At 43.2% G+C, this 268,488-nt stretch overlaps 5 protein-coding genes, 1 long non-coding RNA gene and 1 other non-coding gene across 11 annotated transcripts; 5 read left to right on the plus strand and 2 right to left on the minus strand.

The window, feature by feature from the left end:
- The first annotated feature begins 8,886 nt into the window (after window positions 1-8,886).
- Window positions 8,887-120,601, plus strand: PDE8A (phosphodiesterase 8A). The gene is made up of 22 exons (XM_058033034.1): window positions 8,887-9,888; window positions 89,850-89,906; window positions 92,322-92,512; window positions 93,657-93,713; window positions 95,135-95,192; window positions 96,562-96,650; window positions 96,881-96,959; window positions 98,583-98,720; window positions 102,546-102,634; window positions 103,208-103,259; window positions 103,360-103,402; window positions 104,311-104,388; window positions 105,336-105,406; window positions 105,922-106,086; window positions 108,449-108,497; window positions 108,772-108,907; window positions 110,600-110,798; window positions 113,492-113,709; window positions 114,518-114,650; window positions 117,585-117,749; window positions 118,711-118,840; window positions 119,569-120,601. The coding sequence occupies exons 1-22, from the start codon at window positions 9,628-9,630 to the stop codon at window positions 119,673-119,675; spliced, it is 2,565 nt and encodes an 854-aa protein (XP_057889017.1). The 5' UTR covers window positions 8,887-9,627; the 3' UTR covers window positions 119,676-120,601.
- An 8,829-nt stretch (window positions 120,602-129,430) lies between these two features.
- Window positions 129,431-132,737, plus strand: LOC131088763 (uncharacterized). The gene is made up of 2 exons (XR_009115169.1): window positions 129,431-129,582; window positions 130,483-132,737. It is a non-coding gene; the product is annotated as an uncharacterized LOC131088763 (long non-coding RNA).
- Window positions 130,193-130,324, plus strand: LOC131089219 (small Cajal body-specific RNA 15). Its single transcript, XR_009115220.1, has one exon. It is a non-coding gene; the product is annotated as a small Cajal body-specific RNA 15 (non-coding RNA).
- An 858-nt stretch (window positions 132,738-133,595) lies between the features above and the next one.
- On the minus strand, window positions 133,596-146,452 carry FSD2 (fibronectin type III and SPRY domain containing 2). Its single transcript, XM_058033561.1, has 12 exons — window positions 145,682-146,452; window positions 145,507-145,602; window positions 144,214-144,447; window positions 142,960-142,982; window positions 141,900-142,021; window positions 140,746-140,901; window positions 139,753-139,887; window positions 138,866-139,019; window positions 138,351-138,484; window positions 136,683-136,815; window positions 134,512-134,688; window positions 133,596-133,848 (listed from the first exon to the last, which is right to left on the minus strand). Exons 1-12 carry the CDS (start codon window positions 146,450-146,452, stop codon window positions 133,596-133,598), a joined length of 2,388 nt encoding a protein of 795 aa, XP_057889544.1.
- A 4,185-nt stretch (window positions 146,453-150,637) lies between these two features.
- Window positions 150,638-164,490, plus strand: WHAMM (WASP homolog associated with actin, golgi membranes and microtubules). The gene is given in 12 exon segments (XM_058033612.1): window positions 150,638-150,675; window positions 150,677-150,722; window positions 150,725-151,288; window positions 154,080-154,253; window positions 155,532-155,682; window positions 156,171-156,340; window positions 157,007-157,172; window positions 158,138-158,325; window positions 159,707-159,793; window positions 159,878-159,973; window positions 160,350-160,872; window positions 163,185-164,490. Coding segments are annotated over 12 exon segments (2,481 nt in total). The 5' UTR covers window positions 150,638-150,646; the 3' UTR covers window positions 163,472-164,490.
- Window positions 164,491-174,137: 9,647 nt separating this feature from the next.
- On the minus strand, window positions 174,138-233,324 carry HOMER2 (homer scaffold protein 2). Of its 4 annotated transcripts, none has more exons than XM_058033191.1 (10): window positions 233,255-233,324; window positions 210,916-211,072; window positions 195,678-195,809; window positions 189,040-189,132; window positions 187,917-187,943; window positions 187,634-187,773; window positions 185,980-186,136; window positions 183,713-183,823; window positions 181,643-181,723; window positions 174,138-180,897 (listed from the first exon to the last, which is right to left on the minus strand). In XM_058033191.1, the coding sequence occupies exons 1-10, from the start codon at window positions 233,257-233,259 to the stop codon at window positions 180,709-180,711; spliced, it is 1,092 nt and encodes a 363-aa protein (XP_057889174.1). In that variant the 5' UTR covers window positions 233,260-233,324; the 3' UTR covers window positions 174,138-180,708. The 4 variants fall into 4 exon arrangements, with proteins under 4 accessions (XP_057889174.1, XP_057889175.1, XP_057889173.1 ...); XM_058033189.1 differs by having other exon boundaries at window positions 180,614-180,897; window positions 187,634-187,818; XM_058033192.1 differs by lacking the exon at window positions 187,917-187,943.
- Window positions 233,325-249,995: 16,671 nt separating this feature from the next.
- Window positions 249,996-254,025, plus strand: RAMAC (RNA guanine-7 methyltransferase activating subunit). 2 transcript variants are annotated; one of them, XM_058033397.1, is made up of 4 exons: window positions 250,002-250,040; window positions 250,654-250,726; window positions 251,309-251,483; window positions 252,889-254,025. In XM_058033397.1, the coding sequence occupies exons 3-4, from the start codon at window positions 251,317-251,319 to the stop codon at window positions 253,076-253,078; spliced, it is 357 nt and encodes a 118-aa protein (XP_057889380.1). In that variant the 5' UTR covers window positions 250,002-250,040; window positions 250,654-250,726; window positions 251,309-251,316; the 3' UTR covers window positions 253,079-254,025. The 2 variants fall into 2 exon arrangements, with proteins under 2 accessions (XP_057889379.1, XP_057889380.1); XM_058033396.1 differs by lacking the exon at window positions 250,654-250,726 and having other exon boundaries at window positions 249,996-250,040.
- Window positions 254,026-268,488: the final 14,463 nt, after the last annotated feature.

Raw genomic sequence — 268,488 nt, forward strand, 5'->3', positions numbered from 1 at the left:
TCATTACACAATCAGTGAAATACTTCACAGCTGGACCCAGAGTTTCAGCTGTGAGACTGGGCTGCTGCCTAGACACTAAATTAACTGCAGGTGTACAGGGCCTGTTATATCTCTCCTCTTTCAGTCTTTCTGGGGGTTTTGTAGGGATTTGGAGGGGGGGATGCTTTGCTCAGTCAGGGGTAGGTATAAATCCAGGATAACTGTTGCTGTTTTGGGGAAAAACCTGCAAGAGTTGGCAAGAGTTTCCTGGGGTCCCTCTCCCAGAACTGCCTAAAAATTCCCCCTGGGTGGCAGTGGGCAGCAAGGTTTGCTCACCTGTGTGTGATGTATGGGTGACAACTGATCAGGTCAGATGGCAGCTCTGGGTGCAGGATGAGGGGAAAACCCTCCTGCTGCCCAGAAGTGATCCTCGGGAGAGCCAGGCGCAGCTGAGTCACACAGAGCTGCCACCACTGCCTGCCCTGTGCAGCACCAGTCCATGCAGTCTGCACCAGGTAAGCTGAATTTAAATTGTTCTCTCTTGTAAAAGTTTTCTTGAATACCTGTATTTCTCCCCAGAGGAAGACTGATTTTTCTGAGGTTTGCTGCTCCTCCTGAAAAAGAAATGTGGCTGTGTTTGGAAAAAACTTTTATAGTGAGATTATCTTACAATAGGCACTTTACGTACATACTTTTTTTTTTTTTTTCTCAATTCACCCCCCCTCCTAAAAGGCCACATAGCTTTCCCCCTGTGAATCTGTGAAATGAAGTTACTTAGTTTCCTTTTAAAAGGATACTCAATTTAGATCAGATTTTTGAAGACCCAAAGACTCGGCTTTATTTAAAAAAGTGGTTATTTTTTTGGTGCCCAAGACTGTCAAAAGGAAAATGTGACTTTTAGGTGTTTATAGCAGCTGAGCAAGAGGGAAGCAGTCTGCTTGGGGTCTGAAGGGATGTTACGTGCATGGTATGATCCTGACCTTCTCAAAGGACTCTGACACTTGCCCATTGAACTTCCAAGAGTGCAAGGAGATGGATATATCTTGAATTGCTGTGTCCAGATTGGTATACTTGTTGTGGTAGTGAATTTAAGAGTGATTGTTTGGCTTGGTTACATTAATTCATTGTAAAGGTAATGTGTGGAATGGTTTGCTCTGAAACTCCCCAAAAGCAGAAGTGTAAACCAGATCTGGGTTCTGGGGGAAGGTGTGTTTGGCACTGGGGCCTGTGAGAGATGAGGGTTGCTCCTGGTTTCCTGCAGCCACCAGAGTGGGGCCTTTGTGTGCAGGGATAGGAAGTGGGGAGCTGTGCCTGGAGATTGGTCAGGGACACAGAGATGGACAGAGATGGCACTGCGGCTTCTTTCAAGTGAGCACAGATTAAAAAGCCTCTTGATGGAGCACTAAGCACCCACCCTCTTGGGCAGTAAGTGCAGACCCAGGAGATCTTGCCAAGGCAGATCTAAACCATGAGATCAGCCCCCTCAATTAATCACATCGTTCCCCACCCCATCTGTTTGGAAGTCTCTCACGAATTTTAAAGGACGTGTTTTTAAAAGTATTTTTCAACTCTGTTCCCAAAACATTTTGGAGATTTTTTTTTAATTATTTTTTTTAGTGCTTGCTATTGTGCTTGTGTTACAGAGCCTGTCAACCCCTGTAGCACCCAGCTGTGCTGGACCTAACCATAATTCACACAAACTGCCAAGTGCTGTTCTGCTTAATATGACAGATCCTTCCGTGATAGCTGTGCTCCAGGCAGCCCTGGTGAATGTGCTGGGAAGGATGGTGCCCATGTGAGAAAGATTTATGTTTGTTAGGGCTGTGGTGAGTGAGCCTGCAAGCGCTGCCTTCCCCTTTTCAAAAACTCCCAAGATTTATCTCCCCGACGCATCCTGAGTCTGTTTCTCTCTTTTTTTTTACATAGCTATCCCCAGAAAACTTCCATGGCTTGGTTTTTTCCACCTGCCCTCTCCCTTGAGTGTGGTTTCTCCTTATCTCTCCCCTGAGTTGTCATCTCCTCTTGCAATTCTTGTGGTGTTGCTCTTCCTGCTGCCCAGCTGGATGTGCAGACAGCTATAAAATGGAGTTTACAAGAGCCATGATCTATGGGTGCTGTGCCATGGCACCACAGAGATTCTTGTACATCCCTCCTTACAGCTGTCTGCATGCAGAACTGCATGTTGGCAGGAGACAAGGACTGCAACTTCCCTGGTGGGAGCTTACAGAAATGAGAATGCAGTTGGAAAGAACAGGATTGGATAAATGCTCTGCCATTGCTGGAAAATCAGAGCCTGACTGCAATGAAAGAATGGATGTGGAACATTCCTGGGAAAAGGGATATATTCAATTGCACAGTCATCTCTGGGTTACCTGTTGGTGGTAGGGTACGATCCCCTTGGTTAATTAAGGGTTCAACTGCTTGCATATCTGCTCCATAGAAAGACTTTACACTGGGGAAGGACTGTACACAGCCAGGAATGACTGAATGTATTTAAAGATACTGTTTTGACCCAAAGAAAAGAAATGTACTTGAGAACACAGCTAGGAGCTGTTCAGTATTCAAATGAGGTCCAGTTCCCTGTGTTATATTCAGACAACTTTGTAGGATAGATTCTTCAGTTGTTTCAGTGATCTAAGAACATAAATCTCACAGCCAAGACATGGGATTTTTTTGCTATTGTGAATATATAATAAATCACTGCTCAGTATGACCATGGATGATGTATCTGTTCCTTAAATAATAAATTCAGCAACCATGAAAGCCATCTGTTTTGCAGGTGTACAGTCTAGTCTTAATGATTAATTCTGAGAGTTTTTCAGCTTCTGCTGCTGCCATACAGCAAGGATGAGCTTCTAGCTCCATATTTTGTCATTCTCTTTGCCATTCTTACTCTGTCTGCCTTTGGGAAGGGTTAAGGATGCTGGCACAGGAAGGCAGGCAGGCTGCTGGCCACTAGCACTACTGGTTAACCAGGAGAGTGGGAACCTGGGGGAGACTCAGGGGCAAGGAGTCTGTGGATTTGAGAGCCTGTCTTGAGTGAGTTCATTAGCTTGAACTGATCTTTTAGTCGCTGGGGTAAACAATAAAGACAATAAAAACTAAGAGCTTGTCCTTCCAGCTATGATGGACAAAGAAAACTGACTTACTGATGGAGGACACAAGTTGCTTGGTTTTTTTACTGATTTTTTTCCTTGTATTGGATCCAGGCAGGCCGCAATGTAATATAGGGGTTGTGGCATTGGGAACCAATTCAGGAGTCTGAAGGGTCCTGAGGCTGTGGTCACTTTTGGGCTGACTAAGAAAAGGATCCAATGCTCCTAGGAAGCAGAGGAGCAACAGGCACTTGCAGGGTGTAAGAATTGGGTATACCACTCCACCTAAAGGGACCAATTGTCATCCTTGGTTTAGTTAATCACAAACTCAAAAGGCTGCATGCTAAATAAATGTAAGTTGGCTTAAAAAAACTTAGGAAGAGAGAAGGGAAAATTCTCCAAGAGGGGAACAGCTAATTCTCTCTGGTCACAGCTGGCTGCATGGCCCTGTGCAGGCAGACAGATAATACTGCTTGTGAAGCACTGGGTAATTATAGGGGACTGGGTGGGGACCACAGTGCTTTGTTCCTCCCTTCCCCACAAATTTCTGGTCAGCTGAAGGCGAGGCCAGGCAGTAGGCGCTGCTGGAGCTGCTTTGGCAGCAGGTCAGGAGCAGCTGGGTGATCCAGGGCAGCCTCCTGCACCCAGAGGTGCTGCTCTCCCTGGGCTGTGCAGGGCCCCAGGCTCAGGCACTGGGAAGATGTGGGTTAGGGATGAGCATTGGACACTGGGGAAGGGAGGAGTGGGAGGGAGAGCAGCAGCATCTGGAGGCCTGTGCCCAGCCATTGAAGCTGAGTGGCAGAGATCTGCTCGCCTTCACTCTGCACCTGCTGTGGAGCAAGTGCTGCTCCTGGGTAGTTTGGGGAGAGCCCACCAAAAACACAGCAGAGAAAGTAAAATGCTGAGGGAAATTTGAGAAGCATTGGACTGATGGACAGCAAAGAAGGCAGTCAAAGTGGAAAGCAGGTACAGTGGAGAAGGGGGTACATTTTTCTCCTAGAAATAGTGTGTCTATCTGCTGATCACTGAGCAGTGCAGAGTGTGATGTGTGAACTACAGCTGCAAAAGCTGTTTTGACACCAGTTATGATGATGAAGCTTATACATACATGAAGTATCTGAGCTTTGGACTTGACTGTCTTTAGTGCTAGAGTTGAAAAAGTTGCTGACTTAGGCTGCCTTGAGGGCTCTGATTTCCAAGTGGTACAGACAGCTGTCTGTGTTCTGCAATTGCAATTACACAACAGCAGCAGCTGGACAGCCTGCCAGGACACCAGGACAGCCTGCTCTCAGCTGCTTTGGGGCTTTTCAGGACATCAGCAAAGTGCTGCACAAAACAAACTCACTGTACTTCTGTACATTCCAGGAGCTGGGGATGAGCTGTCTCAGGACAAATTTTACTCTTGTGGCACCTGGAACACCCTGCTCCAGGATACCTGATGCTTGCACACAAACAAGCAGATGTACCCTGGTGGGGTGTAATGCTGATACTCACTTGGGGCTAAGGCAGCATATGGTCCTTGTTTCCTCCTCTAGAGTATTTGGGATGGGGAGGAAAACTCTCTCACAGCTTGCACGTGTCAGTAGTTAGTGTTGTAGAGTCCATTCAGCTGTTGGCGTGCTGGCACATTTTCCACAGTTCTCCTTCTCCCCACTGCCTCCTTCACTGGCCTAGAGACCAAGAGGATTGCCCAACTCTTCAGAAGGGCAAAAGACACAGTTGGAACATACAGCTGGCTTGGGGGGAGAAGCAATTAGAACCACATAGAGTAATCTCCTACCAAGATTGCTGCCTGTGCTCACAGGACTGCAGTCATGCTCACTCTGCCTTTGCTGGACAGACACTTTCCCAAAGTATCCACTGATATTTGGTGTTCATGCAGATGTTAACCCATCATTCCTTCTGAATAATTCTGCCTGCCCACGTCTCAGGTACTGAAGTGTTACCAGAATTGGGATTTTGGCAGCAAATTTTTGCTCTGGGCCTTTGCATGCATCTTTGTGTGACTGGACAGGAGTGAACTGTCCCAGTGCTCGTGCATGAACTCCTACAGTGAGCAGTGGGAATTGGATGGACACTGCTGGCACAGAAAGGGTTTTGCTTATGGAAATGTGGGGGAGATAGCAGATATGAGGAATAGTGGGGGATATCTGGGGCAGTATGTTCAGTCTTGTAGGATCCAATGTAATTTCTCTGTGAGAAGGATGAGGATGTGGCTGAATAGCGTCCTTTCAATCCTTTTAATTTTGACACTTGTTTTGTTCTCCAAATACTTTGATCTTCCCCAGCACCCACTTGTCTGCAGATGAAGCTGATAACAATCATTCCAAGCTCTTTCCTAGCATTCTTTCTTATTCTGCAGTCCTGAATGAAATTCAACCTTATTATCCATAAATAACCTTTCTCATTCCTCCAGCTGTCTCCTAGAGCTGGTTCACTTCTGACCTCTCCCTTACTGACTCTGTACTGACCTTGCACTTCCCCCACAGCCCTAATCTGCCAGTGTCTACACTCCTAGGCTTCCTCTGCTATTTTGCATGATTTTTTGTTTTTTTATAACAGGGCCCACCATTTCCTGAGCTGCATTTCAGCAGTAAGTGTGAACAAGGCCCTTTATCCACACACTTCATACAGTGCAGGTGACAAATTACAGCCATTGCCGACAATTTTGATGCTTTCACTCCTTCCCTCTGATTCTAGGCTCTGGGTAAATCTATACTTTCAGCTGTATTTCTCTATTGGCAATAAAACCCAGCATCAGTGTTTCCAAATTGTAGAGAAACAAGACAATTCCAGTGTCTTGTTCAAAGAGCAGTTTTTTGTCTTTAGTTGAATTTTTATCAGTGTGACAATAACCCCAGTGATTTTTCAATGGCTTTTATTAAGCTACTAAGGGCTTATTCAGTCTCATCCTCCCATTCAAGGCAGTGTGAGTTCTCATAAGAAAATCTTGCAAATGGATTCGTTTTAGTTTGGTTTTTTAAATGAAGTTAGGCTGTAGAAATAATCATAATAACCTGCCAATGGACAGTTGTGGGACTACTTTTTAAAAGAGCAAAGTGGTCATGCACATCATATCTGCTTGTACATTTTCTTGTTTTGTCATGTTATCAAACAAAGCATTTCCTCTCCCCCCCAGTATTTGCCTGTAATTTACATATATTTTGTATTAGTTGAGTGGGAATTTGTTTGCATTCAAAGTAGAAAGCAGAGATTTTCCAATATTGATTTTTTTAAAAATGAGACCATGAATTGTACATTTTATCTCTATGTACCTGCAAACCAGACCCATTTATTTTACAAAGTAGAAAGCTTAACTCTAGGTGTCAGCACTGCAAACTGAATGTGCAGCTCTGAAAATGAAGTTTTGCTGTCTCTGAATCCTCCAGAGCCACCAAAATAAAGTGCAAGAGCAGTTTTGCTGACAGAACCATTAGGGCTGAGGAAGGGAGCCTGCACTTATGCTTAACAGCACAAGTAGGAAGTGTAGCATTCTCTTCTTCCACAGTCTTTTTCTAGCTGCACATAAATGTGTTCTTATTAGTGGCATTTAGTAAATAATGTTTAATATAAAGGAAAGAATGAGGATGAGATCCATCTCCAAACAGTGCCCACTGTTTCAAATGGGTATGGTAAGCCTTTCCCGTCATTTATTGTTAAATGCTTATATTGAGTGGCTCTCCAAAGTGAAGAGAGGACACAGGAAGCTGACTTCTTTTCCTGGTTATAACAGGCTCTATAGATCAGCTAAATTAATGGGGCGGATGAAGTTTATGTGACTATTGCTTATACTTGAAACTGCACAGTAGCAGGAACCTCGAGGAAGGAAAGACTTGATTTTCCAGCCTTTAATGCTAGCAATTATGAGAAGTAAATAAAAGCATTTCTGCATTGCAAGTACTGTGGTTATCCTGAAAAACCACATTTCTCAAAAGCACTGACTTTTGTCTTTGCATCTCTCAACTTTACAAGGTGCTCTCATCTAGTGATGCTGTTACATGTATGAGTGAAAAGCTGCTTCTTGCCATTCTTGTTGTCCATAGTCATCACTTATCTGCATGTTTTGCTTTTAATTATGACCTGATGGCATTTTTCATGTAGTTAAGGTACTGTTAAAAGTGTGGCTTTCCTGAATGCACACAAATGTGCTCCTGCTGAATTGGGTTCTTCTGAAACACAGTGATTCTGCCAGGGGACCACAGAAGTGTTCATGGCACAAAGCAGGAGTAGTCCAAACAGTTTCCTCGTGTAACACATCATTTTCCCCTCTTTAGATGCTGCAGCTTATTGATAAAAGACATGTCTCTGATATTTGGTTTTCACCATGTTCCTAAATCTAAAATTTGGTTGGGTCTTCCCTAAATTGCTGTTGCCACTGAGTGAGTGAAAACAGGCAGGAGCTTGGAGAAGCACCTCTGTCAGTCATTGAGAATAAAGGTAGCAGAAGCTATGAATGACATAGTGAAAAAGCGAAAGGCAGGTGAAGATGCCATGGGCCGTGTGTGGTCTGTGGTAGAGTACACTGTCGTATGTCTGTCGTTGAACCTGGGCTGCACTTGAGCTGGTACTTCTGGAACACAAATTTTCTATGGCAGTAACTTGTTTTGCTCTGGGCATGGTGTCTAAGGGGCTTTAAATACAGCATGTTCTCTCTTAAAGTACATTGAGACATCTAGTCTCCCAGCACATCTATAGGATAAGGGAGCATGGTTACTTTCATACGATATAGAAACAGAAAAGGTTTATTTTACATACATATTCCAGGAAAAGTCTGCCTGCAGTTGATTTCCCAAGCCCCGGGGCCTGGCTCCACCCATAGCACCATCTTCCCTTTTCACAGGCTTCGCTCTCAAAAATATTTTCAAAGAAATTGGCATGGGCAGAGCCGAAAAGGAAAACGGTGGGAAGCACCAACCGAGGCGGCTGTCCGCTCTCTGAGGCAGGGCACCAGGCGTCTCCCGGGGCTCGCCGCCTCCCCGAGGCGCTGTCCCGGGGCTGCCCCTCTCTCTGAGCGCCGCGCTGCGGTGCGGGGCTCGGGCGGGGCCGGCGCGGCATTGGCCGCGGCCGCTGATCTGCATTGACGCCAGCGCGGGCCGGAGGTCAGCGCCGCCGGGCGCTGCATTGGCTCGGCCGGGCCGGGCCGGGGCCGGGGCGGCGCGGGGGGAGCCGGGGCGGGGCCGGCGGGGCGGGCGGGGCGCGGAGGGGCCGCGGCCGCCGCCGAGGAACATCAATAATAACAAGGTGAGCGCGGCGCGAGGGACGGCGGCTGCGGGGAGCCAGGCATTTCCCTGCTGAGGGATGCAGACACCACGGCCCCGGGAACCAGAGCTCTCGCCGCTGCAGCCCCTGCCGCCGGGATGGGACGCTAGGATCGTTCTCCTTCTACTTCTCGCTCTTTTTGATTTTCCTCGCCCTTTTTTTTATAATTTTTTAAATTTTTCCCTTCTCGCCGTTTCGCATCACTTCTCTGCCCAAAAAACCAGCCGCATCATGGAGGCCCTTTGATGCGTCCGCCCGCCGCGCCGGCTGCCCCCGCGGCTGAGGGAAGCGCTGCGGGCCGTGCCCCGTCCCCCGAGGGGGCTCCCCGCGGCCCGGGCCGCCCCTGCCCCGCGGCGCTGAGCCGCGATGCCGCTGCGGCGGCCGGAGAGCCGCGCTGCCGCCTGACGGGGGGCTCTTCCTTCCTTCCGACGACGGGAACCTGAATGTCACCCCCGCGGCGGCCGCCCGCCCGCCCGCGACCGAGGCGGCGCGGGACGAGCCCAGCGCGGCGTGAGGGGCGCAGCCCGCTCCCCGGCGCGGCCGGGCGGCTCCCGCTCTTCGCTGGTGTTTTTTAATAAACCGTTGGGTTTTTTTGACTTTTGGCCCCAAAGCGCACCCCCGGCACAGCGCAGCGCCGAGCCGGGACCGCGAGGAGTGAGCGCGGACGCGGAGGTGGGGAGCGGCCCCGGTCCGGTCCCGGGTTAATCGGTAACGCGGAGCAAGCCCGGGTGGAAAATGCGCCGCGCTCCGGGCTCGGGGGAGGAGATGGTGCCGTGCCCCCGGCCGCTCTGAGCGCCGAGCCGACGCCGAGGTGTGTGTGGTTTGGGGCTTGGGTTTTTTTTTTTTTTTTTTTTGTTATTTTTGCCTTTTTTGTTGTTTTTGCCTTTTTTTTTTCTCCAATTTTTTTCCTGCTTTTACAAGAAGGAAAAGAAAACGTTACCAAGATTCTCAGATGGCTTAGACAAATTAATAATAATCTGTGAAAATACGAAGTCGACCGGTTCTTGATTTCCCCCTTCCCTCCCCTCTAGCTCCCCAGCCCACTGCTGAGATTGAGCTAAAAGGACCTGTTTCCTGGAGGACAAGGAGAACAGACACGTTTCTGGTGGTGTAGAAGGGACCGATGGCAATGCTTCAGAGTGTAGCGGAGACGCAGGACAGAGATTCAACCTGTTAACAAAAAAAATTAAGCAGGGGGAGAATATCAACGGGAAGGAAAGATTTAATACATATATATATACACGTATATATATATATATACAATTTAGAAATATTCCCCAGGTGGCCACAAAGCATGGGCTGTGTTCCAAGCACCAACCTCTCTGACAGCAGAGTGATCTGTCACAGTAGCAATGAGTCTGAGGAGTACCATTTCCCTCACCAGACCAACACAACCATGTCTCAACAGCAGCAAGGCAACCCCGTCCCAGGATTATTCATTAAATGCTACAACACATCCACTTATGAGGCGAGGACTAATTCCTCTAAGAAAGACAAGAGGGAGAGCAGCCAGAGCATGGAGGCAGAGGCCCAGACCGGCAGACCCAATGCTAAGGTAAAAAGGCTGCTGAACACGAGCACGGTTTCTCTCAGAACAGGCGCTGGCTGTAGCGGTTCAGCCCAGGGACTCCCGGCCGCTGTGCGGGAGCTTTTCCTGGCTTGGGCTTTACTTTCGTTTACGAACTAATCCGTGTCTTGGCGGCTTGTTAGGGGTACCCAAGCCTCTTTGTTCACTCCGCAGAATGAGTTTTGCCGATTCCGGCAAGGAGAGCGGTGTCGGTGTCCCCGTGGAGCGGCCGCGCCGTGCGGGATGCGCGGAGCCCCGCGCTGGGGCCGGCCCGGCCCGCCCGGCTCTCCGCGCTTGTCCCCGCTGCAAACGGGGGCACGGCCCGGTCTGCCAGCTGGGCTGACCGCTTTTCGTACCCCTTCCACTTGGGGAGTTAAGGGAGAGCGGCGGCGTGCTTTGCTCTGGGTACTGATTTACATTAACAACTTGTTGACCTTGTCTGTTGCTGCAAATAGGGAATTTTTTTGCGGTTTTTTTTTCCGTGTGTTTGAGCCCACGCTTTAGAGGCACAACGCAAGACTGTATGGAGTTGACAGACACATACTGAAAAAAATTGTGATTTGTGATTATTTTCTTGGAAGTGAGACAGTTCGTGGTTTGGAGTGCTTGTTTGTCTGTTTGCTTTTTATCTGTTTATCTATGAGTTGTACTTTAGCTCCTAATGTTATAGGTTTGGATTATATCTTTGCTTCTTTGCCTTTTTTTTTTTTTTTTTTTTTTTTTTGGAAACTATTTTTTATTTTGTAAAAATGAGTTGCAAATGTAAGAAAAATCACGTTGTAGCAGTCCTGGGGATATTATATAACATGGCTGATCTCTTCTGGTTGCTGTGATGAGAACTGAGATACACATGTTGTAAATATAAGATACAGGCTTGAGATGCAAGTGAGATCTAGCTGAATCTGTTACTGCTTTGCAGGCTAACAGAAAATCCAATGATTTGTTGTTTTCGTAGGGTTTTTACTTGCCTATTTAGACAACTTCCAGAGTATTGACCTGGAATAATTTACTTCAATTATGTGGGTGATTTTCTTTGATTGTTTTCCTTCAGATTTAGCAATCTTTGGTCATAGTTTAATAAGTTTCATAGTTTAAGAAAAGTCTTGAAAATTAGCAGACACTTCGAGAGCGGTGAGCTGGGGAGGAATTAACAATACTTAACTAAGAACATGAAGCTGAATGGGGGTGTACTAAACTCAATTTCAGTGTTAACAGCCCTGCACAGGAAATGAACTTTACGGCCCTGTTCACACGCGATAGATGAGCTCACGGGTGTTTAACACAGCAGCCACGCTGAGCAAGCTTCAGCTGTCATCTCAGTCCTGACACTTGTTTTGCTAGCTGAATTTGTAATAGGGATTATAACTGAATGCTACAAAACCTGAATCGAAAGTAGTCTTAAAATTTTTGCTCTGTGAATTTGTCTTGTGTGATTGTTTAAGGGGGAAAAAAATCCCTCAAACCTGTTTCCAGAAGCATGTGTGGGAAGCAGTCGTAACTTAGTTAAATTTTGTTGTTCTCCTTCAAGAACTTCGTTCAAATTCTTATTACTAGGTTTGGATAATTCAGCCAGACTCCATAGGTTGCTGTTGGTTTGTAGGCATGCTGTCATCTCATTGACAGCCACTCAGATTTTTATCACTCAGTCACATTTTCTGGCCCTGTCATCACTCTTTAGCACAGTTCTGTGAAAGATGGGTTCTGAGAAATGAAAATGGAGCTCTGCTTGTGATCACTTGAATACAAAATCTGTTGGACACATCGCATCTACATTATTTTCAGGTGCAAATCCCTGTAATAATCTTTAGAGCTGTCAGGCAGCCTGGTATTTCTTTCTCTGCATTTATCATTAGCGTGTGTAGTAGGACCAGATTTGCAGTGCTGGATAACTGTGCTGTCTCAGAGATTGTGCTGGAGTGAGGGATCACTGCAGAGCAGTTCTCACAGCCCAGTGAAGTTGTTTGGAAAGAAAGAAAGAGTGAGAAAACTGAAAACAATGTGCAGGAGCTTGAAATTCCTGAAGGCAACAGGAGCATTGGGCAGGATGTTGTGCTGTTTTGTAATTTAAAGGGTTTTTGACTTGAGGAAGAATTGAGAGAGTTAGGGTGCTACTAAGAACCATTGCTATTTCTTGGAGTGTATAGTACACTCTTTATGGCCCTGGGGATTCCTTCACAAAACCCAAAATGCAACTCTGGTGTGCTTTGGGCACTGGTAGTGTCACCCACAATTTGTGTGAATCGGCAGTAATCTGCCTGAATGATTTTTCACTTGGTTCAGGGTGCTTTAAGTTGTTGTATATTCTCAAATTAAAGCCAACAGAATGCTGTGTTAGAGCTATCAACAGAAGTTGGCCTGTGTGTAAATTTCATGTTTTCACTTTGGCTGGCATTAGTGTTAAGTTCATTAAAACATGTATAGTTTTAATAGTGAATAATATTTACTATTATATTACTATTACTGAATCAGTTTGCTAGCTATAGTGCACATTTTTCAATTCAGAAAATGTATCAAAAAGAAAAGAGTCCCATGTTAGTTGTAAAATGGCATTATATCTGTTGCTAACTAGCCCTTGACTTTGGTTTTGTGTTCATGTCTTGTTTTGTCTTTCTCCTGGCCAAATCGCAGAGGGTCATTTTCTGAATGGGTGGTGTGAGCATACTGTATTTTGTGATTTGCATCAGTTTATAAACTGTAGCTAAAAAAGTGACATGTTCTTTTCTAGTATGGGAAACCCTAAATTAATGCCCCCAAATTTGGAGAATAATCCTGAAAGTGTGTGTGAGCAGAGGTAAATGCTGTAATACCTGTTTCTGTTATGTATTAATGTGGTGACAGTATGTGAGAAATGGAAATCCTCTTTTAGGTCATGGCACCTCTACCTCCCTCCTTAATTAGTATTTTCATATGTGGCCTTTATTTGACAATTATGAGCATCTTGGATTAAGTGCCATATTTAAACAGTGAACCAGCCATGGAAACTCTTCCCTTAATTTTCAATGCACTGCCTCTGCAGATGAAACCCTGTACTAGTGAAAGAAGAGCAGGACTTGGATGCAAGGACTGGGGTGTGATTATCCACTGCTACATAAAGACTGTCAAATTACACTTAACCAGTACTGTTGCAAAGAGGAGTTTCCCTGATTTTTGTCTCTAAAAATCTCAAGGAAGTGGACTCAAAATTGTGACAGTCTGTCCTTTTCATATATATTAGTTATGATTTTCAGATATTTTTGTCATTGAGTTTGTGATAAATGTACGTGGATTTATAGAAATCTACTTAAACACCATTAGAATAATAACTGTTTAATCCATAGCATAACTGGACTAAATGCTCAAAGGCATAAGGACTTCTTGGGTGTTTATTTAGAGTTGGCTGGGATATTCATAATCATATGCTATCCCAACATCCTGTGTGTGTGGCTCTTCTCCAGCACATTAATATACACTGTGGCACCTTGATTTTGCTCTGTCATTCTTTTACGTATGCAAGATTTCCTTCCTCTTTCCTTGAGGAACTCTCCCTGTTGGTACATTTAATACAGAAATATGTGCATTTTGTTGCAAGGGGATCAGAGAGTGAATCCACACTTCATTTGTTTGAAATTAAAATTACTCCCACGTCAGAAGGACCGAATGTGAAATAGTCTTTTGATTTATCAGCTGATGTGGGGCAGCCAGTTAAAATCCATGCCCCTACAGCCAGTGAGTTTTCTGCATTCAAACCCTGAAATTGCCTGTGACTTTTGCAGTCACTGCAAGCCCACGTTGCATAATTCTGCATGGCTCTGTGCTGTATGGCACCTGCAGTGGATCTCAGGTCAGCAGTTAGCAGCACGTTTAGTCCATTAAGCTGTCCGCTCCTTTCCTCCCTGGCTGGTAATTCCTTTCCCTCGGAACACACCAGCACTCCCTCCCTTTGATACTCCCACACTCTCTGTCCATGCTTCCAGCGAGGCCATCCACCCTCTCCCGAGTCCTCCCTGTTCCCACCGAAGCTGTCCTCAATCATTTCCCATCCCATTCCCTCCCACTTCCACCGACGTCAGCTCTCCTGCACAGAGATCCCTGCTCGCACTGAGAGGATCCTTCCCACGCCGACATCCATGAACTCTTCTCAGTCTTTGCAGCTCCAGACTTTCAGACTGATACTTTTAATGCTGTTGCTGTAAGGCATGAATCCTTTCTCCAGCGGCTGGGAGTCTTAATTTTTAAATTGTATGAAGTGAAGTGGTGTAGTAACATGTGAACTGGTCTAATTTTTATCTTTTTAAGTTTCCTGTTGTTTGTTATGTAAATTGGAAAAAACCCAAACTATAAATCACTCACATTATATAGATGGCTACACTACAAAGACAGCATAAGCTGTGGTTTCAATTTTCAAAGCATTATTACTGGTACCTCTCCTTGTCATGCAAACCAACTCATGCAAAATGTGCCACTGCTTCTGAGGGCAATTCTTGGTGTGCCTGAGATGAGCAAGGTTAGACCCTGAATTTTTGGAGTATTCACTGTTGGTAAAAACTTCACTGAAACTCAGCTGAAAATTCCTGTGCCTTTTCTGTTGTTTTCAGTGCTGCTCTCTGAGTTTGCTCTGTGTCTTTTCCCTGGCCATTTTATGCAGTTAAGTACTGAGCTTTTCCTTTTCTGCCACCTGAATCCGTCAATAGAGGAAGTATTAAAACCAAGCCTTTATTTCTCTTCAGTTCTAGGTATTTTTCTTACTGCGTTGTACCTTTTGTATTCTTAATTGTATGGCTCAGATTGAAGTGTAAGTACATTTACAGAGAGAAATTTTCTACTTGTAGAGTGTGCTTATAAGGCAGGCAGAATAACAGGAGGTGATGTATTAATGAGTTTTTACCATTCCCAATATTACATGTGGTGTGAAATTCCAGTGCAAGTTAACAGCTTTGCCTTGCTATTTAATGTACCAGCAATTCAGATTTTACATTCAAAATGCTAAGTTTAAGTATAAATTAAAGGTACAAAATGGTTACACCCACTTGCAAATACTTCTCATTCAATTAATTGTTGGTTGGAGGATGCTTACAATCTATGTGACAATGAAGAATGTCTTATTAAGAAAGTTGTTCATGGTTCATTTGAATCTAAAAAAATACTGTTTGGAAACTGTTTTGCTTTCCATTTTGCATGCATTAATATTTGTTCCTCATGTTCAAGTAAATGTCCATGTCAAGAAAGGGAGAAGTATTTGAGTGAGAATTATTTTTAACATCCATTGAAATTGTTATATCCAGCAGTCGCCACTACCAACAATGATAAATAGCTGTTTTGTTTTTGTATTATCTGAACATTTGTTCACCTCTCTTGGCTGTCACATTGAGAAAGGACTCCAGAATTGGCTTACTTAAGGAATAGTAACAATACACTGAAAATATTCCACTTTTTGAGCAGTTGGAATCTCAACTGACTTTCAAACGAGTCCTCAAAGAAGAAATAAGTGTTTTGAGAAATGGACAGCTAAAGTTTGTAGCTCTCAGCAAAAAATGAAAGAAGCTTAAAGCAAATATGATAATGAGCAGAGTGGTCTCAAGGTGAAATAGTTTCAATACAAGATTTACATTGTCATTTTATAAGGGGGCCACAGAAGCACCTGCACATGCAGGAGAACAATTTAGCATTGTGTTCTGTTTTGGTGGTGAATATTGATATAATATGCCCACACTGTAATATTGGTGTATGTGCTTGTCTGAAATTGCTTTACCAGCCATGGATGGAATTAAAACATTGTTAGCAATGTCCCAAGCTGAGTTTTCCATGTGAACTTCAGTGTTTTTATATATAAGACCCAGTGGAGGTTCAGTAGGAATTGGCTTGGTCCTGTGGCATTCTACACATTGCTATCTGCTCTTTGGGTAAAATAATGAGGTATCATCATATAACTGTAATTTAAATTGGCACAGGATGACAAACTGAATAGCTTTAATGTGCATGACATACTAAATAGTTTTATTGCCCAGAGTCAGATTTTTAAGTTTCAAAGGCACCGAGGAAGTGATGTTTAAGTCCTCTGCTTTGCAAAAAGATTTCAGTATTCAGCCCCTTTTAGGTTCTCTCTTGATACCCCCTTTAGGGCCAAAATGTAATAAATGATGGTGTTACACTTGCTGTGAAGTTAAACAGCAGTCTCTAATTTGTGCATTCTTCCAGTTCTCTTTTGCCATGGGTTGTGCTGTTGGCCTCACATCAAACTCCCAGGCCCTTTTCTTCTGTTTCTTGTAAAATCTGTAACTCTGTCACTCTACATGAAGTGAAAGGCTTAGCATTGTGTAAGCCAGCTCCCACATGTATGGCTTTGTTCCAGGAGAAAGGGAGAGAGCTGGAACCTGCTTTTTGACATGGAAATGTGTTGACATAAATTAGGTGATATCTGTTTTGAATGTGGTAGATAAGATAATCTGAGATGGGTTTTGATAGTGTTTTCAATGTTCAAAGGTAGTCTGCAGATTTATGTACAGTGTTAATGTCCTTTAATAGCAGAAGAGCTTGGAATGAAAAGGGAATATTCAAGATTTAAAAGCAGTTTTGGGAATAAGATGTTGCTCATGAGGAAGACTGATTGCAGCATGGGGGACTCAGATAAGGATTCCCACCCTTGCTTGGAGTGGCAGGAAATGTGGCTTTGGGTTCTGCCGCTTTGTTACCTGATAGATAGACAGTTTTTGAGCACTAGATCCTGAGAAATTGGGATAACTTTTTTTTTTTTTTTTTTTTTTTTTTTTTTTTTTTTTTTTTTTTGTGTAAAGAAAATCTTTTTGTTGGCCAGATGGGTCTTTCATTTCTGAGTGAACTAAACTGATACTATTTCAAGGATTTTTAAAAATCAGGATATATATTAGTATGTTTGTTAAATAATATTTTAACATACTTAAGGCCGGTCTGTTTCTTTGTTGGAAATGAGAACTCACTATTTTTTTGGCAAAATCTGAATTATTTTGCATGTTAATTTGAAAGCTGCATAGGACACCAACATTTTTATATGCCTTTTTCAAGGAAGATGTATTTTGCTTTGTAAATCAAACATTTTATGAAGTGACATGACTAGATTATTGGTCTTGTTACCGGGAAAATGGTGACATTGAAATCTTTTCATTGTGTTTTAGACTTCCCAGTTTCCTAAGTAAATCCATGCAAAGAAAACACAGAATCACTGGACAAATATGAAAGAATGGCATCCTCTGCTTCCCATTGTTTTCATTTGAGTTAGCAATGACCTTTAGCTCCCTGCTGGGATGCGGTGGAAACTCCACGAGGCCCCGTCTTATTTGCCACTAAAAGACAACTTATTTTTAAAGTTACACATTTACTATCATGTTCTGCCTTTGAGTCTGAGGTTATGTTATCTCTAATAAAATTTAAGCAGAAAAACAACCTCAGTAAGTGACTGGCAAAGTAAACCTTCTTTATAAGAATTTTCTTTGAAAAAAAACCTAAGGTAATTTGTTAATTAAAGCACAACAAAAGAACCTTGATCTGTATTGAAAGCAATCTTCCTGTATTTAGGAGTAGCTGCCCTTTTGCATCATCAGAAAGATGTTCCTCATTCCCACTGAGTTATCAGGGTTGTGGCTCTTCTGACACTGAGGTGTAGAGCTCTGTTTACAGCAGTGCTTTTAATTCCAGGTTTAAATGCACAAACATATCTGTGGGATGTGTAGGTAGGTCAAAATCAGTGTTGAGCTGAGATGATTAATTTGCAGATGTGTGTTCTTTTTGGAATACTGTCTGCTTTTCCTTCCAATTTTAAATTTTTGTATTGCTGTTTTGGGTTTTTTGGTTTGGTTTTTTTTTTCCTTCCTTCATAACTTTTCATAAGTTTGGTGAGAAATTCCACAAATGGTTGAGGACAACCACACCTATTACTCTGGTAACTTGAAGCAGAAGTGATGTGTCCTGTACACAGTTTAACTGCCTGGTAAAAACTGCACTTTTCCATGAGCTTTAACTCAAAGATAAATATTTCAGCACAGGATGAGTATCAGAGTGTAGGCCCATAAATACTGGATCCAGAGCTTGTACTGAAGTGTGGATGGCCCTGGGATTGCTGGCGAGATATCTGCTTTTTATTTTCCATACCAAAGCAAAGTGTTATTTTCAAATACTGAAGAGATTTATTAGTGGCCAGATTGTTACTGAAATGACACTCTTTCAACCCTGTTAAGATCTTGGAGAGTGATGACTCATGAAGTTAGACCCTTAATTTCTAAGCGTTCAGAAGGATTTTTCCCCCCCATATTTGTAGCTGTGTTGTTCCCCCCTCACCCTCAGGAAGATTCTGTGGCAGTGATGCAGCAGGAGCCATGCCTGCCCTGCTGAGCTGTCCTGCCTGGCCAGCTCGCTGTCTCTTTCCACTTGGATGCCCGGTGGGAATTCTGTGTCCTGCAGGCTCAGGGCCACCATGTACCCAGAGCACAAGGGCTGCACTCAGGCCAGGCTGTGTCCCCGTGTGCAGGGCTTTGTCCCTGCCCTCAGCACAGGCTGCTTTGGGGAAAGATGCAAGGGGTCTGTTTAAAGGTACAAAACTGAGAAGAGTTCTTCATGTTCCTCTTCTGGCTTTAGTCTGTACACACTGATTTACTTTTCATTTTTTGCCATTTTGGCATGAAGTACGATACCAATATTTTAGTTTTATGTCCTTAAAACTTGGTTGATGAGTGCAATGAAAAATTGTACTCTTGAGTGGGATTTGTGAATGGAGAATTAATTTCCAAACCAGTGTTAGCACATACTTACCACTGCAGCACCACCAGTGTGAATGGGTGATGCATTTGTTTCTGCAGATACTCTTACAGGGACCACAAACAAACAATGAAAGTGTTTAGAAGAAAGCAGGGGACATGAATTGAAACTAAGTATGGGTTTGTATGCTGAAGAGGACTTCCTGACCAGGGCAGCTAGTTATTTTTCCATGCATAGGTTCGTGTGTTCTCCAGATGAAAAACCTGAGGGTAAAATTGATTTTTTAGAGGAATTAAACATTTCAAAGCCAGGCAGAAGAGGTTTTGCAAACCCAGACAGGTTTTGTTTTGTAAACAAAAGGAAGAATAAGTCCTGTGAACTCAGACAGTGCTTCATGCTTCCACTGATGCTGCTGGAGCTTTTCCTTTACTTAAAACTTGGGGTTTTCTATTTTGTCTCTGGCAGGAATGGATCTGCTTTCTGCAGAATTCCAGATGAGAGGGCTGTTCTGCTCCTCCTGTCAATTAGTGATGGCATTGCATGTCCTCAGTCCTGGAGGTGCTGGTCGTGTTCCCTGCCGTGCTGTGGAGCTGAGATCTGTCAGGAGAACCGTCAGCTCAACCTCTGTGGCCCTGCTGTCACTCACAGCCCTCAGCCTCCCAGTGACACTTCTTCCCTCAGCAGATAATGTCACATTGTGCCTCCTCCAACGCAGGGAATGTTTTACTATGAGGCAGCTGCTTGCCACTTGGAGTTTTCTGAAAATTTATTGCATGTTACAGCTCTTTAAAATGAATGTATTAGAGCAGTAGCTTGTTGGGAACCAAGTTTTGTCCAAAAAGCAGTTGCCTTTGGCAGCGGTACATAGTAGGAAAACCAGATTCTTAGAGATAAGAGAGATTTAGCTTTTATGATCCTTGTTTATCCTACCTAAAACTCATTGAACTTACGGATTTGCTCAGTGAGGAAGCTGGCCCATCCCTCTGCCCTTTGGCTTTGGTGAGAAGGACAGAGGTAGTGTCTGTCTGTCCCTGAAGGACAGGCAGTAGTGGCAGCCTCGTGGTTTGGTAGCAAATGATAAAACAGAAATTTTGTTGGGCATTCTCTACATTTGGTTCTGAGAGCTAAATATTGATGTATCAGCTTATGATAGTTTTCTGAGAAACACAATTCTGCTGTCACTGTTTGTAAGTTGGAATTTTTTTTCCCAACACAGTTGGAAGGGTTTTTTCCCTTGCTTGTTTGTTTGTATCAGTGCAGAGCCTCAGAGCCTGAGTGGGAGTGGGGCAGAGGGAGCCAGCCCTGCCAGGGGCTGGTGGGAGGTGTGGGAAGTCCAGAGGCTTGTCACATCCTCGGGCTTAGCCTCTGCTCACAGTGAGACCATGGGAACAGTGCCAAGCACCAAAGAGAGAAGCGTGACTGAAGTTCATATTTTCTAAAAAGCTGAGCTCTCTTATGAATTACTTACAGTGAGATGTGTAGCTGGACTGTCAAAAAGAGCAAGCTGAAATGGCCATCTCTTATTTTGCCAATTAAACTAAAAGCAACTTCTTTTGGAGGTTGTGTAGGTCTGAAGCTTTCTGCTAACTTTATCTTGGCTGTTGTGATTGCTGAGAGCTCTTACAAGGCTCTCTTGTGCTCTTTGGGCAATGTAAAATAAACCCTCTCCTGCTGTGCCCTGCTGGGTTTGTGGGACACTGTGCTTGGAGCAGTTTTTGCTTTGTGGGGTAACCTTGTTTGGCTGCTTTACAAAGTCTAAGACTGTGGAAATGAACCAGACCTGGTGCAGGGTCAGGGGATGGCAATCTTCTCCTCCATCTCCTCTGAGAGCCTTGGAGCTGTGCTGGGAAGTGCAGGCTGTGGGTGTTAAGAGGTAGCTGTGATTTTCACCCTTTTACTGGGTGCGCAGGATTTATTGTGGGTTAGGATGCACTGCTCTGTCAGTCCCTCTGAAATTACACCAAGACCAGAGGCCAGTGGAGAGTGTGAGTGATGGGGTCCAGCACTTGCAAGGCTCAGAGCTCTCTCTGAGGTATGGTTTAGTTGCAGAAGTCACAGCTGTCTCCACAGGGATATTTACCTAGTTATGGAAAAGCAATTTATCCCAAAAAGTTGAGAAACCTCGTAAATTGTCCCATCATCAGTTTGAGCAGGACCCAGTCTCCCTCAGTCTGTTGTTTTCTCAAGTGTGTGTTTAGCAGAGAGGCCGTGTAGTCTCTTGCCCTTTCTCCACGGATGACCTGCAAAGAAGAACTATCACCCCCCTTCAGGAAACCTGATGTTTCTGGTCAATGGTCCCTTACATTTTTTCCCCAGCTGACTGATATTCCAGCTGACTGATCAGAGAAGTACCCAGCTCCATCCCCTGGTTGGGATTTGCTGTGCCAGGGCTGCTCCGTTCCAGGACAAAGGTACCAAGGAAATGAGCTGGGCTCACCTGAGAGCTGAGTGGTGCTTCCCTGGCTGTGGCCAATCACTTTGACTGCTTTGGCATCTGCTTTCCACTTACCCCTGCAACAGTACACTCAGTAAATACTCATGTGAAATATTACCTGGGAATCTTTAAATCCTTGACTACTATTGCTTCCTGCCACTTTGTAAGAGGTACAAAGATTTGTAATACCTAATTTTTTTTCCTCTCTTTTTTCTCCTCCATTTTGCAGAGGGATGTGGGTGAAGGGCTTGGCATTTTTTTCTTCATCTTTACCAACATCAGGGTGTCCCAAGACAGCAGGTAGAATTTCTAAGAGATTCTTCTAAAGGAGAGTCCTTTAGCCCATCCTAAAATAGTTTAATGATTTTTAAGGAAAACTATTAAAACAATCATGTAGAGAAAAAAGCATGACAGAGGATTTCCAGGGTAAAGGGATTATGGCTTACACCACAATTATGCTTTTGCTGGGTGTTGCAAGAGGTCTTCATATCCTTAAGAGTCTGAGTTAGGTTTGGGAAACACTGACCTCTGTACTGAGGAATGATCCGAGGCCAGCAGTAGTAATTTATACAAACACAAGTTCTTAAACACAGAGTAATTGATTGCTACAACTGCAGATACTTTTGTCCCAGAACAGACATGAGCAGACTGTCCAAGGGCTATATACATATGTACAGGATGTTTGCCAATTAGCATGTGGTTAATTTAAGTAGAATCCAACCCTCTGACTTGGTAAACCCTCAGCTGTGGCAGCTCAGCCACAGCCGCTCGTCCTCACCCCAGCCCCACTCTCAGCCTGGCAGCCCATGTAAAACAGCATTGCCTTTAGCATGCAGTGTCTCTGCAGTGATGTGTAGCACTGTACTGCAGAGAAAAGTATTTTCAGTCATTGTTACAGGAGGCCTGAACTGGTTTTAGAAGAAGCAGGACTTCAGTAATAAATCTGATCTCTTGAAATGTGAGTTGGAAGTTGCAGCTCCTGTCAGCAGGTTCTCTGTGTGATGTATTGTGGAGCCTTGGCTGCAAAGAAGCTGGAGCCTGCAGTTAATGAGCTGTTCAAAGTAGCTGTGAAATTGTCGGCTTAATTAAGCCAAGTTTAGTTACCAGTCTTCTTTGAAAGATTTTGTGTGAAGAAGCAAGCTCTGGAGCTGCCCAGCTATGCACTGTAGGGAAGTGCTGTGTGCTTTTCTGAACTGAGAAATTAAGAGCTCATGTGGTAAGAGAGAGTGTTATTTTGCAAAGTGTTTAAAGAAAGCCCCTCGCTGTCCCAGCATGTTGGGGAGCTTCATAATTATTTCCATTTTTAGATAGTTAAAAAGCATAAGCACTCTAAAACAGTCAGTGGATTGCAGCTCCTGTGTGATTCTGATTGAAGATCTACTGTAATTTTTTCTTTTTTAAAATGATCATACAAGTGCAATTCTTTTAATTCTTATCTGTTTCTTTATAAAATAATGGATATTTATTTTTGTGCTTTGTCTTGAGTACCTTTCCTGACAGTATAGAAAATTTAGTCTGAGCACCTGCTTAAGTCAGTGGAGACTGCAGTTCAGTTAGCAAGGTTTCTTCAGTCTCTCCTTGGTGGAAGAGTAAATACTCTTGCAGACATTTGCGAACTTCTTCTGCCCATGACCTTGAGGGGACCCAGGATATTACAGAAACAAATGTTCAGAGTCTGGGGCATCTCCTCTCACCTCAAGTGTCAGTTATTGCAATGGCCTGTTCTTCAGAAGATTTCTTACTGACATAAGTAGGGTAAAGTCCTCTTCTAATTACACCAATACTGATACTACTGTGCTTGTTGCAGCATTGTTTATGCCATTTGAGAGTAAAAATGCAATGGTACAGCTTTTTCCACAACAGAAGGCTTTTGGGTATTTCTTGACATGTGGAACTACACTTGGGAGATGTTTAGGTGAAGTCTTAATACAGTCAAGGACTGGACTGTGTGAGGAGTGTTACCTAGATTAGAAATATCAGTGAGGGATTTGGATTTTAATTATATTTTGTTTTGGAAAAGATCTCGGTAATGCATACAAGGATAGTGGATAGAGGGAAGCATGTTTTTGTTAGAACAGCTTGTTTCAGCTGAGGAATTGGTATAAAGTATACCAGCAAAACCAGTTCTGCTAATGTTAGCTCCATTTGTAATAAGAAGGTTTCCCAGGACATTTGTGTTATTCCTGTGCCAGGAATTTAGGGCTGTGCGAGTGAAATGGAAGTGGAGTGAGCACATGGAGCCTTTTGCTCCTAGTTGAGCCTTTGGTCTGTAATAGTTTCTGGCAGCTGATGCCTTTGGGCCACTTGCCTGCTTTTATGGGGCCTTTACAGGCAGCACTGCTAGCTGTGAGAGCTCCAAGGAGCTCTGTGAGACTGAATGCTGCCACCACCACACTGATGCTTTTTTGGAATTTCACCTCTATTGGACAGACAGATTTAACAGGAAATCGTTTGGCTGAGGTGTGAAATCACGATGCGAATATTTGCAAAGCTTTGGGAAGTAAAGGTAATTTTTGTCAGTAAGACTGTAGGCTTGACTAGGCAGTAGAACAAACAGAGGAGGGAACAGTCCTTGAATTAGGACAAATAAATGATTGTTAATGGCCTTTGTCCTCTGTTGCTGTTTGTTTGCCTTTTGCTCTTCAGAACAGGCTGTAAGTGGCTCTGCATTCTGTGACTTCAGATTATTAGAGAAAAGCTGAAGTATCAGTTAATTAATAGCATTGCTTAGAACCAACTTAATGTTAATAATTATCTCATTAAACTATTCCAGATTTATGTTTGAGTATGGGGCAAGTACATATAATAATACATACAGTAAGTATAGAAGAGACTGAATTATCAGGTGTGATTTGCTGACAATTTGATTGTTATGCCAAATGGTGGCAATTTGTGATAGAAATGTTGTTACCCCACAGCTGCTTCTGTGCCAACCCCCCCCATTTTACTGCCTGTTTCTGCTTCACCTTTTGGCATTGTCCTCCATGGTAGTTGGTAGTTTTTCTTTAACTTGTTCAGTCACACATAGCAGAAGTTTCTTCCTCCAGCCCCTTTTCTTCTTTTTGCCACTGTGTTCTACCTTCAGCTGCCATTGTCATGTTGCCAATGCTCATAAGTGCATATAGCTATAATTTTGGGGGGTTACAAGCAGCCTGTGTCCTCTCGCTGACAAAACTGATACCAATCCTCTGAAGCCTTTTTTTCATGAAGTACTTTTGTGGGTGAAGGTCTTTGAGGAAGGTCCAGGTTCTTCCCACCCTCTGGCACAGGACACTGTCCTGGCAATGGCAGAACCCTGCTCACAAAGAGGCATAGCTAGTAAAGAGATGTCTCCCTGAAAATCTTTATTTAGTACATGCAGTGTACTCTTAATCATTTGCAGCAAGGTCAATAGCCCTTAAAGGGCCATTATTATAAATCAATCTGATACTGGAGGAGTATTGTCATAGATGTGTACACAAACACAAATAAACAAACCAGTAATTTTTTTTCTCTAACTTCAGCTGAAATGCAGTAAACTTCCTTCTAATCTGCTGTATTAGAAAAATGATTTTTTTCATCTTTCATAAAGCTTTCAAAACTGCAGTGATGTTCAATGCTTAAAATGTTTTCTGTACTGACATTTTAAATTGTAGGTGTGTTCTTGTGTTGCTTAACTGAAAGAAGTAATATTATGGGGAAAAATAATTTCCTTTTTCATAGTGCACTACATAAATAATCAGTTGATGGGTAAATTGCTTGTTTGTAGATTGTGGACATGAATTTTAGTTGTTTAACCATGAATCGAAACTGTCATAAATGACACTAATGATGGACTCCTAGTCTTACATGATTCAGCTGGTGCTGACAAAACTTCATAATAAAAATTAGACATTTTTCATCTATTTTTGTAACATGTCTGCTCAGATACTTGCTGTGTAAAGGGAATATCTGCATGAATAGTTGTGATCAAACTGAACTTTGATCTGAAATGGAAATGGATTTTTCTCCTTACTAGGAATTTGTCAATATCTTCCCAAAGTATTGAATTTCAAGCTGGTTTTGTGACAACTTTTTTTTTGGACAAGGACTGAGTGAAAGAAATTGTTACTTTTCCTCCAGATACACTCCCAATAACTGCCATAATTCCCATTTTCTTCATGGGGTCATGTTATGTTCACTGTGTCTCTAGTGTAAGTAACTGTTCTTTTATATGTTTAATATCCATTCTTTCTGGCACTTGGAGAGTTGGTGACCATTCCTGAAAGGTGGCCCACAGGTGCTATTTTGCTTATGGAGCTTCACCCAGGAGCTCCCTGCTCTGATCTGGGGCTACAAACTGGTGCTCTTTGTTTTCTTTTGAGTGTGTGAATAGACTGAGAGACCTGACTCTCATCCAGCCTGCACTGAAGGTGGGGTGATATTTCATTTAGGTGATGCTCTGCAAATAAACCAGAGCCATGTGCAGGACTCAGAGTTGAGGCCTCCTTCCCCTGTCTTTGTACCCACATTCTGGAGCCCAGGTTTGTGTGCTGTGGGGAAGCTCTGGGGAACCTCAGCAGTTGTTTCTTTTACACTTCATCATCTTCCTGTTCAGTCCATGGAAAACAAACCTAAACTCTAATTACTTTGTCTGTTTTATTTTTTCCTCTTTAAGTTTTCTTTGCCATTTTTATAGCATCCTTCCAAAACGTGTCGCCCTCTATAAATGTTAGGCTGTTAAATTTTTGAAGCTCATGACAATGTTGTTCCACAGATCACACATTTGCATTTTCAGGGTAAACACCCTCCAACCAGAAACTAAGCAGGCTCAGTCTTTTGTGGTCCACTCTGTCCTCATATGCCCTGGCATCAGGAGTCCTTTCCCTGTTTCCATGTCACTTGATACTGTTTCACACTTGGGAGTCACATCTTTGGGTCAGCCCTTCCTTGCTGTTTGGGAATATCTCTCTCTTTAGACAAAGCAGTTTCTTGATTCCAACTGCTCTTAGTCAAACAGCAGATTTTTAGGACTGCTGAGTAGGTATTTCTAAATTTTATAATCCTTCCCTAGAGAAGTTTAGCATCATAGAATTAGACATTACCCCAAAGAAATTTAGCAGCAGCAAATGTAGCACAGATAAACAAAGAGAGCTGTTGGGGAAAGGCCTTCAGTATTTCCAGCCATCACTTTAAACCCACCAGTTCTTCTTTGAAAAATCCTTGAGACTGACCACACTCTGCCTTGGCAAAGACTTTTGGGATCTAGAATGATATTTCACATACTGACTCGTGGGTCTCCTCACCCAGGCAGGGAGATAAAGGAAGATAAGGTGGTCAAATAGAAAAATGTGAACTTGGAATGATGTATAGTGGTCAGTCAAGGCTGTGCTGTAGCTTGTCTGCGTTGTGGCAGATAAGCAACTGTGGTGCAAGGACTACACATGGTCTTTAGATTAAAATTATTATTTAGCTTTTTAGCTTTGTCTAAATTGTAGGAGCCTTTTTTTTTTTTTTTTTTTACTTGAGTTGTGGTTATTTATTTTTCTGTGTTTTTTTTTTCTTCTGGATACAAATAATACCAAATCTTGCTGAAGCAATGTGCTATTCAAAAGCTTAATCAATGTGATATTTGGGAAAAAAAAAGTGGAAATATTAAAAAAAAAATCTAAAAACTGTTTCTCAGTTCAATAGTTTGAGCATTTCAGATGCCTTTGCTATGTTCAGGAATGACTGGCTGTGCTTGGAATGACTGGCAGTGAATTAAGCTCAGCTGGGAAACTTCTGTTCCAGGGGTGCTGCTGGGGAGGGCAGAGAGGAGAGGGTCACACTGCATTGTGGAAAATGGATTCAGGAAAAAGCCCAAGAAATGATACATCTTATTTGTGTTAGCAGGCGACAGCACACATAGTTTGCACAGGTGTTTGTAATTGTTTTTGATAATTAGTTTAGGAAAGTGGAAAGAATTAGTGCTAACAAGAAATCCCATCTTGGAATGCAAACTCACTGGGACAGGGCTCATATTTTCCTGTCTGTTTATAGGGCTGTTGTACACTGCAATGCTTACACAGTACAAATGTAAAATAAAATAAAACCAATGGTGGTGATGTCAGGAAGTGAACTCTGTCAATTCACTCCCTGTAATGACATGCACTTATTAAAAAAAGACATAAACTTCTTTATGCATAAGGAGAGCACAAGAGTTGAATGTGCAATTAGAAGTAATTTAGTTCAGAAATAGATGACTTGTCTGCTGCCATAACGGATGATAGCACTGGTATCCACTATCCCAGATATTTACAGTAAAATAAAGGAAATTAACAATAAAGGCATCAAACTGAAGATGTCAACTGGTGAGAAAAAAAAAAAAATCTAGGCAAAAAAAAAATCACTGACTGATACTCTTCAGAAACAAAACCAGGTGAGAGTTAACCCCAGCATTGCCAGTGCTCCTGTCTGGGGCTGGCTGGAGCATCCTCTGTGCCTCCTCCCTGGGGCTCTGCTGGCCCTGGATGTGGGGTGGGAGCCTGAGGCCCAGGGTAGCCTCAGTACCTGATATGCTAGGTCTGCTAGTTAGAAGAGAAACAATAGTTAAAAATTAAAAAAACTTTGGTTTCTTTGATAAGATCTTGGATCCTAAGGCGAGTGCTGGAATAACCTGAAGTACATCTTGATAGGAAGATCTCCAAAAGCATGGTCTCAAGCAGTGTGGTCTAAATTGGGACTTCATCTTCTCATAACAGCTTTTTCTTCCCTGCTGGAATGGGCAATGTCCACAGATAATCTGAGGAAGGAGTCCCTGAAGGATGGATAAAGGGGCTGGCAGCTCCTCTAGAAACAGAATGCTGACCTTAGAGTGGCTCAGTGCCCTGGGAAAAAAGGTTATTTATTTAGGGTTTAAGTTATTAAATTGGGATTAAGTCAGATACATAAAAGATTGTTGCTGAACTCACGTTCTTGGCTCAATCTGAGGCTGTGCAGAGATTAAAAAGCTGTTTCCTGGATAGAGAAGGAGTTTTAATATGGGCCAAGTGGCAACACTTTTGTTTTCAGAGAGGCAGGAGAGACTTATCTCACATCCAGGTGTAGAGGATTGGATTCATGGGATTTGCTTTTTCCAATTTGAGTCTTCCTCATCTGAACCAGTGAAGAAATTTTGTGCTGTATCTAAAGGGAAGCAGTAATCCCCAGAAAAACATGAGTTATTTTGTCTGAGCTGGGCAGCAGCAGTGGAGAGCTGTGTGATGTGTGCAGGGTCCTGTGGGGATGCAGCTCCAGTGCTCAAACCCAGAGCTCCCTTTGGCACCACCTGCATCCTGCTGGGGAGGTGCCTCATGAAAAGCTGAGGAGATGGAGGTGAGAAAGGAGCACAGAGCTGCCTGTTCTGCTCAGCCCAGCCTGAGGGAGCACTGCCTTTGGGACAGCAGCTCCCCAGCCCTGCAGAGAGGGCTCCAGCTCTGCTAGGAGCAGACTAAATCCCAAAGCTTGGTGAGGTCAGAGTGCAGGAGTCTTACAGGGGGTCAGCAAGTCTTTATAAGGGGCTTTTCTAGACTTTTTGGTCTGGTGAAGATGGGAAAATCTTTCTCTGAGGGGGCAGTGCCCAGAGTGTAGCAGGGCAGAGCCCTGGCTGCCCTTTCCTTCTCCATCTCTTCCCTCTTTGAGTAATCCAGCATGGTCTTGGCACACCTCAGGAATGCCCAGGGCTCTGCAGCTCTCTGCCCCTTACTGCTGCAGGTGTGGGTGCTGGGTGAGGGCTGGCAGAAAGGGCAGAGGGTTGTAACCCTACAGCAGAAATCTCTCCAGAAGTAACTGTGACAATCCCAGCAGGGGATCCTGCACTCTGTCCGTCTCTTTCTGATAAAACTTCGCTAAGTTTACAAGCCAGAAGGTGATTTTTCTAGCAGCAGTCTCTCTAACTCACAGGTTTGGGTTTGACAATCAAGCTGCTTTCTATCTGAATTTTACTTTGTTGCCAGTAATAAAAATTCCAGCTTGTTCAGCCATGGTTGTGTTGGTTTTGCAGAGCTAACAGTAGTAAAAGCTTGTTTTTGTCCACAAAGTTAGTAGATTAGGTCTCAGAGAAACATCACCCAGACAGCAGATGTATAGAAAAATCTCTTTCTTTTTATTGGTGACTTAGCTTGAACCAAACACTGCTGAAACAGCTGAGTGTTTCTTTTACCACCCTCAGCCCCTGTGCATTGCCTTGCACAGGTAAAGAAGAGATTCTGGCTGTGGAAGCACTAATGAAGCTTATTATGCCACTTGCCATGTATTACTGACTATTCCAACAAAAACACTCGTGTTATAGGACATACTTCCTCTCCTTTCTTGTTTTCAATGCCAGTATTTGAATCTCTGAAGTGAAACCATATGTTATCAACCAGTAATTTTTTCCTCATAGAATTTTTAAAGCTCTATTAAAATGCTGATGGCCTCTGTTCCTCCTGTGTGTCCTCTCACTTCTGTTATTTCCTTACTTCAGTGACAGCAGACAGTTTCTGTTATGATTAATCCTCTGTAGAGGCAACAAGTAAAGATGAAACTCTGGTTTAAAGAAACTTGAAAAATATATCTGCTTAATTTTATTTGTTTACTCTGCAGTCTGTCTCCAGAATTATCTGTCTTCCCAGCCTCCTGCTGTTTGCAGTTTTCTTGCTGTTTCGGAAGGCACCAACATACAAATGCCCTTTTGAAGTCAGAATCTATCTCCAAAGCCATTGGTCTGGTTTATTCTTTCACTTCTAACTTTTAGGAATGAACAAGGCAAGTATTTTGTAGTGCAATAAAATTCATGATTTGAGAGTGTTCTTTGGAGGTATGGATGGAACATGTGTATGGAGGGGGCTGTGGCTGCAATTAGGTGATGCAGTTCTTCCTTGATTGCTACCTTGATCTTTTATTGGAGAGTAGCAGTGTGTGGTGGGTTTTTCCAGCTGCTGACAGAGATCCCTCCTGGCTGTTTAGCCATGGCCCTTGTTCCTGGTAGTGCTGAAAGGATGCGAATTGGTCATGCCAACTCATGCACTGTGCAAGCTACCCTACATTGCCACTATCTTAAAAATAAATTCCTGTTAGCATTGAGAAAAAACTTTAATGGAAAAATAAAAATAGAAAAGATTACAACATTACACATCAGTGCCTTTGCATCCTGAATATACAACATGGAACTGGGGGAGGAGAATTACTTTGAGAAGCTCTGTGTACAGCTCAGGAACAGAGCTGCAGCATCATGTGTGAATGCTTTCATGGATCTTGGACACCATGGACTTGTTAAATTGTTCTAATATTTCACTGCTCTCTTTTCTGAATGGGCTGAAGTCCATTTGTTATTCCATACTGTGAAGAACCCTGGTTCATTTGCAAATACTGGGCATTCATCTGGTAAATGATGGTCATACCTTGGTGCATAGGCACCTGCTGGCTGGAAATGCACACACCATGTGCTGGAAAAGCACCTTATCTGGTGCCTGGGTTTTGCTCAGGGATGAATGAATTTCTTCCTAAGTGGCAAGAGAAGGAATGTGGCCCTCCAGGGGCTCCATAAAGGCAGGGTGATCTGTACCACCACAAAGATTTCTTACTCTGATTTCTCTGTAAGATGAAACCCTGTGTATGAAGGGCTCCTGTTTCAAAGAATAACTAATATCTGTATCCTGTAAATCAGGCTGACAGCGCTGAAATCTGCAGTATCCTTATTTAGGAAGGAAAGACCTTCCAAAATGTTTTGTGTTTTTTGGGGGACTCGCTGCCTGGTCACAGACCTGGGGTAGTCCCACAAGTATCTAATGGAAAATCATCAAGCAGGATATTTTGGTTTGCCTTTCTTAACTAACTTGTTTTCCTTTTAAGCAAATACAAAGGGGCTTTTCTAACCACTGGATGTGCTGTGCCTTCTGTATTGGAATTTATAGAAAGCTGTTAAGAGTCTAAGATTTGTGGAAAAAATGAGGTGATGTGGTGAGAGCAGGATTATGTCTTACTGTGCAGATATTGTGTGCTTTGGTCTCCTGAGAAGCTTGTGATTGCTTCTCTAGTGGGGCACGTCTCAGTGACTGTCAGATATTTCTCATGTGGCATGTCCAGGCTGTTCAGTCCCTGTCCTTGTTAAAGGATAGACATCCGTGTCTTGTTTTGCAGTCAGTGTATCTGTTAATTAGAGATTCTGGCAGTAGGCACCTGGGGGTTAAAGTGTTCCCAAAGGATTGTTTTCAACATTGTTGTTCTCCTGCTCTCTCTCCTCCCCATGACACTCCTTCTACTGAGAACCTGCTTCACCTCATTATGGGGTTGAGGCACTGCCTCCATGGGTGCTGCCTGTCCTGCTTTATTCAAAAGCCTGGGAGAGCCTCTGCTGTGGTCAACAGAGATCCCAACACCAGACTGAAACACACCCTGATCTCTGTGCAGAGCCTTGTCACAAGTGGGCTTTGGGGCCCCTTCCAGCAGTGCCAGCTGCTGGATCTGATTGTCTCCTCTAATTTGGAGCAGCAGGAATTATTCTGAGATTATATTCCCTCTGCAGTTTGTGCTGGGGAGGTTGCTGGCCTTAGCTGTTGATTCTTAGCCCTGTGCAGATCAATGGGGAACATAGGAACATAAACAAAACCAAATTAGACACTGCCAGTTTGAGGTTTCCCCCTGTGCAGGGCCCTTGTGGTTCCTGGGCTCCGGCTGTGAAAGGAGGCGACTGTGCTGCCACAGCATCTCCCATCCCATGGCAGAGGCTGAGTTCCTGAGGCCATGGCTGGCACTCTGGCAGGGAAAATCCTGCTTGCTCTGATCTTTCTACCATTGTTCAGTTTCCCTGCAAAGCCTACAGGCCCCAGTTTCCAAGCTCTAGGGGAGGTTTATGGGTTTTCTTTATTCCTCTTCGTGGGACCAAACTTGCTCACAGACCAGGTGTAGAGTTTTTGGATGGCTAGTTGGATATCTTTTTTTCCTTCAAAAACCTACACAAAACAGTTTTAATACCAAACAGTCTTCCTTTTATAGTCTCTGCTGCACACAGAGACCCTTTCAGTTTACATTTGTCCCATTCCTCAAGTGAAGATTACGTTAACGACTCTTATTACTTTCTTCTGCCTTCTTTGCCTGATCTGTTTGTTTATTCCCATTTATTTCTGGCATAGTTTAACTAAAGCTGAGAGTTCAGTCAAACTTTCTGGCTCAGACTGCTTCAGTGCTTCTGTGCAAACTATTCCTTCATGACACTCAATGTACTGATACCTTTCCTTTGGAAAGTGAACACTATTTGAAAAATTTAAGAGTGGATGCCTCTTAACCATGTCCTAAATTATTATAAAATACTGGAGAAGCTCTGCAGACTCCCACAATTTACTGTATTGAAAAAAATCGCAAACTTTTGAATGTGCATGGTGATACATAGCTCTTCTTCCTATTCAAGATTAGCTAATTTTTTTCACTTACGGAATTAAAACGTGTACACAGCCCTGATTTAGGAGATGACATTTTCTGGATAAAACAGCAGCAAAGTGCTGCTTTTGATGATCCACCTCAGTGTGACAAATGCTCTTCTTTTTGATGAGGCATTAACCTTTCAGCTGACACATTGATGCTTTCACTGCTGTTCAGATAGAGAGAAGTTCAGGAAATGAACGACAGACAGATTTTTAAAAATTTGCTGTATGGTCTCAGCTAACTTCAGGCATCTCCACATTGCTGATGAGGTGCCACAGACCTGCTTTTCTGTCTGAATTAGGGTCATCTCCAGCTGAGTGGAAGAAGGCTGCCGGTGTCTTTGGAGAACAAACTCTCCGTGATCCAATGGTGCTACAGTCTAGTATTATAAGAAGATGGGTTTGTTAAATGAAAACTTCCTTGGTGTTTCATGGCAGGGAAACAAACGTGGCTCTTGAGCCACTGTGAGGAAAAAAAAAAAAAAGTAGAGAAGAAATAGTTAATAGTCCTAAAAATCAACATTCTGGATATGAGCAGCTATTTTCTGGGCCATGCAGATTGGATAAACTTGTGTGGGTTGAGCACTCTTGTTTGTGCATGTGGCTGATCAGCACGAGCCCTGTACCCAGGACTGTTGGTGTGTGTCAGGCTCGTGTGGCTCCAACAAGAAATGGCATTCTGCAGCCCAGCCCAGGCTCTGTGCCCTCGGTGCCATGGATGGAAACCACAGCTGCTGTGGAAAACAGGGCTCTCCTCCTTCCCATGCAGCAAGTGCAGCACAAGAGCTTCAAATAGGACATATTTTCGAGATTATATGATTGCTTTTCAAGAGCACGCCATGAAAAATTATCACTTTAGGGAAATGCTGCTGAGAAAAGGCAGCATTTTGTAACTGAATCCAGTTTGGTGAAGTTCTTATGTACACAAAGAAGAGAGGCAAAATGCCAGTGTCTTGTTTAGTAAGAAACTGATTAAGGAGAAAGTTAACTTGTAGGAAAAAAGATGACATAAGGCTGTGAAATACATCCCTTTTCTTGTCTTTTAAAGTAATATGAGCCTTTACATTAAGTAAACCTAATTTTGTCTTGAAATTATCGTACCCAGAAGAAGAATTGGTAAGCTGATACCTTTTGTAACCAAGCAGAGCAGAAATTTACTTTATGCCAGGCCTGAGATTTAAAGCAAAATAGTTTTATAAGCATGTCAATCTCTAAGACTTAAAAAAAATCCCCATTTTTTTATTCAGCATTATTAAGATTTAATAATTCAGCATTAGTAAGATTTAAACAAAACTATATTTGATAAAATACTAGGTTTATGTCCAAAATAAGAATGATCACCATTTCCTTACATGAATAGACATTCGTTTGCTGATGCATTTTATTGAAAAGGGGATTTTAAACAGCAGCATGTCAGTTTTCATGCACCTAAGCTGCAGTACAGATAATCTGCAGTTTACAAACACGGATTGTTTGGGGGGAAAAAGCAGAGTCTCTAGATGGTGATCCCTGTATTCAGATAACCTTCAGGAAGCAGAGAGGAGGAAGGAAAGGGCTGTGGGGTGAGGCAGAACCTGGGGAGTGGAGCTGGGTGTGAGCTCCCTGTGTCACCCATTGACAGAGTGTGGGGGCACAGTTTGGGGGAGTTGGGAGTGGGGCTGAGCCTCATCCCCAGTGGGCACAGCTGTGAGCAGCACTGGCAGCAATGAGCCAGGGAGTGCCCAGGGGCACTGAGCAACCACACAGGAGCAGAGGGCACACAGGTGCAGGGCACCAACAGGAGGGGATAAAAGGTGTGGCCCAAGAGCAAGAAGGGCAGATCTTGCAGCCTTCTGGAGTGGAATGGTGCTACTCTGCATGGGCAGGTGCCTGAAGCCTTCTGAGGTGGTAAGGTGTTTAAATAAAACAGGGGCTATACCTGGGAAAGAGGAGCTGTCTGTGCAGCCAAGCATGAGATGCTGATTGTACTCTCTGCCAAAAAAATGTACAGTTAAACGTAAAAAGAGGTGAAATCATCAGGAGATTACAAATTCTTGTAGTTCTTGCAGTTTAGTGGAATCCTGGGCAGCTAATTTTTTTCATTTTTCAGTGTTAGTGGTATATCCATGAGCCCAATGTTGTTTTCTCTTTAGGAGATGGAATGTTTCTTTAGGGAGTGTGAAATCAGAAACAGAAGCTAATGCTACCTGGCTGAGAAGACAATTTCTGAATTAATTTTCTGTTTCTATAATCACCCACACCTTTCATTGCATGCTTTCTGTTGATAATCATAAATATTTCTACAAGTTTCAGGCAGTGTTTTAGCAAAAGTGGAATGTCTTGCTCTCTTAAAACATCAGATTCTGGCAAAAGCCTTTTCTTCCCTGTCTTCTGAACTGTCAGCAACAAAGATTTAAGTACTTTCAGTGGAGGTTTAAATGACTGTCTTTCTATAAACATTGCAGCTACCCAGTTGTGTACGTAATGTAGGATTTGCTGGTTCATTCTTACAAAATCACAGACTATTTATTTTCCCCTTTCAAACAGTACGTTTTTTGAGACTGGCAATATAATTTGTTAATATACAAAACTCTGAGATTTATAGTAGTTTGTGACGTTCTTTTAGAAATCTTGTATAGACAACTGAGCTGTAATTTTTAATGGAAGTGCTACTTACAGCATCTATTTTTAAATGATTAAATTTTTCCTTCTGATGTTTTGAACTGTTTATAGTAGAGACCTTAGGAGCTATTTCGCAATTCAACGTTCAAAGAAAATGGTTTGGATATCTGGATGAGTTTTCTGAGTTAAAAAATAAAATTTAGAAATCTGTATTTTAAAATTAAGGAATATTGAGTAATCATTCATACGAATATTTTAAAAAAATAATTTGTGAAATTTTAATTCTTCAAATACAGACAATAGCAAAGTAAATTTGGAAAGTGGCTGGAATTCAATTACAGTTCCTGCAAGAGTTTGCCATTAAATTAGCTAATGGTGACTGCATTGCTATCTGGAGCTTCACTTTCTAAGTTTTAAATGAGACCAGTAATAAAGTAGTTATATAATGTCATGTGAGTAAAAGGGGAGAAAGGGGATACTCAGAAAATACTGCCTTGAGGAAATGAGTTAATGAATGAGCTTTATTTCTTAAGCTATAATTTCTGAGATATTTTTGCAGTGCCAGGAACTTCTGCTTCATTAGAGAACTCTGATGTAGATTGTGATTTTTGCCCTTTTATGTTTCTTTATTCCTTTTCTTTAATTTTTTTTTTAATTGAAACAATGGAAGGATAAAATCCTTGATATTTTCCCTGCAGTGTTTCTGTATCACACCTACTGCTTGGCTGAGGGTTTTGCTCCTGCAGTGTGGGGAGCGCCTGGGACAGGGGCAGTGCCCATGGGTGGGCAGGCAGGGTTTGCCCTGTGCTGCTGCTGCAGCCCATCCACATCACCCTGCTGAGGCAGCCTGAGAGAGCTGACAGAGCTGAAACCACCAAGATCCAACTGAAATCGCATTAAATTAACAGGGGCCAAAGCAAACGTAATTGGGTAGGAATTTATTTTGTGGTGGGGTGTGTAGAGTCGCTGCTGTAAATGTTTCCTGACACAGTACACTAGTAAGCTCTGGAGGTTTTTATTTTGTTTTATTGTTGTTTCATCAGATTTCAAGCACTGACTTTAATTAGTCTGGGGTCTGCCTCAGGGGTAGTGTGTGTTTCTGTGTGGTTGTGTGCAAAATCTTCAGCCAAAATAGTGCTGTTGTTTCTAAGAGTGGTGTCATGAAAATATGAATTTGGGCCATGCAAAACTCCTGTAAATGTTCACTGTTAAAATCTGTGATTAGCTTGGGACCAGAAACTTGATAGTTATCTGAAGTTTGGTGGATCTATGCTGTCCTTAAGGAGTTAAACTCATTTGAGGCTTTATGGGGGAAAAAAAAAGGCACTTTAGGGAGGAACAACTTGATGGGTAGCTCTCTATATTAATTTTGGGGTTTTGTTTGAATAATCTGACTATAAATATTTTTCTGTCATATAAATGATGTTACTGTTATGTGGGAACAGACAGTGTTTATAATAGGAGGAAAAATTAAAATCAGATTATTTAGTCAAAGCAGAAATTGCTGCATATTGTACATTTTAGGAAATAAACTGTTGACAGAGAAAGTAGAAAATGCGTGAGAATTGGAAAAAAAATCACATTTGTGTCAAGTTCCACTAATGCTTGAAATGGCATGCACAGTATAAATATAAAACTGTGATGTTAATAGGAACCACAACATTTCATCTTTATTACTTTTTATGATAGTAAGTAAACAAATCACCACTACATACATAGTGATTCTACAGCTGCAAGAAGCATATTTTTAAAGTAAACTGAAATGTTGGTATACAAAAAGTTATTTTTAAAGTTCAGTAAGTTCTGTTTTCCCATTGTTTAGAACTACCCAAGGGAAAAGGCTCTATATAATGGATTAACAGTTTATATATTTTCCTGTCCACAGCTGAAAAATAAGATTACTAATGTATTAGTGTGCAGAGTCTGAGTAGATGGTGTAAATTTGTACACTTCACAGGCTTTCTTTCACAGTGATTGTCAGAATTTTTCAAGTATTTCTAACCTCTCTCGCTTGCATTTCTTTATGGAATTGTGGATGCTTTTAGCCAAAATGTATTACTTACTGGTATAATTCGTGACTGGACTTAATACACTGACAATTTATTAAAACAAATCATGAAAGTATTATAGCCAGTTAAAATTTGTTAAAGCTGTGGGTCATTCTTCAGCCTGGTAACTATAATTTTTATACAGTCACTGTTTTGACAAATTTCTGCATTTCAGCCTCACTTGCTTTTTATTCCCTCCCTTTCCTCCAGCCCAGAGTCTCACCACCCAAAACCCCCAAAAGAGAGCCTATGCTTTGGCTGTCCTGCTCCTTGTCAGGAACGCAGGGAATTAGAATACTATTCAGTTCTTTAAACAAATTTGGAAGTTTTTCCAAGGTCAAGCTCGGAGAGAGAAGAGCTTTAATAACCCCATTGGAGTTCATGTGGCTCAAACAATTTGTGCCTGTTCCCGCTGGCCCCGTCAGCGCTGGGCTGTGGGTGTGAAGGGGCTGCTCTCACCTCTCTCCCTGCCCACATTTTGCTTGCTTTTCCCTTGGGTGCTGCAGTGCTGTCCACAGGCACCGTGTGGGAGCCAGTGCTGGGCTGCAGAGGGAAATCCAGCTCACCCTGACACGGTGAGCCTGGAGCTTGTGGGACTGGGTAACGCTCTGGGGCTGTGAGGCCATGTTAACTTTTTATAATGCAATAATTGTGGAGCAAATATGATTAGTTCCCTCTTCGTTCCTTGTTTTGAATGCCTCTCTTCAGAGTATTTGAGCACTTTGTGGAAGACCTTTTGGTTGGCTGGAGAAGGCAGGACAAGATCTCTTTCTATAAATGGAATAATAATTGCACTGTGTGCTGGCCAGCAGAGGCCAACATCTGGATCCTGGTTATCAGTTATCTTTTAATCATGAATATGTAACATGTCTTTCTTCTCAGCTGCTCTTTGCCAGAGCCCAAGGCAGTCAGGAGAACAGAGTTACTGGCCTTGTATTCCTTGCCTGGAAAGTCAGGAGATATCCAGTGGAACAAGGAGGGATAGCAGACTAGGATGGCATTTTAACCAGGCAAACATTCCCTTAAGAAACTAAAAATTCATCTCTTGCCTAATGGTAGCAGTTTTGCTCTCTGAGATTTTGGTGTAAGTAAAGAATAAGGAAATCTTTGAGCATATTTTACATGTTGAGAAGAAACACACCTTGTGTTAGGAAAAGGGGCAGCAGAGATGGTGAAAATAAACCCAATTATCCTGCTGGGTGCAGAGTGGGGAACATAAAGTTCTGCTCCATCCCCCAAGGGTGAGGATGGTTTTGCCTCTGCTTTCTGACACTCCAAAGTGCTGCCTTTGCTGAAATGAAAAAGAGGCTGGTGAGGATGTTTTGGCTATCTTTAAAATGGAGTATGAGGAGTGCAACAGATTGTTTGTATTGATTTGAGCAGAAAATGAATCTTAGTCTAAAGAGTAAGAGAGAAAACTGGTATTTCTGTAACCTAGCTAGCCCTGAGGCACAGAGGATCTGAAGCCTTGTAAAAATCAATCTCTAATTAGTACAGGAATTTTGGTTGGAATATGATCCGAATGCATACCCATATTGGAATTTCTAGTTCAGTATTTTGGGGTTTCCTTTTTCAGTAGCAGAAGTTTTCTTTTACTCTCTGTGTATCACTGTAACGAAATAGTTCTCAAGCTCTTGTCAGTAATGTACCAGTTCTTTAAAAATATGTTGATTTAATGCGGCCTAATTTAATAGAAAAGGATGGGATATTTTCACACAGAGAGTTTAGCTGCTAGCACTTAAAAATAGCTTTAAAGGCCTGTCTTTTTAAAATGTGACCTTTATCTTCCCAATCTTAAGGGAAAAGGAGGTTGGAAAAGCAGAGCTGAGTTGTGCAGCTATGATAAACACACATTTATCAAGTGCAGTCTGCCTACATGCTGGGTTGTGGAAGTCCATGGCATCATATTTCTGGTGAATAGAGCCCTTAGTTAGGGCTCTATCCCACAGAAAATATTTGAGGTTTTTCAGTCTATACAACCCTAAAAGATGCAGTTTTCAGCTTTGCAGGAGGCCTTCCAGTGCACGGGGAAAGTGGCCTGCTGTGAAAATGGGAAGCCAGCTCAAGCTCTGTCAGCAGAGCAGGCACCAAAGCTCTGTCACCTCTTGCCTTGGAAGGTGTTTGGATCTCCAGGCTGCCCAGGTAAAGCTCCCAGTGTGGGCAGGGACAGTGAGGGAAGGACTCTGTGGTTATAAAAAAGGAAAGAAACCCGAATAGATGAGAGTGTTCTGAAAGATGAGAAGGAATCTGTGAAGGAAAATGAAAGCTGGAAAGTGAGGCTGGAGAAAATGGACAGAAATGCTGTCGGAAGTAGATGGAGAGGAGGGAGCAGACTGGAGTGTATGGAATGAGCAGAACACCCCACATGAGAAATAACAAACAAGTGACCTGGAAGATGCTGAAGGGAAAAAATTGAAAATTTCTGTTTCAGCTTTGATTGGAGGGAGACCTCAAGCTCTGTCTCCTTTGAATACTGCAGAGCACACACACTTTTTCTGAATATGTGCCATGGATAATCTTTTTCCTCATTGTGGACGGGCAGCTATGGAGATACATTTAAAAACAGATCAAAACTTTAGGATATGTGGCTGCTTTTTAATTTCTTTTTAGTTCCACTTGCCTAGCAAACTGCTAGAATAAACTCTTCAATGTAGAGATAAAAATGTCATTGAGGGATGAAAACAATTTTTCAAGCTGAAGAGATGAGTTATCTGGAAAGAGAAGTACTTTCCGAAAAGTTCAAATAAATGTAATTAGTAGTGTGGTGTGGTCTGATGGAGGGAGGATTGAAGTAGATTTAGTGTGCTCATGAGTGTGTAACCAGAAATGCAGCAGCACTGCAAAAATGATTTACTGTGAACAGAGCCTTAAAAAGAATTATAACCATCTGATGTATCATTATGAGTGTCACCAAGAATTAGAGGCCTGAGTAATGCCTACTGTCTCCTGCCCTTTATCATGCTGCTTGCTGCTAATTTAGCTGTGTTTCAAAAAAGAGAGCAGCCCAGGGACAGACAGGGAATAGGATTTTGGAGGAGCTGGTCTGTAGAAGTGCTTTTAGAGGTGGTACCTCTTTTGTGCTTACAGGTACTCAGACATTTGAGTGACTTGGCAAGGCTTTAATTAACTCTTTCCCACACTGCAATCCAGAAGTCACTTCTTTTAGTTTGTGACATGGGAAGCATTGTTAGAGTGAGTTAAAGGTGAGTTCATGGTTGAGAAGGATTACACAGCAGTGTCTGTGGCTGAGTGACTTCACCAAATGAACTGCTCAGGCTAAAGGCTTTTGCTTTTGTGTCTGCCCAGCCCTGAGTGAGCTCTGGCATAGGGCTGGGTCCTTGGCTCTATCACAGAATGAATAATGCAGCAGTAATAAATAATAGTAAGAAAGACAATAGTATTGGTTGGCTTCTCTGGGATATCCTGACTCTTCTGTGGACACACATTCTGGAATTTCTTTGGCATCAGCCTGGAAATGAAATACTCCTGTTTGCCTGAAGGAGGTTTTTCAGTTCTTTACAGCACATAAGGCTTAGATCCTCCTGAGGCTACACACACACAAGTGTTTCTAAGAGCTGGCTTTGAAAGTTAACAATGCTGCCTAAATTACCACTAATCAATTAGAAATCTGAGCCTACCTTTTTAAATCAGTGCAAAACATTTTCTGTCCTTTTTGTGTTTGCATTCTCTGAGACCTTTGGGGTTGTCAGCTGTCCCAGATGGAGTGAGGCACTTCGCTTGCAGGAGGATCAACATCTTTTATTGATACAGGGAGTCAACAAAGTTCAGTGCTAAATGTGACAGTGGTTTAACAAGATTTGATGGCAAGGTACACTTAATTATTTAGTGCATAGAGAGCAGCATAAATCACATGTGTCAGGGAGATTCATTGAGTGATGAGACTCAGATTGCTCCTGTGCAGAGGAGTCCAGGTCAGCTGGATCCATCTAGGCACAGACTGGCTCAGTGGTTTGTCTCAAGGATCAGGTGTGCACAGCCCATCTGAGATGCAATTTTAGTGAAGCTCAGCAGGCTCTCAGCCACTCACTGGGGATCTGCTGCAGGAAGGAATCTCAGCCTGGAGGAGTAACCTTGGGTGAGTCCCTGCTCAGGGGGAGAGCCCGATGGGCCCTGGGCTGCCCACTGTTTGTAGAGTAACATAACTGACTTACAGTCATATTTACATACTAGCAAAATGTCTAGGTTGCTGCTCCAGACAGCCTATTGCTATTGAATTGCCATTCATTTCCCAAAAATCCAAGTGAGGGTGGGTGCAGCCATCAGGACACTGGTGGATATTGTGAAGTGGAGGGATAGAGGGAATGCACCGCCATGTCTACTACACATTATTGCTTTTAGCTTCATCAATTATAAAAGTACATGTTAAATTAAGCCCCAAAGCTATTTGCATTTTAGCATAAGACTTTATTCAGTTCAGCCTTGAAAAATCAATTAGAAAAGGCAGCACAACAGGCAGGAGTTTCAAATCCAATTTCTGCTGATTAAGACCCAGCCACATGGCTGAGCCCATCCCACCTGCAGGTCAAGTTGTCTGTTATTTAATGTGAATCTCTCTGGCTGCTGTTTTCCTAAGCTTTTCTATCACACACCATTAAACAAGCTGAAGGAGCTTTAGGAGCTAATGGCTAATGCATTTGTGAGAGGCTGCTGAGAGTGTCCTGGCCTGCATGGGAATGGCCACACTGTGCCATCCCTGCAGGCCCCTGCCCTCATCCTCCCAGAGCCTGGCCAGTGTGGGCAGAGGGAGGGAGAGGAGCTGCTCTGGGGGCTGCTGTAGGCAAAGTGCACCTTCCCTGGAGCCAGGCTGGGGTTGGTGGGGCCGCTGGTAAATGAAGTGTTGAAAGCAAATACTGGTGCAAAATGATATGCGACACATTTTGTTTACATGGCGAGAGTTGTGCATTTAATCCTCTGGTTTTGTTTCCTCCCTTTTCATCTCTGGTGGTATCTTCAGTTAGCCCATGGTTTCTTTTTGGTGCATCTCCTTTGTTTGTGTTCTTGTAGTTTCAAAGTCACAACTACAGTATCCAGAATTTACTGAGTTTTTTGTACATTAATATGACTGCTCTAAGAACTTGAATGGGAACATGGGTAGTTTGCGGAACATTTCCTTGGTTTTTATATATTCTTTTTCCAGGCCTGATGCTATTTTGGTTCTACCATTTTGGCCTCTGAGCTGGGCATAACTGCAGGAGCTCATTGGTCTAAATTTCCAAGATTGCCTATTGATTAAAAAACCCAAAAATGTTTGCTATGAGTAATATACTCCAGTACCTTGAAATGAGTGGGTTTTTATTGAGTAACCTCTTGTGTTAGCAGTTCTGACATTCTTTAGCACTTTGTTTGTTACAGAGGATATTGAGACATCAATGTTCTTTTAGGCACTTGTGTATTCATGTGCAAATAGTTTATTTATTTTCTATTCATTCACCCTTTCTAACACATCATATTGCCTTCCCTCTGGGGAAGGAGGATGTCAGGATACATTTCTTCCCAGCACTTGTGGCAGTGAACAAGATGAAGCTTCTCAGAAGCAGCCCAGGTCAGCAGTGGCTGCTGTGTCTAAGGGAGTCTCGTTTGCTTTTCTACCTGTACATTTATTTTGTCTTTCAAAGCTCCTTTAGCAGTTCCCTCCTAAATGTTGCTTGTTCCACACCTCATTCAGATGAACGAGCCCATTCAGTCAGTGGAGGATGAACATTGCTAAGTGTTGCTCCAGAGGAAATGAGGCAGGGGGTGGCTCTTGGACATGTGTGTTTGCCACAGAAACTGTATACAAAAGTTAGGTCAAAAATAGAAAATTTTTCTTACTAGGGAAGGTGCCCTCTTTGGCTGCTGCTGCAGCTTTTGTTCTTTGAATGGCAAGGTGTAAAGGCAGAGGGGTGCTTTTGTCTTTCTGTAAATCTTCCAGTGCTTTTTATCATTTGCCTTATAAAACCATTCTGGTGTTTACTGGAAGGGCAAAACTTAGAAGAAATGTGTTTTGAACATGGGTATTGATGTAAAATATTAATGAGGGGTTTCTTTTTTTTTTTTTTTAAAGTTTTGCGTGCAAGACTTCATGTTTCAACTGCAGGTCACCTGCCTACATGTGCACTGTGAGAGGGTTTGAGATGATGGTTGGAGCTGTAATTTTGGTTTAAGTCAGTAAATATTCTCAAGACTTCTGTCTTTGTGTACAGAAGATGCCTTGCTTGTCAAAGATGCGTGTACTGTGTGCTGAGTCAGAGCCATACAAAGCAAAATGTTTGATTTGGGGCCTATAAGGAAACAAAGAGCAAATAAAGATACAGTGCCTTTTATGGTCCCCTTTTAAAAAAGAGGCCACCTAAGGTTACGTTATTATTAAGTTTTCATTAGCATGACATAACAGTAAATTCAGGCTCCTTGGCGTGCAAAGGCCACTTCAGCACCTCCTGCCCTCATCCCAAACGTGAGCAAATTGCAGTTGGGTGATTCCTCAGCTGAATCTGAACTGCAGAGAATTTTCTGTGAACAGGCCCCAGAAAATGGCACGGAGGTTGCTATTAAAGGAATAACTTTCTCCTGTTGATTCTGTCTCTGCACTGACCAAGGACAGGAGTTAAACATCTCCGTGATTTTATGCCAACCAGGAAGAATTTCACTTTTGCTGGCTCAAACTGCTTGATGTGTTTTTGTGCTTTGAAAACCTGAAAGCTTTGATATGGTGCATACTATGAACTGATGCCAAGCTGTGACTAAACAATCTCATTAAAAATGCAAGGTAACTGAAGCAAATATTTCCTTTGAAGAGACAGTATCAGTTAAGTACTCATTTCCTCTTTAAAGCCTGACATTAAAGGGGCAAAGACAGGTGGGCTAATAAGAACAAGATAAAGCTTGTTGTGTTAGTTTACCAGCTAATTTGGCAAAAAAAAAGCAGAGTCTTGTTTCATGTAGTTTTAAGAGCTTGTATCACTTGCATTTGTTGTCTGAGGGATCAACTGTCTAAATATCTGGTGTAATTGTGAAATGCTTTTGTGTGCACTGTAACTTAATATATTTACATATTTTCCACAAGCTGTCGTATCACTAAGATAAGATCTCACCTACATAGTACCCATAATCTCTGATGCTAATTCTGAGCCTCTGCATGGGCTTCTTTAACCACAGCAAACCCAAACCAAACGCAGGAATGTTTGCCATGGCACTTCTGGAGCTCGCTGGAACCTGGTCAGTGGTAGCTCCATCCTGAGCTCTTCCACAGGCTGCACCAACTGAGATCCAAAACACCCATCTTACATGAGCCTATCATGCATTTCCAAAATAACTAAATAATGCATTTTTTGTTAGATTACTTCATCCTGTCCACTGATTTTTCTTAGCATTGCGTTCTGGTTGGTGGATTGCTCCAAGAGGAGGGTGTTCCTTGAACACTCAAGTAGAGCAGCCTGTGTTCTTGGGTGGTTTTATCTGTTTTCTGTAAGGGTCTGGGCTTGTCATACCTGCTGCCAGCCACCCCACACCCATTTGGGCAGGGGGCACCTCCTCTGCAGGGCAAAGTGTGTCCAGCCCTGGCATTGCAATGCAGGAGGTGCAGGGCACCTGTGCAGCTGATGTGACTGTATTTTCATGGTAAAGTGAGCAAAATAACTTGCCATCCAGGCACAGAATATCACTGGCATGAGCATGTTTGGTGATCAGCTGTAGTCTTGTTACTCACTGTCTTATAGTGTCTCCCTCAAGTCTTTTTAAGAGACAGAAAGCAAGAATCTTCTTTGCTTGCTTAACCAAGGCACTGAACAGCACCATGCAGAAGCCAGGAAAGCAAACTCCTCTGGGAGAACTCTCATAGATGTATTTTATGTATCAGAGCCTCTCTCAGCCATTTTGCCCACAGATGTGACAAGAATGTAATTGCAGAGGTGATAAGGATGTGTACATCAGTGTAAAAGCTAAAGCCCTGCAGGGATTCCCATTAGTTTCAACAGGCATTGGATAAGCCCCTAAGAAAACACATTAGACATTTTACAGAAGAGACAAAGCTTTTTGGCACACTGCTTGCCTCTCAGCCTCCACCATTTCTCTTTCCATCCCTTAAAATATATATATATTGTAATTCTGAGATACAAATGTGTGCTGTCAGAGTCTGTACCCCAGACTGAGCAGTGCTTACCAAGATATGGGGCAGATTAGCTCTGTTGACACAAAGTGTTTTGCATCACTTTGTAAAACACAGAAAAAGCCCATTGCTGCTCCAGAAACTTCATAAACTGAATGTATAGATTCCTGGCTGCTCTTGTGGGACTTCCAGCACCCAGTTGTGAGTCATAACATTGAAGTCTGGAAGGAAAGAACATCTTGTAAATTGTTTCAGAATTGTCTTTCACCTCCTATTCTAATGGGCTCCCAAGCTTCTCTCTGGGTCAAGATGCATTTAATTATAAAAGATGGGAACATGAGGGATTACAAGACATCCGTGACTTTTTCCATGAGAAAATAATAATAATAAACTTTCAGCAATTTAAGGATAAGTTCAAACTTCCCTCTGGAGACTTGAACATGCATTTGCAAATGAGAGAGTTCTGATGTCTGCTAATAAAAAAAAAAATAAATATCTCACAACAGGAAAGGATTTGTTTGGAAGAATCTCTCCTCCACAGCTGAGACTTTTAATCATTGTCTGGAGCTTTATGCTGTGTTCCCAGCCTTGCAAGCACCCTCTCGTGCCCACAGCCCGTGGGCAGGGAGCTGTGAGGTGCCCACATTCCCTTGGCTGCTCTCATGCCAGGCTGGGAGGGTTTGGTTTGAGCCCAGCAGAGCCCAATGGTGGCTTTCCATTTTCTTCATGAAGGTCTGGGTTCCTGGTAAAGCAGTGGAGAAGAAACATATTTCAATTTGTGCCAAAGATGTGAGCACTTCCCATGAAAGCTCTGTCCTGTCCCTGGTGGACAGGCAAGTGGGTATTTAAGGCCCTGACATTGCCATCTACTTTATTTTTTTTTCCCCCATCAACTTTCTGAATGTTCTCACTGGGCATAAGTGGCCCTTTAATGGAATTGTTTTTTCCTGTATCTCATCACAAGTCCTGCACATTTATCCTTGCGTTTGGAAAAAATTCTAAATATTCACATGAGCTTAAGCATAATTTATTTTCTTTTGTAGCTTAATAAAACCTTGGGTTCCATTCCATCTAGCTATCTTCAGGGATTTACAAAAGGCCAGTGGGGCTGAAACTCAGGACTGAACTAAGAGATAAAGGAAAACAAACAACTGTATGAATACCTAGAACTCGCTCAGAATGCAGCGATGCAGCTCCAGTGCTGCTTTTTTAAAAAAGATGGTAAATTATTAATGATTCTAGGAGGAAATAAATACAGTAGTGGTTCTGCAATGTCTGGCTTGCTCTAGAATGGAATGTATTTCTTGCTCCTGTCCCAGGCTGGGCATGGGTGAGTGTGGATGGAGTGTGCTCTGTGCACTGGGGCCTCAAAAGACACTGATTTTATGACAGACTTCAGACTCATAGAAGGATTTTTTTTTTCTTTGAGACCACCAGCTTCTCTTCATGTGGATCGCAGATGTTTATTTGGCATAGTGAAAAAACGATGCAGAAGGAAGAGTTTGTTAAAAGTTATTGTCATGCTACAATATCTTGGTTCCCATATCTCATGCCAAAAAAAGAAAAAAAAAAAACTGCCTAAAACTTTAGCTTGATTTTCAACATTTACATAACAGACATCTAAAAATATTTTACCAAGGGTTCCATGTCAGTAAGCCAATAGAATTCACAGTTCTGTAGAAATACGATAACAATGATTATTTCACACTGCTACTGTTTTCTTTTTTATTTTTTCAAATGTGTGAGGGTTGTGACTTTACCGTAACTTCTGCATTTCTTTTGGAAGGTAATTTGCAGAATAAGGCAGAAAAAGAGGATTTGCTATTTTGTTGTTTCTGGGCTGAGTGAATGATGATGAAATGAAATTTAATGTATTTAAGTTCCTGAAGAATCAGACATATTTCCTAAGCAATAGAAGTGAATTTAAAAGCAGTATAATATTAGGGGGCCTTTTTCAATTTTAAAGACTCACATTTATAAGGAAGTGAGGCACCATGACTAGAAATATTTTAATATTCTACTTGCAGGTATTTCAGTATAGTTTTACCCTGAAAACTTTGTTGCTGTGTCAGATATTTTGCTAAATACAAGCAAACATTAGTAAGTGGTTGTGAGTTGTGGAAGGTTTGCTACTAATTTAAATCCATACCAGGCAGTTCAAGCTGCATGAGCCCAGAGGGGTTGCATTTGTGTTCATGCTGTAGGAGATTTTTCACTCTGTCAGTCCTTAGAATCATTTTAGGTACTTGGGATAAATGTGTTTTGTTTAAAATATTTCTTATATCAGGTGAAGATGATTAAAATCAAGTTTATTTAGTTTTAAAAATGATCAATCAATCACCTTTTTAGTAAACGAGTGACACGGCATTCCTCAAACTGGAGACACGCTTGGATTTCTCTTAAAGCAGATAAATCAGTACAGTAAAAATATTGGAGTAGTTTAATATGTTTTGCATTTTAAAACCGTTTTTACTGAGGCATTTACTATAAACATGGCAAATGAGATGTATTCACTTTAAAAGCCCTTCCATTGTGTTTATCAAATAGCTGCTACAGTACTTTCAATGCTGTATTGAGTTGGAAAAAATCTGAAGCTGCTTTGTGTATTTTCCCTCAAGGTTAAAGGTTTGAATCATGGGATAATGTGTGATATCTCTAGGGCTCCTTGAAACAGTTCAAGAACATGCACAAAGGACTGTGGTTTGTGCTATATTTGCACAGAATTTAACATCATGTTCCTTTGGCTGAAAAACAAAGATGAAGATGCTGGGAAAATGTTCCCTTCTTTAACACCATGATATACATTTTCCCAGAAAAACCTATAACTGTTTTGTGGGGTGCAAAAAAGTAATTGTGCACTATTTTTCTCTCTTGTGATTTTTCTTTTAAAACTATCCAATCAATGAGAAAAGAAGTGCACTTTGAAAAGCAAATGTTCCCTTTTTCAATTAGAATTTAATTTTTAAACAAGTTTAGTTTATGGTTTGCTTTTGGTGTGGCAAATTACAATATTTGAACTCAAAATCTCTCTCACATTTAAAAAGTAATTGTTAAAATTTTTTTCACTTAAGATAAAAGCTGTCAAAAATTAAAACCTTTGGTGTGTATTTGCAAAATATATTAGTCTTGCTTTTTCAGCTGGCATGTCCCAAGAAATGCTAGTGAGCTCTTGGGTGAGAGTTGTAGTCTCTCTGATTAATGAGGATTTCTTGCTAGCTGCTGGGCAGAGGCGGTAGGAGCCAGCCGGTGTTTCCATTGGGAGGAGAGTTAAACTCCTGCTCTCTGCTTTACAATACCTGCACAAAGCTGGCTGCAGCTGCAGGCTGACCCTGATTTACTCTGCAGCCACTTCAGCCATCCCAGGTCAGACAGGACACAGCACACAGGTGTGTTTCTGCTCATCCTTTGCATGGGCAGCTGTAATCCTTCACCAAAAAAAACAAAAACAAAACTAAAAACAAAAAACCAACCTAGAAAAAAGCTAGATTTGTAAGAAAAGACCTTTTCTTGAGGTCTGGGACCATGAGGGAAATCATCACTGTTCTTGTGTCCCCTCCTTGTTTCCTCTGTTTATGCTTACTTTAACATTTGCTGTCAGTGCATTTATGCTTTCTGAGTAATTGTCTCTGAATGTTCTCTGTATGTATAAATATGCCAGTCCTAGAGCTCTTGGGTACTCCTGTGTCCAGACACCTCCTGGTTTTTAATGAATTTCTCCTCTGCACCACCCACGGAGTTATTGCTCAGGCGTGCAGGGAATAAACAACTCCACTGGGGTCACACAAAATCAATCCCTGTGGCAGAACAGGAACTTGAACCCTGCCTTCCTCAGCTGCCTGTCAGCTCTTTTGTGCTCATTTTCTTACCATGAAAACCAAACGTGCTCCCCTTCATGCTTGCTCAGTCGTTGTCACGGGCCGTGTGTCACACGCAGACCTGAGGTTTGTTCTGTACCCCTGGTGGCTGTGGGACACCTTTTTATGACAGTCAACACTCTGGAAGGGGCAGCAGGGCCAGCACAGTCCGACTGTGCCCAGGGCCTGGTGCCCTCACCTCCTCCTGGTGCTTTGAGCCCGGGGGGTGATGTTAGCAGTGGCAGGCTGTCTCTGCATTGGCTGTCTCTGCATTTGCTGTCTCTGCATTTGCCATCCCCAGAATCCAGGGCCTGACAGTCTGTCGAGTGAGCAGTGAAGGGGTGGAGGTTCCTCTTTCATTTTTCAGCATTCCACGTGTGAGGCTGTTTCTGTCTGTTCTCTCCGGTGCACAAACAGTGGTGTTTTATGGCTAGAAAAAAAGGCAGATTTGGATATCTGTGTTCCCAGTGTATACAAATCTATATCTATTTATCTTGAGTAAAAGGCGAAGTGCTGATTTTGATCACTGTAATTTTTTTAGAAAGTTGTCTCAGTGTATTCTCAATGAGTCTTCATTGTGCATGTGTGACACCTTGGTAGTGCTTACTGATCCCACATTTTGTAGCTTTACTCAGCCACTGCCTGAGTTGCTTTCAAAGGGTTTGTAAAAGCTTAATATTGCTACAGTCTCTACATGAACAATTGCCTGGAACCAATTATGATTAATTCTTTTAGAGGTGTGTTTTAAGATGTTGCATTACATCTTATTCATGGATTGCAGCAAGCTCTTCAGACAGCTGTGTCATGCTTACAACCTTGCACATTTTAGGTTGCTGTGCATCATCTTTGTTGGTTCTGTTTGTCAGGAAGTTACTCCTATGGTTTTGTCTTAGCTTTGACTGTTCCTGTTGGACCTGTCTTTTCAGCAGCCTACATGAGTTTTAAAAGGGGACAACAATACTTTGGATGCTTTGCCAAAATCAATACTACTTCTGGAATGAAATAACACGCAAAACAAAAAGAACCTACGTATCTTTGACGGCAAAAAGAAAAGTTCACCTTCCTTGGTGAACTGTCATCAATGCATTCACTGCACTGGAACAAGTGCAGATTTGGACCAGCTGGAAGTGTCCCTGGTGAAGTACAGAGCTTCCCTTTTATTAACTTCTTCAGCTTCAGTTTTCAACTGTGCCTTCAGAAAAAAGGAAGACTTACGAATGAAATCATAGTCATAGGTTGCTGCAGAAAGACAATAGAGTGAGCTTCCAGAATAAGTATCATTCTCTGTGACTGATTAATTTTGCTTAAGTAATTTTCCATTGTTTTGGCTTTCTGTGGTCACTGCATAAAAAAGAGCATAAAGTTAGTTAACAATGCCAAGTGAAAAATATACTTTAGTGTTAGAAATCAAAAATAAGGGACTACTTTTACATTGAAGCTATTAAAATATATTCTTTCTTTCCTCTGTGGTGTGATCAGCTTTTCAGGGGTGGCAACACTTTAGGAAGGGAGCTGTCTTGTAAGTCCATCTAGAGCTGTGAATTTCCACCTGTGCAAAAAATAAAAGTACAGTGATGGTGATTAATATATGAGATGTGCATCTCTGATTTGCTTACAGTTAAGTAAAATCTCCCATACACACAATTTCTTCCTGTAACTGTGTAACTACATTAATGATTGCCTTTGTGAAGTAGCTTCTATTTTTAATTTTGAGCTGCTTCTGTGTTCTAATGTGAAACTTGAACTCCCAGTTGGATTCAGTACATTTACCTTCAAGAAACTCCTACAGCATTGTGGTTATTTGTTCCAACCTTTTCTTCCCTGTGAAGAAATGCTGAAATTATGCTCAGGATGGGATTCTTGTGTTGAAGAGTTAGAAGTTAATGTAGGGAGAGACAAAATCAAGCCATGAAGAAGTACTTTAGGGGACAATCTTAGTACTGGTGGTTAATGAGTAAAGAGATAAAAAGGTCTTACATAAACTGGCTGAAGAAATGTGAGAAGCTACTCTGGGGGGAAAGGTAGAAAGCTGAGAAAATAATAGTGGGGACAATGTTATGGAAGGAGCTGGAGGGGAGCAAAGATGTCGATGGTGTGAAAAACACGTACAGTACTGACAGTACTGTGAGTGAGGAAGAGGCTTCTTTAGTTTGCAGCAGTAACAGGAAACTCCTGGAGAAATTCAGAGATTTTAGCTGCTCAATTTAGGGTGGAGTGAAAAGTCTAGAGGTTGGGAAGCTGGACAAATAAAAGCTGAACAGTCAAGATGCTGAAGCAGTAACAAAGAGTTTTAGCAGTAAGCAAGTGCACAACTTGGAGCTGCTGGAGAGGAGAAACACAGGGCCTACCTAGAGAGTGAATTTATTGTCTAGTTCTGAAAATTGTTTGTAAAACTGATATGGTAAACAACTGTAAGTTTTGCTTTCAGCCTCAAGGCAAAGATTTTTAAGCATAGTCCTCCAGCCTTAAATAGTCAAAACAAGTTTTGTTTTAATCAGCACTGCCATTTTTAGATGAAATGCAGCAAAGGTTCAGAAAGTAGAGTAATACATGTATCAAAGGAGAGCTGTTTCTGTCGTTTGCTTCATGGTATGGGTTGTTGCACAGATCAGAAGTACATGGCATGTATAGTGCTAGATGGATTTTCAGATGGTCAGCCTGGAAACTTGGCAGTGTTATGGATTGTTTCATTAAAACCAAGCGCAGAAAGCAGCCCCTGTTCCTTCTCCTGTTGGCCAGAGGAGCTGGGAGGTTCCTGAAGGTGAAACCTTGAGCTTGGAGGGAGGAAAGAGGCAAACTGCTGGTGGATGTCACAACCTGGAAGCAATAGAGAATACTGGGAGGGGGGGAAGTGCGTGTTGCAATAACAGCCAGTTGCAACATCTCAGAAAATGCTTACACAGATGACTTCAGAAAGGAGGGAGATGTCATGGTTCAAATGGCAGCACATGCACTGCTATTCCCAGAAAAGGCACGGGGAGCTATATGAAAAAAAAAAAAAAAGATAAATATATTTTGAAAGGTATCTGGAGTTCAGTAACCTCACATAGCCCAGACAAAGAGAGAAGGAGAAGGACAGGCTCCTTGGAGCCCATGAGAAGGCACTGTCACAACAGGGCCTACTGCAACATTTCCATGGTTGGCTGAGATGCACAGACACCACTTCCCAAGGTTATTTTTGGGAAGCCAGAATGCTGTGGGGGTGTGACACGCTCTCCTGAAGCACTGAGCACCTCAGAGCCCTCACTGGCTTCAGTTGCTTAAACAGCAGCTATGAAGCACAAAGAGTATCCAAACCTTTAAAGTACAATAAACAGGGAAAATGTTTGGCTTGTGTTTTTTCCTCCAACTATGAGACTGTTTCCCAGAACTCACAAATATTTTTAGTTAAGTTAGTTAAATACAGTTTAGGAAAACCTATTGCTTCTCATCCTAACACTGCTTTTTGGGCTATGGCTGAGTGTAATGTAGTATAGGACAGGACAAGATATATATATATATATATATATATATATATATATATATATATATATATATATATATATATATAAAAATTATTTTTTTAGTTTATGCCTCCATTTTATTTCTATAGATATTTCTGTGAACTGATTTTTCCCCTTTATTATTGTTGTTCCTTTGGTGGAAAGCTAGTGAGAATCTAAAGCTTTTGGGAGAGTGCGTGGATAAATCAGGGTGACATGTAAATTTGTAGATATTGAGATTTAGGCATGGTGCTTAAACCCAAAGGTCTCTGTCTCCATCTGTTGGAATGAGAAGGGCATAGCCCCAATGGCTTCTTGTTGGGGCCCATCACATGGAAATTGTAATTTTATTTTATGGTCGTCTTGCATTCTGTTCAGTTTAACCAACATTAGCAACAGCAGTGGCTTGATGGTGTGCCTTGCCATGGAGGCAGAAGTTTGTCTTCACTGGAAAAAAACAATTGTGGCAAGACCTCTTCAGGTGCTCAAACACAGACTCTGCCTCCTTAAAGACAGGCTGAAGTACTCAGAAATACTTGGGATATAAATTGCTGAGGATCCAGTGCCCATCAGAGCGGTCACTGACTTTGGTGAGGAACAGAGCTGGGCCTTGGAAATAGGAGGAGTTTCTGTCCCACTTCACCCACACTGCACAGTGTGCATGGCTGCCAGGGGCTGGAGCTGGAGAGGGCTGTGCAGCCTCCCAGGAGCTCTCCTCAGAGCCTGATTGTTCAAAATCTTCCTCCTCAGAGGGATTTCCCTCCTGACCCTACAGCACGTTCTCTGGAGAGTTCTCCACCTCTGCCTGTCCTGCTGTGGTAGGGAGCGTGTCATGGACACCACAGGGCTTAGCAGGGATTGGGCAGCTCTGCCATTTGAACAAAATGTGTTTCTAAATGTTAAAATAATATGTGATTGTATTTTTTTGATCCTATGATAAAGGGAGAATACTGCCTATAAACGTTGGGGTGAGTTCTTTTCTTCCATTACTACTGATGCAGTTATACCCGTATGAAAGGTAGAAAAAGTGAGAGAAGCTCATTCAGTTTTCAGATATTCTTATATCCATCACAATATTCAAAATGGTCCAGCAGTAAAAAAGATTTTAGTAAATGCCTGAAAGCAAACGTTGGAAGTACATGGTCTTTAAGGTCCCTTCCAACCCAAACCATTCTCTGATTATTTGTTGAGGATTAAAGAACAAGCTTTGACAGGTTCCTGAAATGCACGTGGGCACCAACTGGAGTTTTCAGCAATACTCATCTTATGAATTCTCTTGGATGCTCTAAGAAGTTATGAGTCACCTCTCTGTGTGCTCAAACACCCATAAAGATTATCCCTGTATTTGTTCACTAAGAAAATCTCAACCTTGTAAAGATTTAATTGGGATGCTACCTTGATATCAACGGTGTAATTCACCTCAGATCTAGGAATTTCAGTTTAGGAGGCTAAGCACATCTTTTGTTACCTTTTTCTCAGTGTTTTTCTCCTCTGTAAGAGAATTCTGCTGCATGGCAGCAGATGTGCTGTGGCTCCTGGCTGGTCAAGTGGCCATGCCTGAGGCTAAAGGAGCCAGGAGTGTTGCTCTGATGCTTGTGCCTTATCTTGGACTTGCTCACTGGTGGGGAAGAGTTTGTCCTTTGAAATGGTAAAAGTGTTCATTACTGTCTGAAGCAATTACACAGCACTTTCCAGTTCTTTGTTGTATAAGGTGTCTCACCCTTGGCCTGAGTTTCAGAGTTCATCCAGCAGAATTTAGCTGGAAACTCACTTATTTTGGCTTTTAATGAATTTAAGAGTACATTTGACTTTGGAAAGGGTAGTGTTTCCTTTGATGGATGTTTGGAGCATCCTGGTTTAATAGGGTTTTATTGTAGTGCTCATTATGTTAATTAACCCACTCAAAACATGTCCCTTCTAAGGGAGGCTTTTTTTTTTCTGTTGGTAAATGCAGTCTAAGCTATCAGACATACTATCAGGTTTTTCAAGAATAGCACACCTAACTTAAATACAATGTTTTCAAAAAAATCATCACACAAACTTCAATATAGCCATCCTATCGTTACCTGACACATTGTACAAGATGCAAGGCTGCCAATAGCAGCTCTGGGATGGCAGGTTTAAAACAGACATTTTTTCATGCACTACAGGCAGCTGGACTGGTTGACATTGCCCCAGCTCCTCTTCAGAACAGAGAATATTTTTTATGGACTGGTGGTATTTTTATTCCTCATATAGATTACAAAACAAAACAAAGCAATTGTTGCTTAGCTACCCCTCTGGAGTGATGGTCTCTCTCTCAGGTTTTGCAACTCTAATCTCAACGTTGCGTTTTCTGCTTGTTTCTGTTTTTACTGGCTGGTGTTTCATACAGACACTTCTAGAATTTTTCATCACCAGAGTGGGATGGCTGGGTACTGCTGTCTTAAAACTGGAGAAAGGAGCCTAGCTGGGGAGTCTGGGAAAGGTCCCACAGCCAGGATTCCCACAGCAGCACAAAAATGAGTTTGCTGTAGGTTCAGAGATGCTAATTCTGATGAAATCGCCCACTTGGGGTGAAAGGGTCTGTATTTCTTTGCCATTGCCACATGGCTCTGTGTTAAGAATAGATTCATTTTGGATGAGGATAAATGCCAGAAAGCAAAATATCTGACTCCCATCTTCTTCAAGACTTCCTGAGTGAGAATCTGTAAATTGGCATTTTGGAGTCATGATACTAATTACTGCAGAGTACAGCAAAATGCAGCAAACTCAACTGTTTGTGATCAGAAATGAATCTGAAAAAATATCTAAATGATTTCTTTTGAAGGAAGCACAACATGCCTAAGTCTCACAGCTGTACCTTTACCCTTTTGATGCAGCACTGGGGCATAAGGGAAGTCAAGAGTTTTGCTTAATGAAGAGAAAAATGTGGGTAAAAAATGTGGATTTTGTTTTCACCAAAAGAAGGGAAGTATTTGGCCAAGCAGCTTTAGATTTTGGTTACTTTTCACAGAGAAAGAGTTCTCCAGGGCTTCTGCATACAGAATCAGTCTGGGACTACCTGTGTGCTTTGGCCACTGAGCTGTCTCTCTTTGCCTTCTGCCTTTTCCCCATCCCAAGCAGCATCCCAGTCAGCCATGCTTGCAGAAAGAGCCTGCTCTTAAATACAGCCCATTTCCCCTGCTGGCCAACAGATCCTGGCAAACTGCTGCCAACCCTGACAATGCTTCATTTACAGCCTTTAGCCACAATGCCACTTTCTGGCATTGTTAGAGAAATCAGAGTCTGTTCCCATAAAGCTTGTTACTTGACAGCATTTATGTTGCATGACTAATATGGCAATGGCAGCAATTTGCAATTAGCTGTGTGTGTCCTTGCCTCCCTGCCACGTGCCCAGGGTGTACGTGTCTGTCTCAGCCTGACCTGCTTCCCTTTACAGTTTTCGTTCTCTAGAATGTATTTTTTTGAGCTCACAGAGGGAAATGTGTGACTTGGGTAACTAAACAGCTGAATGAAAGCTGTAGACTGTATTGTCAGTGCATATCTGGCTGTGCTGCGCAGTCAGTGTCCTCTCTAGGCTGGTTGGTGTGTGGTAGGCAGTGCTCAGAGCAGCTCTCAGGCTGGCTCTGCTGCTCACACACCCCACCCTGCTGGGCTTGTGCTGGGAGCCTTGCTGGAGAGGGCACAGACAAAGCCCTGAACCCACGAGGTGAAGAGACAACACTTCCACCCATGGAGCTGGTCATTCCTGGGGAGGGCTGGGGCATTTTGGCAGGCTGTGCTGGGGACCTGGCACAGCCAAACACTGATTTACACTTGACAGAAAAAGCCAAGCTCTGCTCTGGACACGTGTGAGTGCCCTGTCCCTCCAGGCTGTGGAAGGTCCCTGTGTGGTGGCTGCAGAGCATCCTCACCAGCTCCCAGGGGCTGTGACATTACAGAACCTCTCTGAACCCAATGTAATCTATGTATAATTGGGTTGATTCCCTTTGACTCTGCTTTCTCACATCAAAAATGATGATCCAGCAGCTCTGGCAGGAACAGCTGAGTGGGTTCCAGGAGCAGGGACCCCACGCCCTGCTGGAGGGAGAGGGACAGTGCTGGGGGAGCTGCTGCCTCCAATTCCTGCCTGCCCTGGCAGCAGCAGCACCAGCTTGCCTCCCTTCCCCCAGCTGCAGCTGATTTCAGTGAATCAAAGCTATAGAGTGGAGTTGAGTCAGAGCCAAGGAAAGGCTCTGGCTCAAATCCACCAGCTAAAAATGAGCAAAGCTTTTGAGCCTGACTGGAATCTCTCAAAAACAAACAAACAAACAAAAATCCTTCCCCAAATCCCTGCTGTCTTTTTATTTGATTTTAGTAAAATCTCTCATTGCATTTTCATCTATTTCCCAGGTTTTTCTCTTCTTTTTCTTCATGCCTGGTTACATAAATGTATCCCTGTACAGATGTATATTTAAGATTTTTCAGTCAGTGGTGGAAAGTGTTCCTTTTTGTGGTGTTTTCATTGAGACAATCAGGGGCAAAGTTCTTGTGGCAGTGCCAGGTCTAATACCACAGGAAGAGCTGTGTCCGCTGGAAACGCCACAGAGTACAGAATCCACAGTATTTTCTAAAAACACAAAATGGTCTTGAAAGCATGTCAAATACTGCAAAGTCAGCTCAGATTATTATTTTGTCTCAAATTGTTTATTTGTCTTTGTTTTGTTTTTTAAAGGGGTGCTGGGGACTCTGACTTACCTTAAATCTGGTTTTGCCAGTGCCATTTCATCTAAAAGTGCTGCTGTACAGTAATGGAAATGCCATGATTGCATCATTTGTAGTCCTTTAGAGATACACAGTTCGGTCAACAGCCAAGGAGCTGCTCTGCCTGGGGCTTTTATTGACACTGTGTCTGGTTTTGCAGTCTTTATTCTGCAGCAGCATTCAGGAGTGCAGCTGTAGCCCTGATTTCTGCAGACTTATCTTTCTCAATGAATCCCACTGAGATAAAATGTGCTACTTGTGCACAAGGGCTCACATGAGCAAGGGTCCTAATCTGTGAAAAAACATACCATGAGTAAATAATGTTATGGAGAGGAAGGTGAGGAGTAAATCTCTGCCACTGAAGGCAGTTCTATCCAGTTATTGTCATACAATGGCTGTGTTTTTAATTTTCCGCCTCCACTTTGACAAGTAGCTTAGGGAACACTAATTTGATCTTTTTATTCATCAGGGCTGTTCAAGACCAGAAGCAAACTATTGAATAAATTATTTCTTCCTCAAAGTCTGTATCGCAAGAAGAGATTTTAAAAATGAAGACTCTGGAATAGGCAAGCAAGGGTTGAATGCTGAGGGTTGGAAAGAAGTCCTTATGTTTATGGAACAGCTTTCTTTTGCAGGAAGAACAGCCAGCTCCATGTGTTAGTAAGTAAGACGGTGACAATGAGTTAATAGTGGTTGCTGAGCAGAGGATAGCAGATGGCCCCTGGGGTGAGTGTGCTCCCACTGAGGCTGTGAGCAGCACAGCCCTGCACTAGTGGGTTGTGAATGGTGCAAAGCCAGGGCTCTGCATCTCCTCCTGGGACAATTCTTGTTATTGCTGTAAGAGCCCTGTACGCTTCAACACTCAGCTTGGGGAGGGGAACTTCTGCTACTTAGTCTTGGATGTCAACTTAAAAGTTTCTGCTGCTTTCACCTGTGCTACATTTTACTGTTGCTTAATTATTTTGCTTGTTAGCTTTGTCTTTTTAACCTGTGCTTCAGGATTTGTGTGCAGGAACAGACTATTGGAGCTGTGTGCTGAAAGGTCTTCTTTTGTAGCATGGAACAGTTGTTTTTTCAAGGTCTAATACTGTGTTTTAAGGATCTGTTGTTCTCATTGATTAAAAAATGAAAAAGGAGGACAATTTTACACAGTCTATTGTACACCACTTCAAAGGCATTATCTGCCTGAGGGAGAGAGAACTTGGTAGCATTGTGAAAAAAGCCACAGTCAGTGTATAAACACCATGGAAGTCAGAAGACTCAGAGAAATCAGAGTGAAACTCCCTGGCTGGGGTATTTGTGCAGAGATGTAATCTATTTTCTCTTTGCCTTCACTGTGTCAGCATGGTCCACTCAGGAATTCACAGCGCCAGTGGCTCTCTGGAGCTTTTGATGGGTCCCTAACTCTCCCCAAGAATTATCCCATGTGAATGGGAAGTCACATCTGTGCAGTGGGGCACTGTCCTCTGGTGGGGATTGAAACAGAAATCAGCATATTTTTGAGGGCTCTTGCCATGATGTTGGTTGTTTTAGGGCCTGAGGTGGCTGAGGTCCATCCTCTGCCCTGAGCTTCAGCTGAGCTCAACCCTGCTGTCCATGGAAGGGCAGGGCTGCTCTTATCAACCATATCTGCCACTCTTATGCTTATTGGGCCTTGAGGGAAGAGTCTTTCTGTCTCTTTACTGTGGTGTTAAAATCCTGTTTAGCTGCCACGTATTTCCTTGATCCTTTCTTTCCCATAATCACCAATTAGCAAGATGTCTGTGTACACGCAGATTCTTCCTTTCTAATTAGCTGATTCCCAATGCCCCATGGATTCGCTGCCATAAACGAGTTTTATGTAACCTCTCACTCCTCATGTGCCTCCTGTCCACGTGACACAGCTCCAGACAAAAGCACCCAGACAGCTGTGCCTCTAAAAATGCCTTTATTACAGGTTTAAAGTTGACACACGTCAGCCACGAGCAAAGGCCTCATCTTTGCCCAGCCTGCAGTGAATGTGACACTCAGCTCTGTGCACCCCTCTGGGAGTGTGGGCAAACAGGCCTTGCAGGGAGCCCCAGGGGTCAGCAAAACAGGCACTGTCAGTCAGACTAAATACAGTCACAAGCTGCTGAATCTCTATGGTTTAGCAACAAATCACACGTAGTGGTCAGCAAGAATACAAGTATGTGGTATAAATGAGACATTCTGTGTCCAGTTATCCTCAGGTCCCTTAGCTGTTTAGTTATTTATTGCTTTATAGAATTTTTTAAAGGAATCCACACAAATGAGGCAGAGGTGCTAAATCAAAATTAAGCCAGCACACAGGCATGTACAGGAGTCACAGACAGCACACACAACCCCAGAAGGGCAGCTCTCCTCTTAGTCTGCATGTTGTTTGTGTGCTACATGCCATTTTCTGCCAAAGTAAAGATTCCTATCATCATGGTGGCTCTCTTTGATGTCCAGCAGGGCAGATGCTTTGTACACATGGAGGAAACTGAAAAAGTCTTTGTTCTGCCCTACCCAAAGGTCATGTTTCCAAGAGGGAGGCTCTTCAGAGCCAAATCTTTCAGGATTTTAGTGCTGTCTGGGAATAAGTGAAAAATAGTTTTCCACAAATCAAACCTGCATCTTAATAATGGGTTGTTGAGTATTTATGAAGCGAGATTTCAGTTTTGATCTTCAAGAGGGCCCAAATATGGTAGTCTTCTATAAATTATAGGCATTATACTCTACTGCAGCTACTGCCATAGGGACTGTAAGTGTTGAACTGGTCTGTGCATGCAATAACCCAGCACTGGGGCTGCTGCCAGAGCTGGAGGCTTTGTCAGGGACAGGGATTAGGAGCTGCAGGGCAGCCCTGCTGGAGGGGTGACAGTCTCTGACACGTCTGCCAGCATCACCAGCCACGGGTCAGGGATAGCAGGCTCTGCTGAAAAGGGAGGGAAATCCCAACTTAATCTGCTTGTGGTAGATCCTCTTTCCTGGGCTCTGCCCAGAGTAGCAAAAATTCCCTGTGAAGGAAAATGAGTGACTGAGGATGATCCCTGGCTGTAGTGATGGAGCTGGGAAGCAGAGGCATTCAGAATGTAAAAACAGTGAAATGGAACAGATTTATGTGAGAGCAGCTGCTGTGCTCCTGGGTACAGCCTGCTGGGGACTGGGGTGGCACAGGCTGTGCTGGCCAAGGACAGGCTTGCAGCTCTGTGCCCCGGACTGCTGAGGCTGCTGCTGGCCTGGCTGGGACCCCATCCATCTCTGGTTAATGGGAATAGGGTCACAAGTGGGTGCTTAAAAAGGGGAGTGAATAAATAGGACTGAAAGGGGGAGGTGAGGCAGGGGAAAAAAAGGAAAAAGCACTGAAGGAAAAAAGAAGAGTAAAAACCACTGAGGTAGGGAGGAGAGAAAAGGTGGGCAAGAGGAAAAAGGGAAGCAGGAGTATGGCAAACAGCGAACGGGAGTGCTTGCCTTCCTCAGCTGCCCTGACCCTCCTGAGCCAGCTCTCCTAAGGCATCTCCACCTCCCCATGACCTGCCCTGCCCCAGGGCACAGTGCCCAGCTGTTCCTGTTCCACAGCAGAGCCTGACCCTCACCTCGTGGAGGGCAAGGTGTGCAGGAGTGGGGAAACAGCCCTCCAGCTCTGCCTGCATCCTGACAGGACTGACCCTTCATGGCATCAGTGCCTTCTGCTTCATGCTCAGGTCTCCTTAGGAAGACAAAAAGTCATCTTCTTCAAGGGAAGTTTAGCTTTGTGTCTGTTGTTTCCTAGAGTGATCAGCCCAAGCTGAGTGGTTCAGTACAGGCAGAGGGAGGGGAAGGGGACATCAGTGCCAGCAGATGCACTGTTTGCCACAGAGGCACCACTGGCTGTGGTAAGGCAAGGTCAGAATGGGTTCAAAGACCATTCTTAGTGTGGTAAATATGGTTTGCAGCACTGAAGGATTTTGCAAGTCATTCCAAGGTCCATGGATGTTTGAGCTCTTGCCTCAAAGTAGTGTCAGACTCCTCCTGCTGTTCCCCTGGCCTGGCAATGTGGACTTTGCTTTGGTTGGGACTGGGTTAGAAAGGAACCGTTCCAAAACTCCCCCCTACCCCCAGCTGTTTGTGATTCATTACTTATTGCTTTCCTGTTCTTGGCAGACCTAAACTATGGATCTTGCTGCCTGGTCTCGGAGCTGGGCCCTGTGTCTTGTGACTGTCTCCTTCCTGTTCTGCTTCTCTCTTTTTTTTTGCTGGAAATTTACAGCCATGTGCACCAGGATAACTGCAGTTGCTGGCGGGAAAGGTGTGCATTGCTGTCTGCATGCATTCACATGGATTGCTGTGTGCCAATTAAATATATCAATGTGTTAAGAAAAATGTCTTTCAAATTAAAATTCAGTAGCAAACTCCCCTTTAATTACTACTCATTTAAAATAATGTAACAGTCGGTTAAAAGCTTTGCCAAACAATAACAATAATATTGTAAAACCCCATCATGGTGTTCAAGCAATACTTTGCCAAAGATCATTAATTGGGTATGTGTGAATTTTTATGTTCTTCTGTAATTTAGTTTTCAGCCTTTAACTGGAAAACCCGTTTTTTCTGCTGAAGGGATGTGCTGTGTGGAAGACATGCTGCTTGAGGATGGGAAGAAATAGGAAGAAATATTTCTTTGTTGCAGTAGGACAGGAGAGACAGGGGCTAACCAGGCAGACTGATTTCCAGGGAAGTCACTCAGCTGCAGCACTAGCTGTGCTGGTGCCAGAAAGCAGCTTTGCTTCTCTGCCAGATGGGAAGTGATGACCCGGGGACAGGAGCTGGTAGGCAATCATTTTTCAAAGAACAAAAGAGTGAGTAACCAGGAAATGCTGAGGTGGATTGAAGAGCTAAGGGAAGGAGTTCCCATCTGTGTGGTTGGAGACACTCGTCTGTCCAGAAGAAGGGTGCAAAGAACTTGCTGAGGTTCTGGTGGAGTGGGTGCAGTGCTGCTCAGCTGTGGGTCTGAGAGGGCCCCAGAGATGCTGTGGCAGATGACAGGTCCCATGGTGATGAGTGCTGCTTCTGGGCCTCCTGCTACTTCACCCTTGAAGCATCTGCAGCCCAAAAATGAGAGTGAGGAACAGAAAGTCTCCTCTCTTGACTGGCCATGGCCTAAGTGATGCAGATGTCACAGGGATCCCCCTTTAACCCTGGCTGACAAGTGAAGGAGAATGTTTCTGCTGCTTATAGTACTGACATCTTTGTTCCTTTGTCAGTAAAATGAGACACAGGTAGTTTTGTGCCATGAGCAAATGTAAGCCTTTGATGTGGTTGTGTATGATAAAGTTAATATGATAATATCAATGTACTTACAAAAATGTTTTTGCCAAATAGTCTTAACTGCTTTGTGATCCAGATACTGAACCATGAGGAAAAAAAAACCCCACAGGAACCTAATGGTGAGCAGAGAGGTTTTGTAACTACATCTTTAGAACACCTTAAATATCCACATCCTTGAACAGACTTTTATGAGAAGAAAGCTACTGAGGTTTTCACACTAGAAGTCCTTGAAAGTCAGTTTCTTTCCTGCTTCACTGCCAAGGCCCAGCCCAACTTCTTCAAAAGCTGGTAAAATTTCAAATGCCTGAGATGGGATGGAGAGCAGCAATGCCTCTTGCAGCTGATGCATTCACAGTGGGGCACTCTAACAAAGAGGTAACAAGCAGATTGCTATATATGATCTCAGGTGAGAGTAAATTACTGCAATTTTCAAAACTAAGTGTTGATGGAAGAGCTTTTAAACCTGCAGTTAGGCAGTTGGAATGAAATGTTAAGAGGAAATAAGAGAAGACTTTCATGTGGCATTAACTCCAAGGGTGGATGATGTGATTTTAAAGAGGGTCTTAAAGATTAATGGATTTTGAGTTTTTTTAACCTAGAAATACTCTATTTAGATGCTGAGTTATCCCGTTCTTGCTGAGCATGCTGACAGCACCAAGGGCTGTCTGTGCTTTAGTTTTGAAATGTCATTTGAGTGCCTTTGTCATTTGCTCCTGAATTTGAACTGGGCTTTACAGAACTTTGTAAACAGAAACAAATCTTCTCATTCTGAGGATTGATGCTAAATTATTTGCTTTCTTAAAGGTAATTAAGATAAATTTTTTTCTGTGGTCATTGTAGAGTTAAGGAGAATTAGCTGAGTTGAACAGATGTAAAGATGTAACTGATGTGAAGTAAGGCAGCCTCAGCTGTGGAAAGGGAACTTGAGGTTTCTGAAATTTACTTTGCCAGAGCAGATCTAACAGACTCCTTGTGTGTGGAGCTGCCAAATTGAGAATCACACTGCCTGAGCAGGTAAGAAGATAAAAAGTGAATTTATAGCCCTTTTAAGTATCAGCTGTAGGAGTGTCTCAAAATGGAAGGCACCCGGAACTGGAAGTAATTTCTCAAGTTTTGTCTGAATGTTTGACTCAGTCCCATTCCCCCTTCAGTACCTGTGGGAGTTCTGTATGGAGCAGGAATGAATAGAGCACTTACAGCATGCTGTGAATATACTTCTTGAAGGGAGCTCAGCTTTCTTTATACTGTGAGTGCTGTCTCTGGACCACTTTTCCTCCCAACTGTCCAAAAAACCTTCTTTCTTCCCTTTTTCTTTAGAATTCAATCAACCCTCTTGTACTTTCCAGGAGGAGTCACCTGTGGAGGTGATGATGGTAGAGAAGGATTTTAGCCAGGCCAGAGGGCTGCACAAACTGTGCTGTGGGATGCTCAGTCACGAGGCTGTGCAGCTGCCTGCTCCTCTGCTCTGGGATGAGGGAGCTCTGTGTGCTGCTGAGCAGTTGATTTTCTTCAAAACCCTACAATCACATGCTGACTAGTGAGATTGCTGTTCAGTCAGGGCATGGCTGTAATTATGTTTAATGTATTAAAGGCGTAAAGAGCCAGAGTCAGTAATTTTTATGACCTGTGTAATGACAACCATAAAACCAGGAGATTTGGTTCCCCAATCACTTTTGTGCTCTTGTGCTTTGGAGTTGGGGATGGAAGATTTAAAAGTTAAATTTCAAATAGAACACATTTGGGGTTTTGATATAGTGACTTACTCTGTTTCTGCTTAATGCATTTTCTTGGATTTAAAACCTTTTTTCAAGCTGCTTGTTCACTATTTCACTGGCCACTGGAGAAGTGGATTAAGCACACAACAAGCACAGAGAGGAAAAAGGGCTTTGAACAAAGGCTTTTGGCCTTTTTTGTGTTCTGGGGACATACAGTTGTTGGAGTAGGAGGATGACCTGGGTCATGAAGGTCAGCCCTCTGCTATTATGGGTAGCCACAGCATTAAATGTCTTTGATAAATGCATCCTGTACTCTCTCAAAGCTAATTCCTTTTCAGCATTTCCCTCTTTCTATTAGAAGGTTGTTCTTTTGGAGGGTTTCTAATCCTTCTTATTTCAAGCCTAAACTTATTTACAGTGAGCTGACACCTGCTTGGGCTTATTTGCTGCCCTGAAAGCTTGCCAGTATTGCTGGCAGCATCAGCCATGCCAGGCCCAATGAACCATGGCTGTCTCCAGTCTGTGTCACAGTCTGTGCTTTTCCCTGTGTCACACCCCATTGTTCCCTCTGTGCTTGATCTGGAAGGTGTTGCCCATCATTGTGTTTTGGTGGTCCAGCAAAACAGCATCCCAGGATATAGTGGTGATAGAAATAAACATAAACAGAGGAGCTGATGGGGCCTCAGAGCTGGAAAGGCACTTGAGGCTTTCCTGTTGCAGCAGCAGTGGTAAAGATTGTTACAAGGAGCAAATCCACCAAAGGGAGACTTGATTTGGATCTCCTCACCTGGTTTAGATCTCTCTCACATCTAAGACTGATCCTTAGGCCACTTGGTCCTGCTGTGCCTCAGTTTATCCTCCTGGGCTGCCACATGGTGCACATAGCACACAACTGGACCCAGTTGGGAACATCATGTGGGAGACACCAGGACACCTCAAATGGGGCAAAACGGCTGCATTCAGATCACAATGTCTGTGGATCTTGAAAGTTCTCTTTCTGGGCATTTTTGTTAGTGTATCAGCATTGTGATGCACTTAATTATAAGTACAAAGACTAACAGTAGATGTATTTTGAGACTTGTAGTAAAGGGAAAACCAGGGAGAGCAGGTTAAAAACTAAAACAAACTGAACAGAACTTGCCTATGTACTCTTTATACAAAAGCCTCTCTCCATGCTTTCCTCAAAGAATTTAGCAGTTCACCATTAATAAATTATTTTTCTCTGTATATGTTATCTGTTGGGAAGTTTTGATTGTGAAGTTTTGCATCTCATGTGGTGAGGCTGTTCATATAAAAAAAGGACATTAGTATAAGCAAAGATTGAGGGCTGGATCTCTTAGACTGCAGGGTCATTAGGCTAGAGGCCAAATTTCTGGAGTTTGCATGTAATATCCATGCCTAATTAATATGTTACAACAATGATGAGTACTCATAACCATCTCATGAAAGTCTTTCTCCTTGTATTACATTCCCTATGAGATTTTAATTTGAAAAGTTTTCTTTAGACTCTGCTTTCTTTAGCCACAGTTTGTCAGTTAGCAGTGCGTGATGAGAACTGTCAGAGCATTAATGTGTTACAGGTTTTGTGCCTCACCTTCTCCCCTCGAGGTGAGCCACTGTTTAACTGAGCAGCTTTCACGTCTGCAGACTCCCCTGATTTATTTCACGCAAGCCTTTTGTAGCTGTGTTGTTACTATGGCAATGAGAAAACATAAACAGAATAAATGAGTAATGGTGATAAGGAATTGTTAGCTGGCAACAGAGATGATACATTTTGACCCTTTGTGAGATTTCTTTGTTGTCTGAGGACAAACAACAAAGGAAAGGGATGGATTTCATCTGTCACAGGGATGGTATCCAGGTGGAGAATATGAGTTGAGAAGGGGTGCATTAACTCCAGGACAGCCTTAGGCCTTTGGTACCTGTGACAAAACTGGGGCCCAAAAAGATGTTCAGAAATGTTGGAATGAAGACACAGAATTAGTTGCTCTTACTCTGTCCTGGAATGTGAGCTATTCTGGCTGTTGGGGGTGAGTAGAATGCACCTCATTCAGAAGACAGAAGCAGCAGTATTGTTTTTTTTATTAAGGTGAAATAATAATTTGACAGCATTCAATAAATTGGATGGTATTTAATAAAATTTAACAGGGTTTTGCTACAGGTCAGTAAGTTTGATGGCAAGGTTCACCTTATTAATTACTGCGTGGAAGAAACATCAAAAGGAAAATTGGATTAGAATCTGGTTAGAATGATTCACACAGAGACCACAGACCTTCCTGTTGAGTCACGAGGTTCAGAGTGGACCCCCCTGCTTTCTAAGCTCCTGATGGACTCTAGGTGCAACTGGGACAATCTTAGTCTCAGACTTGGACAAAGGTATAATGTAGTCAAATGAAATTATCTCTACTAAGTTTATGCTAATGAATATTGAGTAGCTACATAGATTTAATAATGTTTCATTAGAATTAATTCAGTGTGCTGCCAGTCACTCACTGAGGGGATCCCTCTGCCTTGGGCAGGGAAGGCTCTCTTGGGTGAGGAATCCCAAACCTGGAGAGGCATCCCTGTTCCAGGAGAGCTCAGGGTAATATTTACAGAGTGAAGTAGTTGGCTATTAGTCAGTAGTGTAGGAAAAATACATGATTTAGGTTTAGCTCTGATGTCTTGTTCTGTACTTGGGTTGTCTGGCATTTTAAGCTTTGAGACCACCTTTTAAAATATGTTTGAGGCATCTTCAGTGCCCTGTGTGTCAGCCAGGACTGCCAGCCCCCAGGCCCACACAGGGCTTGCTGCATCTTCATCAGCATGGACCAAAGCACAGCCTGTGGTCAGGCGTGCCTGCCACGCTGCCCCACAACTGAATGCTGTAGGAATTGTCACCTGTGAAGTGTTGTTTGGGTGGAACTCCTCACATTTTGTCAGCTCCTGGGAGATGGCAGCTGTCAGCATCTCCTCCCCACTGAGCAGGAGGGAGGGCAGTGCCACTGAAGCTGCAGGAGGATGGAAGGGTGGAAGGGCAGTGCCACTGAAGCTGGGCTGGATTGACCAGGGCCCTCTCAGGTCTCACATCCCTGGGTCCCTGCTGAGCCAGGGCTTGGCAGCACAGCCTTGGCCACAGGTGTGCACAGTGCTGACCCCATGAACTGCAACCTGCTGCTCTGGGGGCGCTCCAGAAAATGGAATTGCTAAGTCATGTGTGCAGCTAGTGAGGAAAAAACAAGAGTTCACTCCCACAGAACTGAAGTTGTGCTGAAGCACAGCCCCTGTGAGGCTCTCTGGGGGCCCTGCAGTGACAGCTGCTGATGCTCTCCTGCATCCCTCAGGCTCTGTGCTGACTGCTCCTGCATACCTGTTAGAAATGCTGCAGGGCGTGTAGAGCTGTGTGTAAGGATTTCTGCTGCAGTTGCACTCGGAATGAATATTCCAAGGTAGTTTCGAGTTTAGATCAGGTTTGCCAATTTTTTTATTTTGCCCAGACTTTCAGGGAGTAAGGTGTTGCACAGCAGAAGCTAAAGTACTAAAAACTCACCACCCATGTTAAAATTGATTTGAAATCTAGGGATTAATAATTGCAAAAGCAGTGAAATAATGAATGGTGACTTTATAGCTTTCGAGAGTAAACAGATGACGAAATGGATGCTGAGCCTGTGTGTTGCCATTGCTGCCTTTCTTATTTTTAAGGACTGTTAATTTTATTATCATCTATTAGGGAGTCTTGAGCTTTACAGCACATGTAGAAAGCTGTTGGCCATAGTTAGTTGCAGCTGTGAAAAGTGCAACTTCCAAAATAATAGTCAAAAGGGTCAGGTCCTCACCTGGGGATGTCTTTGCTACTACCACTACTCATATTCATTAATGTAATATTCTGATGCCCCTTAATTAGGCCTGTTTGAGTGATGGTAACAGCAATAAACTGTTGGTGCACTAAAAGCACTTTTGCCTCAGAAGACATGGAGTTGAAGTTAACAAGAAATGCGAGGTTCAAGACCAGAAGTACTGGAGGTGTTTTTTGTAGTGTGAAAGTTGAAAAATCTAGGTACATGTTAGCCTGAATTTATGGTTGGCATATGCAATATAAGGCATAATATTGCAATGCAAAAAATACAAAACCTATTTATATGGTATAAAACAGCGTTTTCTGCTGGGACAGCTCAGACACAGGACTGTGGGAGCTGGGGCCAGGACTACATTTACCTTTTTGTTTCTGATGCATCTATTGAAACAGGTGCACTGTAACTCTCAGGGAAGCTGTGCTGAGGAGCAGCACATGCCTCACATCTCCTGAGCAGGGCCAGTACCAAGGACTGCTCCCCACAAAGATTCCCCTTGGACAAACAGAGACCTTGTTCACTGCATTCTTGGTGCAATGATCGCACCTTCCAGAAGCTGGGATAAATGACAGTGGGAAGCTTTGGAAGTATACAATAATGACAGTTTATTGGTAGTTTTCAATAGCTGTTTAATGTATGGAAAGTCAGAGAACAAAGAAACGGAATATAGATTTATCAGTATCAAATAGATTTGTAGATATTAAATGTATGTATAGATTTATTTCCTATAATCCTAAGAATACTTACTCCATCCTCCTTGGCTGAGTTGCAGGAAAGTCAATGCATTGCTTTTGAGCTATTAAGTTAAGCCCATAGCTTCCCAGCAAATAGAAATTATTCTCTTTTCAACATGGTTCAAAGCTAACCTGGTTTGTGCAGTACCTGCGCACAGCTTTTAAAAGCTGCAGCTGATCATAGCCATGATTTCATATTGAAGCAGTGTTGTACTCTCTGACCATCCCCTTAGAACAAGCCAAGATAAAAGAAACATATTTTCCATTTTAAGCAGTTATTAGGCATTATGCAACTATTTCCTTTATATTTTCTAGTTTGCCAGAACCTCATTGAGTTTGTGTGGTAAGTGTGGCTAGTCTGTTGTTTTCCAAAAAGCTTTTCTCTATCTGTTTATAAATCTACAAAGACTTCATTTATGAGTTAGTGTGCTCTGGGGGTGTCAGCACGCACTAACTGAGATTTGTATTTTGTTCTGAGATATCTGGGAGAAGTGTAATTATACAGTTACATCCTGCTAGGATTTCTAGTGTGTTTACTAGAGTGCAGAGTTAATCCCAGCTCTTGTAATAAACAGTGAAATTCTCTCTTTGGGAACTGACAAAATCAGTCCAAGTGCAATCCTAAGAGTAAGATGTAATTCCTACAATGTCTAGGTTGCCTGATTGAAAATGAATGTCTGTTACAAACTTCTTGTTGTGTGCAACACCAAGCTGTGTTTCAGCAAGAATTTAAGCACAAGCTTAACTTTAAATTCTCTTGATTGCAATAAGATACATTTGTGTGCTGGACATGCAGAGCCTTGGTTTTCAACAAAATGAGTTCCATGGGAGTCAGTTCTCCCTAGGAGAACTGTGCTTTCCCAAGGTATTTCCTATAAACTGGGATTCAGGATTGTCAGATACAGCCTCTGTGTCCTGCTGTGTGTGCCTGCACCCCTCTGCAACCCCTCCCACAATTGTGCTCAAACTAGTTTGGACTATTGCTCAGCAGTTGTAGCTTGTACAGCTACCATAACAGGGTTTACAACCTTTATTTGTGGCTTTTAAAATGCTTTGAATTAAAGAAAAATAACAAGTCCTTTACCTCTATGAACTAACCAACCTTCAAATCTGAGGAGGGAATAATTAGTTTTTCAGAACAGTATGCTTCAAATTACATAAAAGAATGATGTCCAGTGCATAAAAGAGCACAGTGTCTACCGTGGACCCAGATTCACCCAAAGTAAAGGATAAAAAGAACATATTTGTGAGATATTGGTTCTTCTGTAATATTCTAAGGAATCACTGCTATTTTTGCTACATCATACTCTTAGGGTTTTTTTTTCATCAGCCCATCTTGAAAGTTTCCAGTTACTGTGTTCTGAGGCTATTTCTTGAGAGTTAATTATTTGGCTCAAATGTTTACTTATATCAGCATGATTACTTTATCTGTGCCCCTTTTAGGAAGCTTAGGTTCACTGTTCATTCATGATTTTCCTTCCTCAGTTCAATTTTTGTGTTTCTCTTGCAGTGTGGAGTCCTTTCCCCCTGAGCAGACAGGTTTCTTTATCCCCACCTTTAAATGGCATAACGTCATGTTCTTGCAAGTCATTCAGTGTGTTCATGTAGCCAGAAACATAGATTTTTTTTGTACCAATGCCTCTGTGATGTTGAAGAATTTTTAAGTATACATTCCTAGTGTATGACCTCTTTGGCTGTATGGTGATTATTAATATTACAGAAGCAGCTAAGAGGAAATGACATCAGTAGATAAGATGAACTGTGCAATAGCAGAAGCTTTATTCACACTGAATACACTATTCATTTGCACAGAAAGATCATTTCTCAATTCAAAGAGGAATATTCTAATTTAAGTCTAACTTCAGCCATATGTCAAAATCTCTACAGAAACAAAGCTTAGCACTGTGCAGTGATCCTGTAAGAAACACATTCCCCTTTGTGGATGGGCACATGGTAGGTGCATCCAACTCTTGGAGCTCTTGTTTTTCCTGACAAGAACTCTTTTTATATCAGAACATATTTCAGTTCAGTCAATTTGCTAATTTAATGTAAAGTGACCTGAAAAGGGGAAATTGGGGAAATGCCATAGTTAGTGGTCTTCAGGTTCACTCCCCTCTAAACCCAGGCTGGGTTTTTGTTACTGATTTAATCTTATTAAAAGGTGCTTTTACATTACATTGAAGAAATAACATTCCAAAATACACCTCCATGAAATAAAATCATACCTAGAAATTTAATTGAACATGGGGGATGATAACAGATCCCAGGCACAGAAAGTTAAAAGGAGTTCTCTGCTTAGGTGCACAGGAAAAAGCAGGAAACGGTGGCTGCTGAATCAGTCTTGGCAGTATGGCATTGTGGAGATAACTGGAGAACATTTTGTCTATTGTGGAATACCTGCTAGTCTGGGGCCTCAGACCACTGAAAGGGGGAGGGAATTTCTGTAGAAATTGCTTTCCTTTATGCCAGATGCTATAGAGAAGAGTTAGTAACTAACCCCATCCACAGAATGCTCAGCACAGCCACCCACCCTTGCCATGCTGTGCTTGCACACCATGGGATTCCATGGTTTCATTCAGATTTAAAACCACAGGCTGGCTGCCTTGGGTCACCTCTGTTGGTACAAATCACACCCTAACAATGGAAGGCCCTAAATCAGTGGTAGACAGGCGTGGACAGTCAGGTGTCTCCACTCAGGTCGTGTCACAGCACCATCACCACTGCTCCTGCAGGGCAGAGCAAGGTCTTTTTCCCTAGCCACAAGCCTTAGGGCAAGGAAAAGTTGGAAAGGGAGCTATAGAAAAACAATGATTCCATCCTGAAGCCCTGTGGGGTTTGCAGAAAACCTGACTTCTGACAGGACTGACTTGACATTGCTGGCACACCCAGGTGAACATCATTCTCTGATAAACACTTTGGAGTTCCTCCAGGTTGATTTGCTTATTCTTGGAAGTTTTTGCCAGTGATGTATGTACTTCTAATTTCACCTTGTAAGCAAAGAGAAGAGGATTGGGAATTATTAGCTTCAAAGGGGAGTTTGTTTTCTAAGCTCTGAATTACATTCAAGGAGTCAGGGAAGAATGACAGAACTGGTGCAAAGTCACACTCTGCTGAAAGAACAAATTAATTGAAGCCAGGAAGATTCTGATGTAGGTAGAGTGACGAGTGAAAAACAGTTTTGTTTTGTTTATAGACCTGCTGGGTTTTATTGGCATTTGTTGCTCTTTGAGTGCATGTATTTATTTATTTTTGCCTAGTTATTTGTTAGCCTGTAGCTACTTGCCAGGATTTAGGAAGAACAAAGTTTGCTGAATTCACTGGTTATATTGCAGATAGCTTTGGCCCAGTGTGCTTGCCTTGTCATTTGGCTGCATTGTTGACATGGTTATTGGTGTGTCTTCCTCCCCACAATTATGCAGGACATTTTCTGTCTCCAAAGAGAGGAGAATTTGGCAAGGAGAGCTGAGAAGCATCTGGCTCTTTCCTGTTGTTCTCTCTCTCTGTTACTGGGAGTAGGGCAGCCTCATGGACAGCTCTAAATTTAGCTGCTGATTTTTGTCTTAGGAGTCAGATCTGCTTAGATTCTGGCTAGAGGGATACCTGGATGAGATGAGCATCCAGGGTTTGGTACCTACTGAATTGGCATACTGAGAATATCCCTGTGTATTTTCTGTAAGATCCCCAGATGTTTCCAGGTTATAAAGCCCCAGCTAAATCCTTTGTCAACAGTTTAAGAACTAGTTCAGAATAGGACTTAATTTCTCTACATCCCTTTGAAAGAGATAGTCCAAACAGCAAAATTACATGCCTTGGTAGTCTCTCTATATGTAGATGTGTAGGCAAGAGAGTTTTTCCAGGGGTTACCATCTTTGTGATTGGAATTTATTGGTGAAGCTCCATGGTTGTGGTCACTGGTCAAATATTACTTCTTGCAGTTAAGAGATGGGCAGAATGGCATTCTGTTGGAGCAGAAATATCCTCCCTTACATTTCCTTCCTGCCTGATGTAACCTGGCTTTGAACAGCCTTCATTGCATGCCTACCTGAGAGGTTAATTTTTTTGGATCACATTTGATATTTGCCCATAGCTGGAAAATATGAGAGCAGATTGCACAAAGCAAACACTGAAATCCAAAAGGGAGATGTCAGACCTACAGTGTGGTTCCACCAGCAAAGTGCTTCCATCATATCAAAGTATTCACACAAGTTTATAGGTTGTGTGTCTGTATATCCATTGTATATACAAGACTGATGGTGGTATGATCATAATGAAGTGGCACCTGCATTACTGGTACTGCCTTCCATATTTTCCCTGAAGTTTATAATTTCTACTCAAATTTTTGAGTGTTCTAAAATAATAAGAATATTTGCAAAATATGTAGAATATCAACATGTACATATTTGCAAAATATGTAGAATATCAATATGAATTCTCAAAAACTATGTTTTCAGGATCAGAAAGGTCAGGACTTGGAGTTAGATATTAAGATGTAGTTCCTCGATTTCTAAGGAGCAGCTCCAACTTGCATCAGCCCAAGATCTCTCCCTGTTTCATTGAAACAGTAATTTTCATGCAAAACACACCAGACATCACAGGATTCCAGTAGTTCCGGCCCATTTGTCTGCTGCTGCTAGGAAGTTGTTTACTCTTTTGTATCACTCTCTGCTGACGTCTGCTCACTGAACAATGTCATCAAATTTCCTGTTTTTTGGCTTGTGGAAAGCAGCTCCCCCACCTTCTGCTCAGGCTTTGCTGCGTGGAGCTCCGTGGAGCGGATGCACCCAGCAGACAGGATGCAGGGTTAAATGCAGCAGAGCTAAATAAATAAAGGAGGTGTTCACTTGTGAACTAGGGGGATAAAGCTGACAGCTCAAACATGGAGCAGTGATAAAATACTTGTTTCAGGTTGTGGGAGGTTTTTAATGGCTTTTGGATCTTTTTCTGTGAGTTTATGCTAGCAGCTTCCTGAAGCAGCCTGAAATAGTTTATGGTGTGGTGCTGTGTGCTGTGTGTGTGAAAACACCTCTGTCAGGTACTCACAGCTGTAGTTCTGAGGCAGAGGGGCTGCCAGCAGTGTGTCCATCAGGAGCTCCTCAGCTCCATCTGGAACTCCTCAGCTCCATCTGGAACTCCTCAGCTCCTCAGCCTGGTGCTGGGCCCAGGGGTGCTGACACTGCCAGGGCCTGATCCCTTCCCTTTTTGGTTTGATTCTGGCCACTTAACTTCCACTTGGGCAAGCACCAGCAATGGGCAGAGCAGACCTTTGTTCAGCAGGTCTTCCAGGCAAAGTTTGGGGAGCTTTCATTGATAACACCAACATTGTCATTTTGGCCTGCCGTCATCCATAGCAAGAGGGAGCATCTATTGTTAGAAACCCACCCAGCCTTTGTGAAATAGGGGATGCTGTGTCCTTTAGCTGAGTCTTGTGCTCCCCTCTCTTCTGTAGCTCTGTCATGCTCCCCCCAACTTAGTGTTGCTCTGTCTTGAAATTCAATTTGTCCTTTCTCCCAAGAGCATTTGATACCTACACAAAAACAGTTTTTGTAAGGATTCTCCTAACATCCTTTATTAGAACGAAACAGAACAACACCCCTCCAAAGAAACAAAACAAAACAAACCTATCCCACAACATAAAACATTTGGAGTCAACTTGCAGAGCACTGAAAAAATGCAGGAGTATCTGATGACAGACAGAACTACAGGGTATGCTGGAGTGATTTATAGGAACTATCCCACCACTGGGGGCATTGAGTTTGTCTTTGTTTTTTAAAGGTTTTTATTAAGGTGGAGCCAGAACATTTTGCTTGCTGCATTTCTTTACTGAATTCAGTTTTGTTGCAGTGTCTCACTGATGCCTGCATTAACTGGAAATAGTCTGAGTGTGTGAAGTACTGAGTGTGGAGCATGTGGGCTGGCACCTCCTGGAAATGCTGAGCTCTTGTCATCACTTCTGACATCTTCATGCTTGGATCTCTGCAAAGACAAAAATGCTGTTTGCCTCAGAGTGTCTTCCATTATAATGAGAAAGGAATATGAGAGGGTTCCCTTGCAATATCAGGTTCCTGTTCTTGCAGCATCCTGCATCCAGAATGGGGCCCACAGTCAGCATGTAGAGAGCTGGACTGGATGCAGTACCCAGCCTTGGGTACCTGTGAGAATCTGCCTTACATCTCCAGGTGTGGGCTTGCATTCTGAATGGGCTTGTCTCAATAAAATCATACCAATGCCCAAACATGAACATTTTCCAAGACGGGCTGCCAGGTTGGATAAGATGTGGTTGAGTTACACCTCAGTCAGTTAAACCCTTGTGGTGCAAACCTTGCACTGCACACAAATGGAAATAAAGAAGTTATCTAGTCCCTGGTACAGACCTACCCATAGTGCAGGACCCACATCAGTCACCTTCTGTCTGCTGAGGAGGCTCAGGAAAGAAGCAGGTGAGGAGATGGCTGCAGACAATGAGTTCAGTGCCTAGGCAAAGGTAACACTTCATCCAAACAGTTGGCAGGGGTTTCTATCTCTGTTTGTTCTCTGCCCTTCTTCCACTCTATGGGAATGTATTCCCCATCTTCTAGGTTTTCTGAGGTTCATCCTGTGTCTTTGTGCTTTCCTATCTGATAACAGTGCTGGTGTTGGATTCTTTTGACCTCTGCCCCCTCCCCCCATTACTATTCTGTTTGCAGAACTGTCCCCTTAAATTTCTCCTGTGCCCTTTTCCATTCCCTATCCCCTTCTGCCAAGTTTGAACCCCTAATGGTGCTACAGCCAACAAAAGCAACCTTCAGGGGTACATTTCCTCCGTGGCAAAGGAGGCCAGAGCTCCCCATTGCCTGCGTGGACTGCAGGGCTGGATGGAGCCCTGCATTGCTGGGGAGAAGGCACAGGGGGCTGTGCCCCCCACGCCCTGCAGAGCTGTCTGCTCATGGGCTCTGCCAGCCTGGGGGGCACAGCAAGCCTGGGGCACTCTGCTCCTTACCCTGCAGTGGAGGAGAGCTCAGCAAACTGTGTCACCAGGGTATCTGAGCACCAAGCTCCCTCCTGGGGCCCTTGCGCTCAAAATCTGAGCCTCTGCCTCCTGCTCCTGGTTAAATGTGTTCATAACTTACCCTCATGGAGATTTATAAGTACAGGTGCAAGCTAAAACTCCTGAAAAGATGTCATTCATTTTATTTCTAACAAATAAATTCCATATGTTTGTCTCTAACTCTCCCAGTGCTGATATGATCAGCTTGGGGCTCCAGTTGTTCAGTCTTGTGTTAGATGACAGAGTGAAATGAATGCTCACCTTTGCCAGTGGTTTGCAGTCAAAGGGACACAAGTTTTTCTGACAAAATGAAGCTGAGAGAGTTCCAGATGAGACTGGGAGGGTTGAGTTGAGAAAACAACTGGCTGGCATGCAATGACACAACAGTAGTAACTAGATTTAAAAGAAAATTAAAATAATCTTGTATGACAGAAAAAGTGGAAATAATGGAGCATTTCAGAAAGTATGCAATCATGTACTGCAAAAAATAGGTCTATACTTACCATAAGGTGTTTCTTGCTGCAGACTCTGAAAAGCTTCTTATGTGGGAAGCATTGATTTGCACAGTGCTGCTTGCAAAGGCTCTGGCTTAATTCTCCAAGTCAGACTTGGGGGAGGAAGTGTTTTTCTTTGACTGGCAGAGCCAAGAGATTATTCTTACTCTAGAAGAAAATAGCAAGGCAGTCCAATGGTAGACCTGGTAATTCTATATGCCCTATGTGCCATGTAGATTAGAAAAAAATAGAATGGACTGAAAATACAGAGCAGTGTAATTGCAAAGTAAAATCATCAGTTAAGCTATTAAGTTGTCATAAACACTGTAAAATTCTGTCTTGAAACTTGGTCTGAAGCAGAAATGTAATATGTGCAGTGTGAGTTGTGGCACCCATGGCTTCACATTTACAGTATCAGAAAAATATTTTACCTAACATAGGCATGTTTATCTTGTAAAAAATTTAAATTTGTTTTAAATGTTGTAAGCAGTATTCATTTATGGTACAAGCAGGCCATGCTTCACTTCCTTCCTGAAGAGCATGTGGGTAGCAATGGGCTGTGTTATTTAAGAATACGTAAGGGCGTGAGGCTGGAATACCACACACAGTGGGTTGGCAATGGATTTGTTGGATTTGTCTGACAAAGGAACTCCCAGGTGATCAATTACTGAGCATTCAGGGCCAGCTGGGCAGAGAGGGAAGGACACAGAGTCACGATGGGCCTTGGTTTGTACGAGTGCCCTCTGTAGCTTTCTGTGGAGCTCAGACAAGGAGATGTGCAAGGACACAGAATCCCAGCAGCAAATGCCCCAGATAACCTCTGCCATTCGCAGGAAATTGTCACAAAACCACGGCAAATCTTGCTTGCTTCATCTGGAAAGTATTTCTGGGTACAACCTCATACTGTGGCCTACAAATTTTGTTACTCTGTTTTGGTGGGGAACATACTGTGAGTAATTTATGTCCAGTGGAGTCGTGGTTTGATGCCACCCCTAATGTATTCCTGCTGTTTCACATAAAGGGTGGTGGTTTTTTTTGTTGGAATATATTTGAAAGTTCTTAGCAAAATTAGATTACAGATTATGAGTGGATTAAATTATGTGTCTTGCAGTATATTCTGAAGTCATCCAGAGTATGACATATTGGTTCAAATTAAGCAGTGAAGGAAATAATTAGAACTGTGGTGTTCCATGGTAGGTGCTCAGACTGTACGTGGTAGTGGCTGTAGAGTTAGTCAAAATATATTCCTGCTGCAAGCCATTACTAAAATTATAAAGTTCAACACTGAGCAGCACACCATTTGTTTTGTCTTTAGAGGATGAGGACAAAATAGATGCAGAAAAAGCTGCTAACCACACAAATATGAATGTGGTAAGAACATTTGTCCTGGCGTAAAGAAACATGCAAACACATAAAACAAGTCAAATGAAATTTCCCAGGATTGAGAAAAGCTTCCATAATTAAGGACATTGTTCTCTCCTGCATCTGTACTAAGTAATGACAGACTTATGCATAAAATTCATACAGGAATAAAAAGAAATCAGGTGAAATATCTGAGTAATAAACTTTTTAAGAGTCAGATTTATGTCATTCTTCAGTGAGTTTATAGGTTTACTTTTATTTTTTAATTCTCAGAGCAACCTATAGTTTTACTGTAGTTTTATTGGAATTGTTAATAAAGTGAGTCTGGTTTTTCATTTCTGTTGCTTGCATATGAGACATTACACTTTATACTAAAAAACTATTTATCTTTGATATTGAATTTATTTGTAATGGTTTATATGTACTGATTCACACAGGCTATCTTTCCCATTAAACTGGTTTATAGAAATGCAGTATAATTTTTATGCAAAGCAATAGTTTTGTTTTATTCTAGTTCTGTGAATTTCCAGCTACGTTTTGTGTCCTAGAAGTCTGGCTGAGCTCAGAGTCAGCCCATGGAACTGCACTAAATTGCATATTTCATTAATAGAATTTTTCTGTTTGCTTTGGACGTTCTTCCTAGTATTTCGTAGCTTGGGGGAAAAGGCAAAAGAAAATAAATGAGTACAGTTGGTTTTTTACTCGGCTCTGCTGGAGATACAGAGGAGTTTCTCTTCTGCCTGGTGCAGGCAGGTCTGAGGAAGTCTGAGTCCCCACAGTTTGGTCATGCAGATACAGTGTCCATCCTCCCCAGGGGAGGACACCGAGGCTTGCAAATTAACATTTCCTGCTAAAATTTCTGGTAAAAGCTCCCAGCCAGAGCTATCAGCAGTCTGGATCACTGTCTGGGAAGAAGCACTTGGTGCAGGGGAGGAAGAAGGAAATGGTGACTGTGAACTTGCTAATGGTGTCGCCAGACAGGGCTTTAATGTCTGTTTTCTCTTGTTTGTTCTTTGGCATAAAGCTTTCACGCTCTCAATAGAAGGCCCAGGGCTGCTGCATCCTCTCCTTAGAAAAGCCAGCAGAGTGAGAAACACATTCTGGGTAGTTGCAAAACAGATTAGACAGGCTTGGTTAATGCCAGAATTCGGATCTCGAGGGAGATTGATTTTGGTTAGAGGCCAGCTTTCCTTGCAGCTAATTATGGGGGTTTTGCATAGTGGACACTATTTAGTTATTTAATGAGTAAGTGGAGCCTCTCTCTTTCATGGTGCTCCTTCTTTTAGTTCATCATTGTTACCCAAGTGGAATGAGGATGTCACTGCCTGGCTGGAAGTGCCCTGTGGAGCTCTGTTCCCTGTGACACAAGAGCCACCCGTGCCCAGCCCCAGCACTGGTTCCTGTTGTAAAGCATTTGTGCCACTCTCAGTTCCAGCATCAGACCTTTTTAGATGAGACAGATAAATTTAGGTGTCAATAAAATTGTGCAGAAGGTGATAAGGCACCTGCTGATCCTGATATCTGAGAAGTTGTTTTTGCTGCTCCAGGCTCGGCTCACATTTTGCAGTCCTTGCAGGGAGGAGCAGAGAATCTGCTTGTTTCAGAGGCAGCACATGGTGCTACTGTTCAGACACGCCCTGTGGAAGGGCCCACTCGGGTCTGAGGAGTGGGAAACCTGAGGAGTCTCATAAAGCTGAGAAAAAAATTTCTGACACCCACTCTTGTTATAGGCAAGACAAGCACTGCTCTATAATGTCTTTTCAATTGACACATGAAAAGTCCACATCTGCTCAACCAAATGCACCTTTCAACCAGTGCTTATAAGCTTTCATGGTTTATAGAGCACTTATGCTTGGCAGTTTGCAGGTGAACACTTGTTTTCATTAAAGATTTACTCAGTGTTTTTGCATCTTCTCTTCTTACCCCCCATGTTACAGATCTTTGCAAATCTTTCAAACTGGTGACTGCAGCAGCTCTCTGTGACAAAGCTTCACTGATGCCATGCAACTTGTAAACGTATTTGATGCAAGTATCTCCAGATGTTATCTCTCTTTCCTGGAAATCTCAAGGTTAAATAATTTATATGAGGCTATTCAACACGTATAGATTGTTATCTGGGTAATTATGGCCTGTGTACTCAGTTTGAGGAATGCTAACATGGTACCTGGAGAGAGTATGTTTGGACAGCAGGGCAGGATTTCATCTTAAGTGGATATTTGATACCCAGCTGGATTTGTTTCCCAGTTAAAGCAATGTCAGAGTGCTTTAAGGGCTTCCTTGATGATGGGTTGTTTATTAAAGAGCTGCCTTGTGGGAGGCTCCTGGGCTGAGGCCTTGCCTGCCCCAGCTTTAACACTGAGAAACTTTACTAGGAGTTGGTAATGTATTGATCGCTAATGCGTTTCTATGGAGAAAATTGTGCTGCTGGTACAAAATAATAATTTATTTTGTACCAGCAGCATGTCCTTTGGCATATCCAGCAGTTCTTTTGTAAAGGAAATGGTACTCATGAGCAGAAGATGCAGGATTGCTTTGTATCAAAGATAATAGTATAATTACACAGATTCTTTCATTTAAATGAAATAAAATGGAGTGTGCCTACCACAAATCCAGATAGAGCGAAATTATATTTACAAGAAAACTAGAATGAAAAACTGCTTTGTTGCAATAAAGTCTACTTAATTGCAGTTCTGATCATAATGAAAATCCCACTTTATTAAAGACATGCAGAGTTAGGGGGATTGGCATAACTGTAAAATGGTTTTATACTTAAGGAAAAAAAAAAAAAAACGTGATCCCATCGCAGGCGTGTGGTGTTTAATGAGCCCTGTGGGCTGGCAGCAGCGCTGTGAGTTAGTGAACAGGAGTCAGGCAGAAAAACGGTGTCGGGTTTCAGACTACCCTGTAGGTCCTCAGCAATGAAGAGGCATCTGTATTAGGGGAAAGCCAGTCACTCATCCCCTCTGCCAGTGGAGTTCCCAGTGGTCAAAAGAAAGGGATGCCCAGGACTCTTAAATATTTTTGTCTGTTTTCCTCCTTATCTTAAAACTTGAAGTTAGTTTGTTGCTTTGGTTATAGCTGTGAACAAGCAAAATTAATGCTAAACCTTAGAGTGAAAAAAAAAAAAAAGAATGTTCTACTGTGAATTTCCTCAGTTTTTTTAAAAAAAGACATCTTGAATATGCCTGCAGTCTCAAGTCTTCATTTGCTGGAGACAAAGTTCCCTATTTAGAAAAGGTTTGGCTGCCAAGAACTCCTCTTGGTTTTCTCAAGTGTCAATTGACAGTTCCACTCAGTCTGAGAAACACATACTCAAATAGACAAAAATACAGTTATGCTTATTATCAGTAATGAACATTTCTCCTTTGCTCTGCTGGCTGCTGTCCCCCTGACTTTGCATTTATTCTACCTGCAACATCCCACCCCAGAGACATCACCTTTGTTGGTGCTCAGAGCAGCTCCCAGGCGGGCGCTGGATGAGCGCAGGTGGGTTTGTGCACCCTGAAGGTGGGCAGGGCACACCCCTGGAACCCCAAAGAGTTCTGGTGATGTGCAGCAGGTTCCCAGACCCCTGAGGGAGCTGTGTGAGGGTGCTGTGTGTGGCACATGGCTGGGAGAAGAGGGAAGGGGGAGGAGGAGGAGGAGGCAGCTTCGTGCTGTCACCATCCAGTCTTGGAGCAGGAAACTGGCACATCCAGGATCCCACTTCTGCACAGGCTGGAGAAATGGAGATAAAGATAACAGATGGCAGCAGGTGGAAAAAATTACTGTGGTCAGTAAAGGCTCAACCCTCAGCACACAAAATATGTTACTAGTGACAATAGAAAAGCAAGTTTATTCCTTAACAAATGGAGGTTTAGGAAAATATGGAGAACTTCTAGGAAGCCCAGCAGATCTACTGACTGAATTCTGCTGTTTTTGGGCTGTACACTCTTGCTTTGCTTGGTCTGTTTGTGACGATTGCAGTGTTGGTAGATCAAGCCATGAAAAGTTTGTCTGGCATAAAGTAGCTGGAAAACTTCCTGGTAGACTGGAACTTCCTTTTAGTCAGATGAGTCTGTTCAAATCCAGATGGTTCAAAGAAAGCTGTCACTGAAATTCATATTCATAAGGAAAAAAATGAAAACTGATAATGGAGTTCTGTTGTGTTCTGATGCATCTTTAATCCTCTCTAAAATAAAATTAGTAAGTGGTCTCCACCAGAAAAAACAGAATTAGCTGATAGATAGGAAACAGATTAGCACTTACTGCTATACTTCAGGATCTTGCAGAATCACAAGAGAGCAAGCAGTTTTAATGATATTAAACAATAGAACTACTGTGCCATATTTAAGTCTCCCAGAGTGCTGTGCAGTTCAACTGTTAAAATGCAGGCAGGAAGAATTTCCCTCAGGGCCAGAAGAATGTTGTATTTGTACTGAAGTGTCTGCTCAAGCTGGGGGTTGGAAAGTCAGCCACAGCCTGCCTGTAAAATTAATACACCTGAGGCAACAGCAGATGAGTGAGAAGTTCCTTTCCCATTTGACAAAGGTGTTGGTAAAGCCAAAGGCTGCATTTATTTGTTTGGAGTTACATGAACCCCAATATATTTAATGCTCTGTTTTGGAACGTCTTGGCTGATGACCTGCAAGACTTACAGACCAATTTCTTCCCTGTTGACTTGGCCAGCCTTTGCATCTGGGTAAAAGTTACTGCTGCCAGCAGATGAGAGAGGACAGCACAGTGAAACTTTTGTAAAATGCTGGTGTAGGAGGCGTGAGCTGGTCCCCAGAGCTCAGTTACAGCTCTCCCAGCCAGTGGAATAACCAGACCTGTGTCAGCTGAGGGGAAGAGGGGAGAGGAAAGGAGACTCTCGGCCTTCTGGGAGTTGCTAGGCACATTGTTTTATGTGGCTGCCATTAAAGCATTTTGTGAGACACAGCATGGCTGGTCCTGGTTGCAAAGGGGAAATCAGAGGAGCCTCAGGGCTGCTGGAGTACAGGGGAAGAACTGCTGAAACTCAGCAAGGTGCAATACCCACCCAGATGTGCTGTCCAGCTGCCCATGAGGCTCCATCTCACAGAGCAATCCCAACCCTACCCTCATGTAAGCCCAGAGTGCCAGGGGTGCCTGACTTGGCAGGGCATTTGCTCTGAATTGCAGGGTGTTGTATCTGACCCTTGAATTTTGTCAGAAACTAGGTGCTAGTGCCTGAAAGATGATGACCCCTTTCTTTTTGCTTCATCTGAACCATGCTTCATTTTCTCCATGTTGCACATTCTGTTCCTGTTTGAACATCTGAAAATCTTCATACTACCTTTTTTTTTTTTTTTTTTGCATTGATAAAGGCATCAATTTTTGCAACCTATGTATAGAAAACCATTATTATAGGCTTTAAAACATTCTTCTAAAGTACAGGCCAGATCATTTAAGCTGGTTTTCTCTTAGTGCAGGATATAACTACAGATGCTCCACAGCATGCCCTCACCACACCGAAATACTTGACTACAGTTCAGTGAGCAGCCCAGGGATTCAATATGGGGAGACCTCACAGCCTCCAGACAGAGTTCTGTGCATATTTGGCCCAAATGGAGAAGTTCTTGCCAGCACTTTCAGTCAGAAAGTGGGATCTTAATGAAGACACCAGCGAGCCATCTCAAATCTTAAGATTATGAAGACTTAGGGCACTTTAAATTCTGGGCTGGTTGGTCAGAGTAGGGTTTGGCAAAATGACAACCATGAAGCACAGACCAATGTTAAGGTTATTCACACTTGTGGAGTGTATGATTCACGTTTTTTCTCTTCTAAAGAGACAAACAGATGAAATTTCAAGCCCAGTATAATTGTGCATAAAATGCAGGTCTAAAAGGGGTCTTTGAATCAGGTAGATGCTGCAGTAAAAATAACTTGCTGGATTTGATATGAGGACTGGTTTGCATTCAACTTTGTTCTCACTGGACAGAAAAGTCAGTGTGTATTAATGAGTAAATGGTTCTCATTTCTGACTTGGCTGTGTATTCCATCCCTTTTTTGCTGTGTGATTCATTGGCAGTGAGCACTCTTGTGTAAGTGTGTAGTGTGAGATTTGCAGAGTTGCTTTGCAGGAGTTGTATCTGCTTAGCTTAGAAACCTACAGTACTGCTGTGATTACCAAGATGTGATATAACTTGTTTGAGTTATCACCAACACAGTTTTGAATTTCAGAAATAAGTGGGTGTTTCCCAGGTATCAGTATGGTCCCAGTATGGCCAGTTGGCCAGCAAGCAGGGCCACTGCACACCCTGCCCAGGGATGCCAGGGCTCAGCACAAGGGGAGATGGAGTTGTCTCTCTCCCTCAGTGCCTCAGTTCCTTTGAATGTCAAAATGAAACCAGCAACCTCTCTTTTCAAGGTTGAAGATCTGTTCCATAGACATGAGCGATAATGGCATTTATTTTATCATTTCAATACCATATCAGGACCTAAAAACATCCCCCAGTTTGTCAGGCTGTTCTGTGTAAAAGTTCAGCCCTTTTCCAGTGGCAGGCACTGCTGGCTGGCTTTTTCTGCTGTCACTGTGCAACGTGACCACAGAGGGCCCCTGGTCTGGGCCTGAGGCCATGCAGGCCCCACCACAGTGCAGATGAGAATCCAAGTCACTTTGGGACAGCATTGTTAATTATTCCCAGCCAAACAGAATGATTCACTTCTGCACGTGCTACGCTTGCAGTTTGACATCCAAAGTTTCCTGTAAAGCATAAGGGGAGAACTTATAAACAGTAGAAAATGGGAGTTCTTGATTATGTCTGAAGTGTGCAAGAAGGCAGCAATTTCACAACAGCATTGCTGCATTTCAGTTCTAACTTGGCTTCACTCTTGGCACTGAGGAAATGCAGTGGGCAACCAGGCCCAGAACACAAACAAACAAACATATATAATAGTTGTTGGCATGTGGGGCAAGCTGAACATAAGCCAAAAATCAGCTGTGCCGGAGAGAGCCCTGGTGGAGCTTGGATGGCACTCCCATAAAGCAATCCCAGTCCCACCAGGCTGTAAATTTCCTGTGAAGCTTCCTCAGGACCTGGGTTAACACAAAAATTGCCCCCAGGCTGAGTAATGGAAGAGCTGCTGGATTTTGGGAGAGGAAAGGTGTTGCCAGTTCATTGGGAATAAGAAATTTGGTCTCGTGGCTGGTTACATGCCCAGAGAAGGGCTAGCATCCTGATGTGAGAGCTCTGGCAACTCATTACACTCAATAAAGCTTTTCTCCTCACAAAAACTGCAAGCTGCCAAAATTGTGTGTTGCTAATGATGTGAATTGGAGGCCAGAGTTGGGCTCTCAAGAGCTCATTTATGTAAAACAGGCTCAAAAACAGTACTAAGATTTAAGACAAGATTAAGAAAACAGAGGGTGTGTTACCCATCACTTACTGTCTGCTGTATTGTTACATGGCAGCATTGTAGATAATTTTTCTAGGAATCAATTTAAACCAGGAAATAGATAAAAGAAAAATTATACCAGAACAAAACATTGAGTGATCTGCAGGCCTTGTGATAGAGATATAAATCTGTATTCGTTTGTTGAGAGAGATGCATCAGTGAAAACACGATTTAGATTAATCTAAATGCTAGATTTTATCAAAGCACTGAGTCAGGATGCTATATTATGAGTTCAGAGTCTGTGACATTTGTCTACATGTTTATGAAGCAGAAATAAGAAAAAAATATCAAGGACTGGAATAACTGGTTTTATCCAGGTTGAAGAGCAGTTTTGGTAAATTTTAATCACTTTTCAGAACTCATGTCTTTGTATTTCAGCAAAGAATAAACTGACTGTACAGCACAGGGTCTTTGAAGGCCAAGTTTACCTTTGTCCTTGAGTCTGTTGAGCAAAGGCAGAAACCTTGGACACTTTGTTTTCTTTATTCTTTATTCAAACTGTTGTGGCCTCCAAACAACAAAAGAAAGAGCTGCATAGGGCCAGACTCCCACTCCGTTTACACTGAAGTAAATCCAGTATATTTTCAATGTATTTGAATTGCTCTGGATTTCACTGGATTTGCTAAGCAGGTCGGAATTCAGTCTGTGAACTATAAAATTAATTTTATGCTGTGCCTGTTAGGAAGATCTGCTTGGGCAGCATTTGATGTTACTTGCACTGATGTTGAGTTGGTAACAAGAGTGCTGTCAAAGTGTGCAAGGAAGACATGAACAGTGATGTTCAGTGTACAGCAGAAAACAAATGGAAAATAGGAAGCTGAGTCTTAAGTCATCTACAGATGTTCATTTTGTTGGAGAAAGGAGTAGGTAAATGAACATGGATTGGATTAGTGTTCATGTGCTTCAAAAAGTGATGAGTGTTATGATAAGCAAAGAAAAATGTGAATTGTGAAAACTTGATCCTGAACCTGGAGACTTTCTTGCCCAGAACTATGAGCTGCAACAAGTCCCAACACCTTTCCCTGTTGAGAAAGAGGAACTATGCTGGCATGACCTGGCTGGACAAGATCCTGCACCTTGCCATGCCAGTTTGTAGGAAATTGTCTATTTCCCAGCTTTCAGCATCCAGGAAGATTTGGCTAAGGTTTCTGAGGAAGTATATTCTCATGCAGATTTCAATTCTTTGCAGCAAATAGAACCTGAATCAATAAAAGTTTAGGGAATTGTATAAGTCTATCAGTTCATTTGAGCCTTTGTTTTCTGGCGTGATAAATCTATGCCTAAAACGGTGGATTAAGAGAAAGGAGTTTTCTCCTTTGTAAAATGCATCTCTGGTTTTCTTAGAATTACAAAATTTAAGTTAATGTTAACAGTGCTGTGGCTTCCAGCATATCTTGATAATGAAGACGGTTAATTCTTATGTGATGAGTCAACTCATGCAGATTCATATCATGTACCTAGTATATGTAGAAAATATAAGTATGTATTTTAAAATCAGATAAAAAATTTTGATGATACCTTAGAACATTGATCTGAGGAAAATGATGAATTTTGTTGGCTGTATTCCAAGAGGACTAACAGTGAAGTCATGTGTCTAATCACTGTAGTTATTTGTCATATATTACAGTGAGTCAGAGATTCTGACTGTCTGCCCACTGAAAGCAGATGTTGCCCTCCAGCAGCAGCTCCCATCTGCAATCCATTCAGCAGAAGTTGATGGCACTCTTTGCATTTGCATTTACACCTCCATAGCAGGAGTATTACATGAAGGTTAATAGCCAGAGGATCTTTTGGGAGCTAATTCTGCCCAAAATGTTAGGTGTGCTCTCCTCCTCGATGGATAATGGTAAGAGATATTTTGGAGAATGCCAGGATACACCACTTGTAGCAAACAGGACACCCATGGGCTGCATAGATCTGTCCCTGTCACCAGCCAGGCAATTTATCACCAAAGGGAGCACGTGAATCAAGCTGGCTTTATGTCCACCCTTTATTCCTTTCTGCATTTATTCATTGAGCATCTGAAGTTTCTCCAGCAGTAGGAAGAAAGAAAAAACAACCCAGCAGAGATGAACAGACTATTCCTGCAGGTTCTGTTCTGGTAAAATATGAAGAATGACTCATAGAAAGAAGTACTTTACCAGGTTATATCAGGTCAGGGCTGACTTTGTTGTACTTTAATCAGATCAGTCACAGTTGTGTAGGTCTGTGTTTTTAAAGCTTATTTCACTTGTTTTTATTTACCCAACATTCACTTTTCTCAGGGCATTGGAAACATGGACTATTTCTATCAGCAGTTTCAGCGTTTGCAGTGCAGCTGCTACAACACAGAGATCATTTCTGAGTGTTGAGCTGCTCACAGCAGTCAGGGGATGACAGCAGTCAGTCACTTACAGCTCGTGCTATTGCCTTGGGCTGAATCCCACTTTGTGCCAGAGGCAGGGCTGGGGTTCCACAGCACAAAAAAATTCAGTGTTCAAATAAGGAGGGCAAATTTGAGGGGCAGTGAGTGCTACCAGCAGTAGCTGAGGGGTCGGAGGGTGTGAGAGGGCTGCAGGTGCTGTGAGTGTTGGAGGCGCCGCACTGACGGGCTCTGCGTCAGCAGCGCTTTGGCAGCAGAGCCAGCTCATCACAGCCAGCTCCAGGAGCCCACAGCCAGTGCCACCTCTGCCTTCCCAGACACTCTTCCCAATCTGTGCCTGCCTGGAGGGCTGGCACATGCCTGAGTCGTGTCTGCCGATCTGAAAATGTACTCGGGCTCTTCCACTAGGGGAGAAATTCCAAGGAAGAAGTAGAAGAAGGTGTGAGTGAATAAAGATGTGCTTGTGCAGTTACTACACGTGTGAGCTTTGGCTGTGTTTGGTTTTGTTATAAGTTTGCAGCATTAGAGGTATTTTAAAAGCTCATTTAGTTCAGCAATAGTTGAGAGTTTCTGCTAATCCTTGCTGAAGCCTTGATTTTTGACACAATCCTTAATTGACATGTTATGCCTCAGTGCTACCTGCAGCACACAAAAAGTTTAAATGATTAATCAAGTTGTTTGAGCAGATTTCAACAGGATTAAGAATTAACTGGAGTTCACCAAAATTTTCCAGCTGAGATGCAGACCAGGGCTTTGATTCCACTCAGGACAGCAAGTTAATGTGTAACAAGCCAGGTTATCTCATCTGGTCACTTCTTGTGACTTAGGCGTAAATGGTGCATAGACAGGTATTTTCATTGCAGCAATAGCCACAGATTTCTGCCAGAAAAGTGTTTTTCGGGCTCAGTCCTTAAAATACTTCAATTACTATTTGTTCACAAACTTCTTAGAAGAAAGGAGCATCTGAAAAGCATCATTTGTTAAAATTCCCCTTGGGCTGGGACTGATGGTCCAAGGGTCCACTGGTGCTTCTTTCTATGAGTCATTCTGCACCCCCCAGCTGCCAGTGAGGTTCAGCTCTGGATCTGAACCCTCCAGCTCAGGCCATTGCCTGGTGCACTCACTGTTTTATGCTGCCAGGTGCAGTGTACAAAAAGTCCAGGTTTGATTTGAAGTGCAGCTCTGGACAGAGAAGTAACTGCAAAAAGGCATCTTTTGGGTATCTTTTACTCAAGTGACATCCTCTCTCCATGGCCTTCAGGCACTTCTGCTGATCCTAGTGATTCAGGACTGCAAACCCAGTAACACTGGTGCAAAGAGCTGGATTCCCCCCTGTTATGTGTGCTACCAGAAAAAGTCTTTGCTGTTTGTAGTGCAGATTTTGAATAATTGGATGATGTACCACAGGGGAGAGTAAAGCAGCTTGAGTTTTCCGACTGAAGAGAGATTTTTGGTCTCAAGATCAGAAAAAAAGAAATGACTGGAGTGTATTTAAGCTAAGCCAATCTGACCCCAATGGCTGAATAAATGTGAAACCCCTCCATGTCATTTTAATATCATCTCTTAAAGACCCACTTAAGCATGACAAGCAAACACTGGTTCCTGGCATGCTTTTGTAGGTGCTGTGTTGCCATTTTGCCTTGACTTGTGTTTGTTGCTTATTTAATATTGCAGTGATGACTTCCAAGTTGATAAATAAATAAAAACACAAATTACATACCCTTAGGGCTGAGCAATGGAGCATTAAGGTCATGGAAAGAGTGGAGTGTGCAGTTCTAAAAGATTTTTCTGTGGGATGTGCTGATGATTCTTTCAAACTACTTACTGGAAAAAATATAGGTTGCAAAGCAATAAATCTGATCTTTGAGTGGGTTTTAATTTTGAAAAAGAACAATGTAAAAATGCCACCTTTGTGCTCAACAGCCCTTTTCTTTTAATGTTTCAGTTCAGAGATACCTTACATTCACTGCATTGCCAAAGATTACTTTCTTCTGATTTCTTAACTCCAGTGACTTTTGAAGAGTCCATGTGACTCCAGGGACCAATGGTTGGACTTTGTTTCCTATCTTGCATGGGGAACGTTGTTATTCCTGCTTTTGGGCTTTTATTTCTGGGACAAGAGGCAAAAAATATTTAAGTACATTGAAAGTGCTGATGCTTGCCTGGTGGGAATTCTCAAAGAACCAAAACTGTGTAATCCTATTTGAGTGCCCCTCTGTATTTATGTGTTTAAATCCTTTAGAAGTAGTCTTATACCCGTTGAAGAGTCATTCATGTTGAAGTTTGATTAATGATATAAAAGAGAAGCAGTTGTGGTCATTGCCCTCCTTCCCACGAAGGAGAGAGATAACAGAGATAATTTTTCTTCTTCCTTAGGTATTATTCATTAATGAGTTCCCTCCTTCTTTCTTCTAGGCACCAGTAACAGATGTGCAGTTTGGCCCTATGAGACTTCATCAAGATCAACTTCAGGTAACACAGCAGTTCAAACTGAAGTCTTGATTTCTAAAGTATCATAGATGTTAAAAATTATGACTGGAACTTCTTGGATTATAGAGATCTTCACAGAGAATTTTGCTCAAGAGATAATGTGCACAAAACAGATTTTTATAATGACATTCTGTTTATGTGATACCTTAAACCCCCTGCCTGTTTTCTCCCACCATCTCTCAGCTCATAAAAATAGAGCTATCTATTTTTTCTGCTATCAGTTACCTTGTAATTAGCTTAGTTTGTGCCTCGTTTTGTATTTTACTGGTAGTAAAATTCTTAATTACAATCTCATCAAACTGGTACCAAGCCAACCAAACTTGCAATATCATTACAAAAGATATGAAATGAGCTTGGCAAAATATATTTTTTAATTGTTCATTACTGACTGACAATAATTAAACCTCTTTTATCCCTTTATTAATAAATGTTTTATGTCATTTGTCCCCTTACTTTGCCTGGGATGGACATGAGGTTTAGAGATCTGTGATTCCTTTGGAGTTCCTGTGGAAATTCTCCCATAACCCAAGGCATACTGAACCATTAATCATCCAAGATGTTCCTCTGTCAGTAATTGCAAAACTCCTCAGTGAGGCAATGTGGACCTAATAAATTGAAAATCTCTGTCTTAAGAACTGCAGTTTAACATCTTCTTATCAAGCCATTGTCGGAACAGTAATATCATCAAAAATCAGATCTTAGGACATCCTCATTCAGCTGTTCCCCAAAATCAGAATAGTCCTTGAGTATTTCTGCCACCTGTATTGTTTTTAGTGATTGTATCACTTTTGTACAGTCACAGACCATTCTGAAATGCTGCTGATTTATCCTGGTAATATAGCTGGCAGGTGTGAGGGAGGGAGAAGGTAGGCAACATTGCATTCTTGCCAGAGTCAGTCATACAACTCAGATCCCCTGACTTTCTGTGCTATTGTTGAAATCCATTCTTCCCCTCTTAAGGAATGTTATAGATTAACTTCACTAAACACAGCCCAAACTACGACATGTTTTTTGCAAACAGTTTTGCAGGTTGCTATAAAAGGCACCTGAACTGAATGTGTGCAAAATCCTTCATTCTTACAAAAATATGCAGTACATGGGAATGTTAAGATTTACTGGTGTACATTTCACCAGCCTGGTCCAAAGTGTAACAGCACTGGAGTTCCTAAAATCACACAGAAGATAAACAGCAGTGGGATGTGATGTGAGTCATACCTGCTTCACTTTGCCTGACCAAAACATATCTGAGTGTGGTTTGATTCAACTTCTGAAAGATTGGTGTCTTGGGACAGCAGACCAAATGCTGGCTTAGTTACCCATTTCTCCCAAAAGGCTGCACATCCTGAGCCATCCCCAAAATCAGCACAGATCTACAGTCTGCCATGCTGTATCCTTTCAGCAAGAGAAGTTTTTTTCTGCCAACATTATCCTGACAACAAAGTACAATTGCATCAGTGAGTCTTCCTTAGCAGACTTTGTTCATCTTCTTTGCTGTATTAAATCCTAGAACTGAAAATACATTTTAAAGGAATTGGGCCTTATCGTACTTTTAGACTATAGGCATTGTGTTGGTTTTAAAAAGGCTTAGAGAGATTAGTTACTGGCAATTACAAGGCAAGTTAGGGTAGAGCCAATAGTGGCTCCCAGGTCTGACCTCCAGTTCTGGATTTCAGCTATGATAATCTCCTTCTGTCATACAAATCCCATGGCAGGCTTTGTGTAGGAGTCACACAGGGACATGCTCCATATACAGTGGTACCTCTTATGAGTTCAGTCTGGCATGAGTTCCTTTTGACCAGCCTGTCCAGAATTTCCAGAAACCCCACAGACTAGGCAGCATCCAGTACTTTGGGGGATTAGGATGAGATGGAAAGGAAAGCAGATTTTTTGTCATGCCATTGAAGCAGCATTAAATACTTATTCACATAAGATGAACTGTGGAGTTTTGTTGTTGTTGTTGGGTTTGGTTTGGGTTTTTTTTTTTTTTCCCTTTTCTGAAATATGATCCTGGCAAGAAAAATAAACCCCAAGAAAAAGGCTGCATGTGAGACAGTTTCAGATAAGTGGACTCACTGTCAGTTCATGTACATTCTCTCATGTACACTCAGGCATCTTGTCTCTTGATTGCCTGAGCTCTCTCTGTAGATAACGACAAGAGAGGCAGTTCCAAAACTTGTTCTTCCCATGTGGATATGCCATGGCTTGTGCAGACTGCTGCACCCACTTGAAACACCTCTGTATACAGACAACTGTAAGAAAATCAGTGGTCTGTAGAAAACAATTATCTTAAAAACAATGGATTAAGCCTCAAAAGTTGCTTTAAAAGCCATATTGAGAAGAGGAAAAGGTCACAGAATCCCCTGTAAGTGTAAGGCTTGTTTGTGACGCCCCACCCAGGTACTTTTGGTGTTTGCTGAGGAGGACGAGCAGAGCAGCGGGTTCCGCTGGGCGTGTGACAAGGCTGGATTCCGCTGCAACCTTGCCAGGACACCCCAGTCTGCACTGGAATGTTTTCTAGAAAAGCACCATGACATTATCATCATTGACCATAGGCATTCCAGATACTTTGATGCAGAAGCATTATGCAGGTAAGCACCGTTTCAGTGTAATTAATGCTTAACAGTATAGTTAACACAGCATCAGGTTTTTTGCTTTTATATGATGTTTTTATAAACTCTATAGAGCAGTGATTTTTTTTTTTTTTTTTTGGTTTTAGACAGGTGTGCACTGGCAGCATCAAATACTGTTACTTCAGTGTTTTACATCTGATAGCAGCAGCATTTTTGGTTGTGTCCTAGGGTCTCTGAAGCTCCATCTGGCTTGGAGCCACAGGGTACAAGTTTGTTGCCATAGTGAACTGTTGGGTATTTTTTTGTTTTCTTTTGTTATTTCAGGTTTTTTCTTTTTTCCAAATACCTGGTTCCTTGTTTTCACACTAAATAAACTGCGAAGATAGCATGTGCCACAAAGCACCTAAATTAATTAATTAACTTCATTAACGTTCTAATTTTTTTGGAATGTCACTTCCTGTTGAATAACTCCCAGTGCTAGCAGGCAATGTTTGGCGTGCACATTTCCATACCTACAACATATGAAAGTACGTTATGAAGAGCAAAATTGCAAACATATTCCAAAAATAACTTTAGAAACTGCTGTGAAGTGTGAAAAAAAGGAGGGAAGGATTTGAGTCTCTCTCCACAGAGCCTGGGCAGGCAGCAGTGCCTTGCTGCAGAGGCTTCACAGTGAAATCCCCCTGGGAACGTGTCCAGAGTGAGCCAGGCTGTGGGGTGGGTGCCAGGGTCACACCGTGTGCCCTGGGGACTCTGCTGGGCCCAGACAAGTGGATGAGATCTTTGTCAGGCCAAGACTAGGTAGCAGTGCTGTTCCCTATATTCCATTTTTACCAATCTGCCCCAGAATTCAGTGAAATGCACCTTAAATGAGTGAGGCCAAGCCCTTCAAACAGGTCCATTAAATGCTGTTTCAGAGAGGATATTTTTTGCTATTCCCCCACTGCGAGTACTTGAGTTGTAGATTAATCTATGTTCATGGAGTCTCAGATATCATTTATTGTCCTTTCTTAGCAGCAGGCTCAGGATTTGACATTTGTTTTGTTGTTAAATGATTTTAAAAAGATATTTTAAGAAAAGTGCTGTCTGAAGGTTCTGTAAAGTCACGTTTTTTGAAATGTGAACTTAAAAAGAATTTAAATGGTTTGTTTTTTATTTAAAGGTCTATCAGAACAACAAAAGCCTCAGAAAACACAGTCATTATTTGTGTAGTACAAAGGTAAATACTCATCTCTTTCCTTTCCCCTGTGATCAAAACTGTGAATCTTACCATTGTAAAAGTTAACCTGAAAAGCATTAACATTAAAAAACCTGAATTAGATCTTCCTACTGTGCTAATAATAATGTGCTGTACCATAGTTTTTACTATACTTGACCATAGGATTGGGACAGAAATTGTTTTTTTTAATTTCTAGGTTTTTAACTCAAGAATCTCACTTGGAGTTTTGTTTTGGGTTCCTCCTCACACTTCCCCCATCACTGCAGGCTTTCAGAGCATGTTTCAAACAACTTATGCACATCCTGTGCAAAACTGTCTTGCAGATCTGTGTTTTGAACCTTTCTTAATCTGCCTTTCAATATGAATAATCTCAATATTTCAATATTCTTTCAATATGAGAACCAGAGATCTGCTGAGGGTGAAAAGTGACATTGAACAATTTGATCAGTACAAAGTGTTATCTGACCACAGCAGTTTTTAAAAGCAAAAGAGATTATGACATCTCAGTAAAGTACTGCATATGCTATTTCCTTCCCTCTCCTTTGAAATCATTACCTGTAAAATAATGTGAAAGTAGAAAATAAAGAAATTCTGTGTATTTAATGAAATTAAATAAGTGGAAGATAATTTCCTCCAAGTATAATTTGGAATGGCCATTTCTCAGAACACATTAATTCTGACAAACAGTTCTGAGGTGTTGAAATTTACCATTAAAAACACACTACCATCTCTACCAAAAAAAGAGGACTCTAATTAAACATTTCAAGATCCAAAACTTCCTGCATAAATCAAAGCTATTGTGCCATGTGCTAAACATGACCAGCTTCAATCTGCTTATTGACAGATACTTCCCATAATGGCTTTTCTTCCTGATTCCAGCCATACATTCATGTATGTTGAAGGCTCTTTCAACAGTTATAGCCAGAGTATTCAGATACTTAATTTGGGAATGTGTCCCAAATGTGAATTACTAGAAGGCAGTGGGTAGGCAACACCCGAAAATCCATCTTCATTCAGGCACCTTGAGTTGCCCATCTAAGATTTGGTACATTCAGATAACAAGTAATTTCTTAAATCCTTGGCTGTGCAGACTTTCGGGTGCTGACTAATGCCAGCATAAACAACAAGGATCCAGTACAGAAAAAGTCCAATTATCTAGCTCAATAATTGGTTTCCTTGAAGCATTAGTTTTTTTGATGTAAGCAGCTCATTACATGCACGAAGGAAAATAACATTTTGGCTTATCCATGCCAAAGATGAAAGCTTATAAAAAATACAAAAAGATGTTTTATTCCTATATCCTGTAAGGATCTAGCAGCATTAGCCTCAGTGGGGCGTCTGGGGTACAAGTAGATGAATGGATTGTGAAATTTGGTGTGAGTTAATTACAGAATCTCTGATTTATCCTCCTTGTTTCAAAGGCACCCTGATCGTGAGGAGTCATCCATCTTGCCCCTGATCTCTGCTGGCTTCACAAGGGTATGTGCTGTGCTCGGCTGCCTTGCTCTGGCATTTCAACATTGCCATGCAAGAAGCTCTCAGAAGTTTGGCTGCCAGTCACCATTTGTGTCAGTGATCCAACCTGTGGATTTTTTTGTGCCGCTCATTCTTCTGTGTGCCAATTCTGAGCATTGGCATGACACTCTTGGGGATGTAAGGAGTGGGACTGAGACTCCTCTACTTCAAGCATTAATTTCAGATTAAATACATGATCCTTTCCTTGAAAAGTTGACATTGACAAATTGATTAGTGGCAGAGTCAGAGAGCAGCTTGCAGTGAACAACAGAATGTGCTGTGGGAAATCTCTTCTGTCAAATGCCAATTCCCATTGCACACAGGCTTCACACACTGTCAAGTGCTATTAGCTATTGTTTGGAGGCACCTGAGAAGCATTGCCTTGAATCTGTTCCTTGGCAACTGTTCCAGCTGAGCAGGAAAGGTGCTAATTAGTGCATCAGTTAAATGGGCACCTTATTGCCTTCAGCTGACACTAGAACAAGGTTGGGCCTGATTCACAGCACAATTCCAAATATTTGGTTGTGTGCTCTCCAGATTTTTGCTTGTTCCATCACGTTCCATTTGCACCCATCTGCTTATTCCTAGTATGGGCCTGATCCAGGAAATGCTACAGCCTGAAGATAATGGCATTTATATGAACAGAGTCATTCCAGAGGGCACATAAGTAATTCAGCACAGGTTCTGAATTATTTATGGCTCAGAGCCTTGGAAATGGGGCTAATGGCAAAGCATAGAAAATTTTGTTTAGCAGCTTAGATTGTGGTGGCTTACCTGTGATAATCAGTTGTCCTGCCCAAAATATCCATGTCTGTGGGAGTTTAGTGTGGACAAAGATTTAACACTCAGGCTCATACCTGGTAAATATGAAATGGTTTTTAAAAAGTGAAAATACTGAGATCATTGCGATAAAAACCCCAAGGTCAATAAAGGTGTATTTCACAGAAAATTTTATTGTCATCTGTATAGACAATTTGGTATATTAGCAGTTAGAAACTCATAATAATTTCAAATTTTAACATTTCATTATTATTTTAAGAAAGCTAAAAGTAGATTTAAAAAAATTACAATGATCTTGCCGACAATCACAGAGAATAAACAGGACAGTTGAACCTCATTGCCATGAGGATCTGTCACCTTTCAAAATGCAGTAACTTGAAAAGTTTTGCTAGTACCAAAAAATAATCTTCTCCCATTGCTTGTGTCCCAGCATGTTCATTTTTGGCAAATCTACTTCTTTTTTGGTTCTTTAGCAAGCAAAAGAAATTAGAGCTTCAAATCCTTGCAGACAGGAATGTGTATTAATGAAATATTTCTAACCTTTTATTTGCAGAGATATGTAGAAAATTCCAGTAGAATGGCCTGTTACAATGAGTTGATTCAGCTGGAATTTGGACAGGTGCAGGCACAATTCAAACTAAGGTAATTTTACCAAAATTATTATCAACAAAGAATTTTCAATTTTGCCAGATCTTTAATAGAGTATTTATTTTGATCTGCAATAGTTAATTATAGAATGTCAGTTACTTGAAGAAAATACATTAATTGTTAGATTGCAACATTATTCAGTATGGAGTTATAATACTTTATTTTCATATATAAGAAGAATAAAGTGGATAAAATTTTTGGATGCCTTTTTCTTTTTTCTCCAGGGCATGTAATTCATTATTTACAGCATTAGAGAAAAGTCAAGAAGCCATTGAGATCACAAGTGAAGACCATGTAATACAGGTTTGTTCCAGTCATAACTACAGAAAATTCCTCTGTGTTTTATTTTGTCTATGATTACACTTACTCTTTCTTACAGCACAAGAATCTAATCTAACTTAATGGTTCTAAAAGATTGAAGTGATTTTAGCTGTAGAGTAGAATTTTCTCCATTTTAAGTGTCTGGCATAAATCAAATAAATTCCAATGGAGATTGTTGTTTCTGAATGAATAAGAATTTTCTCTCTTGTTTGTATTTTTGGTATTGATTCCTTATCTCTATTATTCATTGCTTCTCTGTATCAAGAATGAATGCAGCTACTGGCTTATGTGCACTCTTTTCCAAAAATATTTAATGTTAGTTTGATGCTCTTTAAAATCTAATGGATGTTCTATTCAAATAATTGTACTTTATTTTTTTCTAAAATTTGATACTGTTTGATGTATCAGAATTTTTGGGCCAACTGTTTTTGAATGTAATCCTCCCTTAGAAATTTCTTCAAACAGGGAAAAGAAATTATGCTTAGTTTTGCAGTTCTGAAAACCATCATCTTTTTATAGGAGTTAGTTCCATCCCTAGCCATGAAGCAGTGACAAGTGATTTTATTATCAGTAAAGAGCTTGAGTCTAAGCCCCTGGGAATTATAACATGCATACAAATTGTGCCTTCTTGAGCCAAATCTTGGCAATGGCAACTTCATTGAAGGATGTGCCTCCTTCATCCCTTTTACAAAAATAACAGGACACATCCTGAAGTTGTTTTAAATACATTTTTTTGCAGACCAAACTTCGTCCCTCTGCTGACAGCCCCAGGGTTTGGGAGAAGTGACACTTGCAGGAGTCCTGGGGCTCCAGCAGGCACAGGGAGGGAAGGGAGGGGTCCTTTGGGATGGAGCTTTTAGAGGAGAACCATTAGATGTAGAGTGGCTCCTTTTCCTTTCTCTCACATTTAAATATTGTAAGTTGTAAGTTTAATATTGTAAAATATTGTAAGGCTTTCAGATGCTGCTGTGCCAGGACTGTGCTTGTAACTCAGCACTGAGAGGCCAGGAAGGGGTGGGCTCTGGGTACCAGTGTTCAGCTTTGTTGGCAAGGGCCAAAAACTGCAGTGAAATGCAACATTCACTTCAGTGAGAAACCTGCTTTATTAAATCTCACTGCTTCCACTCTGCTTGGCTGGGCCTGGCCTGGACAGGGGGATAGGGATGGCTGGCCCTGACACAGAATAAGATGATGAATTTGCCAATAGATATGGATAATATTCCTATGGTATTCCAACATCCAGTTGGTGATTTTTAGGAACACTGAGGTAGGTTTGAGGTTTATTGGTTTGGGAACTGAAAGAGCCAGTTTTTCAGGGTTTATGTTGTCTGTCTAAACTCTGTGTATATGTGATACTCAGCTGTTTGTGTGATTTCCCTCTCTTTGCTGACATGCACACACTCTGCACAACTGTTCTAGCATGGAAATTCCTGGTTTGCTTCACAAAGAAAAAGTGTGAGCATCTCTCTCAGGAATAGTACATGCAGACATTTATTTCAGGCTGGGAAAGAGAGCTCCTGGTTAAGCAAGCAAAAAAAGGGATTCTCTTGTGTTTTAAGTATTCTGTTGAATGGGTATTTGTTTTTTGTTTTTTTTATCTCACAGTACGTCAATCCTGCTTTTGAAACAATGATGGGCTATCAAATAGGTGAACTAATAGAAAAGGAATTAACAGAAGTGCCTATAAATGAAAAAAAAGCTGATTTCCTAGATACTATTAATTCCTGCATAAAGATAGGAAAGGTGAGTAATGGAATTGAATTACTTTTATTTGCTATCTGTATAAGTTATTGTAGTCCAGAAGTGAAATGCATTGTGACTTGCAGCTTCACAGACACACAGCATTTGCAACTTAAAACAAGAACAGGAAGTAAAAAATTTCTCATTTTTAAGGGCTTCTTTCTTTTTTCTTGCTTGGTAGAGATACTTGTTTTATAAAAATAAGTGACTTGCTGCGTTTCTTTATAATTTATGCTGTTCATAGCAAATGGTGTGGGAGTACCGAAGAAAAATGAGATGATGCACATGTTATCTGGTGCTATGTAAATGAGGAAAGTACCATATTGAAGAATTTCACCACGAAATGTGGAAGCTGATTTGCAAGTTCAGAATGTAAAAATACCAAGGAGACATTTGCAATATCACTTGGAAGTGACTGGCAGTGCCAGCTGCCAGTCTGTTTAATTCCCTAATGGCATGGGAGCTGTCTAATGGATTTCCATTAGAAGGGTTCACTGCTCAGAGACGAGCTGGTTCCTGATGCCATTGAACATGACAGAGTGCCTTGTAGGAGCAGGTGGTGGAGGCTGCACAGAGGGGTTGGGGAAGGGCTGTGTTGGACGATGCTCCATGGCCCAGGGTCAGGGGCACTGTCCTGGGGGGCAGCACAGCATTGGCACAGGGCAGGGGGTGCCCAAGGGAGTCAGGGCGCTCTGGATCTAAAAGCACAAATGCACAGTTGTGGTGAGTCCTGCTCTGGGGCTCAGGGTGCTGGCACAGCCCCAGTGGCAAACGCTGGGTGCAGATTCCAGGTGCATTTCAAGGAGATTATGTCGCTCATCTCCACCTGTGTTGGCCTGTTGGAAGAGGTCCCAGACAGTAATTTGGATTATGGTGCTTCACCCTTCTGTTGCCTGACTGAAGTTATTTCAGTAAATGTGTGCAGTACAAAACTGATGTTAGGAGGGAGTATTTATGAAGTTATAATTCAAATGCATTAGATGTGTCAGGCTTTAAATCCACACCATCAATTCTCAAGATATAAAGTGATAAAATTTTTTAATATTTTAGTGAGCTGATAAAAAATTCATTAATAATGGAAATATATTTTACTCTATGAGTGATAGGAATCTAAATCAAATTTATCTCCTTCCTTGTACTAATTTTACTCCCGACTGTGTGGCTTTAACAGTGAGGGCTAATGAAATGCTGCCTACTTAAACCTGTCTGTCTGAACAGCCTAAGCTGTTTCAGGTGGATATATTCTGTTTACAGGTGTTCTGTGTTTCCCTCTGGAACATTTTATAATATGTAATCTGTACAACCTTAAATTTATATGTTAATATAAAAATGAATTGCCAATTATTACAGGAATCATTTGCAAGTAGAGGTTAACTGTGAGGAACAACCTTTGAAATACTTGAAGTTTTGAAATCATTTGTGTCAAGATATTACAGCATTTTCAGAGGTGCCTGAGTTACCTGGAACATTCTGACATGGTCTGTGTGTAGTTTTCAGACTTGGGATTTCTTTATATCCTAAATTTAGAAGACTGCTTCTCACTACAATAGGCCATATTTTGGCTACAGCAAAGTAAATTAGTGTAGGTTACATCACATCAAAAAAGGAAACTGTTTGCTGCTGTGATAATCTCCTGTCAACAGGTTTGCCTTTTGTTTTGAACAAATATGGTGCTATTCTAACCGAGTAATAAAAATAATAAGAAAGCAAGTTTTTATATTTGGAAAAATCTAAGCTGCATGAAGTTTATCTTTAAATGGAATTTAGGAAGATGGACTCTTGTAGCATTTCACCTCTTGTGCTGACAAGCATAGTGCTGGGAGCAAGTTCAGTATGATAAAACAGAAGTTCATACATGTTAAACTCAAAACTTGGAAATTGGAAAGTACATAGGGATTCTTGGGTCAGGATGTTGTTTCTCTTAGCAAAAAACATAACTCTGAAAGTTAGTTTTTTGTTACTTCAGCTGTCTGTAATTTGCCAGAAGCCAATGTTATTGAAGTGTTCATCCATCCATGCTTGAGGAGTTAAAAAAAGAGTTGTGCTCTTCTTAATTCTTCTGTTTCATGATTCAAATTGCATCCATTAAGATGAAATGTGCAATTCTGACTAGAATTCCTGGTGCCTCTGCTCTCTGCAGTCTGCTTTAGTTTTGCTTTTTCTGCAGTGAGATGAACACCTACTGATGAAGCAGACAAGCCATGCAATTCCTTTGAGAACTGTTGGCAAGGTCTTTGCAGAGGGGGTGGGAGGGCAATCCCACTGTGATAAAGCTCTGTGGCAGCACCTTCCCAGCTCAGCCTGCACTTCTGTGGCACTGTGTCCATGGTGTTTATTTTGGTTTGCTCTGTTTTCTGCAAGCATTTGCTGAACTTTGCTGCGTGGTGCAGGAAGCCCCAGTGTAAAAGGGAGGCTGAGCTGGGGGGTTCCTCACTGTGGATAGAGGTAGAGATGTGCCTTGCCTTCCTCGTGGAGTTTGGGAGCTCAGCTCTGATGCACTCTGTCAGGAATGGCACTCTGGGGTTTGCTCTTTGCTCTGGTTTGATCCCAGCATCCCCACAGCAGGAGCTGCTCATGGAGCTTGTGTGGCTCCAGTGCAGACACAACCATGGGCCTGAGTGACAGCACATCTTGGGAATAGCTCTTCTCTGCTGGATTGCTGACAGAGGCTCTGGGAGGGAGCATATGGTGTTCTTAAAATATGTTTAAGTGACATCCCTGGGAGAACTTCACCTACCAGCAGGAGTTTGGCTTGGACCTCCTGCTTCTCAGAATTGCACTGACCTTTTCCCTCACACATTTCCTGCCACAGTTTCACAGGTTTTAGAAATTCACAAGTTAAAAAATTGATCTGTTGCCTAAGAAGAACACATTAGTGAATAACCTGCCTTGAAAAGGATACGCTTTCAATGAGGGAATTATCCAATCTGTAGTTTATGACTTCACCCTTTTGTGCACATCCTGGGTTTATTACCTGGGTTAGAGATCAATTACTCATCTCTACCTCATCCTGGTTGTCAGGAAACTATTGATGTGCATACTTTTAATTATGAGAGCATTGAATTTTGTGGTGCTTGCTTTATCTTCATTTGTATTCCTCAAGCAGCTCACGGAAGGCATTATGCTCACTACAAAGTTTGTTATTCACAGTTCTCTTCTCTGACAGATCCTCAGAAAAGCCTTTAATGTTTTTTTTGTTTTTTTTTCTGTACAGCCTGTCACCATGCAGTTCTCTGTGGGCTGGAGTCTTTATTTGCTGGCTCCATCCACATAAATGTAAAACTATTCTCTCTATACCTGTGTTCTGGCCAGCTTGACTGAGAAATCTGTCCGTCTCACATAAATAAATACATATTGTGTGCCTCACGAGGGTGTTTTCACATACATAAGATCTGATCTAGTTTGTTGAGCTCAACTGAAGTACAGCAATTGGCCTGAGCAGTTTGTGTTAAGTGAACATAGAAGATGGACTTAATTATTCATTAATCACTTAGTAAATGCCCAGCTCAAAATATGCATCTGTAAAAGAAGACCACCAACAGCTATTCTAAGGATGGGGAAGAGAATGCAGCTAATTCCCACAGCTCCTGAGTTCAGCTGTTTCCATCTCAGCATTCCCAGGCTGCTCCTCTGGAAGTTTTCCTGCATTGGCAGCAGCACAGTCACCTGCAGGTTACTTGCAGGGGAGAAATTTGAGAGTTTGAGCACAGTTTAACCAGCCCTGCCTGGTTTTGTATTGTGAGGCAGCTTTCAATGAAAGAAGGGATGGAGCTACAGCTTCTCTTCATGCTTGATCTGAACTTCCTTCCACTTGAATTGTTTTTTCAGGAATGGCAAGGAATGTACTATGCGAAAAAGAAAAATGGAGATAGCATACAACAAAATGTGAAGATACTACCTGTCATTGGACAGGGAGGGTAAGTGTGAAAGCTGAAGTCGTGATTTGTGTCTGAATGAAGGCTCAGTTTAGAGTTCAGTTGCCTCTGGCAGATATTGGATTATCTTGCTGCTGAGTATAATGGAAGCTTATGCAAGGAGGGATGCCTCAGACCTCTGTGCTTAATTCCTTGGGGCAAAATCAACTTTATATGTTGTGTGCAGGGAAAGTGAAATTCTAATTCTCCCCCCAAATGGAGCCAAAGATTCTCAGTTGTGACTCTGACTCTTCTAATCCTCCCTGAAGTGCAAGTGCACCCTCTGGTCTTTCTGTGCTTGGTGTTGGTGTCACCAGGGCCTACCTCCTGTGTCACTGAGCCCCTGTTCTGTGTCCTGCCGTGCTCACTCCTCTGTGCCCCTTCCATGGCTCTTGCCAAGGGTTGTGATGGGATGAGGTCACTGTGGGCTTTGATCGTGGGCAAGATTCAAGCATGTCCAGGCTTTTATCCAACTTCCACCTGGTCCCTAAATCGAGCCTTTGGAGCACCCAAGTGTCAGCACTGAATTAGAGCTGAGGTTTGGATGGGAATTAACTCGCTGTTTTTTGCCTGCAGAAAGATTAGACACTATGTGTCAATTAGTAGACTGTGCAATGACAACAATAAGGTAAGTGAAAACAGTGCCATGCTCACTTTAGTTTGAGCCCTAAGTATAACAAAATAATGGCAGAGTTCTGACTAACTGGATTTCTCATACTGAATTGTAGGTGGAGAAGACATGTGAATGTATTCAGGCTGAATCTCAGACAGGTAAGAAATGTCTCTTCTGTCCCAAGAACTGGAGAACATACGTGGGGGGAGAATAAAGGCCATTTTAGTGATTTGACTGAAAAAACAGTTTCACAGAACAGTCCTGTTTACCTAGTGATATAAGCTGGGAATCCAACTCAGAAGGCAGGAAAGTAAATACAAGACCCCCTCTACGTGCCTCACTTGAGAGGCGACATAGAGCAGCCCACCTTTGAAAATGCTGTCACAGGGCCCCAAGTTGGTGTCCTGGTGTTGCTGGATTCAGTGCCATAATTCAGCTGTGGGTGGTGGATCCCTGTGATGGAATTAGAAATGAGAAGGCTGCCTCATGTCATGCTGTTGCTGTGGCTGCTCTGTAGTGCATGGCACCTGTGTCTGCATTGCCTTGAGCTGCATGTGGGTGGGAATGAGGATGACCAGCACTGTCATTCACCCTCATCCCACATACCAGCACTTCAGTCAGGACATCCTTGGCATCCCTGCTGTTGTTAACTGTAGTCTCAGCACAGGCTGAACCTTGGAGTCCCTAAGGAAGCTGGGATTCACTGCCCCCCTTGCTGGCCTGTGCTCTGCTGGGGCTCACCTGGTGGCAGTGGTTACTTGTGTGAGCTCAGGTGTGCTGCACGAGTTGTGTTCACAACTGCAGTTGTGTCACAGTGGTGACAGAGGAGCTCTTCTCTCCACAGTTTGCTTCTGCACATTTAGGCATGTTCTGCCTGAGAGGTTGGCTGGGCTCAGGTCAGTGTGATAGGGCAAGAGCTTTAAAAGGCACTTTGATCAGCTCTCATCTGCTGAAGCATTGAGGTCAGTGTCACTCAGCTGCTGCCAGGCTTTTCTGAGCTCCAGTTCCTTTAACATACATCTTAGGCAAAACTTTGTGTCATTATGCAATATCATTTTCTTTGCAGATACTCAGACTTGCAGACACAAAGACATGAGGAAAGGATCCCTGGATGTCAGATCCACAACATCTCGTGGGAGTGATGGTATGTGAAACAACTCATCCTGTTGGGTCTGGCTGAGTTAGAGTTGTCATGCAAACCCAATACACAAATTATTGCCTTTCTTACCTCTTTCCTTGATAGAGATATGAAGACTTTTTTTCTTAATTTTGTTTTCTTTCACTGTGTTGTATTTTTGCTCTGTTAGATCACCCCAAACTTGATAGATGAGTCACATACTCAAAACTGTTGCTGACACTTAGATGCTTTTGTTAAATCATCTCTCATCACAGTCTAGGCAGCAAACACTAGTGAAGCATGTCTGTGCCAGTGAGAATACAGTCATGTTCCAGTACAGCAAAAATAGCATTGACTCTTCTTCTTAAGAACTGCTCAGCACAATAAGTAATAGAGATGTCTGCATTTCATAGGTTGCACAGTATCTAGAAAAATCTCATCTTGGCCTTTTCTTTGCAGAACCAAAATTGCTAACCAGTATAAAACATTTGTTTTTACATTTCCAATGTAATAGGCCAAAACCTTTGCTGTTTTTATTTGGCATAGGTACCCACTTCAAAAGAGCTTCAGTGATTTCCCTCAGCTTGGAAGCTGACTCATTAGGACTTGTCCTATTGCATCAGGCAGCAAGAGTAGGTACATCCTGTAATAATCTGAATTCAGTAGTTACCTACCTGTGCCTGCCAGTTTATACACCCACATCTGTCTAGTCCTTTAACTGAGTTTATAACTGAATATTTAAAATAATAAAGCAAAGCCATGATTTTGCCAGGCTGTTACAGCCACTCACCTCTAATCAGGGACATCAGTGGTTCAGCCAGCGCCTCTTTGCAGTTGTGCATTCTGCAGTAGATTGCCTCTGAAAGGCTCAGCAGGGTAAGCAGTGCAGGAAGGGCCTCAGGAGTTCCTGGCTGATCCTGCCATGAGCCTTGTCTGTGCAGTCAGGGTACAAATTCTGCTCTGTTTTGCCGCAGGCAGCTCCCAGCGGCGCCGCTCCTCCATGGCCAGGGTCCATTCCATGACTATCGAGGCTCCCATCACCAAGGTAATGTCACAGCTCTGCTCTGCTGCACCACCCTCCCACTGCTGTGGCTCACAAAATGCAGATACTCTGAACAAAAATCCCCCAAACCTGCTTGGTAGAGTGTCATCCATGGCGTCAGCCTTCACACAATCCTGTTTAAGAAGGAGGGACTGGAGTTCCTCCTTCTTACGTTAAACTTATTGTCAACTGCTTTCTGAAACCATTCAAAGATTTGTCAAAAACCAGCTCTTTAACAAAGGGAGAAAGTTACATTAAATCCATTCAGAGACATTTTGAGGCCGTGCCTTGGAGGGGAAAGTCATTAATAAGATCGCTGGCCTTAAGGCCGATATCTTATTTTCAGAGTCAGTAGCAAACATCAGCGTTTCAGTAACATCCCTTTCATTTTGGTTTTCCCCCGTGCAGATTAAGGTTTTATGTCTTGTTATTTTCCTGAGGTTTTCATAGTAATTAATGAGTGTCTCTGTTTTTTAAATATCGCTTCAAAGTTCACAATATTTCTGATGCTACATTAGGTAATAAACATCATTAATGCTGCACAAGAGAGCAGTCCCTTGCCAGTTGCAGAAGCTTTAGACCGGGCTTTGGAGATTTTAAGAACCACTGAATTGTACTCTCCGCAACTGGGGACAAAAGATGAAGATCCACACACAAGTGACCTTGTTGGAGGGTTAATGACAGTAAGTATTTACTGCCACAAACAGCTCTTGATTAATGTTCACTGCCTGATTTTCCCAGTTACTTGGTCTTTATCATCTGCCATGTGCTCTGCCTCTACAGCGCCAAATTTTCAGGAAAAACTGCACATATCTTTTTGTGGATTTTCTCCCCCTACTTGAATAATGTAGCTCTGAAAATAGGAAGAAAATTTACCAGCCCCTTTAAAACATTAGTTTAGCTAAAAATAGAAAGTAAAACCAAATTTTTTTTCAATGTGATTTGTTTGAGTAAGGTATAGATGGGAGAGGAAGAAAGAAAGAGGACCAGATATTTTTAAAAATTTATTAATGAGGATTAGAATGACATGGTTTTGGGGGGCTTTTCAATCTACCAAAGACTGTTTTCAAAAGAATGCAAAATACATATTTTTGTTGCTGTTTCTTGGATTATATTTGTACCTGTAGCATAGTATCCAAAGTTGAACAAAGGGCACATAGTGAAGCAAGAACTGAACCCAAACCTTCAGAACCTGGAGTCTGACCCCTCTGGTGGTGATAGATGAGTTTAGATGAATGTTACCTGTGCCCTAAGGATATGTGCTCTCATCAGTCTGTAGGTTACATGTGAAAGGCTACGTCAGGAAAAAAATTTACAGTGTGTTGGATGAAAAAAGGCTCACAACATGTAAGCTTTTCAGAGATGTCTCTGGGCTATTATAATTTCATGTTGGAACTATCAGGACATCTTTTCAGTATCTATCTTCAAATAGTTTATGTGTATTTTTACTTTTAAAAATACCACAACAAATACCTCATCAGGAGAAACATGTTGGGGACTCCAGGAATTCCAGGAGAAGACCTAAATGGTTCATACTGGGTTGTATTTACTAACTGAGTAGACAAAATTTGTTACCTCAACTACAAAAATATAGGAAGAACATTGATACGTATAATCATTAGTCTTGAAGTGAATCTTTTCTCTTGAAGTGAATCTTTTCTCCTGCTGAATAAATAAGAGTCCATAAACTCGACTGGTTTCTTCTTTTTGTGGATTGTTGTATTTGGTCCATGAACATGAAGATAACAATATTGCAAAATATAAAATCTTTACTAAAAATAAGCCTAAGGCTTTTTAATGGAGCAATAAGAAAAGCTGAGAAAATTAATTTCAGAGCATATGGCATGTTATGAGTTTTAAAGTTATTGGAGAGAAACATTTTTCCATCAAAGAGCCTGCTGAAAACAAATTATATTGCTCCATTTGAGTTCAGAAGTTACATCTGAGAAGGAAACAAGTAATATGTTATTGGATTTGAACTCTCAAGCAGGAAGGGCATTTGGAGTTTAAAGATAGATTTACCAGATACAATTACACCTGCTATTTCAACTCTTAAAAAGTAATCTTTGATTCTAAATGATAGGCAGCATCTGGTGACCTAAATATTTGTGTCATAGCAGTTCTATTGAACAGCCACTGTTCTCTTTCCTTTTAAATCACAAAACTCCAGACTCACTTACTTACAAATGTGAAAATAAGAATTAGATATAACAGCTCTTTTAAGAGTGGATATTCCATGTCAGATACAGGATCCACATTTACTTCAGCTATAATTGGTGTAAATAACATTTTTAATAAGGAGCATTTCGAATTTTTTTTTTAACACTGTTTTTTGCATCATGGGCTAAACATGAGCCAGCAGCTGTAACCTCAAAAGAGCAAGCAGGATTTGGGCCACAGCATTTAGAATTATAAAACGAAAAGTAAATATTAAATACAGAATTCTGTTAGTTTTAATCCATCATCTCAGTGTTCACATCTAGGCACCATGCCAGAATTAAGCCTAGGAGGTACGGAACTGAAGAACAAACAAGTTCACATTCTGTGTGAAAGGAAGCCTCAGAGTAATTTGTTCCTGAGATTCTCCTGAGATTGTGATGCTGCTGAGGTGACTGGAAGTGCCAGTGCCAGGGCAGGGGAGCCGGGCAATGTCTCCATGCACTCCCTCCCTCCTTTGCTCCTGGCTGGCAGTGTGTGGACACGCCGTGTCTCCTTTGAGACACAGACCCACAGCTGGTGTGCACACTGGCCAGGCAAAGACAGATGTGAGGCTGCAATTCCAGACCTCCATCTGCACCTGAGGAACCTGAGTTTTTACCTGCCTGAGTCCATATTGTATTCCCTAGCCTGCAGTTCCTCCTCTGTTACGAGCTCTGTGTAAAGCAGGTGAATCTGAGCAGCACAAATAAGGGAGAGGGCAGCTCTGATGGCTCTGACAGGCTGCAGTCTGGCTTCCCTGAAGTTATTGTGCTACTACGTGGTGTCATCATCTCCTAGACCTATTGTTCAAAACCCTCCATTTAACTTGCAACTTTCATTTAACAGGATGGTTTACGAAGATTATCAGGGAACGAATACATATTGTCAGCAAAACGTAAGTTTTAATTTGGGAGATAATTTAATTTGAGATACTAAAACATGTTCAGAAATTTAAGAAACGGGAAATGTGATTAGATGTCCTTTTTAATAAGCTTTTTTGGTTTGTTTGGGGGTTTTTATCTGTAAGCATTTTTCTGCAGCATTACTGAGCCAGGTGTTACTAATGTAGGGAATGCATAGTCATTCAGTAAAATTGTATCTCACTATTAAATATACTACTTAATATACTGATAATAAATACATATAGTAATAACTGTATTCCTCAAAAGAAACTCATCAGGTTGCTGGCAGTCTGAGCTCTCCAATCTCCCTCAATGACATACCCCCACGGATAACAGAGGCAATGGAAAATGAGGAACAGTGGGATTTTGATATCTTTGAACTTGAGGCTGCCACCCATAAAAGGTCAGTAAATACAAGAGCTCATAAACTGCAGTTGCTGAAAGTTGACTTAAATGTCATCCTCTAATCAGATCCTTAAGTTCTCTACCTGTGCTTTTACAACTGAATTAATTTTATTTTCAATGTCAGATGTTTGAAATTTCTCCATTTCTAGCTATGTATGCATCTTAAATAGCTTCTGTTTCATCATGCACTATTTCCTTCAAATTCCCCAGTGGATATAAGTGAAGATTATATATCTTTGATATGGTATAATGACAATACAGCATAATTTTTAAAGCCTTCCTTTATTCAGGAATAGAAAAGTTATACAAATCAAATTATTTTCTTGTGGTGATTCAAATTCCTATTATGGCAAACTACACACAGAATCAACATGCTGGTCTTGATTTGATCAGTTAATACAGATGAAGTTTTATTTTCTTTCCATTTGATTGGAAAGGTTTTATTCCTGAATAGCTTTTCAGCAAAATTCCCATTACCTTTCTCTGGGATTAGAGGAAGGTCTTTATTCTAAAATTTTGGCAGGTTACATTTTATGTATAAGCTTAACTGAAAACGTTTACTGATAAAAAGCAGGGCATACTAATTTCCATCACAGAAGTTTTCAAAAGCAGATCAGCAGCTTTGATAGACTGTACTTCATTAGTAGCAAAGGCTCCCCCTAAGACTGTAAATTGTTCTTTCTGTTTAAATCCTTGGTTTTATTTTCTCATGCTTATAAAAAGTTCCCCTTTTGGGTCTAGTTTCACGTATCATGCTTTGTCTTAGGTAGAAGCTTTTGTGAGACACCAATTTGGAGGCCAGATCATGCAATTAATTGACTATCTTAAACCTTTTGTCAAAATCCCAGATCTGTAAGAGCTTTGAAAGTTATTCAAAACCAAAGTCTGCAAAAGATGTCAGGCACTTAGTTAACAAATATGCAGTTCATTATTAGGCTGTGGTTTTATGAGCCAAAAAGGTGCAAAACCACCTAGGGTTTTATTCTTCTTTAAAATTATTTTATTTTAAATGAAGGGGTTTACATCCACTTGCTTTAGGTTTTATTTCTTTGATGCATTTTGATCTCTAATGAAGTAATAGAGATAAGTAATTAAAAAGAAAGATGTAAAAGTACAGTCAGTTTGATTTACAGCATTTAATTGGTACATTGCAGTAACTTAATTAATTATCCCAGCCAGCATGCATGAGATCACCAGGTAGGTTTCTCTGTTCATACTGATCTGGAGAGACCACAGAGGGACAAAGGAGGTACTTTGTTGCCTGTACTCTTATTAAAGGCAGTGTAATTATGATTGCTTCCTACTGTGTTTAAATGACAGCAGTTCATTTGTTAAGATAAGTAAAGTGATTTTCAATGACTCACAAGTACGAATATATTACTAATATTGCCTTAAGTCCAAGCAGACATATGGTAATAAAGCCAGGATAATTAATTGAATTTTAGTGCATTACAGTTCCCTGACAGAGAAACCTGGAGACACCTTTGTCTGACACTGGGGGGATTAAGGGGAATTGGACTTTATGTATGTTACAATTCCAGTATATGACACAGTAATTCTCTAACAAGTCCTTACACATCATTACATATGTCATTAGCTAAAAATGCTGTGTGGATTCACACTGTTTATGCTATATAATATTCTTTCAGCTGCATTCATTTTAAAACTTTCTGTTTATTTTTTTCCATAGGCCTTTGGTTTATCTGGGTCTCAAAATATTTGCTCGCTTTGGAATCTGTGAATTCCTAAACTGTTCAGAATCCACTCTGAGGTCATGGTTACAAGTTATTGAGGCTAACTACCATTCCTCCAACTCCTACCACAATTCCACTCATTCAGCAGATGTACTACATGCTACTGCTTACTTCTTGTCTAAAGAGAGAGTAAAGGTGAGTCCACATGTGTGTGAAACAATATGGTGGGAAATACAGATGCAATCAGAGAAGGATCTCTCAGAAACAGATTCAAAAGCCAAATGTCTGCCCAGTGCCAATCAGTTTGGTAACTCTGAGGTCAAAAAAAACTGAGCTTTGCATGAATTCTAGGATCTCTCTTATGTAGAAGGATGGATACTAATATTACAGAATTGAACAATTCTTGATAGGAGAATAAGAAAACTTTATTTTCAAGTAAAACTCCTTCATGTAGTTAAACCTTCTCAGATAGGTGAGCTAATAACATAATTATTTTTGTGATGGCTCATGCCAAATACAGATTTAATGTGATAAATTACCATCTCTTATGTCTTGTGATGGTCATTTTGCAAAGGATTCCCAAGACAATGTAGGCCATAAATAGGCTGGATCACCCACTGGAGGAGATGCCCTGAGACTGCATTGCAGGAGAGTATTGAAAAAAATTACTTGTCTCTACCATAGCACCCACTGGGGTATTAGAACCATGAAAACCAGAATAAATCAGAGTGACTTTTGCTCTCACATGCCCAGACTGGAGCAGGGGAATAAAGCAGTGCTTGGTGTGTGTGCAATAGAGTGGTGGGACATATTTCTGAGTCACAGTCCTGGGTAAAATTCTGAACTGGCCTGCCTAAGGATAGCCCCAGTGATGGGCACCTGGCTGAGAAATTTGTGACTGTAAACAAGCTTCTGACAGCTCATTAAACTGTAGTAATTCCGTTAACTTGGAGCTGCAGCTCATTAGTGTGCTCTCCAGAGGCTGATTTACAAATACTGTATGCCTAGTGGGGATAGAATGTCACTGGATTTTTTCAGCCCCTGATTTGCCAGAGGTTTAGCTGGTCTTCCCAAGAATATCTATGAAAAACAGACAAGATCTGGATCCATTTCAATGCCACAGAAGCATGACTGCCTCCTCTTTTTCCAGAATGTTATTTCCATTCCTCTGTAGGCATAGGAAGAGAAAAAAATGTTGCAGCAACAGAAGGAGCAGAATCAAAGTTCAGAATTCTCTCCATCTTTTCGAAGTTATAGCCCAGCTGCTTTAGTGTTGCACAGAGTTCGACTTAATCTAAACACACAAAGCCCAATTCTGCCACTGAAATTCATGCTGAGAATAGTTTTTTTTGGTAACTTGAACTCAATTCAACTTGCCTAGGAAGATTTTCTGGCTTCGAAATTGCAACCATATTCTCAGAACCGTTTTCTGAGAAAAAACGTTTTCATGGGAGTTAAGATAACAAAGTTAGAATCCTTGCCTTGATGTTGGGTGTAAAAGTACTGTAAATCCCTGTGAAATAAGTCAGGTAGACTCCTCCAGGCCAGGTATTCTCATGTTTCTGGCCATTTCCCATCTGCACAGGTCTTTCTCAGCCAGACTGAATGCTGCTTAGTGTGTGCCTCTGAGGAAATCCCTCTCTCAAATCCCCCTCTCTGAACTTTATACCACAAAAATAGAATCCCATGAGCAGCAGCTGAAAGAAAGAAGGAAGAAGTTAAAACACAGCAGACAATGCTAACTATGAACTAGAGCAGAAAGAATTATTTGCCTGCTCTTGTTCTCCATGAGATTCTCTTAGTCCTCAATGAATAATATGCCTGCTCCTGCCAAGTCAGGTCATTGCATAATTTCAGGAGGTGTGAAGAAGGGTAGGGTTTGTCTTTTCACCTACCAAGTGTAACTATTCTGAATGGTAGTAGTGGGCCCACAGAGAATTTGGACCTCAAATAAAAGCAAATTGGAATTAAAATTATCTGCTCTGCTCCCAGATTCAAATGGGAATATTTCTGCTCTTGTGTCTCTTTCATTTTATTAAAATTTTTAATATAATTGTTTTGTATCTGATCCTTCACAAATGCCAGTGTAAACACAGCACAAAGGCTGGTTTCCAAATGTATACAAAATATTTCTGAGATGCTTAGTTCTTGTTCTCCTTTATGCTATTAATAAAGTATTAGCACTTAAGTGCAAAATCTTGAGTCAAATAGGTTTGTACTTCATGACAGGGTAGATAAAAATAGGCATAAAGCAATGCCCATTGCAAGGAGACATAAAGCTTGGAGTGCAGCATGCTACCAGAATCAGAATGTGACACAGAAAGTACAGAACATGTGTCATGTAATTTATCCATGGATACAAAACATTGAATATTCTCCATAGAATATGCATTAGCTGTAACCCAGGACAGTGTTATTAAGGAACTGGATGTATGGATAACATTCCTTTCAAATTGTAAACCTAGCCAGCATGTAAGTGGAACATGATTAGGACACATTAAATTGCCAAAGGAAATTAAGGGCTGTTAATAGAATAATTTTTAGCAGTATTGGTCTTTTTTCCAAGCCAAATACCTTAACTCCAAGTGCAGGTGGTTTCGGTGTTGCTAGAAAACAGAAACTAATTTATTACTTTACATTTGTTTAATTTGATGTGCTGTGACAAAGGTGTGGTTAAGGCAAAATCTAAGGGGTACAAAATGGCCAAAAAGTCACGCAATGTTCAATGAAGCTTATAATGAATTTTCCATTGCTCTGTGTAGAACATCTGACCCTTGCTGATCTCCAGAGTTTTGGCTTTTATTCCTCAGCAACTTGGCTTAATCTTGTGGACAGAATAGGGTTCCTAATGAGTCTGCCAGGAAAACTAAGCACCCTTCTAATTTCAGCAAACCCTGGATCCAATTGACGAGGTTGCTGCGCTCATTGCTGCCACAGTGCACGATGTGGATCACCCAGGAAGGACAAACTCCTTCCTGTGCAACGCTGGCAGCGAGCTCGCCATCCTCTACAACGACACGGCCGTGCTGGAGAGCCACCACGCTGCCCTGGCTTTCCAGCTCACCACCCGGGATGGGAAATGCAACATCTTCAAAAACATGGAGAGGTAATTCTGACCCCCAGGGTCCTTGTCTGCCCACCTACATCTCTCACTTCCTTCTGTGTGCCCTAAGGCAAGCAAGCATCCTAGAGGAGGGCACTGCCTGGTGGATGACTGTCCACGGCCCTTGAGAAATTTGCTTCTGAAAGAGTAGAATGCTTCTGTCTCTCCTGCAAAGACCTCTGAGTAAATCCCCACAGTCAGTTTCTCCATCAAAAGGCAGATCCTATCTAAGGAACTTAGTGTAAATCTTAATGTGACCAAGTCTAGAAGAGTTGTTTTGTGTCACTGAATGTAGAGAACAAGCTATGGCTGGGTGGGTAGAGAACAAGGAGAGAGAGAGAGCCACAGAGCAGTGTGAAGGATAATGAAGGACCTGTTGCCCTTGCAGCCTCAGTGAAGCATTCAGGGCAAGGATGTGATCATTGCCTTGGTTCTCTCAAGATACAACAGCAAAATATTGCTGAAAACTTGCCTGGGGAGTGAGCCACAGCTGGGTGTCTGTGCTAAAAGCCTTGGAAACATGCAGGTGTGGCACGTCCTAGCAGCCTCCTAAGCAGCTGGTGCCTCTGCTTCTGCCCAGGTACTGTTTCTCCTAGAGATCCAGTCATGCCTGGAGCACATATGTCCCTATACACCAAAGATACTCCTATATCTAACAGAGACACAGCTGCCCCAGCCTTTATTGCTGTTCTTTGTTCCCCTAGCACCTCTCTCAAACAGGAATGGTCTGTTGCAATTTTGTTAGACTTGTTTTAGCAACCAGCCCTTTGTGACCCAGCTAGCATTCTTAATTGTTTCCTTCTTTAAACAGGAATGAGTATCGAACCCTTCGCCAAGTCATTATTGACATGGTCTTAGCAACAGAAATGACAAAGCACTTTGAGCATGTCAACAAGTTTGTCAACAGCATTAATAAACCCTTGGCAGCACTAGAAGAAAATGGGGTAAGCAACACTGCAAGTCCTCCTTAAAATGCCTAGGCAGGGACTGGGAACCCTTGGCAGTGGGAAATTCCCACATGGTGTTCTGAGAAAGTTTATCAGAAATGTGGAGAAAGAGAGGCTGGAGATTGATCTTTCAACTCTGGGATTGAATCCCCTTCTGCTTAACATGGTTGTCACTCACTTTGAGGGTGAGTGGGGCTCACTTGGATCCTATTAATATCACAGTGCTGTGATGTCGTACTTGGAACCAGAACCCTGGGCTGTATCTTTTCATGGAAAAATGTTATTTTGATTAACCAGTTGCTCCCATGGAAGAAGGGGCAAGACTGGGCTTTGCTGTTGGCTGTTTCTGCAAAGAAGGCGAGGTTTGCCTCAAAGCAGAGGCTGAATTACATCCCTCCCAAGGGGACATGCTGGGGGTGCAGCACAAGGGCAGGTCTGTGGGCTGGCATGTTTTGCATTCTCTGGCAATAAGGGCCCTCAGCCTCCAGTGCTGCCTGGCAGCATTCATGGGATTTCTGTGTGCTTTCTTTTTTAATCTTTAAAATAGATGATGGTGACATTATGTATCATATAATCAATAGCCATCTGGAACCTCATGGACACAAAGAAATTGCCTGTTAAGAACTCTTTCTGAAAAACCACACCAGTTTCAATAACAGCTTCAACCAGCAGTTTTGTTGCCAGTAAGAGAAGTGTATAATTTTGTTGGAATGATTTTTGCCAAGAGAAGACTTGCAGAAATGGTTGTGATAAAGCTTGCATCAGTGGCAAACTCATGGAGGAGCTGTAATGGTTTTCTGTAGTTTCTTACCATGTTTTTTAGAAAGCCACATTTATGACTGTTGTGTGTAATGGGGGAAGGCAGTATTTTTATTATCTAAGAGTGGGAGAGAAACAGGTCTTGTTCCTTCACCCATGAGAAGCAAAACTCCTCTTCTTGCCTATTACAGGGAGCTGAACAGCTGGTGATGCTGAAGAACAGGGCTTGGACCTGTACAGTCAGAGAGTAAAAACACAAACAGGGACATAGAAAAATGAAACAAAAGTTTAGTTTTATCCTTAAGCCCCAGAGACTGCAGGGAAATTATGTGCCCCACAAGGCATTTGTGATTCACAGTAAATTGTACCCAAGGATGGGAAGACAAAGAATATATAATTTCTATTGAAAACAAGAAGAAAAATGTTTCCCTTCTTTCAGTTTGGAGTTTCAGTTTGGCAAGTTCCTATGAAAAAGCCTGTAATGTGTGAGTGGGTAACGCAAATTATTTATTGTGCTGAGCAGAACAACACTGTCAGCCCCTCTTTCAAGGCTGCTGTCCCTCTGGCTGCAGCAGCAGTGTGTGTTTTCTGGCCTGCTTTCCAGTCATGGTGGTGACTCAGTGCACTGTTTGCAGGCTGAGCTGCCAACTGCCTGTTCCAAATGGGACAGTTCCACTTCTTTTTTTTTTAATTTATTTTTTATTTTTACACAAATTTGTTCAAAGAGCCATGCTGAGAAGCTGCTCTGTTTGTTTCCTTTCTGCTTTTGTTTCATAAACTGAAAAAAATTATTTCCAGCTCCAGCATCCTCTATCCTCCCATTTCCCCTCATGATGTCACCTCAGCTATGACAGGAAGCCAACATGTGACATGCAGAGACACCTCTGCACTCGGAGCAGGATGCTGGGACTAAGCACAGTTAACACAGTTTATTCCCAAGACATCTGCATCCAGCAAGTAGAACTGTGCCTTTGGTTTGAGCAGATCTCAGAGGTGAACATCCTTTCTTGATCCCTGGTGGTTTACCTACTAGGATATTCTCTACCATCTGTAACTGAACAATCTTAATTTTCCATACCTCATTTCCATATTTGTGTTTCTGGAGCTTCCATCACTTTATGTTGGCTTTCTCGTATATAATTTTCCCATGCATCTGGAAGTTCACCTTGTTTCTTCTGTTTTCCCTTCCACATACTTAGAAAAGAGAGAAAATAATTGCTTTAGGCATCTCATTTTGGTGAGACCTGTGGAACTGGTATTTCTGAGCCATTTCTGTACTATCAAATTTTTTTTATTACTGTCAGTTTCTTCCTTTAGGAAGAACTTTCTTCCCCACAAGAATTTTCTTCTGAAAAATGTCATGATTATTCCGACCTAATAAAAGGTCAGAATGTTTCTGCTGCTTTGTATCTCCCTCTTTGTACAAAACACTGCAGGAACTGGTAGCACATTATTATTATTACTGTTTGTTACTTCTTCCCTGCTCTGACTGTGGAGCAAGACCTTGTTAGGTGCCAAAAAAGTCTTGTATGTTCCTTGCTTCAAAGACTTCCTATTCTGAGTAGACAGCAGTGTAAATTCTTGTACCTATCCATCCTTAAAGAGTCCAGCAGCAAGGGAAGGGAATGAGGAACATGCCTGGGAGGTAATGTGGGACCTGGCTGTCTGAATAGTAGCAGTGCTGTCAGAATGATTGATACACTGATGGGGTTTGTGTTCAAGGGTGGCTCTGCATCTTGGGTCAGTCTCTCTTTTCAAACCAACTATTCCATTCTTAATGTGCAAGTCCATTAATCCTTGGGTTTCAGCAGAGAGTTACATTTTTCAGCCTACATGGTCCTCATCACTTTGTGTGTAGTAATGAATTGATCCTCTCCACACTTTTGAGAAGACAGATAAGGAGCACAGGGATTACATGACTTGCTCAAAGATGCCAAAGAGATCTGTCACAAAGCCAGTGATTGAATCCAGAAACTGGAGTTAAGTACTAGCTCAGAGCTGTGGCTAACTTTGATAATCCGCCCATAAATTCAGTTAGACATCAAATCTGGTAGCCAGTAGCAGAACTGATCCCTGTGGGATGTGCTGAAAGCATTCCCAAAGCACAAAAGCTTTTGAGTTAGTGCATGGAGACCTTGCTAATGGATTGTTTTTTATTCTTAAATGTTACAGAATAATGGTGATGGAGAGTCAATCAAAACTGTTCTCAGGTCTCCTGAAAACCGTATCCTTATCAAACGCATGTTGATAAAGTGTGCTGACATTTCCAACCCGTGCAGACCCAGAGAACAGTGCATAGAGTGGGCTGGACGCATCTCTGAGGAGTACTTTGCACAGGTAAGGCAGCTAAGCCAGGCTGCTGGAGCTGCAGGTGAGCACCTCTTTAAAAGGGAGGGTGTCACAGAATGTCTCGGGCTGCATTGTGTCATGTGAGAAATAATAACCTTTTTATTTTAAATGATGGAATTTAAATGATGGAATTTTATTTAAATGATGGGTATTACTCATGCTGGTACACAACTAGGTGCCTTCAGAGAGATGAAAGCTGACAACTTCTATTGTGCAATTTCTGAAAAATCTAAGCTTTCAAGTTGTTCAGTGTGGAACTGGGCTTTTTGAGCTTTGTCTGCAAATGCACTCCCATAAGAGAGAGCAAGGATGTCTTCTGTACCCACATGTTGGCTTTGCCTCTGGAATAGGATCATCAGGTTCATCAGGAATCATTGCCTAGGATCATCAGGTTCTAGTGTCTGGATGGGAGCAGCACTCACTCCAAGAAATGCTGTAAGCCCTTAGCACACTGTGCTGAGGGAAGGCTTTAGGAAGATGTGGAAAAGGAGAGGGCAGTCATCATTACAGATTATGTACCAAACACTGCAGTTGGAACTTGGCACCCCAAGCAAGGGGCAAGGGAATACAAAAGGTATCATGGCTTTGCCATGTCTGAGGGGGACAGATCACTGCTTCCATCAGAGGCTGACAATGGTTGAGCAGCTCTTAGGTCCAAAGCAGTCACAACTTGGTAGTGTGCCAAGTTACTTAGGGTCAGCTTGTGTGCAGCTACAGAAGGTAAATATATCCCTTTGTGGGATACACTGGAAGGGCACTATTTCTCTGCTGTTTTGCTGAAACTGAACAACTAGGTGCCCAAGATTAAGTTGCTGCTGCTTCAGATTTATTCAGGTTCCTCCTCTGATTTAGCAGATGCATGCTCTAGTTAGTGCCAAACAATCTGCTGCTAAAAGAAGCCCATTAACAGAATGTGTCTTAGATGAATAATCACTAATGTTTTTTGCAGACTGATGAAGAAAGGAGGCAAGGTTTACCAGTTGTGATGCCAGTTTTTGACAGAAATACTTGCAGCATCCCCAAATCCCAATTATCATTCATTGATTACTTCATTATTGATATGTTTGATGCCTGGGATGGTAAGCAAAACTCTGCTATTTCCTGATGTGAACAATTTGTGAACATTTGAAGCTGCTGTGATACAAAATTTCTTTTTTATGGCTCCTAAATAAAGGGAGAGAAAAGGGAAGATTCCTGCAGTTCAAGTAAGATAAATAACTTCATTATTGCTTATAAGTATGGCTACAAGCAATTCTCATGGCTTGCCTATAGTATACTAGATTCAGGCAATCTTTAACTTCTTAAACTTGCTTCTCTGTAAACAGAGAACAGAACACATTCTCTTTGATAGCTCTTTGAGCACAGTCATTTTGACCATGTTAATATTGGTTATTCTTCAAGGCAAATTTCTGCTGTCTGGAAACTGCTTGGGGGAGCAGCTGTTTCCTTCCAAGTGCTGCCTCCATGGTAAAAGTGGTCAGAAATGTGACTCCCCTGAATGCCAGATCATGACATGTGACTGAGGTTTGATGGGGCAGGATAATTACAACCATAATTGGCTATGCCCCTCCTGGAAAACTGTTCCTTTGCTGGGACTCACAATACCAGTATTAAGTAAATTTACAGAACAGTTCTCAGTGGCCCCAGTGCTACATGAGTGCTGAGAGCTGTACAGCCAACACTATTTCAAGACTCAGGATGACAGATTTAAGCTTTTCTACTTAACATAGTTGCCCAAACATTTCAGACAGAATCTGTGACTGTTTCAGTTCTGCAAGCTCAATACTTTCTGCCCTTCCTTCCCTAGCATTTGCCGACCTGCCAAATCTGATGGAGCATCTGAATAATAACATTAAATACTGGAAAGGACTGGATGGAAGGAACCTGCGAGTCCTCCGACCACCACCAGAATAGCAGTTAGACCATGGGGTGTCATTCACTAGCCAGATGCATATTTATTCAAGCTCACTTTTATCTGTGTGAATTCAGATTTGTTTTGGTCTCTTCAGTATTACAGTAAAGCTAGCCCATGCACTTGGGGAACTTTCACATGCAAGAGAACACGAGGTCAGCAGTTGACTTCCCAAAGTCCCATGTGTGGACTCGGATGAAATAAGCCCACCAAGTGGAATTACACTGGATTGCTGCAGTACTTGTACTGAAGAGGGTTTATTATGAACATACTTCTGTGATATCTTCATACCAGCACGTGAAGCTGGAAGACCTTGAAGAGAATCCTCATAAAAAGGACATTCACTAGAAGTTTTATCTATTAATAGAGACTCACAGCTTTTATGAGAAAGCTACATGCTTTTTACAAGCACTTCAGACAGTTATGTAGAACAATCAGACATTTAAAATGCAACTGTCTATGAAAGAATTTTTTGATCTATGAAAAATAGATGTACTGTATTTTTTCACATCACAGAAGGTGCAATCATTCACTTCTGAGCACTACTGAAAGTGAGTTCTCCTTAAGAAATTTAGTAGCAAATGTAAAAAATAACACAAGAATTTTTGAGGTTGATCGTTAGCATCTATGATTAAAATGTTATGTTTTATTTATTTTGTTAGATGTTCAATATTTTCTATGAATTTATAAATACTTAAAAGCCAAAGCCAACTTTAGATGCATTATAAATTTACATGATTCATACTCATTAATATACATTTAATTGATGTACAGACCTTTTATTTTCATAATGCAAATACAAAATACTATACAATGATACATTTTTATTGCACTGTAAGGATAGATGTGTATGTTTAAATATTGTCTGATTTATGTTAATTAAAATAAGTTTTATTAAAAAGGTCTCAGTTGAGAATAGTAGAATAAACAAGAACTGTATACTGTCTGAGCACCAGAACTGCAGTAGTTCTCCCACAAACCAGTGAGGACCACCTGATCTTCTCTTGGCTACAAAAATAATAATGTGTTGGAACTCTTTGTTTTCTCCCATGACATTTTATGACTGAACTTCCTGTTAAAGTCTGCCTTATTTTATATAGTATTTCTACAAAGCATTCCACAGTGTATATGAAGAGGTGATACTAAGCATCTAATGAATTTCAACATTTTATAGCCAATGTATTCTCCTCTGCCGAAAAAGAAAAAGAACATGAAGCCACCAACACAAACCTTCAACTCAAGAAGTTTGTAAAGGCTGTGTACCTTCACAATTTGAATGAAACCTTCATAGCAACTACCAGAAAATAATAAAATGTATATTTTAAGAAGTGTCAAGTCCTACCCATTTCATTTGAAATGTATATGCACTTTGTAGTTTGCAGACTAACAAACACATGAAATTCTTTTAAAAATAACTAAGATCCTTTTTGTCTGGGGAAGGGAAAAGTTGAGGGGGTTGAATGGCATATGGGTGATGAAGGGTGTAGCTGGCAAGCCCCTGTGTCTGTGGCCTGCCCTTGGTAAGCCCATCAGACCCTTGTGTACCCTTGGACAAGTCTTTGCAGCTCCATGCAGTGCCACGCTGTGTTCTACTGGAGGACTCAAGGAGTACCTTGTCAGCCTTCCCAGCCAACAGAAAGGCATCCAAAGGCACTGAAAGGGCTGCTGACTGTTGTTCCTGCAGAGGAATTGACTTTAGAGACATTTGGAACCATTTCTGAAGAAGCAGAAGCTGGGTAGAGGTGGATGATGGAGCAGTTCAGGGACTGCAGTAGCAGCCTTAAGGTAAGGAAGGAAGAGGTGACCTCTTCAGGTGTTACCTGCTTCTGTTTCTCCTTCCTCCCCAAGCCAGTGAGACTGATGGACTACCACCATTTGTTCATGTTAGTGTCAGGAACAAATGTTTTTGCCCTTACCCTTCTTGTATGGTCTCTTTACCTACTCAGAATGCAGTTATATGCTGTTGGGGCAGGGAATTCCCTTTTGTAATTCCATGTAGTTCATTGTTGTGTGCATGTTGCCTAAGCCAGGGGGCTCAGACCCTGTGAGGGGTGCCCAGACTGTGCCACTGTCTCACTGACAGCAATAGGACAGAAGCTTCTCTGGTCAGTCTTGCAGAGGTTCTACAATCAAAGCTGAAGGAGCAAATGTATTTTCATTGAAGGCTCAATAAAACAAGTATCCTGTTTTCACAGGGAGCTTGCAAGGAGAGGGAGAGCTGGCTGACAGTTTTCCTGGCAATGTCACATTGTATTTCTCTATGTTGCACCTATTGTAACCAGCTGTAATTTGCTACCTGGTATTAATCTCTTCTGTTCCTTGCAGGCTCCTGTGTCTCCACTAGAGGAAAACTGCATCACACCATCAAGGTCTCCTCTGCTTATCTGCTGCAGTAAGGATAGGAGAGGAAGTGTGGGCATGAGCATGTGGGCCTAGAGACTTGTTTGCAGGTAAAAATCATGGAATCATTTAGAATGGAAAAGACCTTTAAGATTATGGAGTCCAGCCATTCCTTCAGCACTGCCAAATCCACCACTAAACCATGTCCCCAAGTGCCACATTGTTTTAAATCCCTTCAGGGATGGTGACTCCACCACTGCCCTGGGCAGCCTCTTCCAGTGCTTGACAACCCTTGAAATAATAAAAAAAATTCCTAATATCCAATCCAAGCTTCCCCTGGTGCAACTTGAGGCCATTTCCTCTTGTCCTATCACATGTTTCTTGGGAGGAGAGACTGATCCCCACGTGGCTACATTGGCAAACTGACTGAGGGTGCACTTGATCCCCTCATCCAGATCCTGAATAAAGATACTAAACTGCCCAGAAAAAAATTTCTTCATAAGCATAGTTAATATTCTGGGTTATATTAATATATGGTAAAAAGCAGTTAATTTCATCTGCGATAAAAGTGCCTGATGCATCATCACTGAAAAGATGTGATCAATATGATTAATTCCCTGAAATTCACACTGCATCTTTATTTCCATTACTTGGACTGTAGAACTGTGCTAATTAACCCTCTCTGTAAGCCAGATTTATGTCCATATTGGTGTACAATAATTTCCCTTAACATAAAACACTGATTTTCAGCCACTGCAGCTTTGTTCACTCTCTTGTCCATCTAAATTTGCCAAGGACAGATTATAACTAAAATCTGGAGCCATGATGCCTGATCTTGACTTTCTTCCCACTGAGCTTCTCTCTCCAAGCCACACCTCTGAAGCTTTCTGTGCCCTGTGAGGCTGTGCCTGTTCTGTGGGGATGATTCCAGGCTGCTGCCCATGAGCATGAAGGCCTTGCTGTTGGAGCAGTGATAGCTCTAACCTGATATTCACTGCTCCAGGATGCAGATGTCTTTCCTCCCACTGCACATGCTTTAGCCATTCCAGATTCCCTTCTTTATTCTCCAAGATTACACAGCAGCACCACATGCCCTGTGCTCTGGACCCTTTCCAGCTTTTTGAACTGTCACTCGGTGATGGAACTTCCTGGGGACAGAAATGGCTTTACTGAGGGTCCTTCACCATGGAAGGGAGAACACTGGAGTAAACTGAGTGTGATTGAAGTGTTCCCAGTTTCAGTTAGGCTGGCAGTCTTAAGGCACTGTCTGCTCTTTTCATTTGTTCTTGCTTTAATGCTAATACAAGAGTAAATTCCAATGCAGACATGATGAAGGAGAGGTCCTTTATGCACCTCCAGGGCTTTAGTAAAAAGCTCTGTGTTTTAAAACTTAATAAGGTTCTACAATTCAGCATTAAATGGCAGAATTAATGGCTCTATTTTCCATGCTGCATATTTTCTATCAGGTAATCCTGCTTTTAAACCTGAGTATCACTGTAGATGCCTCCAAGTGAATCTGAATTATTATGATCTGGTAAAAACAATGTTGTCTTTTCAGCAAATGCACAGCTACCTTATCACAAGTCTGATGATGGTTTTCATACTGCAGTTTACCCAATGGCTATATAAATAATTTAATATATAAATTTTAAATCTCCTGAAATGTAATGAATGCCTTGTTTTTTGTTGCAGTGCCTTTTTCTCTGGTAGTTTCTGCTTGTCTCAGTAGAGGAATCATTGATAAAGCATTTTAAAATTTTAAAATGCACATTTTTTAAAAAAATGTGTCTTGAACATGAAGGAATTGAGCAATGGCATTCCTGCATAAAAGTGAAGAAAGGGTAATAGATATCTAATAATCACTGGCTGGGTGCTGAGAAACAGCACAAGGAAACAGTAGTCAGTTGTGCCCTTCAGTGAGACCAGAAGGCTTTGAGTCATGACTCTGCAAGGAGTGCTTTGAAATGAGGTCTCAGAGCTATTCAGAAGCTTCAAAACAAATAATCTCTCTGCTCATGTGTGACATCATGCCTCCAAGGTGCAGGGGTCCCAGGGGTGCTGTTAAATGATAGCAGGATGGAGTGCAGTCTGTCCTGACATGGTGTTTAGATGCAGAAAACAAGCTTTCAAATCGGTGCCGTGTCCCTGTGCAGCCCTGTGCTCCTGGTTCAGAACAAAGGGGATGTCCAGGTGTTTCAGCTGGTTTTTGCTGAAGCTTTGGCTCTGTGAGCAAAGGGCACCAAAGCACTGAATGCTTTTATCTCAGTGCCTGCTTTGAATGTTACTTAGGAAGAGTATCTCATGTGTTCCTTTTTTCCATTGTTCAACATCTTTAGGACTCTCCTCCAACATTTCCCATGCAAACCTCAGTGGACTCAGCTCTGCAAACCCTGTGAAACAAAGGCAGTTGCCTCTTTAGCAATCAAGGCAACTGAGCTAGGAAAGGCCAGGGAACCCAGAGCCACTAACCAAAGTAGCTTTGAGGCTTCTAAATATCTTTGAAGTCCTGGATCTTCAAGCCCTGCCTGTGGTTTAACAGTGTTAGGCTAGGAAACAGCCTTTTGGTCTTATCATGTTCCACTTTCCTCCTCTCTTCCAGCTTCTCTGCTTGCATTTTTCTTTCATTCACTAGGAGTCTTTCCTTTAACTTCCACTGGCTAAACATGTCCCTCAAACACACAGCCATAATGCTGGGACTAAACCCTGCCTTTCAAACTGACTCTTGCTGCTTACTACAGCTTTTACCACAAGAAAATATTTTTCTTTCTGGCTCAAAATGAGCCTGGAGAAATATCTTACAATGGCTGAAAGCCTTACATTGGTATCCACAGGCAGAAGGAGAGTACAAACACAGTTAACTGAAATAGCTTGTGAGCACTGCAGTGCTGCTGCGGCAGTGGGAATATGTGTGCAAAGCTTTGGTACTTCACTCCCACGTGCAAAGTGAAGTCAGGAGTGTTCCCAGGCACCTCTGCCTTTGAGGTTATGTTAGCAAGCACAAGCAGCTGGGGACACTTGTTAAATTTGAATCTGCCTTTTCTTGGTTTGCTTGCTCCCCCCGTCGAGTGGCAAGAGTCATTGCTAGAGCTGAAACTCATCTTAGTTCAGCCCGTGGTACTTAACAGAAATCACTTCATCCTTTTATTACAGAGGTAGTGAAACAGTGTACCAATGCATACAATTTTCAAAAGGAAGTGAGAAAGGTGATTCCTCTTTGAAACTAAAGGAGGAATTCAGCCAGTGTGTAATTATTCAAGTGAGAAGTTGGTCTTGTCTGTATTTAATATTCCAGAGTGGTATTTGATGTAAATCCTTCCCCAGAGTTCATTACATTAGCTCTTAGCTCAACCTGAGCATGCTGAATGCCAAGTTCAGCATGCAGCATGTTTTATCACCAAGGAGAATGACGTCAATCTGGTGATCTTGCAGTTCCCCAGCTTGGGGGAGGAGGTATGACTTTGTCTTCAGCCTAAAGATAAAATGGAATATGTTTGATAAGATTTTCTTGGTATTTGCAGTGTAAAATGTGTGAGGAATATTGCTTTTTACCTCCAGAAAGAACTGTCCATTTTCGCCTTAAAAAAAAAAACAAAAAAACCCCTCAAAAGTTAATTTGCTTGTAATATTATTCTACACAGAAAAAGAAAATTTTTCTTTACAGATCTCTAAGCTTTACAAGCAGACCTACAGAACCCTTTCACAGGTGGGTGAAATGAGCTGCAGGGAAGCACAGGGGCTTGTGGGCACCCACACCAGGGCATTCCCTGGCCTAGTCCTGGGGCTGCCTGCCTGCTGCTGAGGGCTCGGGTGAGAATCCTCCCAAAAAATGGGAAGAGGAAATGTAGAAAGTGGGTGCTTTCATAAAGGTTGGCCTCTGGTGTTTTTCAGAGATGCTGGTCAGAGATTCTGAGATGGCAGAGCTTCATCCTCCCACTGCACTGTGTGCCAGGCTCGGTGAGACTCGTGGGAGAGCCGAATGCCATCGGCGGGCACAGAGTCACAGCGCTGTCCCCATGCCGGGCGGTGCGGCTGTTTGACGCTGTTACCGGGCACTGTGGCTGTTTGACACTCTGTTACCGGGCACTGTGGCTGTTTCACACTCTGTTACCGGGCACTGTGGCTGTTTCACACTCTGTTACCGGGCACTGTGGCTGTTTGACACTCTGTTACTGGGCAGTACCGGCTGTTTCACACTCTGTTACCGGGCACTGTGGCTGTTTCACACTCTGTTACCGGGCAGTGCCGGCTGTTTCACACTCTGTTACCGGGCACTGTGGCTGTTTGACACTGTTACCGGGCAGTGCCGGCTGTTTCACACTCTGTTACCGGGCAGTACCGGCTGTTTCACACTCTGTTACTGGGCAGTACCGGCTGTTTCACACTCTGTTACCGGGCACTGTGGCTGTTTCACACTCTGTTACCGGGCACTGTGGCTGTTTCACACTCTGTTACCAGGCAGTGCCGGCTGTTTCACACTCTGTTACCAGGCAGTACCGGCTGTTTCACACTCTGTTACCGGGCAGTGTGGCTGTTTCACACTCTGTTACCGGGCACTGTGGCTGTTTGACACTCTGTTACTGGGCAGTACCGGCTGTTTCACACTCTGTTACCGGGCACTGTGGCTGTTTCACACTCTGTTACCGGGCACTGTGGCTGTTTCACACTGTTACCGGGCAGTACCGGCTGTTTCACATTCTGTTACCGGGCAGTGCCGGCTGTTTCACACTCTGTTACCGGGTAGTGCGACTGTTTCACACTCTGCTTACCGTAAGTAAGGCAGACTGCAAGGACACAGCGTGAACGGGAGCGCTCTGGAGCAGGGGAGTTGCCCAGCCACGCCTCTCTGGCTGGGCTGAGAATGGTGGGTAACATCAGACACGGCTTTTGGGTTTAATGAGGGGGACAGACTGCAATTGCTGGTGTACAGACAGCTGTCAGGACACTGTGAGAGCAGAGTGAAGTCTCTTCACCTGTCAATCAAGCCCTAAAAGTGAGCGGCCTCTCCCAGCCCTTCAAAATCCACGCTGCCAGACTCAGTGCCAATGTTGCTGTCCCCTGTTAGGACAGATCTCCGACAAGGCAAGGTCAGAAAGCACAAAGTTTTAGCTGCTCTATCATGCCAGGAACCAAAAAAACAGCCAAAACACCAACCCACCATCCAACCAAAAAACACACAGAAACCCCAACAACAACAACAACAAAACAAACAATTCAAAGCCTTGTTTCAAAATAAGCTGTTCTAAATAAATAAGTGTTCTTTGAACCACAGCAGAGTACATACGTAACCATGTTTGTTAAGTAAATATCAGCGACATGTTTAAGTCTGGCTCAGTAGGTATTAGCAAAGTGATATTTGTGTTGTTTTGTTGTAACAAGAGTCAATCATGTTTGTAGAAGGTGGTCTGAAAAAAGGGACTTTGGATTTGGGGCTTTATTTCTTCCATCTGCCTACCAGTAGCCCCACTTTGGGACTTAAAAGTCCTTCCCAATGCATTGAATTTGGTGAAGTTATATTTACTTCATTGGCTTAGCTCTGTTCATAATCTGCCTCATGAGTGTTACTTCTTACCCATGGATCCACTTCTTAGATTATTTCCTGTTTCTGAAGAAAATCTGTCCTAAGCCTGGTTGCAAATATATGGTCACATTATTACAGTGTGTACCTGAAATGCCACAGTGCTGTGGCTGAGCTAAGTTCAGACCTACTTCCACCTCTTCTGATCAGATGCACCCTGAGCTTAGATTTTCTTCCTGTGCTGCAAGCAGAGAGAGCCCCACACAGGCCTGCTCTCACTGCTGTGCCACTGTGCTGACCCAGTCATGAGATATCTACAATGTGCAAAATTCCACACAGGGACTGAGACAGCACAGCCCAAAAGCCAATGGCTGCTTTTCCATTTGCAGCAAAACAAAAACTAAACAAAACCACAAAAAACACTTCCAACAGAAAAACCCCACCAAACAAACAAAACAAAACCATCAGTTTCTAATTTAAACAGCTGTTTGTATAGGTGTTTACGTTTTTGTCTATCCTTTGGCCTTTGGGTTGAAGTCTTAAGAGCCAGATATGAACTCTTAAGGTTAGTGCACAGAGAAATCCAAAGCAAGAGAACAGGTTGTAACAATGATGCTGAATTTTAAATTCTCCACCAGAAAAAAAGGCTTTTTTTTTTTTTTTTTTTTTCTGTTGGGCAGGCTGTGAGGAAGTCAGACTGATTCCTAATGTCCTTTCCTGGATGCCAATACAAGCCATCGCTTTGGGCATGCTCAGAAATTTTCGGCTTAATAAATCCTGACTGTAAACGGCATGCATCCATGTATGGGAAGCAAAATGTTTCCTTCACCAAGCATTTTAGTACACAGACCATGAAATATATGACTGTCACTGCACAGGCACAATTCATAGTTCTATTACAGCAGCTGGCTGCAGCTTTCACCTCAGCACAGGGGCACAGGGCAGGATGTGTTGGAGGGGGCCCAGGCATCACCTGACGATTCACTTTCCAATGTCAGAAAAGGAATGTTAAAGGGATTTTGTTTAGAGATTGACAGAAAACTTGAGTGTTCGACTGGCTGCAAATACCTCCAAGGCAAGGGAGTTCACATGCTACTTTGGGCTCAGCCCAGCCTGGATGAGGGTGCCGTGCAGGTGATTTGGGAGCTGTGGAACACCCACCGCAGGAGTGAGAAATAGCAGCTTTGTCCGGCCCCAAATCCTGCTGGACACCTAGGAGCTGCTGAGAGCTGGTGGCTCTCCCTCAGCCTGGCCAGGGCTGTGCTAGCAGCCGGTGTTATTCTCGTGCTTCACTCTGCAGGATCAAGCACATGTTATGGGAATGAATGGAGATGGACAAGCACAGCAGGTGCTGCACGGGATGGTGGCTGCTGGAGGCAGCAATTCAGCTGTGTGTGGATGGAGCCATCACTGGGGAAGCCGCTCCATGGCCCAGCCCAGGGCAGGTCGGCCTCAGGCGGGCGCCGAGCGTGGTGTGCTCGGCTCGGTCCGTAATGTCTCGGGAATAGGCTGCGTTAGTGAGGCCGGGGCTGCGGGAACAGAGCGCCCACTCCAGGGGGGAACTTCGAGCGGTCTCTCCCCGTCCGCAGCACTGGCCCGGCACAAGCAGGGAAAGGAAGAAGCGAGAGGAAGGAAGTAAGGAAGGCAGGTAGGCAGCGCCCGCCCTCTCCCCGCCTTCTCTGAGGGCGCTCCGACCGCGCCGCGGGAAATGGCGGCGCCCCGAGGGGAGGTGGGGGAGCTCATGGCGGCGGGGCCCCGGCCCCGCTCCTGCTCCTCCCGCGGCGGGCTGAGGTGCCTGGGGGCGGCCGGCCGGCAGCGGGAGAGCGGCGGAGCTCGGGCACGGCCTCCCATGCTCGCTCGCACACGGAAAGGCCCCGTGGCCGTGCGGCCAGAGCGGCTCCCGTGCCGTGGCGCCGAGGCCCGGTCTGCCCGCGGCTCTGCCCGTGAGCGCCATGTCCCGTTCGGGAGCCGCCGCCGTGGTGCCCGTCCCGCCGGGAGCCCCGGCCCGCGGCCGGCGCGGGGCCCGTGAAGAGGCGCTCCTGCCCGGGGCCCAGGTAAGCGCTGCCCGCCGGCTCCGCTCGTTGTGGTGGTGATGGTTTAGTGAGGTAGCCCGGGACCCACTAGTGCAGCCTTTCTGGGGCTGTTTAAAGCCATAGCTTGGTGTCTGGATTTTATTTAGCTTTTATTTAGCTGTGGGGTGAGCACCCTTTTGGCAGAGGGTGCAGCCCCTTACAGCCATTTTGTGAAGCAGTTTATGTCTCAGTATCGCTTCCATCAGAGCGAGTAAAGCTTGAAAAGTAAGCTTGTTTGGAAAAGGTTTAAGTAAGGTGGGTAAGCTGAGTCCCAGTACATATTGACAACTGAGCACACCACCATGAAAGTGATGGTGAGAAAATGCAATAAAAGGCAGTGTTGTGTTTTGGACTGGCCCAGGACTGCAGTAAAGTGTGGGCAGGAAGCAAAGCCTCACCTTTGCACGGTCCTTGGTTGCTTTGCTGTGTGCTGCTAATGAATGATATTGGGAAACAGAGATGAACAGTAAAAAGATGCAACTGAGTTTGAAGACAGGAATAGGGAATTGCCTTCCTGGTTAGGCCCTGCTGTCTACTTTAGGAGAATTCAGTGTGGTCTGAGGCTTTTCAGGAGTTTCTTGTGGAGTTTCATCTGGAGGACTAAGAAAGTGGAGCCAGTGACACTATATTGACTCCACTGATACTATCCTCCTAAATTAAATGGTGGGAGAACAAGGCCTGTCTGTGAGATAAAAGTCAGGACCTACTTGATCTACCTACAATGTTTTAATGGCAGTGAGAGAGAGCAGGTTAAAAGTCACATGTTTCTGTAGTAAAAGGTTGGATGTGTGTGTTTTAAATCCAGATTAAATGTATTCCAGCTATTGCATTGTCTTTTGTATTTGTGCCTTTGACATGTGTCACCTGTTTAATTGCTCACAGGCCCTTTGTTCCCGGCTCCAGCACTGGGTGAGGAGGGACACTGGACATGCCTTGGATTATGGTAACCGGTTTGAAAACTGTTTTCAGCCTCAGAAATCTGTGTGAAACCAGAGTGGCCTTTTGAAAGGGCTTCACGCGATGCCCTCCAGTGGCAACAATGTGAATTTGAAATCACAGGGAAACTGGGGAAAGGGATCCTTCTGGCCTGAAGGGGTTTGGGCAGCCTGGCAGAGTCCCCAGTTAGCTGCTGGGGGAGGATGGTTGGGGGTGCCCGGTCCTTTGGCAGTTCCTGATGCTGCAAGATCCTGCAGGGATGCATGGATCACTGTTGCACATGAGGACTGCCTGTGGGCTTCAGCTGGCCAAAACCAGAGCCTCAGGCATGAGCTTCTGTCCTTTGCAGAGGATGGATTTTACTGTGTGCCAGTAAATGCCCATAAGGAAAAGGAACAAGGAGGAAAAAGACCCAACAGGTATGAGGAAAAATGCAGCTTGCAGAACATAATGTTAGAACAAACTCATTTTTGACTGTTGCCTTACCACATGACGTAGTTTAGCCAGAGTTCCTGTGTACAGGCCAGAGGTAAGAATTGGTTTTGCCTTATCTGAGATACCTTTTCAATGCAGAGTAATAGATCTCAGATCAGCACAGTTGTCCAAGGTGAGTGCTATACTCAGAGTTCCAGTAAACTGCATACACACTGGTGAATAAACTGAGAGACATGCAGGTGTAAACTTATGGCTTAGTAGACCTCTGCAGTGGAAGTGTGGCCTCCCTGTAAAGGATGTATATAGAGATTGTTCAGAGCAACAGCTGGTTTTAAGAAACACACACTGTCAAGTTTCCTTTGCTGTATAAATATTTAGTGATGGGGTTTGGATTCTTAAAGGAGGAAAAGCTTGGGCTAGTACCAACAGGTGAAGCTTTTATTAAAGAGAAACATACAAACTCATTTCCCTTAGTGTTTTTAACCTAGAAACCAATTATTGCATATTTTTTCTTTCTTTCTTTCAGATACTTCTGTCACTGCCTTAGCAGTCCTGTGCCATGCCTGGTGATGACTTATGGGGCCATTCTCCTGAGCAGAGAGAGACATTCTCCTGTACTCAGCCACTGGCAGCACAACAACAGAACTGTTTGGTACCTGTGTGTGGAGTCCCACTGCAGGGGTGTCTGAGCACCTTGAATTTGGCTCAGAAAATCTGCCCTTGCACTGTCCAGTGAGAGGGTTGTGAAGTCCTGGGGACCTGCCAGTTCAGATCACCAACTGGAAAGTATTTGCCAGGTTACAGCTATGGTTTAAACACTTGAGGTGAAAGCTGGTGGTGGGTAGTGGAATCATGGGTTCACCAGCAGCCTTTGTGCATTAGAGGCTCTGTTGGGAGGTTCAGATGTCCTCATACCTCTGCTCTGATGCCTGTGTGTTACACTCTTTCAGGTATCTAAGAGTGGGGCTCTCAGTTTTTGGCTGATAGGGGTAAAACATGTTCCAGTAGGTAGAAGTTGGCCCCAGAGTCAAGGAATACATTTTTAAGCAAAGAATGGTGCTATCTCAGCACGTCCATCCCCTGCACAGGAGCTGTACCCTAGAGCTGCTGTTCCCATGGCCATGCTAGCATAGCAGGGCACACATGGCCACAGGCTGCTCTGCTCACTGGCAGACCAGGCAACTGAAAGTCTCTGGCCTGCCTACAGCAAGTGTGACAAAGTGACCATAAGAACCTTTTCTGCCCTGAAAATACCTTCATTCCTGGTAGGTTGAGAAATGATGCTGTGCTGGTATAGCTCAGTGTTGCTAAACCCATCTTCTGAGGCTTTTGAAACAGATATCCAAGAGCAGCTGGTACTAATCACTGCTGTAGTGACATAGTCAGCTCCTGTTTTTGTGGTTTCTAAAGGCCTGTTTTGGTAAGACTTTAAAAGCTATTTGCGAAAGAACAGACAAGCTTTTGATACACAGTTCTATGTAAAATCTCTTTAGTTTTGCCAATGGCATTTATTTGTAGAGACCCTGCATATTGTAGAGGCCACTGCTTGTTCCTGGTGATTCCCTAGAATGGAAACTTGAACCAATGATTTTTGTAATCAATGTGCAATAAATCTGTGGAAAAGCTCCTCTGTTAATGACTCTTGATTGAGTTCAGGTAGTTTTGACATGGATGGATGAGGCTGTTCAGAGCTGGCCAAGCCTGCTTGACAGGCAGGGTCTGTCTTGATTGGTGTCTGGGAATGAAACCCAAACAAGGATGTCTCAACTGCATGCTAGGCCAGAGTCCTGCCAGCCTCACTGGACACACACAGCTTCTATGGCACAGCATGGAGTGGAATTCTTCAGTGCTGAGGGGGAGAACAGATCTGTGGAGGGAGGGTACACCCAAGTGGAGATGAGCATAGCTAAAAGGAAGCAGCTAAAAATGTTGCTTTAGGTTTTTCTACAAGGACAATCAAGCACTGCAAAAAGCCTATCCTTTTTTTTCCCCTGGGTGAATGAATGAGAAGCATTCTGTAAAAATTTGGCTTACATTTGAGACTGGAGTGCAGGCTTGGGTATTCCAGAAAGTCCTACTGGGAATGTAGGCACAAACAGGGGCAGCATATTTGATTATCTTGTGTCACAACAAGAGCACTTGATTGGGAGATCAGCTTCATGACTGGAGTGCTTTCAGCTCCAGCAGCTGTACAGTGATTATGCCTTTTGCTATTTTTGTTTTCCTTTGAGTTTTTAGCTCTTGAGTAGACTCAGGAGTAGAATCAATGATTGCTTTGGAACTGGGGAGTTCCCTAGGCTTCAGGTGGGTGTTGGGGGAGCTGTGATCCAGCTGCCACTGCAGGGTGGTGACAGCATCACCTCTGAGAAGGAAGGTGTCCATTTCTAACGAGAATTCTGAGATGCTGATGGCTCTTGTGACCCTAGTGGCTTTTTGCTAAGATCCTTCCCAAGAGGATGTAAACTCCAAGCTGCTAGGCTTGGCAGCTGGTTTGGGTCAAGGTTGCTTTGCTCTTACTAGGGGGAAACTGCTGGTTCAAAGGGAGTGTGATGGTACAGTTAATGCTGAAAGAGGGCATTGCTCAGGGCAGGTTACACAGGGGTGTGGCAGCTGCAGAACACAGGTTATGGCAGGGCAGTCCATAGGGGTGTTGTAATTCCAGTGTGTATCCTTAAGATACCAGGTGTTTCCAGTGCAAAGCAGGGGTGGACATAATGCTGGAAGGGTGAGTTGAATGTGTGAAGGTGCTGGGCAATATCTGCATTGAAAAATGACAGTCTGCAGTTCTCATAGTCCAGCAGGATGCCAATCCTTCTGGGGGGAACAGTAATTCTGATGTCAGGTGTCATCCCACTGTGCAGGAATTCATACTTGTGCCTGCAGGTGAGAAAAACAAAAGAGCTGAAGGCACCCTGGTTCCTCTCAAAGGGAAGCACTTTGTGCACACAGGTGCCCAGGTTGCACATGAGAGTCAAAGGCAGTGGTCCAGGGGAGAGCCAGCAGTGCAGCTGAGGCAGGAGGGAGCTGGCATTTCTGCAGACATACTGCCATAGGCAGGACAGAGATGAAAACCAGTTGGGTTTAGCTAGATATGTAGTTTCTGGATTGCATAGATTATTACTGTCTTCTCACTGAGGTTTTAGTAATGTTTACAGCTAAATTCTGCAACTCTGATTTTATTCAGATTTGTTCCTGCAATTTGTTTCCATGTGACAATGTCTCATTGCAATGAGACAATGTATCACAGAGAGACCCTTCAGCTTGATTCAGTAGCACCCTCTCAGAGTCAATGGAAATGGGTGCTTTGAAGATGCAAATCTGCCAAAACACAAGTTCTGAAGCAAGGAAGTTGGGCAAAATAACTCATGCCAAATGCTGCTGAAACACCCTAAAAAAGCAGGAGGATTTGCTGAAGCAGTATCCTTCCGGAGTCCCCAGTGCCTGGTCTGAGCTGATACAAAATCTCTGCTTTCCCTGCTGCCCTGCCTGCAGGTGTGAGAGTTGTTCCTGTTGGAGACCTGCAGCCTCCACAGCCCTTACCTGGAGGGTGTGATGATGTGCCTCATGCACCAGGATGAGTTGTTTGCCCCCAGGTGACCATGTCTTGGAGTGTTCTCAAAAGCCACACCGACTCTGTACTCTGTATCTTCCTCAACTTCCACCTCCCAGTAATGCTTTCCTGGAAATGGGATCAGACTGCCCAGGATTGCAATACATCTGTGGGAGACAGGAATAGGTGTTTTAATAGGTGTTAAAAGGCAGGGCCTTTTTATAATTCTCTTTACAGTGTTTAGATAGGTTCAGGTATGGATATGCCTGGACAATACATAGCAATAAACAAAAGCCACTTCTGCTGTCACCTTAGCAGTGCAGTGTGTTTCGACTCCAGTGAAATCCCCAGCCTGCAGGTTTCTTTGTGACACCTGCCCTGTTTTTACTTGTGGGTAGCTTTGTAGAAATGAGTGCCCCAGGCACTTCCAGGAAGATGGAGAACAGCATCCCATAGTGCCTGGATTTTCTGGGAAAGTTAATGCTTGTTAGAAAAGAGAGTGCTCTAGTGAACTCCAGCATAGCAGAGGAAAAAAGTACAGATTTTGCATTTTCTTTCCCAACAGCCCAGGGTTTTGAACATCACTCACCACTGGAACTGAGCACTGTAACAGCATGAAGTTCCTGGGGCAGCTGGGGAGGAGGGAACCTGTCTACACTGCTTCCCTCTGGGTTTGGAGAGATTAGGAAGAATTGAACACAGTAGGAGAACTTGTAATATGCTGGGTACCTGAGCCATGAAATGTATGATTGGAACCATGCAGAAAATAACTCTTTTGAAAGTTGTGTAGTAGAGACAAAGATAATGTACTGCAGAGAGACCCTTCAGCTTGATTTACTGGTACAGTCTTGAAATCAAAGGAACTGGGTGCTTTGAAGATGCAAGTCTGCAAAAACACAGGTTCTAAAGCAAGAAAATTGGGCAAAATAACCCGCTCCAAATGCTTCTGAAACACTCTTAGGAGAGCAACACGAGTCCTGTGAGCTTACACCTCAGCTTTTTCTTAGGAAAAGTACATGATGTATTAGCTGTCATTGTCAAGGGGGACGGCAGGTTTCAAACACACACAACTTTTATGTTTCTATGGTAGTGTGTAAAGTTATAAGTTACAAAGGAAAAGGATGTTGCTGGCAGACACTGAGGTCTTCTAGGCAATGCTGAGAGAGAGCTGCACTCATCATTTGGAGGCTGTGTTGCTACAGCCTGAGAAGGAAAAGGAAGGATGCAAAATGGATGGGTAAACAGCTGTGAACAAAACCATAGTAATGAGAGCTGCAAAGCCACCAAGGCAAACCTGAGCTGCACTGAGGAACTACTTAGGAAATACATCAGCTACCCAAACTTAGGAGACCACACAAACTTCAGAAAGAAGAGTTTGCCATGTAAGTTCCTTGGGAGCTTTTTTTTTCTTCTTTTTTCCCCTTTCTTTTTTCTTTCTTTTTTGTCCTTTTTTTTTTTTTTTCCTTTATTTTTATTTTTTCAGTATCTTGATTTGAAGGAGATTTGTGAAAGTTCATAGTGGTACCAAAACCTCAGCCTTTGAATGAGATGAGTGCCAGCTCTGGCTGTGGATGTGAAACATCAAAGCATCTCATGGAAGTGGGATGAAATCCCATTTAAGATTACCATGATGGCTTTAATGAAAAGGATCACCACTCTTTTCTACCAAGCCTTCTAGTAGCACTGCATTTCCATAGAGGGAATAAATTGTAGACTTGTATTATCCTGCAATGCCTGTCCTAGTTATGTGGTGTTTCTGTGGTTTTGACTGGAAAATGCATTTTGGCAAGCTTAATCTCTCTCTTCAATGGCAAAGGGCATAATCTTTTTAAAAGTAATACCTGTTGGTCCAAATAGTATCAGTTACATCTTTCAGCAAGAGGTAAGTTTTCAGATCCCTCTCCTTTCCTTAGTATTTGTTGTGGCACCTAAATACCTGTTCAAATTTAGCTCAGTGTGCCAGACATAAGTAGGCTTGTACATGATTGTGGCTGCTGCATCTGTAATCCTATTTAAGAACTTGCATTAATTTCCAAGTTCCAAAGAGCAGCTGGAGAGAAAGATTTCAACTCAAAAAATTAATCAGAGCTGCTGAAAGCCCCATTAGACATTTCCTGGCATCTGTTAAAAGAACCAAAGGAACTGAAATGCCCCTGTATACCTTGTAAAGCTGTTATCATAGACAGGCAGATCACACTCTGGGTTTTCCAGTTCATCACATGAAATGGTAAATCCATCATCTAGAATTGCCAGTAAAGGATGGGCTGTGTCCTCATTAAGGTAGAAGCAGGTGCCTGCAAGAGAAAATGCCTAAGGATAACTCCAGTATCTCCTTATAACATTAGAATTGCAGCAAGGGTGTGATGAAATGTTATTTGGATGCACAAAAATATTCACCAATGCTTTATAAAGAATCTGTAGCTGGCATTGAGAGGACAAGATCATATATTTAAAATTTTTCTAATAAATATTTGTTTTACAGTTTAAAACTGTTTAGTTTCAGTCTGGTGAAAAGCAGGGGACTTAGCCTGGTTTTGAACCCTACCAGGGCTCAAAGCTGCAGGCATTAGGAAGCATCTATTCAGAGATGAGTTCTCCTTGCAATCTACTGGTTTCAAGTAATCTGTTTTTAATCACTGAAAAGAGAAAGGGGGTGTGAAGGACTCTCCATGGCCTCACCCATCCCCATAAATGCTGGGCAGTTTGAAGAGAAAGGATCCCTCATGCTTCAGCACCTCCTTGGCAGACCAGCCCTCAGAGAGGTAAGTCCAGCCCAGGATAAAAGTGTTTCTGCCTTTCTTCCTGCAGACTTCACAGAGCCGCTCTGTGGGCCTGAGGAGCAGCCACCATTGGCACAGCTGCTGTTTGTAGTTGGTGCTTGTTTACCCACCCCAGAAAGGATCAAAGGCCATTCACAGTGCTGGAGGTGGGTTCTTGCAGCCAACAGATCAATTTGCATCAGCTGTTTGCATAATGTAGACTCCGAGAAGATTAATCTCCCCATGGTAATCCCAAATGAAATCATTGTAATCAAACTGCAAGTTACTTCATTGCAAATACAATACAAACAATGACAGGGCAATTACAGGCATGTGCTGCTGAAAACAAACACATGCTGTGCAAACAAAATGGGCAATTTCAAATATTGAGTTTGATTTAAGCACTTGGAATACACACAAACGATGGCAACACAATGACAGTTTTCCTCTCCGGGGATTTAAGGATGAGCATTTCTTTTCTGTGGTGTCACTGCTGTGTGGCAGACAGGTTTTTTACTAAAACATAACTTTGTGTGGTCATCTTGCTGAATAAATACAATTTTCAAATGTCTCAGAAGGTGAGGGCAGAAGAGACACTGGTAAGGTGTGAGTGGGATGGGAGATTTGAGATGAGCAGTGATGAAGGTGAGCACTGATGTCTGCTAAATGGCTCTAGGAAGTGCTGTCTCAGCCATAATTCCCAGCAGCAGCTGCATTACATGGTAATCTCTGAAGTAAAACCACACTACAGCTTTCCTCACTGGTGTGTCAGTACTTTGCAGGCTGGCAATACGTGGGTGTTGAGCTACACTGTCTTTTAAAATGTTTAGGAATTAGTAACTTTCAAGTACCAAATGCACCAGACAGCAATAATATAAATTACAGAGCTAAAGCAATGCACTTATTGTTACAAGAAGTTGCTTTTTTCATTCCTAAAATGTTACCAGGTGTGTAATTAGATGTGAGAAATTAGGATCTGGTCCAGAGGCCATTGAAACCAGCAGGAATCTCTCTGTTAAGACAATAGATGTTCCAATAAGCTGCTGGGGTTGTTCCAAGCTGTACAGTACCTGTGGTGTGTATCAGGACAGGTTCACTTCTTTCACTGGAGCCACCCAGGTTTTGGGCTCTGACACAGATGTGATACTTTTGTGTTGGCTGGAGGTGAATTAGGACTTCACAGTTAGGGATCCCAACAATAGATCTGCAGAAAACAAATCCATGGAAAATGACAGGGTAGAAAACAAAAGTAGGCCTTTGAAATTATTTTTCTGAGCAACAAGGAAGACATTACACTTCAACATGTCTTGTAACCAATCAACAGTTTACCTTGTACAATTGTCTGTAGCAGGGCAAGAGAGAGTCTGTCACAGACTGCAGATTTTTACATCTGCTTCTGCCCTTTTCCAATACTCATAATTCTCATGTAGTAATTTCTTATTAACATTTTACAACTAGTTTTACTAAGAGAATTGTTTGTAAATTCACCAGAAGGTCATGGGTCCTTTCTTAGTCCTATCTGATGCCACACAATTGAAATGGTTTAATCTCTACAGGCCATGGGCTCAATAGAAGAGTAACTCACTCAGTAATAATATCATCATTTTCTTCATCTGTCAGCTTGGACAATTCAACTGTGTAGGAATCCACAGGGTTAATGTCTCTGGATTCCCAGCACACCAGTGCTGCATTTTCACAGCTTTGGATCTTTTTATTCTTTATGATAGGTGGTGAAGGAGCTAAAAAGTAGAAAAAAGAACAATTCTGAGCTGTTGCTTGAAGATGTTTGCAAACAACATGCTTTGAAGACAAATAAATAGAAAAATGCTGTTTACTAATACTGTGAAGAAACCTGCCTCCCCAATGGACAATAAACAGCAGGTAGAGTGATTAACAGTACTATTTAAAGACTTCATTTAGACTATAAAGGTCCCAAGAGAATTAAACAGAGAAGTAGCATAAAGACTGACTACACAACTGTTTATTAGTTTTGTTTTGTCATAAAGGTGCATCTCTTCTCTACTCTGAGATGTCAAAGACATCTGGAACAAGCACTTGAAGGTCTCACACTGACTTGCTCAATCTGATGTCAGAATTTCACACAATGTCCTTAACTGAACTGCAGTTAAAAAGAACAGCATAACAGGTGAATCCACAAAATACCTATAGGCCAATGAAAGGAGAGCTGGGATTCATCTGGCAGAACCAGGAAACTTGAACCTTCTTCACAGCTGGTCTACATGCTTGCATTTAAATAAGTTATTTTGTCTCTCTGCTTCTGTTTCTGCCACTCTAAAACAGGGATAGTTGGCATGAGAGGCTCTCTAAATAAAAGTGGGGAATTCCCATGCAGTCAGTAGGCTTACATCAGAAGAAAGAAAGTTCCCAGAAAGCATTACTTGCATAAAATTCAGAGATTATTTTGAATTTCACTATGAAAATTACAAAGTTGTATGAACAAAATATTTTTACCTGTTACATAAACTGCTCTTTCACTTGGTGGACTGATTCCAGAGGCATTTAAAGCACTGACCCAAAATTCATACTGTGTATTTGGCAACAGATCAGTAATGGTGCAGTATGTTTCCTTCACTTTTAGTGTGTGCTCTGAAATGACAACAACAAAGCATTTACAGTGCCTTTACGCCCTTGCCCACTTTTCCCCGGAGCTGCATCACACAGTGGAGTTGGGGTGCATTGTTCTGGGTGCTGAGTTCAGGAGAGCTCCTTGGGCTCCACACCCTTTGATCAGCTGTCAGGCAGTTTCACAGTGCCTTCCTCTAAAGCTGCATAAATCAGATGGGACAAGAGCTGAAGCTATTTTACTGCTCATTTCTCATTCTTCATCTCACAAAATTCCAATAGTTTCTGCTTTTCTTTCTGAACTGGCCACTCTACTGGCACGCTACTGGCTTCCACTTTTGAAGGTACTGCAAGAACAGTATTAGCAAAGGCAGTTTTGTCACAAGGCTGAGACATTTTGGCTCTGTGTTTTTTTGTGTGCCTGTACATTTTAGGGAGTTACAGACTATTATTAGCACTAAGATAAGCTGTAAAATCATCTGGGGGTTTCAGTTGGAGTGCTGATGATAAGATGATTTGCTCTTTAAAAATACTGCAATTTAAAAATGCATGATGTAGCACATGTTCTAACACAGTGCCCACCCTCCAGAAATCCTCGTGACTCCATCCACTGTCCCCTTCTCATTCCTGCTGTCCCTGCTGCTGCCACATCCTGTCTTTGCCCCTGTGATGGGTCCTGCTGGAGCTGGCAGCATGGCAGACCTGGCAGGGGAAGAGGGACAAAGCAGATGGTGGTGGCAGATATGACAGTTTTGGTGGCAGACAGTGCACGAGGCATGCAGAGGCACTTTGGCATCAGCTGCTTTTGCCAGTGGAGGGCTGAGGTGTCCCTTGGGTTTGCAGTGGAGGGCTGAGGTGTCCCTTGAGCCCCAGCCTCCTTACCTGCTTGCCCATCCCTGTGCCTCTCATTGCTCACAGGTTGGTAGCACAGCTGGTAGCACTCCACAGTGTCATCTGAGAAGAGGCCCCAGCAAATTCTCAGTGAAGTGCCAGTTGCTGCATTGGGAGCCTGGGGGTTGATCACAGGGGCACAAGGAGCTGCAGAGGAAAAAACAGGTCAGTTTTTGAATGTATAATCATGGTTTGTTGTACCTCTCCTCTCACAAAGGTATTTGCACAAAGCCTTGGCACTGAATAGGGTCATGTTCCTCCATTCCTCCCACATGGAGAAAAGTCAGGAGCTGAGTCTGCAATTGCAGCTAGTAATCAGGTCACTGGCGTGTGAGAATTAGCCTTGCTTCAAAACAAAGGCAAACCAATGAAAGAAATAAACCCCAGCCTTCCCCTCCTCTGAGGGTTGCTCCAGTGAGCCCAACATCTGCCATGCCAGCACTGCTGCCAGCCACCCAGGGATCAGGGAAAAGCTGTACAACAGGGGGCATCAGCACAGCCAAACAAGCACCAAATGCTGTTTTATGTTAAGAAAACACAGTATTGGGTGTAAAAAAAATAATGTTCTTTCTGACCATTTGTGATGCACCAGAAAATATTTTAAATTTTAGGCATTTTTTTTAGTTATTCAAAATTTGTTTATGCTGTGCTGTCTCCTGTGGATTATGGGGGAAAAATGCTTGCTAAATAGCAGAGGAATAAGTCACTGAAATCTGTTTATCAAGAGAAGCTGGGTAAGTTATTTAAAGTAGTCTGGAGTTCCTCTTTATTTTGTTCAAGCAACTACAAGGTAAGAGAAGTTATCACTGACTAAGCATGCCTGACCCCTCAACAGAAGGGGGTAATCTTCATGAGTCTTCTAGGAAATCATCCAGCAAAAGCAAGGAAGTCCCAATTTAGCAGTAATTCTGGTAATTTTATATTGAAAACAAATGGAAAAAAAAATTCCAAAAATACCTTCCGGAGTCCCTGTATATATAGGCAAATTAAAAAAACAAAACAAAACAAAACAAAACAAACTAGAAGGGAAACTAGGGACAAGTTAATTCTGCCTTTGCAGATCTCCTTTAAAAGAAGAAATGTTTAATACATATCCTTACTTAAATGTAAATAGGTGTGAAATAATGACCAGTTAGGAAAAGTACCTGGAATAGCATTAATGGAGTTCATTAGTTGTTCAACTTCAGAGACATCTATGGCCCGCTCTTCAAAGTCTGGCAGTGTTGAAAGCTCTAAATTCACTTCTTGCTTTAAGAATTCTTCCAGCCTGTAATTGTAGGGGGAAAAAATAATGTCTAATTGGAAGTACCGTAGTACTGGAGGTATCAGTCTATGATTCCTATTTTAAAGAGAATAGCAGACTCCAAATTAGCACCTATTTCCTTAAAACACCATTTTCACAGCTGTACAAGCTCAGCCTCCTCTGCCTACAGCTTGGAGACACGTGGCCATCAGTGCCCCAAGATGGCAAAGAGAGCTGGCTGCTGGGGCTGAGGGCCACCCTGGTGTGCCCTGCTCCTGCAGAGAGCAGGGCAGTGGGGTATGCCCAGCACCTCCCTAGGGAAGCACCCTATTAGCTCCATAACTCCCATTATTTTGAATTCACACTATTATTAATTCATGACCTCGTGGCTCTAGGTGTTGTAAATTTGAAAGAAAGGGGGATCTTTTCTCTGTGCTTTCATGAACAATAACAGTCAATTAATAGGGTGGTTTTTGCCTATGATTTAGTGTGCCCTAAGACTTCTTCCAATTGCTCCAATATTTTTCTGTATCCGTTCTGAGCTCCCACAGCTTGATTTTCTACCTCACTATATTAATGCATAAATAAGCCCATTACAGTATATTTAGGGAGCTCAATTTTAGTCTCATTTGGATCCAGAGTGGTTATTTCAAGAGCTTTAGCAATCCTGTTTCTCAGTGAAATTACTTCCTTATGACTAAGCTGAAAACACTGATTTATTCAGGCTCTAACTCTCCTTTCGGATTTCTTGAAATTGGAGCCAAACAAGTTTTGAGTGTTAAATTTCTTGGAGCAACTTTTTCTGATGCACTTTAAAACAAAAATACTAAATATTTCAATAGCTTTAGTGGCTTAGACAACATTTGTGTGCCTGAACAAAGTCCAGAACATGGAAGCATCTCCAATAACCCATCCAATTAGCAGGAAGAAATGTGACACAAAATCCCAGACTGTGATACTACCTGTCAACCATGGTTACTGCTGCCTGTTGGAAAAAAAGGACACAGCGTTAGAGGTAGAAAAGTCCAGAGTCAGACTACATCATGCTGTTGACCTGTCTTACACAAATTGCCCCAAATGCAATACTTGGAGTGAAGTAATTTGCTCTCTCCCAACTCTGAGAACAAAGCCAGCCCTTTCTACTGAAATGGACACATCCTAGCTGAATTTACAGAAAGATAATGAGCAATATCAGGTAGTCATCAGTGTCTGCCCATTGAGACTTTAGACCAATTACTCCTTTGGTTGTCCAAAGTGCCAATAGATCCGTCACAAACAAAAACCAAAATCAGCTGGGCAAAAGAACTCATGAAATTATCTGTGCTGGAGGGAGTCTGAGAAGTGCATGTAACTGGAAACAGTGCATGTACAGGAGAAAACCTAAGCCCCTGAGAGCTCAAAACCAACATTCACTTTTTGATGAACAATGGTTCTTAGGGTCTATGTAAACTGTCTACAAGGTAAGGAGAAAATAAGTTTATTCCAGAGATGCAGAGGAATGGGAAAAAGTCAGCTCATGAGAAGAACTCAGCAGGCTGGAGTCATAGCAAACTGACCCACAGAAGTGCACTGGTGTTATGAGATTTGTTTGTTGTCCAGATCAGAAGTTACTGTCACTGTGCTACAGAAATGCTCCCACCCACCTTAGTCACAGGACAACTCAGGTGAGAGCAATCACGTCATCAGTAAAAATTCTGATTTTTTCTCCAATTATTTTTCTACCTGCCAAAGAAAAATATCTTCTTGACACCACCTCAAGAGTGGGATTTCATCCATCACTTTGCGGGAGCTTTTGACATATTTCAGCTGAACTTTCCTCCAAAATGAGCAAGAAAAGGAAACATCTTCCTAAGTGATTACATCAGCCTGCCTGCTGTGAGCCCAGAATAGAGCAAGAGAGCTGAGCCTGCACAAGGCAAGGAACACTAAGTGCTTCCAGAGTTTCCCCAGATAAGCATTTCAGCAAGATATCTTCTCTCTGAACCCCAGTGTGACTCACAAATGAATGAGCATCCAAATTACAAACTTCTGCTTCTGCATTTTGCCCCCATTGTGCTGCCCTACTAAGTCAATGCCACCATGCCAAGCATGAGGAGCAGTGACAGCACCACGGACTGAGCATCCCAAATTCTCCTTAGCACTAAGGCTGCTTGGGATTCTCAGACAGAGACTCCTTGCAAGCAGCAAAAAGCACTTCAACAGTTAAAACTCTTTACCTTCATAAATTCAGCTTTGTCATTTTCCAGGAAAAGCTCCTGGGTTTCATCTGTCAGCTCCTTGCAGGTGTCAAGATGTTTCCCACAGCTGACCAGCTGCTCATACAGAGCTTCCAGCTTCTGCCTCTTCTCTTCTCCCAGTGCTTCCAGCTGCTCCTCATACTTCTGAGCAAGCACTTGCACTGCATCGTTGTAATGCACCTCAAAGTTCTGCTCCTGCCTCCCAAAATTTTCCTACAAGATATTTGAGGGTTTGCACCTTGGCATCAAGTCTGATCCACAGGTCATGCAGAGGAAAATATTACTCTGGTCTGCCTAAATTTCTCCTTACCATAGAGATAATATGTCATGATTTAATTCACAAAACTAGGACACAGTACCAGTACACAGAAGGTGTAATTTGACTTATGTGCATTTTTAGGGGTTTACTCTGATCATTCACCCCACACTAAAGCACAAAAGTGTTGGATTTTGTTCCAGAAATAAGAGCAACAGAAATTACAGCAGGAACAATGATGCTCCCCTAAACCCAGGGAGCACAACCAGGATATATCCTAGGCATAATCTCAGAAGCATTTCCACCAACACAGTGAATCACATCTTTCCACGAAAAAAAACCATGGCAACTCAGTGGGATCCATGGATTTGTGCTGTGGCAGCTGGGTAGCTAATGCTGGTATCCTCACTCACAGCTGGAGAAAGCATTAGGAAGGGAAATTTAAGGAGCAAGCAAGGCAAGGAGCAGTCCCAGCAGCTGCTCACTGTTCAGGCACTGATGTCCTCCTGTGCCACATGCAGCAGAGAAAAGCCTGCAGTTGAGTTATTGCTCGGTTTGAACTTGCTGCCAGCTGACCTCCTTCCCCTGGGGCCAAGTGACAGCAGCCGAGTGGGAGCACAACTCTTGAAGGCATCAGCTTGAACGGCTGGGCCGAGGGTTTGCCTGGATCTGACACTTCTGTGAATGAAGCTGAGGGAACACAAGGGCTGCACTCTGGATGGACTAGTTAGATCACAGCTCTTTGGCCATTTAAAGCTAAGATGACCTGAGTGGGGGTCACTTTATTTCTGAATGCAAAACTCTGTGCAAATTATAAATGTGGTTTTACTAGCCCACTTAAAAAAATCTTTAGGATGAGTTTTCCTGAGTACTTCAGTCTAGACAAACCCCAAGATAACTCTGTGCTCTGTTACTGTAAGTACCTCATTAACAACTGAATACTATGAATGTCAGTATGACTGTCAAAACTGTTTAACCCCACTACCATAAAGTTAGCCCAAGAGAAAATGCCTTACCTCTACAGTGATGAAGATTTCCTCCAAATGGCTGGCAACATTTTCCATCTGAGCAATCTGTTCTTCCAACTTGCACATGTTTTTATGGATCTCCTCCTACAAAACACCCAGTGTGATTCTTACTATGTCTGAAGACTGTTTTAGAGGCACCGCAGTACACCTGTGTTACTCTCACCTTTTCACTTTCCACAGCACTGGGGAGCTGAGCAACCTCATGATCCTTGTGTTCACCAAACAGTTTGTCAAAAGCTCGGATTGGTATCTTGCAGGTGGAACAAAAAATATCTGCTGCTTCTTCCTCTTCTTCCTCCTCCTCCTCCTCTACCTCCTCCTCACTGACAGCCTGACTGTTCCACTCGTCTGACATGCCACCACTGCTTAGCCCCCCTCTGGACCATGTGCTGCTCTCAGCCTCATCATCTGCTCTGGCTTTGCTCTGATTTTCACCTTGAGAAGCCTCATCAGGAAGTCCTTGCTGCTTTGTGCTTTGGCTTGGATCTTTCACTGAAGAGCTGCTTTTTGACCTGTTATATAAGGAACCTTGTAATCCTGCTTTTTCTGTGCGAGCTGGTGGCCATCTGCTCTCCACCTTCTCCAGATGTCCTCCAAGAAGCTCAAGCTCTTTTTCTCTATCCTCATCAAGTCCATACATCTTAGCCAACTCTGCAACCTCCTTTTCCAAGTCATAGCCAACTTCTTGTGGGCGCTGAACTTTTTCACTACTCGGTGCAGATTCCCTTCTCGTATCCCCCAGAGATCTGTCTCCTCGACCAGAGGGCTCTTCAGGAAAGATATCAAACCTCTCCTTTGATCCATAAAGATCCATGTGATAGAAGATCAGACCTTCAGTCTCAGTGTCACTAGGCTCTGGGGCTGGTGGGGAAGCTGAGTGATGTCGTTGGCCGCTAGTCCCATAGTCTCTCGTGCTGCCAGATCTGGATGACATTGGTATCCTCAGGGAGGCTTTTGAGATGATGAGACTCAAGCTTGTAAAAGATAAGAAAGATCTTAATCTCGGTCCTGATATCTAAGTATGTAGCTATTCTTGCTTAAAAGTATAGGGATAGATTAGGTTTGGCTGAGGACTGCTCAGTCCTGGAGGTAGGCATGAGAAAGACCAAAGTCAGTAGCTTCACTCCCTAAGTGCAGCTGCTGAAGGAACGCCACAGGAAGCTTGTCTTCTTCTCACCTCAGTGCAAAGCACAGCAGAGAGCTGTCTCTGGTGTGCATCCTCTTTTCTGAGTACCTCATCTGTGACCCTGATGCCTGATTTCCAACTGCAGAGCAGTCCTGTCCTCAGATAAACACTGTGACTGTGCTTCAGGCACAGTTAGTGCTGCTCTGTGCAATTGGAAATGGCCTGGTTTGAAGCCTGCTCACTCTTCAGCTGCTGTCAAGCATGTTTTCTGAACTGTCAGTCAGGCATAATGTAGAATGTCCTCTGTTGTGACCACTGATGCCACAGAACACACTAGTAAATGCCCTGGAAAGTGCTGTTCTGTATTTTTCAAGTTGCCATTCTTAATATTGAAACTTGAGTCAAGGTCTTGGGTCCTTTCTAAAGAATATCACAGAGAAAACATACTGCCCTTTGGGGCTTCTCACGTGCTGTGGAAAATATACATTTTAACATATAAAGCATCTGGTAACTAGGGAGCAAGGCAGGCCATTGGCCTATGGACAGAGATGCCTGCTCTGACCCAAACCTTGCACATTTTGTGTGTTCTGTGCAAGGAGGCAGGTGTGAAAAGCATGTGCAGGTGACATGCAAAGCTGTATGATAAAGCAGATGCATGTGGGATAACATTAAAAGTGCAAAGGCAATTTTAATGCTGATTCCCAAGCCCACTCTTTCCAATCAGCCTGCATTAACAGCAGTGAGATAATGCCAGTACAGAGTCAGAGCTCTCTCTGAGCTGAAATGTCCCCACAGCCCTTCAGTGCTCACCAACATGGATGGAATCATAGCTACAAAACTACTCAGATCAATTTTATCAGCAGTTTAATACCACAAGCAAAAGACTTCATGGAAAGATTTCAGCTGAATATCACTTAATCTGTAGTTACATCTAATCCTAGGTAAGTGAAGCATATGAAATATGAAGCATAAAATCACTTTCTCACAGAAGAAAAAAGCCAAAAGATCAGTCAGACATCAGTGCTATCAGAGCTTCTGCATAAGTTTTCACATAAGTTTGCTTTCAAACTATTATTTATGGTCTTTTTAGTTTTGAGTAGTTGCTATTACCTCAAATTTATTTAATCAACATTTTACTAATTTTCCTGAGAAATGCTTAGCTAACAGAGTCAACACAATTTGTAGAAAGCAACTTCCCAAACCAGTGAAAAATATTGAGACATTTTGCACTCTCTGGTTTTATATCCCTGGCTGAGTGCAGCCCTACAAATCTGTAAGAAAACCCACACAGAAGTTCATAGCTTGTCTTCTGGCACTGCAGACATGGGTGTGGATTCTACAGTTAGCAATATCCTACTATGGACAAAAAGTTAGGCAGAAATACTATTTATGCTGAAGGCAATAAAATAAATCATGCAAATTCTAACATTTTAAACAGAGAAAAGGTCTTAACACATACCAGAAAATGTTGTCTGGCTCCTGCAAAGACTTTTTTCCCCATAATTAAAACAATAAGGCTTGCTTTAGAAGCTACTACTAATTAGAAAAGTGAATTAACATTTTTTCCCTTACCAAAATGAAATGAAATAAATTAAAATTAGCATAATTAAGCTTGTCTGCAAAATCCTGCTGCCTAAATAAGATTTTCAGATGATTGCTCAGTGTTTGCTTGCTTTGCAGGCACAGATAAAATTACATGAAGCACGTTTAGATCCGTGACCACCAGTTATCATAAATACATAACAAAGAATGTTACTACCTAAAAACTTGCCTTCTATCTTAAGACGTCATAAATTCTTCTGATAGCTCAGATGGCATCAAAGTTAACTTCTATTCCCCCTAGTAAAAATTAATTCACACGAAAGCAATTCCTTGCCACTTTCCTGTAACTGCAGCTGGGAGACTTATTGCAGAAACCTTACCCTGCCTCTCTGCTCAGACAGGGGCATGCCAGCAATGAGCAATGGCACAAATATAGATGTGCCCTGGCTGTCCTTCAGCAGTGTGCTGCTTGAGTGTCACCAGGATGAATGTCACACACTGAGAACAGGCTCTGAAGTACTGAGAGCAGCTACAGAGAGCCCTCACTAAAGCCAGAGTACCCTCTCACTCTTGGAGGTGGGATTAATAAACACTGCAGAGTGCATTCATTGCCTCTGGGTGTGATTTCCAAGGCTGGGGTGTTAGGCAGAGTGTCCTGTGCGGGATACACAAAACGTGCAAACAACTCACATGGCTGGACATGTGTTTACAGAGTTGCACAACTTAATGGAAGTGCCTGTTCTGTTCTTTGCAAACACTCACTGGTAAAGTCCTCTCAAATTAGCAGGAGCTTTTCTACGGGGCTGAGTTGGAATCATGATCATATATTAGAAAAAAAATTCAGAGTTTAGAAAAAAAAATCATACCATTAGTTATGCTTATTATACATATCCATACACCCTGTGTGTGTATGCCAGACCTCTGGAAAGCTAATTATGGTGAAGAAATTGAACAATGGCCCCACTAGGGAGGTTTTCACAGGAACAGATCCCTGCAGTCTGTGCTCAGGAGGGGTCCACCTGATACATAACAGGGTGTGTATTACCACTGATTATTGTGACTGCGGTAGCACTGGAGCTTTGTGAGTCTGCTCAAACCCACAGCTGCCCAGCACACACAGGCTGCTGCTTGTCAATGTGCTACCAAGCCAGCCCTGCTGGCAGGAGATTTTTAAGCACGTTTGAGAATGCTGAATTATATATGGCTTGAGCTCAGGGGACGCCACAAGGGACAATGTCTATTAGATCTTGACACAGCTCTGCTTTTTCCTCATTTTCCAATTATCTTGGCGTCATTTCCTCACTTTTCTAGCAGTGCAATTGTTTGCTGTTTGGTGAGGAATCACAAGTTAATTGCCCATGTAGGCACGATCTCATTACTGCTAACAGTGCTTCTATCATCTGTGAGATTAGAGCAGAAGTGTTTTCACACAAGTGATGCAGCCCTTGCTGAAATGTTAGCATCTATGCTGTCTGACAGATTTGATTAATTTTTCAACCAAGAGCTTATTTTTGCTTTGTGTTAAGCTATGCTATCTTATATGCCTTAATTTCTCAAAACATTAGCAGTACTTCACTTCCAAAGACTGGAATATAACATTTGGTGGATAGTGAATTACACTCTGCCTTGGACACAGGCCTGAATAAGAGCAGTGACACTGTTCTTGTTCCATCACCCTGGTTCTCTTTGCTCCCTCGGTGCCCATGAGGCAGCGTTTGGGTGGCATTTATACAGAGCATGGTGACTGTGGGGCTGAGCTGGGTGTCAGGACAAGCACCCTGGGCTGTTTGTGGGCACAGGGCCCCAGGGCTCAGGCTCAAGGGGAAGGAGTGTGGGGTTTGCTTGCTGTTGTAGAATGCAACAATGCGTGGACTTTTGTGAGGGCCGCAGGAACGATGGCAGTGAGGAAAGCTGCCCCTCATGCAGCGGCTCAGACGTGGGGCTGTGTGTGGCCTGCTCCCACCCGCCACTCCTCACAGGAACAGCCGCTCATTCCACAAAGCTTTCTCCTGCCAGCACCTGAAGGAAACACACATGGGAGATGGGGCAAGAGTATTCGCAAGAGCATGTACTGACAGGACAAGGGGGAATGGTTCAAATTGAGAGTAGTTTTAGGTTACATATTGGGAAGAAAGTTTTTACTGTGAGGGTGGTGAGGCCCTGGCCTGGTTGCCCAGGGAAGGCGTGGATGCCAGGCGGGATGAAGCTCTGAGCATCCTGGCCTGGTGGAAGGAGTCCCTGCCCATGGCAGAGGGGTGGGAACATGATCTTCGGGGTCACCTCCCAACCCCACCCACGCCAGGACAAAGGGCCTTTCCCGGGCCGTCCTCTCGCTCTTTTACTACAGCACTGTTTATTTTCCGCTCCCGCCGCGAGGGCCGCCCTGGCCCCGCCCCATCACGGCCCCGCCCCCTCTGACCCCGCCCCGACATCGCGGTCCCGCCCCCTGTGCTCTCGCCAATGGGCGCGGGCGCTGCCGGTGACGCGCCCGGCCCCGCCCCCCCCGCCGCTCGGTTTCTGTTTCGCTCCGGGGCCCGCGGGGCCGCCGCCGCCGCTGTCGCGATGGAGCCGCAGCCCGACAGCCTGGAGGGGTGGGTGGCCGTGCGCGACACCGCCTTCGCCGAGCCTCAGCCGCCGCCGCGGCTCCGCTTCCTCGTGGCGTGGAACGGCGCGGAGGGCGCGTTCGCGGTGACCTGCCACGGGCGGGCGGAGGCGGCGGAGCAGGCCCCGCAGAGCTGGGCCGGGCTCTTCTCGGCGCCGGCCCTGCGCGGCGTCCACCGGCAGCTGTCGGCCGTGTGCCCGCGCCTGGAGCCCGCCTTCCCCGAGCTGCCGCCCGCTCTGCCCGGCGCGGCCTCCGGCGGGCTCTGGGCCGTGCTGTTCCCCGGCGGCGCCGCGCCGGACGAGGCCGAGCTGCAGGAGCTGTGCCGGGCGCTGGAGCTGTACCTGGGCTGGGCCCTGGAGCTCTGCGGCGCCCGCGTGGTGCTGGACGCGCTCTTCGCCGCCGACCGCTGCTGCGACGACGAGTACTTCGAGAGCCTGCACGAGCTCCGCGGGAAGGCCCTGCGCGGCCACCTGGCCCGGGCCAAGGAGGCCCTGAGGCGGGTACGGGAGGAGAGGAGGGAGCCGGGGCGCGGGGCTGGCCCGAGGGTGCGGGGCCGGGGCTGCCGGGCCACGCTGCGGGCAGGGAAGGGGCCCCTCGGTGCGGGACTGTGTTCAGTGCTCGGTGCTGCTGCTGCTCAACTCATGGGTGCGCCTGTCTGAGCTCCGGCTGGGCGCCCCGTGCTCCCCTGGGGGCTGCAGGGAAGCCTGGCAGTCCCTGCTGCTGCTGCGGGACTCCATCGATCCGGGCAGCCTCGCCAGACTCACGTGAGCAAGGGTGACCGAGTCACTGATACCAGCTCGCTCCTGGTGTTGTCCAATGTCCAGATTTGTGCTTACACTAACACTTCTTTATTGTTTGGAAGCTACAAAGTCACTTTCCAAAGTACTAAGTGTCATCGGTCTTGGAGGTGCACCTTTATTAAGTGGGGAATAAGCCACGTCCACGTGGGCAGTCGCTGTAAGACATTGGGGCTCTTACTTAAGCTGCAGGCACTCCTACAAAAACACATGGCTAAAAACATCCAGGGGTGTTGGGCAATGGGTGGAACAGTAACCGAAGAGGAGAATACAATCATGTGCTAATTTTCTAACCTCCCTGAGAAGGTCTCAGACTACATGTTTGCAGTAATGCTTGTAACTGGGGGATTCTCAGTCTTTTTTTAAGGCCAAACTTAGTCCTGGTCCTATACAAATAAGTGGTTTGTATTCTAAGAAATTGTGTGTGGGTTTTTGCTGGTTATTTAAGTGTCAAATTCTGCCCTACTGATTGAAGTAATGATGATATTAGCACTTTCTTCCTTTGGTGCCTTAGGTTTCTTCTTGCTATAGATGTGTTCCTGGATCTTTTCCCCTTCTTGTAAGCAAGGATTCAAAGGGTGGTGTGTAGTGACAGAGTTGCAGTTAGGACATCGGAATGTTGATGAGTTACAGACACTTCAGGCTCAGCAGTGTGGTGCTGCTGTTTCTTGCAGTACCTGTTTACAATCTTCTGGCAAAGTAGCCTGATCATGCTTTGGAGGAAAGTTATGACAGTTGACTTCAGCCTTCTCTTTTCTATTGCAGTATTCAACAGATGAAACAACACTACTTTTTCAGAAAGACATTGTTTTTAAAAACACAGCTTTAGTTTACATGAACATGTGCCTTGTTGTATACAAAAGTGTCTGTCACTGACTAAGTTCACAGCCCAGTTAGAAATATATTCCAGCCACCACGTTCTCTTGGAAGCAGCACGAGCCTGTTCAGCTCTGTGGCAGTTTGGGGCTTGGTGATGAGGTACAGCTTGGTGCCTCTGATAGTTACTCTCTGATTTCCAGCTATGTTTTAGACATGGCTAAACATGCTGTAGAGTGTTATTGTACTTGCAGGCCTAACAGGGACATAAATTCTTTATACTGTAGTCTAGACCAAGTTATGGAAAACTTAAGAAATAGACATTAAACCAACCTGAAGTACCAGAGCATCCTTTTTTGCTTTTTACATTAATATCCTTCACTAACACTTCCCCTCTACTCACTCTAAGCATGCTCCAGGAGCAGCATGACCCTCACTTGTTGCTTTTAGACTGGGAATCAAAAAGTCAGCTCTTGCATTTGTATTTGGCTTCCACAGTGGGTCAAAAGCAGACTGAAATTGCTGCTGGTGGGCCCTAGGACTGTGTCTGAGCTGCCACAAGCTCCTGGGAGGCCCAAGAGGCTATCACACGTATGGGATTATCAGAAATGTTGGAGTTCACATTCTCTTGTTCCCCTGTTGTGCCAGGCCTGCAGACAGGGTGGGTGGGAAATGCCCTTGAGCTGACTTCCACAGATTTTCCCTGGGGAAGTTCCTCCATACATGGGAACTCTGCTGTCTTACCCAGACTCAGCTGGCAACAACAAACAAGATGGTTTAATTTCAGTGCTTTTCAGTTGCAACACAACCCAAGCTTATTTTTTTTTTATGTTTTCTCTCACTCCTGGTAACACACCCCCCTCCCATCCCCTTCCCTCTTTATGGAGCTGCAGAGCACACGCTGTCCTTCCAGGAAGGTCTGTTTCTCAGTGGAACTTAGCTGTGTTCTCTCAGCCAGCTCACTATCCTGGCACGTAGAGCATGCCATGAGCTCTGCCAGCTGGTGTCAAAGAAAAACCATTGAAGCTGTGATTGGTACCAGTAAACAAATGCAACTGAGGGGAAATCCCCAACTTTTTATTTTGTCATAGAAGGAAACAAATAGGGCCTACTCTATCGAATGGCAGTAATTCCATGGAAGAACTGTGACTTACAAAGTGTAGTACCACTAGAACTGAGGTTAGAATTAGCTATTATAAATTATACAAATGCTAAAGGAATTTAACTGCAGGGTGTATCTGAAGTAAATGCCAATCTGTTTTTTCTGTGCCTGAAGTCAGAGATTCTGGATCCAGAAACTCATTAGCAGGCATTTAGTAATTGTGGAAGCAATGCAATGTCCAGTTTAAGAATACCTTGCTTGTCCTTCCAGCACAGAATTCCCAAGATTCCCATTTGTGTTTATAAAAAGCAGCAACCAAGTCATCTGCTCACAGTTATTAGAATGTTTCTGGTAGACGCCCTAGGCAGGATGCTCCTTGCAGGCTCCTGATGGAATGTGCAGCAATTAGTGCCTCTAATTAGTGTGGAGTTGGGGGTATTTTCACCTGGGGTGGCTGCAGAGTGCCTGGCACAGGGAAGGGAGAGTTGGCAGTGGAAGGACAGGTCTGGAGCCTGGCAGCATCCAGCACACACAAATGCAAAGCAGCCGTGGCTGATTTACCTTTTATCCCACTAGGTTCTGCAGCAGCATAAAAGTGCTGACACAATGGTGGCTTTGATGAAGGTTTATGAAGAAGAAGATGAAGCTTATCAGGATTTGGTCACCATGGCAACACAATTCTACCAGTATTTGCTGCAGCCCTTCAGAGACATGCGAGAGCTGGCGACACTGTACAAACTGGAAATCCTGGTGAGTCTGCCTGTACAGAGTGAAAGGCCAAGCTACACAGTGGGGCATCAGCTGCTCTTGGAGCAGTTCAGGCTCAAATCATGTAACATTCCCTACTTCTGCCTGTACCTGCTTTTTTTCCCTCTGCCAAACCACCAGACATGACTGACAAATTCAGAGTTAGGGCAGAGCCACTCTCAGGATCTCAGAGTCCATGATAATGGCTTGATTAGAACTGCAGCTGACTTCCCACTTAAAAGGAGAATATCCCCTGGCTCCACCTCCCTGGAGTTTACTCTGGGAGGCTGAATTTACTGTGTTATACGTAGTCTTTGTTGTGCCGCCTTCCCATGGGATTAGTTTTTACATTCAGTGTGTCATCCCCTGGAATGCTGATGCACCAGATTAACTCAGTTGTGGAGGAGACCTTCCCACTCAAAGGAGTTTTCTGTTACTGCTACAACCTGCTAGAACTGCAGATGAAAATATATCAGTTGCCCCTGCATTCACTTTGTTTTATGTGCATCTTAAACTGGAAGCACATTCTGAAAGTTACGATGCCCCTGGAAACAACAGGCATTTACTATGTTGATTTTCCCTAAATAGTGTGTTAAAATTAAAGTGAGCTGTTAATGTTCCCAAAGAGAGCAGAACAGTTTTAAGTTTAGATTAAGGTGCTTGAATATTGAAGGTCTAAACCTGTGACAATAAAATGTTCAATGTACTGTTCTGAAAATTAAAGTGGAAATTGGAAAGAATGAAACAAAGATTATATTTTAAAAAAAACCTGTAAGGGATATTGAGGCTCATTTGAAATATAATTCTTCTAAAAATATATTTGAATACTAGGCTTGTTCCTGTGTCTCCTTTGTGGACTTGAAAACATTCTCTTCTGTTTCTTTTCTGTATCCCTGTTCCTGTGTGAAAGAGCTGCCAAACTGGAGAACCTGCTGGTGCAATGTGCTGTCAACACGTGGGGAAAAATAGAAGAGAACATTGCACATTGAAGTGTTACTTTTAGTAACAATAAAAAACGCTTGTGTTGGATGCCATTTTAAAGATGATAGTTTAAAAAATATTTTAAGAAGTAAATTAATCCAAGTGTGAGGTCAGGATTGGAGAACAAAGGTTCTGAATCAGCCTAGAGAATGAGAAATAGGAATGAGCAGTGATTCACTTTGTGACAGGTGAGGGGAAGGTCATGTTTGCCACCATTCTTGAAACATCTCCAAGTGTAGCATAGTGTGGCTGCACCTCTGTGGAAACCAAGTGGTAACTGAGAGTTTTGTGTCCTTGTAGAAATCTTTGCAGTATGATAATCTGGGGCCTAGAAGAGTAGCAGCTTTGCAGAAGGATGCTGATGAATGGACTAAGAGAGCTGAGAGTGCTGTGTGCTCCATTCAGGATATCACAGTGAACTACTTCAAGGAAACTGTAAAGGCTCTGGCAGGTAATCAGAATGACTTACACAAAAGGTTGTGTAAATACCTAACTTAGGTGACTGAGAGCTCTTCTTACCTCTGTGCAGAACCTGAGGTTCAGGTGAGTGTCCAACTTAAGAAAGAAATACTTTATTCACTTAGGATTTTTATATCTTTTAACCAGTTTAGTTTACAACTTGGATTTGACTTGCCTGAGATATACAGCTGCAAACCTCTGCACAAAAGCCATGGGTGCTTTTAATGCTTTATGTGCAAGCCTCAAGGATTTCAGCATGTGAACAGAATATGTTGCTGTGCAACTGTTAGGGTGTATTGCCATAGTGCAATGAAGTATTTTACTTACATGTATAAGGTCACAAATTCAACCTTGTAATCTTGTAATTTCTAAGCTTCAGAAATAGTTTAATAAGATTAGCATTTTTAATACTTCAGAAACACACAAGGGCTGTTAGTACACTGCATTTCTCATGCTTTACTGCCATGTTTTAATCTACAGCAATGCACAAACAGATGGAGCAAGATGAGGAGAGATTTGGTAAAACCACCTGGGCATCAGCTTTGCCACGACTAGAAAACCTGAAATATATGTTAGCAAAAGAAACCCTTCAGCATCTGAGGGCGAGAGAGCTGTGCCTGAAACAGAAGAGATCTGGCATTCAGAAACTCGTAAGACCTTACAAAGCCTCCTTTTCTGTCGCTGTTTTTTGAAGGGCTGATCAAAACCTACCAGAATGGTCATGAGAGTAGGCTTTTCAAGTCTGTCTGTGCAACAATTTAGGTTTTCAGCACAGTTTTATGTTGTGGAAAATGCATGTCTGCCGTTTTTTAATTGCTCCTGCATGTTTGAGGACACTCAGCAAAGCTTAGCATACATGCTTTTAGAGTTCAAGTATCATTTGAGCATTTGTGATAATAGTCTTTGAAATTGTTTCCTTTTATGGAGGTAAAGACCAGATATTATTTTCAGAGGACACTGAAAAATTAAGATACTTCTTTAATACTAGTCTTTGATGCCTTGTAACTGCTGCTAGGAGTACCTGATATTTATTTTCCGAGAGTAGTGAACTGTACCATGTATAATTGTTTTCAGGAGCAGTATCATTTGTACAGATTATAATGAAGTCTTTCCTGGTAAAATGAAGGTAAATGTATACTTAAGGTTAATAAGGTTCTCTGCTCCTTTGAGTTTCTGCTTCAAGCTATTTCTAATGCTCTGTTGTTTTCCATACCAAAGCAGCTGCCAGTTAGACCAGGCTCCTTATAGGCATCTGTGCATCCACACGTTTCATGTGTGCATATTTTGTTACTAATGCTTTTTATTTTCTGTTACAGATGGAGAATCTTGGAGAACAAGAAGAGAATTTAGGTATAGTGGAGGAGCTGGAAATACAGTATTATGAAACACAGCTGGAATTATATAATGTACAGCTTGAAGTATTGAAACATGAAGAGATGCTGCTTATTGTACAGCTGGACACTATAAAGAGACAGATTAAAGGTGAGAATAAAATATTATTTAAGCACATGTTCAGAACACAGAAGTGACATAGCCTGCTCTGTTTTCAATTAAAAAGAAGGATATCATTGCTTGGGTCTTGCTAATAGAAAGCATTGCTGGAAAACATTAATGCTGTGGTACCATCTGATATTTTGTCTTTAATTAGACACTTTAATTAATTAGGCACTAATTTGATAACACAAGTTTAAAAAAAACAGCCACAGCGGTTGCTCCTCTTGCTAGCAGCTGTGATTTGTGCATGCCCTGGTTTAGCATGGAGTAATTTATATTGACAGTGCTTAACTGCTCTAATAGCTGCAAGATCTATGCACAGAAACTGGGTATCATGAACCTGCTGAAGTAGGTCCTGTACTTTATCATCATCTATTCTAATCTAACATGTAGAAATTACAAAATGCGTCCTATAGTGACAAAAAGAGGTGGTTGTAGCTAGAATGGTACCTGAACACTACTGTCTTCCAGTTAAAGTGTCTCTTTGTGACACAGTTGTACCAAGTTAGGCACCAGTCGTGTTCTTTTTTGTGCTTATGAATTCTCCATGAGTTTACCACGTACACTGTGAGGTAAACATTGCTGCCACTTGTTACATAACTGAAGCGTGGTAAATAGTAAAACAAGACACCCAGTGTTGATCAGAAGAGTCTTCCATTTTCCAGGAAAAACTCCACTTGGTGAAGGTAGGAGTTGGAACACAGGGAGACATTTGAAAGAGGAAGCTAAATAACAAATGCTAACAGCATAAATTTGATCCTGCAAAGCTGCCCTGTGAGTAATGTGACATGTTTGCATATGACTGTGAAGGACCCAGCTCGGCTCTGGAGCTTTACACTTACTCATAACTAACTCACTGCCTTCAATGGCTTTGAAAATGTCATTAGCTCTTTAAATGTTTAAATGACTGTGGCAATTTTTGGTTTCTTAAAAAATGCCAAATGCCTTTTTAGAGAAACAGGATGAAGTTGTTTACTATGATACATGTGAAAATCCTGAGGAGCTCAAGGTCATTGAACAGAGCATGGGACAACATTTCGCTAACTTGTCAGCCATGACGGTGCTGAGGCAGAAGACAAAGCAGTTGGAGACAAAGCGTGGGACTGTCTGTGCGAGGAGAGCCTACCTCAGGAACAAAAAAGTAAATGCAGTCCTGGAGATGTGCATTTCCTTCAGCTGATGTCTTGACTCACGAGGGATGGACAGGAAACAATTAGGGAAGTTTGGGTGGAGCGTGCAAGATGATTCGTGACTCAGTGCCAAGGCCTGCAAGCTGAAAGAGGGGCAATGTGATTTTAACAGCTTTACACTCCGTGATGTGGTGCAAGTGTGTCTGGCTTGGAAAGAGAGCACAAACTTACCTGGGTGACCCAGGTGTTCTCCCATCAGCTAGACCTTACCTGACCCCTGTGGGGCCAGCTGGAGCTTTGCCCTAGCGGCCTTTTCCAAATCAGCTGCAGTAGAGGAGGAAACTGACCTTCTGTGGAGGAAGCTGCAGTGATAGGACAACTCACACACTGATACTTTACCTTTGAACAGGAGGAAGGGGAAACTTTAACAGCTCTCAGTTCTGTGCAAAGGGCAGTTTTTCGTTTGTTTCCCAATCAGAGCAGAACACTAGGAAGACAAAAGTTGACTCTCATGAACCTTCTCAGTAAAAGGAGTTTACCTCACACCTGCAGTTCTGCTGGGGCAGAGAGCAGAGTTTAGTTTCGAGTCTGTCTGACCTTTTATCTCTCAGTAGCCTGGACAAACTGGGAATTACATTGGAAATGTTTTGTGAGCCATCATTGTCTCTTACAACTGCTTCCTTGGCAGACACTTCTTTTGCTTCTGTTTTCATTTACTTAATTGCTGTCTATTGGTTGTATAACACTGAAGCCAAATGCCACATGGTTTGCAAATGCTTGTCCAGCCATGTGGATAATCCCCCTCTGTACAGAGACAAAAAGCAACTCCCAGAGAAAATACTGAAACCTGTGGCTTCTCTTTGGTACTTTTTACCAACAGAGAGTACCCTTGCTAGGCTTCTTGTGCTTCCCATACCTTTGCTTCCCTGCCTTTTGTACTTGGGAGCTATGGCAAATGAGGGAGAGGGGGAAAAGTAGCTTTGTATTTTTGTAGTGCTTTGCTAGCTTCCTTCTTGCCTTCCTCGTGTCTTTGCATGAGCTCATTTCTTCTCTGCTTTTCATCTCCCTTTCTTCTCTTTTTTTTTTTTTTTTTTTTTTTTTTTAATAAACTGTAAGACAGGGGTTGGGTCACATCTGGATCATTTTTGCTCCAGCATGAATAAAAATATGGCTGATTAGGAGAACATTTGCTTTAGCCATGAAGGAGTCCCACAGACTTCACCATGAGGGTCTCACATCTGACACTAGTTGAGCTTAGCCATCTTTCTTGGCACTGCCAAGCACCCAGCTGTGGTTGCTGTTTAGTGGCTGGTGCTCAGGAGTTACTGGCAGAGCTGGTGCAGAGGAAGTGTGAACTGACTGAGAGTTGCATGAATTCTGCTCTTCCCCCAGGATCAGTGTGAGGCGAGCCACCGGCAGAGGCTGCAACAGGCAGAGGAGAGCAGAAAGCGCTTCCAGCAGCACCACAGCATCCAGATAGTGAGTACCCAACAGCAGCCCTGGGCAGGCTGGCAGCTGCCGGTTTTCACACACTAAGGCTCACTTACTTGTGTTTTAATGCAGAAGAGAGACAAACAAAAAGAAGAGGAGAAAAAGAAAAAAGCTTGGATAAGCCAGGAACGTCAGAAAACGCTGGAGAGGCTGAAAGTATTCAGGGAGGCAAGTACTGTAACTGCAGTAGTCCAGTGTCAGAACGTGTCAGAAAGCTGCCATAGCTCACATGTGAGCATTGTCCCAGTCAGAGACAGCTATTGGGATAGCCTAAAATAGGATTATATGTAGTGAGTACAGGTGATTAAATCTCCTATAAGGATACAGTTTCTGGGTGTGGACTTGGTTGCAAAGAATACAGGTGAAGAAATGGCTTTGAAATAAATGCTTTATTATTCATTTAAATTTATTCAGGGTTGAATTTTCTGCTTGAATGGGTGAGTGGGACAGTTCTGTGCTCTGTGTGGCTTTTTATCTCATTGGGGCTGATGTTTTGGCCAGTCCAATGGAGATGTGACCTCCTACCTTATGATTGCTTTTCCAGAAGTGTCCAGCTCATGTTGTTCTGAAGACGTCTGGTCCCCAGCCTCGCAGTCCCAGGCTGCCACGAGGCATCCCTCAGCAGGGTGTGGTGCTGTCCCCTCCCCCTGCATCGAGCACAGGGGCAGCCCCAGCAGCTCTGAGCCCTGCACCCTCACCAAGAGTAAGGGCAGCTCTCGAGCAGCCACAGAGCATTCTGCTTGTGGAAGACAAGGAACCAAAAGCTCCATGTCAGAATACCCCAGCAGACATCCCTGTCCAGATTTTTGTTACTGATGGGGACACAGAGGAACAAAAGCACAGCGAGGAATTGATGAGCTCTCCATGCTCACCACCTCCTCCTCCACCACCTCCACCACCTCCTCCCTTGCCCCCTCCACCCCCACCTCCCCCCCTACCCTTCCAGTTAAAAACACCATCAGCAACAGAGGATAAACCACTTCCCCTCAGCTCTGACAGCCCCTCAGAAAGCCCTGCACTGCACAATCAGGATGACTCATCCAGGAGGTCTATAAATAATTGCATAGGTAAGTAGGCTCACATCTACTGCTGCTTTTTAATGCATTTCCTGTATTTTTGTGGTCTCCCTCCTCTTCTTCTGGACAGGAATAGTGTGTAGTTTTGATCAGAAGAATGAGTCTCCTAGAAAGCTTAGTCTAAGCAATGACATAAAATAACACTGACCATAGCTCAGGATGTTAAATGAGTAACAATGATCTGTGTTTGCTGTTTGAGATACTTCACAGGGTCCTGATGGTCCAGTCAGAACACCAGTGTGGGTAAATTTGTAGCTGTACTAAGGCTACATTTTAGTGTTCATGATGTATGTACTACAGAGCTAGTAATTGGGCTGCTTATGTTTCTGTGGTGTGCGCAGCTTTTGTCCACTCACAATTTGCTTGGTTTCTAAATAAAGGTTTCCTAAGGGAGGGAATTCATGCAGAATTCAACCAGGATTTGAAAGGCAGGTGAATAGCTTTGGCATACATTCCCAGGGAAGAAATTGTGCTCTGTTACACCTTTGCTTTGTTAGCGGGATCATGCAGGTGTAATTGAAGGCTGAACTTGGCAATTGTAGCAGTAGTTTGAATGACAATAGAGCTCAGCAGCCTCCCAGGGCTGCACTGGGTGCATCCTGCTAACAGATTTATTTTTGTCTCTGAGGTGAGTGGATATTTTGACTATGTCAGAGAGATTGATCTAAGCTGGAAGGCTGCAATTTTTTTTGTTGTTTTTCACAGTGTAGCTTATGCTAGTATGAACAGTGTCTTTAAAAGTGGTACATTCCTTTTCCTTTTCAACTCTTCACAATACATGCAAGCAGCCTTTGTATCCTATCAGTTCAGAGGCAAACCACAGGCAGAAATACCAGGGGAAGTTCAGTGTTTTCAGTTCTTCCAAGCTGTGGGGAAGTACAAGCAGCTGAAGGGCTGAGACACAATTGAGTTACCATGGCAAACTGCTGTGCATCCAATGCAGACTTCAGTGTGGGATATCCATGGGATAACTACCACAGATACTCTTAAGAAGCCTTGATTAGCAACAGGAGTTGTACACCTGAGTGATCTTATTACTATTGGAACAGCCTTTCTGGTAGCTAGTATTTGCTGCTGTTCATGGCCTAACATTGATGTCTTTTCATTATTTTTGGATAAGAAAATAGGTTTTTTTGTTTATTGAAGAGATATGATTAGTTGTTTACACCTGTTTCTTGAAGAAAGCCATCATGTCAGTAGCTGTAACTGTAATTGCTAGATTACCACAGGAACTTACTGAAACAGCTTCATAAACATGTTGGTTTTATGGGCTACTCATGTCTTTGTGTGTTAAAAGCCAGGAGAGGCTGCTTTCATAATTTGTTTGTTTGACAAATCTTTTACCAGGTAGCCCATTTAGGTAGCAGACTTAAGACTCTCTTACTTGTAGGCTTTGTAAGGCAATCTGGTGGATCTTTGCTTGATCCTTTTCAGGCTCTGAAGGTAGCACAGGATTTAGCAGCCTGTTCCATTTCAAGTGGTTGATGTTAATCACATAACCTTGTGTGCACTGCGCATGGCAAAAATGTTTCTAGCTGTGAGGCACAGATGGTCTGGACCTATTGCTGTCCAGGGAAACAGCCTCCCTGTCTGACAGTCTGGAGCAAGCAGCAGAGAGTCCAGCAGGAGTAAAACTCAAATTAGTGTGTATCAGGAGCTCTAGTGGAAACTCTCAGTATGGTTTCCTTCATGGTCTGCAGTTCAGAAACATACACCTGAGATCTAAATCATGTTGTAAAATAGGAATTGTTTTCTAAGTCCATGCAGAAAAGAGCTGCCTGTATAGGCCTGATCTGGCTCCCAGTGACTTCAGTGATGCACTTTAAAGCCCTTCTAGTCAAATCCTTCCATTTTTCTCTTGGCTGAGCAAAAATGCAATTGACTGTCTCAGCAGGCTTCTGGGCAAGCTAGGAGGGATGGTGGATTGTTTATAACACAGAATGCAAGAGATTTTTTTGGTTCAGTGAAATTTTTTTTAAAAGCCCATAAAGTTGTAATGAAAAAGAGTGTTGTCCTTTGTGTATAATTTCTTCCTTAGAGCACAGCCTTATATAATGATGAAGAGGCATTGGATTCTCAATTCAAGATAAAAAAGCTGTAACTGCTTTTTAAAAGCAGTTCCAGAGCCTGCTGTTGCAGAGCTTGAAAGAGTCTGTGCCAGAACAGACCATTCGTGTGCCAGCACAGACCATCCTAGGGCTAGCACAGCTTAAAGGAAGAGCCCTGAGCACTTGGGTAGGGCTTCATGCCTCTGAAGTGTGGTTGTCTCATTTTTCTGGTAACAGTAGCTGGGTGTGTTGCAGGGTCCATGGATGAAGTTCTGGCCTCTCTGAAGCGCAGTGAAGTTCACCTCCGCAGAGTGGAGCAGCCAAACCCCTACACCTCTGTGAAGGACAGCATCCTCTCTGCCATCAGGCAGGGGGTTAAACTAAGGAAAGTGAATCGAGATGCTGACAGAGATGGCAGCAGAGGATCCCCCAATGAGCTGGAGAGAAGCATTAAGGCAGCCATGCAGAGAATTAAGAAAGTGTCTGCTGATTCTGAAGAAGAGGAGGACAACGATCAGAATAATGGAGAATGGGACAACTAACCTGCCTAACAGACTTGCTGACTGCAACAGAGTGTGTGCCTCATTTTGCACATTGTCGAAGACTGTCCCTGTCAAAATGAAGGAAATGTGTGGTTGTGTGTGGTGTTCTCATAGTCCAAAATGTCTTGTAAAGTAAAAGAATCCTGCTGATTTTCTGTAGGAGCTAGAGATTCATATTTTTGCATGATAAATCATACTCCAAATTGTGCTTGCGCTAATAGGTGTTCTTGGCTCAACCATGTAGTGTTTTCACCACATCTGAAGACAGCTGAAATGCTGGATTTAAACATATATTATTTAGATTGTTACTACACAGTGGGTAATGCTATCACAACAAAGTTTAAGGAGTGAAAATATAACTGAAAATCTCTTTTGTCAGGTAAAAGTAGAGGCAAATCTGTGGTGACAGAGGCAGACCAAAAAATGTAGCATAATCTGGAGTCTCTCACTCCTGCCTCCATTGTCCAGAAAATTCTTAAATGTTTTGCTTGTCTAATACAGCTCACTCTTAAATAACTGCCCGGGTATTCCATTTATCATCATCCTAGAAAGTGTGCACTTTTGGATGGCTTGATAATGCTGATTGGGGAGATCAGTTTCAAGTTTGAAATAAACACTACTGCAGTAATTACTGAAAAGTTTACTTTTTTAGCTGAAAGGTTAAGTATAGAGAACTTTTAGATGTTAAATGTTTTTCATACATCTGCATTTACAACGACCTGTTGACATGAAAGAAAGAGCCAAAATATTGTATACAATATTTTTCAGGATTTAGTCCTGTGATGCAGGGCTGCATTTCTCCACTGAGAACTTCAATGCATGTTAATAGCTACTCTCATGAATTTAAATTACCTGATGGCCTTACAAATGGCAGGTTGTGCCTGGAATCGGGCTATTTCAAAATTCAGCTACATGCAATTTAGAGACTCTTGCTATTTTGGGTAGATAGTGGCACAAATTATTAAAGTTATTTTTTTGAAGTTTATACTGACCCTTAATAAAAATATATCTTGACAGAAGAAGTAGATTGAGTGTGCTGTCACTTTAGGATACTGCTGTGAACTGAGCATTATTTATACCATGGTACCCTGGGTTTGGATAGCAAGTGGCAGCCGTACAGCAACTGCACTCTCACTAATGGTGTATGTAAATGCCCCTATTTTCCCAAATATTTATGAATTGTAATTTGGTAACAAAATTGAAAATACAGTGCTTTAATTCCCTCTTCCACTGTAGAGCAGCAGATCTGTTTAATCAGCACAGTAAATATGTATGCAGCAGTTTTCATGCAAGAAGAAGAAGCAGCAGCTGGGAGTTCATTTTTTACTGTTTAAGCACCTACTGCCGTTTGGATTTGAGGAAAAACCACTGGTTTTGGTCCTTTGCTGTGAAACCAACGAGAGGCAAAAGGAACATGAGCACAGGTGAGGCGTTACTGGGCTGGGCTGGGGGCAGCAGGGCAGAACGCACCCCAATACTGACTGAGCACTTCCCATAGAGAAAATCATCCTGTGAAAGCAAAGATTTCTGCCCCAAGGGTACCCTGGGCAGAGGGGGTGCTCAGCCCAGGGGTGGTGCTGGGGCTGAAGCTGAGAGCTGTCCCAGCCGTGCCCTTTATGGGCAGTTATTCAAAGCTGCGTGAAGGGTGCAGGGGCTCGGCTGCCTCCCTCTGGCTGCTGCCTCCTGCCAGCAGCACAGAGCCCTTCACTGATTCACTGTTGTTGCATTCCTGGGAAGCTGCACACAGTTAATGCAGAGAATTAAGTGAGTTGCAATTTCTCCATCAAATCTTGCAGCTTTTGTGTGTTTAACAGCAGCACTTTCACTCAGGAGAGGCCATCTGAGGATCAGCACCACTGGACAGTGATTTCTCCTGCTTAAGAGTTTCTTTTGTAACCATGTCTGAAACTCATCTGGGTCTGATCTCGTGTCCAACACAGCTCTACGTCCCAGGCTGAAAAATATTCTTGAAAATCCACTCAGAAGCTGCTGAACCCACATGTTTTCTGAAGCCTGTTTTATTTGCTGGACAGCCAGGCAGTCTGCTCTGTGGAAAATGGGCTGCTGCAATTTTCTGGTTGGTGTAGAAGATTTCAGCTCTATCAAGTAATCCTCACTGCCTGCTTCACCACCAAGATTTAATGGATCCTACTCAGCAGAGTAGCTGCTGCACCACCAATTCTCCTGGATGGCAGAAGCACAGCCAAGGTAAACAACAGAAGCACTGGCATTAGCCTAAAGAGAAAAAGGTGGGAGAGCAGTTTTCAAATACATAAGAAGCAGCTGCAAAGAGGAGGGAAGTAATTTGTTCTGCGTGTTCACAGGGAGATAAGGGGCTTAAATTACAGCTGAAATGATTCAGGGTAATGGTAGGAAAACCTTTCTAACAAACAATGAGAGCAGAGAGGTGCAGGGACAGGTTGCCTGGAAAGGTGGCTTCTGTCACTGGAAGTCTTTCTGAGGAGGTCAGACAAACACCCCAGGGTGCTGCTGGTGTTGCTGTGGCAGGGAGAGGTTTGCAGCCCATGCCCAGTGAGCTCAGTGTCCTGCTGCCTGGAGGCTCAGTTTGCTCTGCAGGGGAAGCCACTGCTTGTTTTCTGAGAAATGCCCAAATATAAGGACATGCAAAAAACCTTTCTAAGCTGCCCTCAGATTTTCCTTCTGTCTCTGTGTGACCATGACCACAGTGGGCTGTGGAGGGGAGGGTGGGTAAGAAATAGCCCCAGTGCCATGGGTACCTGGGGACTCAAGAAAACCACCTGGAAGTGCTAAAGGAGAGAGGACTAATTAATCTGGATTTGAGCTCAGGCATCAGCAGATGCCTTCTCACCTCTGTTTGGTGCAGCTGCTGGTGCCATGCTGACTCTGCTGGTGACAGCAAAGTTCAAGGGCTGATGGACAGAAGAGGAGAAACTGGACTGATGGGTTGGATCTGTGATAACCAGCTCTACCAGACCGATTTAATATTAACCTGGAAAAATGCTGGGACATCTTTTTTGACAATAAATACCTTTCTCAAACTACCTCACTCTGGGCTGGTAAGTGAATCCCTTGGTGGGAACAGTATGCCCTATTTGTCCATTTGCAGACATTGATTTCTTTAAACAGAAAAAATACAGTTGTCTGGTTTTAAAGAGTTAATGATGCACAAATTTGCTGGAAATCCCAGTCAGGAGGTAAAGAGATCAGTTTCTATAAATCAGTATCACTGTGGCTTGTGATCTTTCTAACTATGATGAGGGCAGTCCAGACAGCAGCTGCCAGTATTTTTACAGAGGTTTAAAGCTAATGTATTCAAAAAGCTATTTAGTCTGGCTAAAAGAACTTCTCTTTGAAACACCAGTGCTTTGATCACAGCAAGAGAAGTGTTGTGGCAGCAGTGCTGGGCACTGTGGTCATAGCAGGTGGTGTCAGTGCAGCCTTGGGTTTGTCACCATTTCTGTCCACATGCTGCTTTTTGGGATTTATGAAGCTTCTCCAAAACAAGCCCTCCAGCTCAGTGCACATGGCTGGTCCATGAGCTGAATATTGGCCTTTTTTTTTTTCCTGGAAAATGGTACTGAATCAAGCAAATCAAATCTGAGTGTGAACACTTTGAAGTGTCCCAGACTTGAAGGGGCTTGAGCAAGTGTCCCATTGTGGATCTGTGGGACTGTGGGGACCATGGAACAGCTCTGAATAGAAGGGCTTGAAGTGGTGAAGGTTTTCAGGGCACCCATATCCATCCTTTAATCAATTCCTTCTTTTGTCCCTTAAAATAAAAAAGATGCACGTGTACACCAGAAGGAAGGAGAACAAAGAGGATGAGTATGAAGACATTGATTAGAACTAACAAAAAGCTGGGAAATGCTTCTGTTTTCAGTCTCTGCTTCTCTTTTCACTCTTCTCCTCTGGGAAATGGTTGGAAGATAAGAGTGTGCACCCTTTGGAGAAAATGGGACTTAGGGCTATGCATGCCCTCACTCAAAAAGCATGGATTTAATTCCAAAAGCTGTATTTGCATCCAAGAGCACATCTGTGCACTACATACAATAATAACAACGTGATATTGGTAGGAGAGAGGGACACATCATTTCAGCTAAACCCATGGCGGTGATAAAAGGTGAATGGTATTGAAAGCATTTTTTAATAAATGCCACAGCAAACCTTGGCAGCAAAAACTGCTCAGAACAATATGTGAATGTATCCCTGGGGGAAACACTCAAAGCTGCTCCAGAACATGGCATTTTTTTTCCTGGCAAAAAGGTATGTGATTTTCATTCTCAGCATGTCATGCTAAGCTGAGAGCAAGAAGAAACACAATTAAATCTGCTCAGGTAACAGTGACATTAACAGCTCAGCTACTTGTGAAAATGCTTTGTAAAACAAGCCATCTTTAGCAGGCCTTTGCTCTTGCAGTAAGGGTGAGCCACAAACTCATACATAAAGTACATATTTAGCAAAATTATGTTTGTTCATTTTCCACTAGATCCCCCTGCTGTCCCAAATCCCCGTTAAAGTGCCAAGGATGGGGGGGACAGCATCCTCCCAGGTGGTCATGTTCAGGGGCTGTGGCTTGGGGCCAGCCCTGAGCAAGGACCTCCTGGCAAAAAGGACCCACAGCACACTCAAAAGGAGCAGGCTGGGTGGCCAGGCTGGGAGAGAACCTCCGAGTCCTCCTGGAAACTGTGGCTCCCCTCACTTGAGCATCAGTTAATCACTCTCAGTGTCACAGATTTGCAGCTCCCTTCTATCCCAAGGCAACAGTCTAAACATCATCCCACGGGTGTCTTTGCAGAGCCTTGTGAAGGAGTTTCTGTGCTCCAGCCCTGGTTCCCATCCTCTTCTCACCCAGAAGGAGTGGAGAGGCTGCCAGCTCCCGCTCCAGCTCCAGCTCCAGCTCAGCAGCGTGGTTGGTTTCCGTGTGTCTGGGCTCCGTGGCAGTGGGCACGGCAGACACGGGGGTGAGGAAATGAGTCTGTCCCGCCCCTGGGGACAAGCTGGGATCGCTCATTCATCGGCGGGTGAGTCACTGCCCTGCCCACAGCCCCTTGCTGCGAGCAGGGTGACAGCGAGACAGGATCCAGTGCCTGCGCTGCCGGCCTACGGGAGAGCTCTGTGCCATCCCCCATTCCTTGTGCCATCCCTCCCTTCCCTGCGCCATCTTCCCATCCCTGTGCCATTCCCCTCCCTGTGCCATCCCTCCCTGCTCCCTGTGCCATCCCTCCCTGCTCCATCCCTCCCATCCCTGTGCCATCCTCCCATCCCTGTGCCATCCTCCCATCCCTGCGCCATCCCTCCCTGTGCCATCCCTCCCTTCCCTGTGCCATCTTCCCATCCCTGTGCCATCCCTCCCTGCTCCCTGTGCCATCCCTCCCATTCCCTGTGCCATCCCCCCTCCCTGTGCCATCCCTCCCTGCTCCCTGTGCCATCCCTCCCTGCTCCCTATGCCATCCCTCCCTGTGCCATCCCTCCCATTCCCTGTGCCATCCTCCCATCCCTGTGCCAGTCCCTTCTCCCTATGCCATCCCTTTCCTCCCTGTGCCATCCCCTCATCCCTGTGCCATTCCTCCCTTCCCTGTGCCATCCCCCATTCCCTGTGCCATCCCCTCATCCCTGTGCCATCCCTCCCTGTGCCATCCCCTCCTCCCGCGCCTGTTCGGCTGGAATGGAAGGGTGTGCGGGGATATTTGGGGATGTGCGGGACCGTGTAGGGCCGTGCCGGGGTGTTTAGGTGCGGGCAGGGGTGTGCGGGCTGTGCTCGGGTGTGCGGGGCTGTTCAGGGCTGTGCGGGCACACGGTGGGCAGCCGGCAGTGCCTCCCCTCTGCTCTGCCCGAGCCGCTCCCTGCCCGTGTGAGCCGGGGTCTGTGCAGACACCAGCGCTGCTCTTTCCCTCCTGGCTTTTACACATCGCTCCTCTGTCCCCCATCCCTGTCCCAAAGCCGTTCCCCACCCACTGGAATGACTGTGCCGGTGACCATGGGACCTGCACAGAGCTAGGCAGTGATTAGTGAATCACTGCAATTGCTCAGGTTTCAGAGCCAGGGATTATCTTTATAAATGCACCCAACACTGCTATAGTTGAGCAGGATTGGAAAGGTCTCTGTTCTTCAGGGAACTCCAGCATCCTGTTTTGCAGCATTCATCTTCAGGCTAATGAACAGTACCGACCTGCATCCAGAGAAAAATTAAAGCCACGGCTAACGGTAGCAACGAAATAAGTGGCAAAAGACTAAATGTAAATAGCTTTGAAAGCTGATACATTTTCAGTGTGACATGATAATGCAAAAAGGTTGCCAGTGCTGCTTTATTTATAATTCCCAAAATGTCTGAATTCCCTCCAGCCAGCATACATTAAGCACAATGCAGGGCATATGCCACAAATCATATTCAATGATGAAAAGTCAGGAGAAAAGCAAGAGCTCAATCTCTCTTGATTACAGCAGCCAAAGATTTCTTTTTCATAGACTGCCAGTACTAATGAATGGAGAGGACACAAAAGGAAAACAAAAATACTCAATTCAAATGTGCTTCGTGTGCCAACAGATGGATCTGCTCATAAACTTGATTAATTAAATGCAAACCGTTGTCAAGGAATGTTGTTCAGGGTTTTTAAGCCCTCACTCCACGGCATCCAGCCATGGATATGGAAGTGTGGTCCTGGAAAGCTGCATGGCATTTAGCTCTGGGGTCCTGGCTACAGCCACTGCTACCAGGAGGGCTGGTATTTATACAGAGATCCATTTTGTGGTGGAGAACAGTGGTCTCCAAAGCTGTGCTAGAGCATGATTGATTCAGTAAGATGAGTCTTGCTGCTGTGCCAGTAACACTGGAATGCAGCCTCAAAAGCAGAAGCTGGGCCTTATGCCGACTCACAAAAATCTCTGATTTTCAACATGCAGTTTTTGTCTAGAGATCATTTCATTGCAGACAGTGCTTCTGAGATGATCTAACATTTCTGAAGTTATTGAAATATGTTCAGTGTTCAGGAAAAGTTTTGAGACCCAAAGGGGATTTTGTAGCACGACGATCTGTCTGAAAGATTCAGAGGCAGAGGTCAGGGCTGAGCAGCACTCGCTGCAGGGATCTGTTACTGTCCCTAGCAATGCATTATTGCAAGGGGATGGGAATGTTTGCCTTGCAAAGGTTGGCTCTGCTTCTAAAACCCACCAGGTCTCAGCTCTGCCCATCCTGAGCAGCCCCATGGCAGCGCTGCCCTGACATTGTCAGTGACAGAGTGGAGCAGCGTGTGGCAGGCTCTGGCACAGCCTCTCAGAGCTGCCTTGCGTGGCCATTTTTAGCCTTGCTCACTGAAATCAAACCTGGCAGTGCACCTGGCAGGGCATTTTTTTTCTGTTTTTGAAGGATGGTTGGACTTTGCTCCAGTGGGTTGGGTGGCTGGAGCAGGGCTGCACCACCACTGCAGGTCAGGCCTGGCTCCTGCCATCACCTGTCTCTGCTTTTTCAGCTGCTCCTGACACATTTTTGTATCTAACATTAACGTTTCAGTTGTTCTCAGGAGAACAGCCCATTATGTATTAGTCTCACTGATGCTGCTCTTCTGCTCTGGTTGGCAATGCTGATTATGTAAAGGATATTTAATGTTGTAAATAATTAAAAGTTTATACAAGATTTTGGCTACTTTTCAGGAGTAAAAGAAAAAAAAGAAAATTTATGCAGTGAATTTGAAAAAATGCTCAAGTCTTCTAGGAAGTGGGGAGACAGCTAATAATATATAATTAACATATCTTCCTTTCTTCCCTTGTTGGTGCAGACATGCCTTTAGATGAAAAGCATGGGAAATTAAAGGTGTGTGGGACTGAATAATGTTGAATTTTATGTAAGTTCAACCTAGTCACCATCTGCATGTGTTATGGAGAGAGCAAGCCTGCTCCTGCTCAGGGATCTCATCCTGTGCCATCTTCGTGCAGGCCTCCCTCATGGTGCCATGCTGGGGGTTTTCCTCCAAAAGGAAGGAAATGATGGCCTATCTTTTCCTATGCTGTTGAAGGAATTCAAAGTGTCCAAAAGGAGTACATATTAAAGGGTAGTTCATTCATTTAGAGTCAAACATTTGATTTAAAGTTCACCTCATGTTTCCACCAGACCTCCCGAGGTGGCACATCACAGCTCAGCAGCCCAGAGCCAGGTAAAACACTTTTTAATGTCTGAATGTAGAAGGACACAGTCCATTGAGGCGGCTCCTGAGCTTTCTGACAGGAATCCAGTCAAATGTGAAAATTAAAGGTTCACAGACAGCAGCAGCAGATACTGCTGCTGGCAGCATCATTCAGCCCAGATCCCAGAGCAGGCTGTTCCTTTTGGAACCCTGGTCACCTGCACCATGAGCAGCTGGCAAGGAGCAGCCCTTCACACAAAGCAGAGACTTTCTGATGCTAAAAATGTACCCTGGGCCCAATGAGGCAGACAGGATACAGGAGTGCCAGGTGTGGCTGCACCACACAGGGGCCTCTGTGCCCAGCCCCGTGCCCACATGGAGGAGTGGGAATGCCCACTGTGGGACCACCAGCTTGCTAGGGACGGAATGGGGCTGGCTTCTGATAATTGTAGTGATGGGATGTACTCACAGATACTTCTGTTGTACTAACACTCATAATTATGCAGATCCAAATAGATAAATGGAGGTGGTTTTTGCTCAGAATTAGAGACTGTTACTTGCATTTTACTGTGATACTTCTGTAGCTACTGATTTGTAGACCCTGGTTATTCAGAGACTGCAAGAATTTGCTGTACAGCTCGTCAGAACTATTGATGGCTCCTCGTAGCAAAGCTCTGACTAAAGGTCAGGGGCAGATGAGTTCCTTGCTCACCCCAAAGCTGACATTTGCAGCCTTGTAGCCCAGAGTAACAGAGGCACAACGAGCCACAGCCATTTTACAGTCCTCAAACGTCTTATTTCCTTTGGGGAAGCCTGGCCTGGTGCAGGGACAGAAACCCTGCTGCTGTGTGATCAGTGTCCAGCAGCAGGGTGTATTTACTGTCTGTGCTGAGCACAGTGCTGCTCCCTCCAGGGATGTGCTGCTCCCTCCAGGGATGTACTGCTCCCTTCCAGGGATGTGCTGCTCCCTCCAGGGATGTCCTGCTCCCTCCAGGGATGTGCTGCTCCTCCAGGGATCTCCTGCTCCCTTCCAGGGATGTCCTGCTCCCTTCCAGGGATGTGCTTTTCCCTTCCAGGGATGTGCTGCTCCCTCCAGGGATGTCCTGCTCCCTCCAGGGATGTGCTGCTCCCTCCAGGGATGTGCTGCTCCCTCCAGGGATGTCCTGCTCCCTCCAGGGATGTGCTGCTCCCTCCCTCCAGGGATGTCCTGCTCCCTTCCAGGGATGTCCTGCTCCCTCCAGGGATGTGCTGCTCCCTCCCTCCAGGGATGTCCTGCTCCCTCCAGGGATGTCCTGCTCCCTCCAGGGATGTGCTGCTCCCTTCCAGGGATGTCCTGCTCCCTTCCAGGGATGTGCTGCTCCCTTCCAGGGATGTCCTGCTCCCTCCAGGGATGTGCTGCTCCCTTCCAGGGATGTGCTGCTCCCTCCAGAGATGTGCTGCTCCCTTCCAGGGATGTGCTGCTCCCTCCAGGGATGTGCTGCTCCCTTCCAGGGATGTGCTGCTCCCTCCAGGGATGTGCAGCTCCCTTCCAGGGATGTGCTGCTCCCTTCCAGGGATGTGCTGCTCCCTTCAGGGATGTGCTGCTCCCTTCCAGGGATGTGCTTTTCCCTTCCAGGGATGTCCTGCTCCCTCCAGGGATGTCCTGCTCCCTTCCAGGTGCCCCTGGGCTGCAGCCTTGGGGAGCAGCTCTGATGTTGTTCACAGGGGTCTTAGGATGAGGGAGGAGACTCCATGTTTCAGAGGGCTTGATTTATTATTTTAAGATATATATTATATTAAAACTATACTAAAAGAATAGAAGAAAGGATTTCATCAGAAGGCTGGCTAAGAATAGAAAAGGAATGATAACAAAGGCTTGTGACTGACTGAGACAGTCATTAATTAGAAACAACCACATGAGACCAATCACAGATGCACCTGTTGCATTCCACAGCAGCAGATAATCAATGTTTACATTTCGTTCCTGAGGCCTCTCAGCTTCACAGGAGAAAAAAATCCTAAGGAATGGGTTTTTCATCAAATGTGTCCGTGACAGAGCAGCCTCACCCCAGGGCTCCCATAACTGCCCTGTGCTGCTGAGCTGCCCAAACATCTCCTTCCAACACAGAGGCTCATCCTGAGTCCCAGGTGACTCCTCCAGGGACAACACCAGCTTCAGCTGCCACCAGGAGAAGGTGCATCACTTACAGAAATCACAGGAGGGTTTTCAGCCCTGACCATACCCCAAACAGGGCAACAAAAAGCCTCTTCCTGACAACAGGCCTCTCTCAGCACTCAATGAGTCCAAAATTTCATCTCCAAATATTTATAAATTCTACTTTTCCAGTCATGTAAGTACCACTGATTCTGCATCCCCTCTGACTGAGCTAATGGACAAAGTGAAGCAAGACAAACATTTTAAAGCTCCACCACTTGAAAAAGAGTTCTTGAAATTTCCAAGTCTTGATACCACACATACAGACCAAAATCACATTCTTCTGATCAAAGGACAGCATTCCATTGAGTCCAGACTTGCAGCCTCAAAGATATTCATTTTCTGAAGTCAATGAAGACAGTGAGACAGGAGATTTTACTTAAACTATATATTTTTACATAAAACAACTTTATGTTACAATAAAATCAGATAAAAATCACAAAGTTATATAATAAGTTCATAAAGAAAAAAATCAAGTTTTCATTTTATAGATATAAAACCCAGCATTTACTGCTACTAGGAGTCTAAATGTTAACATTGACTGTCTACGGTCAATTTGAAAAAAGAAAAAAAAAAGAGGATAGTACTTTTTTACAGCAGACAAAATGAGGTAAGAGATGTTTTTACAATGATCCAACTGTAGTAAACACTTCAGTTTTCATTGAAACATATACTAAATATAATAAACCCAAATAAAAATATACATTTAGAGCACTGCAGTGTTTTCCCACAGTTGTATATCAACAAATTGTCATTCACTAAACTTTACTTGAAACAGTAAAAACAGGGTGTATGTTTATCTTTAGTACTAAAACCTCATAATAACCTAAATATTTTGGTATAGCAGACCACACTAGTACACTCTCAGAACTTTCAACTACAAGGGATATATTCATGTTAAAAACGATGTGCTTTGTTTGTCATTCATGATGAGATTTATAGAATATTATGTTCATGATCACTATTAGGCAATTAAATGAAAACATCTAAATGCTGCAAAATACTCTTTTACTGAGCATAGCTTCCTCATCACATACCCAGGTTAATCAAAATCCTGCAGACTTAGAAGCTTAGTTCACAAATCTTGCTTATCAGTCTTTTCAGCTAGTATATGGCTAAAATAATTATTGCTGACCAGTGTTAAAAAAACAAACCCAACCCAAACAAAAATACAATAGCAGACAATTTTTTCTCAAGTGCCTTTCTTGTACCATTATTATTAGGTAACTAAATTAACTAACTTTCAAAATGTGCATATAAAATTTTTGGAAGTATAGGCACCTTCATCTGAAGATTGTATGTTCAGGCTACTTGCTTAAAAAAAAAAAAAAAAGAAAAGAAAAAAACAAGAAGAAAAAAGAAGAAGAGCTAACATAAAACATGGTAGAAAATCAAAGGCTGGACATCCAACATCCCCAGCAATGCAAGCAAAGCCCTCCTGGCCAGGACCAGCTCTGCCCACAGCCTGCAGGAGAGCCCTCCTTGGGAAGCACCTTCATCACATTTATCACTCATCTCCTGACTCTGTTTCACTTATCATTTGCTGCAGAGCATGGCGTTTAAGATGTGCAAACATCGCGTCAGGTTTACATTCCGACAGTGAGCCTAAAGCCCTGCTGAGCTCCTGGGGCATGGCACAGCACCCCTGGCCAGGCTGTGGGGCAGCTGGGGCTCTCTGGCTATGTCTGATTCACCTTGTGGCTGTGGATGGCTTTGCCTGACACACAGGTGCTTGCTGAGCACCATCCATGGAAAGAAAAATTACTGTAGGGTAGCTTTCTGGCTTTTGCTAAATTATGCCCACAACCAGAGCCTGCCAGCCCAGCCTGGGGCTCCTTGCTGCCCCTCAGCCCCCAAAAGCTGTTCCTGCCCTTCTGCAAGGTCCTTGCTCCTGCTGAGCCCCGTGGGACAGGAACAGCTTCTCCTGTTTTGGGCTGGAAGTGCCTGACCATAACCAGACTGCACTGCTCTGCCAGCTGTGCTGCCCCTCACACAGCTACCCCCCTGTGTGATATGCTGTAAATTCTGATATTTACAGGCCTGACAAGCCTGGAACTGCCTGGACAAAGGCAGGGGGGTGGTGGATCAGCGTGGCCATCCAGAGCTCGTGGGCAGAGCACATCTTTCACTGAAATCTCTGCTGAAATAATAGCAAAAAAAAAAAAATTGCTGCTGCTGCTGCCTCCCCTTATACCCTTTCCCTTCAGATTTAGTCCTGGGCACACACTGAGCTGAGGGAGGCATTTCACCCTGACAGGGGTTTTATCTCTGTTAGTCCAGAGGCTCAGGAAGACAGCACTATATTCCCTATAAACCACCGATGCTTTGAAGAGTTTTGCCAAGATAACTCTTTGGAAGAGCCTAAGGAAGAGCTGAGAAACTCCCACCACTGCAAGGTGGTGACAGTAGCAGGGAATTTTCCTTCTGTCACTTATGGCGCAGCAAAAGGCAGCAAAAAATTAATAAGGAAGAGAAATGAAGACTTGGGAAAAAAAAATAAACAGCACAGAGAAGAGAACAGAAATCTCTGGACAATTTGTGCCCTGCTGCCAGTGTTCCTTGTGCCCAACAAGCCACTGGGCAGCCACTGGCCAGGGCAGGGGAGCACCACCAGTGCCTTGGCTGGTACCCTTGTAACACAATGGCAGGGCAGGGACAGCAGAAATCCCTCCTGCTCACCTTAACCCAAGGAGCAGCTTTAAAAAATTGTTCTCCCTAAATTGCTCACATAAAAGCCAAATCAGGTATTTGTCCAGAAGAAAAGATATTGTCTAAATAATATTTGTTGTCTGGCCACAGATGAACCCAGTGTAAAGCTGTTTTTAGAAAGTACATATTTCGAATGCTTGGATACAGAAAAGGACAGGTGGTGTTGAATTTCTTAAAGAAAATACAGTTTTCTTCCAGTGAGCTCACTTAGTAAAGGAGACACCAATGTAGACAGAGCACTGCAAAGTGCTGCATTTGCTGAAAATGCACTTCTAGGCCAAACAGAACTACTTGTGAAGTTGAGTCAGAATTGGCAAAGAAATATTCAGCCAAGAAATAAAACCCCAAAAAGGTTAATCTTCTTTATTCTGAGCTGTGCAACAAATTTCCATTTTTTCATTTTGAAATAATTTATTCCTAATATGAGACTAAGGTCTTTTTCCAAAAAGTGACATAATATATCTAATGGAATATTCTTTCCCCTTGAAAATAACTCTGTCTATTTTTTATGTCACTTTTGCTTTTATGTAACACAGGGTACACCTGTTTATTTCTCATTTTGTCAAAACCCCTCAAACCCTGGCATTATTCAGCAGCTCTAACACCACCTCAAAGAAGCATCTCACCCAGAGGTCAGCAAGTCACACTCTGTCCTGGTGCCACAGGAGGCCAGCACAGATTTTTCCTGTTGGAACAACCAAGTTGAGATGCCAGGCGGGCAGGATGGAGTGTGGCAGCACCCTGGGGTGCAGCTGACAGAAACCCAGCTGGAAGTGCCAAGCTCATGTCCTTTGTCAAGGAAAGACCATAAGTGAGGTAGGAGAGATCCTGCCATAAAAACCACTCAGAGGGAGAAACCTGTGTCCAGAAAGGGAACTCAGAAAGGGAACTCATGGTCACCAAGGTGAGGCACAGCCCCCTGTAAATTGTAAATGCGCTCAGGCTGGGTGGGAGCAGAGCGCTGACCAAGGCATTGCTGACAGGCACAGGGAGACCAGGACTAGCCCAGCACTGTGTAACAAGTAAAACCAAGCTCTGCAGATCCTCTCTTGGACAGGGATGAGTATTTCTTGGCCCTGGCAGTGTTTAGGGCCATCCCTAAGCAGGTGTCTGCCAGCTGAACTCAGGGTGCCCATAGGACAGGTGAAATTCCAGCTGTGCACAACAGGAGGGTGCGTGCATCCACAGCATGGTGTGTGCATTTTGGTGGGGGAAGGCTGGCTGCCCTGGGGCTCCCATCAGCACACAGGAGGCATTTCAGTGCTGGGAGGAGCCCCAGAGGAGCAGTGGGAGGCTCCCAGTTTGGCACAGGGTTAGTGCTGGGCCACCAGACAGCGCCAAGGAAAACGCAGTGTGTGACACCATCGGTGCCCTGGCTGGGGACAGGGACAGGGACAGGCCAGAGAGGGCAGCTGCAGCTGGTGCCCAAACACTCCTGAGAGCATGCACCGCCATTCTTTTTTTTTCTCTTGAAGAGGAAAAATCCAAGGAAGGAGATGGAAAGCTTAAGAGAGATGGAGTTTTGGGGAGTTTAAGTGATTATACATAGTAGCTCTCAACTTAGTGCTGTTGGGAAGGAAAAAGAAAGAAAGCAATTAAAACAAGCCCTTGGAGGCTTGAAGGACAGAATTTCCCACAGCATAAAACTGTTTACAGGCATCCCTAAGGACCCAACATCAGAGCAATAGCAGATATGTGATACACACATCTGGGGCAGACAGAAGAGACAGGGCAGGATTTCTTTAAGGACTCTCCACTGCTCCTCTGGTGGGCACTAAGCACCCAGAAATAACTGCCTGTGACACAGCTATGCACTGGCTTAATGTGCCACCATCAAACTCCATCTGTTTAATCGATGCAATCCCATGGAAACACTTCTCCTGCAATTTAAGAGTGGCTTAATACATTCCTAATGAACTGGATCTGAGACAGACCTGACTAAAGTGGAAAACAAAGATCTGGATTAAACCAGATCATGTAATTTTTTCACAGAGTCTTCTGCATCCCTTTACCCAGCATCATGTTAAAAACAATTTATGTTAAAACAAACAGAGAAGCCCTAGGATCACTCAGCAGGAAAAGGAAGAGAGGGCAGGGTCCTTGGTGCAAAAGCAATGAACCACGGGGAGGAGCAGGGCCCTGGCTGCCAGTATTGCTTGCAGCTCTTAATTGTGTTATCCTGTGGCTCCCAGCTGATGCAGAGACCAAAAAGCAGCATGGGAGGAGAGGAGAAGCAGGATGAGCTGCCTGCTAAATTATGGTGTATATCTGACTTTCTATCAAATAAAAAGACTAAAAATGGAGACTGCTTGTGCACAACCACACACTTGCTGACGTCATTTTCAATTTTGAGAAGTCTGATCTAACCCCACATTATGCAACTGTTGAATCTTCCATGCTGGCAAAGTCTAATTTTCACACGCCTACATGCTATGTACCTGATTTTTATTTTTATTTTTAAATATCAACAGCCTAAATCAATTTTTTAAAAAAGAGATGTAAATGGTCATAATGGTTATGAAAGGTCCTAGCTTTACATCCATTGTTTCAAAGGAGTAAAAGTAAAAATACTCAAAGTCCATTCTAAAAAACAGGCAATGAAAATAATGTAACAGTAAGAGATGAAATGAAAATTCAAGGGACAATTGCAGATCCTATGTCCACCTCGGGGATTATACATTCATCTGCAAAAAAGTATTCAATGCATGTTTTATCTACAACCCACCTTTCTTTTAAAGGCCACTTTAATAATCAAGATGTGCCAAAAAAAGGAAAAAGCGTTGAAATTCCAAGGAAAGCATGGCCAGTTTATATCAGTCCCTGCTGGCAAGCACTAAAACAGTGCTTAGCCAAACTGTTGTCTGAATCAAGCAAATTACAATGTCATGTACACAGAAGTACTTTGCTGAATTAATTAATTAAACACTCTCAATACAGGTTATGGAGAAAGAAGCTGAAGGAAGTCCTTGGGGAAAGAGCAAGGCTCAGGCTGGATTCTCCTCTCTCACCCTTTTTACATCCCTGTCTGTGATGAACTGAACTTCCTTCTCACTGAAGGCCATGGTGAATGACCTTGAATTTCTCAACACACTCTCAGAGCTGCTGAATAATCAGTTCAAGAATAAAAGAGCATTTCTGCCTCTGGGGTTGAGGGTTTTTTTGGTGCAACCTAACTTGGTGACTAATTCCTACCCTACTGCAAGAGAATGCAGAAATTCTAGGAAAGAACTTTAATTTCCCATGGCCATTGCCCTGCCAGTCTCTTGGGCAGAAATTTGTTTCTGAGCAACACCTTCCAGTGACCTGATGATGCTTTTCAGATCCATTTCCCCTTCCTCACTGCTGCAGATCAACAACAATCAAGTTGCACGCAGAGGGCATGAGTCCTGTGCAAACCAGGAACATATCACTTTTCAAAATAAATACCTGGTCCCCAGACTCAGGTGGGCATTTTTCAGAGATGCACATAATGATGGAACTACATGGGTTCAGACCTGGAGGGCAGAGAGAGGTGATGCTGCCAAGCAAGAGAAGCTGTTCCCACTGACTGGTGACACTTCAAGAGCTGGAACTCATTTCTGCATTGTTGACTTTGTGCTCTATGGGTCCAGGCAAGCACACAAACCCTCCATCAGAGGTTATCTGAAATCCACTGCGGTTTTTTGGCTGAATTGGGCCTGATTGACATGGTCCCTAAAGATCCTGGTATCTGTGAGAAGTGATTCTCCTGACTGCAGCTCATCACAGGCACATTTTACAAACTGCAGGGGCTCCAGCTAATCTCTCTGCTCCACCATGGAATAAAGTCAATTCTGCTAAGAGTGCTGATAGTCCAGACAAGAAAAAGACTTCTTTTCTGTTTCTATGGTTGCAACAGCCCTTAAGAAAGATATAAATTTCCCTGCAACAACTAACTGCATATTCATTTTAAGGTAGATCTAGTTCCAGATTCCTGAGACAAAACCCTCTACCTGTTCCCAACCCCACCAAGCCAGAGCAGCAATATAGAAAGTTTCTAATGTCAACAGAATTCAGTGAGCAGCATGATTGGTTTGGTAAATAAACAAAAATAAAGAAACCCGCCAAAAAAAACCCCACAGCAAATTTTCAGCCTCTATGTACAAAACCAATGCAAACAAGTGGAACATTCTAGTTATATTTTGTAAAACACACGTTTGGGATCAACAAAACATCAAACATCCAGACCCTAGATTACAAAAAAGATCTATTGCCATCTAATTGTCAACCCCAAGTTTAGACAGTCCTTGTCGGAAATCATGTAATTCATCTATCTTCCCGTCTAGTACATCTAAAAAATTCTTTAATTCAGTTTTAAGGTTGGTCTGCCTGTGTTTGTTCTCTTCCACTTCTGTCCTTAGCGTTCTGACTTTCTCTTCAAGATCTTTGTTCTTTTTCTCAGCAGCCTTAAAGACAAAAGAGACAATGAGATGAATCATAGAGAAGAGGGATGAGCAGCATTTCATAAATTAAAGCAACAAATGGCAGCTGGGCTGGGAGAGTTTGCTCCAACTTTTGTAAACTGATTAACACAAGCACCTCTGAGAGCAGCTGACAGGAGTGTGTCAGATTAAAAGCCCATGCAGGAAAGGACACAGATTAACTGGAAAAGATGCTTTGCATCAGACTTTGTCATTTGGGTGATATCTTCAAATTCAGCTGGATTTAAACATGAACTGTGCATACATTTGTGTCATTGCTACAGTGGCAGAATTAGACACTGTGCCATCAATTACATACAGAATTATCTACGGTGGTTTAACCTTGAAAAACAAACTTAGGAAATACTGTCTGAGGAATAAATTTGCTTTATTCAGCACTTTGGGATCTATTGGTATTTTTTTTTAAATTCTACTTGGCCTGATGGCTTTTTTATTGATTGGATTTTACCAATACAGCCTGGAATTGCAGGAGATGGATGCTCCATGATCCCAGGCAAACCAATGTCTGCAGTGGAGCTATTTCATCACTCCTGTGCTGGGAATGGCACTGTGCATTTTGCATGTAGTTAGCATTGTTTGTTTTTACAAACTGGACTTCTCTTGCCTTGAAACACAGAAGTTTGAATAGAGAAATGCATACAGCTGCAATGAAAAAAAAATCAAGGAAAGGTACCAACTATTTTGAAACTAATTTCACTGCTAACTGTACCTGTAATTGTTCAGATACAGATTCACATTCTGACATTAGCTCTGGTATAATTTCACCCTGCTTTCGGAGCTCTTCCAGTTCCTTTGAAAACATAAAAGAAAAAATATTAGTGCAAGCTTCAATTTAAAACATAATGAAAATCTGAAAAGATGAAATGGCTTTGCATATTTTATTGTATTCTGCACAGTATTTGGATGGAAAATAATCAAAATAACCTGCCTGCATTCCAAAATTGCTAATTTTCCACAAGAATACATTTTTTCACTAAATTTTTTACTTTGCATTTCTAAAACAGGCAATGTAATCCCATCTCTTGCATGAACTCCATGAATTCTATTAATAAAATGTTAAACTAAACCACATAACTATGCAAAAGGTGTATTAAATACCAGAGAAATCTGAATGGCTGTAATGCTACAAGCAATTTATAGATGGTAGCAAAGAGCAAATTAGACAATTTCAATGACATATGACAGCAGACAAAAAAAAAAAAAGGACAGTGGCTTTACCAGCTGCACATAGAGAGACATCATTACAGAGCACAGGTGTGATGGGCTTTCCTCCATGGCACAGCTCTGAGAACCACCACCTTCCCCCTCCCCAAAATCTGTATTTAGTTCTGGCCTCGCTGCCCAAAGTGAGCAGATGGAGGGAGTTAATGGAAAAAGCAACAGTAGGAATCCATGTCTCTGTTGGAAATTAGGACAACTTGACTTGAAAAAAAGTGCAAGATCCTCCTCCAGAAAGTGCCCCTGTGGGTGATGACCCCCAGAGAATGCAGAGGGGGGCTCCCCTGCACTACCTGGGCTTGTGCAAAGCATTTGACACTGCTCCCCACAGGAGCCTTGTCCAAAATCAGAGATGTGGATCTGGGGAGGAACCACTTGGTGCACAAGCAGCAGGAGGGTTTCAGTAGCTGCTCCGACATGGCAATGCCATCAGCACATGGATTCCAGACCAAAGATTACTTATGGGTAGTTTAGAGCTAACTGAGAACATGCTAATGTAAGCATGAATTTTTAAAACAAGTTAGTGTATTTTCAGTGTAAATGGAAGACAGGCTCGTAAAATTCACAAGTCGATCAATTTTCTGGTTCATTTGCTACAGTAAAAATGTGAACCTTGAGGAGAATTCTAGGAGAGAATAAGGGCTTTGCTGTATGCTACTGCCACAGAAAGCCTGGGAAGACAGCATTACAATTTCCTTTGAAATAAAGAGCTGAAAAACACTGTATTTATGACAGTGTATCAAAATCCATCTCCCTAAACTATTTCCTCCCAGCACCACAAAACCCCTTAACAGCAGAGCTTTTAAGAGCACCAGAGATTGCAGAGATGCTGTAATGGCACATGGCAAACTTTACTGCACTGGCAAACTTTACTTTTCTTCTTCAGCCAGCTCAGAGCATTTGGTCAGTGTGACAATGGAAAGAAAAGAACTTCTCAGTATTTTCCCACTGTTCTGGGGTTCCAAGCCATCATTCCCCTTAGAAAAATTAACACCCTGTAATGTCAAAAATGACAAATTGGGGTACTCTACATGAATCTGAATTTCTCGCTCCTGGCATCAGTCCTGAGATCAGAGTGAGACCATAAACCAGCAAAGCTGCAAACTACAAGCCATCCAGAAAAGAAACAGGATTTGTTACTCAAATGCCAAATTATTTTCTAAATGATGTCTTTTTAATGGCAATCCTGATGCCTACAGGAATTTCTGGCACGGGCAGAGTCATGAATCTGTTCTCAGCACACATCTGTCTGGCACTGGGCACCAAGTTTCACCACTGGCTCTCCTGCAAGGACAAGTGCTGTATACATAAAAGCATCTTTTTTTCTATCCCCTGCCAAATTACAGTGTGCAGCCACAGGACATAACACATCATGGAACTTGGATGGAGAAACACTCCCAAACAAGGGACTGTGCATGGAAAACCTGGAAACAGGCAACACCCCAAGGCATCAGGCTGCTTCTGGTGGCAGGTCAGCCACTCCATAAATCTACACCCAAGGAGAGAAGCAGGCAGTCCCACTCAAACATGAAAATGCCATTTCTGTGTCCAGGGCACTCACCAGCTCTTTGTCCTGAAGTTCTGTTTCCAGCTCCTGGAGACGTCTACTCAACTGTGCATTTCTTTCCTTCTCTTTGTTTACTTCATTGCACTGCTCCTCCAGTTCTTCAATCTTTAAGAAATGTCAGACATTGGGTGAAATTTTTCAAATTTCTGAAAATCTGGGGCAGGACACAGCTGATGAAATGGACATGGAATCTGTTTCCTAAATCACAGCATTTGATTCACTGCAACCAAATTATCACTTCTTTCCTTCAAAAGAGTCAATTTACACATCCACTAGGAAACCTTGGGTCCGTATTTATTCTCTCTTACAGTCTCTCTTGTAACTCAGGAATGCACAAAACACTGGGCTGCTAAAATAAGTGGAACTGGGGATAAAATCTGCATTTCACTCCTCTGAAGCCAACACAAGGCTACAAGGAATGGTTTTCTTAACACACTAGGATAAGAAATCTCTTGGGGGTTGCTTATTATTCTAGCTGGTGTATGAGGGACACAACATCAAAACTTTGGGGGGAGAAGCAGTTCAGAGCAACATCTGCAGCTTTGTTCTGTCGCCCAGAGATGTGCTTTGCTCTCTCCACAGCTCCTGCTGCCAGCTCTGGACTCAGCTCCCAGGAGATGCACTTCCCACAGGCCAATGGACCAGCTCATTAAAGTATGTACTTTAATTCTCAGCTCCATGTTGCTTTGGGATTATAACTTCCCTCATTTGAAGGTAGAGCAATATGCAAAAAACTCTGACCCAATTAATAAAGGAGAAGGAACTTCCCAGGGCACTGCAGTGGTGCAATGCGAGCACTGAGCAAGGAACCTACTTGGGGAAAAACCTCAGAAAACCTCCCTGCACAGAGAAATTCAGCACATTATGCAGACAGCACTGCTGCACAGCCTGGTCACCAGCATGGGGACTTTGCAGAGGCAGTAAGAGCAGCGGTGCTTTAATAATCTCCTCTTTTCTCGTACAGCTGCTGGGATGTGGCATGTGTTGATGAGAACAAGTTTTCCCTGCCACAGTACAGAAAGGGAAATAACTACCCTGCAAATGATGATATTTTCCCATAACACACTGTTCCAGTCCCTCACTTCTCCCCTATCAACAACAGACTGGATATAGGAACCCAAATCATATAACAACTAATATTAATTTGTTAATGCAATAGCAGTTAATACAGCTCTGGTTTGATCTCTGCATTATCACTGAGCACCCATAAAACACCAGTGAATAAACAGTGAATACTGGCCTCAGAAAAAAGGGTGCTGTTCCACAAGGACTTTCAGTGCCAACAAACAACCCAAACTCCCTCCAACACTAAAATACTACTTGCAGCCTACTAACACACAAAAAGACATGAAATTCCTTCCCTCTTCAAAAGCAAGTACTAAACAAAAAAAATATCCTCACCAGACAGATACAATCTGATCTCAACTTCAAATGCCCCAGTGATCCATCTAAACAGCAAGAAAAGGATCCAGCTTTTCCAAAAGCATTTAGGATGAATAGGGTGAAAATATCTCTGCAAAAGCAGCACTCATGGAAACCAGGATCTCCCACACCCAGGATCCCCTGAGCCCATAGGGGCTGCTGCAGATAGCACAGTATTATCTGAGATGGCACTAATGACTACTCTAAACCTTCACAGATTTCTGAGTTGTTCTCTGCTGTAGCCATTGCTAACCCTCCATCTTACACAACTGAGAGATGTGCTCAGTAATGAAGGGGAAAGGTTTTTGATGATGCCTGTTGGCAAGTTTCTGCATGAGATGTGCCAGGTGTTAGTGCTGGAGGTCCCAGCTCACAAGCCCACTGTGCTGAGGAAACAACTCACATCCTCATTGCCCTGCACACTGCTGGGATTTGCTTCTAATCCTGACTGGTTCCCAGGCTGGGTTCCTGGCTATAACCTCACATTCTGCTCAGCCTGGCAGCCAGGCCACAACTTTGCCTTCTGCTCATCCATATCTGGCAGTATTTGAGTGAGCTTTGACAGGGATATGCAGTAACAGTCCCACTTTTAGAGCCTTGCTGACACCAAGTCTCCCAAATCCTGACTCAGGGACCTTCAGGTGATGCAGCAGCTCCTCTGCTCCCTCCTGCCTGCTGTGTGCAGAGGGCAGCAGTTGCCTGAGCCCCCCCTCCATCCCCTTTCACAGACCAGCTCCACCTGCCAGCACCAACAGCCAGAAGCTGCAGAGACCCCAGAGCAGAGCCCTGGTGGCAGCAGCTGGCTGGAGGGGCAGCTCCCCTGTGGGTTTGTTCTCTACCTTGCCCCTCAGCTGGTCGTTCTCCTCCTTGCAGGCTGAGAACTGCTTCTTCCAGTGCTCGATGCTGGCCGCCGACTCCTGCAGGGCCGTGGAGAGCCGCGCGTTGCTCTCCCGCAGCGACTGCAGCTCCGTCTCCCACTTCTTCACGTTGGTTGAACTGAGGAAAACAGGACACCATGAGCTGGTTTCACCTTGTGTCCCTGTGAGCTGCTGTTCTCTACCTGCCTGCAAACTCCCCCAGGTGGTGAGTTCACCATTAATTTGTTGCAATAGGAGGAAGAGCACTCAGATGTGGAATTGCCCTTAGCCACGACATTCCTATGGAGAGCAAAAGCCTTCATTTGACTGCCTCTGTTAAAACAAAGGGATCCACCAGCCCCAGCAGCAGTGCCCGTGTCTGGAACTCAAGCCCTGCTGCCAGAGCAGGCTGCAGGGTCCAGCTGCCCACCTGCACACCCTGGCAGGTCCCTGGCACCCCCTGAGCCGTGTGGCTGCAGCACCTGGGGCTGGGCACCTGCAGCCCTGCAGCACAGCCACTCTGCACATCTGCAGATGGCACAGCAACTCCAAATGGAACATTTCAGGGGCTTGACATGATCTATATTTGAATTTATTTTAATGCTGAGTCTTAACTATAAAAGTGTTACATAATGCTGCAGAATTAAACTACTCATTCCCCAAAGCTTTGAGCTGCAGCACAGAGCACAAGATTAGAGGGTGAATAGGAGGAAGGCTTTGAAACTCCCTGTGTGCTACTTGCTGCCTGCCTGTGGAGGTGTCTTCAGCAAGAGGAATGAGCTCACATTACTGTTTGAAGCAGGTTAAGCTACTGAAATGTCAATAAAGAGAGAAGTAGTACTTCAAAGATAATACATGCAACCTTGAATTGCTCACTGGATAATGCTGCTTACAGTGATGCTTTGTTTTTTAAATACTTTTTTAAGAGTAGCTTGATCTTGTTAGATTTTCCTTCCATTCATAGATACACATTCACATGCAAGAGGCAGACAAGGCAAGATCCCAATAGAGATTTACTCTATTTTAATGTTGTAACTTTGCATATTGCAGCGCCTGTATTTTCACTACAGCTGCAAATTACTCTTCTCAGCATTTCCAATTTATTTATCAAAGCAAATAGCAAAAAATGTGATTTCAAGGGGCTCTGTCAACAATTTAGAAATATCCCCTAAGATTTCCAAGCACTCTGATGAAATTATACTTCTCACTTCAACTTTTTATGGTTGAGTTCATTCCCTTTCATAATTTTAAATATCCATATCTATTTTCATCAAAGTAAGTGCAGCAAACTCAAAGACAGATTGGCTTCACATGTTATCAGCAGCAATTGCTCCCCTATGGCTTTAATGTTATTTCTGTAGTTCTAAAACTTCCTGAAAGAAGATGGCTATAAGAGTTGGCATCAGCAGAATAAAAGAGGGCTTATTTCTTCACAAACTACATCAGGAATAAATGAAATGGGAAATATTTCTCAACTAGATACCAGGAGATACTTGCTAAAATCTGTCCATTTATCCGTTCTGCAGCACCATTTCAAATTAATTACAATCTGAATAATTTCTGTTAATATCATTATCCATCAAATAATTACAGCACACACTTTTCCAATGCAATTTGGGTTCTACAGGAACTTCACCTTTGGGCTAGAGCAAATTTTAATTTATCATTCTCAGATTTGAGATGTGCCTCGGCAGGGCCGCCGTGCGATGCCTTCTCATCGTCGGTGCCGTTCACGCTTGAAGCTCGGGTGGAGGAGGGTGTTTCCCGTCCAGACTCCTGCAGCACAACACACAAACCAACACTGGGTGTCTCCTGCACCTCCTGCAAGACCACAACACCAATCTCTTTGTAATCTTGATCCCACACCACTTGGCTGAGACCTCGGCTCTCCTGGCAGAACAGTGGTAACACACACATACCCTTTTCATCTTGGCTGCAAAGCTGGTCTGTTTAAAAAGAATGAAAAAATTACAGTGATACACAAATGGAAGTTTAAAGAGTTCAAAACTTTAAAAAAGTTTTTTTTTTTCCTTGATAAGGCTTGTGTTTTTCAAAAGTTGTTTGGTTTTTTTAAGATAATGAAACAATACAACACACAAAGTACAAACAAACAAACAATAATAGTACTGCTCCTACAAAGACATACTGTTGACACACTGCTTGGGGCTGACCGCCAACAGAGAACAAATAAAGAGAACTACAAAGACCATGACAAAATTCTTTACAAAATGAGTGTCCAAAGTCAGCCACTCAGATTGATATTTGTGGGCCCCACAAATGGGGGTGGTTGCAACACTAAAACCATTCAGCAGCTTTTTCTGATCATTCTTCTGAATTCCTCTCTGATCAAAATCTGTCTAACTTTCCTCTAGACACTAGCACAGGCCAGGAACACCTGCTGAGCAGGGCTCACTCTCACCTAAAGCAATGCACATGAAAATACAGCCAGCCCTGCAGAGAGCCTGGGACCACGCTCAAATTCTCCAGCTTGTAGGAACCCACACCTCGCTGGGCACTGGTGGCACCAGGATGCTGCCAGCAGAGGGTTCTGTGCAGATTTACAACACAGGCTTCTTCCAACACCCCTAAAACCCTCCTGTTCCCACAGCACAGCTGCCCAGGGAACACTGGACACAAAGCCAGGCAAAGCAAATGCCACAGCAGTGGGTGGGACAGATGACAAGGAAGGATACTGATGGATCTCATTTACTGTCTGCTGAAGCACTACACTGTCTACTTCCCAGTGACTCAAACTCTGCTAAACAGTACAAATCAAAGGATGTATAGGTTTGCCTGTTATTAAAAAAGTTGTAACAGCTCAAGGACTGCTGAAAAAATTAGATTTAAATGAAAGTAAAGAGCATGGATGGATGAAAAATCTTCCTGTGACAATGCTAATGTCCAGCAGCTGACAATTACCTTCAGCAATCTCCATTTTATATACTTGAAGCTGGCTGCCAGAAGCTGGCACAGTCCATTTGAAAATTTAACTTTAAATTATTTATCCTGTATATGTACAGGTATTAAAGCTAAATTACTAACCTGTGAATGATTGCTTGAGGTTTCAATTTTCTCTTGAGATCTGTCTCTTGCAAGTTTGGCAGCTTCTTTTACTTCTTGGAACTTCTCTGCAAACTACAAAAAGCATGAAAGATATTTATCAACATGATTTATCATCTATTAAGCCATTAAGATTGCTATCTTCATATGGTATAGATGTCCAAAAGTGAACAACTAATTTTATTAATTTAGAATTTTTGGCAAGAGAAAACATTTTAATTCTTTGGAAGGATGGTTCTTCCAAGAGAAGCGTGGGTGTTTGTAAAAGAGGAGCATCTCTATAACTCTGGCCAAGCACAGTAAAAGCCCAAGGAGGAAAAGGAACTGTTGGTGTCTCCTGGTTTGATTTGGTTCTGTTTATTTCCACCCCCTTGTCTGTTTCCCTTGGTGTTGACAGTGTATTAAAGACAAAAAAGTATTAGAGACATATGTTTGGATAAAAATAGTATCAATGCCTTCTATTCCTAAGAGCAAGTGAATTCAATTAAAGAATGCAAGTAAGTTCATCTGCAGGAGGTAAGCAAGGGATTATCAAGACATGGGAAAAAGGAGAAGAAGGTAGATCTCAATGTATGATGGAGTTGTACAAAACCAGAGCTTTTCTGCTCTAATTTTCTTATTACTTTCAACAATAAAGGTAGAAGACTTCAGATAAAAGCTTGAATGCCTCCTTTAAGAGGGATATATCAAACTGGGAGAGGTGAGGGAAAGGAAGGATAAAGATGGAAGGTAACAATCCCAACATCTGTGAGTTGCTGTAGGATATCTGCTCCAAAGCCAGCCTGGCATTTTTTAAATACAACTATTATCACAGCCAGTCAGGGTTGCAGGGCTTCAGACACTTTAAACACTATTTAAAATTTTAAGAGGATTTCAAAGATGGAAAAAAAGGTATAATGCATAATTTGTTTTAAAAATTATGATGTATCCACTATAAAAATTGGTAATTTTATCTTTCAGCTAACACTGTTTGGTCTTGCCTGTATGCTGAGAAATTTGAAATGCTAGAAAGGCAAGACATTTTAGAAGTAAAAATATAAACAGATGTACTTATTGCACAGTTTGTGACAAAAGGATTGCCATTATACCCTTGGATATTATGAAAAAACTGTAAATAAAAGCATGAAAAAACCATCCAAATTTACAGTTGAAGAATAGAAAGAAAAATTATCCACTTAGCAATCTTGCCTTCTAACTTTGGATTTACAGCAGGTATTTAGCATGCTCTCTCAGTAAAATTTGCACTGTAGAGACTGATTAAACAAATCTTCTCCATTTGGTCTAAAAGAAATCTGGATTTACATGTGTAACACACACAAATGGCAATTTCCAACACCCACACACACATCCCCCATGGTTACAGCCCAGGTTCTGGCAGGTGAGTGATGCTGTGGGAGCACTCTGTGTTGAGTGGCAGGGCTGGGGGATGAGGATGGAGCTGTGGATCAGCTCTCCTGCCCCAGAGCTGGCACTGCACATGCAGGGCTGGGGATGAGGATGGGGCTGTGGATCAGCTCTCCTGCCCCAGAGCTGGCACTGCACATGCAGGGCAGGGCTGGGGTGAGGATGGGGCTGTGGATCAGCTCTCCTGCCCCAGAGCTGGCACTGCACATGCAGGGCTGGGGTGAGGATGGGGCTGTGGATCAGCTCTCCTGCCCCAGAGCTGGCACTGCACATGCAGGGCTGGGGATGAGGATGGGGCTGTGGATCAGCTCTCCTGCCCCAGAGCTGGCACTGCACATGCAAGGAGCCTGCCCTGGGATGGCAGCACTTCCAGCTGATGGCACTGCAGTCACCACACGCACAAATGCCTTGATTGCCTCTCCAGCACTCCACAGATCGTTAGGAACAACCACATTACATTCGTGCCTTTAGTGATTTAACTCTAACTTTACACAGAGCATCTCTCCTGCTGTGACAGAGCAGCTATAACCAGCTGATTATTTCTAAAATATTATATCAACAGTAAGTTCTACATTTGTGTTTGTTGTGGATAGTGTAACGCTGTTTTGAGTCTGTCTTTTATAATAAATCTTTCTCTTTTATGATAAATCTCTTCATCTTATGTATGAAAAATTTATGAGGGTTCTTCATGGACGATACGAAATATGAACAGACAAAAAGAATTGGAAGTGATCTATCAAATTTTATTTTTGCGGCTATCTTCCTAAAGCACACAGGAGACTGCTGTGAAAAATTATGTGAGCTGGGAAGAAAAGGACATTTTCCCACATTTCCATAATGAAAAATTGCATATGATTGAGCAATGCTAATCTTCAATACTAACCCAATAATGACCTCATTGCATAAACCATATCAGTCATGTCTCTAGTTCACAACACTTGTATTAAACACATTTGCATTGAGAAAGTGATTGCTGCTCTGAGAGGGGCAGTGCCAGCCCCAGCTCTGCAGCATCCCCTGCACAGGAGCAGAGCAGGAGGTTCTGCAGCCACCCACAGCTCGAGGCTGTCCAACAGTGTGGCACAGCCACAGGGCCAAAGCACCAGGAGAAATCACATTTCCCTCTAGTAACCAACTGCTTCTGCCCAAACACAAATAATTGACAATCGGTACCACAAAATCATGCTCCACCTCCAAGGTCTAAGTTGACTTTGAGCCATCAAACCATTACATTCTTAATGAATGTCAAATTCCTAATAAAAAGTGTGCTCAGTAAATGAAAACTTGGTAAGTGTGGTCTCAAGGGGCAATGAAAATCTAAATACCCAAAACGAACTACAAGAATTCATCACGTTTCTTCTCCTTAGGTCCATGCTTGCCCTCTGGCAAAGTTCCCAAAATCAGCAAGAAAATCCCACAAAAACGGGAGTAGGAGAGTTGCCAACCAAATCCCACCCCAATAATCCATCATGGATTATAGGATGTGCCTTCCCACACCCCAGGACTGTGACTAAGCTGCATCATGGAGAAGATTTGCTGCTACCAACACTTGTGCAGCCCTTTGGCCAGGCAGCTGCAGCCACCAGCACTGCTTGATTAGGAGTCTTGGCCAGTGAAATTTAATGGGGACTCAAGGGTGCCACTGTGCATTGTACAAATTATTGAAAGGCTGTTCAAATCCACAGTCAGTTTGCCACCAGGAGAAATACATATATATATATATATATATTCAAATAGAGCTCCTTAGCATTTTATACATTAAAAAGCATGATTTTGTGCACATAAATTTTAAGCTCCTGGTCTGGCATTATGTTTTATGTCTCCTACTGACAAATTGTGCCAGTATCAGATGAAACAGCTGCTCCCACCCAAAGCAGGCTCATAAATATTTCATCTCCCCCTGGGATTGCAGAAGGCTGGGTGATGTGACAGCCCTGGGGGAGCAGCGCTGTGCCATGACCCTCAGCACACTCCTGCTTTTCCTGTGGCTCTCCTGGGATCAGCACAGAGCAGAGGGGCTCCCAACAAGACTATTTACCCCAGAAAGGTCCCAGTGATTTGCTGTGTCCCAGCCAGGGCATGCCCAGCTCTGATCCCAGCTGCACCAGGGCTGTGCTGAGACAGGGGCAGCCTCTGCCCTGCAATGCAGTGACTGGCACACAGAATGTGCAGAGAAATAAAGTCCAGGGCATCCCAGGGGCCAGAGGCAGCTGCTTTATGATGTGCAAAGTCTGGCTTTACTGGGTTTCTCACCCGTGTAAATCTTTGTCCCTGTGCCCTTGGATACCTGCAGCTCCTCACACACAGCACCCTGAAGGAGAGCAGAAATCTTCCTTAACCCCTTGGTGTGCAAAATTCAGCCCTTGGTGAGCAAAATTCAGCTCTGCCTGCAGCACCAGCCCAGCCTGCTCACCCCACACACGCTGTCACTTTCTGTGATTCCTGCCTCAGCCTGGATGAAACAACATTTGAATGACGCCTTGAGACCACTCTGAGCACAGGGTGGGGAAAGGAGGGTCAGCAGCTCCTGCAGAAGGGGAACCAGGACCCTGAGTAGGACACCAGCCCTAAGCCCTGGGAGTCTCCCAATCAATGGGAATGGTAATTAGGTTACTGGGTCACAGAATGCAGTTTTCATTAATGGCTCATGTTTAATTTGAACTGCTTTTCCCTACAGGTATGGATTAATGCTTGAAGTATCTCAAGAGAAGCAAAGCATTAGAATGAGGCAATATCTTTTATTAGGCCAAGCAATATACTTTAAAATGCAGGCATTTTTAGGCATGCTAACCTCTTCTCCTGCCTCATTATTTTCTGCTGCTTTCGACGGACATTTTTCAGCTTTATTTATTTATATTTATTTTAAGCCAGGGCTATTGATCTCTGGTTTAGGGAGGTTTTAGTGTGCCCTTCCAATTCCTGACTAAGCACTTCAATTATTTTCTGTAAAATAGGCAAGCTTTAATTTATATCTTTTATAAGAGTATAATGATATTAATATAAAATGAAACTTGATTTTGCTATTCCCAGTACACTTATATAGCTGTAATCTCACTCTCAACTCTGATCTTTCTTACTAGTGGCTCAATAATTAATTAAACTGAGAAGCACAGACAATAAAGAAGTATCTTTGTCCCATTGCTTTACATGGTGATAATAAAACAGGTTTTCCTATATTTTTCAGCTAGATAACTGTCAGAGTTTGGGTCTTTTTCTTTTTTAAAAAATCATCTCAAGCTATTTTTAGAAGTGCCCTCCTTGAACTCCCTCACAATATTCTGACCAGAAAAAGACTTTTTGCTTATTTGGAAAGCCTTTCATGCAGGTAGAAGGTTGCATTTTGGGCAGTGGGCTCTTCAGCAGATCATGCAGCGCACAAAAAAATACAAAATGACCTGGGAAGAAACACGGCTGGGGTGGTGCCCCTGTGCCCACATGAACAAACCAAGTTATTCACACTGGCTCTAGGCCGGCCACATGGACACTGATGAGCTGATACCAGCAGAGCATTTCTTCTATGTGTTTGATGAGGTCTGCAGAACATGCTAAAATTTCTCTGATCAGGGTGCAAAGTCCTCCAAATGTACCTCCTGCCTTACTAGAGCGAACCCAGTGCCTTATTTCATTATTTACCTCTCTCCTCCTGAGCCAGACCCAGCAGCACCTGCTCCATGTGGCACAAGGTGCAAGTTCAGCCCCAGTCTGCCACTGAGGCACTCGTGTCACGTTACAGAGGTGTAACTGCAGTAATCCAGGATTAAACACTGCTATCCAGAGGTGCTAATTATCCCATGCAGTGTCCAAAGGTTTGCATTGTATCATTATTATATATGTTTATCTGTTACTTAAAAAAAATTATTCCCTAGGTCCATTTTAATCCCTCTCTACTCCCAAGTGAAGTGTGAAGAAAATGCATGGGTGAAATGAGCAGTCCTGTACACCTGAGTAACCATCATAAAACATATCCATCTCCAGCAACTCATTTTTAAACCAGCTTTGCACATCATGCCTTTATCATCCCTGAATAACAGATTAATGCCATAGTACTTTTATGGGGATCACAAGTCCAAAAATAATTTAACATATGAAAATTAAAATAACTTTTAAGAAACACTTGCAAAAATGCAATTCTCTAGAAAATGCAAAAACTTATTAAGGCAGCCTTACTAAAATAAATTCCTATAACAACTCCCTTGATAGGGAAGCCCTTCTAGTGCAGTGCTCTGCCTTTGCTGCTTTAGACACCACAAGAAACACCTTCTTCTCCTGATCCTTTTCTTATTAAAGCACAGGAGAGCACAGCAGCCTGAGAGGCTGTGGCATGCCCAAGGACACCCTCTGAGGTCACTCACGAAGCCCAGAGCCAAGCAGCCAATGCCTCAGGAGTCAAGTATGTGTGAGATAAGTGGGGCTTTTTACCACATGAACAAACAATCATCTCAGCTGCTTGATAAGCACTTGTCAAGACCACCACTCCAGTGACACAGGAGTATTTTCAGGTGCAGCTTATCCAGAGCAAGAGGCTGCTCTAGCCTTTCCAATGCACCCAGCTCCTAGTCCAGGGAAGTGTTTCATTAATACCAAACTCAGGATGAGGTGCTAATGCAGAGGCAGTTTTGTCAGCAAGCCTGACATCAGCTCTCCCTGGCTACTCATCCCCTGCAGCAGCACTCACTGCCACCCACAGGCAGTGGCAATTCCAGGGATGGCAATTCTGGTAATTCCAGGGGTGCCAATTCTGGTAATTCCAGGAGTGCCAATTCTGGTAATTCCAGGGATGGTAATTCTGGAATTCCAGGGACAGTAATTGTGGTATTCCAGGGATGGTAATTCTGGTAATGCCAGGGATGGTAATTCTGGAATTCCAGGGATGGTAATTCTGGTAATTCCAGAGGTGGTAACTCTGGTAATTCCAGAGGTGGTAATTCTGGCAATTCCAGGGACGGTAATTCTGGTAATTCCAGTGATGGCAATTCTGGTAATTCCAGGGATGGCAATTCTGGTAATTCCAGGGATGGTAATTCTGGTATTATACCAGAAAAAATACCATCCAGGGATGGTAATTCTGGCAATTCCAGGGATGGTAATTCTGGAATTCCAGAGATGGGCGACCTGCAGTGCTGAGCAGGACCTGCAGTAACACACAGGTTGGAGATGTGCCAGGCTGCATTTCCAAGATGCAAACAGCCTTTGCACCCTGCAGTGAGCCCTGTTACCTTTGTCAGCTGCTGCTCGGAGGGGAAGCCCAGCCCGAACACGGTGTTGGCTCTGCTGTCTGCCCACTGCCCAAACTTCTGTGATGTTTTGGTGAAGGTCATGTTGGGGGTGATGGTGCTGTTTATGATCACCTGTCACAGAGCAAAAAAAAAATAAAAAAAAAAATTAAAACGTGCAAGTCACATCGGAAATGCATATCCTAGCAACGGTATCATGCAAAGCAATTAGCAGTCTAAATTGGGAAATTGCTGTGTTCAGAAGATTTTTTTTTCCCCAAATAAAACAGTTGTTTTCTTGTCTTCATTCTTGCAGGAGTTCCGGTGCTTTGTCTTGTTTTTCAAAGTCCCATCAGAGCCCTGCAGTTAAACATGGCTGTGGGAACATCACCGAACTCAAAGCAGGGTCAGGAGGCACAGAACTACCCTGGCAGAAATGCAGATGCAAAATCCTTTTATTAGCACTAGGAAACCACACAGCCACTGCCCCAAGAGTTGTCCGCTCGAGGCCTCCAAGCAGTAACACCTGAATTCAGACCTGAAGGGCAGAGAGATATTTCTGCATTTTCCCATCTGTCCTCAGGGCTCCACAAGCAGGATGACATATCAGAAGTTTCAAATCAAAGACATATCAGAAGTTTCAAACAAAGCCAGACAATAAAAAGCAAGACAAGGAGAAGCTGATAGCTTAAGAGGCAGTTTAACTTGGGAGGGTGGTGAAGCACATCACCAGCAATGCATGTGCAGTATCAAATTCGGGCCCTGGAACAAATAGTTTTCATCTTTACACATGTTAACTAATGCCTGCTTCATCACCAGCAACCCTGAAAGCAACACTGGTTCTTGTAATTAAAGAAACAGCCAACAAGAGGAAGGCTGGTGGATGAAGCCTCTGAGGAACTTAGTGGAGCAAATATAAAATGTCATCTTGCTGAGAGGAATGAGGTATATGTCAGTTCATTATCAAAAATCTTAACTTTACTTTCAAGATACACCATTATATTAGTCTGGCGACTTCTTCCCCTGGAAATTAATTCATGTACAATGTTCTTTCTGCTAGCAGAACAAGAGCTTTCTTTAGTAATGCCTACCATCATTTCCAAAATGCAAATTATGCAGTAATTAAGCCCAATCTGTGGGACAGTTTAATTAACATGATCAGGAAGTATCCTGGCAACATCATTTACTGTGTATTCCAAGCAGTTTTTTCCTAGGCTATCATTTACATTTAGCAAAAAGTGTGAATTTTGAAAATAAATTTACCAGACGAAGATCCTTCCTTGCTTCCATCCCCTCCCTGACTTTGGACCACTGTGCTGACACTTTCATTTGCTTTTTTAAAAATTGCTCAACTTATTTCCTTCCTTCTGCATCATCCCTTTCAAACAGACCTACGATTTTCTGCCATTCCCCACCACTGGAAATTTCCCCAGAAGGATTAAGACAGAGGAGAGCCAGGTGAGTGGCACCCCTGAAAATGTCCTTTGCAGGGGAAAAAACAGAGCACAGGCAGAGGTAGGAGCAAAGCTGCCCAGGTGTGTTCTCCTCCAGCTAAGTTGTGCCATAGGAACAGCCAACATAAAATCCAAGTGTCATTTCAGTGATGTAAATTAAAAGAAAATCGGAGATTTTATGTAGGGGTTTGACAGTGCAAAAGGGACTGTGGTAATACAAGGATTGCACGGTACAGAGAGGCAAAAGAACAGGAGGAAAAGCTGCCACCAACCCCAAAATTCAGGGTGCTTTCCAGAAACTTTAAAGAAAGTATGTGTATGTATACATATAGCATATACTTAAAGTATGTGCTATATGTGTATTTCTGCTTAAAAAAATCTTACATCAGACAGGTGAACCACTTGCAAATGTCTAACTTCTTAAGTTACAGAATTTATTTCAAAAAATAAAATCTTCCCAGAAATTTCAAGTCATAGAAAGTATTATTTCAGTCCTGCTGTGCCTATCAATTTAGACATCTGGGGAAAAACATAATAAAGTGACCAGTTTGACTGAAAGGAAAAAGTTTCACTCACTGACAGCTGACCCTGAGTAGAACAAAATTCCTCCATGCCTCCTACAATAATCATTGAGAAAATACAAACATATTAAAGAAACACACTAAAGTTATCTTCTACAACACAGTTCAGTATTATGAGACATGATGAAAGGAAAAATGAAGGCTGCACACTTTAAACCAAGGAACACCTTATTGAGCAATTAAATGCACTACATTAGCTGAGCACCTTAGAAATTAATTTTTTTCTATGGCCAGTGGAGAATCCAAGGAAAGGCTGTGGTGAGCACACACCTGAGAAACTGACAGTTCATCTGTTAAATTTATAATAAGCTGCTGTTAGTGAAACTGCCTGGAAGCTGTCTCTCCCTTTCCCCTCAAATCCTGCTCTGCCAGTCGGGCACTCCAGAAATGCTGCATTCCTACAGAGAAGTGAAAACCTAAGTAGAAGCTCAGGAGATTAAATCAGAGCTCATGTTTCTGTGAGTTCAGAGGAGATGGAGGCTGTGGGTACATGGGGCTTATTCACCTGCTCCTCCTGCCCATCCTCACCCCATCTGTACACTCACTATCCCAGATCTGGCCACCATTGCAGAGCACTGACACCCCACTGGCAAGGGAACAATCGTATCAATGGGAAAGGTCAAATAAACTGGGAAATTTTTCTTTTTCCTTTCTTTTTTTTTCTTTTTTTGTGAAAGTATGAGCCAGAATTTTCAAATTTCAAAAGAGGGAGAGAAGTAAAAGGGCACTATTTTGCTGCAGGCAGGATGAGCCACCAGGCTCCTTTCCATGCCTACCTGCAATCCAGCATGATAATTCTATAAGAAAAGGCCACTCATCAATTCAAATGAGCCCTTATAGAATACTTTGTGCATTTGGTCCTCATTTGTATAATACACACACAATGAAATTCCAGCTGCACCATAAAATGGAATAAACTTGTGGACTTTCATCCAGGATAATGGATTCAGAAGACAAACTACTCTCTAATCAGATGCAATCAATCCCTGAAGTGGTTAAAGAGTTCTCCCTAAAGACAAAGGCAAAGAGAAGTATAATATAATAAGGACCTTCCAGAATAATAAACCCATTCATCAAACTCACTTGTCTACATGTGGTTAAAATAAAATCTGCCTTTGCACTCACCTACATGCAAATGTATCAGATGGCAAACATTCCTGATACACCTGCATGAGCCAAGCAAAATCTCACACTAATTTCACTTCCTTTGGGAGAAAATCAAACCTGAGATGTAAATTTTTATCTGCAGATGACACAGAAGTACGTTCACAGCACAAGGCAGTGCCACCTCACCCAGAAATGACTCCAGACATTTAGGAAAGCACTGGGTGCATTCATCAGGTAAAAGTGAACGCAAATAGGCTGGTGTAGAGCAGAACATTCATGGGCTGAAACACACCCATCCTGCTGCCTTCCCACGGAGAGAAACTGCCAAATAAATCAAGAAGGAGAGGTCACAAGACGATCTGAGAGTGTAGAAGGAGAAAAACGTGCTGGCAGCTCCTGCTGCTCATGATGCACGAGCAGAGCCCACAAATGCAGCTGCTGCTCCTTTTAGGGGACACCTGGAGTGTCTGAAGGGCTCCACTCCTGCACACCCCACACCAGTGCAGTGAGGGGAAAGCCCATGGGGCTCCTGGAAATGCAGTCCCCAGGCTGCTGCCCTGTGCACACACAGTGAGCAGGAATGGGGCAGCTGGGGCACACAGGGGCACACATGGGCACTGCCAGCCTGGCTCCAGTGCCCTCCTGACCCATCCATCCCTGCCAGCCTGGCTCCAGTGCCCTCCTGACCCATCCAGCTCTGCCAGCCTGGCTCCAGTGCCATCCTGACCCATCCAGCTCTGCCAGCCTGGCTCCAGTGCCCTCCTGACCCATCCAGCTCTGCCAGCCTGGCTCCAGTGCCCTCCTGACCCATCCATCCCTGCCAGCCTGGCTCCAGTGCCCTCCTGACCCATCCATCCCTGCCAGCCTGGCTCCAGTGCCCTCCTGACCCATCCATCCCTGCCAGCCTGGCTCCAGTGCCCTCCTGACCCATCCAGCTCTGCCAGCCTGGCTCCAGTGCCATCCCTGACCCATCCAGCTCTGCCAGCCTGGCTCCAGTGCCATCCCTGATCCATCCAGCTCTGCCAGCCTGGCTCCAGTGCCATCCCTGACCCATCCATCCCTGCCAGCCTGGCTCCAGTGCCCTCCTGACCCATCCAGCTCTGCCAGCCTGGCTCCAGTGCCATCCCTGATCCATCCATCCCTGCCAGGGTCACAGCAGGGAAAAGCTGAGAGAGAGCTCAGCTCCAAGGGGAGCAGAGCAGAGAGTGCAGATGGCATCTGGCACAGCCCCCAGGAGGAGGATGGATGGATGGATGGATGGATGGATGGATGGATGGATGGATGGATGGATGGATGGATGGATGGATACACCAGCAGGATCTGCCAGGACACACTCCCATGGCCATGCCAGCCAGCCCTGCCACCAGCTTGTCTACTCAGAAAAAGACTGAAATAACAGCTGTGAAATAGGTAATAAATGTATTGGCCAATGTATTTTCAAACTGTATTAAATTAAATCAGAAAAGGACACCTTATTCTGGGACAACAATGCCAGATTAGGAGTTATTCTGGAATTTCTCCTTTAAATTCACATCACCTGTTACTCTGAAATAACCACACCTCCAGAAAAGCCCCAATGCTCCAAGCCATAAGATCCACTCCTTAAGACTATACTAAAACCTCCCCATTTCATTTTCACACCTCTGAATATGTGCTTCCAGTTTGCAGCCCTTGTGAAATCTAATTTCCTCAACCCACCAGGCTGCTAATCTTCAGTAAAGATGTGTCCCAGTCTAAAAACAGAATTGCAGAAGGAAAGAACCTGCTAATCCTCTGGCCATAGCTATCACAGGCTCAGCAGGTTCTTCCAGCTCATCAAGTCGACATGAATCAGAAGGGCTTGTGACACAGGATGTGAGGATGAGGAGTCAGAGGTGGATTTGCAGACAAATTCCTCCTTTATCCCAAATATTCAGCAGCATTTCTGTGGAATTAGCCCACCTACATTTCCATGATCTGTATTATCCTTTACACTATCTACTATCTCTATATTTCCTACTTGTGCCTCTAGACAGAATGGAACATCTTTTCACCAGGATGTCACTGGTGATAAACCACTCATCTCATTTCTAGCCCTAGGAATGAGAAAGTCCTAGAAAGTCCATATGTACACACACACACGGAGTTAATCAAGACAATGGTAATAAAGGGAAAAAGAGATTCCCTTGCTGAGCCCACCAAGCTGAGCAAAGCCAGGGAAGCACAAGGACACACAAACCAAGAACAGCAACGTTTTTTTGTTCTAGCTTTGCTTTGTCTGCTGCAGCTGACACCTACATGGCACTTTTCCAGCACAGGCTGAGGGTATGAATAACCACCTTGGGAGCACTGTAAGTGCACATTAAGAAGAGCACAGAGTTTCTCCACTTTGCTCTTCCTGCTGCCCTTGGTGCTCAAGGGGGACCCAGCCCAGGCAGAGCTGGCACAGCCCCTGGCACAGCTGGCAGAGCCCTGCCAGGCTCCTGCTCTGGGTACCCCCATTCCCCCTAATGCAGTGAGCACTGCTGCTGCTTTTCAGGAATTCCTGTTCTGCACAGCTAACCAGGACAGCACTGGGCTCCAAAACCTTCCTCTGCCACACCAGGTGCTGCTGCTGGAGGTGGGTCTGCAGAGGAACTACAGAGCAAAGAGGGAGACACCAGGACATCCTGAAACCCTTGGCATTTCCTTCCCATCCTGAGCTCCCTCTGCAGAAAAGAGACTCCTTCTATGGGTAAAGCCTCTCATGTGCTGCTGCTGCTTGTTTGATGGAGAAAAGGGCCAATTCCACAGTTGCACAGTGTTTTTTTTCTCTTAAATTGCCTTGCATCCCCAGGAGAATTCCATGAATTATGAGGTTCATTTTTAACCCCAAAACCCAACAAATAAAAAAAAATTCCCATACAATTTTTGTCCGTCTTCATAAATAGGGATGTAAAAATAGCCCCCCTCCCAATAAAAAGACTAATAACTGTTTTTCCTCTGATAAAATACCTCTGTTGCAAAGCCCTCACTAAGAACCTGCCTAAATGCAACAAAAGTGGGTTCATGATTGTGTGAATTCTATTAAGTAAATCTCCTGCTACACCTACTCCACTGCTCTCTTTTTCTTCCCAAGGTAATTAACATCTCTGCAGAGTTGGCTTCCCACCTCCTCCATCCAGTCTAAATCTCTAAAATCTCCTATTTTTGCTTTGACATCTGACTAGAATTTTTTTTTTTCCTTTTAGGCACAGCACACACATCCACCCACCCACACGATTCAAAGCACCAGCAGCTGTTTCATGAAGAAAATCTACAGCAAGGGTTTTCAAACCCTCTGGAACAAATTGTTACCCAGGAATTTCATGCAACAATTTACAAAATATATAAAGCAAGATGCTTGTGTATTATTTTCATATGAGAAATAAGATTCCTAACTTATCACAAAAAGGGAGAAGGATATAGTGGAGATTCTGGGTTTTTTTTTCCTAGTGACTAATATTGGAGTGAGGGAGAAGGCTGCTTTGACTACAATTATAAAAAATTATAAAACTTCCCATAGATATATCATGTTTACATTTTGGAAAATTTAATAAAAGCATATCATCTTTGTGTGCAGCATAAGCACATCCCTAAGTTAATTATTTAAGCACTGATCATTTTCTGCATTTTTCAAGTTTATGACAACAGCCTCACTGAAGCCTGAAGGTCCCTCCTGAAAGGCAGAAATGGCACAACCACACAGCATCATTAAAGACTCCTCTGCTCTTTAAAAACCAACACACCCTGGGAGTGGTCAGCAATAGGAGAGCTTCAAAATCTGTAAAACTGTCCCTTGGCATGAGCAGTGGCCATGATGGACAGGTACATTATTTTAGGAGTAACAGGATGCCCAGGTTTCTGTACACAGACATCCCATGGTTTCCCAGACCTGTCTGGCACGTTCAGACAGCTCCACATCACCCTTGAGTCTGGTGATCACAAGCCCCTCTGAGTGGGCCAGACACTGAAACACTCCTTTTGGCACAGCTTTTCTGAGTCATTTTACAGAGAGGTTTTAAAAAGGAAAAATCTACCCAGACCAAAGTTCCCCTACTTGCTGCTAAGTGGTGCAGCAAGAGATCCTTAGCAGGGATTTGTATATTTTCTTTTTAGTGAGTAAGAAATTTCATTTCTGCAAAGGTCTTTGCAATCTTGTGGATTCAGCTGTGTGTGGTCTTTGCAGAGCCAGTGACACACACACACAACACACATAACAAGCAGAAAAATGAGCCAGACAGGAACAAACAGTGGCAGATGTGCCTCTGCTCTCCTGTCAAGGATACAGCTGTTGACAGCACTCTGGTGTGTTTTCTCCTAAGCTTGCTAACCAGCTTCTGAAGGATTTACTTCCAGAAATAATCCGGGAAATGAACTGAGAATTTTTCACATTTCAAAGTTAATAACTTGGAAAGAGATTAATATAGAAACGTTTAAGTGGTATGAGATCTACAGCTCTAGACTTGAATTTTTTTCTAAACCAGAGCACAACCTCAGGACATGGTCATGGTTTCTGGTTGATTCAATCTCAAGTGACCCACCAAAGTTCCTAGCATTTACTTTGTTCCCTTTGTCAGCTTTGGTACAAGCTCACTTTTTCATCTGGAGTTCCAGGTCTTTTTTTGTGCAAACATCTTTAACTTTTCCTCCTATTCTTGGCTCATTTCCACCAGTATTACCAGTTCTGAAATTCCTACTGCAGCTAAGCCCTAACCATTTTTTCTCATCCTCTGAATATTCAAAGACCTGTTCACACAAGTGCACCCAATAAAACCAGTTCCAGCTATCTAAACCTGCCTTAGCAACTGTTGGACAATTCTCCTGCAGACACAACTCCGGGCAATGTCCTTTCCTCCCACTTATTAAACCTGCACCTCCCCTCAGCCCGAATTTCTGGATAGTTGATAACACCTTAAGCAAACAGAAGATGATGCAGGTGAGGAGTCTCATCCTTGGCTGACAGCTCTGCTTCTCCTTTCTGCTCTACTTGTCCCTCACCAAATTCCAAATGAAATGTTCTCAATTTCGAATGTTCAGAGAGAAAACAAAACTCAAGCAGCTTTAATCAAGCCAAGTACAACCCTAGCACAGACAGCACAAATATTTTCAGACCATCAGAGAGTGTTGTTTACCTTAATTTCACTCACTCTTACTTCTCGCTGTCTTTGAGAGGAATATTGTACAATATCATTGTACAAAAAGAAGGAGAACCTCCCAACAAAAGGAGCAGCAGCATCTCAGAGAGCAGTTTGATCCACTTTCATCAGTTACAGAACAACATGACCAAAAGGCACCACAAAAAGCAGCCTGAGATTCCTCAAGCATCTTTCACAAAGTATTTTATTTAGCACTGCTGGCATCAGAACATTCTCCAGCAGATGAGCATCATTCTCCAGCAAGGCCTGGGAAATCTGAGCCAGGAAAAGCACAAAACACACCTGGTGAGACTGATGAAATGACACCAAATTACTGCAAAGGCTTTGGTTTGGATTAACAGTATATACACACTGATACTATTGTAGTTGTTCTGTCTCTTGTCTATCCCTATTCTTATATATTTATCCTATTCTTATATATTTTATTACCTATTTGGAGTGGTCCTGTGCAGAGCCAAGAGCTGAAATTGATGAGCCTTGTGGGTCCTTTCTAACAAAAGGTATTTTATGATTCTGTGATTACATAATGTATACATGAAATCATAAAGCCACAACTAATGTTTTTACTTAATAGTCACCTCAGTAGCATAAAAGCAATGAGATGTTTATTGTAACATGCACACAAACTGCACTGAAAGACAGGACTATGCACTAAAATTGTATTTTATACCATATTTTGAGTATCATTTTTATATAGGGCATTAGTTAGTTCCATCTGCTGACTCTGGTATCATCTACAGTGCTTAAATTCACATTGAAATTAACCCAAATAGTTCATGAAATAACACAGTATGATAAAGAGGGGATGAAGGCCACCAAATATGCCTAAATTTCTGTATTACAGCAATCAGCCAGACCAGTACTGGAAATCTTCTTTTACAACATATGGACAAGAAGGCACAAATCCTGGATCAGTGAAACCAGACCTTCAGAGGTGAAAACCTGGCCTCCTTTGCACTGGTCTGCCCTCATGCAGTGTCACATGCTGCCTTCTGAGGAAAGGTCACCAGTGTCACATGCTGCCTTTAATGAAAGGTCCTTTCCATGCTGGCTCTCAGTGTCAGACATTACAGGAACACTGAGCTCACACTCCTCCCCTCACCCAATCCATCTTTTATGGCTGGCACACGTCCTGGGACCACCAGAAAACATTTCCCACCCAGCCTGGAAGAAGCTGAAGGGCAAAAAAACAGCATGGCAGAAGAAGTTTTAATCTCTTGGTGGGGAAAAAAAAATTACTTTAATCAGATTTTACTTGCAGGGACTCTCTGAAAATCATAGTTCTGCCAGTGCTGCAGTCAGCAAAATGATTTTCAGGGTGAGGAGTGGGAGCTGCTGGCATTTGGGCAGGGAAAGGGCAGCTGGCTGGGGCTCAGCAGCACCACACTCCCCAGGGTAAGCACACAGCACTCCTGACACGCAAGGGCCAGAAATAAAACCGGGGCAGGCAAAACTAGAAATCAAAGCATCTCTCTCCCTCTGACAAAACACACACAAATACCCTCACCCACACCTTTCATAGCAATTCAGCATTTATCTATAGACATTAAAAGAAAAGCCAACACACCACTTCGTAAGGTCACTTTTAATTTATTTTTACATCCCTTTATCTTTGGCTACCCATGGCTGTAAAACGTCCTCTGTAGTTCCACTACAAAACGATTAAACCTGAAAAATTAGGTTTTTCAGGTTTAGATAAAAAACATAGGTTTAGATAAAAAACATAGGTATTTAAGAAAAAATAGGCACTAAAAGAACCCAAACCAGCCTATATCAGTGCTCTTAATTCCTCGGGTGGGGGCCTGGTGAGCACACACTGACACTCTGAATGCCAAGTGAGAAGGCAATATTTTGATTGTTGCTGCCACACATTCTCACAAATCAAACCCATGAGGTCCCATAGGCAGAGTTAAATGCTGCCACACCAACGCAGACCCCTGGTGAGGTACACACTGCCAGAAGCCATTTAGAATTCAGTGCCAAAAATTTTGTAATATATAAATTACTTGGTACGGTTTTTTTCCCTGTGAAAGAGTTGCTATTGGTTTAATGGCTGAATTTACGTCAATGGAAGAAAAAAAAAGAATGAAAATATCTAGTCAGATAAAGGAATTTCATCTGTGGTACCATACCCTGTAATTGTTTTCCTCTGAAAGAAAAGATTCTGAAATCCAAGAGTCACCTTTTGGCAAAATACTCTAGGATATTTTTAACAACTATGCCTTAAAATAATTCCTTTTCCATGGGCAAAGAAAAAGATCTGTTTTGAGCCTCTGAACACATCACTGGAAGAACTCAATTTCCTCTTTGTGTGCTGAGGACACCTGCCTCCAGTCGTGACAAGAAAAGTGTGGTTACAAAGAGGTGGGCAGCTATTACATTAGGCAGCAATTAGTTCCCTGGGACAGGAACTGAGAAAGCCAGGAATACATCAAATATGAGCAGATTTACCTCCCCCAATATCTGCTGCCACAGGCTGCAGGGGCTGTGTCCCTGCCAGCTGCATTGTCCCCTGTAAATCACACTGTCCCCTGCACTGATGCCACTCCATCACACACAGAATGCACTGTATTCACTTTGGGGACACTCTGTGAATACTGATTGGCAACATTTGGCCCAAATTCTTATTCTTACTAATTGCAATTTACTTCAGAAACAGACCCACTGATTTTGCTTTCCCAGCACAGCAATTTTTCTGGTTCTCCCTTCAATACTTTCACACACTTATGCCCAACTTGGCTGCTGATCTCCAATATTTGAGGTAATTATCAGGTAATAAACTCTTAAATGAACTAGTAACTGGGAATGAGTGTCAGCTGACTGGTTTTTTCCTCTGAAACACAGTCTTTACTTCTTTATCATGTATTTTCCACAACCACTCTTGCAATGTAATTTTTTAAAGCCTGATTTTAATTTTTTTTCTAGTCATCTGTTTAATCATCTCTCAGAGACAACTGGGGACTGGCATCTGTGATGACTCTTGCTGCATCACTTTGCTGCTGCCAGCTCACTATGTCTCACTATGCACTTTATTGCTGGCTATTAATTTTTAAGCTAGCTTTATGCTCCTTATTAACAGCTCGTTTCTCAAAAGAGAAAAATGATGTTGTTGCAATCCCAAGTTTTATAGAAATACAACATGGACATCTGAGAAGAGGGCAGAGGCTTGTTTCTGAGGGATTATATTTCCATCTCAAATTCCTTTCCCTCTTCTCTCTGCTGTTTGGGTAGCACGTAATTTCAGTTTATAAAAAATAAATAAACCCACCAACCAGGGTACTGTCATGCATTATTCCTGAGGATGACAGAGGTTATTGGTCTGCATAATTTTCACACTGTCAAACTTCCTTTTTGCCTCCAAAAGGCAAGCCAATGTAGGCCACTTTTAATGAGGAGCCCTGTGTGTGCCTTTCCCCACACCCTGCACAGCAATTGGGCATTTAAAACTTCATGTTCTCCCTGCATCACCACCATATTTTGTCTTCTTTCAACAGGGCTGACTTTTGTCCACAACACGGGGCACTTTCATATGGTGAAGTCTCTTGGCTGCCTCATTAACTCTGAATCAGTGTGCCCTTGCATTTTGCATTCATTTTGCTGCAGTTAGCCTCCAGCCAGAAACTTCTTAAAACATGATGAAATTACTTGCTTAACAACATACAAGTCAATTAGAAGGCAATTAAAAGATATACTAATCTATTCCCTTGTTTGGTCATGGCATCTTGGTTAAGATCATGCAGTGAATTCTCATTTGGTATCTGTGAAATCTTCTGCTATAAATTGTAAGCTCCTGTCCACAGCACCTGTTTTTCTGTGAAACACACAGGAATTAGAAGAGCTGCTGTCTTTAGCTTTGCAAACACAAGGAATTAAAGTGGTACAAGCTGTGTTGAATCTAGGGTTTCCTCTCTGCAGTGCTTCATTCCCCAGGTATTTTAATGGGTTTGTTATTGGGATGGGAGAATTTTAAAGGAACCTGGCACCTGCAGGTGTATGCTCTCTCCTGGCTGGTCTGCATATTGGACTCCTGAATATTCCTGCAAGGGAAGAGTTAAACTCCCTAGACTCCACTCTGCTTCCTATCTTTGCCTTATTCTCTTTCTTTTCCATTTTCCTCACCACCCCCATGTGCAGCCCCCAGACTCTCCTCTCCCTCCCCAGGGGCTGAGGCAGAGGCAGTGAGTGCTGCACTGAGCTGGGCAGCAGAGCCAGGCAGCTCCTCTGCCAGCCAGGCTCACAAACTGAGTTACCAATAAATATTTGTACCCTAAACACCTTTAAACACGTGGGCTCAGCAGTTCCCTTAATCCCCACCTTAAACCCACTGCTAAATCCTTCCGCTCCCCTCTGCCCTGCATCCCAGGTGTGGGGACAAGGCACAAGGAGGAGATGGGGACAGGCTGTGCCTGCTGGGAGAAGAGAGGATGGCACTGAAGGACAGGGCACTGTGAGGGTCTGCACCTTTGGGGACAGCAGCAGCTGCCTGAGGAAGCCACTCCTGCAGGGTCACAGCCCATCGGGTCAGGGCTGCATCAGGAGGGAAGAGCTCATCGGGGTGACACTGCCCAGCCTGCCCTGCCCCAGCACAGCTCTCAGCAGCTCCAAGCTCTCCTCACACGGCAGCTCAGCACGGCCCAGGGTGACAGGCTGAGTGCTGCAAGGAAAACCAAGCTTATGCAACCAGGTGATGACCAATATTTATATTGGTGGAGCACCCTATATTCTTGATAACTTCAAAATATTTTTGTCATTAGTATGTAATGTCAACATAAGGTAAAAAAAAGAACCCCAAATTAATCCAACATCTTCATACAAGTTGGATTTACCTGGAATTCCTCTGCAAGCCAATGTGAATCATACATGTTTGTCTAAAATAAACTGTTGGAACAGCCCCTTTGCAGAGCAGACAAGGATGGAGAGTTGTAAGAGATACACATCTTTCATCACTGCCTTCCTTCTAGGGCCAAGTCCCTTCATTTACTTGAGCTTCAACTTTTCTGTCCTTAAATCAGACATAACTTATGCCCACAGTGATGCTGTCACATTAATCCATCTGGTATTTGCCAGCACATGGAAGACTGTTCTAATGAGATGTACAGAAAGCAGGACACTATCATCTGAAGCATCTATATTCTTCCTTACAGTTCTACCCAGTTTCATTTCTGCCTGGAAAAGTAGGTCACAACACTAAACAATAGTTTGTTTGAAGGAAAAAATGCAACTTTTAACTTCTTTTGGCACAAACATTGGTTTTTCCCTCCCAGTTAGCACTCTTAAGATGGACAGGCAGGGTCACAGGACTCTCCAGAGGTGAGCATGAAGGTAACATCTATTCTTGACCTGTTCCTTAACCAGCAAAGATTCAATACAAGAGGAATAATTTATGTGGCCAGCAATTGATTCTTGCTTGGGAAGCCCCAGGGGAGAATTCTAATCATGGCAAGCTCACCTTCTTCTGGGACACATTAAAACAGGGGACAGGGGGTGAATGTTCCCTCTGAGTGTCTCCTGAGCAGGTGGCAGAGCAAAGCTTGGGTGCCCAGCTTGTTCTGTGCACACATTTTACAGTTCTGGGCAGGACCTCTGGCTGTGGCCACACGCTGCCCCTGCAGTCCCCCCCCCGCCGACACACTGTAATTACTTTGTTTTCATTAATTGGTCTTAATGCATGCATGCACAGCCACAAATCAAGCCAGCCACTGCTGTGAGTGCAGCAGCTCTGGCTTGGAAATTGCACTTGCCAGGGCTTGTAAAGCCACCAGCCCAGCAGCAGCCCCAGCACAAGGAAATCTGGGGGGCTCAGCTTCCCCCAGGGGCTGTGTGTGCTGCTGCAAACTGCAGAATTCCTGGGAATTAACTCACTGGCACAAACAGCTTCCTGATGGGGAGATATTAATGCTGTACTGGTGTCAATGAAACATTACCATCAATTAAAGCAGGCAGTATGGCAGATTTATAAGCCAATATGTAACCAAATATAGCACAGGAGATGTTTGGAAAAACAAGTATGTGAAATAGGCATGACAAATAGAAAAGCTTTATTAAGGGATGATTTCTGTGATCTCTATCTCCCAGAACAGTGATATTTTAACATCCTTATCCAAACAGGAACACAGATAAACAGGCTGTAAACTCATCTTGTTACCCTGTGGTTTGTGCTCTGACAGAAATGACCGATGATTGTTGTACATGAGCAAAATGTTTTCATTTATACCTCTGACTGGGGTCTGCCAGGGGAAAGTTGTCACCCACCAAGTGACTTTGGAGGGACTAATCAGAGGGATAAATGTGGTTTGTAATAAAAACTGAGCAACCTATTCAGACCAACTTATTTGGATTCTTACAGCAAATACTTGAGCACACTCTCTGGTAATGCAAAACAAATTCACAAAAAAGGTTGGGGGAAGAGCCTTCATGCCTAACTTGTCACCTAAGGCTGATGAAGTGCCAAAGCTTAAGAAAATTAAGTACTAAATAGTTACTACTTTACTAATAAATTAAGTAGTAAATAGTTCAGCCAGACAAAAGCAAAAATGCAGTTGACATTTACATTAAAAGCTATAGTCTTCATGCATCTGTCTCCTTGTTTCTTTTAAAAAAGAACATCTGTCTCCTTGTTTCTTTTAAAAAAGAACACTTTTATCACCAAAAAGGCCTCATCCTGATATAGTTGGCTTTTTCAGATAGCATGCTACTGACTCAATTTGGACACTTAAAAGTTCTCAGCTCACTTATCATGAAGCCAAACTCATCAGAAATAAAATCAACTAAGCAGGGCAAAATCACTTTTAGGGTGCCCTGTGTTTTTCCAATTATCACTGTAAATCTCCTTGGTGGATTATGTAACAAAGGAGTGTTTATAATATTAAATGAGCCCCAGAGTGTGCTCAGGCAGGGCTGACATCCCACACTGCACAGACACACACCAGGTACCAGCTCCTACCTTGGCTCCATCCACGCTGATTATCCGGTAGCTGTTCCTCGTGCTGTCGTAGAAGTAGGAAACAGTCACAGCTTGCTTGCTGGCAGGAACCCAGTTCTTCTTCGTGCTGGGGTCAATCTGGAAGACATGGGCTCTGGTGGTGAAGATGGGCTGTTCTCTGGAACAGGGACAGGAGAAATGGATGCGTGAGTCTGCGGAAGGTGAAACGTCCCAGCAGCCCGGCCCGAAAGCACAAGGCAGAGAGCACCTGGCAATGCCCCAAAAGCAAAGACAGAGCAGTGACACTGCCCAGCCACACTCCAGCCTTGAGCACCTCTCCTTGACACCACTCAGTGACATTCAGCATCCTAAAGTTACTGCCATAGCCCAAGAAAAAACTGGCTTCTTTCTCCCCATGCTAAATTACCTCAGTACCCATCTATTCCTCAAAATACTTATTTCGAGGAAAGGACATTCACATGCATTCTTTCTTTCTTTCCCCATTCTCATATTTTGCCAAAGGCAGCAAACCCCCACAGCTGGATTTACCCCTGCTGCCATTCCTGTGAAAGCAAACCCCCACAGCTGGATTTACCCCTGCTGAAATTCCTGTGAAAGCAAACCCCCACAGCTGGATTTACCCCTGCTGAAATTCCTGTGAACTGCTACCTACAGCCAGGGCTCCTGTGTGGGTGCACCAAGGACCCCAGTGACACACAGGCATGGGATAATTACTGAAATATTCATCTCTCTCCTCAGAATCCCACTGTTCTGTGGATGTGCATGAAAATTTCATTAGATGCAAACCAGTCAATCAACCTGGGAAGTGAGAGGGAAAGGAAACAGAACCAAACTCCAGTGGTGATGCAGACATTGCCTTTTCAGCTCTCAGTGGGTGATGCAGCACCCCAAAATCCTGATCCCAAACACCAGCTTCTTTCTCCTCAATATTTGTGCACACAATGGAGGGGTTTTGTTTTACCTTCAGTGTTTGACCAGGCAAATCACACAGAAAAGTAGAGAAGACTCAGGACCAAAAGAACCAAATGTGATACATACAAAGTCATCTAGGTTAAAGATCAGAATTAAGCCTTTCTTAAATGCCATAAAACTAAATTCACCACCAACCATACCTTTAATCCAAGTTTAGCAGTAGAAGTGAACTGCAAAGCAAGCTCTACTGAGTTGTTATATGCATTTTCATGCTTTTGGTTTTTAAAAGCTACATTATATAATGTTTTATATTAAGTGTACCACTCAATATATTCTTGTCCCATACAAAATATTACATCATGAATAGGTAATTGACAGAATTACTACAGGATCCAAAACCAATGGTACTGCAATGGAGCTACCACCCACAAATTTAAATTAAAATCAAGGGCAGTAAATTTGCAAATATCAAACAAATGAAGTGATTTAAGAGCACAATTAGCTCAGGAAAGAAGGAGTGAACTTGTAAAGCCCAGCAAGGCCTCAGAAGGAAGAAAATGAAAGAGTGGTTTTCTCCTTGTAAGACTTGCACAAAGTTCTACATTTTTCCAGGGGCTTGCAGGTTTCTGGACAGACAGCTGTGCTGAACCATGTAAAATACTTACTCAAAATAAATTGCAATGACAATGGGACTGTCATATTACAGCTGTCAGAGTAGCATTTGCTTCAGTTCTCCCTTATCAGTACCTTGCTGAAGCCAGCTCTCATTTCACAGGCCAGTATCGATGCCATCCTCAGCTGGGTGGAAAGAAGGGGCAGCTTTCCTTAACATTTTAAACACTTTCCTTATCCATTACACAGGATTAGCATTGCCTACAGAGGCCATGGAGTTTGCCTGTAATAAATTAGGAGGGGAAGTTTCCCCCAAGCTGTTTACTCTCTTTAAAAATGTACATTACTTGAAAAAATATTTTTGGAATTTTTTTGCCTTTAAAAAGTTCTGTATTTTCAGTTGACTCTACTAAAACCAAGGTAGTACAACCCAATATTTTTACTCTAAATGCTAGGAATTTTCCTCCATAAAAACCTATTCTACAAACAACTTTAATTCTGTTACATTTTCTTAACTACACCAGAAAACCCTGTTAGAACTGTGTCTGGCTGCTCTGCAGCAGGGGCAGTAAGCATATAAAGTAAATCTGGAGACAATAAAAGCAGAATGAAGGCAAAGTCCCCACTATTATCTACCTATTTGTTCAGGAATCTTGACTGAAGCTGCTGCTGTTGAAACAGGAGCTGTACACATCCATCCAGGCGGATAAATCAATGGATAGTGAAGCTCAGAGGTGCAAATATCCACATTTCCATTCATTCTTTCATTAAGAAATAAAGGCAAGACCTCTGTTTCTATTCCTATGATTATCAACAACAAAAAAGCCCACCGGCATTTTGTCTTTCTGTGTCATAGTGATAGCGTGCTAGTTGATAAATTATTAAAAAATAAGAAAATGCAATGTCCAAACTGAAACATTTTAAATCATTTGAGGCAGCTGATGGGTTGACCTTTAGTTGTCACTCAGATTTGGAAGGGCCAGTGGGATGCTCCACATGCCCCTGGCCTTCCAGAGGTGGCTCTACAGGTCAGCAAAGCCCCCAGACTGATTTCTGACTCTCTGAAGAAGAGGAAACACCCCCAGAACACAACGTCCTGCATTTCCTGGTGTTGCTTTATAATAATTAAGAAAAGAAGATGCATTTCTGTGGCTGTGTGTGGCCTGCTGCAGTTCTGTGCCCCAAGGAGCCCTAAGAGCCCACGATTCAGCTGGTGCCACCACGTTCCCACAGCACAGCAGGATGGCAGAGCCACCAAACTCCAGACACAGCTTCAGCACAGGGGAAACACCCACTGCATCCCAAACCCCTCTGACCACTGAGGCACACTCAGGCAACTGTGAAACCGTGGCACTCAATTTTCAAGGGAAACACAAAATTAGGTATTTTTAAAACCCTCCACCATGGCCCTACAGAGCTCCAAACTGAGAATGATTATTCTGCCTTACTTGTAACTTTTCTACGTTCAAGAAAGCACTTTACTGGTGAAGGAATGACTTCATCTCCCAGGGTTCCTTTCCTTTCCATTTTATCAGAGGTTTATCAGCTTTTGTGATAAACTAACAGCAGTGCTGACCTGAGACTGCAGAGCACACTGTGCCTGTTTGAGCCCTGTGAGCTGCTCCTCGTGCGAGCTGCCAGCTTGCCTGGGGAGCAGCAGCACTGCCAGCCGGGCTTGGACCCTCACATGAAGGCAGAGAGAATTTATGAATATTTAAAATCTCATGAATTTTAACCAAAGTTGTTAATGATTGATTAAATACTCTTTAAAAAACCCCAACTGTTTAAAAATCAATTTGACAGCAATATCCACTGCTCAGAGTAAAGCTGCTTGAAAAGTCGAACAGGAAAAGTAGAAAATCACACCTAATAATTCTTTATCTGGTAATATAATTTAAGACAGAAAATGCATTTTCATTATTAAATCTGGCAAGCATGTTTTATAAATATAATTGCAATTTTCAACTCATGGTTTTACACATTTTAGTCGACCTTTAATTTCTGTCCTTGCTTCATAAGAGTGAAATCTCAAGTAAAAAACAACCACTCTCCTCTAATGTCATTAACCTTTTCCAAAGAATTTAACAAGCAAGCCATAAGATTCTCGAGCTAACCAAGTGCTTCACAGCTGTGTCAGACACAGTATCACTTTCTGGTTAATATACAACCATGCCAAATTTCACAAGTGGGTGACTAGCTGCAAGCCATGTGTTTTGTATCACTCTTCCTAATCAACGGCAATGAGCTCTCACTTAGGAAAAGTTCAAATTATTTAATTCAAATTTCCTTGTTTATCACTTGAATCATGAGCACAACCAGTGATTTAAATCACTTCAGCTGTAAAGAGTCCCTGCTGGTGGCAGCCAGCATCCTCTGGGCTGTGGGATGCTGGTGGCCGAGGGAGCTGTGACACAGCCAGCTCCAGCTGGTGGCACCTGGGACAGCCAGGGATGCTGGAACCAGCTCCAGACCAGGCACTGATCACTGAACACTTCTGTGCTACAGCAATCCTTCCTGCTAGTAAATAAAACAAATAAAACTCCTGTGGGATCAGCACCCAGACACGTTCAAATGCACCAAGTGCCCAGTGCACATCAGGGGGATGCACTGGCCATGAAGAAACTGGGACAAAATAATCTTTGTAGGATCTGGAACATCAAGTATGTTTGTGACAGGAGCTCTGGTACTCCACCAGAGGCAAAACCACTAATTACACATTTTTTTAAAACTTTGACTAGCAGATCACTTAACATCTCTGGGATAAGGATTTCTGTTTTACAGCCCAGGACTATTTGTGCTCTCTCCACACTAACTGTAGACAACTTTGCATTAACTGCCCAATTGAAATAAAAATATTTTTTAAAAGCACATATCTTCATATATCTGCCATTTGGTGGCGGATGCAGATGCCTGCAGAGATTTTGGAACGTGGTGCTTCCTGCTGCAGCCCAGCATCATGCACACGTTGAGTTTATCATACCTGACAGTGCCAGCAGATCTGCAGTGATTTGCTGTAACAAGTATTAGATAATGAGGATCTCCCAAGAGAAAAGAGTAGAAGCAAATGCAAAATCCTACTTTGTGATATATCCCTCATCACTGGTCATGAAACAAAAATCTGTATCGCTAAACACAACATGATAAAACTGGTGCCAAGTTATTTAGATTGAACATTGCTACTACTGCCTGTACTGAAAAAGAATTAACCCTCTATGTACATATATTGTAGTTTGCAGTGCCATTTGTATTTATTCAGATCATGGATGGAGATTTTTCTCCTATTTGAAATACTCATCTTGATGAAAGTCCAGGCCCATTACAATGCCTAAAAATTACCTGTGAAAATAGTTTGTGTATTAACTCTTCTCACTTGTGTATACACACACATCTCAAACTTGGAAAAACAACCAACCCCTCTCCCCAAAACACCAAAATTGAAGTAAAGGCAGACCTGGGATGATGACAGAGCTGCTGTGGGGAGAAGTTGCAGTTCATGGTGTCACACACAGCAATTAGCACAGTGGCTGCAGTTTATACACAATATTAATCTTTGCTCCAAGCCAAAATTAGGGTTCATTACCCTCCAACCTGTTACCTCTGTGCATTCAACACTTGTGCCATCTTGGATCAAATATTTGCAGAAAAAAAAAAAGAGAACCACACAAATGAGTTTCTCAATGATGACCAAGGATGAAGATAAAGGACCTCTTCTGACCTCACACCCCCTGCACACACTCCAGTCAAGACAAGCATCCCCCTGTGCTACAAACCCAGCAAATTCAGCTGTCTCAGCCCAGTGCTGAGCTCCTGGCACCTCCACACCCATCAGTGCCAGCTCATGGCTGGGCCAGCACCAGCTCATGGCCTGGGCTCACTCAGCACGGGCAGCACACAGGGCTGGGGAGAGGCAGACACTAAATCTGAGCCATTTTGGGATGTGGCAGCAGCAGACTGGCACGAGGAGAGCAGGCAGCTCATTCCCTTCCCAAATGCCATATGCCAATGAATCCAGGTCACTCAGCCCCCATCAGCTGCCGCGGGCAGGCTCTGGGGCTGCCTGCCAGGGCACAGCACAGCAATCAGAGCCTGCTGCAACTTGCAAGGGTGCAAAACCCAGCATGAGGAGAGCAGGTGGGTAATGGCTCCATTTTACACCTGAGGAAACAGCCTTGGAGAGCGAGATGGCATCCCAGGATAACAGAGCCACCAGCAAGCCTGGAAATAGAATCCATCACCTCCCCTCCTCTCTGCAGCTCTGCTCTCACTGCCATTGCAGGGCATTTTTATACCACATCTACCCAGGGCAGCTTTTGGCTATGTGAATTCAAAAGGCTGAATCAACAGCTGAACATTCACCACTCAACAAAAAGGAATAATGTCTGTGCAGAGCAGAGGGAAGCTCTCAGAGCATTGACAGCTGCTCCTCCTCACTGTGCAGGAAGGCGGGATGGGTGCAGCTCCCATTGCTCCTGCAGTGCAAACAATCCTTCCTCCTCCTCCTCCTCACACTCATTCCCACAGCAAAAATGACTTGTAAGGATGGAGACATAACCCTGAGCAGTAAAGAGCTGAGAGAGAGGGAGGATTTACTATCAGTTGTAAATGAGGGTGGGAGAACTGGCCTAGAGTGATGGGCTGGGCTAGAAGTGGGCAATTGCACCCAGGCTTTGCTGCTCTTTATTCTCTTTATAAAAAAAAACCTAAAATCATGCAGGCACCTCTGAAAGTGCCATTGTCAGTACTTGCCAGTCAAGCCTTGTGCTCCCAGGTGGAATTCCCTCCCAAAGTGGTGGAAGGCACAGGGAATGACTTCTGGAAAACCCTGGCTGCTGGGACTAAAATTACACTGCCTCTAAAAGAGACAGAACGAGAAACAAACAGCTGTTTTAAAAATAAAAATTACTCAAAGTTCTTCTTTTCAGTCTTGAAATTCTTATTTTACGAGCAGACCAAGCTCCTCATAATGCGGCTGAAGTGCTGAATCTGGCAGCAGTGTTAATCAAGAGCAAGGTCATGCAACTCGTTCAAATACCCAGTCATGATTCTCTGGTGCCCACTTGATATTAAATTTGATATCAACTCACCTGCAGAAATATATGAAATTTGTGCAAAAAAATCCATCTTTTTAGCTCTTTTCATTTACAGGCATTACTATTTCAACAGAATATAATTAGCAAAAGTGCTTCTTGCATTTTTAGGGAACATAATAGTTCCAGTTACTTAGACAAAAAAATTAGAATAAAAGTAGCTAGCTAAAGAATTGTCTGTTAAAAGCACAGACATCAATTAAGCTCATTTTTGATTTGCAGCTCAGTAAATCCAAAAAGAACAAATCTTCAGGAAAAAAGCTCTCAGTATGAAAATCATTGTAACATCTGTGAGGTCTCACAACACCACTGCGCCTTTACCAAGCCAATATCCAAATTAAAAGGCTTATCTTGGGCACTGAGGAAGCTCACACTTTATTTTGGGATCATCTCCAGAGGTCTATTAACCTTTCAAGACACTGTGAATAAACACTCATACACAAGTGACAGGAACTGAGAGGACTCTGAACTAAGCCTCTATAGGTAAGGTTACTTATTGGAAAAAAACAAGTTGAGGCACGTGTGTACAAAACTGGTGGTGTAATTGATCATTTCAGAGTCTTTTTTCTGAGAACACATTTAAAGGGGATCCATAAATCTGCACCTCAGTAATGTTACCACCCTCCCTTTTGCAAAGGTGTGAGTTCAAACTCTGAAAATAGGAAAAAACACTTGTACTGTGTACAGCCAGCACCTCTCCTACCCTCGTGACAAATGAAGCTGGATCAGCACATGAACAGTCCCCAAAGCCATCCCATTGCTCTGGATTGGTTAAAAATTACATCCTCTGCATTCACCCCAGCTCCAGTGGAGTTAATGCTTTCAGCACAGCCTCCTCTGCAGCACAATGCTGGCATTGTAATATTTCAGGGAGAAATGCCATTGTAAATTGCAGGTGCAAACCTGGAGTGGAGAGAGCAGGTCTCAGGAGCACATTCCCTCCCTCCCCTGCAGCTTCCACCCTGGCACAGCCCAGGGGCACAAGGGGATGGCCCAGATGCCAGCTCTGGATCAGGGCATGCCTGCACGCACCAAGGTCTGCCCCAAGCAGCTGGCCTTGGGAAGGAATTTATTTTGCCTTTATAAACAAGCAGAAAATTCCTTCAATGCAGTAGTGGAATCTTTTTTACTATTTTTAATTCTTTGGACTTCTGCATGGCAGAGGGCTCAGGGTGCTTTGAGGTTGTATGGGCTACTTCATGTGTATTTACAAAATGAAGAGAGCAAATGTCAGAGGATATATGATCAAAACACACCATACCTACAAACAGAAGACTGGAGTGAGACCATGTGTGTGCATGTAAAAGCCCCTGACACCACCAGGGCAGCATCTTTATGACTTTTTTCCCCTCCCATGCGATAGGAATTTGCATGGCTGATGAGGATATCTCCACACAAAGCAATCTGAAAAGCTGATTTCAATCAGTGGCTTAATCAAAGCCTCAGTATTGCAAAATAATATGATTAAACACTCCATTATTTCAAACAGCACAGCACTAAGCAAATCCTTGGAGGGGAGTGCTTTTGTGCACTAATCCATGCATGTAATTATTGATATGCTTTCCCATGCCCTATTCAAATGCTCTCCCCTGAGGCTTTTCTTCCACTTACACTAGGGGAGGAAAAAAAAAAAAAAAAAAAGCCAATCGGTTCAGTTTAAAGAACAAGTTGTATAACTCTTTTTGATCTGCTGCCTGAAGGATCAAATAAGGAATTCCACCAGCTGTAAGGTCAGAAGCGAACGAGAGGGCCCTGCTTGCCCTGGTGGCCACCACTACGTGCCAGCAGCAGGGGCAGGACAGGGCTGTGCCCTGGGCTGGCACCACCCTCACTGCAAGGAAAAGGTGCCAACAGATGGCTTAATGCAAGGCTGCACGGCCTTAATGGAACTTAAGGATGTAAAAATTAAAAGCAATTAAAGGCTAAGCAATTTGCTCAGTGAGAGATTAGAAGGATGCAAAGCAATGCCCACACTGGGTGCTCAGTGCAGGTGTGGACTTGCCTGTGCTGAGAGCAATTCCAGCACTGCCACGTTTAAATGGGTTTGATCTCACCAGCCTCCATCTAGAGCAGATCGTGCAAAAGACAAAAAAAATCACCAAATGTGGCCAAGAGCACCAAAGCCAGTGTATTAAAAACAGGAAAGAGAGGTTCCAGTGCAAGCACAGCCCCTGTGCTCACAGGGACCCCAGAGCAAGGTGCTGGGCACAAAGAGGCACAGCCAGAGCCAGCCCCAGTCCCCACTCACTGCAGCTTACATCAGACAACCTGAAAAGAAGCAGATTCCCGTTTTCTGGTGATTTTAATAGACCAACAGAATCATCAGGCAGAGTGTTTGGTTGGTTGCTGCTTGCACACAGGCTCTCTCAGCAACTGGGGGACACAGCTCCTGGCACTGTGGATTTCCCAGCAGCCAATAAGGGAACAGAATGACACATTTCTTCTGCTGCAAGTTAAAAATACAAAGGAAATTTCAAACATTTAGAAGCTAACATTGTTCACTTTGATCTTTAAAAATATAACACCATCTGTAGCCGTCAGATTTACAGTACAGATCTCAGATATGTACATTATTTGTTGGTATAAAAAAGCTGTCAGCAGCCCTGGTGCAAAAGTGAGGATCCTCTGGCAATCTCCTGAGTTTCAGAGAGAACTACTAACCTGAAAAACTCAACCATCAGGTTATTCATGTGCAACACAGCAAAAAAACACCACTTCCCTTGCCACAAATCCCACAAAACTAAATCCCTGAAACCTGCTTGCACTGCAAGGTGCAATATATTTGCAAATATATATTTGCAAAATTTATTTGCAGGTAATATTGGGGGGAACTTACCCCAGACCTTCCTGAACCCCAACAGCCACCTATTTCTGATCCCTACAGACCTGTTCCCTGGCACTTCTGATTTCTGCATGTCAATGCCTCCAACCTTGTAGGTTATGCAAAGGTTATACAAAATGTGAGGTATGAAAGGATTTAATTTCAAGTATCAGCATTTTTCATGCTATGCAGGTCCCACAACTACAGTTAAAAAGCAAATACGACAAAAAAATTGTATTCTCCTGTCAGCAGAGTCTCAAAAATTAGTGTGGGCTGGCTGAAAATTTGTAGAATAAACAAAACATAGCACACATGCCTTTTATAAACTTATTATGCAAGATGAGTTTGGGTAATATGCAAAACCAAATAAAACATTCAAATCATTTTCTCGATATGCATTAGCTATTCCAAATTTAACCCTGGTTTTAAGGAGGTGACAGTCCTGAGGGGCCAGGCTAGGACACAGGCCAGGGGAGAGATTGGCAAGAGCAGTCAAAAGTCAGAACTCTTTAAATGTCAGATCATTAATAGTTTTAAAACCAAAAGGCCTTGACCTTTTAAAAAAATATATTCACTGTGCTGAAAAACTCTCTTTTTCTGAAGTCAAACAAGAAACCCTGGAAATTAATTCTTACCTGCATGATGCTAATGATGACTTTTCTCATGTTTGTAGAATTCAGCTTTTTGTGCCTCAGAAATTAATAGAACAGGAGAGGACATAATATTTTTTTTTTTTGCCTGTGATATACTCTGTCCAGCTGGTATTTTTTGATTGAAAGACTGCACTTAAATCTGGCTTTGCCTTATGAAATTAAGGTCTACTAGACATTAAAAAATTCAATTAGTGCTACAAAAATTAAGGCATACCATTTCCTCAGTCTCATTTACACTAATATAGACTTTTTTCCTTTCTGTCAAGGGTGAAGGACACAGCTGAATGATGGGATTTTTTCCATCTCATTTATATATTGATGTAATAAGGGCAGACAGGTAGGCCCATGCAAGTGCTGATTCTGTCAGCAGCCCAAGTTACCAGGACTGTGAATATTGTCACTTATAGATTGATAAATGGACTACATGGACTAATTGTATTCCAGCGTCTCTGGACAGATGGCAAATCTTACAGCCATATGGTGATTATTTCCACTGAGCTGAAAGTATATTAACACTTACCAAATGTTTAAAATGATGAGATGATCTAAAATAATTTTTCTGTGAACATGGATACAAACAAAGGGCCGGCAGGGCGGGCAGGCTGGGGCTGGGCTCCCTCCCAGGGCCCCAGGGGATATTGATGGAGCTGGCTGTGTGCTGGCCCAGGGCTCTGGGAGCACAGGGTGCTTATTTCTGCTGCTCTGCACGGCCCCTGATCAGTGCCACTCTCTGCCAGCACTGAGACACGCACTCTTCCTTTTCCTGGTACTTCTCATTCCTTCTCTTCCCTCTGGCTGAAGAGATTCTGAAGTTACTGTCCCACTTTTAAAGGCAGCCATATAGCCAGCCCTGCCCCTTGAGAATCCAGTGGAGGAGTGCCCAAACCCTGATCACAGGATCCCTGGGGCAGGACTGACTCAGCAATGGGCACCTGCAGCCCAGAAAGCCAACCATGCTCTGGGTCATCCCAAAAACAGGTCAAGGGAGGTGATTCTGCCCCTCTCCCTGCTCCCACCTGGACTATGGCATCCAGGTCTGGATCCCCAGTGTAAGAAGGATGTGAAGCTGTTGGAGTGAGCCCAGAGGAGGACACACACAGATGATGAGAGGGATGGAGCACCTCTCATCTGGAGACAGGGTGGAAGAGTTCAGTTTTCAGCCTTTCAGTACCTAAAGGGATGCAAAAGAGCTGGAGAAGGATTCTTTACAAGGACATGTAGTGAAAGAACAAGGGGGAATGGCTTTAAACAGAAAGAGGACAAGTTTAGATTGAATAGGGAGAAATCCTTCCCTGTGAGGGTGGTGGGGCACTGACATGGGCTGCTCAGAGAGGCTGTGGCTGCCCCATCCCTGAAAGTGTCCAAGGCCAGGCTGGATGGGGCTTTGAGCAACCTTGTCTAGTGGAAGGATAGATGGGAAGGTTAGAACCAGATGACCTTTAAAGCACCTTCCAACCCAAACCATTCTGTGATTATACACGCACTAAATGCATTTTGCTACCCCCATGTGTACTCCCAAAAGAGAAATCAACCAGGAGGGGACAGAACCAGGCCCCAGCAATGCTGTGAAACAAACCAAAGCAGCTGAGCAGTGACCAGAGGCTCACTCTGCTCACTGCCAACCATCTTCCATAGCAAAGTTCTGCAGTGCTGCCTCAGTGGCTCAGCATGTTCCAGCTGTCCATGGAACACACCAGGCTGCTACACATCCCTTTTATGAGTTATGGATCCACCCTGCAGAACAATGGGAGAATACACACAGGAGACCTGATTCTCTCCTGCTCTGAGTTACTGCTAATTTATACCAAACAAATCCGAGCAAAATCAGCTCAAATTCTCCACAGATGTTTATGCTAGAATACTAAACCCGTATCACATGAGTTAAATGATTTTGTGCTTTGCTTCCAGAACAAAATTCTGAACATTTGTTTGTTTTAAAATAGGATTTAAAATAATGTTTTGTGTTCTGCAGTAATTTGTTTTGCATGCACTTTGATGATAGGAAAGTCCTTGCTAGTGGAAACAGCCACCTCCCTTGCTGGGGGTAAAAAAAGTTCACGTATCAGTTTTCCTATTTGCCATAAGTAAAATACAGCAAGTCAAGAGCTGGAAACTGCACTCTTCACAGTGCCTGTGATCTAAAATTAATGCCTGGTGTTGGTATGCAGAATGGATCAAGTACTTGCTCACCCACTGAGGACAAGGTGCCAACTGGTGAGAAATTCTTACTATGCTTTTCACACATTCACACTTTAGCACCCGAAGTATTAAACCGACTTCATTTTTAAGGCCTCTCTCACAGGTCTCGCTAAACACAGGTTTTTTTTAAGGAAGCTTTACTACCCCTGAAGGCAGCAAAAGAATGTTTCAGTTGCCCATTTCCCCCTGGACAGCACAGAGCAGCCCTGTGTTTTTCCATGTGCCTCCCTGCCAGCACTGACCTGGCTCTGGGCTCCAGCCAGGCTGTCCCCCCAGGCAGCAGCTCCAGCCTCAGCACAGGGCAAGGAGGTGTGCCAAAAAGGAGATGGAAAAAGAAAAAGAGGGGGAAAAGTAACTTTACTCCAAGGTGCAAAGTCTGGACCACCTGTGTAACTCACAGAAATCAGCTGTTCTTTAGTGGAATAACAGCACTGGACTATCCCAAACTGCTCCCAGCAGTTGTGTGTCTGTTTTATCTTCTGGCCAGTAATTCAGAGGTCATCCTGCAAAGCAGCTGATGAGCATAAACCCTTTCCAGTACAACCTTGTGTCACTTGTGCTAATTTAACAGCTATTGGGAAGGGTGCTGGGGATCACAGCAATATTACTTTGGTATTTCACAAGAGAAGCTGTACAGAGTTGCACAATATTGCTCTCCCTCCAAAGGACAAGGATGCCAATTCATAAGGCAGGGAGGAAAGACCAAGCAGGGAATGCAAAGTGGATTAGATATTTTGATTCCTTTCCAAACTCTAAGCTTAAAATATAAAAAACTTTGGCAACTTCTCCCCCATAGAATTTGAAATGCTAATTTCTAACTCAATGGAGAAAAGTTCTCCCAAAGATCTGAACAATACACATGCAGGATTATTACTCTGCAGCTGAAAAATTCAGAGCAGACCTTGCCTGTGGAGGGAAAAGCAGGTAACCACAGCCACAGGAGAGTGTTTACCCCAGGCCTGGGTCCAGCTGATGAAGGAAGCTGTGCCTGCAGCTCTCTGCAAAACCACAGCCCTGCAGAAAAGTCTGGGGAGGAAAAGCAGGGCGAGAGGGATTGCTAGGAGAGCCAGGCTGCACACTGTCATGTCCTTGAAAGCTGATGCATCTCCCATAATGTGCAGTTTTGAAGGTCTCAGAAAACACATGTTCAGAACCTTCTGTCTGGGGAAAGTCTTGGAGGATCACATGGAAACTTTAAAGACATTATTTGTCCTTTGGAGCTCTCAAAAGACAAAGGGGAATTTCTCATTGCGCACAAATACCAATTTTCCTGCTCCAAAGCACACGGGAAGGTGAAAGAGGCACAGAAGGGAAAGAAAAGTTCCCCAGGGAAACATGGGCACAGACACACTTCTGGATCTGCCTGGGAGATGAGCAGCTTCCCATCCATTCCAAATAACTCCTAAAGCAACAATTCCCTCCCTGGAGCGTGGGATCTGGTCCTTGTTCACAGCTATTGTGTTTCATTGTAACTGAGATTACAGACTCCAGCTTTCAGCTCCATCCCCTTGAATTTGGGTGGGTGTAGTGAAGTGACAGATCCCTGTTCTCAGTCAAGCCAATTTCTGCTCTTCTTTAAAAGGACCATAAACCAAATTAGATGGGGTTTTATGAATGAACATTTTTAGAAGACATTAAATACAAGTTTATGAGGAACACCTCTATAAACAACAGGCAACAGAAGGTTATCTATCTCCTGTAATGGACCATGAAAGTGACAAACAGCTGTCAAACATAAAATAATCATGAAAAGAGAGAGTTCTCATTCACCTGTGTGCTGTAAAGTTTTAGGCAACTAAACCTCCTTCATTGTTTCATAAAAGAATAAATTTGTCCCTATCACAGCTGGAGGAGGGGGGATTATTATGACAGTCACTGAATTTAACGCGGACTGTGTACAAAGATACTTTTATCTCCTCCTTGTGCACCTCCTTGGGCAGGAGTTGTGCCCTTGCTGTACACTGTGCCCCTGAGCACTGCCCACTTTCTGTCCTGGCTGGGCAGAAACCTCCTGGCAAGTTAGGGAGGAGTATTTCAGCTTTGGGTTTTTTTATTGGGGGTTTGGACCACATGAGGGTGTAAGAAGTAAGGACTTTACCTGGAAGGGCTTAGGTGCATCCTATGTGCAGACCACACGAGGTACAGACTCAGCTCAAGTAATATTAAGAGAGGAAAGAAAAAAGAAGGGGAAAAAAGGGAACTGCAGATGTACTGTGTTAGTGTTCAAGGGAGTGGGTGAAGTGGATAGACCTCCTCCTTTGTATGAAGGTGGAAGGAGATTAAACTGACCACCTTGTGGCTCTCATTTATGAAATGCCACTTCCACATCAGGACATGCTACATGGTGGAAGAATAATCCAAAGTGACACTCTGGGGGAAAGTTAAGCTAATGGGGACTGACGACATCACCTCCAGGACTGGCATCACATCATCCTGCACGCCAGAAACTGCTCCATCCCAAAACGAGGGATCCTCCAAGGGCAATTGTCATCAGCTCTGCAAGCCAAATCTGCCTCTTGGAGGCATGGAACAAGTTTTAAATCTGTAATTCATGCAAATTCATCTATGTGATTTGTAGGAGTTGGGGTGGTTGGGTGGCACAGGGACAACTGCACTGCTGCCATCTCTGCACCAGTGTCTGAACTACCCACCAGAACAGAGCTCATCTATAGACACCCCCATCTGTGAAATAACTGATAAAAAGGTGCCAGACTCTCCCCACATGTCCCACGCATCCTCCAAGCAGCCCTGAGTGCTGGCTGGGGACATTCTGCACTTCTCATCTCAAAGAACTTCTCCCTCTTCTATCAAATGCTCTTATTAAACATTTTCAATATCAGAAAACAATGTATGTTCCCACAAACAACTACAGAGAGACATTTCAGATGGGTGCCGCAGATTCATAGTGAGAAGCTGCAGTACAAAAGCCTGATAAAACCAGGGAGTGAAACAAAGGCAACAATAAAGTGTTGCTGTTCCAGATTACAGAGCAACTCCCAACAGCAGAGAACTTGAGTCAGTCATTGCAACTCAATTAATATGATGGGAGACTGCACCTTGAAGTACAGTACCTTTCAAAAGGAAAAGCTTTGAGTACTCCCCAGCTCTGGCTACACTGCCCTTTTTCCAGGGATGAAACAATAAGTAATTAAATACTAAAAATAAAATGCTCATACCTCCACAAATAAAATTAAGATTTCCCTTCAGAGCCAAGCAAGATTAAAATTTTGTATTTTTTTACCCCCAAGAAATATAGTGGTTCCATATCTGAGGAGAATCTGCTGCAAAGCATTAAGCAAACAACAAGTATTTATTCAGTAAGCAGTCATAGAGCACCATTTCACAGTTCCACAAGGAAGGAGCCTCAGTACAAGCAGAAGCAGCTTTAGGAAAAAAATATTTTACAAGCTGGCTACGCATTTTTTAATGTATTCCACAGAGGCCTTTGCTGTCTTCCTGCACTGAGGTACGAAACATTGCCTGATAAGAATGCAGTTGCAGGATTATTATTATTATTATTATTATGAAAATGCTAATGGGGAACAGCACTGGCAGCTCTGGAGGGCTCTCCCAGGCCTCTTGATGCACAGGCAGAAAAGTGCAACTTCTACAGAAATCTTCTTTCTGACTCGCAGAAGGGTTGAGTTTCTAAATCCTGTAGGCTGCAGCGAAACTTCCAGATGGAAAGGAAACAGTTTGTCCCTTCAGGAATTCTTACAATCTTGCATTTTGATAAGCCACGTCAAACAAATAAAATCAGATCAGTGCATGGAGGAGGCAGGAAAGGAGGACGTGGTGCCTCTGAAGGGAGCAGGTCTGCCCAGCAAGCAGCACTATCTGCTCACACCTCCATCACCCTCCTTTCCTCATTCCCCTGTCTCAAATCTGCACACTCTTGCTCCATGACAAAGCCCTGTTGTTTTGCAGCTAGAGCTCTTGCTAGCCCTCACACTGAAGCCCACAAATGCAGCACACCTACACAGCAGAGGCTCCTGCTCCCCTGTGAGTCATTAGGCAGCCTGTCCCGCCTGCTGATGTCAGCCAGCAGCATCCCTCCCTTCTAAACAAATCCTGAAACGCCTCGAGCATCCATTCTTTAAAAATATTATCTTCATTTTCATCCTGACCCCGGTGGCAAAATTACCATCAGGAAGCAATTGCCAGTGATGCAGAGGGTCCAAGAGCTGCCACGTCAATGAGGAGTGAGCAGCAGCTCTGGTGTCACACATGAGCTCAGCACCGAGCCCGCAGCACAGGCACATCCCTCACAAACAGGCACAGAGCAGCCAGCATGTGTCACCAAAAATACAATCAAAGATCAACTGCATCATCCCATCTCATCTTGTACATTTTGCATGAGTGTGTATTACACAAGCCCTACTCACACCGTGCCCAACCTGCGCTGGGTGCTGCGTGGCTGTGGCAGCGACCTTCCCAGGTACTAATTGCCTATTCCTGCCTAACTGCTCTTGCCATCCAAAGGGCTTCTTTAATGCTCAAGCTTAAACACTTCCTGTCTTCCTTTGAAGGCAATGCCCTCGTCACATTCTGAGGTTTAAGAACAGGATCACCAGCTATTTACAGTGTACAGTTATCAGAGAAACAGTTGAAATGTTCCTCTGAGCACATTTACATCCTAAAGAGCCATGACCAAATCGCAGGATAAACAAGTGACACACTGTCTTTGCAGTGCACAGAGTGCAGAAGGCGATGGAGAGCATTCAAGGTGAAAGCAGACACAGATTTGACCATGTAGCAACCTTGAGGAATGAGGATTTCCCACTCTGCACACACCCTATCGCAGAGTCAACAGGAAAACCAACAGCTGACTGAAAATGCTTACGCCTAAGTCCCTCAGTGTACGTTCATGGGTGAGGCTATTTATCTTAGGCACTGCAATAACAGAGCCAAATGAATGAATAAAACCAATACACAGCACTGCAGAAAACCTAGATGCAAAACCAGGCTGATGCCCTTGCTCTTGTGTTCTCAGCAAACTCACTGTCCTCTGCCTGGTTCATGCTGGGAATATGCTTGAACAGTTTGAAACACTTGATCACATCCTGGATCAGTTAAAAAAGTTTCAGTTTAAAGGAACTGAACATCAAATAATTCTTTTTAACATTTAAAAAGAATGTTTTCATTTAAAAAGAATTTAAATGATGCCTTTGTTATCAGGAGACCTACTCACCATTCTCTTTTCAAATAGAAAGAAGGGCTTGAGGGACATCCCAGCTTTGTGGAGAATATTTTATTTATAAGATTTTTCTCAAGTGATAATTAAAGTAACAGTGGTAATTAATTAGGTTAGCAGCTGAAAGCAATGTAACTCATGACTCTTGGTATCAAGTTTTCCTTCTGTCCACTCTTTCTACATGAACAAATGCCTGGGAAATTTGCAGCAGAACATTCAAACTAGTTGTGGTACTGGCAGATTTCTCCTCTCATAATTTAGTGAATTCATCTGTAGCAGACTTTATAAATTCAGTTTCATGCATGTGTCTGCAGTGCTGTGAACCCTCACATGGTTGTGAGAGGTGAAGTCACTTCGACAAAAAACTGTGACAGGTTTGTTCACTCACCTGAATCCAGCCACACCAAAACTCAAAACACCCACAAATCACTATGAGGCCCCAGCTGTTTGGTCCTTTCTTTTCTCTTCCACCCACCCCACCAAGCTCCCTGCCTCTCTAACCTTGCATAAATGAGTTTAACATAAGGGACTACACTCTGCTGAGGTCAATGGAGCTTCCTCATTGTTTCAGTGAACCCAAATACTGCTCCAGAACACAAAGTTCTCTGGACCTGACTTTTCCACAGATTCTTGTACAGACACCTGTATTTGTACACAGACACAGAATCCTCCAAGTCAAAGTAACATCCATTTATATCTACCCTGCACAATGGAAATAGCCATGTCAGGAACCAAGGCTGTGAAGAATCAAGCTTCAAAAACATGAGATGAGCAGCCTCAGCACCTATCAGATCTCAGTCCCTTTCCCTGAACACCAAAACCACCACCAGCTGGATATAATCTGCCCCCCTGAGCTATGCTGGGAACCAAACTTAAGCTGCTGACCTTGAAATCTCAAGAGAAGAGTCCCTGAGCTCAGAGTACCAACTCAGCTGTGTTCAGGCACACTCTTGTCCCAGCCCTGCTTCGAGGGACTGCAGGGACAGCCAGGTGCCATTCCCTGCCTGCCCCTGCCCTGGCAGACAGATGGCCTGGCCAAACTTTGGAGGGAGCTGGTGAGAGGCTCCCGTGGATTTCAGCGGGAGCTGGAGGAAAGCCAAGGTGAATTTCCTCTGCAACAACACCATCCCTGCCACCGAGCTTCGCAGGCTCAGCTTATCACCATGGTTTCTAAAGTGCTGCTGGTACCAGAAAGTGAACACCCTCCAAAATTACTGCCTTCCTGTAACACGAGCCTCATCACATGTTCTCCTTTGTTTATCTCCTTCATTCCTTGCCCTCACATCAGGTTTTGCCTTTTACTCCCCAAACACAGCCACGTGTTGGCCGATGGACGTTGGCACTGCTGGCAGCAGGAGAGAGGAGAGCAAGGCAGCCTTCCCTGAGCTCTTAGATGTCAGAGCATAATAAAAACATCATGTATGGCTGCCCTCAGCAATACAGCCCCACGCACCTTTCTGTGAATGTATCACAGGGGGAACAGAGTTTTGTTCAAGAGACCAAGCTCCTTAAGATGAGGGTCCTTCATTGCCTGATCCAGGCTTGGAAACCTGCCTTTTCCAAACTTCCTGGGGCTTGGCTCAAAGCTCACCTGGAGAGTTATGGATGGATCCCAGCTGCAGGGGACTAAATTACCCCACTGGCCCCAGAGGAAGCAGCAAAGAGAAGACATCTCACATCAGCCAAAAGAAAGGTGTGCTGTGAGCTAGTTCATCATTAACCTGTATCACACACACTTCTACAGTTGGACAGCTTTCTGCAATTATTTCTAACACTCAAAGACCTGGTTGTCATTTTGATATGATTTATAAAAGAGAACTAAAACACAATTTTAATGCTAGAGGGCATTTAAATCAGTTGAGTTTTAATCCAACGGATAATATAAATATCAGCTTCAGCAGTGAAGAGATTTACAGGTCGAATCCAAACTGGATACTTGTCATACACCTCATAACAGAAATTATTTGTTATGGATAGATAAGGAAATACAAAGATAGTAAAGAAATGAAGATAATAAAAGAATTTAGGCACAGATGAAACAGCTATCCAACACCTTTTAAAATCAGCTAATACCAAAACCACAAGCATCCTTATAACTGTAAATTTAACTTGGGCTGCTGAAACTGAGGTCATGGTGAGCCAGACCACAGCTATCAGATGAGCCAGTGCAGCCCACCAACATCAGAGACACTTCCTTGACTGTGTCGGTCCTTGGCTTGCGACAGCAAGAGACAAAGAAGGGGGTATTTTCAGACACAGATTTCTACAGCTGGAAATGCGTTACATTGTGATTTTCAAATAGCTGAAGTTTAAACTTTGAGAGGATTGAGGTAACAGCAGTGAGAAGATATGCTGGGTAGAAGAAAGAAGTGATTTGGGAAAAGATCCATTCCCTTCAAAGCAGACATTTGTCCAGTGAGATTCTTAACAGTGGCTTGACCAAAATACAGTGGTTTTTAGTCAGCAGCAACTTTCACATTGACTTTTATGGACACTGGAGCAGATTTTTTTTTCTGGTGACTTTTTTACAAGGTTGTTTTCATGTCCCTTGTATTACAGGCATTAGGTTTTTTTAAAAACATGTAAATTGTAAAACTTGACACTACCTTGCTGCCTAGTGAGTTGAACTAAACCAACAGTTTAAATAGCTCAGCTCACAGCTAATAAGCAATTTAAATAGCTTTGCTTTGCTAAGCTCAAGTAGCTGTATCAGGTTTCATAGCACGATCAGTCACTGCCAAATCCATAGGCAGCATTTAAATGAATCATTAGCAATGGTCACCCCCAGGAAAAAGAAAAAAAGGAAAGTAAAAGAAAAAATATTTTAAGAGCTAAGAATCAAGTCATTGCCACAATTTCTATGAGTACATTCCCCATATGTGACACCAAAATGTGCCCAGGAAGCAAATCCCACTCAAATGCCTGGGCCAAAATATATTCATCCAAGTAAGAATGACTGAGCTCTGTGTTGTGACCACAACCTGCTTGAGCACAGAGGTGCCCATGAGTACAGAAGGACAAGCTGGAGCATGCAGAGGTGAGGGATTTGCAGCACAGATAGAACCGGAAGAAAACTGGGAGGCTGCTCCTGTGCCATGTGTGCTCAGTAATGCTATCACAGCTGCTGTAATGCTATCACAAATGTGCCTCCAAGCTCTCTGGATCAGAAAGGTGAATGGCAAGATAATTATGTGAGACACTGGGAAAATGCATATTCACCAAACACCTTGTCTGAACTCTGTACAGAGAGTGCAAGAGAAGGCACAACCCACGCTGGAACCCGGGGAGTGAATGACACTGGGAGCCTGATCTCACATGCACCAGGGTAAGGCTGAAGAGACTGAGACACACATTAAATCAGGGTGCTGAGCTGGGCTAGTGAACGTGCCTGCTGCCTGTGCAAGCCTGCACGTTCTGACACTGCATGCAGCAGCACAGACAGGAGCACAGCCAGAGCTCTCAGCAGCCTCTGCAGCCAAAGTCCTTCTCAGCCTGAGCAGGACCACACCGAGCCCACAACTCCACCTGGCTGACAGAAGGGGTGGAGAGCACCGTGACCTTCCACTCATCTCTCCAAGCCACAGCTAAACTGATCTACCAGCATGGAAGCTGTTAAAAATGACAGCAACTAAAATATCTGCCTTTAGAGCCACCCAGGCAGAGTGACAGAGGCAAGTTTCCGTGGATGGATGTTTCTGATCATCCTGGACTCTGCGGGGCAGTGCTGCTCCAAACAGGTTTCAATACTTCTTTCTCCAACCCCAAGGACAGTTTCTCTTTTATCTTCCAGTGAAACTTTGCATAATTAAGAAGCAGATGAGCCCCTGTAATCCTGAAGAGAAACGTGGGGAGATACTCACTTAGATCCTATTTCTCCCTCTGCCCCTGTACTTCTATTCAGTACTGCTGGGTATCAAATTTGGACACGTGCATGTCATTTTAATTCATTATTTAACTATACAGCCTCAAATTGTACCACAATTCAACAACAATTAACAATTCCATAGTGGAAATTTGGACATTTGAAAGCAGCAGAGGAAGCTCAGAAACTGGAGAACGATTCCTTGCCACATGGTGGTGAGGAGAGGCAAGGAAAAGGTGTAAGAGAACATAATAGGATAAAAATAAAGTAAATTAAATGTGTGGGTTTGGAATCCCCCAAGACATTCTGGTCGAGAGGATCTCAAACCTATATATAGTTCAAGCCAAAGGCACAACCTTAACCTCCCTTCTCTGATATTCAGTTCAAGAATTGCCCAAATGCCAGCATTTGGCTTTTGTCCCCTCATATAAGTTAGAGGATAGCAAAAATGCAGGACTAATTGTTGGAAAGACCAAGCTGAATTCTCCAAGAGGCCACCACACGTGGTCAGAGACTTCTGGCATGTTAAAAAAAAAAATTTAAAAGGGAAAAAAAATTTACACAAATTAGGGACCACCTGGCACAATCCAGGCAAGTTTACCGTGTGCCTCCAGCAGCCAGAGCTCGGGCAGAAGCAGCGAGTGAAAGATCTGACAATGAACTCGCGGCACATCCCGCGGCTGACCGGGCACGGACCGGCCCCGGCCCCGCTCCGCCGCACGCCGAGCTGCTCCCGCTCCTTCCAGCGGGGATTTCGCCGCCGGTGCTCTGCCCCCGCGGCGTGCCCGCTCCGCCGGCGGCTCCCGAGCGGGCGGCAACGATTAATTACGCTATCAAATGATTAATTACGTTATCAAACGCTGCCGTTCAGGGCAGCGCTCCCGGGGCGGCCGCGCTCTCCCCGCTCCGCTCCGCACCTGCGGCGGGGCCGGGGCGGGAGGCGGCGCCCACGCGGGGCCGGGACGCGGAGCCCCCGCGGGCCGGGCCCGGCGCACTCACCCCATGTCTCGGCACCTCTCGGCGGCGGCGGCTCCCCCGGGCGGCTCCCCGCGCTCGGCGGCCAGCGGCGGCCGCGTCCCCACTTCGCACATGCGGCCGCCCCGGGCCCGGCTGGCTGCGGCTGCACGGCGGCTGCACGGCGGCGAGAGCCGTCCTGCTCCTCCTCCCGCCGCCTCCCTCCCCCCTTACATAACCTCCCTCCCGGGCGGCGGCGGCACCGAGCAGCTCCCGCGGCTCCCGCCGCCCTGCCAGGCGGCAGCGCGGGGGCGGCGGCCGGGGCGGGGCGGTGGGCGCGCCCCGGGCCCCTCCGCTCCCCGCCGGTGGGCGGGATGTGCCCCGGTGGCGGCGCCGGGAGGAGCGGGGCTGCGGGATCTCGTCCTCACGGTGCCCTCGCCGGACGGGGACGAGGCAGCGAGAAAACTTCGCGTGAAGTTGTGGGGTGTCCCCACGCGGCCCCGCCCGCGGCCGGGCAGCCTCAGCGGCGACAGAGATGTGCCCACCCCGGGAGCGGCTGTCCCGCACCGGCTGGGCTGTCCCGCACCGGCTGTCCCGCACCGGGATCCCCCCGCCAGCCCCGGCTCCGCGGCGCGCCCCGAGCGCGGGTCCCGGGATGCGCTTCCCACCGGAGGCGATGCCACGCCGGGGATGCCCGGTGAAACGCGAGCGGGCGATTTTTTCCCCCTGACACGCCCTCCCCGCGGTCCGAACCGCGTTCACCGGGCCGTGAGTGCGGAGCTTGCGGGGCCGGCTCAGCCCCGTTTGGCGCTGGCCCCGGCAGAGCCAGCCCCGCAGCCGGGCAGCATCCCCCTGCTCTGCCCACAAACGGGAATGAATCCCGTCGGGAGGGCTCAGCCTCCGCTGGCTCTTCTCAGCTGCAAGTCTGTGCCACACAGGGTCCCAAAATTCTGTAGGTGAAATAAAGAGGGATTCCTAACCAGGGAAGGAAACATTGGATTAGTGTGGAAGAGCCGTGTAATGGCGACCCAGGCACGAGGGTGACACTGGCATCTGAGCGGCAGTCACAGGGCACAAATCCATAGCACAGCCGTGGACCTGCTTGTTCGGGTGTTCACAGGACTGTGTACACAGACACAGTTACTCTTTCGTGGAGAAGATACGCCCAATTCACACATAAGACAGGCTTTTAACTTCACCCACACAAAGTTATAATTAATACTCTGCCATCAAGAGTGATTATTTTCATCTTTTTTTTTTTTTTTTTAATCTCACATTGATTTATCCTTTCTTTCCAGGGAAGTTTAGAAATTGTGGGAAAGGTTTTATGCTTGCTTGCTTTTACTTCATTTACTTGCATTACTTATATTTACTATGTCTAATACCTGGGGGTGTCCCTAGTATTACCTTGGCACATCATGGGAGTCCTGAAAGGAAAACTTAGCCAGCAACCAAACACCTCCCAGCTATGGACAGTGGAACCCCTTTTCTGACAGACAGCTATTTCCTGATGGCTGGAACACCAAAATGGAATTTCAGTCCCATACACCCAAAGTCCATGTCACTGGAGGGAAACACGAGCAGGGTAAACACAGACATTGTCACAAGGCTGTGAGATGACACCTCTCCAATGCACCTGCTCTCTTTATCACAATCAGGGTTACTGTGGGTGTTGAAGGAGACTTAACTCCTTACCTAATCACTGATGTAAACGTTCCTGTGTCCTGTTCTGCCAGCTGAAGGTGAGGCTCCATTTCCTCTGGGACAGCCATGGCAAAAGTGACAAACCTTTCATGTTCATGGTGAGCTGCATCCTTGGATATTGCTTTGATGTGACCATTCTTCTCTTCTGGGGAAACAGTGAGGGGTAACACTTTCTGAGGGTAAAACCAGCAGCCTAGAAATCTTGTGGAAAAAACTCTCACCATGGATCTGAGCATTTTATAGCACTGTTTTTACACCATTTACCTCATTTTGTTAAATTACATCCTCCATTCATCAGAGAGAAGTTGTCTTGGTCCTCGCTAATTAGCTCATTTTGGTGAGTTTCCAAAAAGCTGTGTTTTATGAACCAATGCTGCATGAGACTTACAAGTATCTAATGGAATTGGATCAAAATGGGGTAATGCACTCAGTGTGTGTGTCATGATAAGATGAGAATTGGAAATTGGAACTGCAGTTGCCTTAGCATTTTCTAATTTCTTAATCTTTTCCAATCTTGCATTCAAGACTGTGCTTTCATCCCCATTTGTAAAAATAAAGGTTAAGTTTATGGAAGCATAATTGCCTGTGAAATTCACATGATACTGAATTTTGTATATTACTTTTGTTCATAAGGTCTGCCAACTTCATTCATGCTCTTTGCAGAGCTGTCTTCTAGGACATAAAAGGTTTTAGTCCCATTTCTTCAGTACCCTGAGACATTTTCCTTGGCAGACAGCAAGTTAACCCAGTTTTCTGCTCTTATTTGAGAGTATTTGGGATAAGTGCAGGCCCTTCATCTGAAATTCCCACTATTCTTCCAAATGGGTGAGATACTCCTCCTTCTGAAGTGTGGCACAAGTGGAGGACTTGTGGTCCTCCTTTTTCTGCCAAAAAAAGGATGAAGCCCTGTCCTCACTTCAAGTCAATGATACAAGTCCCAGGGATTTGAGTAAGGCCCAAATTTCATCCAAACCATTTAACAATATCAATATTGAATTAAGCAATTTTTGTACAGACAGTTCTATCTTGAACCTCTCAACCAGCACTGTGTCCTAGTTTGTGTGTAGTTCCCATTGATTTACATTATTTTTGTGTAATTTAGTATTGCAGTTGTTTAAGGTATTTTCAGTTCTCTGGAAATGAGAACTATAAATATTCTATCACAATTAATCAGTTCTCAAGCTTCATGTGTGACACGATCTTTCATTTCCGAGCTGGCTCAGGCACAGGATGTGTAAGGGAGGGTAATTCAGTCCTCATTTAGTATTCACAAGTGTGCCCTTATTGCTGGGGCATGCTTAGGAACACTCAAAATACTGAAGGCACAGGATCCCTTGGTAGAATTCAAGCTGAGGAATAAAAATATCCACATTCTGTAAATGGGTCTAACTTCTTTAGATGAGAAATTTCCCCTGTTCCCACAGGCCTCCTAAAGATATAATTTTTTGATTCCTAGATACAGGGTGAATATCCTTTTCAGAAAGCTGATCTAACAATCAGGACTATGTACCCAGCATTCTGAAAAGCACAGAGCTCACTGGGCTCTTCCTCTCTCTGGGTTTCTGTTCTCTCCTTTTGTTTGGATTTCACCATTGTTGTCTTCTGCCACTCTATTTTATTTTAGATATAATTTTATTGCAGAATAAACCTGCTGTTCGGTCTTTTTAAGCTATTATACTTCAAGGTACTTTTCTCTCTATTTTCCATGGCAGATAGTATTAAATAAAATATTCAGTACTGTGATTTTCTCTTTTTTCCAAGTAGACTTATCAAATCTGCATTTTTTTAAATCCAGCAGGACTGTGCAACTTCCTCCCTTTGACAAATAACCAACCATTTTTTATCTTTAAATGTTATCCAGGAGTTTAACCAAAATAAGCTTGGGGGAATTCTTGATTTTTACATTTGAAACAGAGAGTTCATTTTTTAAATCTCCTGACAAATGGAGAACTAATGTAATTATAGTATCACTGGATATAAAATGTTAAAGGTGAGCAATTGAGGAAAGAAAAGATTTTAAATAATTTTGTTGAAAACACTCTGATTTGCATTATTTGTTTTTAAATCGTACTTAATCTGATATCTAAAAACTAATTAGGACAAAAGATCTATTTGCTTAAAATAATAAACAATTTTGTCCTTTCAATTAAAATATCAGAGCTCACAATAAACATGAGACCTTCAACAAATCTCCAGCAAGACATCTGATTTCTAGGAAAAAAAAGTTTTCTACTCCAGTCTCCTTCAGAAATAAGCCAAAATAATAGGATTACTTTCTGTGTCTTTAAAAGCAAAAAATAAAAGGGAGAAATTAATTTAAAAGCAATTTGTCAATCTACTTTAAAATGGGTTGCATTTATCTTACTATGGGTTGCAGTTCTCTTATTATTTTGTGCAGTTTATTCTTATATTTACTCAGTGCCAGGAAGCACCTGTCTAACTGGAGTCATAGAGGGTTCATGCCCAGTTTCTACTTCACTTTTTTAAGAGTTATCCTGTGAAATATGCAAGTACCAAATCCAAGCAGATGTTTATGTAAATGCAAAGAGCTGTCATTGTCACACTGTGGTATATGTTGCCTTCTCAATAAAGACAAATGCAGCCAACCAAAAATAATTTCAAATAAAATCTTAGAGAGAGAAGACCTGGACACATAAAGAAAGGCAGCAAAACCAGAACAATGCCCTGCAGTCACCACAGGAGATGTGAGTACCCAGCAAGGTGTTGAAGGCTACAAAACTGTAAGAGGCTGCTGGGGTATAAGGTGCTGACCACTGGCAGAGTCAGAGCCTCTGTCAGCATTAATACACAATAGGACAGATCCTTTAGGCTCCTTTGTGCCTTGGTCTGCTAGAAATCCAGCCTGGGACACATCCAGGAGTGCACACTGAACATTTGTAGAGGTGGTGCCACACGAGGAGCAGACCCTTATCAGATCTTTTCCTTTGTTCTTACCAGATAAGACAGACAGATAATCCCAATTCTCCTTCTTAATGTTTTCATTGATGTAGACACTTTGATTGTGCCCACTCCACTGTAAAGGAAATAAGTTTGGTCACCTGACAGCTTTTTTCTGTATGTAGTGGGAGTTGCTGCTGTGCTCTGGAATCATGCTGGGTTGAACTGGTTTGGCAGGAACAGGCTGGGACTCTGCAGGTGATGAGCACTGCACGTGAACATCCTCACAGCTTGTATTTGAGTCTATTTACTTGTTCATATGCACAAAAATACTGCTTTTTTGGGCACACATGCATGAGTGAAGATCTTCATAAAGCTGCTCAAAGGCATGTACAGGTCTCACAGATGAGATCGATCCTGACTTGCTCCTCAAAACTGTATCAAATATGTTCAATTTTTCCCTTCCAATATGCAGGGCTTTGCATTTCATATGGCACTTTGGAAGTTATCAGCTTTTTCACTCAAAATTTATTTTGGGGGCTTTCTTTTTAAATCCCCAGAGAAAGAAAAAAGGTTCCATTTCATCTGCAAATACAGATTTTGACTCTGGTTTCCTTCCAGGCTTATATCATAAAATTCCTTTTATTTGCATTTTATAAAATGGGAGTTAGAGCAATCAGGCACCAATTATGCAAACGGAGTAGATTAGTTTTCTTTTAAACTAATTCAGATCAAAATTGTTGGTCCTGGCAGGCCAAATTATACAAGAGAAGGGAGAAGGGAAGAACTGTATGTCTTGTCTGTTAGCAACAGGACCCTCATATTGCGACTTGGCTGTCACAGTGCTGGTGACAGCCAAGGCTGCAGCAGAGAAGCAGATAATAGGGAAGGGAAAAGATATTCACATTTTTGGTGAAAAAAGCTTGATTTTCAAACATGCAGAATTGTATGACCATACATTTCAGCAAAACATTTTGCTCACATGTAAATTTCCTTGTAGCTTGGGAGTTTTTGATTTTCAGGCCCTTTCTACCATCTGTAACTCAATCTCTATTTTTTAAAGAAATTGCAGACATCTGTTTAAATACCCATCTCTTCCGTCAGATGGAATTTTGGAATCAAAAATATAAGCTCAAAAATAATACTAAAGTTGGGTTTCATTTCCAAGCAACCACAGAGTGGCATTTTCAACACTCCCTTCCCAATCTGCCCACTGTGCTGAGCTGCCTGGGTTGGCTCTCCAGGACAGCAGCAGTGTCTGCTCTGGGCCCTGAGCTGGGTAAGGGGATCCTGCTGCATGGGGGCAGAAAGAGATGGGGAGGAGGAAAAGATCCTCCCGGGCTCATGGCAGGAGCCAGGGGAAGGAATGAGATGGAAATGTAGGATGTTCCTGGAGACTGTAGTGAGAAATGTGGTTTTATCTTTTTCCAGCCTGTCATCCTGTTTCCCACCTGCCCTTCTCCCTGGGTCTGTGTGTGCCAGCAGGCAGGTCTTTATCCCCCATTACCTCCAAGGGTCACTCATCACTGTGTCCCAATTGTCTCTCTTTCTATAGAGAGGCTGGGGCCAGACATTTCTGAGTATTTTCGTTTCCCAGAACTGCTGCCTTGGCTGCTTGTGGGAGTTTGTACCTCAGGCTGGTGCAAAATACCTCATTCTTTGTGTTTCTCTTGGACTCACTCATCAGTGGACTTTAACCTGCAATCAGCTCCTTGCTTGCCCGACTGGAAAGGGAAGACATTTCCTGGGCACAGCAGAGTCTGATTCATTTCCAGCAATGCCCAAAGTTTTGTATTTCCCTGTGGGCTGAGCTGTGGGGATTCTTTGCCTGGATAATTCTCCAAGGACAGAGCAGCGCTGACAGTGCCAGATGGGAGTGAAGCTACACAGAATTTCAAACCTATTTACAAACCTGAAGGTTGAGATGGGGTGGTGATACCCCAGACAACTCACCTGAATTCTGAAGGACACAAGGGGCACCACAGCACAAGGTTTCTCTCATCCAGTTGTAAAAAATACCTTGACTTAGAGAAGTCAGACCTGGCTCGGAGACTGGAAGTTTGCAGGGCCCAGGATATCAGCTATGGGTGTTTTTCACAAACAGGGATGATTTTCATTTGTGAAGAAAACTGTTTGTCACCACAAAAGCTGTATTTTGCACCATCCTCTGAAAAAAGTGTTGAGCTTTTCACCTTGCAGACTGTCCTATGGAAAGCAATTGAGATGCATTTAAGAAGTAGGATAATGTCCAAAATGCATTAGAAAAGAAAAACAATAAAACCAAACCAAACAATCCCCCAAACCCACAAACAAATAAACAAACCTTACCGGCCTTAATTTATATCACTTTCAAATAAAGTTAAAGAAAAGTTAAATACCTTGACTTATACCAGTCTTTTTGTCTAAGTCTCGCTAAACTACAATAATTATTCAATAATAAAAGTGAAGCCAGAGAGCCACAAATCACGATGGTACTACTACACTAAAAACTCAGATCTCAAAAAGTGAAAAAATAGCTATTTGAATAGAATAGCAAGATTTCAGCTTCCACAAAAAAAGATACCAGGAGTACCTTGGTGAAAAAGTGCATTTTAAAGGCCTCCATTGGGTGCAAGTTGGGCTGGGTACCTTCTTGGATAGTTCAAGGAATGTTTCTGCATTCCTAATTCTACCCAATATTACTTTGTCCTGCAACAGTACCTGGATGACAAAATACATAAATGCTACCAATCAGTTAAATAAACATAATTGATTTTCTCTTTTTTCAGTTCTGTATTTTTCTTCTCAGAAAATATCTACTGCCAACACTCTTAAATACAACCTTGCAAAATTCTACATAACAGAAGTTATAAAATTCTTGTACCTAATGGTAAGCACAGATTCCACTTTTCCTGGGAAATGTCATGGTCCTTGGGGGATGTATAAAATCCATACTCTTTGAAAAATCAGAGCAAACCTTTATTCAATACAAATATTTTTAAAAACCCCAAATATTTTAGAGACAGTTTGCAGCTCAAGCACCCAGAGGAGCACTCTCTAGATCCAGAGTCCTTTCCTGGGTTTAGAAGAAAAAGGCTGGCAGGCAGCAGCAGCCATGGGTAATGTTAAACCAAGGTTTTCATCCTCAGTTCACTTAGGGCTTTGGAGCCAGGGGAGGGGTCACTGTGCACTACCATGGGACAGGACACCAAACAATTCAGTTTAACATCACAGGACTTGAACAAAGGGGAGCAGGACACTTGCAACTTCCAGAAAAGTTTTTAACTGTGTTTTGTTTTAATTTAGTCTTTAGCCAACAGAGAAATATTAATATACACAAATCAAAACCTTTTCTATATACTTGAGAAAATGAAGTCAACACTACAAAGTATGGATGACACATATGGTCTATTTTTCATTTATTGTTCTTTGCAGAAGACCACAAGATTTATGCTGTGAATGTACCAACATTTTTCTAACTTTAATTTGATCATTTTCATGCAGGAATAGGCTAATCTTCATCCATACTCACTTTCATTTATTACTGTTCTTCTGCTTCTCTGACTGAATATTCTCTATGTCCATCTGGTAAGCACGCTTTTCCCAAAATAGTTCATGACCACTCTTCCCTATGTTTGCATGAGAGATGTACTATTATTATATTTGCATGGAAGAAGTTAGGTGATCCTCCAAAAACATTTCTCAGTGATATCATTTGTCCAGCTTGTAAATGGATTTACAGTTCTAAATGTGACATCATAAGTGGTATGTGACAGAACATATAAGCAAGAAATATTTTGCAATCTTCTGCGAATCTAGCCCGAATTGCTCTTTTTTAGATCCTGTTTGTTTGCCCAAAATAAACTTGGTCATAGAGAATAACCTGCAGCTATTGCTGTTCAGTACTCAATATTAAAGCTGAACTGTAGCTGGATTTAAGAGCATGGCTTTTGAGATACAATTCCACAGCATAAGCTGTTCTGGGAAAGAGCAGGAACCAGCCCTGGAAGCATAACAAAGCATGTTTTGAATGCACAGGACATGCAAAGCCACAAATGCCAGCCAGCTCCACATGCTTAAAGCCACACTCAACACACCAGAATTTCCTCGAGCACAATAACGCCTGCTGTGACAAGTAACTAAACTCTTGAGGAAACAGCTGTTAAAGTGCATTTTCATCTCCAGCTAAGGGAATTTTCACTACACAAACACGTTGAACAAGGTGATGCTTTGCATTTTCCTTTGTTTTTACATGCAGGCATCCCAAAGCAATAGCATCCAAACAGAAGCCAGCCCTGGCCCCCATGATACCCATGGAAAGAAACCCTTCTTTCGACTTCACTGGGATCATGATTTGGTCATAATTGATTAATCCTCATTCCATTCTTGTGGCACAAGGAGGGATACACAGAGATCCCTTCACACATCAGTGCAGCATGGTGTTTCTGGAAAATACCAGCTGTTCCAAAACAGAGGAGCCAGCATGCAGTTTGAAACAGGATGCAACAGCCAACACTATCTTCATCTGGAACAATACAGGAAATGCTGAGTGGCATCACTTAAAATAGATTTTGGCCAGCATACAGGGATTAAGAGACTTAATATTCAAAAGGTGCTCTGGGACCTTAAATAACCATAAATAGTCAAGACTCTGTACTGGTGTCTCACTGGAAGAGCAGCAGCACACTCACTGTGGAGGTTCCTCATGCCATGGGAGCACCTTGCTTCCTTGCTGGATCATCTGCAGCTTTCAGCATGGCCAGAGGGGCTCCCATGTCCCACAGAGAGCCACCACAAAGTCCTGACCCCGCGGAATGCAAAATCACAACAGTACTTGGAACCAGTGGAACAAGGATTTCGCTCCCTGGAAATAGTCTGTGAGATCTGGCAGCAACATTTCCCATCAGATAGCAACCGTGAGATCTTTGATATCTTATATAACTGCTATCCTTAAATAAATCCTATATCTAGTTCATCATTTTTTCCCCTGATTTAATTAGAATCGTGCTTAGTTCTTCAGGTTGGTGAAGTCTTATCTTGCAATATGCTGCAGATGCTACTGCTTGGAGATTAATGTTTGCTTTTTAATTAAAGTTTTTACTTGAGAGGTTTGTGATATCCCCACACTACCATTTAAGACCAAGAAAATAACTGTGTATTATTCTTAAAATGGGCAGCCATAGCATAATAAGAAGCAATCATATTCAGCACATCACCACGATCTACTATGTGCTTTTCATTTATATGTGAGATTTGATTTTCTTAGCTTGTTTTTAATGAGCCTTCATCAGAAGCTCCATCAGAACTATGAATTTTCTATGATAATATCTCTATATTTTTTTAAGTTTGGACTGTTGAGTAGTCAGCAAGATCTGCACCAGTTCCCCAGCAGCATCAGAAAGCTCAGCTGAGCACTGCCGTGCTAAGCAGCTGATTGCCTCCACAGCAGAGCTCTGCAGGTGGAGTGGGGAAAGGGAAGAAACAGCCATAACTCAAGAAAGTGGGAAAGACCTGAAATGGGGAGGGTGAGCAGGGCCACAGGAACAACAGCACTGTGGAAATGGTCCAGGAGAGGAAACTGCTGCAGGAGGCTGGGGCAAGGATGGGAGAAGGAATTACAGCAGAACTAAGGGAGTTAAGGATGCTGTGCCTTGACATCTGAGGCACAGGGGTGCCCCAGGAGGGCAGGAGGGGGTGCAGAGGGGTGGCAGCCAATCCATAATCTCCTGAAAGATTAGGAACCCTTGTTTGCTGGAAAGAATGATCTCAAGTCCTAATTTAGTAACAGGAGGGAGAGTTGTTACTGCTCTGAGCAGTGTTGGCCCAGACCCCCAGGAAAGCACCAAGCCCCACACAGCACAGACATAAACTGAGGAGATGGTGCCTTGTCAAAGAGTTTCCAGGTTCTGTGGAGGGCAAGGCTCAATGCAGGGATGCACAGAGGAGTGCTCCCAACAGGGAACAGGCTGCTCAGCCCAGCTTTGCAAAATCCTGCAGGCTTCTCTGCAGCTCAGCTAATTCACTTAAACCTTATTTCACTGTAGCACAGTGTGGTCTCAGTGCTGATTGGTATGTCAGGAAAATTCTGATTTGCAACTTTTAAAAGTAGTTACTTAACACTAAAAAGACACCCTCAATTTGAGTTAGTACGAAGCTGGCCTATAGTTCAGCCCTTGCTTTCTCTAATGGCCTTTAAACTTAAGAGGAGCTGCAAAGAACATTCAGGAACTCTCCTTACAAGACAAGGAAGGGAGACCAGCTCCTGTACCAACAGCTTATTGGTAAAGCCCTCTGGGAAGAGCCATGTTTAGTAAATGATGGAGGGAGCATTACTTAGTCCAGTTCCACTGACCTCAGCCTTGAGAGGGAACAAGACCCTGAAATGCTGTTTTATTTCAGTGCCTTTAGCAGAACCTGAACCCGTGCTCATCCCTGCACAGGGACAGGACAGGCAGGAGTAGGGGCTCCATGGCACATTTGTGGTTTCAGACCTGGGCCTCAGAATGAGCACAGGAGCCTCAGGGCAATGCTCCAGTGCCCACAGAATGTCACCCTTCTGAGAAGGGAGACTGGGAGTTAAACAGGAGACCTGGGTATCCACTTTAGAGGCTGAATATTCGACTGTATCTGAGGCAACTGACTGGAGTGCCACAGGCACACTGCACCAAGTGGCCAGCCCAGGAGAAACGCTACACCTTTCCTAAAGGCACAGCCACTCCCCCCTGCCAGATCCTGGGCTTTGCAAGGATCTGAGTTTCTGATTTAAACACAGCAGCAATTGCTACCAGATGTGCATGTCAGGCCCTGAACACACTGACAGCCCTTAATTGGTGTGACCAGCCCTGGGCCCCCCCTGCCCCAGGCATGGGGGCCCTCGGTCCCTGCCCAGGCTGCTGTGCCTGCTCATCTGGCAGTGACCCACGTGCTGACCTGAATTTCTGCCTTGCTTGGACTTGTCTCATCCCTGTGAACTTGTCTGCCCTGCTGAGCTCTGCCAAGCCTGGCCAGCCCTGCTCAGGGCTGTGGGATGGGCTCCTGCCCTGCCAGCCATGGCCCTCCTGCCCCTCTCTGCTCCCTGACAGCAAAGAGCAAATGCTCTCAATTCCCCTTCCCAACTCAGATGGGTGCTACTCATTTGTATTTGACTTACAAGTTGGTGTTTCCATACTGCAGAGGATTTGAATGTTTTAGACTGGATATGGACAAAAGAAACGAGACAAAACTGAAATGAAATATCCAACTGTAAAAGAAAATTGAGTAGGAATAAAATCTAGTGCTAGAAACTTCTGCAAGTACCTTCTTTATATTTTGCAACTGTCTTAACAATAGGTAATCCATGGTAGCACTGATTCACACATCCCCACTTGCAGAATTACTTGACATCTAAAAAGCTTCTGAGTTGGAGTTGAGACAGCGTGATGATCATGATGAGTTTGATATCTGAGCATTTGGCTACTCCACTTTCAAGCAGTTCCACAGAAGTACATTTAAAGCGCCTGAATATTCCTCCCACTTTTTCTCTTCTTTTTACTTTTTTCTTTCCAATTTGTACAGCACCTACATCTAGGAAATGACATAACCTGTGCACCAGATGTGCTGTGCCAAACTTCTGCCTGCCCCCCAGCCCCAGTGTGTGTGCCCCACGGGGTCCAACCCACCTCCACCCCAAATGAGGAACATATGGAGCACCATGAATGGCAGCAGCAAGACTTCACTTTGAACTACATTCCTCCCATCAAAGGGTCCTCTGTCTTGCCTTCTTCTTCTCCATTCCTCTGGGTAATCACAAGGAAAGAACTGAACATTTGGAAAAGCCTCCTGGGGACAAATTCATTGCTAGTGTAACTCTGCTGAAGTTAATGGTGTTGCACCTTGGATTAAAATGGCACCGTAATATTAAAAACCAGAGACAGCATACTACCCTGTAATTACTGTCTAAGAGAGAAAAAAATAATAAAAATGATTCATTCTTATAGACCCCAAAGGGCATAGCTGGCTTAGTCAGTTTAAAAGGTGAAAATAAAAGAAGGCAGCTAGTATGTAGTGATTTTAAATTTGTATATATGTTTATAAATATGGATAAATGACAGTCAGATTTTAAGAGCAATACACTAGAAATAGAATTTAATGGGACTGTGATTTTCAAAAGACAGACAACAGAAGTAGGTCTTAGGGAAATTAAAGGCCTTCTTTCATGCTGGCATAAGTTAGGAAGCAAGCACTCTCTTGTAAACTTTATGCAAAGGAATTGGGCCCGGCAGCACCAAAATTGTTATTCTGTAACACAATCAAGCACCAAGAGTTGCATTTCTCCCCTTTTTTAAAAAAGGACAATGTTTTTTTTTTTAGCCAGTTAACATTTAAAGGTCATTGTTATGGAAAGGAAACATTTCTTGTATTAAGTTTAGTGAAGTCATTAGAAATGTGCAGTCTGTTCCTTTATGGACTTCACTTTACAACACCATATGGACGTGTGTGAAAGACACTCTGAAGCTCAGTGATACTGTACAGTACAACAGCAAAGGCAAAGCAGAGCTCTGACAGAGGAGCTGCATGGGCTTCAGAGGCATTTGTCAGCAGCAGCTGCTGTATTTCTGTCTTTCTTGTTATTTAAGCAAGGTTCATCTAGGCAATAATCCTTTCCAGACAAAGGAATAGAATGCCATGATGAGAACTCATCATGGTCCTAGAGAAAGAGCACAACCCCCAGTATTTGTGCAGCCTGGCTGAGCAGGATCTCTGCTCACCTCTCTCCCAGGGCAGTGAACGATGGAGCCAACACCTGGCGCTCGTTATTGCTGAGCTGTCCCCTGGTGGTGTGGCAGCCCCTGTGCCCACAGAAACACAGCTTTCCTTCATGGCTAATCAATAACAAGGCTGCCACGCATGCCCTTTGTACCTGCTGGGGCCAGAACACAAAGTCTTGCTCTCCCTAGCTGTGCCAGACATCACCATTTCCTAGAATAAATCACCTGGGGAAATCAGGTTTCCTTGTACAAACAAACCAGGCTTTCAGTTACACAGAAACTGAGACATTCAAAAATAACAGAGGGAGAGGGAAATTGGCTGACAGGAAACCACTGAGGAGTTTCAGCAAGCTAAGAAAAAAAAAATCAGGTTTTGAAGACAAATTTTCACCAAAATATTTTCTGAAATGTTACTTTGTTATTAAAAACCCTCAGCAGGATCCATAACCATCTATGGAGGCTTCGCTGCTTATTTGTTTATAGACAAACATTCCCTCAATCAGACAGGCCCCAATTACAAGTAATGTTAGTTTCTTAGTTGATTTCTCAAAGTAGATATTAACATTAGAGAAAAAGAATTCCTCCTGTTTAAAGATACAGAAATGCCCTCCCCCCCAAAAAAATTAGTTCTCCTTTTCCCGTGCTACTGAGATAGACACAGGCTGGCTTTTCATTAAAAATGTCACAGCTGTCAAGCTCTACTGAGACACAGCAATGAACACAGTCTTAAAGATAACAGAAAATTGCAAAATATATAGGATGTAAAACAAATAAATTTTGAACAATGTTTTCCTTTTGCTCCTTGGTACAGGCTGGTTACCCTGTAGAGCAGACCCACCTCTTTACCTAAGAATTGTCTGTTTTAAAAAGGGCTAGAAATTAATTTTCAAATGAAAGTTGAGTATAAAGAAAATACATGAGTCCAGAAGCTGGGGATTTAGGAGAAATATCAAATACAAAGTCCTGTGACAGAACAGCAAGAGTTATCAAGGCCAAATAGTACAAAAGCCCCTGTCATTTTCCATTGTTTCAAGGCAAACAAGACTTTGCTAGTTTTAGCACATGCTCCTTTGTTCAGCCAGGAAGATCCATTCTACAAAAGCTTAATTAATTTCCAATAGGCTACAAGGAAAAAGTCTTAGTTTAAAATTTAGAAGATAAGACTTTGTCTTTATCACTCTGCAGTAGACTTCAGAAATGCTGATTATGAGACCGTGTTCACACAAAAACAACACATTAATTACCCAGAGAGCCTTGAAGTGAGCAGAAAGATTGCAAGAGTGGATTATCAATTTCTCTGTCTTGACAACACTTGGAGCTTGACCTTTTAAGCACTCAGGCACCTAGTCTGTAGGTATGTGCTATATGAGGCATTCAGTGGGTGTTAAAAGTTCTGCTCGGTGACAATACTCATTTCTGAGTGCCTTTCTTCCTTTAAAAATCATCTGTCACTTCAGGTTTTATATATGCAGTTTGAATTTCAGAATAACATCTATGAGAAATCTTAGGATATTGCTTGGATCATGATCTCTTTCTTGATACAACCCAAAGCAGCCATAGAGACATGTGACAAAAAAGAACCAAAGCAAAAGTATCATAAATAAATATATATTATATATAATTGTGTGCCACTCTGGCTTAGCCATTCCCTAGAAGTGTTTTTCTATGCAAAATATGCTGATGAGAGCACCTTTCCAATACTGTAATTTGTGAAATATACCGCTTATAGGATTACAAGGGGCCCATGCCTTCAACAGAACTTATATTTATGCCTAAATTATGTACATGTATGGATGACTCGAGTCTATAATTAAAGGTTTAATATTAAGTTTGATCTTTTAATGAAAAATATTACCCATGAAACAGCAGACCAGAGCATCAGAAATAAAGAAGTGTGTACCTTTTATTAAGAATCATCTCCTTAACTTTATGCATTAAATCCTCTGTAGACACACCTGAAACTGCCACATCCAGTGATCAAAATGAAACATGTCTGGAGAAGAAATAAAATCCTACTTACCTCTGCCCATTTCAAAGAGGCAGTCAGTAGGAGAGGGATTATAAGGGGGAAACTTAAGTGAAAAGATATTATTTTTCAGCCTCAATGATAATTTGTTTGGCTTAGAACTAGCTGTCCAGGGTAAGGTGTTTGCATTGTGCTATTTGGATCGAGGTCATCCTCTCCTGTTCTGCAAGTGACAATACAGCCCTGCTGCAGATCTCACAGGAGAGCAGATTGTAATTATTGCTGTTTATATCAAACAAAAGGCACTTATTCGTTCTAATATTTTTGGAGAGTTGGTTACTGCTATTGCTGTTGCTGGGGTACTTTGTTTCAAGTGATCTACCTGATTATTAGTCTCTGTGCTTTGCTAGTGCCTGCGAGCAATAGAATCTCTAGCAGAGCTTGTACAAAACCATTTCTTTCTGAAAGGGTCCATAAAAAGCCCATTTCTTATACACAGCACAAGAGACCGTTTAGAAATCATTGGCTGAAGCGTTGTGGGAATTAGTCAGCATTGCAAAGGCACGGGCGCTGCGGGAACAAGGCAAACTGGGACCAGGGACACCGACACCACTTCTGCTGCGGGCAGGTGTTGGTGCCCCCAGCCCAAACCTCACCTGTATTAAACGTGACAAGGCTGAAGTTCTGAGGCTCACACAGAATTTATCTCTATGAAGGGTGACAAGACTGACCGCCACCTGCAGCGCTGAGTGAATGTGTTGCTGGTGCAGGCACCACCACAGAATTATTTTGGTTTACACCGAGTTATTTGCCTGCCAAAAAGCTTCACGTCATCTTACCTTCCTCACGTAGCAGTCAACACATCCCGAAGCTTTTTTATACCAGAAATACACTTAAATGGCATTATAGACTTAAATGGCATATTATATGCCTTCAAGGCGAAGCTTTTTGGCAGGCACAGACGCCATGCTGACTTCACCTTTTTCATTTGCACCTTTCGGTGAACACACAAACATTTCAGGTGTCACCTCCTTAAACCCGCGGGCCAGCGAAGGACAGCGCCACAGGAGCCTCAGTCAATCAATGCTGCTCCTGCCAACGCGCTTGGTGCGCAACCCTGACCGCAGGGAACCGCTGCTTCCACACCTGCCCGCCACTCCCGCCCCGGTGTGTCCCGCCCCGGTGTGCCCCGTCCCGCCCCGGTGTGCCCCATCCCGCCCCAGTGTCCCGTGTCCCGCTCCGGTGTGCTCTGTCCCGCCCCGGTGCGCTCTGTCCCGCCCCAGTGTCCCGTGTCCCGCCCCGGTGTGCCCCGTCCCGCCCCAGTGTCCCGTGTCCCGCTCCGGTGCGCTCTGTCCCGCTCCGGTGTGCTCTGTCCCGCCCCGGTGTGCCCCATGTCCCGCCCCGGTGTGTCCCGTGTCCCGCCCCAGTGTCCCGTGTCCCGCCCCGGCGTGTCCCGTGTCCCGCCCCGGCGCGGGAAGCGGCGGGGCCCGGCCCGGAAGAGGCGGGATCGCGGCGCTGATCCGGCGGCTGAGGCGCGGTGAGGGGCGGCGGGGCTGATGCGGGGGAGGGAGGGAGGCTGTGAGGGAGGAGGGAGCGGGAGCGACCCCCGCGTTCCCCCTCAGCTCGGTCCGGCCCGCTGTGAGGGGACGGGGCTCCGGCGGAGCCGCCCCGGGGCAGCCAGCCCCCTCCGTCTCTCTCTGCTCGGCCTTGGGTGCAGGAGGGTGCCCGGTACGGGCCCCCGCGGGATGAAGATGATATTAAGAGGATAAACTGTTATTTATGGAGGGGAGCACCTCCAGCTGCTCAGGGGAAGCTGGAGCGGCGGGTCCCCTCAGGGCAGTGCTACCCCCGCCCCCCTCAGGCTTGAGGAGCGAAGTTCCTTAGAGATAGCCCGTAATGAAAAACTAACGAGGTTAGCTGCTGGCGGAGGAAAGGAGGATGAGTTATTCCTGCAGGAATACCTCCTACACCTGCCTCAGGGAGCTGCGCGCTGCCGCTGCCGGGGGAGGCTGCCCGGGGCTCTGGGGCAGCAGCGGACACCGATGGCTGAGGCCGCTGCAGGAGCGCCGCAGGATTCCCCGGGAACACTCCACTGACCCGAGACCCGGGCTGCGCTTGGGCATTGAGGGTGTTTATTTTGTGTATCTTAGCTCTTGGGGTCCTGCCAGCAAATCTTTGGGAGGCAGCAGAAGAGCTTATTCTGGTAGTCCAGAGCCAGATAGTGTAAGTGTTTTAAATTATGTGGGGCTCGTTAAAACAGTGGGCTTAGAGCCTTTCTGATTCACTGTTAAGAGGAGATTTTGTTGATGGATAGTACCAGGTAACACCAATATGTAAACGGCAAATGCATATATACAAAAATAAAGGAACTAAGGCCTTAAACACAAATCTCATCAGACAGTCATATTATGAGGTAATTCATCATCTTCTTAGGTGCTGACCTTTCCCTGAATCAAGTTATTAACACATAAATTAATGTGAATAAATCTGATTACTTTGCGTGTCTTGCGTGCTGGTTATGGGTATCTGTAGGCTTTGCATGGTATTCTACCTTAGCAAACTTTTGAAGTTGATTGTAGGAATTGCTTTCCTGTCAAAATTCAGTGTCAGGAGTAGATGGAGAGCATGTTCTGAAGTGCTTTTTTCTGTGAGGCATCTACGCTGTCTTCCCAAAACCCAACAGCTGTGTTAATCTGAGTGTAACTTTTCCTTGTCCTTCATTTCCAGTACATGGATTTTGGCTGTTATTACAATGAGAGTCTTCATACATTGCTAAAGCCACTTTTGTTGTGTTCCTGTTTCAAGTTCCCAGAATGACCTCCTTGGCTGACATGCCCCCAAATTACGAGACGATGTTTGCCCATCGATTCACGTCGGATGATGAGGAATACCAAGAGTATCTAAAACGCCCTGCAGACCCCCCTCCTATAGTTGAAGAATGGAGAAACAGATCTGGTGGCAACCAGAGAAACAGAGATCGGTATTGGTTTTGCTTTTTAATTGTGGTTAATTCACAAGCACACTTAAATGATAATTGATTTCAGAAATATAGGAGTCTGTTCTAGAGTCTGTTAAAGAGGAAATACAGTCTTCTCTGAAAGGTAATGAGGTTTTACATTTTCTCCTGGCTGGCAAAGTTTTTGCATTGAACATAAAAGAACTAAATTATTTGCTTTTTAGTAAAGAATGAGCTGTAACCACTGAACCCATTGCCCTGGGTTTGTTATTGCTCAGCCAGATACATTTTTCCAGAGGGGAAAGATAAGACTTTTGCAAAACTAAGCAGCCTGTCTTATGTTGGATGATAACTGGCAGGAAGATGTGCAAAGGAACAGGCTGCTAGTGTGATTATCTGTTACTAGCTGTCCAGAAAGCATTTCATTTGTAAGCTAAATATTTGCTATATTTTCAAGATTAGCCTGTAATTCTTTTATTCAGTAGAAGTGACTGTAAAATCAATCATCCAATCTGTCTGGCAAGTACCTTGTTACCTGCCAAAGCAAAATACTTTGAATTATTTCTTCAAGATGTAATTGCAGCTTTTTACTGAATTTTGGACAGATTTTTGAGGAACTGAAAAACAACAATTACAGCATGTAGTACATTTGGGAATTCTAACATCAGCCTTTAATATAAAGTAGTTAAACTCAGTCCAGCTAACAACTGGAAAAACTTCTTAGCTAAATATCTAAATAGGATTTGTGCCTTATCTGAAGAAAAGGAGGACAACATTGTAACTTTTCCTCACCTTTGAAGCTTGTCATTAAATCAGATTAAAAACAGGTGATAGTTTAAGATGTTCTCAAAAACTTGGTGGTTCTTTGAACTGATGAACTCTTACACCTACACTATGGTCACAAAGTGAACTTTTTGCAAATGTCTGCACCACACCATTTGCAAACAAAATTACTATGAGGCAGCTCAAGCCTTGATAGAAATTGAGATAGGGCTGAAAAGACAAAATTGACTGAACAATGGCTGAGTACAACTGATAAAGAAGCAGTGTTTTAGCAGTTGTATGTATTTGAGGGAATATTCAGATTCCAGGACTCAGTGCTGTTAGGTGGCTGTAACTGTACTGAAACCTGCTTTGCCAAAGCTTTCAGCCTTGAAGCTGCTGGATGGAACCTGGCTTTGATGCACTACAGATGTGCCTTGGGGTTGATTTTTAGAGTTTTGGTCTGTTTGAGTCTCTCTTAAAACTTCCAGCAGTTGAGTTTGTATATGTGTATCTATGAGTTTGTCATATATACATATAAATATTTGGGTGTATTAACAGTTACATGATAGTTTCATGAAAACTGCCAAATGTGGAGTTCATTATAATTCATTTTTTTAGCCTTGATATAATTTATGTCAGACTTTGATCTATCTTCTCATTGCAGGTTTCAAGATGGCAGATACTTTAGAGGGGACAGATACAACTGGCAAGGTGACTACAGATCTAATCAGAGGGCAGACAGAGGCTGGGGTAACAACTACCAGCAGCACAGACAAGGACAATCCTACTCCTCCCACTATGGACAGTATGGCTACAACTCCTACAACCCAGGGCCCCGCTACCACCCCTACTGAAATCCTTGTGGGTCCAAAGTCCAGTGATGCTGTGTAACAAATTCAGTTAGATTTTAGTTTTCTTATTTTTTCCACTGTTTTGTAGATAACTGAAGAATCAGCGTTACAGTTCAGTGCTGTTTTTCTGTAGTGTGAGATGGAAAAGGGAACTCCTTTTATGAATAGTAAAGGCGTGGTACATGGCGTTTGTTTAGACTCTAGATTTTAGATTAAATTTTTAACTCCTTTTGTCTGAATATGTATTGTGCACGTTTTTTTCTTCCATCACTGAGATTTCTCTGTTCTGTTTTAGAAACCAGAACAGGTGAGGGAAGGACAGGATAGCTGTGGTTTGTATGCAGCCTGGAGCAGTGGCAGATTGCCTTAAAATAGCTCTTTTTGAAACTAACGTGCTGTGTCTTTCTGTGGAGAGAATTTCTTAGTTTGGCTTCTGACAGTGAGAAGCTCAGTTTGGTTTGAATTTCAGATGCCTTAAAACTGAGAAGAGAGATCCTATTACTGAAATACTTTATGGGGGCAGCATAGTGTCTGTTGACTCAATGGCTTCAATGCATTTGCAGTATTCCTCTTAAAATGTGGTCTAAAAGTTGGATAAAAAATAAGTAGTTAAATATATATCTTCCTGTAGCAGTTCAGTGATGTACAAGTTTTACCTGAGAAATAATAACAAATTAGATTAATCTGTGTTATTTTCAAACAAATTCGGTGTGTGTGTAACAAATTTTGGAATTCCCATTTCTGTAAAGCTGTAAAACTTCAATGCTACTGTAGTTTGTATGAAACACTTTGTGCATGTTCTAGAAAAAAAGAACTATGATCAGTACTGGTCTGTACTTTTTTCTGTATGGGAAAATAGCATAAACAGTGCAGAGTGTTACTCAGTTCTTAGAATTTAAGATGTATGGAGTTTTTTTAAGTATTCACACAATAAAAGTATAGTTCACATGCAAGGATGTTTCTGAGTGTTTCTGAAACCTACTTTTGAGACATTCAGGATTGCACCTTTGTCTCCTCAGCCAAAGCTGAACAAGGAGCTGGGCTGACAGCTAAGTGCTAACCCTGGGCAGCTGTGGGCTTAAGTTAGAAGAATGGCCTACTCAGCTGCAATCAGAAGGATGAGACACATTGTGATTAATTAGAAGTCTGGAGCGTTAATCCACTATCCACATTTTGCTCTAATAGGGTCAGAGTTCCCTGTTTCTCCATTTACATGATCAGCTAATTTGTATCAAGGGAGCAGTGTGTGTCTTTGTACTTGACATTTTCTTCAGCTGCTGTGCAGAAACAGGGCCCCATCCCTGCTGACTGCTGTAAAAGTCATGGCATTATGTGATAAGGAGCGCAAATTAGTGCATCTTGATTTAAAGACAAAGTACAGAAGTCAAAAGCAGAGTCCTCCAGCTCATCAGATGCTTTTAAGAGCTAAAGGGTGTGTTTGCACAGAAACAATCACTGTAGCTTTTACACAGGCTGTGGGACACAAGTGTCTTCACCTACCTGCTAAATATTTGTTTTCTGCTTTTCATGTTAGCTCTGATACAGGACTTCATCTCCTGCTCCCTGAAGTATTTGCCTTGAATTCAGTTAGAAGTCTTTTCACAAGAGGTTTTTTCCTCTCAGGAGTTCTAGTGGATGAAATGCACTGCTTTGAACCCTCATTAATACAGTGGAGCTTTACAAGGGGAGATACAAGATCATGCAAAGTTCTTACATCTGCTCTGTGGAAAGCCTGCAAGTCAGTACCCTTGGTGAAATTCCCATTTAATTCAGAATCCTGTGCAAAGTGCCAAATGGCCCGGGCTCCCCCTCCCAGAAGGGAGTGCATCTCTTCCTGCAAAGAGCCTGAGACTGCCAGCTATGGCACGGAAGTCAGGTTGTGCCAGGATGTTCTTCTGCCACACCATCTGGAGAGGCAGCTCACCCAGCAGAAAGAACAGAGCTGCTTCATCTCTTGCCTTTCTCAAGCTCAATAACTATTTTATTATTTTAATTATCTTTCAGGTAGTGAATAAAGAGTCCTAGCAGGGTTTTGGTGGGAAGGGACCTCAAAGATCATTTAGTTTCAACCACTGCCATATCTTCCCCTAGACAGGTTGTTCCAAGTCCCATCCAACCTGGCCTTGAACACTTCCAGGGATGGGGCATCCACAGTTTCTCTGGGCAATGTGTGCCAGTTTCTCACCACCCTTTCAGGAAAGAATTTCTTCCCAGTATCATCTAAAGCTGCCCTCTTTCAGTTTGAAGCCATTCCCCACTGTCCTGTCACACATGTCTTTGTTAAAGTCCCTCTCCAGCAGCCCCTGGAGGCACTCTAAATTCTCAGGAAGAAAAGAGCACCTCTTCTGAGGAGGGTGCTCTAAGGTCTCCCCAAATTCTTTTCCAGCTCTCTCCCTGTCCTCATGACAGCATCATGAATCCCACTTTGCTGGCTGTGCAGCAAAGCATGCCAAAAAAATGCCAAGGGCAAAGTATTCCAGAAAGTGGCAAATCCAATCTCCAGCATTGTGGGTGAACTGCAGAAGCAGATAGATGAGGATGGTCTAGGTGGAAGTTATGAAATAGAATCACACATTTCCTGCTCTTGGCTCTCTTATTCTGAGTTCCTTGACTGAGAGCAGGAGAGAGACAGGCCAGTGCAACTTGCCAGCTTGTGTTTTTATATTCATGATGCCCATATGCCTTACCAGCAGCTCTCAATTCAACCTTAAGGGTTTGTATTATTTACAAAGCTTTTCCTTGGAACAATTATGGCAAGAGTCTAATTTGGGAGGTGGGGGGAGAGGAATACATTGCTAAATACATGCACCAGACAGAAAGATAAATAAAATTTAAAATATAGTATCTAATTTTCCACTTGGATTAATTGTATTTATGATAAAGTCCAGTTTACTGTCTCTGCCAAGCTAAACAAAACCAACTGAGTATTGCCTGCAATTACAGTTTGTGCATTACAGTGTCTTACAGGTGATAAAACTGAAGCTGGGTAACTTTAATATTTGCAACTTCAAACACTACAGAAATTGTTTGCTTTAACTATGCTGGAGATTGCAGAGTAAACATTAAAATTCAGTGTCTGGAATCTGACTTCAGGAGATCTCTTCCATCTGACATTTGCTCAGACATCATTATTATCATGAATAAAACAAAGGTAAGTGTTATGTATTAAAAAATGACTGCCATGTTACCAAGAGTGTGAATGCAAAGTTCTGAATAGGGCTTTGCAGCAGTTCTAAATCCATTCCTGAACACATACAGTGATTTTGCATGGCTTGTTAACTGATACTGAAGAATAATCATTCTAAATTACAGGTACTGTAGCAAATAACTAAGAAAAATCAATAGCTTTTGTACAATTTCTTGACTAGCATTTTAAAAAATAATAAAGGGTTTAAAAATCACAGCTAAGCCCCTAGAAACTCAAATGCAAAAGAACATGCACAGTAAAAATAAAATTTAAAAAAAATCTCACTGTGATTTGTGAGATCCAGTTTTACTAGTTTTCAGTGCTATTCAATCTCTATTTAATTCTGTCTGTGCAGCTGGGAACAGAAATGTTGCAGATGTGCAGATGTGCTTTGAAAGGTTAGTTAGAAGCTGAACTACTTTCAAGAAGCTCTAGTAGAGATTTCAGACTGGGTAGACAAATGCCATTTGCAATATAGATATAATCAACATTCAACTCCTGGATCAAGGAAGATATCTTGATCTACTGTTTAAATATATTTTAATATATTGCAGCAGTTATACATTTGAATATATTTAAACTCATACTCTTAGTTGCTAATAACTATTCTGCTTAACTAAGAACATGTCCACATTTGCTTCATACTGACATGTTGGAAGGGAAAAGCTTTTTCTATCAAAATAAAGAGAAGGTTTTATCTGCCACCACCCCTACTCCTTAGGTAAAACAAAAATCTCTGAATTACACAACACCAGGGAGATTTTCTGGCCGGTCCAACTGTGCTGTCACACCTTCTCTAATGCTCAAACAAGAGGAATATGAGCATCAAGCAAGAAGGAAGGGAAAGCAGGACTGCTCCCTCCTGCAGGTGCTGGCCACCTTGGGAGCACTTTGGCAAAATTGCATCTCCTTTGCCTTTCATTCATTGACCAATCAGGAAAAATTGCTGTATTCTATCCCCTTGTCCCTGAATGTTAGAAGAGAGCTGCATAACCCTGCTGAATTATGCACACTGCTGATGCTCTAATGCCCAGAAGCTAAGCAAGATTATAGGGCAGATCAGGTTTCCCTGAAAGCACCTAGGGAAAAGGCAGCCTGATTCCAGACACACAGAGGTAAACCTAGAGATCAAAGGCGAGTCCAGTGGCTCCAGCACTGCCAGGAGAGTCAGTGGCAACTGTGCTCTGGTGGTGCACAACAATCTTGCCTCTCAAGAGGCTCATTTTTCCATTAGGCCCTGAAGGCTGGAATGTATTTTTGTGTTTACCATGGCCTATATTTTTCTTCAGAAAGCCTGGACTGCACTTAGTGGCTGTCAGTCCTCATTTGCTTGTGTGAAACAGTGACACCAAAGTGTTATTTCTGTACAGCCCCAAGTACCCTGCCCTGCTAAAATGCACATTTACTACAAGAGATGGTGGAAGTTGCTAATGCCCACGTTTTATTTCAAGTCTAATAAACACAGCAGAAGAAATCCTCTCACCATCCTCAATGCATAACTTCACAATTAACTTCTGTGTTATTTGTGACTAGCATGACAACTAGTTAATGTTGTCTTTATCCTAACTCAGAGATGCCTTTTTTAAAATCAAATCATACTTCAGCAGCTGGCTTTTTCCCCCACTGAAGTATGGGCTCTCTTTTATTTTGGAGGGTTTTGTTGTATGTTGTATAATTCAAACTTTGCTTCATTAATAAAAGTACTGCTGAGGTAAAAGTTAAAAGCCCAGCTATACTGCAAGACATTTCATACAACTTTTGGCCAGGTTTAGCATGATCAGAGAGTGGATGCTTTGTGTCCAAAGTCATGCCTGAAGTTTGTTTCTGAAGAAATCCTTGAAATGATACATTTTTCTATTGAAAGTGTGCTCAAGAAAAATAAAATTACAATAAGAATTGCCAAAAGCAGCCAGTCCCAAATAATTACATATTCTTTTTTACATATAAAGAAAATTTTTTTCCACAGCAAAGACCTGGTTTTCAGTCATCATGGCATCTTGATTTATGAATGCCACTGAGACCTAAACCAAAGAACATTTAAGAATACTGCTTCAGTGGTTTTAATGGTATGAGCATTTAAACACAGCATAGAAAAGCTCTGGAGTTTAGATCTGTTTAGTGCAAGAGCTCTGTGGGGACACACATTCTCCTCAGATCAAGCTCATTTTACTCATTTACAAGCCACACACTTGAAACACAAGCTCTGAAGTGAGCTGAGGGAGCATCAAGCCTGGGGTACATATGTTCCTCTAAACCCCAGCTAAACTCCTGTAAGAATGAAAAGGAGCTTTACCTTAAATTGCCAACATGGGCAAATCCTATTTCTCCAGGCTTGTGGCTCAGAGGACAGTTCCATTAGAAGGAGTAATTTATTTTTATGTTCTAAGAGAAAATGGGAGTGGAGAGGTTGTTACAGTGCTGGCAATGAAGGGAAGGAGCGTGGCTGAGCTAAAGGATCCTTTCCTGGCTCTTTCCCCAGGTGTCCTGCAAAGGAGAGCAAGTGCTGAGATTTGACTGCTGCTCATCAAGTGACTTTATGGCCACATCACAGCCTGGAGAGTGGGAAACAAAAAACAAAAACCAACCAAATTAAAAACAAAACAAAACAAAACCCACCCAAAATAAACCCCAAACCAAATTCCTCCCTCCACAGACTCCAGGGACCTCCCCATCACAGAACAAGCTGGCAGAATGCAGAATCTGGAGGCAGTTAAGCAGCTGCCTCATTACACTGGCAGGCTTAAGTCCTTAAGTAAGGTGGACAGATGCAAGGGACAATAAACAAATCACTGTTTATTACATACCCTGCAGTCTGGGCAAATCCAATTGCAGGAGCTCTTTAGACCCCACCCAGTAGGATTTTAGTTGTTAGAGACAAAATGGATTTAGTGCTAGATAATAAAAGCTAAGCCTAATCTTCCTTCTCTCCACACCTGCATTGAACATATTCTTACTACTGACCTAAAAATGTTTTTTTTTTTTTTTTTTTTTTTTTTTTAAACTTGATACTGTTTTTACTCTTGCCTTCCTAACCCTGCCACTTCCTGACACCAGGCCACTTATTTCAGATACAGCTGCTTTACTAGTTTCTCATATTCTGAGCACTTCTGAAGACAACTCTGAAAGCTACTTTAAAATTCTAAAAAGACAATTTTCCCACAGTTCCAATCATTATTCCAGAACTAAAAAGAAAGCGAAAAGGATGTTTTCAAAAATAGAACCAGACATGCGTGTTACATGCTCAGCTAAAATCACATTTAATGCTTTTGTGTCTCAGCTTCCATCTGTAAAACTGTGGTTCCCTGCCCTGTTTTCCTCTTCTGCGCTCTGCATTTTGGCTACAAAACCTACCAGGCAGCAGCTACTCCATATAGAGCTTAGGAATGGTGTATAAATCTCAGCTGGGGTCTGTATGTTGCAACACAACATATTAGAAACACTCTGGTGAAGAAATTAATTTGTTTGTTGATTTTAAAATATTTTTTTAACTAAACTCAAGATACTATGAAGGCAGTGACTTGTTTTAAACAGTGTCTTTATGTCCATATATATATATATATGCCATATAACTCCATGGTTATATAGCATATATGTATATATGTATGGGATTCTGCAGCCTAGGAAGCTCTCACAGCTAGACCTGCAGTAAACACTAAGTGATTCTAATACTATGGGTACAGTAGAAAAAGCCTTGAAAATTTAAATGGCATAAAGACATTTAAATTATCATAGCTAAGAGGTGTGGGCAGTCCAACACTGAACTATATAGACATGATTAAAAACTGAATTATATAGAGGTGGTTAAAAACAAGGGGACAATCTACTCAAACTAGATTTCACATCAATAAAACTTGTGACAGTTACTGTATTGAATGTGCTATTCATGTATATTTAATTGATTTTATAAACATTCTCACACACACCATACAATCATAGCAAGGGTCAGCAAAATTCCAGCCTTAGAAGTATTACAGCACTTGCTTTTTTTAAAAAATCCAAGTTGATGCAAAATTGTTAATGAAAACAACTAAAATTACATAGTTAAACATCTGAGTTTTAAAACATATAAAAGGTAAAGTTGTTCTTTGCACCTACAGGAAAAGAAAAGAAAATACAGTGGTAAGGGGAAGAATGGATGAATCAACTATGATGGAAGAGGGGATGTACTGGTGAACAAAAATAATAATAGATCAGCTATTGCAAAAAAAGTCCTTATCAGAAATAAAGTTTAATTCTAGAAGAGTCTACTGAAAGGTCAGTGTCCTTAGTAGCTGAGAAGAGGAAATCATATAACTGAAGGTAAAACAAAAATCTATTTAAAAGTAATTTGTAATTGATGAGAACTGGAAGACAAAGATGGCATCAGAGACTGTTGGCAAGAGAATTCCTCCATATGGCATCTATTTCTCATTAATGCTCTGGGGGAGGATCCCAGACATCCCAGCAGGTCCTGTCGTGACTTTGGACTCAAAGCTGTCCACACACTCAGCTGCTCCTGGCTGAACTCCCCTTTTGCTGCACATAATGCACACAGCATGCCAGGAACACAGACTGATGAACAGCTCCTGTCTCTTTGATCACACCTCCCATACTACCTTTGAAAAGGTGGAAACCTCTCCCTAACCATGCCACCAGGACATGGCTCAGAAAATCTTCTCAGATTCTTCACATTTTCTGCTGCTAGTATAGAAACTTTCAGTATTCCCTCTGGAAGCTGCTCTTTGAGCCCCTGGAGCTCATTGCCAATTCCTTCTCTCAACAATAGCTAAGCCTGAGAGCTCTTCACCCACTACACTGTTTATCATCAGCTCTGGATTGGTTATTTTGGGACAGCTTCATTGTGAACAGTGCGTGGCAGTGACTTTGTAGTATTTTTGTCTGTGCCACTTGGGATAAAAGCAGCTTATTCAGAGATCCCAGCTGAGTTCAGGATCCTTACAGCACCCACCAACATCTCCATGGAGCACATTGCTTGTAAGAGACGAAATGAGTTTAACATGACAATCTCAGTAAATTACACAAGAGTGCCTCAGTTTCAAAAGCTGAGAGGAGGTTATTAAACAAAGAAAATTACTGTAGGTAATAAAAATCACTGACACCTCAATGGGAATTGCCTGGGTTAATACAGACAGGGTGGAGAACACTCCAGACTTGAAAAAAAGAAAAGGGTCAAAGAGCAGAATTTACTCGAATTCCTATGGATTAAGCTGCTAAATAAACCAAATTTTTTCCTATGAGCATAACAGATATAAATACATAGAAGCAGTCATTGCCCTGCAGCATGCTGAGAGCCCAAACAGATGTTATAAGGCAAGAAGGATCTCGTGTGTGCCACACCCGCACCAAAACCGGCATGGTGCCATGCTGGGGCTGCCACTCCCGGTGTCCCCGTGTCCCCGTGTCAGTGCCAGCCTGCAGGCAGAGCAGGGCCCTGCACACTTTGGCCACAGGGCTGGTGATCTGCCAGCAGCTGACAAACTGCAGATTCACATGCACTAACAGCAGGCCCTTCTGTTGTAACTTAATAGCAAAAACACTATAGCACAATCACTGATCTGTAGCTAGGATTTTATTTAATTCGTTAAATTGTTTACTCTGTGTCCACATCTTACTCCATTTCCAAGTCAAATTAACACATCACTTCAGACTAGGACAAGCAATCCATCCTGAATACTGATACAAGCCAGAACGTGATTACACTAAACTCAGTTTATAAATCTTCATTGACTCTTTGTCAGGAAACTTCACTACACACAGAAGGAAATAAAGGAATAAACCAAAGATTGTATACTGAATAAACAACTAAAATGGGTATTTTAATTTACATTTGTAACTTTCTAAGAGCTTTCAAATTTCAAATTCAAATGGCTTTAAATAGTAATGATTTTGACAAAAAAAACCCATTTTTTCCTCTGTGAAAGGTATTAAGAAGAAATTGAAAAGCTCAGGGGAAATGAGGTTCCATTTTTCACATTTCTCTGCCTGTGCAGTGGGAGAGGTATTTATCATGCATAGCCTGTCCTCCCCCTTGGATGCTGTCCTCCAGTTTGGACTGGAAGCACTGTGTGTGAGAGGATCATTAACCAGGGTCATGTACATCATCTCTCCTCACAAATGAGCACTGTCAACACTGCAACAGCCACAGAGACACTGCATAATCAGGGCCCAGTGCACACATTGTGGCTCACACACGACAAAGCAGACAGACTAAAATGCACAAAAGAAATCTGGTTTTCCCTGAAACATACTCCTTCCAAAGCAAGGGCAAGGCAACAGTGTCATGGCTGCTGCAAGGCTCCTTGGAGCTCGTCTGTCCTACATGCAAAGCACAGACCCTACACAGACACCTCTGGCCCTGAGGGATCCTACCACCAAGAGCTGTCACAAAATTCTATTACCTGGCTTCCAGATGGACAATGTCCTTATCCCTTGGATTACACGAAGTTTCAGGCACGTGACAGGAGCTTTGCACTGTGAACACATTATGAAAAAAACTGGAGACAAATACCAGATTACAGTGCCTTGTACATATCATGGTGTAGGGAATGAGTATTGTTTCATGGAGCAAAGAGGTGGGTCACAGAGCCATGTCACACACTGATTTCACATCCACACACTCCAAGAAAACACCAGCTGCATAGATTTACAAAGCAATCAGACTGCGTGGTGAGAGGTACAGAGGTATATGGAAGAATTGTTTTCTTCACACTTATATTCCTGTCTCTGAGCTCTAAATGCAGTTCTCTCTGACCACTACTGCACTGCTAAAATTACAGGAAACTAATTATTGAAACTGAATATTTGTCTGTTAAGCTTTTCCCACACAATCCTGTCTCTTACATGGCACTCTTGACCCCTACCGCTCTGGAAATCATTTTAGGTTCCTCTTTTTGCCATAAAAGAGAGGAATGCAATGCAGTACTGAAGAGAACTGAGTAAGATTTTCATCTCCTTCCAAGAGTCTCATGATCCACTCTTAAATCTTTTTCCATTATTATTTAATGGTATTATAATTACTGTTATTCTCCAGTGCTCAGAATAATCACAAAACAAACACAACCTTGATTATGCTCATATTATTATTTGTATTACAGGGGCAACAAGAGATTTTGAGCTTTACCAAAGGAACAGCTGAACATGCATCTCCAAGAACCCCCACCTAATCTAGAATGAGAATTTGTAGGTTATTATAAACAGAAAAGAGAGAGAAGAAGGGCAAAACACAAAGGTTGGTATACCTTGTTTTTATGCTCTTATTTTCTTACTTTAGAAGTCTGACATTTTTCTTTTGAAAAGATTCTTTCCTTCGTGAAAATGGTCACCTAGTATAAGACATATAGGATAATCAGCAGTCCTACTCTCTACAATTGGCTCAACCCTTATTGTTTAGGACAAGCTCTTCTCTAAAACCCTTAAATACAGTTATCTCCTCTGCTGCCAATCCAACATTTGCGACAGCCTCGATAGCTTATTCTCTGCTCCAAACCTGCCTCCAGACACACTTTTCTGGAGCAACTACGAAGTCACAGATTTATTTATCCTCTGAAACTGTGGGCTGTATTTATCCTCTAAATCTGAACAAGCACGTAGCAGTAGAGCAAAGGCTCCTTTGTGGAGAAAGCACATAATCTGGAAGACAGACGGGTGTCTCTCCTGCTTGATGCTGCTCACAGACAGCAGAGCAAAGGAAAATAAGTGTTTGATTCACTCTCTCACACACTATCAAGTGAGTCAGTTAGTCAGAAAACCCGATTTAACCATTCTCAAGTGATTTCACTTAAACTGTGAAGTGTCATCCTCTTTTGGTATTTGCACTTTTCCCAGCAGTGACAATCCATGCAACAGAGGGGCAGGTCTGAACCTCAGAGATGAAAGGTCCCAATGATGGGCATGAATTTATCCAAGTTAAAATTTACCTTTAATTAACATCTTTATACTGTCTTTTCTGACACAGGAGAGCAGGTCTCATATTTTGAAATATTTTTTAATGCAATCCAGAATTCTCTTCCCCTACAGAGCCAGTTCACCATATCCACTAACCTGACTGAGCATTTCTGGCAGCAGCTCCTCCTGGTGCAAAAGGCTGGAGGCTCCCAGGGCTCCCACCCCAGCTTCAGCTGGACCTGGGGGAGATCTCACAACAATTTGGACAAAGCTCTGTAGGTGAGACAAGAGCTGGGAGCTGCAGCTGGCCAACCCTGGTGTCAAGGAGATGTGCCAGCCTCTCACAGCAATTACAAAGTGTTGGCCCTGTCTTGCTGCAAGGGGTAATAGTTCAGCCACCAACACAAAAAAAATACTGGCAAGATGTAGCTGCCTTTGTAGAATCAGTTTACCTAACTAAGATGGGAAGGCAGAATAGATGAACTACTTACAAGCAGTTGATCAACTTTTTCATCTGAATTTGCATTTTAACCCACACAACTCTCAAAACAAACACATCAATAGATACTCTTTTTATATTTCACATCAATGGCCTTTACATGAACCTATCATTTCAGAAGATTAATCTTTCCTGTTTGAAAATTTCAGATTGGCAGACTCAGGAGTCACACTAAGAGGGCCATAGGTCCTTTTACCACCTAGATTCACAGATTGCCAGCAAGAAATAACTGTGACATTTATGTTGCAAATTATTATTTAGTCTTTGAAAACCTGACAGGTTTTTCCCCCCATTCTGACTTGAGTGCTAAACAGCAGAGGAGGTGCTATAAAACATCAAGAGTCTATCACACCCTCTATTCTGTGTATCTTATTTCCCAGTTGAGTTTAGAAGGACAAGCAGAACAAGCCTGCAAAGTCCATAGGCCAAGTGTTGCTCCTAGCCCAATAAATTAACCTTCAACAAAATTATTCCATCCATCCCCATCATGTTTTATTTTCCTTATTTTTTGATTTGAGACATTAACCTATTACATAAACCCAGGAGGAAAACAAATAAGGTCTGTTTCTTCAGATGGTCTGATCAAGGTAATATTGGATAATCACAGGGCAAAGCCTAAAACCCAGCCTGAAAATCTCTAAGTCCTGAAAATGAGCTAACAGGATTTGCTTATTTAAGTTTGGAAGTCCAAGTGTGTAAAAGCTGGAGCACTTCACTAAATTCCTCCCCAGGTAAAAAGACCAAGTCAGCTCACTGAAGTGAGCAGGAATTCTATGCAGCTGAGAAACCAAAGGTTTTCTTTAGGTTTCCTGTGGAGGCCTACCTTACAGCAAGATCAGTGAAAAAAATCCTTTCAAATTCACATTTGCAAAGGTGGCCCCATAAAGCTGGCAGAACAGCTTATGGCAAGATCTGGTATTGCACATTCTTTTTGTCTTTAAGTGCATAAAATGTATATCAACACCTCCTCTGACAGGGTCACTTTGCTTGTTTTTGTGTATTTAGAATTTTTACAGTAGCATTTAATCAGATCTTAGACCTTCCCTGCTTTTACATACACAGGTACTTGACTACTGAAAGACAGGCTTTGCCTCACATCCTACAATTTAACTACAGCTATTTTCAAATTAATGTTTTCAGATGTTCTACTTTCACATTTATTTTCTGCCAGAAATATTGTCTGGCATGGTATTAAATAAAGAAAGAAAAATATTCCAGATGATGTGTCACGGCAAACAGAAGTCATAGACTTTGAGAACATCATTATAAGCTGATCATCCTTTAAAAATATTTAACAATAAGCTCCTGGGTCTGCTTTAGCAGCTGAACCTGAACTCAGTGAGGAAGTGACTGAACAGAATCAGACATTCTCATTAAGTAAAATTAGCCAAGTGCAATTTGCCTGGCTGGTTCCCTCTATGTATTAGCATTTATATTCAGTCAGTGATGAGCATAATCAGGTTTTTTGAACAAAAAGGGAAAATCTCCTCAAAACCCATAAACCTATCAGGTTTATTAGTAACAGTTTGCACTTCCATTGTAAAAAGGCAGTTAAGAAACTGAAGAAAATTGCCTGTTCAGAAGTATATCTGAGTAGCTACCAGCAATCTTTCCTCAGAGCAGGCACATGACCTCACATGCATGCTGGCTGATTGCTGTCAGATTTACTGGAGACAAAAGGAGATATTTCACTAAAGGACAAATGCCAGGATTTACAAAGAGCTGCCACAGGGCCTCACTGGAAGGGACAGGTTTGCCCTCTGATTGCAAAGATTGTATCACAAGGTCTTTTCCCTCCTTCCTCAATGAATGCATCTCTAAGGGCTGTCAGGCCCAAAAAACAGAAAAAGATATGTGGTGGCATCTAAGGAGATAAGCATCAGCAACACTGCTAATGTGACAGACAGAGAGCAGAAACAACCCCTGAGAGCCTGGTCCTGCTGGAGGGCACTTCCCTGCAGCAGCAGAGCTGAAGGTGAGAGGCTGCAGGCGTACCCAGGGTGGCAGAAAGGTGCTGCTGGGGCTGACCCGTGTGCTGATACCTCCATCAAAGGTAAGCCCACACCCCTTCTGAACATCAGAAAAGAAGCAAAACACTTCATAGATTTTAAGACAAGCTATGGAAAGCAGCACTGGTGAAAAAAAAGGTTCCACACAAATAGCTTGTTTTATAAAATTCAACTTGGTAATGCCCCTGTCAGACAGCTGGGCACAAAGTATGTCCTAACACGTTGAGAGCTTTGAAATTTGTTATAAATTATGTCTCAATGCATCCCGGCTTTCAAAGCATTACAGCAACAAAAGCCGTCCAAAGGAACAGCATTGCTGCAGCCCCTCCCATGTGCACTGCACACCTACAAGGTATCAGGAAAAAAACAACTTAATGACAATCACCCCAGAACTAGTTTGTAACTCTGGTTGTTCTCCTAAGGCAGTCAACCGCTTTATCTGAGCAGCAAGAAATGAGGCTTTGATCCTCTGTTGTTTGTTCCTCTTTGCTTGGGTCCATGGCTAACTGCTCTCTTTACAGCACGTTTCTATAGTGACCAGCTGCTGAACTGATACTCAATATATTTCACTTTTCACCTGCCATACTTCACATTTGGAAACTCAGAATGTTATTTAAACAATATTCTGAAAACTTGCCCTCAGGCTGTAGTAAGAGATGGCACAGTGGATACTTTATCACTCTAACTTCCCTAGCTCTTGAAAAACAAATAAATGCACCATTTATAGATGAAAGAAAAGTTATCATAGCTCAGTAACAATTACTTGAGAAGCCAATATATAAGGAATCAGGAAGAAACAAATTCCCAATATCTCAGAGAAGTACCAGACTCCCCCTTTCAAGCAAGCATTTAATTTCTCCAGCAGCTTTTTTATTGTGCCTCAGTTGTCTTAAAAGCCCTTTGCCTCAAGTACAGCCCCTTCCTAGAGTAACAACCAGGACAGCTTTTACAGGAGGATAAAGCACTGTGGTCCCCAAAGGAGACAGGAGCCCATTTTTAAACCCATCTGGCAATGAATCATCCTCCCAAGACAAAGACTAAAACATTAAGAGGGGAAGACAGTAGGTAGAAGTAATGCAGAAACAATTTTATAAACTCAGCTGGTTCAAGTTTTACACATGCAAATAAACATTATGAGAGGGGAAACAAGAATGAGATGTGAAGTACTGAGCAGGAAGATCAGGTGTATTTATCTTCCTGGAAGATGGAAGATATTAAACTGTGCTTTCTCCTACATTGCTGCTGCCAGTTATTGACAAAGTTGTCAATTATCCAGGATGATTTAGACTGATGATACCTGAAGAAATGAGGATTTAGAAACACTTGGGACTAAAAGGGGAGATAGGAATGCCCTGCAGATGATAAATGGAGTGGATTGAAAGAAAAAGAGCAGAGAGACAGTTTCAGAGGGTATAATTAAATATCCTTAATTAGAATATTACACTACTACAGTGAAACTAACTTTCAGAGCTGGATTTTAGAAAATAAATGTAACTGAGTGGATGAAAGACTAAGACCCTTCTACATCATAAGACTGGCATAGAATTTATTCAGATAACTTCTATTTTGCTAATGTTTAAATAACATAATTATACTTCAAAATTGCACTGACTGTGCAGGTCTGCAAGCAGTCAGATATTAAATCACCATTAGATGGATTTTACTGAAATTGGTCAGACCATGCATTAAGGAATGAGGACAGTGCTTGATTTCAATAGCTGAGTAATCATGTAGCTTAATGCACATGGATAAAGCAGGTACCAACAGGTATGTAAGTTATGTAGCAACAGGGACAACGTTTTTAAATTGGTCCAGGAATAAGAATTTATTTAGA

The sequence above is a fragment of the Melospiza georgiana genome, chromosome 13 (genome assembly GCF_028018845.1).
Source record: "Melospiza georgiana isolate bMelGeo1 chromosome 13, bMelGeo1.pri, whole genome shotgun sequence".
Lineage (NCBI taxonomy): Eukaryota > Metazoa > Chordata > Aves > Passeriformes > Passerellidae > Melospiza > Melospiza georgiana.

Excerpts from the sequence above, each read along its gene's own strand:
- PDE8A (XM_058033034.1), top strand. The coding sequence starts at position 9,628 with ATGGGCTGTGTTCCAAGCACCAACCTCTCTGACAGCAGAGTGATCTGT. Across the intron at positions 92,513-93,656 it reads GATGCAGAAGCATTATGCAG|GTCTATCAGAACAACAAAAG; the intron begins GTAAGCACCGTT and ends TTTTATTTAAAG. Across the intron at positions 96,651-96,880 it reads CAGGCACAATTCAAACTAAG|GGCATGTAATTCATTATTTA; the intron begins GTAATTTTACCA and ends TTTTTTCTCCAG.
- FSD2 (XM_058033561.1), bottom strand. The coding sequence starts at position 146,452 with ATGTCATCCAGATCTGGCAGCACGAGAGACTATGGGACTAGCGGCCAA. Across the intron at positions 142,022-142,959 it reads GCAGTAACCATGGTTGACAG|GCTGGAAGAATTCTTAAAGC; the intron begins GTAGTATCACAG and ends CTACAATTACAG. Across the intron at positions 134,689-136,682 it reads TATGATAACAGCTTTACAAG|ATGTATTGCAATCCTGGGCA; the intron begins GTATACAGGGGC and ends TGTCTCCCACAG.
- HOMER2 (XM_058033189.1), bottom strand. Across the intron at positions 187,944-189,039 it reads CCTCAAGCAATCATTCACAG|ACCAGCTTTGCAGCCAAGAT; the intron begins GTTAGTAATTTA and ends CTTTTTAAACAG. Across the intron at positions 181,724-183,712 it reads AACTTCAGGACAAAGAGCTG|GAACTGGAAGAGCTCCGAAA; the intron begins GTGAGTGCCCTG and ends ATGTTTTCAAAG.
- RAMAC (XM_058033396.1), top strand. The coding sequence starts at position 251,317 with ATGACCTCCTTGGCTGACATGCCCCCAAATTACGAGACGATGTTTGCC. Across the intron at positions 251,484-252,888 it reads AACCAGAGAAACAGAGATCG|GTTTCAAGATGGCAGATACT; the intron begins GTATTGGTTTTG and ends TTCTCATTGCAG.